Here is a 288,358-nt window from a genome sequence, read left to right as displayed (position 1 = left end):
GTTTTATTCATAATCAGCCCACCACACCCTGTCTGGACTCTGGATGGAATGCAGTTTGACACATAAAAACACAGGGAATAAAGGGACAAGCTCATTGGCCAGAGATAACACACTTATGTCCCATACACACGGTCGGATTTTCCGACAGAAAATGTGTGATAGGACCTTGTTGTCGGAAATTCCGACCGTGTGTAGGCTCCATCACACATTTTCCATCGGATTTTCCGACACACAAAGTTTGAGAGCAGGCTATAAAATTTTCCGACAACAAAATCCGTTGTCGGAATTTCCGATCGTGTGTACACAAATCCGACGGACAAAGTGCCACGCATGCTCAGAATAAATAAAGAGATGAAAGCTATTGGCTACTGCCCTGTTTAGAGTCCCGACATACGTGTTTTACGTCACCCGCGTTTAAAACGATCGGATTTTCCGACAACTTTGTGTGACCGTGTGTATGCAAGACAAGTTTGAGCCAACATCCGTCGGAAAAAATCCTAGGATTTTGTTGTCGGAATGTCCGATCAATGTCCGATCGTGTGTACGGGGCATAACACTGCCCATTCGAAAATCAAATGAATCCAAATATATCCAAAAGAAATACGAATGCATTCATCAATTATTTCTTTATATTCAGCGATAACGAATAGTCGGAAAGATTGTAATTGATTTGTGGAACTCATAGGTTGAATCGTTTTTCATTCTTTCGGATTTTTGTATTTTCAGAATTTTGTTCTTTCAGATTTTCGTTCTTTGGGGTTTTCGGATTTTTGTTCTTTCTGACACTTTGTTTTCAAACGCATTCATCAAAAGAGTCTTTCGTTCATTCGGATGCTCCTGAATGAAGGAATATGCTGAACGTCGCCCGAAGACGAATTTGTAACCAAATGAATTGCACATGTCTACTCTTCAACCGCTTGAAGCTACCTAGACTTTTACAATGCTACTTGATCTGTTCTAGTTATATGGCACACCAACTCATCCATGTATCACATTCACACATTTTTCAGACGAGCCGGGTGAAAAATTGTCAGCGCAACAGCGCCTGCTTCAGATTCCAGCGCTGTTCAGGTATTCTGACAGCACTGGCCAAGAGAATACAATAGCTCATAGAATGGGGGAATCTGTGAGATTTCTTTTCGTTCAGCTTGCAGGCTGAACTAAATAAATCAATATATGTATGGCCAACATAATTCTTCATACAGTTTTTTTACACTTCTAGTCTAAAGCAGACTATACATCATATATTTTTTTCCATTCAAACAGCAAGTTGAACGAAAAAAAAAATGTGCCAATTCCCATATCCACACTTTGGAGGTGGATGGGAGAATCACTCCCGATGTGCCCGAGGAGCCTTCCCCGCCATCAGAACACAATGATCAGTGTTGCTGGCCATAACTGGCGGCATTGTTTGTTCTGAAAAACACAACAGGATGGTTATACAGAAGTCAATCAATAGATCAATAGGTGCCCATACATGGATCGAAATTTGTCCCACCCCTGATGAACCAGCTGAAGTTTGATCCATGTATGGCCGGCTTTAGATTTAAAAAATTGTGCTGCTCAAGAAAGTGAGAACCCTGAAGCCTATACAATACATCTTTATTCTGCTGGGTAAATGATAAAATTGCAAAGCACATCCCCCTGTATCTCCCAGTATTCAAATTGGAGACCTGCATGGGTGTGTTCCTCCAGATTCTTCCTGAAAAAATTGTTACAACCCACATTTGAATCTTCTTAAACTCACAACCAATATTAAACTATGAACTCTATTCCCAGAGCTGAGTTTCTCATTAGACACAGTAGTCCTGTGTCTATAAGTGTCAGAGGCAAAGGGGCAGCTTCTTCCAGTATAACGAGCAGCCTGATTAGTGCCCATCTGCAGCCTCCCCATCTCCCATCAATGCAGCCTGATCAATGTCCATCTGCAGCCTGATCAATGTCCGTCTGCAGCCTGATCAATGTCTGTCTGCAGCCTGATCAATGTCCGTCTGCAGCCTGATCAATGTCTGTCTGCAGCCTGATCAATGTCCGTCTGCAGCCTCATCAATGTCCATTTGCAGCCTCAATGCAGCCTAATCAATGTCCATCTGCAGCCTGATCAATGTTCGTCTGCAGCCTGATCAATGTCCGTCTGCAGCCTGATCAATGTCCATTTGCAGCCTCAATGCAGCCTAATCAATGCCCATCTGCAGCCTCAATGCAGCCTGATCAATGCCCATCTGCAGCCTGATCAATGTCCATCCGTAGCCCATCTCCCATCAATGCACCCTAATTAATGCTGTTTTTTTAGCCTCAATGCCCATCTGCAGCCTCACCATCTCTCATCTCACCGAGCCGTCATCTCCTGTTTACTCGGCTCTCACTCGGCTCTCACACACACAGTCCCGCCTCCACCATCGGCATTGGACCAGCTACTGTGATAGACAGAACACTGATCCAATGGCGGTGGTGGAGCCGGGACTGTGTGTGATGTGAGAGCCAAGTGGGAGAGTAAACAGGAGATGATGGCTCGGTGAATTTCGGCGGCGCTCCTCCCCCTCCTTCCCCTCCGAGGTACACTATCGGCGTATAACACGCACCTGTGATTTGCCCCCTAATTTCAGGGGAAAGAAGTGCGTATTATATGCCGATAAATACGGTACTTAAAGTGTTACTAAACCCACAACAGTAAAATCAGTCTGTATATGCAGCATAGCATGCTTGTTATACTCACTGTGGAACTTAATGAGTTAATCCTCTGCATTGTGTAAAAAGGCTGTTTTATCCTGTATGCACAGATCCTCCCCCTCCTACACTGTCTATCTGGAGAAGGCCAGCTAACACAGGCAGGCTAGCCGACCTGCACATGCTCAGTTGTGTCTTTTATGCTGTAGATAGAGAATATTTCCTTGTTGAGCTGAACTAGCCAGGTCACATGATATTGACATCACACATGTGGGCATGTATACAGGCTGCAGTGGAAATCTCCTCCTACTTGAACTCTCAGCACTAGAGAAACTGTGCAGTTTATCACTGACTGTGGTATACAGATCAGCCAAAAAGGTATATAGTGGCAATATTTTAATGTAAAAAGAAGATTTATAAGCTGTGGGCACTGTGGGGGGGGGGGGGGGCAGATTAACTTCATATTACTGGGTTTAAGCCCCGTACACACGATCCGAAAATCGTACGAAAAATGCCGCATTCGAATCGATCGTACGATAATCGGATCGTTAGTACAGAGCTTTCGAGAGACGATCAGGACAGTTCATCTGATATTATTCTATCGGACATGCACGGAAATTTTTTTCGTACGATGCCAGATCGTACGATTTTCGTTTCATCAGTACACCTATGTTCAAAAATGCAATACAAATGCATTACAACACATGACATCACTTCCGAATTTTTATGCTGTCGTACGGGAATTTTCGTGACTTTAGTAAACTCATCAGATTCGACGTGAGATCAGCATGCAAATAAAAACGGCCGATCATTCGTCCGATAATCGGATCGTGTGTACGGGGCATTAGTAACACTTTAAAATACAGTCATCTCATGTAAGCTTTTTTACTCACCACAACAATATTCAGATTAGCATACAGATTAGAACCAGGTAAATGCTGATCTTAGCAGAGGGTTTTTGCTTTTTTCATGAAAGTCTGTATGTCTAAAAGTCAAATTCAGCCCTGCTTGTACCTGTAACCCTGTTTGATATCTGCTTTTACCAGAACCATGTTAAAAAAAATAGCTGCCCTATTAGATAAGATTGATGGGTTACAGATATTCTTCCAGAGGCTGCTCATGTCACAGAGTGACTGCCAGAGACTACCCATGTGGAAATTGTCAAAGACAGCCCATGGTAAACATCAGTAGTGGTCAATTTTTTTAATATAGGGGCCATAGCATCACACAAGAGCCACACATTATAATTAGTGAATGTAATGCTACAGAAAGCAGGCATACTGCCGCAATAAATGACCAGAGACTACAGACATGTTATAGGGGTTGTTGGAGGCTTGGGACATGCTTAGGGAGACATGTGGAAACTGTCATAGAAAGCCCACAATGAACAGCAGAGTGGTCAACTTTTTTGATATAGGGACTTCAGATGTCCATGACATCACCAAAGGGCCACACAGAATATTTAGTGAATGTAATGCTACAGAAAGCAGGCATACTACAGGAGGGGGTCAAAGACAATGGGAATGCTACGATAAATGCTCAGGGACTACAGACAAGTTATAGGGGTTGTTGGAGACTTGGGACATGCTTCAGGAGACAGTCATAGACTGAAGACGCACTATGTGAGACTGCTAGAGATCATGGCTCCACAACCCCAAACACAGCCCCATTACAAATCCATACTTCCATTCATGTACTGTACCTATTACCTCCTTAAAATTATCTGTGCCACATTTAATACTTCTCTCAACAAGATCCATTAAACAAAGGAAAAAAAACATAACATTATGAAAAGTTTGGACAGTGCAGAAAAACACGGTGTGAAAAAAATAAACTAAGATAGTCTAAATGAGAATCAGGGTATCAAAAACAAACTATTGTCAACATAGGTCTTGAAGGCTACACAATGAGTACCAAAGAGCTGCATGGGGGGGCAGGCCGCAGGTTGGGCCCTAGGGATCTAGAGAGACTGGTGACTGTATCATAGAGAAAGAGACTGCCAGAGTTTATGCCATACCAAAAAACAGCACAGAGAGAAAAATGACCAGATTGCCCCGTACAGATAACCAGTCTAACCAAGAAAGCACCCTGCATAGAAAGAGGGAAAATACAATTAAACCGTATATAAAATAAAATAAGGCATAAATCCTAAAAACAGCCCTGCTGAGTAAGTTACGTTAAAAAAATGCGACATTGACTGGTTTGTGCACATTATACAGAATATCAAATGTGTTGTCAGGTTGTCTCTACATGCTAATTAGACATGAATTGCAATCTAGACACTGAGTATAGAACAATATATTGTATGTTTTTTAAAAGATTATGATATGAAATTAGATTAATATAATTTTTTTGAAGATTGTAAAGAAATGAGTCAAATGAGACAAGAACAGTAACTTGCATGTCAGGAGGTCAGTCCTCACTCTTTGCATCAGAACCATGTGGTGCCACATGTGCCAGATGGGCATGATGGAAAGGATACCCAATGCCGGGCCAAGATCTTGTATATAATGTATTCTTGTCACTAAAATGCCAATAGAGCAGGATATAAGATTTTATTTGAAATGTCAGTTATTCCTGAAAATAGTGCAAAGTTTGAAAGAGTAAAAGTTTTGACGTATTAGGCCTGTCTTAGAAAACATCCAGTTGTGGTGGTTTTTAAACAACGTTGTAGCAATTAGTCTCAGGGTATTTTGATTGAACATGGAAAAGCAATGTAAATTTTATAATATTCTATGCAGATATTGCTGCATATCACAATTAAAGGAAAGACATAGTACACAGCCATATATGTTCACTTATGAATTTCATCTTGATGGGAGTTAAACCAGCATGCTTCCTCCAGACAATAGAAAAGAGAAGTCTGTGCTCAAATTCAAATAGCTTAGATATATAAAAAAACACATGGGGGTTATGGTCACAAATTAACACCGAAAATGCTAAATTGAATAGACACTTTAATATTTGAATACATTAATACTTTATTGAACATACAGTGCTAACATAGGCCAGGCAGACAAAGTTAGAAGAGAGCTCAGAGAGTAATGGAAATATGCAAGGGTGTACAACAAAGTGCAAAGGATCCATTCCAAATTTTCAGTATGGTTCCTCTAGTGCCTGGCTATCACTGGTGGTTGGCACTATGGCACTAAAGTTGGCAAATTCGTTCTCACAAGGTTCTATGGTGGCCAGACATGCTTTTTGATCTATTTTTATCTTTTTTATCGAACATGCGACCAATTAATGTGTGATTTGATCAATATTTTTGAATTCATAAACAATTGAATAGCTATAACTTACTTTCTGATTGATTTAGACTGAATTTTTGATTAGATTCAATCATGCTGAGTCAATCGGCCAGGGTGGAATATTATTGATTTTTTTGCATCAACTGGCAGCACTGAGATACTTTGTTTGTGAATATGCTCATATTTTGATCAATCAGATTATGAGATTGCCTAGTGGAAATAGAGGTGCAATAGATAACTTATGATTGTAAGCTATTGTTGTATCTTAACTATCAATCAGAATCCACTTCCCATGTGTGACATATGGATTGAATGGGTTGTCAACTATAGATTGATTATTCCCTTTGGAAGAGATCAATCAGAAAAAGAACTGATCATTTGTCGATGTGTGTATGGCCACAACTACATATATATCATGACCTTTGCCACATAACAACAACATGAAAGATATGTACTACACTTCGGGTAACACTAATTTGAAGCATATGCAAGTAAAAATTTATTTTAAATGTAATAGTAGGAAATTATTTTTACATATGAACTTAAGGCTTATGCCCCGTACACACGGTCGGATTTTCCGACGGAAAATGTGTGATAGGACCTTGTTGTCGGAAATTCCGACCGTGTGTGGGCTCCATCACACATTTTCCATCGGAATTTCCGACACACAAAGTTTGAGAGCAGGCTATAAAATTTTCCGACAACAAAATCCGTTGTCGGAAATTCCGATCGTGTGTACACAAATCCGACGCACAAAGTGCCACGCATGCTCAGAATAAATTAAGAGAGGAAAGCTATTGGCTACTGCCCCGTTTATAGTCCCGACGTACGTGTTTTACGTCACCGCGTTCAGAACGATCGGATTTTTCGACAACTTTGTGCGACCGTGTGTATGCAAGACAAGTTTGAGCCAACATCCGTTGGAAAAAATCCATGTTGTCGGAATGTCCGATCAATGTTCGACCGTGTGTACGGGGCATTACACCGATAAAACACACAATAAGGAGCTGTCCTCCTTTACAAAGGATTTGCTTTTCTGTTTATGCATTTCTAAGCTTTATACATGCTATCCAGACAACAGAGCCAAGTTGCTGACCTGATATATCTATACTGCTGTTAAAGCCCAACTCTAGCAATTTTTTTGGGTTACTGATCCCCCAGGAGGTGTTAAAAACAGCTCTGGCTGCAATGCTCACCTCCTCTTCACCGTTTGCCACAATATTCAAGTCTTAAACAAGGAAGACTGAGTGAGAACATCCTGTGAGTGCAGGATGTATTGGATCATTCCCCCCCCCAAAGGGCTACACCACAGTGCTTTGCACTCACGGTGTAGTTATACAGAGAATGGTGCTGACACCATTGTCAGTAGCTCTCTCTGCATCACTAAACACCTCCAAGGGGCTACAGAAGACGCAAAGAGGAAAAGGACTTCTGTAAAAGGTAGGTATAAAAAATGCATAATGCACACTCTGTGAGGCCTCCAGGAATGGAAGATGGGGTCTAGTGAGCTAGGAACATAGAGATGGGCTTTAAGCAATACAGCTAGGTCACTTTCCTGTCCCCAGTTCTGAATGGAGAGAGTGAGAGTGAGGACCCAATCACACCTCTGCACAGGTGAAATCACTTTAATTTGTGCTGTAATTTGCACTGTATTAAGGGGATCTCAATACACCTCAATGCATGAAAACAGCACCTGCACTGTTTTTGACAGTACAAACAAATGGCCACTGCCCTCATCTATAACTGGCTTTTGCAGCAAGGAGCACATGAAAGGGCAAATTTAGAGTTCCGATTACAGAATACTGGGGTGCCTTGAAGGGGCTCTGTAGCTTACACATGTATTTTCAAATATATGCAGATTAAACCTCTGTTTTAACGCATACTGTTAGACAGGATAATTTGGTTGGTTGCAGGCTGGTAAGTTGAGCTTGGAATTTCTTTGGTTTTGTTTTGCATGCATTGCCCTTCCATGTGCTCCTTGCTGCAAAAGCCAGTTATAGGTGAGGGCAGTGAGCATTTGTTTGTACTGTTGAAATATTGGTGAGGGGACACACTGGACACCTTTGATGCCATTGTGCTATATGCTGGGTGTCCAGTGCAACTAGGGTTGTCCCAATACTAGTATTGGTACGGATACCGAGCATTTGCGCTAGAAACAGCTGCTTCTCTTACTCCCCCCCCAGCGGTTTTCAGCTGCTATATTGAAATCTGAAAATGACTGACACAGTCCACGCGTCATCAGTGCTGCATATTAGTGCCACGGTCACATGACATTAAAAAAAGTATTGGTAATCAGTATCGGCGAGTACTTGAAAAAAGTATCGGTACTTGTACTCGGTCTTAAAAAAGTGGTATCGAGAAAACCCTAATTATAACTCATGTGCTTCCATTGTGGAGGCTCTTAACATTTAGAGTTAAGGCGACAGAATACTCAGGGTGCCTTGAAGGGACTGTTTAGAATAGATGATGCATGTATTTGCAAATATCTGCAAACGAAACCCCTGTTTTTAACGCATACTGTGTGACAGGATAATTTGGTTGGTTGCAGGCTGGTCTGTAAGTTGAGCTTGGAATTTCTGCGGTACTGTTTTTAACAATGTAGAGCTCCACAACGCACATAGCATCCACATCTACACATTGCGGTGCACTACGGTGCAGGTGCATTAAGGATGATTATAGGCGTTAGGGTGCCATTAGGAATAAAAGCTAATATCTTGCAATGTACATATATCGTGCCTACTATCAGTGGTGTATTTAGGTTTTGTGCTGCCCTAGGCCTCACCAAACTCATGCACCTAATTTAAATACGACCCACCCCTTGCTGCCGAGGCCACACCCCTTCCTGTTTAAGACCCACCCTATCATCTGTAAACCACACCCCTTCCTCTTTAGGCTCATTTGGCACCTTTCAGGGGGGAGGGGGGAACGGCTACCTGTTTTTGACAGGTACCCTTCCCCACTCCCTGGAGACTGCGCTGACCCTTCTGAAGTTTGGCCCCCCTCCTCCTTCCTCCACTGGGGCATTCAGAAAGTGCAACGTGCTTCGCACACGTGCAGTACTGAACTGTCCGGTTCCCCTTACCATGAATGATGGTGGCAAAACCCGAGAGCCAATCCGAAAATCGGCTGAGGTGTCGACATCGCGGGATCCCTGGACAGGTAAGTGTCCTAATATTAAAAGTCAGCAGCTACAGTATTTGTAGCTGCTGAGTTTTAAGGTTTTCACGGGTGGGGGCGGAACTCCTGTTTAATGAGTTTGCATTGATGGAGCACTTTATTGCAATATCATGATCTGCATATTAATGCACTTTCACTAAATGTGGACTGTTTAAAGGGTTTGCATTGATTTTAGCATGCATGGAGAACTTTACACATGCCAGTGGCGGCTGGTGCTCAAAATTTTTGGGGGGGGTGCAAACAAACTAAAAAATTCAGAAAAAAAGACATCAGTTGCAGCCTCACTGTGCCCCATTAAACGCAGCCACTGTTCCATCAAACACAGCCACTGTGCCCATCAATTGCAGCCACTGTCCCCAACAAACGCAGCCACTGTGCCCACCAAACGCAGCCACTGTGCCCACCAAACGCAGCCACTGTTCCTATCAATTAAAGCCACTGTGCCATCAAACACAGCCACTGTGCCCCATCAATTGCAGCCACTGTGCCCTCAAACGCTGTCACTGTGCCCATCAATTGTAGCCACTGTGCCATCAAATGCCAACACTGTTCCCATAACACTGATATAATTTATTAAATGACTTTACCTGCTGTCCTGGGGGGTTCCCTTGTGCTTCTCTTTCTCTCCTCCTGACGTCACTGGCAGACCCCGTCCCAGTCCAGAGTGGAAGAGTTAAGAAAAGCAGTGCGGAGGAGGGTAGGCGGAGCTTAAGGCTCCACCTCCGCCAGTCACCGGCCGCTTATGGGGTCGTGAGTCACACGCCCCTCTCTGCATGAGAGAAAGTCCCCCCACCCAATTTCCGGCTCCTGTGCCCGCCCGCCGCACACATGCAGCCCACGGCAGCCGCCTTGCTGTAGCAGGCGGCGCTGCTGTGTATGGGCGTGCTTGGCAGAGGGTGGAGGGGCGTGAGCTCTGCTAAGCACGCCCATACACACGCCCCTCCACCCTCTGCCAAGCACGCCCATACACAGCAGCGCCGCTACAGCAAGGCGGCCGCCGTGGGCTGCATGTGTGTGGGGGGCGGCCGCGGGAGCTGGGAATCGGGTGGGGGGACTTTCTCTCATGCGGGGGGCGCAAAGTGCCGCCCTAGGCCTAGGCCTTGTTGGCCTAGGCCAAAACACAGCCCTGCCTACTATTACCCCTACCTCTCCCAGCCTTAGTTGTTCCATTTGGGGAAGAACTATAGCAGGGATATGCAATTAGCGGACCTCCAGCTGTTGCAGATCTACAAGTCCAATGAGGCATAGCAAGACTCTGACAGCCACAAGCATGACACCCAAAGGCAGAGGCATGATGGGACTTGTAGTTTTGCAGCAGCTGAAGGTCCGCTATTTGCATATTCCTAGTTACTAGAGGCTCATACCAAGTGAAATTCAGGTACTTCACCAAGTTTAAAACTGATGTAGCACCCTGATGTTTAGGCGGGGTTGCTAGTAAATTTACCTGCCAGGTATAGTTGCCTTGGCCAATTGACAGGAGATTAATTGATTCCACCCTAACTCTGGAATTGCTGCACTTCTCTCTTCTGTCACTAGGTGGCCGGGTATCTGGTGACATTGGATAAGACAAGGGCGATGCAAGGACAGATTAGGAATATATGGGGTGTCTCAGCCAATGGGCAGGGGTTTTCTTGGGCCCCTTAGCCTGCTGGGAGGACCTATATATTTGGCTGGAGTCAGGTGATCGGAATTCGGTGCCACCTGGATGGCTGTCTGGGTGGATGTGTTTTGGCTGCCCGGGCTGCTAGGCCGGAGTTTGGGCCTATTCCGGGTACATCTGGCTGCTAGGCTGTCTGAGGGCCTATCCAGAAGCAAGAGAGCAGCTTAGGGTTGGGACTGCAGTCCAACCAGAAATGATGGTTCTGCCGGCCGCAGAACCTGTCGTGGTCGGAGGTAGAGGGGAAGCTGTCGCCACTAAGGGATCAACCACCTTATTACCAGGGACCACAGTGAGTAGCTGAAGCAAGTACCGGAGCAGTATTCTCACCAACCGGGGATGGGGAAGAATCGGGAAACTTCAGCAGGTTACAAGCCAGGGACCCAGCCAGTGGAGGTGACGCTTGAGGAGTATCTGGAGTGCCAAGCCAGGGACCCAGCAGGGAAGTGGGGGTGACGCTTGAGGAAGATACTGAGTAAGAAGATTGGAAGAGCTCACCGGATTCAGTGGCAGTGAATCAGCAAGTCTAGTGAGAGAGACTGGGAGCTTAGTGGGATAAGAATCTACAAGAAGTGATTGTAGGAGGAGTAAAGGAGTTTGTACAACTTGTGTTAGGAACTGTTATAAGACTGTTGCCATAGGAGACAGCGCTCCTACACAAGCAGATTTGGTGTCTTGCTGGATGCTTTTCCCTGCATGGCTGCCTACCTGTAGAAGTCTCGGAGTCTGCCAATTAACATTGCAACTACCTAAGGGTGTCCTGGCCCTAACCCTCTCTCCCACAGTTCTGTTCAAGAGAAAATAAATCTCTTTGCATTCAAGAAGTGTCTGGCGCCCATGGATCTATCTTGCACTACACCCACCATGCCTGTAACCCACTTTATATAGAAGGATGTCAGCTGTCCCTGGCTCTGGAGGTTCTCGTTAGACTAAAGGTGGCCTGGGACCTTGCTACACTAGATTTTGGGGATTTGTAATAAATAACTGCATTTATTGGTGTTTTTACCAATTGGCTTTAATAAAAGTGTCAGTTTTATTTTTTAGCAAAGAGGTTTATTGAACTAAAAAACTGTTTACAATAAAAATATTGCACTAAAGCAACGTTTCTTGGATAATAAATTAAGCACCAATTCACACACATAGGGCAGAATATAATTTTTTTTTAGTAGCAAAGGAGCAGGTATTTCCGGTTGGATGAAACATTTAAACAGGGATAGCCTGGGGAAAAAAAAGAGAATAGAATTTTTTTATCTCTGAAACTGTGGTTACAGACATAAAGGGTGAGCAGAGATTGTGCTCCACAGATCTTAGATTTTGATAACCAAACAATGTGTATCTGTTAAGAAGCCAAATGAGAGCCAAATAACATTTCATTAGTTAGAGGAGTCCCATATATTTCATGTGCGCTGGTGTTAAGGTATTGACAGGTCAGTTTGGTCATGATGGAGAACAGCTAAAGACAGTTAAGCATGGCTAAACACAAGGGCTCATTCACACCGATAGTGCTTCATTGTATTTTATTTTGCAACACAAGCAATATGCAGGTTAATGTAGAAAGCAATAATGTAAATATTCAACATGCTGCATTTTGAATGCACTGCCCTGAGTTGTCTTATTCAAGTGAGTTGAATGGGACCCTTTAAAATGCAGAACAGCGCATATTATAACGTAAGGCAGGCTGCGTTACTTTTTTAATTTTTTTTTTTTTTTAAATCTTCATTATTTATTAAAGCTTTCAAACATTACAGCTGATCAACAAGACAAATTGCATTATCTGCATTACTGCAACGCTTGTAGCACATAAGGTATGGTGTGAATGAGCCCCAAAACCAGTTTACAGTAAAGACCTCACACATCTGCTTTAGTCCACAGGATGTGTCACAAATGCAATTACAGCTTGGATGAAAAAAGTTGCAGCAAGAAAGAAGAAAAAAATAACTTGCATCCACAGAAATCTAAACATGCAGTTGGTCTAGATGGCAAGAAACATAAAGCGTACTAAATTTGCTCTAACAAGGAAAGCATTCCTTCCTGATCCCCAAAGGCAATCAGATAACTTCCCGGATCAGCACTCTATGATGTTTCTACCTATAAATAGTAGCCTTTTTTACATGTTGTGCATTTGGAAACACATTTAACCTTTTTTGTACTCTATATTGAGTCGATTACATCCAGCATAGGGTTTGTTCACACTAGCTTTGGTCCCTGAGAAGCGATCCGTATTAGGATCACTCTTCAGTGAGCATTTGAAAAGCGGTGAGGAGGTTTTGTATCACCTCCTCACCACCTGCTTTAAACCTTTGAACCCTGTACTAGCATTATTATTTATTATTATTATACAGGTTTTATATAGTGCCAACAGTTTGCGCAGCGCTTTACAACATGAGGGCAGACATTACCGTTACATTACAATTTGGTACAAGAGGAATCAGAGGGCCCTGCTCGTTAGAGCTTACAATCTAAAAAGGAAGGGTCAATTGATACAAAATGTAATAGCTGTGGGGGATGAGCTGATGGAGGAAGTAAAACAGTGTTAGTTGGAAGCAGGATAGGCTTCTTTGAAGAGAAGGGTTTTGATGGATAGATTAGGGGAAAGTTGGACAAATTGGGGTAGGGAGTCCCAAAGGATGGGAGAAGCTCTGGGAAATCCTGGAGGCGAGCATGGGAGGAGGTGACAAGGGCGCTAGAGAGCAGGAGGTCTTGGGAGGACCGAAGAGAGCGGCTTGGTTGGTATTTTGGGACTACATTAGTGATGTAGCTGGGGGCAGAGTTATGGATGGCTTTGAAAACTATTGTTAGTAATGCTACAATGCTTTATCACAGTGGTCAACCCTGTCCTCAGGGCCCACTAACAGGCCAGGTTTGCAAGATAACTGAAATACATCACAGGTGATGTAATTTGCTGCTCAGTGATTGCAGTATTCTAGTCTGCAACTCCCCAAGGTAATACATAAAACCTGGCCTGTTAGTGGGTCCTGAGGACAGGGTTGATGATCACTGCATTATCATACCTCCCAACATTTTGAGATGGGAATGAGGGACACCTACTAGCAAACGTATGTAGGCATAGGACACACCCCCTGTCACAGACTTAACCAAAAAAAAAAAAAGGTTCATTAAATCCACAAGGTCTTTTTTTTTACCACTAATATTCCTTTATATTAGCTTTTATCAGGGACAGTTGGGAGCCATGCTTTATAATGACCCGGTTCTCATGAATAGCTCACATTCAGCAGCACAGGAGGTAAAATTCCGCAGTATGTGTACACCTCCGGTACAGCTAAAGGGGGGGGGGGGGGGTAAAGCAGCAAGAGGCTCTAATAGGCTTCAAAATAGGGTGGGCTCAGGGCGCAGAGAATGCGAACCGAGCCCACCCAGGTGTGTTACAATAGCAAATGAATATTCGCTATTTTTGACACTGAACCTCCTCCCGGCCAATCAGGAAGCGGGTCTTGAGACCTGTCAACCGATTGGCTGGAAGGACAGGCGATCCTATTATATGCCTAGGAGGAGGGGAGGAGACGCAAGTCACCTGCCACCTAGATGAGGTAAGTTCTGGACCGACCAACCGGCACTTACTGTAATAGAGTGGATTCTAACATTTTAAAAGCACTTTAAATTAACGCTTATTTTAGCCCACCCTGAAAATCACACTAGGTCTTATTTTTGGGGTAGGCCTTATTTTCGGAGAAACAGTCGTTTGTAGACACTATAACGTTTGCACAAACCAATCAATATATGCTTATTGGGATTTTTTTTTACCAAAAATATGTAGCAGAATAGATATTGGCCTAAATTGATGAAGAAATGTTATTTTTTATTTTTTCATTTTTTCATCGATTTTATTTTTATTTTTTTATTTTTTCATCTTTTTATTGGATATGTTTTATAGCAGAAAGTAAAAAATATTGTTGTTTTTTTTTTCTTCAAAATTGTCTGTCTTTTTTTGTTCATAGTGCAAAAAAAAAAAAAAAAATAATAAGAATAAAAAAGTGATCAAATACCAACAAAAGGAAGCTTTATTTGCAGGGGAAAAAAAAGGACTACAGCGTTGCATGACCGCGCAATTGTCAGTTAAAGTAACGCAGTGCAGTATCGCAAAAAATGGCCTGGTCATGAAGGGGGGTAAATCTTCTGGAGGTTAGGTGGTTAATGCACATTAACACCCCTCTAGTGTTAATGAGCATGGGCATGTTGCAGAGGCATTTAAGTCACATCAAGTGATGCTTTTCAAATGTCATGTGAGATGTTTTATTTTTATTTTTTAAAAACTTAAATGGGAAATGTTCACTTTTGAAGCTTTGCAATTGCAGTGTGTTTACAATACACTTGTAGTGCATTCCAATAGAATGAATGGAGGCGGTTGCAAAGTGTCAATCCCTGCTCAGCTCTGCAGACAGTGTTATTTTTGCCACGCTGCAAAGTGAGGCAGCACTATCGCTGTAGGGTATACACCTCCATCTGCTCCCTATTTTAACAGCTTTGAGTGTCATCAATAGGTTGTAAAGCAGTATATAAGTGACCCAACCACCCATTTTCAACGCCTGTGTGAAAGAGCCCTCACAGCAAAGAACCCTTTCAATATGCAGAGGTTAAACCTTATTTGCTCTAGTACCTTTGTGTCTTTTGTAGAGAGTGTAGGAGTTCCACCCGTTTTTTAATTTATTAAAAGTCAGCAGCTACAAAAAACATAGCTGCTGACTTTTAATAAACCGACACTGACCTGCCCCACGGTCCAGCGATGCAGCCGCCCGGAGCCTCGCTCCTCTCCCCCTCCTCTCCTCAGTGTCGTCATAGTAACTGTGGGCACCCAGCCGAAACAGCTTATGGCTTCAAGGCCGGGCTCACACTGCGCATGCGCGAGTCGCACTGCTCTCTGCTATTGGCCAGCCAATCTTCTGGGACCTGTGTTGTGTCCCAGAAGATCGCTGGCAAGGAGGGCCACCTAGGGCGAGAGGAGGAGTCGCCTAGGCAGCCAAAAAGAGGAAGAAGTGGGACAGGAAGTCCCACTAAAAATAAGGTACACACTCCCCCCCAAAAAAAATGGCATGCCAAATGTGGCATGTCAGGGGGGCAAGAAGTGCTAAAACGGAAGATCCACTTCTGTGTGGAACTCCGCTTTAATGTGATTGTAAAGGCACGTTCTTGTTGTTGTTGTTTTTGCACAGAGCAGCCGGCTTCCTTTTCTCGGGTCCCTTTTTGCTGCTCCTAGCCCCTCCCTCCTTTGAGTGCCCCTCAGCCAGCAGCTTGCTACAGGGGGCACCCAAGCCGAGTCAGAGCTCCGTGTATCCATTCAGACACAGCGCCCCGACCTGGCCCTGCCCTCTCTCGCCCCTGATTGGCTGACTGACTTTGATTGGCAGCTGCGGGGGCCAATGGCATCGCTGCTCTGTCTCAGCCATAGAGGAGGAGTGTCCTGGATGGCTGAGGGGATCGTGGAGAGAGAAGGGGCTCAGGTAGGTAATTAGGGGGGTGCTGGGGGTGCTGCTACACACAGAAGGTTTTTTTCTTAGTGCATAGAATTCATTAAGATAAAAAACCTTCTGCCTTTACAACTCATTTAAAGTGAACAACTACTAAATTTACAATATAGATTTTTTTTTTTTTATTTCAACAGTGTGATCATATCCTCCCTTAATTGCCTCTTTTCAGGGAAGAATCATACAGATGTAAAAGTGATAATTGCCTGCAGCTAGGAAGCCTGGCTGTGCAGAAAGAGGAACTCAAGTGCAATTAGCTTGCATTCAGCAAGGTACTGCTCCATTCTCCTTTGTGTGAAATGACTGTCTTTTTCCTATGCAGATTTGCTGCATTGGGATCAGTGTGGTAATCTGTTTGGGAACACAAGTAACCTCTGAATTGGTTCATTGTTTCCACATTGCAATGTAGTATTGAATTTCCATTTTTTTTTCATGGCAGTGTGATGGGCACATCTGTTCCCTTCCTTTAAAATGGGTTAATATGCAGAAAAATAAACACTCCAGGATTTGCAGAACTAGCATTTTAGTGCTTTTGTAAATGACCCTGACTGAGATCAGGTTATCACTTATCACACCAAGGCCTTTGAGTCTGTTTATTTACCGTGCTTATAGATCTTCCTTGAGCTGCTGTTCTGATAGAAATACTTGATGATCAAAGCAAGATTTAGCATAAAGCACAGCAAAGGAAAATCATCTAACAGAAAAAGAAAAATCAGCTCATAAAATTTAAATGAGTCTGACGGTAGCAGTGTCGACTGACAAGACTCATACCACTGAAAAGCCTGCCATTAACAAAATAGGGATGTATACGCATACCTCCCAGCTGTCCTTGACTTGGAGGGCCTGTCCCTTTTATTAGAAACAAATCCCTCTGTTCTTCTTTTCTCAGTTGTCCCTGGTCTGATGTACAGATATTTATGAAAATGTACTATTCCACTCCTGAAATTAAAGTGGTTCTAAAGTCTAAAGTTTTTTTACCTTCATGCATTCTATGCATGAAGGTGAAAAAACCTTTTGTGAACACTAGACATGTGCGGTTCATTTTGTTCAGAATAAATATTCGGACAAATTTTTCGTTATTCGGAGATTTAGATATATCCGAATCCCCGAATTACAGTACAAACAAATTTTACCGAATTTTCTGAATAACAAAATGAAATTCGACTCTAATTTTACATTGGATTCTGATTTGAATATGTAAACATATTGATGAAATCAAAGACTGTGTGTGTTATTATTGTGCTATTTCGAAATAATGCTGTTTTTGTTAAGCCAAATGTGATTTAAAGAGTCGTAGTCATGTGATGAAGATTTTTCTTTTGTTCGTTCACTTTGCAAGTGTGAAATTGAGAAAAAGAAACCAGTAAAATATAAATATTTCAAAGGACTTGTACTTGACATTATTTTTTCTCAGCTGGCTAAAACATCTGCACAGTATTGTACCTAGTAGAATGTTGAAGATGTAGCAGGGAGCTGGCTATCTTACCTGCCATATCAGAAGACACTCTGCAACATTGTTGCAATGAGACTGTTTCCCTCTAGTGCCAGCTAAGAATCTATGTCGTCACATCCTGTCAGCAGAGTGATTACCATCAGGGAGGAAAGCATAAAGGGAATGGTAGTTCCAGAACCCAAGTTTCACATTCAGATCTATATAGAACTATATGGAACTACAAAAGACCAGCATGCTCTGAGGGCAGGAAAGGAGAAACTTCATTTTGATTTTCCTGAGGAGAATTCAGAAAGCACGAGGCGGAGGAAGAGATCAGACCTAAGGGAGAGGTACTGCCTCCTAGGTGATTTCACCACGCGATTTAGGCCTCTGCCGCTAGTCGGGACATACAGCTTGAGAGAGGGAGATCCCAGGTGCACATCCAGGCGCACCTGCACAGATGGTGAAGCGTTCCAATGTGAGGTGACCAGTCAGGTCGCCAGGGGAGCCTGCTTTTTCCAGGAAGTTCATTTGGGCCTTGACCGCAGTATTGAGTGAGGGGGCTTTTGCCCATTTGCAGGAAACAGGGACACTGCACCACAGAAGAAGTTAAATGGACACTGTATACAGACATCATTTCTGTTAGTCATTTTGCTGACACTTGTAGTGCCACAAGGCTAAAAGGATAAGGTTATCCATTTCCAGGGACACTGTATAAAGACACCATTGTCCTTTCACCTTGCTGAGAAAGATCCTGCCTTCTTCACTTGATAATCGGGGAAAGTTGTGTTGTTTGGCCCTCCTTTTCAGGAGTTTAATTGCACCAACGAAAGTGGCTAGCTGAAGACACAAAGTTTTATCTTTTCTTGGAAAGGACTGAAGCTACTAGTGCCATACAGACCAGCACACACATATTCAGGGCTCTGTATATGCAGTGGGTGTATGGGATAGTTCATCTAGGAAGTTAAGCCATTACATGTTGATTTGAATAAAGTGTTTAAAGTTGGGCCTGTGGTGTCAGGGGACAGAAGAGAGACCCTGACATAAGAGGGTCATTCCTCAGCTCTCCTACTGCCTAGACTCATAGAGCTGACCTGAGTGAAGGTAACCAATCTGGTACAGATTGCTATATTGTGTTTCATTGTTATTGAAGTGTTTGCCTCTTGGGGTTATTCTCAGGTTTTGAATCCCCTGAAAGCAGCCTGAATATAGTATTGAGCTATATTGCTCCAATATTACACCTCAGTTATTGCTCCCCTATTGCATTCCTTGAACATATATATTGTTACTGTTTGTTACTTTTCCACAGAAATATTGCAGTAAAGACAATTTCTGTGTTTTATTATAACGTGTGTGTTTCTAATTGGTTATTGCACTTACACTATTGCCAGGTGTGCCAAAGGGGGCTGAGACTGTTACTGGAGTTGAGAGTAACGGACTGAACAAACTTAAGCGGCTCCTCCGGGGAGTAGTGCTACAAAAGCGAGATACTACTTTTATAAATTGGAACACTTTGCATATTTTGAATAAACATATTATTACTACAAACAGGATCAATGTATATAAATAACAATTAGATGTATGGTCACTTGGCTGTCGCAATCAAATCGAAAAAAAATCTAAAATTTTAAATTCGACCGATTCGAAATTTATCGTTTTGAATCGATAAGAAAACTGTAAATTCAAAGAAAATTCGAAAAATACATAGAACAAATTCCGAATATGAATCCCGAATATGAATTGAACGAATCACCTGAATTTAATGAAACAAAATAACTAGAATAACATACCTAAACAAAACTAAACAAATGTTTTCGTCATGCACATGTCTAATGATCAGCAGCCCCTCCCAGCCATCCCAGTCCTTACCTGAGGTTCCTCTGATCCAGCTATGTTCACGATAGCCTTGGCTGTCCCAGGACTCTCCCTCTTCATTGGCTAAGACAGTGAGCCAATGATGAGAGAGCGGGGGGTGGCCGAGTGTATCTTATGGATGCATATAGCAACGGCTTGGGAGTGAGAAAGCAGAGGTGCCCCCAGGGCAAGCAGCTTTTCAGCAAGCGCTGAAAAGAAGAGAATCAGAGCTGCTCTGTGCAAAACCACTGCACAGAGCAGGAAAGTATAACAGGTTTGTTATTTTAAAAAAAAATGAAGCTTCAAAACCACTTTAAACCTCCATCCTAGCTCTTAATTACCTTGTTTTCTATGCTGAAAAGCTAGTATAAAGGCTCTATGTTTAACCACTTCCTGCCCGGCCATAGCAAAATGATGGCCGGGCTGTGGTTCGGTTATCCTGAATAACTATTCGGGATAACAGCTGGCGCACGCCCACGGTGATCGGTGGTGCAGCGTGTCAGTCTGCCTTTGGAGACTGGGACGCAGGGCAGTATTCCAACATGATAACGACCCCAAACACACCTCCAAGCAAACACTGCCTTGCTAAAGAAGCTGAGGGTATAGCTGAGGGTAAAGGTAATGGACTGGCAAAGCATGTCTCCAGACCTCAACCCTATTGAGCATCTGTGGGGCATCCTCAAGCGGAGGGTGGGAGAGCGCAAGGTCTCTAACATCCACCAGCTCCGTAATGTCATCATGGAGGAGTGGAAGAGGACTCCAGTGGCAACCTATGAAGCTCTGGTGAACTCCATGCTCAAGAGGGTTAAGGCAGTGCTGGAAAAAAATGGAGGCCACACAAAGTATTGACACTTTGGGCCCAATTTGGACATTTTGACTTAGGGGTGTACTCACTTTTGTTGCCAGCGGTTTAGGCATTAATGGCTGTGTGTTGAGTTACTTTGAGGGGACAGCAAATTTACAAACTGTACACTCACTACTTTACATTGTAGCAAAGTGTAATTTCTTCAGTGCTGTCACATTAAAAGATATAATAAAATATTTGCAAAAATATGAGGGGTGTACTCACTTCTGTGAGATACTGTATACTAGGCTGTGTATATATATATATATATATATATATATACACACGCAGAGCGCGCTGTGATTGGCCAAAGCATGCAGGTCGGTGCATGCTTTGGCCAATCATAAGACGCCAATGCACTGCGATCTCGTTCAACTCAAACATCGGGCTCATCCCTACTGTCTGTATACATGTGCCATATTGTTCCATGGCACAGGTACATAGACAACATTTTATACTCTTAATTGTACCATGGTGTATGATTTGGATACTGTTGCCTTCCTTGATGTTGATACATAAGGAACCAGGAGCATGTTTATGTAGCAGTCTATTTCAAACAAAGACAGCAGGCACCAGTTTCCATCCAAAGCCTTTAACCCTTTTGTCGTTTTTGCATTTGTTCCACAAAGTGAATTTTGGGGCAAACAAACGCAATAACCTACCCAAATTTTTGGTAAAATATAAAAGATGAGGTTTCACTGAGTAAGTAGATGACCAACATGTCAAACCTTAAATTTGTGTGCGCCCGTGGTGACAAACTTTAGTACCCTATCTATCTGAAAGTCTTGGGGACACCACTTTGCAGTTCTCCAGAGCCTCCTCCCACTCTTCATTCTCCATGGGGCCCACCTCTCTCTCCCAGCGTGGCTTCAAGTCAAACGCTATTTTAGAAGAGGTAGGAGCCAAGAGCGTGTTATAAAATGCAGATATCAATCCGCGGGAATCAGTGTTCTTGACTATGGCCATAAAAGGATGAAGGGCGGGTAAGGGAGGAACGTGTGGAAATTGTATTTAGGCCGCATGTCCTTTTTGTAAAAACCTGAAGAACATACTATTTTGAAGTGAGAATTCCTCTTTAAGCATGTTATAGGTTTTAAGGGTTCCGTTCGAGAACAAATGGTGTAAATAGTATACACCCTTTGTTTCCCACACCTCGGGTTCAGGGATGTGTAAAAATTCAATCATGTCTCCGTTGTGCCATATTGGTGTGTAGTCGTTATATTGCAGTATCCCCAATTTGGTGGAGGCGAGGTCCCAGATGCGTCTGTAATGATATACCAGGGACTTCGTATCTCCTCTTGACTCAGTTCCCATGGAGCCCACCGAAATTGCATATAGCGAATCCCCGGTGAGCTGCGCTCCTCTCGTGCACAGTAGGACCCGGAAACGTGTATTGTCTGTCTTGTCTATGTGAAATAATTGCGACAGTTGAGATGCGATATAATAAAGATTGAAATCTGGTAGAGCCATGCCCCCCATATCTGTTGGGTTTTTAAGCGCTTGCCAAGCAAGTTTATGTCTATTAGTCCCCCAGACGAAGGGTTTAAGGAGGGCTTCAAGTGATTTAAAGTATTTTAATGGGAGGTAAATTGGGGTGTGCCATAATACATATAGTATTTTGGGAAGAAGGATCATTTTAATCAAATTTATGTGGCCCCATACCCCTAAAGGTAGGCGGGCCCATATACGTATTTTAGCTCTGACTAGTGAGAAGAGGGGTTCAATATTAAGGGAAGTGTAGTCGGCTGGGTTCCTGGAGACACAAATTCCTAGATATTTGATGGTGTTTACTCTTTGGAGTGGGATTTCTATCTGGGACTCTGGTGGCGGAAAACTGTCTATAGGGAGGATTTGGGACTTTTCCCAATTGATTTTCAATCCGGAAAATGTCCCGAAACTTTCAGTCAGCTGGAGTGCAGCCTGGAGGGAAGGGCCTGAGTCAGCAAGATACAATGTGTCATCAGCATATAAACTAATTTTTTCTATTAGGGGGCCCATCTGTAGGCCAACAATCTCAGGACATGTACGGATAGACACGGCTAAAGGTTCTGCGGCTAGGGCATAAAGTAGTGGGGAGAGAGGACAGCCCTGCCTCATGCCTCTGCTGAGGTCAAACACCTAAGAAGGCCATCCATTCGCCACCACTTTAGCTGTAGGAGCCTGGTAGAGTAACTGAACCCACCTGAGGAATTTGGGACCAAAACCATAGCTTTCCAGGCATCTCCACAGGTACCGCCATTCTACTGAATCAAATGCCTTTGCCGTGTCTAACGTCACTATCACCCGGGAACCTACATTTTCATGTGTGGCCTGTAAATTAATGAATAGTTTCCGTAAGTTGAAGGAGGTATTGCGTCCTGGCATAAACCCTGCCTGGCCTGTGTGGATCAATGAGAGTATTACTTGATTGAGTCGGAGAGAAAGGACTTTGGCTAATATTTTAACGTCCACCTGCAGTAGGGAGATGGGGCGATAGGATTCAGGATATCCAGGGTCTTTCCCCGGTTTGGGTATGAGGACTATTGTCGCCTCCCTCATAGAAGTGGGAAGTGTGAATGTCTCGGATAGATGGTTATATAAGGCTAACAGCTTAGGAATTAAAGTTTCGCTATATTGAGAATAGAATTCTATAGGTAGGCCGTCCGAGCCTGGGGACTTGGACTTGGCAAAGCTGGCAATAGCCTCTGCTATTTCCTCCTCGGTAAGAGGTGCCTCGAGAAGGTTGACCTGGTCTTCAGTTAACTGAGGAAGTACCGTCTCCTCTAAAAAGGAATTCATTTGACCCGTGTCCATAGGACTTTTAGATGCATAGAGGTCAGTGAAAAAATCTCTAGATGTTACCGTTCGAGGTTCAGTAACATATTGTCCATCGGGACCACGTAGTGAGATTACCACCGGGGGTCTATCCTCGCAGTGAACCAGATATGCCAGGAGTTTGCCAGCCTTTTCCCCATGCTCGAACAATTTCTGCAGTTCTGAAGTTGAGTCACTACTCTAGTTTGAAGCTTAAGTGTACTCGCATTTATAGGAGAGGGATCATTCACATAATTCTGTTCTGTGAGGGACAGTTCCACCACTGCTCTGTCAAATACCCCTGCAGAGTCTAACTTAATTCTGTTGATACGGGATGTGAGTGTCATGCGAACATGTAATTTGAAGGACTCCCAGATTGACTCCGTGGGGCAGATTGGTCATTGGTGCTGAAATATGTCTTCCATTCATTAGTAAGGTCATCGTCCTCAGGGAGCAACGAAAGCCAGAATGGATTTAATCGCCAGGTCCGCATTGGTTTATTCGTAGGCATATTAATTGTAATCCAATATGGACTATGGTCAGATAGCAACCGTGGTGAGAATACCGTCTCAAGCAGACGTGGTGTAAGGCCATGTGATATTAGTATAAGATCGATTCTAGACATAGAATTGTGGGCAGAGGAAAAACATGAGTATGATTGCTTATGGGGGAAGTTATTTATGTCTCCAAGAATCCACAAGGTGAAAGGAGGAGATTAGTTTGGAGAAGTTAGTGTCTCTATCTGTTCCCGAAGTTGGATTCGGGGGTTGGAGCCTATCCAACGAGGGGTTTAGTGTGGTATTGAAATCTCCCAACCAGACTGCCTGAATTGTGGGATATTTTGCCATGAATGCGAGTCCCTCTAGGATTATAGGTATAGAGAATGGGGGGGAATATAAAAGGCTAGTATAAGGAAAGGTTCTCCGTGCAATTTAGCAGATATGAAGACGTATTGTCCCTGCCGGTCTGTGGAGAGTTCAAATTGAACAGATTTGGCCACCAGTACAGATACTCCACGTGCGTGGGATGTGTAGGTTGAATGAAATGCCCACCCTACCCAAGGGCGACGAAGATCCACCTGTAATCTCCCCTCAATGTGAGTCTCAACTAAGACTATAATATCAGCGTGTTGTTTTTTAAGGAACGCGAGGGCAGCCGAGCGCTTTATCCTCTCACGCAGACCTTGTACATTCCAGGTAAGGAATTTTAAGAACACCATGGGTTCTCCCATTAAACGGTTACATGCTCCATTTACCTTAGACCTGTCAGCTCTCTTGGCCAAATTTCGTAAAAGCTCATATAACAGTATCAGCATATTCAATGTTAAGTAAAGCGCAGTAACCAAAATACTGTACCAGTATTAAATGTTGTTGCTTTATGTACCATCGAAATGGCTCATATACAATTCTGTTCAACGAATAAACTTCCCCTCCCACCACCCCCCACCCCACCCTACAACCCTTCCAACTGTTGTGGGCATCATCCCTAAACCATTGGAAAACCCCTAACAAGAGAAGAAAGAACGTTGCACGGCAAGTCCAATGGGGAAAAAACATTTGGAGCCACTGCATTGCAGAGCAGTGTTGGAGCAAGCTCTGCATTAAATAAGCGGTTGTGCTGTGCAGTGGTGCCCATCTTCACAATAGTTTTCTCCAGTGTTAGGTGGGGGTAAGTCTCGCTGCACTTTGCATTTAGGGAGTAGGACCGTGCCAGTCCCGAGGCTCCGTCCTTCAAAAAGGTACACTGGGCCACTGAGGACCCCAGGAGAAACCGGACAAAAGTAAAGAAAAACAAATGAGGAAAAATAAAACCCTCAAACATTTAACAGTAAAGTTTTAACTTTTCTCACGTAGCAGATCAATTATGGCTTAGCTTCCTATCCACTCCATCATTAGGTATGCTGCACAACACAGTGGGTCAGTATGAAAGGCACTTCAAGATCCGGATCAGTGCATGTCTACTTCAACACTCAAAATATGGTATAGAGACCCCAAACAGTCAGGTAATAGGCAATATATGTTGCATGCTGTATTGTTCGTGGACAAGTGTAGCAGTGAATGTACTTACAGCGGCTTTAGTCAGCTCTCTCAGGGGCTGCTCTGCGCTCCAACCAGGTGATCACCTCTTCAGGGTCCTCAAGAAGGCTCGGCCATCTTGTTCCACTCTGAGGCGGGCTGGGAACAGCATGGCATATTTGATGTGATGTATTCTCAGCCTGCGTTTAGCTTCTGTGAACCCTTGTCTGCGGCGTTGAATCTCCGCTGATAAATCCAGGAATATTGCGAGTTTGTTATTTCCCAGCTGAATATTGCCCTTTTCTCTAGCCATTTTCAGGGCCGCATCCCGATCCTTATAATTGAGTAGTTTAGCAATAAAGGTGCGTGGGGGTGCTCCCGGCGCAGGTGGTCTAGCGGGCATACAGTGGGCCCTTTCCACGGTCAGCATGGGGGAGAAGGACTCTCTGCCATAGTTGGAAATGAGCAACTGCTCCAGGAACGCGGTAGGGTCTTTAACCTCTGCACCCTCGGGGAGGCCAATAAATCGCAGGTTGCATCTCCTTAGTCTGTTCTCCATGTCGTCCTGCTTGGAGAACAGTTGCTGGATTTGACGCTGTATGCGGTCTGTGTTCTCCTGCAGGGGAGGGATGGTGTCCTCCACATTGCTGAGCCTGGTCTCCGCCGTTTTAACCCGGTCCCAGAGTTTGTGCAGATCCTGACTAATGAGGGATTTATCCACTTTAACCTCCTCTATTTGAGCCGTAAGTGAGGTCCAGCTGAAGGTGATTGCTTCAAGAAGCCGTTCTGTGTCTCCCGCCGCTCTCTCTCCTTCAGGCTTCTCAGCGGCGCCATCTTCCTCCGGCTCCTCTCCCTCCTGCCGGCGGTACTGGGCTAATTTCGCTGCTGTCGCGGACTTCTGTGCCTTCAATGGGGACATTGTGAGCAGGTCCTCAGGATGGACAAAAGGCAAGCCGGCAGACGTGTTTAAAGTCGTCTGTGAGCACAGGATTACTGTGAAACAGGAGTAATGGACGGAGCTCCTCGTGAAAGCGTCCTACTCCATTCGTTGTCAGGCCACGCCCCCTACCTGTGGGATCCTTATAGAAGCTGGTAAACACTGTAGAAGTCGCAGCTACTACAGTGATCACCACTCTCTTTTGAGTCCCATGCTGTGCAGCTGACCTGCTGCTTAATGAACACAGGAGGTCACTCGCTTGTTAAAGGGGCCAATGAATGTAGCCCCCTTTTGGGTTTAGGAAAGGTTGATAGATAAATTTAGTTTGGCTCCACTGTAATCATTGGAGCAGGAGCACTGGAGATAGAGAAGCCCAGAGTAATGCCCAAAAGAAAAATGAACGTAGGGCTTACATGACTGGGTGAACAGGGGTACATAGGAGAAATTGTAAGAGGGGATCTTATTGGTGTGAAAAGGGGAAGAGGAGGAGTCAGTTGGAAAGTAAGTGGTTGAGGTCCCTCCCCAGTGTCAGTGTGTGCAGAGGATTCAGCTTGGAAGCATGTCGTCCCTAGAGGAGCTGATGGGACAGTTGCGGGCCGCGGCGGTGGTAAAAGGTGAGCGGTGGCTGCGGCACCAGGTCTCCCTGGTCCTGGGGGAGCAGGCAGCAACAGCCAGCACCGAGAGGAGAGAGTCGGCCTGGGTGCGGCGGTCCCGCCCGCCGGATCAATTCTCCCCCGACTCACCTCCCAGACCACAGAGGACTGCAAGCAGCCCCACACATGTCCCTTCAGAGCCCCCTGCAAAACGAGTGGCGGTTCCAGGCAGGGGGGGCTCTGGGAGGTACCGAGTGGCGGTTCCAGGCAGAGGGGGCTCTGGGAGGTACCGGAGGTAGAGACCAGAAGCGGCGGGGGGGCCCTCCAGGATGGCCGCCGGGCCATCAGATTGCTCAGCCGGTGGCCCCCAGTGCTCTAGTGCGGTGCAGGGGGCAAGGAGAACATCCGGCGCACTGGGGCAGCGAGAGCAGGACCATACCAGAGGCCAGAGAAAAGCTACAGGCAAGTCGCCAGGAGGGAGGAGGCGTGGCCTTCCACGACGTGGATCTCCGGCATCCAGGGAGGGATCCCCTGGAGGACTGACACTGGGAGCAGAGGAGCCGATCACGGATCGATCAGAAGGGGAACTTTCCATGTCGGAAGAAGAAGGACCGCGCAGACCCATGCCAACGATGGAGGCGGGACCTTTGGCTGGTGGGACTTCTTCCAGGCAGCCCAGTAAGTCCACTGTTAATTTGGGGTATTTAAAGGATGGGGGTAGTGAGGAGTTAGCAGGGGGGGCCACAGTGGGTGGGTCACGGAGCCCTTCCCAGCGGGGGACTCCCCCTGCTGTTCCTCCTCTGGCCACGAGGGTCCATGACCACTCTCCGGCGGAGGGTGGTTTACAGGGGTTCCTGGCAGGGTTAAAGGAATTGGTCAGTAGGTTTGAGCCTGGTTTTACCAGGTCTGTCACGCCAGCGGCAGCATGGGTGGCTCCTGGGGGCGGGGTGTCTGGGGAGGCGGTACCGCGGACGCAGCCGGGGCCCTCAACAACTAATCCTACGCCCGCAGTGGGGGACACCGTGGTGGCTACTCCAGGTACGGAAAGCGGGAATTCTTCGGGGGAAAAAGTAGTGGAGACAGGGGATGCAGCTAAAAAAACAAGACTTGATCAGGTTAGCGGATGCGGCCCGGTGTGAAGTATATGTTTGTTTTGAGGGACCGCTGGGAGATCATTTGAAGCAGGAGGTCAGGGAGAAGATTTGGAAAGGGGAGTATGTGGAGATATTTTCCCTGCTGCCCCTAGAGAAGTTCAACTTGGACAGGGTAAAACCAGAGGACAATAAGAAGGAGGATGAAGAGAAGAGGAGATACAGACTCATACCGCGGACGTTCCAGAACTGGCTTCAGGCGTTCGCTATTTTGGCCAGTGTTATAGAAGAGAAAAACCCAGAGCATTGCTCTGCGCTTTTCTGTTATCTGGATGCAATAGGTGAAGCTCACAGAGTTTACGGGGGAGTAGCGTGGTTGAGATACGATGAGCAGTTTAGTCAGCGGAGGGTGATACGTCCAGCACTGCGGTGGGACCACATGGACATCAGCCTGTGGATGCGCTTGATGACATCGGCGAGGGCACCCAATCAGTTTTTTCCAGGTGGGGCCGGTGGGTCAACTACTCCCGGACAACCGGCCTCAAAGAAAAAGGGAGTCTGTTGGCAATACAACGAGGGCACCTGCAAATTCGGGGGGAGCTGTAAGTATAAGCATGAATGCTCTGGTTGTGGGGGAGCCCACCCGGTGTCCCGGTGTTTCAAACAAGAAAAAGGCAAGTCTGGAGAGACTGCGAACAAGAGGGATGACGCCGGTGAAAGTGGAAAAGATGCGTCCTTTTCTAGATAGATCCCCTGATAGGGAGGCAGCGCAGATACTGGGTCGTGGTTTTTTGGAGGGTTTTAGGATACCGGCACACCTAGTCGTTGCTCCTCCAATGGCTAGGAACCTACGTTCAGCGATGCAACATCCGGAGGTGGTTTCGGAGAAACTGCGGAAGGAAGTTACGCTAGGGCGTATGGCAGGCCCTTTCCCAATGTTGCCAATTCCTAGGTTAGTGGTCTCGCCCTTAGCGGTGGTTCCCAAAAAGGAGCCGATGAAATATAGACTGATTCACCACCTCTCTTTCCTGAAAGGGGGGTCGGTTAATGATGCCATTGACCCACGGATGTGCGCAGTTTCATACACATCATTTTGATGTGGCGGTTTTTTGGGTGAGGGGCTATGGGCGAGGGGCTAAGATGGCAAAAACGGACATCGAGGCTGCATTTAGATTACTTACCGTCCACCCGGAGAGTTTTCATCTCCTAGGTTGTCATTGGCAGGAGGAATACTATGTGGATCGATGCTTGCCAATGGGCTGCTCTGTTTCATGTGCACTGTTTGAACGTTTCAGTTCATTCGTGGAATGGGTAGTCCGGGACGTCGTGGGAGTGAATTCCATCATCCACTATCTGGATGATTTTTTAGGTACAATACATTTTTATTGCATATAAAATAATTTTCAAACATAAGAATACATTAACAGGACCAGGTGCTCGACATTGGGCAGACTGGTTCAATAAAAAAAGAACATACATAAGTAGAAAGGTTCATTGTTATACGATCTGTCGTCCTGGATGATTTTTTGTGTGTAGGCCCGGCTTCATCCGAAGTTTGTGCGGTGTTATTGACGACGCTGGAACACATAGCGGAACGTTTTGGGATTCCCCTGGCTCCGGACAAGACAGAAGGGCCAACTACTGTGATTAGTTTCCTGGGCATTGTGGTGGATTCAGAGGCAATGGAGTGCTGACTGCCCGAGGACAAGCTGCGGGCATTACAGGCGGAGATTCGGGCAATCAAGGGATTACGCAAGGTACAGCTCAGGACACTGCAGTCTGTTTTGGGTACGTTGAATTTTGCGTGTCGCATAATCCCCATGGGCAAGGTTTTTAGCAGGCAGCTGTCGGCTAGCACAGGGGGGGTGGAATCCCCAAAACACTTTGTAAGGTTGAACAAGGACTATAGGGACGACTTGCAGATATGGCACTTGTTCCTGGAGCACTTCAATGGAAGGGCCTTGTGGATGTCTGGGCCGGTGAGTAACTTTGATTTAGAGTTGTACACGGATGCGGTGGTATCCACGGGTTTCGGGGCTTTCTTCCAGGGGAAGTGGAGTGCAGGGCCATGTCCAGAATCTTGGAAAGTGGCGGGGCTTCTGAAGAACATGGTGCTACTGGAGCTATTTCCAGTGGTCCTGGCGGTGGAGCTATGGGGGGAATCCTTCAGGGATCTGAAGGTGCGCTTCCATGGTGATAATCTGGGGGTGGTTCAGGTCATCAACAAGGTGTCAGCGGCATCTTCGCCTGTGGTGCGTTTGTTGAGACATTTAGTACTAAGGTGCATGCAGTTGAATGTGTTTATATATGCGGTGCACTTGCCAGGAGTGGAAAACATCATTGCTGATGCGCTGTCTCGCTTTCAGTGGGACAAGTTTCGGGAATTGGCACCTGCGGCGGACACGCACGGGGTCCCTTGTCCCCCGGGTCTGTGGAAGATTGCATTGGAGTCATCTCCTGCTGGATCAGACGGTCAGTAAGTGAAGCGACATGGGCAGCGTACAGCAGGGTGTGGTCAGAATGGGAGTCACTGTTGACACAGGTTGGCGGGCTAGATAACACACCGGATTTTAGACTGCTGGTGGTGTATTTGGTATGTAGGAACATGGAAGAGGATTGAACAAAAAATTGGCGGGCCTTGCCTTTTGGTTCAAACTGAACGGAAAACGGGATTTTACGAAGGAATTTTGGGTTAGGCAGGCTGTGAAAGGGTATAGGAGAGGGGTGCAGTGCAAGGATGATAGGCGTCTGGTGTCATTTGAATTGCTGGGAAGGCTCTTTGCACAATTAAGTGAGACCTGTTCATCACGTTATGAAACGATGTTGTTTAGAACGGCGTTTGCCCTGGCGTTTTTTGGGGCATTCAGGATAGGGGAGCTTGTCAGTCCTTCAAAAAATGAAAGAGGGGTGATTGGGACGGAGGAGGTCATTTGTGGTGCGGATTGGTTATCTATGTGGGCAGGGGCGGACTGACAACTCATGGGGCCCCCGGGCAATAGGAGATCTTGGGGCCCCCTGTCCCCGCTCATGTGATCCCACCCACACTCAAGCCACACCCACACAAATCCCCACCTACATTTTGCACTGCCCACACTACATGCTTTCCTCACAGAATTACATTAAAGAAAGTGCAACAACGGTACCTTTCCAAAATTAAAGTGATTGTAAAGGCTCGTTTTTTTTTTTTTTTTTAAATAACAAACATATCATACTTACCTTCACTGTGCAGCTCGTTTCGCACAGAGTGGCCCCGAACCTCGACATCTGGGGGTGGCTCTCGCGGCTCCTCCCCACATCAGATAACTCCCTAGGAGAAGCGCTCTCCCGGGGGAGGTTTACCTTGCAGGTGGGCTCCCGTGTCCAGCATTTGCGGTTATAGACACATGTTTACATACATGTGCTCATCCTACATAAAGCTTTTCATATAGAGCATGTGCAGGGATCATAGGGGTGCTTTACTTTTTTTTTTTTAATTATTTTTATTAACTTTATATAATTTTCACTGATCACCAATGTAAGGAGCATTCTTCCCACTGATCACCAATGTAAGGAACATTCTTCTCACTGATCACCAATGTAAGGAACATTCTTCCCACTGATCACCAATGTAAGGAACATTCTTCCCACTGATCACCAATGTAAGGAACATTCTTCCCACTGATCACCAATGTAAGGAACATTCTTCCCACTGATCACCAATGTAAGGAACATTCTTCTCACTGATCACCAATGTAAGGAACATTCTTCCCACTGATCACCAATGTAAGGAACATTCTTCTCACTGACCACCAATGTAAGGAACATTCTTCCCACTGATCACCAATGTAAGGAACATTCTTCTCACTGATCACCAATGTAAGGAACATTCTTCCCACTGATCACCAATGTAAGGAACATTCTTCCCACTGATCACCAATATAAGGAACATTCTTCTCACTGATCACCAATGTAAGGAACAGTCTTCCCACTGTAAGGAACATTCTTCTCACTGATCACAAATGTAAGAAGCATTCTTCCCACTGATCACTAATGTAAGGAACATTCTTCCCACTGATCACCAATGTAAGGAACATTCTTCCCACTGATCACCAATGTAAGGAGCATTCTTCTCACTGATCACCAATGTAAGGAGCATTCTTCTCACTGACCACCAATGTAAGGAACATTCTTCTCACTGATCACCAATGTAAGGAACATTCTTCTCACTGACCACCAATGTAAGGAACATTCTTCCAGGGTTGCCAACCGTTAGTAAATTTACTGACAGTTTGTAAAAATCAGTGATTTTTTTTACAACTGCCAGTAAATATGAGGGGCTGATAATTTTCATGCTGTGTTGACTTTTTAAGTGTAAATCAAGCAAATTACATTGTTATAGGTATTGTCAGTGTTTCCATATTATGTTTATATTGTTCAAATATTCACTGTGTTAGTTTTCAATAGGAGTTCTGTAATTTCTCAGGTTGTCAGTAAAAAATGTGCACCGCCAGTAAATTGTCCATGTTTTGTCAGTAAAAAATTCTGCGGGAGGTTGGCAACCCTGCATTCTTCCCACTGATCACCAATGTAAGGAACATTCTTCCCACTGATCACCAATGTAAGGAGGGTTCTTCTCACTGATCACCAATGTAAGGAGCATTCTTCTCACTGACCACCAATGTAAGGAACATTCTTCCCACTGATCACCAATGTAAGGAACATTCTTCCCACTGATCACCAATGTAAGGAACATTCTTCCCACTGATCACCAATGTAAGGAACATTCTTCCCACTGATCACCAATGTAAGGAACATTCTTCTCACTGATCACCAATGTAAGGAACATTCTTCCCACTGATCACCAATGTAAGGAACATTCTTCCCACTGATCACCAATGTAAGGAACATTCTTCTCCCTGACCACCAATGTAAGGAACATTCTTCTCACTGACCACCAATGTAAGGGACATTGTTCTCACTGATCACCAATGTAAGGAGCATTCTTCTCACTGATCACCAATGTAAGGAACATTCTTCTCACTGACCACCAATGTAAGGGGCATTCTTCCCACTATTTATTTAATCCATATTGTGCACTATATTTGGCTGCTTCTGCTTGGCACACACGCACAATCACAATCACGCACATGATGATGAAGTCATCATCATGTGCGATTGTGCGTGTTTGCCAGGCCTAAGCAGAAGCAAACAGCCAATCAAATATAGTGCTTAATAAGGATTCAATAAATATGCATAGCCATAGATATCATAAACGACTACAGGAGATAACCAGAGACTACGGATGCAACTACAGGAGATGACCAAAGACTGCGAATGCGACTACAGGAAATAACCAGAGACTGCGACTACAGGAAATAACCAGAGACTGCGAATGCGACTACAGGAAATAACCAGAGACTGGGGATGCGACTACAGGAGATAACCAGACTGCGAATGCGACAACAGGAGATAACCAGAGACTGCGAATGCGACTACAGGAAATAACCAGACTGCGAATGCGACTACAGGAGATAACCAGAGACTAGGGATGCGACTACAGGAGATAACCAGAGACTAGGGATGCGACTACAGGAGATAACCAGAGACTAGGGATGCGACTACAGGAGATAACCAGACTGGGGATGCGACTACAGGAGATAACCCGAGGCTGCGAATGCAACTACAGGAAATAACCAGAGACTCCGAATGTGACTACAGGAAATAACCAAACTGCGAATGCGACTACAGGAAATAACCAGAGACTGGGGATGCGACTACAGGAAATAACCAGAGACTGCGAATGCGACTACAGGAAATAACCAGACTGAGAATGCGACTACAGGAAATAACCAGAGACTGGGGATGCGACTACAGGAGATAACCAGAGACTGCGAATGCGACTACAGGAAATAACCAGACTGCGAATGTGACTACAGGAAATAACCAGAGACTGCGAATGCGACTACAGGAGATAACCAGAGACTGCAAATGCGACTACAGGAGATAACCAGACTGCGAATGCGACTACAGGAAATAACCAGAGACTGCAAATGCGACTACAGGAGATGACCAGAGACTGGGGATGCAACTACAGGAAATAACCAGACTGCGAATGCCAGGGCCGGATTAACATAGGGGCTGGTGGAGCTGCAGCTCCAGGCTCCTCCCTCAATATAGGCCCATGGCAGTGGCTTGTCAATTCCTGTGTGCCTTCCTGAAGGAAGAGGAGCCCTCTGTGCCCACATGGAGGAGACAAGTCAGTGCAGCCGAGTCCTGTCTCTACCGATGCCTCCTGACTCCTATCACATGATCTGTTACACTCACACAGATCCTCAGTGTCTGGGGGAGGGGCGCTGATGTCCTAACCAGCAGGAGCCCGGGAGGAAGGACATCTCCCATGCTGTTATGATAAGGTCAGTACATTTGTTAGGGGGATGTTGTGTAATTATTGTGCTAGGGGACAGACTGCTGCTTCCCCCATGTAATGTGCTCTCTTGTGCCCAGTGCCCACCATGTCATGTGCCTTGCAGTGCCCCCCATGTAATGTGCTGTGCCCACCATGTCATGTGCATTGCAGTGCCCCCATGTAATGTGCTGTGCCCACCATGTCATGTGCATTGCAGTGCCCCCATGTAATGTGCTGTGCCCACCATGTCATGTGCATTGCAGTGCCCCCCATGTAATGTGCTGTGCCCACCATGTCATGTGCATTGCAGTGCCCACTATGTAATGTGCTGTGCTGTGCCCACCATGTCATGTGCATTGCAGTGCCCACTATGTAAAGTGCAGTGCCCACCATGTCATGTGCATTGCAGTGCTCCCCATGTAATGTGCTGTGCCCACCATGTCATGTGCATTGCAGTGCCCCTATGTAATGTGCTGTGCCCACCATGTCATGTGCATTGCAGTGCCCACTATGTAATGTGCTGTGCCCACCATGTCATGTGCATTGCAGTGCCCACTATGTAAAGTGCAGTGCCCACCATGTCATGTGCATTGCAGTGCCCCCCATGTAATGTGCTGTGCCCACCATGTCATGTGCATTGCAGTGCCCACTATGTAATGTGCTGTGCCCACCATGTCATGTGCATTGCAGTGCCCACTATGTAATGTGCTGTGCCCACCATGTCATGTGCCTTGCAGTGCCCCCATGTAATGTGTTGTGCCCACCATGTCATGTCATGTGCCTTGCAGTGCCCCCCATGTAATGTGCTGTGCCCACCATGTCATGTGCATTGCAGTGCCCCCCATGTAATATGCTGTGCCCACCATGTAATGTGCCTTGCAGTGCCCCCCATGTAATGTGCTGTGCCCACCATGTCATGTGCATTGCAGTGCCCACTATGTAATGTGCTGTGCCCACCATGTCATGTGCATTGCAGTGCCCCTATGTAATGTGCTGTGCCCACCATGTCATGTGCATTGCAGTGCCCACTATGTAATGTGCTGTGCCCACCATGTCATGTGCATTGCAGTGCCCACTATGTAAAGTGCTGTGCCCACCATGTCATGTGCATTGCAGTGCCCCGCATGTCATGTCATGTGCCTTGCAGTGCCCCCATGTAATGTGCTGTGCCCACCATGTCATGTGCCTTGCAGTGCCCCCCATGTAATGTTCTGTGCCCACCATGTCCTGTCATGTGCATTGCAGTGCCCACTATGTAATGTTCTGTGCCCACCATGTCATGTGCCTTGCAGTGCCCCCATGTAATGTGCTGTGCCCACCATGTCATGTCATGTGCCTTGCAGTGCCCCCCATGTAATGTGCTGTGCCCACCATGTCATGTCATGTGCCTTGCAGTGCCCCCCATGTAATGTGCTGTGCCCACCATGTCATGTGCCTTGCAGTGCCCCCCATGTAATGTGCTGTGTCCAGTATGTCATTTGCTGTACGTTGCAGTGCCCACCATGTAATGCGCTGTGCTGAACAATGTCATGTGCTGTGCATTGCATTGCCCTTCATGTGATGTGCAGTGCCCACTATGCCATGCTGTGCCTTGCAGTGCCCACCATGTCATGTGCAGTTCCTAACATGTAATGTGCAGTTGCATTTCCCACCATGAAACGTGCTATGCCATGCAGTGCCCACCATGTAATATGTTGTGCCCACCATGTAATGTTATGTGCCATTCAGTGCCCACCATGTAATGCGCTGTGCCCACCATGTCATGTCATGTGCCTTGCAGTGCCCCCCATGTAATGCGCTGTGCCCACCATGTCATGTCATGTGCCTTGCAGTGCCCCCCATGTAATGTGCTGTGTCCAGTATGTCATTTGCTGTACATTGCAGTGCCCACCATGTAATGCGCTGTGCTGACCATGTCATGTGCTGTGCATTGCATTGCCCTTCATGTGATGTTCAGTGCCCACTATGTCATGCTGTGCCTTGCAGTGCCCACCATGTAATGTGCAGTGCCCACCATGTCATGTGCTGTGCCTTGCATTGCCCACCATGTAATGTGCAGTGCCCACCATGTCATGTGATGTGCCATCCAGTGCCAACCATGTCATGTGCAATGCCCACCATGTCATGGCTGTGCCTTGCAATGCCCGCTATGTAATTTGCAGTGTCCACCATGTCATGTGCTGTGCCATACAGTGATCCCACCATGTAATGTGCAGTGCCCACCGTGTAATGTGCAGCGCCCACCATGTCATGTGCACTTCCCACCATGTCATGTGCTATGCTGTGCCCACCTTGCCATGTGCTGTGCCCAGCATGTAGTGTGTTGTGCCCACTGTGTAATGTGCTGTGCTGTTCAACAGTGCCCACCATGTCATGTGCAGTTCCTAACATGTAATGTGCAGTTGCATTTCCCACCATGAAACGTGCTATGCCATGCATTGCCCACCATGTAATGTGTTGTGCCCACCATGTAATGTTATGTGCCATTCAGTGCCCACCATGTAATGCGCTGTGCCCACCACGTCATGTGCTGTGCCATGCAGTGCCCACCATGTAATGCGCTGTACCCACCATGTAATGTGCTGTGTCATGCAGTGCCCACCATGTCATGTGCAGTGCCCATCATGTAAATTGCTGTGCAGTGCCACCATGTCATGTGCTGTGTTGTGCCCACCATGTCATGTGCTGCACCATGCAGTGCCTACCATGTAATATGCTGTACTCACCATGTAATGTGCTGTACATTGTCCACCATGGCATGTGCCGTGCAGTACCCACAATGGAATGTGGTGTGCAGGGCTCATCATGTCATGTGTGGTGTCCACCATTTAATGTGCTGTGCTCACAATGTAATGTGCTGTGCTGTGTCATGCAGTGCCCACCTTGTCATGTGCTGTGCAGTGCCCACCATGCTATGTGCAGTACCCACTATATAATGTGTTGTGCCCACCATATAATGTTCTGTGCAGTGCCCACTTGTAATGTCCAGTGCCCACCATGTAATGTGCTCAGCTGTGCCTGCCATGTCATGTGCTGTGCCCACCATATAAGGTCCTGTGCCCACTGTGTGCATGAGCTGTGCCCACCATGAAATGTGTTGTGTTGTGCAGTACCAACCATGTCATGTGCTGTGCCCACCATATAATGTACTGTGCCTACCTTGTAATGTGCTGTATTGGGCAGTGCCAACCGCGTAATGTGCTGTGCCCGCCATTAAATGTGCTGTATCCATGTATCCACCATGTAATGTGTTGTGCCAACCATGTGATGTACTGTGCTATACCCCCCCTCCCGTGTAATGTACTATGCTGTGCCCCCCACAGACTCACCCCCTCACTCCCACCCCCCTCTCTCTCTCATCCCCTCTCTTTCACCCTGTTCTCTCTCTCTCACCCCCTTCACCCCCTACCACCCTCTCTCTCTTTCACCCTCTCTCTATTCCCCTTTTTCTCACCTCTCTCTCTCTCTCTCTCTCTCTCTCACCCCCTCTCTCTCTTTAATTTAAATTTCACAAAAAATTGTTTGCGTTTTTTTTTTTTATTTATTTTCATAAAAAGGCCCACCAACATCCTTAGCACCAGGCCCATGATGCTCTTAATCTGGGCCTGGATATGTGGGCCATAGGAATTCAGGATGGCATTGAACGGGCACTGAGGGTGTGGAGGTGCGCTCAAGGGTAGGTTGTACCCTTGTTTGCTGTGGCGGGTGTTGGTCGTTGCAGGTGAAGGAAGAAACCCCCCTCAGATAAGGTGAATGATGGACTCATCGGTAGTATGGGCCCATTGGTAGTATTTCAGCTAATGTTATTTAGCTGGAATTTGATGAAAGGGTGCACTGTGGGCAGTTTTGGGTTGTCTCCGAGCTAGCTTGTCAGCTGGAGGCCTATTTTCAGTTAAAGGTACCGCATTGCATGGTGATGATCATTATGTTGATGCTGGGGGGGAGGTATGGCCTGCATAGACCAACATGACCAGTTGAGGTTCAACAGATGTTGTTTTTAAATTTGTTAATTTTAATTGATTTAATAATAAAGAGGCTGCTACGGCCGATAAGTACTCCAATATGGTGTGGTCTCCTTTAATGGGAAGAAAGGGGGTAATAAATATTGCAGTGGGTTGACTGGGTAAGCAGTGGGTTATGTAACATCTGTTGTACTATAGTCATGGTTAGGGCTGCTTAGTGTTTCATAGGCTGCTGATCTGCTACTTCTCCCTGTATTCTGGAAATCTCTGGAGGTTTACAGAACATAGTGGGTGGGGGGGCAGAGGCTGTGGTCTGAATATTTATGGGGCTTCCATCAATCCCTACTGAAGTGTGCCCAGAAGGTGTGGGAAGGGCCCATAAATAGTTTGAGCCTGAGCAGCAAGGGGGGGGGGGGATTGCAGCATGCTGGTGTAAGGCAGCATTCCAGTGTTCATCTAGGAGGAGTCCCCTGCTGAGGGGCCTTGCTCTCCTAGGCAGATGCCAGGGAAGGAGCCAGCGGGAGGCATGGAGGGTCCCAGCTAGGATTAGCTGGGAGGACCTGAACAAAGAGCATCCCAGGGATCCAGGGATCATGAGAAAGGAGGAGAGACAGGTAGGAAGCTGTGGGAGAGAGCCCAAGTTGTCCAGAGGCTAAGTGAGGCTTCATCTCCCTCATGGGCAAACAGCTTGCTGGATATTGCAAGGAAATTACTGATGATCCTGAGGTTGAGTACAAAACCCCAGTGCTGCAAGAGTGACTGTGTAGTGCGTTAGTCTTTGGACAGCAGACAGATCACAGGCAGCATAGAGATACCATGGGACTTTGCGGAGAAAATTACAGCCTGAAGTGTTACAGTACAGCCAAGCAGGGGTGCAATACCGTTGAGTGTTGTACAGGTGCAGCTGAAGGAGCACAGGACTTTTTTCTTTTCTGTAAAGTGGACAAGTGCTGCTAGGAAGTTAGTAGTCCTTAACCTGTTCAAGTTCAAGTTCTTCAGATCCAGGGTATCCCATGCTCTCAACCCCCCATCTAAGTTCATCGTTCTCTAATAAAAAAACAAGCCTTTAGACTGCATCTTGAGCCAGAGAGAGACTGAAGAAAAAGCTGCATGCCTGGCTCTGTGTCCGATACTGGGAAGAAATGGGCCAAAACTACCAGCGGCTAACTAGGGTGTGTGCTACAAACAGAATGATTTGCAGTTTTATCATTTGAAATGCAAGGCATTCTCTGATTGGACAAGGTGGAGAGTCAGGGCAGGGGCGTTCGGATCTCCATCTCGTCTAATCATAGAGAAAAAGGGAGGCCTCTAAACCAAATGGGGTACAAAATCAGAAGGAGGAGGTACCATCATCCAGATTGATTGATTTGAAAATTGGGGGCAGAGACAGTTCCCCAAACTAGTCTCCGAAAATGAGGAAATGGACTATCTCGGTACCAAGTAGACAACATACATACCTAAGTAAAAATTGTAATTTTATTTATACATAAAGATATCCAGACAGGGATAGGGACATCATATACAATATTCAAGATAAGACAATAATTAAAAAATATGAGGGTGTCTGTACAAATATAGTGCTATTACTTAGTGTGCTTCAGAAGTGGAGACAAAGATGTAGTAGGTCCTCATGGGACATATGGTCCTCTACATGTTTTGCGGTATACTACTTCTTCATCAGGATGATAATGTCTAGAAAAAGGTAACAATTTATACATGAGAAACAAAAGCGTAAAAGAACACATAATATCGGTACTTAATACAGAGTATATTTGATAAATGGGGGAGAGAGGGGTGCACTGCCGCTTACCCAAGAGCCCACACACAGAGACACAGCTAGGACACCACCAACGTTCCCCTACAGCTGATATGGGGGACGTGTACGTCTTCGATACGAGTATGTCTTCCAAAGTAGCTGGGTAGATAAAATATGTTTGTATATATATATATATGCATTGATATATGGAAAACCAAGGGTGGAAAAAAGAAAAATGGGAGGGAGGGGAGGGAAAAGAAAATAAGGGAAAAAACAAAAAGGGTAGACAGGACACGTGGGGGGAGAAATGACAAAGAGAGAGAGAAGTATAAAGCTAGCCTGATATGGTGGTATAAACTAATGTAAAGCCAAGGGGGGGGGGCGAAGGAAGGTGGTTTCAGAAGCCAAACAGGCCCTGTCCAGAATCCAAAAGTGGAATCCAAGAGAGGAAGGGAATGGCTGAATACAGCAAAAGATCTCTGGGCCCAGCCGCTAAGCATTCAGGAGGTCTATAAATACGTATAATGGTAGAAGAGTAAGGTTGCAATGCAAAGGGATGCACCACAGTCCTAGGGTACCATCCCGCAATATAATAGCATAGCATGGTAGATTGCCTGTGGGCTGTGTTTGAATCCTGACTTCCCTTAAACGGTGGTGGTCAAAAGGATCTTGGAGCAAGCATCCACTGCACCATCAAGCCTTGCATTTATTTTACTGTAACCTCCTAAAACATCCACTGCCTGAATGCCTGAGTTACAGCAGATTAATTGTAGCTGGAGCCACCTCTGAGACACACAAGAGGAGAATGATGGCAGCTGACCCAGGAATGTGAAGAATGGGAGGAGTGAGCAACCACCAGAGTCAGGAACACTGTGCAGGAGTGCTGTGAGTTTGGCCTGGAAGAATAGAAATAAAATAACTGGTAGTACATTGCCAAGTTGTGTACTACGGCCAACTTCTTCCACCAATTTCTGTCACCAAGAATGAATAGCACTGCATCGCACCATTGCAAGTGTTGTGTGGTGCCACCTGTTGTGGTAATGTGCATGGGAATGTGCGCATTCCCGCAAAGAAATAATGTAAACTGGGACTAAGTGCCGGTTCACACCAGCGCGATGCGGGAACCAGTGCGATACCAGTGCCGGTTCCCGCATCGCATACAACTCGCAGGCAGTTCACACTGCCCTATGCAAACTGCTGCGGGTGTCAATAGAAAGTTAATGGCACCCCCAGATCGGTTCGCATATTGCAGTGCGAACTGTGAATTCAGACAGGAATTGGATTGCATGGGTGTTCACACTGATTTTGGTAAGGACAAAAAAAGGGTCCTGCACGATTTTGGTCCAAATGCAATTCAGCCATACAATCTGTATGGCTGAATTTGCACCGTACAGACATTGCATGTGATCTGCACAGCAGTACAGTGCGAATCACATGCGATGTCTGGCATCGCACAAGTGTGAATCGGCTCTTAGTAATATTGAACTTAAAAAAAAAAAGAATTTTATTATATTATTTGTACTGTTTATAATGGTACTAATAACCTTTTTTACATTGTGCAAAGCATCGCAAAGGTATTTACAAACAAATAAAAGGTTTCTTTTTTTCCAGTTCTGCGCATGTGTTTTTATTGCTACTCTAAGGCCCCTTGCACACAGGCAGGCCTGGACTGGCTATAGGGCACACCAGACATTTGCCCAGTGGGTCGGGCCACTGGGCTGCATGTCCTTGTGGGGCCCAAGGCAGCTGGGCTGCTCCTTGAGCCTGTGATGCTCACCCGGCCTCTCCGAGGCTGGCTAGCCACCAGTTTAGTTCAACCTTCAGGCTGGGGGGCGGAGAATACAGGTCAGCTGACCTTTGACTATGAAGAGGGAGGGGCTGGAGGAGACGCTGCCCTAGAGAGAAAGTAATGAGAGAAAGAGCTGGGAACACAAAGCCACCTGTGAAGATCTGATGAGCTGCTGAAGAGATCCGGGTGCCTGCCAGGTCCGCAGCCAGGAAAATCCAATGGAAACAGAGCGGGACCAGAGAGAAAAAGTGAGTGTGGCTCCCTGTGCGCCTGGATAGAAGGTGCGGCAGGGCAGCTGCATATAGAATAATCATCCTCCTGCAGCCTCTGAAAGCCTGCTTCTACTCCTCTTCCTCCCGCAAGCATTCAAAGGCTGCAGGAGGAAAATGGAGAGATTGATTCTTCTATATGCAGCAGCCGCCGCAACTCCTCCTATCCATCTTATTTCAGCTGCCCCCCCTGTGCTCTCCAGCCCCCCCCATGCTCTCCGGACCCCTCCCCCAGTGCTCTCCACAGCCCCCCAGTGCTCTCCAGCCACTCCTGTACTCTCAAGCTCCCCCAGTCCACTCCAGCCCCCCATTTGCTCTCCGCCTCTCCCCTGTGCTTTCTGCCTCCTCTGTGCTCTGCGCCCCCCTTATGCTTTCCGGCCCCCCATGCTCTCTGCCCCCTGTGCTCTCTGGCCCCCCTGTGTTAAATATGTAATCGGCTGCTGAATCTAAAATGCCCGGGACTATTGTTTGTCCCAGTCTGGGCCTGCACACATTACTTGTGACACCCATGTGCAAGGGGACAAAAAACTGTGTGTAAATATCTGAGTAATGTTGAATATAGGCGAGTAAAGGTGTGCAAGTGTATAGACGGGAATAGATGCTTCTTCATTGCCAGTATTGTAATATACTCACTTAGGCCTCTTGTACACTGTACTGATGTTTTGAGCATCTGCTTTTCTGAACAGAAATGTAAGAGTTTGTTTTGCGCATATTTACACGCACAATACATTCCTAGAAGAAATTCATATTTATGCTCATATACGCGTATTAGTGCGCATTTGCGCATACCGGTGCAAAATACAGACCGGAAACGCATATTTTTCTATTTTTTTTACTCAAGAATATGCATCGCTTGTGTACGCACCTGTGTGCACAGGCACATTGTAAACAATGGGCTGAATTTTAGATCAGTAAAAAAAAATAAAAAAAAAGTTGTACTGTGCTTTTTCAACCTGCAGTGTGCGAGAGGCCTACTCAAACAAACGTAAACATTAAACGAGTAAAGACACAAGCAAATTACTGCACTCAAGTGTAACATTTTCGAATTTAAAGTGGCGTTTCACCCCAAAAAAAATGCATTAATGTGCCTAAAAAAAAATAAAAAAAAACATTTGGAAATTTTTTTTTTTAACTCACCTCTAAATGCCTGTTGCTAGGGGGTCCCTCGTAGTCTGCCTCTTTCAGTGCCTGGGCTGGTGACATCACTTCCCCCTCGGCACAGGAAGGGCTCAGCTCTGCTCCCTCCCTCTTGTCAATCATCTGGGACCCATTACAGGTCCCAGGTGACTGAGCGGCCAATCACGGCACGCAGCGCCGCTCGCACATGTGCAGTGGGTGCCCGGCTGTGAAGCCACAGCCCGGCGCCCACGGTTGCAATGCTGGCGCCGCCGAACGGAGGGGGAGACGAGCGGGCTTCAATCCCCGCATCGCTGGACCCTGGGACAGGTAAGTGTCCAATTAAAAGTCAGCAGCTGCAGTATTTGTAGCTGCTGACTTTTAATTTATTTTTTTTTTTAATGGGCACTCCTCTTTAAGTTTTACTGCTCTGTACTTAACGCTGATCTTTACTCAGCTGTGTGCAATGTCCCATAGACAACAATGCATCTCATTTCAGATCAGTAAAAAAACTCAACATTTTTTACTCTCGTGTGAAACACGCCTAAAAAACCTTAAGAGCCTGTTCACACCAAAACGCTGTTTGGCAAAGGCATGCTCCATGCACATTTTCTTTTATGGCAGGTGAACGTGCTGCTCTTGCGAGAGCGTGAAGGTGCCAAAGAATTGTTAATAGCACCCCAAACGCATCTCACAAACGGAGCGTGTTTTTGGTTACCAAATCGCATGGTACCACAGTGTGGTTTCATGCAGTGAGTACATTCCAGTGCATTTCAAATGAATGGGCTGTCAAAACCGGACCACAAGGGGAAAACACAGGAACAAATAGGAACACTTGTGTGACCCGGCCCTAAAAGAGAAGTCTAGCTAAAGCTTTTTGGTCACACTTCTCTTGTGGGTCACAGGAGTACAATTACTTTTGTTCTCCTGTGCCCCACAGTCAGCTGATGGGGCGGAGCCATCCCAATGGATCCACTCCGCTGCCTGACAGCTGGCTTTACCTCTCAGTGTGCGGCTGAGAGCTCCCACCCCCTCCCCGGCCTGGCGCTCCAATGAGTGCTGGAGGAGCAGAACAGAGAGCAGTCCTGTGATGGCTCAGTTCTTAGTTTTGGAACCGACGTGGGACAGTTGCAGCATCACACAGATTTTCCTTTTCAATAACAAATGTCATACTTTCCTGCTCTGTGCAATGGTTTTGCACAGAGCAGCCCCAATCCTCTTCTTCTCGGGTCCCCTGCCTGTGGTCCTGGCGCCTCCCCCCTGCTGAGTGCCCCCACAGCAAGCTGCTTGCTGTGCGGGCACTCATGCATGCTTACTCACTCTGTGTCCTGTGAGAAGAGGAAGAGGGGAGAGCACAGCTGCAGATGAGCACAGCGCTGGATCAAGAGAAGGTAAAAAATATCTTGACTTTAGAACCTTTTTAAATAAAGATCAACCACAATTTAGGAGCCATTTATGCGTAAACTCAGGTAATTGCAATGGGTTCACATGCAGCGTGTCCACGATTCTCAACCATAAGTAACTGTCAGTAAATCTCCAAGGTTTGTCCTGAAGTATTGAGAGTGTCATAAATAAACCACTTGGATGCCTACACTTCTGCCTTCTACCATCATGTAGTCAGGTGCAGTCTATTTCCACTGCAGGTGGTGCTCGACTGCAGTGGCATTGCAGATGGAGAGGAAGTCAAGAGGAAACTCTATGGCAGGGGTCTTGAATTAAAATTCAAGGAGGTCCGGTCGCTAAAATTTTCTTTGGGCCGAGGTCCAAATTTCAAGTCATCATTTGTCCCCATCAGAGTGCCCCATTATATAAGGTTCCCCCATCACAGTGCCCCCTTACATAGGGTGTCCTTGTCAGAGTGCCCCCTTATGCCACGTAAACACGATCGGAAATGCCGCCAGCAAAAGATCGATGGGAGCTTTTTGTCGGAAAATGCGACCGTGTGTATGCGCCATCGGTCTTTTGCTGGCGGAATTCCAGCCAGCAAAAGATTGAGCGCATGTTCTCAATTTTTCGGTCGGGAAAAGTTCCTATCCGAAAATGCGATAGTCTGTATGCAATTCTGACGTGCCAAAAAATCACACATGCTCAGAATCAATTACAAGACGGAAGCGCTCGGTATGGTAAAACTACCGTTCATAATGGAGATGGCACATTCATCACGCTGAAGTGTTTTAAATAGTTGAATGCAGTGCATTCTCCTCTTCTTTATAATGCTAGAAGAATTAAGTTGTTTTGCTGCTCATATTCACACAGAGTTCTCACAAACTGATTTCTTTATTATTTCTCGTGATCTCATGAATAATCTTTTTTGTTTTTAAAACCAGATCTCCATAATAATGTGTTTTTTTTTCTATAGTCATTTTTTAAATCAAGATCTCCTGTTGTTTTTTTTATTTGAAATTATTTTATAGTGTTCTCCATATTTTTTTTTATTTTGTATGTCACGTTTCCTCCACAACATTATTATCTTGTATTTGTAAACCTCAAGGAGGTTGCTTGGTGTCCCTTGTTAATTAGACATTGTATTTCTGAAATGTACCTGCCTACTCACGAATAAACTGTACTATTTAAAGAAAAACATATAGGCAAGTATTTTCGTATAAAAAATCTCCATTTATTCTGGCTCATAATAACAAAATAAAGAGGGAAGGCAACGCTGGAGAAACAGCTGGAATTTGCCTTTGGCCCCCAGGGCAGACATCAACTTTGTGGCAAAAAAAATGGTAGCTTGAGAGGTCCAGAAGTCCTTCTCTTCGCTGCAGCCTTCCCTCCACGCTTCTCTGCAGCCTTCCCTGCAGGCTGTGGCTCTGGAGGTGGACTTGTGGCAGGAGGAGGATGGGCGAGCGTACACAAGTGGACATCATTGGTCATTTGCCCCCTCAACCCCTTGTGAATGGCCTAAAAAAAATCTTTTCACAGTTGAGGCGTTGGCCCTCCTCCATTTTGTGCAAATTTGAGGCTAGATAGTAGCCATAGGCCTCTCCAGCGTCGAGGGGGGCTTTCAGGGCGTCATTGGCCTCCTTAATGAGGACAAGTTCTGCCTCCTCCACGTTCCTCCCCTTCCTGGGCCTTTTGGTTGGAAGGCAGGGGGGAGTGACCTGGGATTGGGTGAGGCTGGGCCCCGCCACCTCCTGGCTGACACTAACCCCCACCTCCTGGCTGACAGTTCCCCCCTGCCTCCTCCTATGTGCCACATTCCAGAGCCTTGTCCTGGCTGAGGTCTTCCTGTGTATGAAAAAGGGACATAGATTGAGTTTTTGGTTCTTCAATCACACACAATTTTCAGCTCATGACTGTTGCAAATTGAATGTTAATAAATAGAAAAGACTATCATTCTGAGCCCAGCATTTGTCATTCTTGTCCCAATCATTTTTGGCCCCTACTGTCTATTGATATGTAAAACACTTTTTGGTAAATCATTAACTTGTTAGCAATAACAACACTAGTTTTAGAAAAAAAATATGTTTAAAAATAATATACCTGGCTCCAGCTGGGCTCCTCAATTTCTTCCTGGATGGAAGGCCCAGGTTGGTCCTCGGAAGCCTCAGCTGGGGTTGAGGGAAGGGTGGATGGAAGGGGGGCCCGAAGAGTCAAAAGTGATTACCTGGCTTCCATCTGGTCTTCCAGAAACCGCATCTTGTTGTAGTACCACAGACTGGGTACATACACATCTTCTGCTGCTGCTCCTGACCTAATGGAATTGTGGACCTTCTGAAGCTCTTTCCTATACGTGCTTCTCAAGCTACCAATTTTCCTCTCCACAAAGTCAATGTCTGCATTGGGAACCTGCATCTTCACAAATTCCAGCAGTTTCTCCAGCGATGCCTTCCTAGCTGGTTTATTTTTATATAAGGGGTTTTTCACCTCCCACAAATTGCGCATATCCCTGTATTTATCAATGAACTGGCCCATGAATTCCGGGTCTTTAAATTGTTTCATTTTTGCTGCAAGACCAAACAAAATACAAAAACACTAATATCAGGCTAAACTCTCCTAATCTTATCACAATACAGGCCTCAATCTAGAATCAGTATAGGCCACTCATGTCCCAAGTTAAAATGTTACCTTCGTTATTACGTTCGTCGCTTCCGTTCCTCCTTCTTCCGCACACAGAACGTGCGTACGACACACGCGTGTTAGCTTTATATACACTGTGCATGCGTGAAACTCCGCGCGTGTCGCCCACCCCTAACATTCTTTCTAGAATATTCCCCACCCCTTCTCTTTCGGCGTAGAGTGGGAGACGACATGGCGGAGACACAGCAGGTGCATGATAATAGCAGTAACGAGGAGGAAAGCCCGGAATGGAAACGTCCCGATCCAGGAGGAGGAGATTTAAAGCCTCAAATATGGCCTTTGTAGAGATGGTGGAGATGGTCGACATAATGAAGAGGGCTGACTATGATGGGAAGTATGGACTGTACACCAACCCTAATCAGAGAAAGGCCAAGATCATGACTAAAGTTGTGAAGAGTCTGCACAGGAATTTTGGGGTACGACGATCCAAGGAGCAACTTAGGAAATGCTGGTCAGACCTGAAACTGAGGGAGCAGGATCAGTATAGAAGGATCAAGAAAGTGCTTCTAAAAAGTAAGTAGTTGTGCGTTACGATTATTATTATTACTTGCATGCTGCTCCATGTGCTTTTCTTTACTATTGGACAGTTTAAAATGGCGACTTTCATGTTCATGGGCACAGTAATCAGTTGTGGTAAACATTGTTCATTTGCCCACTAAATACGATGTTTTTGCCAGATACAGGGTTAACTACATTTGGTCATGATAATTTTTATTAAAATAAGTTTAGGACATTGTTGTCTAGATGTGTTTGAAACTAGAAGGAATTGCAAACTTGATTCAGTTTAATGTAAGGAGAGGACACTCAGCAGCTGTTTACACATCTGGACTCAGGAGCACTAGTGTGGCACATAAGAACAAACATTTTAGGGTGTCCCACACAGGTGCTCCAGTGGATACTTGGGGTGTCTCAATATGTGAAACTTGTCCAAAAATGGGAAGTATTCCAGCTTGGTTAAGGGAATAAATCATGTCTTCAACTTGGAACTCTGCCCAAACAGACAATTGTACCCCACTTCCAAGCAATGTTTCATATTACTATTTCTGGCCTCAAATATCTGTGTGCTAAGTATACCTTTTGTTTCATTCTCATAGGGGAGAAAAGACTCAGGACGTCTGAGGACTCCAGGAACCCCCCCCCCCCCACCAACTGAAGAAGGGGACCAGGAAACACCACAAGCTGAGGATGTTGTCACCACAACAGGTGAGTGTCTGACACCACAGATTCAGGTAATAGATGTATGCCAGCATATTTATAATACATGGTGTGTATTTTTCTTTTAGGTGATGTGCATGTTGTTGAAGAACAAGCTCCTCATTTCACCACTGACAGTGCCCAAAGGCTTATCCAGGACATCATGTATTGTAGTCAGGATTTAGACTTTATAAAGCAAAAACACATGAGATTGAAGTCAAACTGAAGAACATGATTGATGTACTAGGAAGAATATAAATACCCAAAAATTGACACCTTTTTTTTGTTTTTAACAAATTTTTATGCATTTTAAAAGCCAAATTTTGAAGATGCACACAGTGTGTCAACGTGTGCTGTGAAAAATGATTGCGCTAACCTGTGTGGAAAGAAAAAGGGGAGCTGCTACACATAAATGTGACAAAAATTCATATAGGAGTGAAGGTAGAGAATGTAGCGCTAAAAATAAACAAAACTGATAAACTATATAAACCCATGGGTGACCATGTATATATAAACAATACCAAATACCATGTGTAAATAAACAGTGCTAAAAAACCTATATGGGTGCATAGATAGCAAAAAATAATGAAATATAAACATAAATAAGTCCCAACAAAATAAAAATATAGAAGGGCTACATCAGAGACCCAAATATATCAGTCCCAAAGGGCAAACAGCAGATGTGCCACGAGCAAAGGGTCATTGATATGCAGAGGCGAGGGACGGTTGAGTGTGTATCTGGAAGAAATGGTTTCTCCGCTCCCCATATTGCTTTTTTATCATTTGTGATCACATTTTTTATCTGTATGCCTGTTTTTTATGGAAAATAAACAACATCTTTTTTGACCTACACCATTGGAAGCTCTCTCCTTTTGTTCTTACATAATCTTTGCTTTTGAGCTTGTCTGACCGTTCCGTCCAGTTTTTCAATGCTTGCTGGCTCCTATTATCATCACGATTCCACCGAGAGAGCACCGGACCGTTGGATGCTTTGCTGACCATTCTGGACCTACCAGATGATCCTTTGGACCTTCCTGACCGTTCCTGCCTTGGTGTGCTTCTATGCTTGTTTGACCTGGTGTCACTGGCATCCAGGTCCACTGGCTCTGGTAAGAGTACCCATCTTTATTTTACCATTAACGTCATTTCTTCCAGATACACACTCAACCGTCCCTGGCCTCTGCATATCAATGACCCTTTGCTTGTGGCACATCTGCTGTTTGCCCTTTGGGACTGATATATTTGGGTCTCTGATGTATCCCTTCTATATTTTTATTTTGTTGGGACTTATTTATGTTTATATTTCATTATTTTTTGCTATCTATGCACCCATATAGGTTTTTTAGCACTGTTTTACATTTACACATGGTATTTGGTATTGTTTATATATACATGGTCATCCATGGGTTTTATATAGTTTATCAATTTTGTTTATTTTTAGCGCTACATTTTCTGTCAACATGTGCTATCTACCATCAGGGGATATCAATGTCAGCCTTTTGTGGCTGCAAATCCTTCCTCGCAACTCAAGTAGCTGAGAGGAAGTGGTTGCACTCCCAAAACATGTCCATTGATCCCCCATGATGGGAGATAGCACATGTTGACATTAGGTATGGGATCAGGAGGAAAATCCCCAGTTTAACTCCCAATTTGAGTACATCTTCAAAATTTGGCTTTTACAGGGGTGACATCACCCCATCTGATGAAGGCAATATCAACACATTTTGGACACTATAATGTCTGATATTGCCTTCAGTTTTTCAATGTTGAACTTTGTAAGTTCCTGAGTTGTGTATGTTATGTTTTGAAACATGCCTGTTTATGTACCCTAAAAAAAAAAAATCAAGGGAAAACTTTAACAAACCCATATTTTTTTTTTAAGTTTTAAAACGCACATGTGCATGTGCACGGAGTAAAAGGTTTTATACTCAACAATGTGTGGCTTCTTCTTTCAATGCTTAATACCGGTTTTTGTATTAAGTTAGTGTTTACAGTGACAATGGGTGTTATTTAATAATGGGAAAACCACTTGGCACTACAAGTGCACTAGGAGAACCTAGGAGACAGAAAAAAGAAACACAAGCAGTAAATGAAAATAAAGATTTTATCTAATAAAATAAAACATTTATTCAAAATTGTCTGTCAAAGCAATGGCCCCCTTACCCGTAAAATATTCTACATATTTTTCCCGCACTTCACTGGCGCTTTGGGGGGGGCAAGCCAGGACGGCCCACTTCCAGGGCCATCAGTGTTTCATGAAGTCCGGCCTCAGGTCCAACTGAGGCAACATAACTAGGATTATTAATTTTTAAAGAGTTGTGCAGTATGCAGCACGCTAACACAATGTGGTTTAGTTTGTACTCCACCATATTTATGGCAGTTAAAAATAGGCGGAACTGGCTGGCCATTATCCCAAATGCATTCTCCATGACTCTTCTGGCTCTGCCCAGCCGGTAATTAAAAACCCTCTTCTCTGGGGCGAGGGTCCTCTGGGGGAATGGCCTCATCATGTGATCACCCAGACCGAATGCCTCATCTGCGACAAACACAAATGGCAGTCCCTCAATGTTCTCTTCCGCAGGTGGCAATCCCAAGCCACCACTCTGAAGACGTTGATAGAACTCGGTCCGGGCAAAGACTCCACCATCCGACATCCAGCCATTCCTCCCCACGTCCACATACAGAAACTCATATGTCGCTGACACCACCGCTATCAACACGATACTATGAAATCCCTTATAGTTATAATAGTATGACCCCAAATGGGGTGGTGGTACGATGTGGAAGTGTTTCCCATCAATTGCCCCTCCACAGTTTGGAAAGTCCCAATGGTCGGCAAAGTGTGATGCCACAGTCTGCCATTCCTGTGGCGTTGAAGGAAACTGTGCAGCCAAACAAAAACATACAAATTAGTCATTTTGCGCATAAACATTGCAAGCAGATTAAACACAAACATTCTTGGCCAACACCAGTATAACATTTTTTTGAAGGAGTATTTAAAATGCAAAAATCTTAAGGTCCACTTATCAGATTCCCCCCCTCTGATGGCCCATTGTAAAAATGTTATGGGGGGGGGGTGTTTTGGACAGGTAACCCTCTCAACTTCATTGAGAGCTGAACACATAAATAATGTGTGTTACTTTGGCCAGCCCCTCCCTAATTACACTATTGGCAGCCCACTGGACAGGTAAGAAGTGTCATAATACAAAAATATGAATACACATTGTACAAATTGAAGCACATTTTTACATTCTGCAATTAACTAGCAAAATAATAGAAGAACAAAACTTTAAACAGTACCATTTGAAAGTATTCAGGCAGGCCCTTGCACTACATGCTTTGGGGAATTCATCCATAAATATGACCACAAAAGAGGTGAGTATAGTGTGTATGGGTTTGGCAAAGTCAGCAGATAGAGGATTAGTATCGGTTGACTTAGCGGTTGGGGGGAGGGAGGGTTCCAAATGAGTTTGGGACCCCCAAAAAAAGCCTCTGGCACTCTGCCTGAATTTAAGGACACAAATAACATTTGTACACATTTTAGGGGTTGTTTAGGGTAAAAGCAGTGCTATAGTATGGAGCTGACAAGTACATTGTTAAGTGACTAGGCTAGGTGGATATGGGCCCAGGATAGCATGCTGGGGAGGTTATCGAAGGCAAATATGCATGAAGGACAAAAGGAAGTTTAAAAACTGCCAGCATGCATGAGCACAAAGGAGACATTCCCAGCATATTACAATCATGGTAATTAGGGAATGATGAAAGAAATACAATACATTAGCAAACATTAAATACATAGAATGTGATATTCAAGAAGAAAACTTACCCTAATATAGTCCTTCTGCAGGACCTGAATGATGCAGAACAGGTCTCTGGAATAATGATCCCCAGATGCCTGGGGGAAAATGCCTGTCGAGAACTTGAGGTCCTGCAGACTTCTCCCATTTGCCAAGTACCGCAACGTGGCGACTAGCCTTTGTTTGGGAGTGATGGCTTGCCGCATGCAGGTATCCTGCCTGCTAATATAAGGGGACAGCAAAGCCAACAACAGTGAAAAATGGGGTCCGTCATCCAGAGATAATTCCTGAAATCATCAGGGTTATTCTCCTGGATCTCCCGCAACAAAGGCATGTGAGAAGATTGGTAACGCTGGAGCAACCAATTCTTGGTCCATGAACTCCTCCCCACCCTGTTCATGGACTGGGCTTGGGTCTCAGTAAGAACCCCAACACCAAGCCCCCGCACAGCACGAACTCTACGACGAGGACGTACCCGCAACATGGCTTCAAAACGGTCGGCTGGTCAGAATGACCTAAACAGACAGCACTGAAAAACAGCAAGACTTGAAAGAACAAGCTGAAAATAAGAAACAAGCGGACAAGAACACACTGAAAATCAAATACGGTACTATAAATAGCACGCACTGACAAACAAATGCGAACTGACTACACGCACTGAGGAACAGATACAAATGCACAATCACAAACTGAAGAGCAGCAACGATCGGAAAAGCAAGAGTCTGAAAAGCACGAATCGTCTCTCACCAAACTTCTACTAACACGAGATAAACACGAGATTAGCAGAAGGAGCCCAAAGGGTGGCGCACTTGGTATTGAACTTCCCTTTTCTAGTCCCATCGTACGTGTTGTACGTCATCACGTTCTTGGAGGTCGAAATTTGGTGTGACCTTGTGTATGCAAGACAAGCTTGAGCAGAATCCCGTCGGAAAAACCATCCAAGGCTTTTCCGATGAGAATTCTGATCGTGTGTACGCAGCATTAGAGTAGTTGTCACCATAAGAGTGCCTTTAGATTAGGTGTGCCCATCAGAGTGCCCCTTTACATGAGTTGTCCCTATCACAGTGCCATCTTACATCAGGTGTCTCTATCACAGTGCCACCTTACATCAGGCATTCCTGTCAGTGTCCCCTTACATCAGATGTCCCCATATGTTTAAACTGTGCCCATCAGAGTGCCCATCAGTGTTGCTCTTAAAATAAAATATGGCCATCAAAGTGCCCCTTAACATAAAATGTGCCCATCAACATGCTACTTATTTTATGTTAAGGGTCACGCTGATGGGCATATTTTATGTTAAGGGGCATTCTGCTGGGTATATTTTATGTTAAGGGGCACTCTGATGGCCATATTTTATTTTAAGAGCAACACTGATGGGCACATTTTATGTTAAGGGGCACGCAGATGGCTTTATTTTGTTGTACCCATCAGAGTGCCCCTTAACATAAAATATGCTCATCAGCATTACCCTAAACATAAAATGTGCCCATCAGCGTGACCCTTAACATAAGCTAAGCTTGCATGCTGATGGGCACATTTTATGTTAAAGGGCACTCTAATGGGCACAACAAAAAATACCCATCTGCGTGCCCCTTTAAATAAAATATGTCCATCAGAGTGTCCCTTAACATAAAATATGCCCATCAGAGTCCCCCTTAACATGAAATAAGTAGAATGCTGATGGGCACATTTTATGTTAAGAGGCACTCTGATGGGCACAACAAATTATGCCCATAAGTGTGCCCCTTAAAAAAATATGGCCATCAGAGTGCACCTTAAAAAATTATGGCCATCAGAGTGCCCCTTAACAAATTATGCCCATCAGTGTGCAACTTAGGAAAAATGTGCCCCACATACCTTGAGCTCAGGAGTAGTCAGCACAAGCTGCAGTGGGGCAGAAGCTGCGAGATATATCTCGCAAGTATGAGGCAGGAGCCAGGAGCAGGGAGCCGCGAGCCTCCAGTATCAGGGGGGCAGGGCAGAGCACACACGTGACATCACGCCTGGCCAGGTGCTCTTGTGACAGAAGACCGGGAGCCGTGAGTAGCAGGGTGTGGGGCGGAGCACGCACGTGACGTCATGCCCGGCCGGGCGCTCTTGTGACAGAAGACCGGGAGCGAGAGCTGCGATCAGGAGGTGGGCCGCACACACGCGACGTCACTGGCTACACTACCCGTGGGCCACCATTTATTGCCTGCTGCTCTATGGTTTCCTGGATCACTGGTTAAGTTGTCCTATTGAATGCTGGCTCCCCATGTGACTCTGGCATCCATCTTGGGTCAGAAAGAGCCTATTTAAGGCTCTGGCTCCAAGGCATGTGGGTAGTGTAGGGACAGGTTAGTCATCTGACAGGGACAGCAATAGGGAGAGATTCCTGACGAGTGAGGAAAGAGCAGGGAAACTATCCTTACTGGAAGTCTCCCCATTTGTGCGCAGCCTGGCCATGCCGTATTCTATCCCTTGAGACAGAAGCTGACAGAGCATCCACTACTGGGTAGTTGTGTTGTTTGTACTTTAACTGCAATACAGTTCTGTTACTGCATCTGTTCTCAGAGTGTTTACTGTTGCTGTACCACGCTGCACCTACCCACACTTGGCAACAGTCAGCAGAATATGTCCCTTCTTGCAGCGGGTGCAGAAGGAGGAGAAGGAACCATCATGGCACCGCTAGGATTGGCTCTGGCCCTGGTGCCTAAATTTAATGGCTCTAATATTCCTCTGGCTGAGTGGGAGGAGAGACTAGAAAGTGCTGCATGTCTGTATCAGGTTCCTGTCCGGCTGATCGCAGAGCTGGCTATTAACTCCTTGGAGGATGACGCCCACCAAGTGGTGAAGGCGCTGCTCGAAAAAGATTGGGCCACCCAGGAACAAATTGTGGTGCGCCTAGAGAAAATGTGTTGTCCCAGAGTTGAGACGCAGATTCTTTATCCAGGGGGCAGCAGAAGGATGAGAGCCTCACTCACTTTGCAGTAGCACTCCAGAATCTCTGGAAATACTTGGAGATAAGGGATGTGCACGGCTGTGCTGATATTACCGCCACAGACTATCTACTGCGAGACCAGTTTGTGGTAGGAATGAAGACTGTCCCAGTCAGTAGGGCCCTGCAGGAGCGAATCAGATCGCAAACCTACAAATTCTGGATATCTTTTCTCAGATCGTAACCCGGCATCTCTTCTCATGATACAGTGGTTGACTTGGTTTCATGGAAACAGGAAGATACTGAGGCAACTGTGGTGGTGACAAGTAAGTATGACCTGTTGCACCTGAAAAAGGAATCTTTGGCTCCTTTACCTCTGTCAGCCAGACAAACAGCATTGAGGGGACCAGCCCTAGATGTTGCCTCCCTGAAACAAGAAATGTCCTCAATAAAATGGGATTCGGCTCCCCCCCAAGGATGAGAATCCGTTATGGTAGGACCCAGAGGAGGACCAGAAATGCTGGCGGAGTGACCACTTTGGACATGTAGACAAGAACTGTGGCCAGTCTGAATTCAAAAGCACACACAGGCTGCCCTTAAACTAGTGGCAGAGGAACCCCCAGAACAGTCAGCACAAGAACTGAGCGATCAAACACCACTGATTGCTCAGTTCTCGATCTTCAGCTTGCAGAGAGCTTATGACTGTCAGTCAGGCTCTCTGCTCTGCCCCTCCAGTGCTCACTGGAGTGCTGGGCTGTGGAGGAGGTGGTAGCAGCTGGCTCAGCCTCTCAGCTGATGCCAGCTACCACCCAGGCATCTGTAACTGTAAAGTCAGGATCTTTCCCGAGCCTGGGCTGGTTTAGTGACATCAGCCGACGGCAGGCTTTAGCCCGCTGTCTGCTGAAAACAGGTCCATAGGAGAATCATAGCCAAAATAGCTTTGGCTGTACTTCTCCTTTAAATAAAATCTACAAATAGTGTAATGAGTGAATTGTTGTGCCTTCCTGCTTCAAACGTTTGGACCCCTGCCCCTATATTGTTGATAAAAAAATGATGGTATTTTTTATTCCCTCTCTCAGGTTCCATTCATATAATGAAAAAACTATAAATTGGATCCTTTCCAAGTTTAAGCCATAAAGTTTCATAAAGGCCACAAATACTGTTTTTTGTTTTTTTTCACAGGACTGCAAGGGACTACTGCTAATAATAACGTATCATATTTTTCTGTCTTCGATAAATTAAAATACAAATACTCTCCTAAAATTCCCAGTTGTGGCCAATGAATTTATGCATCTGAATTGTGACTTGACAGCTCCTCTGACAAGTGCATTTTATATCACCTGCAGCTGCTTTAAATAATGGCAGACTGGCAGTGAATTAATATGTTCTTTTATTTTTAACTAATGTAAACACATTGACTGATGTATTCGTTATTCTTCGCTGATGAATTAATTTGGCTGAGTTAATATATACTATAAATTATGTGTGGTTTGGTGAGTTTTGAAAGGAGCTGAAATTTGGCATGTATGAAATAACAAAATGTTGCTAAGTATTGTCACCCTAAAACTACAAAAGTCTGTGCAAAGTTAAAGTGATATTAAAGTCTTTGTTTTTTTAATTTAAAAATAACAAACATGTTATACTTACCTGCTCTGTGCAGTGGTTTTGCACAAAGCAGCCCAGATCCTCCTCTTCTCTGGTCCCTCGCCAGCGCTGCTGGCCCCTCCCTCCTCCCTCCTGCAGCTGCTCTGTGTGTCCATTCAGACACGGAGACACAGCTTGGTCCTGCCCCCTCTCTATCCTCATTGGCCCATTGACTTTAATTGACAGCAGCGGGAGCCGCTGGCACCCACTACTATCTCAGCCAAGCAGGAGGGAGACAGCCAAGGCTCGTGCAACATCGCTGGATCAAGATGGAGCTCAGGTAAGTATTAGGGGGCTGCTGCACACAGAAGGTTTTGTATCTTAATGCATAGGATGCATTAGGAATGCTGCATACACATGATCGCACATTGATCGGACATTCCGACAACAAAATCCATGGATTTTTTCTGACGGATGTTGGCTCAAACTTGTCTTGCATACACACGATCACACAAAGCTTGTTGGAAATTCAGATCGTCAAAAACGCAGTGATGTACAACACGTACGACAAGCTGAGAAAAATGAAGTTCAATAGCCAGGGCGGCTCTTCTGCTTGATTCCGAGCATGCGTGGAACTTTCTGCGTCGGAATTGTGTACACACGATCGGAATTTCCGGCAACGGATTTTGTTGTTGGAAAATTTGAGATCCAGATCTCAAATTTTGTGTGACGGAAATTCCGATGGAAAATGTCCGATGGAGCCTACACACGGTCGGAATTTCCGATAAAAAGCTCCCATCGAACATTTTCCGTTGGAAAATCCGACCGTGTGTACGGGGCATTACATGTTTGTTTGAAATCCTACAGTGCCTTGAAAAAGTATTCATAACCCTTGAAATTTTCCACATTTTGTCATGTTACAACCAAAAACGTAATTTTTTGTATTTTATTGGGATTTTGTGTGATAGACCAACACAAAGTGGCACATAATTGTGAAGTGGAAGGAAAATGATAAATGGTTTTTAACATTTTTTATAAATAAATATCTAAAAAATGTGGCATAGATTTGTATTCAGCCCCCCTGAGCCAATACTTTGTAGAACCACCTTTTCGCTGCAATTACAGCTGGAAGTCTTTTTGGGGATGTCTCTACCAGCTTTGCACATCTAGAGAGTGAAATTTTTGCTCATTCTTCTTTGCAAAATAGCTCAAGCTCTGTCAGATTGGGTGGAGAGTGTCTATGAACAGCAATTTTCAAGTCATTCCACAGATTCTCAAATAGATTTAGGTCTGGACTTTGACTGAGCCATTCTAACACATGGCTATGCTTTGATCTAAACCATTATATTGTAGCTCTGGCTGCATGTTTAGGGTCATTGTCCTGCTGGAAGTTTAATCTCTGCCCCAGTCTCAAGTCTTTTGCAGACTCTGTCAAGTTTTCTTCTAAGACTGCCCTCTATTTGGCTCCATCCATCTTACCATCAACTCTGACCAGCTTCCCTGTCCTTGCTGAAGAAAAGCATCCCCACAACATTATGCTGCCACCACCATGTTTTACGGTGGGGATGGTGTGTTTTTCCGCCACACATAGCGTTTTGCTTTTAGAGCAAAAAGTTAAATTTTGGTCTCATCTGACCAGAGCACCTTCTTCCACGTTTCCTATGTCCCCCACATGGCTTCTAGCAAACTGCAAACTGGACTTCTTATGGCTTTCTTTCAACAATGGCTTTGTTCTTGTCACTCTTCCATAAAGGCCAGATTTGGAGTAGCTGTCCTGTGTACAGATTCTTGCACCTAGCTGTGGATCTCTATAGCTCCTCCAGAGTTACTTTGGGCCTCTTGGCTGCTTCTTTGGTTAATGCTTTCCTTGCCCGGCCTGTCAGTTTAGATGGATGGCCAATGTCTTGATAGGTTTGCAGTTGTGCTATACTTTTTCCATTTTCCGATGATGGAGGGGGTTGTGCTATCTTGACATTTCAGGACCTCCGTAACTGATAGGTAGTGAGGAGTAAAATCACAATGTTATGCCCCTAGAAATCCTGAAGGCGGTGATTGGTTTTTGGGGTCCTGTACACAGCTAGGCTCCCAAAAAGTCTCACACATGTGGTATCCCCGTACTCAGGAGAAGCAACAGAATGTATTTTGGGGTGTAATTCCATATATAACCATGCCATGTTTGAACAATATATCATTTAGTGCCAACTTTGTGTAAAAAAAAAAAATAAATTTTCCCGGAACTTGTGGCAAAATATAAAATATTCCATGGACTCAACATTCCTCTCAGCAAAAAACTTGACATGTCTACTTTCCAAAATGGGGTCATTTGGGGGGATTTTGCGCTATTTTGACATTTCATGGCCTCCGAAACTGTGATAGGTAGTGAGGAAGTGAAATCACCATTTTACGCCCTTAGAAAGCCTGAATGCGGTGATTGGTTTTCGGGGTCCTGCACACGGCTAGGCTCCCAAAAAATCTCACACATGTATTATCCCTGTACTCAGGAGAAGCAGCATAATGTATTTTTGGGTGTAATTTCACATATGCCCATGGCATGTTTGAGCAATAATCATTCAGTGACAACTTTGTGCAAAAAAAAAAAGTTTGTAATTTTCCCGAAACTTGTGAAAATATCAATTATTCCATGTACTCAACATGCCTATCAGCAAATAGCTTGGGATTTCTACTTTCCAAAAAACATCATTTGGGGGGGGTTTGGACTGTCCTTATATGCACAACATTAGAAGCTTATGTCACACATCACCCACTCTTCTAACCACTTGAAGACAAAGCCCTTTCTGACACTTTTTGTTTACATGAAAAAATATATTTTCTTTGCTAGAAAATTAGTTTGAACCCCAAACATTATATATTTCTTTAAAGCAAATGCCCTACAGATTAAATGGTGGGTGTGGCATTTTTTTTTTTCCCCACAGTATTTGCGCAGCGATTTTTCAAACGCAATTTTTCAAACGCAATTTTTTTGGAAAATAACACTTTTTAAAATTTTAATACACTAAAACACTATATTGCCCAAATGTTTGATGAAATAAAAAAGATGATCTTATGCCGAGTACATGGATACCAAACACGACATACTTTAAAATTGCACACAAACGTGCAGCAGCAACAAACTGTATACATTTTTAAAAGCCTTTAAAAGCCTTTACAGGTTACCACTTTAGATTTAAAGAGGAGGACTACTGCTAAAATGACTGCCCTATATCTGACGTTCTCGGTGATACCTCACATGCATAGTGCAATTACTGTTTACATACGACACGAGACCGACGATTGCGTTCCCCGGCGATTGAGCACGGGGGACAGAGGTGCTTTTTTTTTTTTTTAATTATTTATTTTGCTTTTTTTATTTTATTATTATCTCAGGGAATGTAAATATCCCCTATGATAGCAATATGTTATAGCAATAGTTAGTCTTTTTTGAAAAAATTGGGGTCTATTAGACCCTAGATCTCTCCTCTTCCCTCAAAGCATCTGACCACACCAAGATCGGTGTGATAAAATGCTTTCCCAATTTCCCAATGGCGCTGTTTATATCCGGCAAAACCTAAGACATGAGCTTCCGGTCTCCGATCAGCTCTATGGTCAGCTGGCGGAACCACGGGCTGCATTCTCGGGTTGCCTGTTGGGACATGAGAGCCCGAGAAAACCATGGAAGACGGTGGGAGGGGCCCCTAATGTTAGGAGCATATCGCCCCTCCACCCGTGCCCCCATGCTTCGGCATATATGCTCTTTTTTTTAACTGTGGTGGTGAAATCACCTCCTACAGTGATGGCGTCACGGCTTCGTGGGAGCAAACCCTGTTGCTGCCAGAATAAATAAACCCGTGCTGCAGCTGAATGGCGTACCTGCTAAGCGAATAATGACTAACAATAAAACAAAGTAACATTTCAGTATAAAAGTAAGACATACCATACCTGCAAAGCAAATACAATAAAACACAGTAAAAATAAAACATTACAGTTCTAAAATACAGTAAAAATAGAGAGAGAACAATAGATATAGAACAATAGAGAGCAGACAATAGAGAGCGGACAATAAGAGCAAACATAAGAGAGAGAACAATAGAAAGAGAAGAAAAATAAAACAACAACTCTTTTTGGCTTTTTTCTTTTTTTCTTTTTTTTTTTTTTTTTTTGCACTTTTATATAAACTGTAACTGTAAACTTCCAGATTAGGGTCTCTCAAAATGTGATGGCCATCTCATCTTTCAAGACCCTGTGTAAGTGTGCCCTAGGACTGTGTAGTGATGTACCCTACGCTAATACTCCACTAGTGTGTGGTAGCGTTTGAAACAGACACCGATGCAGAGACCAGGTTGATCAGGATAGGAGGGACAATAATAGCGAGTGTCACGCCTAAATCCGCATTTTCTGTAGACAACATGTTCTTTTGTTCTTTGGTGTTCTTTGGGCAGGGGTACCAGGGAGGACATACAGAAAATGCCTCTCATGCAGCTGGCTCACTGGCATTTGCGTTGGGAAGGTGGGGCACAGCACTGTCTGGAAACAGAAGGGCTGTGATGATCTCTTCCTGTACCATCCGCAGCCTCTGACCTCCCCTGTACCATCTGCAGCCTCTGACCTCCCCTGTACCATCCGCAGCCTTTGACCTCCCCTGTACCATCCGCAGCCTCTGACCTCTCCTGTACCATCCACAGCCTCTGATCTCTCCTGTACCATCCGCAGCCTCTGACCACCTCTTGTCTAATATCACGTATGCAATCTGGAGAGGAGTCAAGAGTGGGAGTGCCGCCAGGATGGGGGTCATGGGAGAAGTCAGACATGTATGGACTGTGGAGAGGAAACTATGGGATAAAACCAGAGCCACCAAGCTGGAGCCGACTGAATGAGCCCTGCACGGTGCACCTGAGAAGAGGCCAGTGACAGCGCCACCAGGCCAGTCTGAGGGGGGTCAATACAATATTGTAAGGGGGCATTGATATAAAGGTTTCCCCCTTATATCAGTAAACCCCCTTATCTTAGGGTTTTCTTTCTGTGGAAGGTGGTCTCTGGTCACCAGAGTCCTCCCCACATTCCCAGTGTTCCCCTTTACATCATAGTCTGCAGGATTCTACCTTACAGTGCAAGGGGGGACTCTGATGTAAAGGGCAATGCTGCAGACCCTGATGTAAGTGAGAACTCTGATGTAAAGGGGAATGCAGTGGACTCTGATATAAGTGGGGTCTCTGGTCACCAGTGCCCCCCTTTATATCAGAGTTCCCGCTTAGATCATGATCTGCAGTGTTCCCCTTTATGTCAGAGTTCCCTTGCACTGTAAAGGGGAATCCTGCAGAGTCCTGATATATGGGGGAACTCTGTGCTGGGTTATAATAACCGCCTGACATCCGGCCGTAGCCGAATGACGGCTACAGCGCGCATTTCCTGGGAGGCCGTCATATGACGGCCTCCCCTTTCCTTGCTCCCCGTGCCAATCAGTGCCAATTGGTGCCCACCTGTGCCAATCGGTGCCCACCTGTGCCAATCTGTGCCCACCTGTCTGCCCAGCGGTGATCAGTGTCCATCTGCACATCTGCACAATCAGTGCCCACATGTGCCACCTCATCAGTGCCCACCTGTGCCACCACATCAGTGCCCACCTGTGCCAATCAGTGCCCATCTGTGCTGCCTCAGTGCACATCTGTGCAATCAGTGCACATCTGTGCCACCTCATCAGTGCCCATCTGTGCCACCTCATCAGTGCCCATCTGTGCCGCTCCATCTGTGCCGCCCCATCTGTGCTGCTCCATCTGTGCCGCCCCATCTGTGCTGTCCCATCAGTGCCCAGCTGTGCCACCTCATCAGTGCACATCTGTGCTACCTCATCAGTGCACATCTGTGCCATCTCATTGCACATCTGTTCCACCTCATCAGTGCCCACCTGTGCCACCTCATCAGTGCCCACCTGTGCCGCCTCATCAGTGCCCACCTGTGCCGCCTCATCAGTGCACATCTGCACATCTGTTCCACCTCATCAGTGCACATCTGTTCCACCTCATCAGTGCACATCTGTTTCACCTCATCAGTGCACATCTGTTCCATCTCATCAGTGCCCCTCTGTGCCACCTCAGTGCCCATCTGTGCTCATCAGTGCCACCTCATCAGTTCTCACCTGTGCCGCCTCATCAGTGCCCACCAGTGCCAACTCATCAGTGCACATCTGCACATCTGTTCCACCTCATCAGTGCACATCTGTTCCACCTCATCAGTGCACATCTGTTCCACCTCATCAGTGCCCCTCTGTGCCACCTCAGTGCCCATCTGTGTTCATCAGTGCCGCCTCATCAGTGCCCATCAGTGCCTATCAGTGCAGGCTTAGCAACCATGTCCAAAAGAAGCTTTTCCACCGAGGAGGCCTACCAAATACTGTCCCAGGCCGACGAGAGCAACGGGGAGCTCTCTTTTTCGGATTCCCTTTCCGACTCCGATTCTGAGTCGGACATAAATTATGAGCCAGTCCTCAGTAGTGGAACACTGAGTGACTCAGAGGAGGAAGATATTCGGCCCGCCAAACGAAGGCGTTCTGGTGAGGAGGCAGTGGCATCTACCAGCACCGCAGTGCCATCCACCAGCATGGCAGTCCCATCCACCAGCACCGCAGTGCCATCCACCAGCTCCTCAGTGCCTCGGCAAGAAAGGCCAAGGACCCATGCCAGCCTTCCCTATGCCCTGCAGAACCCCTTGTGGCTTCCTCTTAATTCAGGAGAAGCCAACATTCCCCCTTTCACTGCCCAGCCAGGAGTCCAGGTGGACACGGAGAATTTTTCCCCAATAAATTTTTTTCATTTAATTTTTACCGAGGACATGCTGTCACAAATTGTGGCCCAGTGCAACCTTTATGCACAGCAATTTATTTTGAATAATCCAACATCCTACTATGCCCGTCCCTATGAGTGGAGAGACCTAACGGTGGAGGAGTTGAAGGTTTTTTTAGGGCTCACATTTAATATGGGACTCACAAAAAAAAATTTTGATGTCCTATTGGTCAACCCACCCCATCCACCACATGCCAGTATTCTCCAAGGTAATGCCCAGAAACAGATACCTCATGATAATGAGGTTTCTTCATTTCAATGACAATACCCAGTGCCCTCCCCGAAATGACCCAAACTATGACAGGCTTTTCAAAATTCGGCCACTTTTAAATTATTTTTCTGCAGTATTCCCCCAGCTGTTTACCCCGGACCAAAACATATGTGTGAATGAGTCCCTTGTTAAGTTTAGTGGCAGGCTTAAAATAAAACAATATATTCCCAGTAAAAGGGCCCGCTGTGGGGTGAAGGTATACAAATTATGTGACCGAGTCACAGGTTACATATATGCCTTCAAAGTGTACGAAGGGAAGGACACCCAGCTGCAACCCCTTAATTGCCCAGACTACTTGGGATCAAGCGGGAAAATCGTTTGGGACCTCATATACCCCCTACTGGAGAAAGGCTACCACCTGTATGTAGACAACTTCTACACATCTCTGCCCCTGTTCCACAACCTTCACCAGAAGAAGACGCCTGCATGTGGTACCATAAAAAAGAACCGGAAGGGCTTTCCTCAAAGTCTGGTCAATAAGAAATTGAGAAAAGGAGAAACGGCAAGTCTACGAAACAACGAGATTTTGGCAGTGAAGTGGAGGGACAAAAGAGATGTCTACATGTTGTCTTCAATCCACGATGATACCTTCATGGAAATCCCCAGAAGAAATGGCCCCATACAGAAACCTAAATGCATCTATGATTATAATTTGTTTATGGGGGAGTCGACTTGAATGACCAGATGCTGGAACTGTACCTTGCCACAAGACGGACATACCATTGGTATAAAAAAGTCGCAATTTATTTTTTTCATTTGGCCATCTACAATTCATATGTAATTTATCGTAACTCCACCCAAAACCCCAAACGCTTCCTTGGCTACCAGGAGGAAGTTTTCACTGCCCTTATATTCCCGAACGGCCCACCAGAAAATATCGGTTAGATGTTCTAAGTCGACTCTCCGAATGCCACTTTCCCGATAAAATCCCTCCCAAACCAACAGGCCAATGACGGCAAAAAAAAAATGTAAGGTGTGTACCAGAGCAGGATTCAGAAGAGACACATCTTTTTATTGTGCACAATGTCCTTCTGAACCAGGCCTCTGCGTAGGTGAATGTTTTCGCTGTTACCATACTTCACTAAATTATTAGTGATGTATGGTAAACGTAAGCCTCCGTTCCTGCAATTTACCCTCACACCCCTTATGCCACTGCCTCCTCTGTAACTGACCCTGGCTTGTTATTTGACCACGCTTCTGCCTAACGATTCTGTACATACCTCTGTCTGATCTGGAACTGACCCTGGACTGTTATTCGACCATGCTTCTGCCTAACGATTCTGTACATACATCTGCCTGATCTGTATGACCTTGGACTGTTTGACCATGATATTTGCCTGCCTCTTGGACTGATCTTGTACCCTGATAGTGGACTAGTGGGATGCAACACAGGGGTCTCACATATGTGAGGGGCTCCAAAATTGTTTTTCTGGATGAAGAAAACAATTTTTTTTGTTTTCCCAATCCTAGATTAGGGTCTGGAGACTCGGAGGCTTCAAAGAGATTTGGGTGGAAGAAGCCTCTACCCCGTCCCCATTCTGTCCTGAATGAGGCCCTACTTCTGCCTGTAGGACTTACTGCCGTCATGCCTCTGCCTGTCGCCATGACCACACCACATGGACTTGCCTACTACCAGGACCAATATTTTTGGCACTGCGGACAATATCTCTGCCTGCACTGACCCTGGACTTTATATGGACAGTAACCCTGCCTGCTGCCTGGACAATTGTGTTTGCCGCTGCTGACCAAGTCCTTGCCTGCTGCCTGGACCAGTGCTATCCTCCTGTGTACAACTACGCTACTACAACCACAGGTAATCTTTTGTTTACGCTTTGCTCAGCATAATGTATTTTGGGGTGTAATTCTTGGTATGTGCATGCTATGTGTCCCTGGAACACCTGACGGTGTTCCTTGCATGTTGGATCTCTGTATATGGCCAGGCTGAGTCTCACACATGTGGTATCGCCATACTCAGGAGGAGTAGCAAAATGTATTTTGGGGTGTAATTTTTGCTATCCAAATGCTATGTGTTGGAAATATCTTATAAACGGACAACTTTGTGTAAAAAAAATGCGTTTTCATTTTTTTTTCCACGTTTTCCAAAAACTTCTGGAAAAAAATAAACCATTCAAAAGACTCATTATGCCTCATAGATTATACGTTGGGGTGTTAGCTTTCCAAAATGGTGTCATTTTGTGGGTGTTTCCATTGTCCTGGTGCTCCAGGGGCTTCAAAATTGCAATAGGTGGATGGGAAATGTGATGTGTAATTTATGCTCCTAGAACACCTGATGGTGCTCCATGCATGTTGGGCCTCTGTATATGGCCAGGCAGTGAAAAAGTCCCACACATGTGGTATTGTAATACTCAGGAGGAGTAGCAGAATGTATTTTGGGGTGTCATTTTTGCTATCTAAATGCTATGTGTTGGAAATATCTTATAAACGGACAACTTTGTGTAAAAAAAAATGCGTTTTCATTTTTTTCCACATTTTCCAAAAACTTCTGGAAAAAAATAAACCATTCAAAAGACTAATTATGCCTCATAGATTATACGTTGGGGTGTAAGCTTTCCAAAATGGGGTCATTTTGTGGGTGTTTCCATTGTCCCGGTGCTCCAGGGCCTTCAAAAGTGTAATAGGTGGTTGAGAAATATGATGTGTAATTTATGCTCCTAGAACACCTGATGGTGCTCCCTGCATGTTGGGCCTCTGTATGTGGCCAGGCAGTGAAAAAGTCACACACATGTGGTATCGTAATACTCAGGAGGAGTAGCAGAATGTATTTTGGGGTGTCATTTGTGGTATACACATGCCATGTAAGAGAAATAAGCTATTACAATGACAATTTTGTGGGGGGGAAAAAAAAAATCTCAATTTTGCAAAGAATTGTAGAAAAAAAATACAACTTCAAATAACTCACCATGCCTCTAACAAAATACATTGAAATGTCTACTTTCCAAAAAGGGGTTATTTGGGGGGCATTTGTACTTTCCTGGCTTGTTAGGGTCTCAGGAAATGAGATAGGCCACCAGTACATCAGATGTGATAATTTTTTTATGATTTGCACCATAGCTTGTAGACTCTAAAACTTTCACACAGACCAAATAATTTCCACAAATTTTTGGTTATTTTTAACAAAGATATGTAGCAGTATAAATTGTGGCCAAAATTTATGAAGAAAAAGTACTAATTTGCAAAATTTTATCACAGAAATTAAGAAAAATTCGATTTTTTTCAAAATTTTTGGTCTTTTTTCATTTATAGCGCAAAAAATAAAAAACGCCAGAGGTGATCAAATACCACCAAAATAAAGCTCTATTTGTATGAAAAAAAGGACAAAAAAATCATTTGGGTACAGTGTTGCATGACTGAGTAATTCTCATTCAAAGTGTGAGAGCACTGAAAGCTGAAAATTGGTCTGGATAGGAGGGGGGTTTAAGTGCCCAGTAAGCAAGTGATTAACCTGACCTTCATGTAAATGGAGAAATATGTTTTTTGACTTTTATTTAACTTAAACACATTGCTAATAGCTTTAGCTACATGTTTATAGCTTAAATATTGATATGTGCACTGAAAACTGCCATTTTAGGCACTTTTTTTTACAGTGTCAGTAAAAAATGTGTCTGTGCCAGCAAATGCCATGATTTTTGCCAGTAAAAAAATGGTGCTGTTTGTAAACTCCATGTCTCTCTTATCTATATTTATAATGCACTCTTCAAATGTGCTTTAAAGTGCATGATTTTCCCTTTTGTGAACAAGAAAATAATGATGTTATGCGGTTGGGCTGGTAAAAAAATGTTATGGGGCTGGTATGAAATTATTTCCATGGCTGGCTTTTATTCCCAGTCCGCCCCTAGCTCGATGGGCCTGTGTTTGTCTCCTTGGTGGCTATGAGACACTACTTGTGTTAGCCACCCCACCAGCTTGAACTGCACTTAAGGGACTCCCCATGTCACCAAGTGTTACCTCAGTGCTGGATGTACGACCAGGATGTAATAGGCCGCTGGTGCTTGCCAGTTCACCAGAAGGATGAGCGGCACTAGTACTGGCTCTCTGCTCCATACGAGAGCCCTGCAGTTCTTGCACCACACAACAACAGAAGAAGAACGGGTTCGGGTACGCCTGACCTTGGCAGGGACCACTACTCCGTCATCAGAGCTATCTGTCAGGGTGCCGCTGCTGTCTACTGGTTCGTATTCTGAGCCTGAATCTGACAGATGAGTGACTTCCTCTTCACTCTCATCTGCCATGCTCAGAAAAGTGTAGGCCTCTTCACTAGTGTACCTTCGATTGGACATTGTGGCCTATAAATTTCCTGGTACAACTAGTGAAACTCACAGGAAAAAAGAGCATCTTATTGTCAGCGACTGCTTCAAACGCTACCAAAAAAACTGTTTGCGTTCGCAGGGATCAGGCCTAACTTTGCGAATGCTGCAGTTAAGTGTTTTGTAAATGACAGTGATCGATTGATACTGCACTCGGGTGGGCTGGGCGGAGGGGCTAAACGCAGGTGCTAGGAGGTATCTGGGCTGATCCCACTAACGCTGCATTTTTGGGAACCCTAAACTACTGGGGACGCTAGTATAGATCTGATCAGGTCAAATATATTGATCCATTCAGACAGTATACTACTAAGGAAGGTGTATGGTGCGTGCGTGGGTGTTAGCGCTACTGGCACTAATCTGACGCTGCCTGGGGCTGACGCAGACCGTAACTGACGCTAAAACCTAACTGATGTCACCCGCCGGGCGATCAGGTTAAACCTTTATTCAGCAATATATGGCGGGTACCCTAACCCTATAAAAACCTGACGGGGACAGTAACTAGCTAACTGGCTAACTACACAATGACAGGGGGTGAAAGGGATAACTGGGGGTGATCAAGGGGTTAAACCTTTATTAGGGGGGTTTAGGGGGGGGTCCCTAGACCTATCTGGGCCTACTACTAAGTACTGTAAGGCTGATTAGTGTCACAAATGACACCAGTACAGTGATCAAAGAAAAATATGAAAACTGCACTTGGTGACACTGTGACAGGGAGTGAAGGGGTTAACTGGGGGGGCAATCGGGGGTTATCGGGGGTGAAAAGTGGGCCTATGTGTACTGTGTCAGTGTAGTGTTGGTGCAACTCACATTTAGATGTCCTCTCTCCTCTCTCTGGAACGGAAAAGAATTCCAGATAGAGAGATGACATCACTTCCCCTGCCTCCGTTTACACTTACAGACAGGGGACAGTCTCCCATTCGCCAGAACCAATCACCAGGTCCAGGCCAGAAATCATTGGTCTGGACCTGGAGACTGATAGTTTCTGATGCAAATCCGATCGCCGCGGGTGCACCGGGTGCAAGTGTGAGCGCCCAACGTACAGCTATGACGTATAACGGCGGCGGCTGGTCCGGAACCGGTTAAAGTAGAATATCATAAAATTTAGAGAACGTTTAAAACGTAGTAGAGTGCACCTTGAAGGGGAAAGCCTTCCTATAAAAATAACAAACATGTCATACTAACCTGCTCTGTTGCAGTGGATCCTCCTCTTCTCGGGTCCCTCTTCTGCGCTCTTGGCCCCTTCCTCCTGTTCAGTGCACCCCACAGCAAGCAGCTTGCTATGGGGGCAGCCAAGCTGAGTCACAGATCCCTGTGTCCATTCAGACACAGAGCCCGCCCCTCTCTCTCCTGATTGGCTAGCTGACTTTGATTGACAGCAGCGGCAGCCAATGGCGACCCTGCTGTTTCTCAACCAATCAGGGAAGGAGAATCTCGGATGTCTGAGACACTTGTGGACATTGTTGGACAGAGAGGGACCTTAGGTAAGTGTTAGGGGGCTGAGGGAGCCTGCTGCACACAGAAGGCTTTTTATCTTAATGCATAGAATGCATTAAGATAAAAAACCTTCTTCCTTTACAACCCCTTGAAGACCATAAGCATAGATAATGATCTGTCTGTGCCACTGAGAAATTATGGAACTAAAAGCTGGTTTCCCTTTTACAGGGCTATTCAGAATGGTAAAAATAGAGTCAGCCTTTCTAATGGAAAGGAGATCCCCCATAGGTCCAGGGGCCATTCTAAACCAAGCCATAGGACCCACGAAGTGAGGGTCAAAGGGGTCAAGGTTCTTTGCTCCTAAGTGTCTTCTCTCTCCACCCAGCAGAGGGCTCTGACGTTTAGCTCCAGTATAGCATTACATCTCTGCAGATCAGGGGTTTCCTGCTCCCATACCCCGAGTGCATTGGGCCTCACTCACAGCTGGCTTATAAAGGGGCACTAACTTTACCTATTACATCATTAAAAAAGGTTTAACAAGTAAAGGACACTAGCATCTGCCAACATACAGAACAGTTTTAAGTAAGGCGTGCATCAGAAACAATTTGGGGCATTTCAAGAATGCCAGACTAGTAACAGCACTAATAACAACTACAGGCTGTTGTTCCACATTGAAGATGGCACGCACCAAATCAAGAACCAACATAGTATCCTGAGGAATACATTTATTTATCAAAGGTGTTAGACAGACATCAAACAGAGCCTCAGCAACAGAAGCCATAGCTGCAGGCAAGCCAGACACATGTTCTGGAGGAGAAGGCATAGAGGTATGCTTATTGTCCCAATTTGTCCCAAAAAATCAAACATAACGGATAAGTCAGAGAAGGGGGCTTGTTAGAACCAAGTTCGCCTGCTGGTGGCACTGTGGTGTTCTGGGCTGATTGCTGCAGTTCCAGGGTCCACCAGCAGATGTTTCCTAGAAGCCAGCAGGTTTCAGTGTTCAGCTCCATCTGGTTACAGGGGGCTATTTAAGGATGCTCCCATTAGCACACAGCACCTCAGTGTTTTGGTCACTCCTTCTCTGTACTCTGTTTGCCGTGTTGCTCCCAGACTCTGTTGCCATTTGTTCTTGATCTTGCTCCTGCCCATGCCCTGCACCCAGTACCCCACTGCCTTGCTCCGTGCTCCTCCAGTTTTCCCTTGCCTCGTGTATATCTATTTGTGTATATTGTGTATATAGTTAGTTTGTTAGGTTGCTGATTAGGCATTTTATTACATAGTTACATAGTAGGTGAGGTTGGACACAAGTCCATCAAGTCCAACCTATGTGTGTGATTATATGTCAGTGTTACATTGTATCTCCCCGCTGAGACCACTGCCTGTTGGAAGGGACTTCCACATCCTTGCCGTTCTTTCAGTAAAGAACACTCTACGTAGTTTAAGGTTAAACCTCTTTTCTTCTAATTTTAATGAGTGGCCACGTGTCTTATTAAACTCCCTTCAGCGAAAAAGTTTTATCCCTATTGTGGGGTCACCAGTACGGTATTTATAAATTGAAATCATATCCCCTCTCAAGGGTCTCTTCTCCAGAGGGGATAAGTTCAGTGCTTGCAACCTTTCCTCATAAGTAATATCCTCCAGACCCTTTATTAACTTAGTTGCCCTTATTTGTACTCCTTCCATTTCCAGTACATCCTTCCTGAGGACTGGTGCCCAGAACTGGACAGCATACTATAGGTGCGGCCGGACCAGAGTCTTGTAGAGCGGGAGAATTATCGTTTTATCTATGGAGTTGATACCCTTTTTAATGCATGCCAATATTCTGTTTGCTTTGTTAGCAGCAGCTTGGCATTGCATGCCATTGCTGAACCTATCATCTACTAGGACCCCCAGTTCCTTTTCCATCCTAGATTCCCCCAGAGGTTCTTCCCCCAGTGTCTTTCTACATTAAACCTCATTTGCCATGTAGTTGCCCACCCCATTAATTCGTTCTGATCTTTTTGCAAGGTTTCCACATCCTGCGGAGAAGTTATTGCCCTGCTTAGCTTAGTACCGTCCGCAAATACAGAAATTGAATTGTTTACCCATCCTCCAGGTCATTTATGAACAAAATAAATAGGATTGGTCCCAGCACAGAACCCTGGGGGACCCCACTACCCACCTCTGACCATTCCCAGTACTCCCCATTTATCACCACCCTCTGAACTCGCACTTGTAGCCAGTTTTCAATCCATGTACTCACCCTATGGTCCATGCTAACAGACCTTACATTGTACAGTAAACGTTTATGGGGAACTGTGTCAGATGCTTTTGCAAAATCCAGATACACCATGTCTACGGGCCTTCCTTTATCTAGATGGAAACTCACCTCCTCATAGAAGGTTAATAGATTGGTTTGGCAAGAATGATTCTTCATGAATCCATGCTGATTACTGCTAATGATACCATTCTCATTACTAAAATCTTGTATGGTGGAACCTGACATGTGGAGGTAGGCTTCTTTTATACCTCTGTCTTAGGAACCCTGGTAAAGTGACAGAAGCGCCTGAGCACAGAGTGCATACAAGTGCCTGATTGGTATCTCATTGCAGGACGCTGAAGAGCAGTGCGTGTGTTGCTGAAGAGCAAGCTGTGCATTGCTGAACAGCAGGCTGTGCATTACTGAAGAGCGAGCTGTGCATTGTTGAAGAGCAGACTGTACTGACTGGAAAACTGGAACAGGAGATAGGCAGATCAGCAGATTCAGATGCAGGTAACAGGGTCAGGCAGTCCGGGTTGGCAACAGAAAGGCAGATCACATACAAGCAGCTGGCAGAGGAGTAATCAAAATTAGGCCAGAGTCGGTAGTGGCAGGCATGTGGGTGGATTAGCAGAAGTAGTAGGCAGAGACGAAATCCAAAGACAAGCCAGGGGTCAGTAAGGGCAGCGTTCAGGCAAAGTCAGGAGCAGATCAAGTCAGTAACAGGGTATTTGCTTCCCTTTTTGGCAAAATGCTTTGGGGTCCATACCCCCTCCATGCTGCCTGCCGATGGGGTACAGAATGCCTCTATGCTTGCTGATGGAGTTCAGCCTGCCTCTATGCTTGCCGATGGGGTTCAGCCTGCCGCTATGCTTGCCGATGGTGTTCAGCTTGACGCTGGTGTCCTGCCGTCCTCTGCCAGGCCTGCCACTTGTGTCCTGCCATCCTCTGTCAAGCCTGCTGCTGGTGACTTGCCGTCCTCCGCCAAGCCTGCAGCTGGTGACCTGCTGCCAGCCACCCAGCCAGACTATGCTGATTCCTGGGCTACTGCCCGGCCGGACTATGTAGATTCACTACTTGCTGCTTGACATTGTTGACTGGGTTAAGCTCCTGCCTGCTGATGTGTCTGAGGCTTCTGCAGTTCAATTGTCATGTGGCTTATATGGGTTGTCTGTTTGGGTTAAGATCCCTACTGTTGCCTGTGCTGAGTTCTTTTTGCAGCCTATTGGTCCTGTTGTGCCAAGGCCAGGAGGTCCAGATATCTACTCTGAACATGACAGCTGCGTCTGCTATTATAGCCCCAGTAGTAGAGGTCCTCTGGGAAAGGGCAGAGTTCCAATTGAACCCTGTCCTGACCCAGGTGTTATCTCTGCGACCCCTGGTTCATTTGGGGGCCCAGGTTGGGTAACCTATGCCCTGGGTAGACCTGAGTGACAGGTAAAAACGGGGAGCAGGAGGGGCGTGTCCAGATGTAGTGGGAACAAGATGTGTTCCAGAGGAGCTCCGCCGGTCCTGATAGTATCCGCAGCCATCCTGCCTTACAGGACATTTATTTCACCACCAACTGCTCCCTCACTAGTGCTGGGCACCATCTGCAGCAGGGACAGTGGTTATTGTGGAGGCCGGCTGACTGACGGAGCTGCTGCAGGCCCTCGGCTGGCTCCACACTCCAGAAGCAATCCGCCATCTTGAGGCCTGCGGAGCCGCCTCGATCCCCGGCCTCGGGTGCCGTGATCGGCGGGAGGGGAGCCGCCGCACGCCACACATCAGTGCCATCCGTCTGTGGGACGAAGCGGGACTCGGAGGGGACACGAGGGTGCACTGGACGCACTGCAGCGGCCCTCGGCTGGCTTTATACTCCGGCCGCCGGCCGCCATCTTGAGACCTTCGGAACAGCAACAATCCCTGAGCTCGGGTGCCGCGATCTGCGGGAGGGGAGCCGCCGCACGGCCTGTGACATGCAGAGAGACTGAGAGGGGGCAAGAAAGAACATCGAAGGACTCACAGAGGCCAGTTCTGAGCACCCGCGGCCTGCACCCAGCTTGCGGCCTAGAGGACTGTCCACAGCCTGGACACTAAGGTACCTGTCCTTGGGGGTGGTGTATGGCTGCGGATTTAAACGGCCGAGCCTGAGCTGAGCGCTGCCTGTTATTATAGTTTATCCCATCCAGCAGTGGAGGGCATCTGGGCATGAGAAAAGGCAGGTCTGGTTCCGTGAAGACAGGTGGGCATACCCCTACAGTTTCCTCACAGCGGAGGTCACAGGCCCCAGTAGGCCTGTCCAGCTACACGCACATGGCGTCTCAGACCATCCCCGCAGATCCGGGATCGGAAGAGGATCGCTTCCAAGCTCTAATGCTGGCTATTTCTGGCTGTCAGAACACCTTAATGGCCAAAATTGACACCCTACAAATGGAATTTGGACTAATGCGCAGGGATATGGACAAGATGCGGGATCGTATGAATGAGGCGGAGCGGCGTATCAGTGACTCGGAGGACGCCGTTCAGGACAATCGGGCCTCCATCCATACCCTACAAGCCAAGGTAAAGATTCTCGAATCGCAGGCTGAGGACAGGGAGAACCGCAGCCGTAGGAACAATTTGCGGCTGGTGGGTCTGGCGGAGGGCTCTGAGGGTCGGGACCCTACGGCTTTCACGAAGACCCTGCTTCGCACCCTACTTCCACAGGCCCCGTTTTCTCCGCACTTTGTAGTGGAACGAGCACACAGGATGCCTCCTGTGCGGTGCACACCTGGGGTCCCACCGCGTACCTTCATCTTTCGGTTGTTGAATTTCCGTGACTGGGACTTGGCCCTCAGGGAGACCCGGAAGATCCCGGAGCTTCGCTTCGAAAATAATAAGATTATGATGTTTCCAGACTACTCCATCGACACCCAGCGGCTCCGCAGAACCTTCGACCACGTCAAGGCACAGCTCCGTCTGAAAGGGTTAAAGTATAACATGTTGTTCCTGGCTCGCCTTAGAGTGATCGATGTAGAGTCCTCTCGATACTTCACCTCGCCAGAGGAGGCCTCCCGCTGGTTGGATACCCTGCCCCAAGCTCGGAGGGGACAGGAGTAGTATCTACAGGAGTGCTTGTGCAATTGCCCAGTGATGCACCCTAGTGCCTTAGCTGTGACTATCCCTGATACGAATGCTCGTCACCATCCACACCTACCGAAATGAACGATTTCTTCCTTTCTTTGATTTTTATTTGCTCCTATTTTTGCTCACACAGATTCAAAGCCACTCCTCCCCCCCATGTTCTCTGTTCTGTTTCACTGGAATGTGCCTGTGGGGGAGAGCGAAGCTGTGGTAGTGGATAGCTCCCTTCTGTATCTTAACCCCCGGAGTACCACTGAGATCTACATGGCTGCTTTATCCTCTATCCCCTTCGAGTAAGTTGACAATATGGCAGAACAATCACACTATATTTTTTGCCTGAAAGGAACGGTGATCGATGGAGGTGAATATTACTCTCCAGGGCCTTCTATAGAGGTCTATGGGTTGTATATCACTGATCTGACCAAAGTATGTGCCCCTAGCTGCGGCTAGGTGTTTTTCATCTTAGTTTTATTATTATGGTTACTTTTCTAGTTTACAGTTTGCATGGATCCCTGTTACGTTGCTTTTATCCTCAGGATACGGATGGATGTCTCTGGACTGCACCGAACTCTGATCGCCCCTGTGTTTGTTTGGTGGCTGTCTGAGGGTTGTCTCTCTGCCTCATAGGAGACTATCCTAGGCCTCAATGGGTCTTGTTTTGGGTATAGGCACGCCGAGTTCCACAACGGTTGTGCGGGGTGGGAGGGGTTTGGGTTTTTGTTTTTTCTTGTTTTTTTGTGTTACTTTTTTCTATATAAGACAGATGAGTGACAATATAAATTATACAAGGTTGCTGTGGATTTGGGCCCTGCCATCGCTTTGCCTAGATCTGTGGCGGACCCATATGTACAGTGTATTGATGATGATGCCGACCTCTCAGGGTCCAGCTGACTGTGAACTAATCCTTACAAATGTATGTCTTCCCATATTATGACCCCCCTGAAAATCCTTTCTTGGAATGTCCGGGGCCTTGGTGATAAAATAAAGCGCTCCCTAATGTTCGACTATATTAAGAAATATAACCCCCACATATGCGTACTGCAAGAAAAGCACCTAGTGGGGAGTAAGATAATGAGTCTTAAACGCCCCTGGGTAGGGCGGCATTTTCATGCCACCCACTCTGGATACTCCCCTAGAGTTAGTATTTTGATTCACAAGTCCCTCCAATTCGAGCTGCTAGATGTTAAGCTGGACACTGGGGGTAGGTATATGCTAATTCATGCATTTATTGACACGGTTGAGATGGTGGTGGTGGGCATCCACTTACCACCCCCGGATGACATTTCCCTTTTACATAATCTTATCCCCCTCCTAGCTCAGTATCCCACAGACAATGTCCTTCTGGCAGGGGATTTCAATATAGTGCCGGACCCGTCCCGGGATAGACTCATCCCTGACCCAGCCACGGACTCTTCCTTATCCAGATGGGCGGGCATCTTTGGTTTTGAGGTTGTGTGGAGATGGAAGCACCCCAATGAATGCTCTTACACGTGCTGCTCCCTTTCCCATAATACGCTATCTCGCATTGATCTCCTCTATGCCAGTGGCAGTCTTCTACCTAGGCTTAGGGAGATCAAGATCCTGCCCAGAGGAATATCGGACCATTCACCGATGTTTTGTGTTATACAAACGGTGACACCTCCAACTAACAGAATTTGGCGTCTGTCTAAATTTTGGATAAATCACCCGACTATAGAGTTTGAGATGGCCACCTTGATTAAACAATACTGGTTGATAATTGCTAACTCTACTACACCGGGTAATGACTGGGACGCATTTAAGGCCTATATTAGAGGATGTTATATGTCTTCTATAGCTACGGAACGTAAAAATAACCAGATTACACTTGAGGAAGCGGAGGCCAAGGCTCAATCTCTTGAATCTGACTTCGCCCTCACGGCTAACCCCATCACAGGGCAGGACATGAAAGCAGCGTACAAGGAGGTTATGCTTCTTGGGGTGGCCAAAGTTAATAAAAGACAGTTGGTTCAATCCCAAAGAATCTTTGAACAGGGGGAAAAGGCAGCGAGACTGTTAGCCCGGCTTGCTAAAGAGCAATCCCCGACCTCCACTATAGCGAGTATTAGGGCGCTGGACGGGGCGGTTAAGACAGATCCATCAGACATAAACACATGCTTTATGGAATTTTACTCCAATCTGTACTCGTCGAGAGCAGGATACTCTGAGGAAGAGTTGTCTGGGTTCTTGGATGAGGTGGAATTTCCTACTCTTACCCCAGAGGCTAGGAAGTCCCTGGATAGCCCAATCACACTAGAAGAGGTCCAACTAGCTTTAGGTTCTCTACAATCAGGTAAGACTCCGGGGGCGGATGGGTTCCCTCCTGAGTTTTATCAGCAATATGCTGAGGAAGTGGCACCTAGACTACACAACATGTTTATTAAGACGCTAAAAGGAGGAGCCCTCCCCCCATCTATGGCACAAGCCATAATAGTTGTGGTGCCCAAACCAGGGAAAGATCCCTAATTATGTTTGTCCTATAGGCCGATTTCCCTCTTGAATTCTGATGCCAAAATTTTAACCAAAATTCTTGCCAGACATCTAAATGAGGTAATACTGTCACTAGTACATGAAGATCAATCGGGCTTCATGCCGGGCAAGGGCACGGACATCAACCTGTGGAGACTGTATGCGGTCTTGTCCTCAGGGGTTGGAGACGTTGACCAAGCGGTAGTGGCCTCCCTGGATGCGGAAAAAGCTTTCGATTCCGTGGAATATATAATATGTATTAACTGGGGGAAATCAGTATTGTTTCCACTGCACTCTGGGGTTGCTCCTTTACATTCGGACGCACAGCTTCGCCGGGTATCCCAGTTTAGATACCTCGGCGTAGAGATACATAGAGACCAATTCATTGGCCTGAATTTGGCCCCGGTGATGTCTCAGGTGACCCACCAATTTTCCTCATGGAAGTCTCTTCCCCTCAGTCCAGGGGCCGCGTAAATTTAATTAAGATGTCCATACTGCTCAGATTCACCAATCTATTCAGACAAACTCCTGTACCCATACCTATTTCCTTTTTTAACAAACTCGATAGTCTGGTCGTCTCCTTTGTATGGAATGGGAAGGCCCCCAGAATCGCAAAAACAACCTTACAACTACCGGTTACATTGGGAGGCCTGGCACTCCCCTGTTTCTTAAAATACTATTGGGCTGCAGTCCTGGTGATGTTGAAGTTGTGGTTGGCGGAGGAGCCCTCTAACCCGGCATCTACTGTGGAGGCCGCGATGCTTGGTTCCTACTCGGAGCTACAGTATGAAATCTCCTACATAGAGGCCCCCGCTCCAATCCGAAGATGTCTGTGCCCATGAAAACGACCATTAAAGTGTGGGATACGGTGAACATGAAACTAGGGAAACAAAATACGTGGTCCCCTGTGACACCACTTTGGGGTAACCCACGGTTGAGTCACTTTCAATCGATACCGGACCCCATCATATGGGCTAGATACGGAATAGTTGCCCTTAGTGATATCGTATCGCAGGGACAACTGATAACATTTGATGATCTGAAGAGTAAAAAAGGCCTCCCAAACCAGATGTTCTTTAGATATCTTCAGATAAGAGATAAGACATGCTTTTCGCTCCCAGTTAACCTTACAGATGTCTGACTTGGAAACTAAACTTCGGGCACCTGAAGGCACTAGACTGCTCTCGACTATTTATAACAGACTTGCCCTGTTGGACACATCTAGAGTCTCACAATTAATGTCACTCTGGCAGTGGGACATCCGTGACCTGACTGATGACGATTGGGAGGAGGGGGTGCAGCAATATTTAACCTTGACCATTTCCTCTAGGGACAGGTTTACCCAACTGAAATTTCTCCATCGTGCTTATTACTCCCCATCGCGCTTAGCCTAAATTTATACAGATAGAACAGCCATTTGTCCCAGGTGTGGCTCAGACGATGCCGATTTTTATCATACAGTGTGGACATGTCCGAGGATAGTGGATTTTTGGAAGACAGTCCTGGATGATATTAACTCGGTGGGCAAAATCAGGGTCCCATACAGTCCTATCCCCCTCCTACTGGGCATATGTGACTTTCTTGAGGCCCCCAAAAGGAAAAAATTATTTATTTTTTACACAGCGTTGTATGCCAGAAAGGCGATTCTCCTTAGTTGGAATCAGCCTCAACCACCCACTAAACAACTATGGCTCTCACTCATCAATGCAGCTCTGCCCCTATACAAACTAACATATATGGGAAGAAATTGTCCTAAGAAATTTGTTAAAATTTGGGCGGGCTGGGTGGAGGCCAAACACCTGACCATTCCATAGATAAACAGAATACTCCACCTTATACTCTTGGCTATCCACTCATCCCTACTTCATTTACTTTTGCCCTGGGCATGGCCTACCCGCTAAACAGTTAATATATAAATAGAGTTGGAGGGTCCCTGCTGCCCCCCCCCTCCTGACCCCTCCCCCCCCCCCAAGAGGACTCCTATAGCGATCCTGATTTGATTTCTTAAAAGTCTACTCTCGCCATTGACTGGGATATTGAAATGTAACATCATCAATGTACTTATTGACTTGACATGGTATAGTTGATTATTGTACAATATCTGCCTTAAGCTAATGTAACCCGTTTTTTATTCTGTTTGTTTGTGACAAATAAATAAACTTTATGTTAAAAAAAAAAGGGGGAGTAGTCTCTAGCAACAGAGATGAAGAAGGTCCAGTTATGATGGGACAGCCTGGTGTCAGGGCACCAGCAAGGACCAAGGACTCCAGTGTTAAGCTTTCAGGCTGCCTACAGGGTCTCAGCATTGGGACACATGCTGCATTAAAGAATGGTAAGCTTTCGGTGTTGCAAGGAACCCAGCCAGTTTTCGGACCCCGGCGGGGTACTCAGCCAGCCTCCAGACGCCAACAGTGAGGTACCCAGTCGGCTGCCAGACCCCAATGGTGGGGCACGATGCAGCATCTGGAGGCCACTCTTTAGTGCCAGTTCACACTGATGCGAGTTCATAACGAATGTGATGCGTCAAAAACATTCTAAATTCGCATGTGATCCATAAAGTCATTGTTTTCAATGACGGTCTTTCACATACATGCGTTGCGATTACTCTACGAATGCGATAAAAAAAGGGTCTTGTGCGAGTTTACAGCATTGCGTTGCGAATTTAGTCTCCATAGACATCAATGTAAATCATTCTGGAATCGTATTGTTGGTTCAGAATTGTTGGGCGAATTCCACCACACTACTCTCCACAAAAACACAGGAAGTTAACACCTTTTTTTTTTTACATTATGATTCCATTGGCTAGAACATCAATCGCAGCTATGTCCAACTCCTGAAATTCGCAGTAAATTCGCGGTAAAATCGCACCTCACACAGGACAAAAAAACGGAACAAATTCACAGCGCAGCAGTGTGAACCGGCACTTAAGTGTGAGTGTGTGTGTGTGTGTGGGGGGGGGGGGGGGGGGGTACTGTTAGGACCAAGTTTGCCTGCTGGTGGAACTGTGGTGCTCTGGAATGATTGCTGTAGTTCCAGTGTCCACCAGCAGGTGTCTTCTAGAAGCCAGTAGGTGGCTATATAAAGCTGCTCCCACTAGCACACAGCACCTCATTGTTTTGGTGGCTCCTGCCCTATACTCTGTTTGCCGTGCTGCTCCCAGATTCTGTTGCCATTCGTTCTTGATCTTGCTCCTGCCCCTATCCTGCACCATGTGCCCTACTGTCTTGCCCCCTGCTCATCCAGTTTTCTCCCACCTTGTGTATATCTATTTTTGTATATTGTGTATAAATGTAGCACCCTCTACCTTTAGGTAGGTGCTAGAATGGGATTTTTCTGGGTTTAAGATATCAGTGTAGGCAAATTTAGACAGGCCTGTGCTTTAGGTTGGGCCTGTTTGTTTTGGTTTAAGGCTGGGAGTGTTTAGTGTAGTGGTGGGTGTGATCACCTGTGCTCTGACTCAGAGGAGCCTCCCCTGCTTTCAGGTAGATTGTTCTGGAACAGAGGCTGGACCTGAAGTTTGAGTAGCAGGTAGCTCATGTTAGGAGCTCTGGCCAATCCCCATTCGGCATTGCCAGGGGGCAGGCCTCCCATATAAGCTGGGGTCACATGCTGCCCAGGAGATTCTGACACTATGGACCAGGTCTGTGCTGGCCATTGGGACTACCGGTGGGCCGATTGGCAGTGGGCCACTACACTTCTGACTCTCTCCGAGTCTCCATCATTGTTAGAATAACGCCGGCCGCCGCCGGGCGGCTCCGCTCCTGCACCCGGCGTGCGGCGTCACACAACACAAGCACCGGCATCATCATGACCCTGGCTGCCACTCACTAGTCACTCCCCCTAACATTACAGCCTTGGGGGCCTCTTTGTCCCAGCGCTGTAACGTCACTCACGGCCGGAGGGCGGAGGGCGGCCCGGAGACATAGGAGGAGGCGGAGCCAGGAGCGTAGCAAGCAAGCCTGCAGGACTGCAACCAAGAGGAGCCAAGCCAGCGCCGCTGAGGAGGAGGATTCGGAACCTTTCCAGAACCAAGTTGCAGGCAGCAAGTACAGTCAGACAGGGACCAAATCGTGTGTGATTCAAGTAAGCACTAATACTTTACTAAAAATAAAGTAACTGAGTAATATGTAATAGTAACTGAATATGCAGCATGGCAGGGGGAGGGGGTAGGGGTAAATCTGTACTGTAAATGTACTGCCACTGGTCATGGTTAAATTATTCATCAGTTACCATGACCAGTGGCATTAAATTAATAATTGACCAGTGGCATTATATTAATATTAATGCCACTGTGGCATTAATATTAATTTAATGCCACTGGTCAATTATTAATTTAATGCCACTGACCACGGTAACTGATGAATAATTTAATGCCACTGGTCAGCTATTAATTTAATGCCACTGGTCAATTATTAATTTAATGCCACTGGCCACGGTAACTGTTGAATAATTTAATGCCACTGGTCAATTATTAATTTAATGCCACTGGTCAATTATTAATATAATGCCACTGGCCACGGTAACTGATGAATAATTTAATGCCACTGGTCACGGTAACTGATTAGTAATTTATTGTAATTTAATGTCACTGGTCACGGTAATTGATGAATAAAAAAAAGCTGTTTATACATACAGTAGAATGTTTTAACTTATTTTTTTGCGCAATTGCGTATAGTTTATATACTGTTTTTGTGTGTGTTTGCAAAATTAAAGTGGGCCGGTCTGGATGAAGTCCAGGGCCAAATTTTTGTCCCAGTCCAGCTTGCTATGGACACTAGGGTGTGCTGCCTCTGCCAAAACCCTTTGCTACTTACTTTTCAAGAAGGACTCCTTTGTTCAGGAGCCAAACAGAAGGTTTACCTGCCCACGGGCATATGTGCCTGCCCACAGGTCTGATTGTGCCTACCAAGAGGCACCTTTAAATCTCTCCGGCTGGAGTAAACAAGAGAAAATCTGAAAAATGTGTTTTGTTCTGTCACCAGATAGAGGATTGTAACCTCCTTTACCTGGTGAAGTGTTATGTACAGTTACTATGTACAGATAGTTTGTGTGTTTGTTTGTGTCTCCTTTTAGGAAACCTTGGGATGTGACGGCTGTCCATCTTCACCATTGGAACAGATGAAGACCTGTTGTAGGCTGAATATTCCTCCCAAGGGAGCAGTGTTCTGGTTCCACTTGTAGGTAACATTAGCTGCAGAGACCTGTAGTTAGGATGTATAAAGTGTGCAAATGTATGTATATGGTCATAGTGTACATGTTCCATTTTGTACTTTTATACAATGTTTCCCCATCCAAGTTTGTCCTTTTTCTCTTTTCCCCCATCCAACTAATTGATATGGGATGCCTTTCCTCCTGGGTTCAGGAGGTATTTTGCAAATTTATTTCCCCATAACTGAGGACAGCTGTGATTTTAGTGGGGGGTGAATGTAGCACCTTATACCTTCAGGTAGGTGCTAGAATAGGATTTTTCTGGGTTTAAGATATCAGTGTAGGCAAATTTAGGCAGGCCTTTGCTTTAGGTTGGGCCTGTTTGCTTTGGTTTGAGGCTGGGAGTGTTTAGTGTAGTGGTGGGTGTGATCACCTGTGCTCTGACTCAGAGGAGCCTCCCCTGCTTTCAGGAAGATTGTCAGGAAAGAGGCAAGTAGCAGTCTCGCCAATATCGCTGCCTTCCTTCGCACATGAGCAGTAGAGCGGCACTCCGGCGCATCCCTGGGCACAATACAGCAAAATGGCTAATGCGCGTGTGCAATTCGGCTAAACGGCAATGTTTGTATGCAATTCAGCGAAACGGCTAATGCGCGTGCACGATTCAACGTAACGGCAAATGCACGTATGCAATACCGCGCACAACATGAGCCTCCCACTGGCCTATAAAAGCCACTCTGTGCCATGACCAGATTGCTGGTTTGTCTTTCAGCTCCCCATGCGTTTCCTGCTTTGTATCCTGATTCTTGATTACCTGTTGTGACCCGGATTGACCTTGACCTGCTCTGATCTCTACCTGCATCTGACCCTCGGCTTGCCTCTCGGACTTCTCCACTTGCTTACTGTGTTTGACCCTCGGCCTGTCTACGGATATTGCTTCCTGTCTCCAGTGATTGACCCTCAGCCTGCTCCTGGATTTTGCTATTGTCTTCAGTGCTCGACCCCTGACTTACTCACAGACTTTGCTTCCAGTCACCTGTGTTTGACCCTCGGCCTGTCTACGGACTTTGTTATCAATCTTCAGTACTAAGTCATCAGCCTGCTGACAGACCTGCTAACAGTCCTTTGCATGAGACTGTTTTTGCCTATCTAGAGACTCTTACTAGTCTACAATCTACAGTTTGACCCCCGGCCTGTTGTTGGATCAACTGTTCATCCTCCTTCTTGAGCTTCAGCATCTTCCAGTCCTGCACAGCTGTCTTCCTGCCAGTGACCTTCACACAAGACCTGCCCAGCCTGCTGGTGACTCGTGCCCTTCACCCCCTGTACCATCTCCAGGAGTGCAGTGCACTTAGTCGCAAGAGGTTACCACTCTCAGCATCTCGGCCTCGGTGAGTACCCTTATCTGACAGAACAAACCAGCCATGTCAGAGGCCGACAGAGCGGGTTCTCCTCTTGAGGCCCTGTGCCAGCAGGTTGCAGTCTCACACAAGTCGTCCAGAAATTGCAGGAGGGTTATGTCCAAATGGAGGGTCGTCTCCAGCATCTGTCCGGGTCGCCTGCTCCAGCTGCCGCAGCTCCTATACCTTCTTCTGGGGTCACCTTGCCTCAGGCACAGACCAGATCTACCGTGGTAATGGCCCTCCCTGAACCCAGGGTTTCTACACCTGAGCGATTTGTTGGCGACCGGAGGAAATTCAGAGCTTTCAAGAACGCCTGCTCCTTGTACCTGGCCCTCCAACTCAGAACTTTCTCTACAGAAGTTGTAAAAGTAGGATTCGTAATCTCCTTATTATCCGAAGAGCCGCAGGCCTGGGCTCATAACCTTATGGAGCAAAGAAGACCTATACTGAACTCACTGGACACTTTCTTTGAATCTATGTCTCAATTGTATGACGACCCCCAGCGCACCGCCACAGTTGAAGCCATCCTACACACCCTCTCCCAAGGAAAAAGACCAGTAGAAGGCTACACGGTAGACTTCCGAAAATGGTCGGCTGATACAGCATGGAACGAAGCTGCCCTAAAGTGCCAATACCGTCAGGGTCTTTCTGAGACTCTTAAGGATGAGCTGGCTCGGGTCGAGACTCCAACTACTCTGGAGGAATTAATCCAATTGGCCATCAAACTGGACAGGCGCATGCGCGAACAGCGCTCCGAGCGCTTTCAGTCTTCCCGACCTACCTGGATGCTTCCCAAGCCTTCTTCAGCCTATCCTCTATCCCCAGCTCCTTCTGCTGTTCCTGCTCCAGAGAGTGAGCTCATGCAATGAAGACTGGTCCGATCTCCTCTCACTCCAGATGAAAGACAACGGAGGTGGCAAGCCAATTTTTGCCTATATTGTGGGGATTCAGGACACTTCCTACGCAACTGTCCCGTGAGACCCAGTAAGTCACACTCCCAGTTTACCATGAACTCTCAGGTCACTGGTCCTGCTCAAACTCATGTCATCCTTCCTGTCTCCTTACAGGTGACGGAAGAGGGAATCCGGCTTCTGGCCATATTTGATTCGGGGGCTTGCAGTTGCTTCCTAGATGCATCTCTAGCACAAAGATTATGCATTCCTCTCTTGAACAAGAAGCAAAGCCTCCAGGTCCACCTGGCTGACGAGTCTCTACCTTGTTCAGGACCCGTCACTAAAGAGACTAGACCCATCCTCACCTCCACAGATTCCGGCCATCAAGAACTCTTGTGTTTTGACATTATCTGCTCCCCAATGTTCCCCATCATCCTGGGTCTTCCCTGGCTGCAGGCCCACGATCCCCAGATTAATTGGAGCAAGAAAGAGATTTCTTTTTCCTCGGATTACTGTTCTCAACACTGTCTAAAGCCAGTTCCAGCTTCCTGTTTGACTGTGCAACCGGTACCCGACAACCTTCAACATGTTCCTCCAGTATACCTTGAATTCAGGGACGTTTTTGACAAGAAAAAAGCTGACAGTTTGCCACCTCACTGGTCTTACGCCTGTCCTATTGAACTGTTACCCGGCTCTGAAATTCCTTATGGGCGTATATTTCCGTTATCTGAGACTGAATTGGAAGCCCTCCGGGTTTACATCGATGAGAATCTGGAAAAAGGGCTTCATCCGCCCATCCTCCACGCCGGCTGGAGCTGGCATCTTTTTTGTCGAAAAAAAGGATGGTTCTCTAAGACCCTGTGTTGATTACAGGGAACTAAATAAAATAACAGTGAAGAACAGGTACCCGCTTCCACTCATTCCAGAGTTGTTCCAGCGGTTCCGAACTGCACAAATTGTTTCCAAATTAGACTTACGTGGTGCATACAACCTCATCCAGATTCATGCTGGTGACGAGTGGAAGACCGCCTTCAGATCCAGATTCGGACATTTTGAGTACTTGGTGATGCCGTTTGGGTTATGCAATACCCGGCCACCTTTCAATACTTGGTAAATGACATTTTTCAAGAGTACCTTGATAATTTCGTAATTGTGTACCTAGATGACATCCTTATTTTCTCTGCTACCATTGAACTACACCAGACTTATGTAAAGAAAGTTCTTACTATCCTCAGAAAACATGGACTTTACCTTAAAGCAGAGAAATGTGAATTTGAAAAAACTGTTGTTCAATTTCTAGGATTCATTATTTCCACCGATGGGGTCGCAATGGACCTGGAAAAGGTTAAAGCAATTCAAGAATGGCCGGCTCCTGCAGATAAAAAAGGTGTCCAGCGGTTCATTGGCTTCGCTAATTTTTATCGAAGGTTTATTAAAAATTTTCTTCCATTGTCTCGTCCATCACCCAACTGACCCGTCAACAAAATCATTTTCGGTGGTCCCAGGAAGCTCAAGAGGCATTTGAGGAGTTGAAGGCCCTGTTTACCTCTGCACCTATCCTGCAGCATCCAGACCCCGCACTACCCTTCATATTGGAAGTAGACACTTCAGAGGCAGCTACAGGTGCTATTCTGTCTCAGAGACGGGGTCCCACGTCCCTCCTTCATCCAGTAGCCTTTGCTTCATGGAAACTAAGCCCTCCTGAAAGAAATTACAGTGTTGGAGACAGTGAGTTATTAGCCATCAAGTTCGCCTTGGAGGAATGGAGATATCTGTTGGAGGGTGCGTCCCATTCTATAATGATTTTCACAGACCACAAGAACTTGGAATACCTCAGAACAGCCAAGCGCCTAAATCCCCGACAAGCCGGTGGGCACTCTTCTTCTCCAGATTCAATTTTCACATTTCTTACAGACCTGGTTCCAAGAACGGGAAAGCGGACGCACTCTCCCGTATGTTCCCAGAGTCCACTCAAATAACAGAACCTAGCACCATCCTTTCCCCACAGAATTTTTGCCTCATAACCCAGTCTGACCTCAGAACCGCCATTAAACAAGCTTCCGCCCACTGTACTGAGCCAGAGGCGCCTTTTTTGAAGAAACTGGATGACTTACTTTGGGCCCGGAATAAAATTTTTGTCCCGCTTGAGGTAAGACCTTGAGGTAAGATCCTGGAGACTTTTCATGACCACAAACTGGCAGGTCATTTCGGGACTCTAAAGACCACTGAACTAGTCTCTTGTTCCTTTTGGTGGCCTGGTTGGAGACGGGACTGCAAGGATTACGTCTCCTCATGTATCACCTTTCAGCGAAACAAGGGGCCAAATGCCAAGTCTTGGGGTCTACGGAAACCTCTGCCCATCCCGGAACGACCATGGAAGGAAGTGTCTATGGACTTCATTGTTGAATCACCACCCTCTGAAGGGTTCTCTACCATTTTTGTCATTATTGATTGCCTCTCTAAGATGGCACACTTTCTCCCCATGGTGGGCACTCCCTCTGCCCTGGATTCAGCTAATATGTTCATCAAGGAAGTAGTAAGGCTTCACGGGGTACCCAATAATATTGTCTCCAATAGAGGTGTTTAATTCACCTCTAAGTTTTGGAGGGAGCTTTGCAAAGCGCTGGGAATTAAAGTCAGTCTGTCTTCAGCTTACTATCCTCAAAGTAATGGCCAAACAGAGAGGACAAATCAAACGTTAGAACAATATCTTCGTTGCTTCTGTTCCGGCTCCCAGGATGATTGGTCCACTCTCCTGCCCTATGCGGAGTTTGCTTATAATAATTCCATCCACTTAGCTACTAACCAAATGCCTTTCTGGTCCAACTTCGGGTTTCATCCCTCCTTTCTTCCTAATTCCTTCCCTGAAATATCAGTTCCGGCTGTGCAAGACCGCATAACTTCCATCCAGTCAAATTTCCAAAAAATTCAGGAAACCATGCAGAAGGCCCAGGACAGTTACAAAAGACACTATGACAAGGGAAGAAAGGAAAATCCAGCTTTTAAGGTAGGGGATGAAGTCTAGCTATCCGCCATCAGCCTTAGGCTATCTTGTCCTTCTCGGAAATTAGGACCAAAATTCATCGGCCCTTTCAAAATCAAAAGGATTGTGAACCCTGTGGATTTTGAATTAGCCTTACCCAGTTCCTATAGGATACATCTTGTGTTTCACGCATTCCTACTGAAACCGGTGATTCCTAGCCCTTTTTCAGGAAGAAAAAGACCACCTCCTCCTCCGGTTAAAATCAATGGCGAGAATGAGTTTGAGGTAGAAGCTATAATTGACTGCAGGAAGAAGGGCAAGCAGCTCCAGTACTTGATTAAATGGAAGGGCTACCCCCCCTGAGGATAATTCTTGGGAACCTTCAAGTAATTTACACACTCCACGCTTAATCCAAGCCTTCCACAAGAAACACACAAAAAAGAGTATCCAGCGCTAACCCAGGAGGGCCCAGGCAATAATAAACTGCTAGCAGACGCTAAAAGCTAATTCAATAAAAACCTCATATAAACATCAGTAAATAAAGTGCTGCGCAATTCATAAGAGTCCATAAATTGATAAAAACACAAGTGGTGTTGGTGTAGATAAATGAGCAAATTGAAGTGCAAGTGACACGCAGGAAACAAATCTCAAAGACGGGTGTCAGTGATCCCTCCACCACACACAGATGGCCTCTCACCTCCCAAATTCGACCTGAAATTCGGGGGTCAGGTGTTCGCATGACGTCTCCCGCGGCCATCTCATTCACTATCAGTTTTGTTTGTCCGCCGGCACTCGGACCTGAGTGCCGTTATATGTAAGTGCAACTGATCTTTTTTACCTTAATAAAAGATTGAACATACAGAGAGCATTAGATCGCTTTGTTATCTCTTTCCACATGCCATATTATGTTGACTGAGACGCATCCTGGAGCGGCTATGTCCGGAGTGTTTGCCTGGATTGCTGTGTCAGCTACACTGACTCTCGCTGTGTGACCTAGCTCAGGTCGAATTTGGGAGGTGAGAGGCCATCTGTGTGTGGTGGAGGGATCACTGACACCCGTCTTTGAGATTTGTTTCCTGCGTGTCACTTGCACTTCAATTTGCTCGTTTATCTACACCAACACCACTTGTGTTTTTATCAATTTATGGACTCTTATGAATTGCGCAGCACTTTATTTACTGATCTTCCACAAGAAACACCCGGGCTTACTGTCCAGATTGGGCGTCCGGAGGCAAGTACCAGTCTCGCCAATATCGCTGCCTTCCTTCACACATGCGCGGTAGAGCGGCACTCCGACGCATCCCTGGGCACAATACAGCGAAACAGCTAATGCGCGTGTGCAATTTGGCTAAACGGCTAATGTTTGTATGCAATTCAGCGAAACGGCTAATGCACGTGCGCGATTCAGCGTAATGGCAAACACGCGTACACAATAGCGCGCACAACATGTGCCTCCCACTGGCCTATAAAAGCCACTCTGTGCCATGACCAGATTGCTGGTTTGTCTTTCAGCTCCCCGTGTGTTTCCTGCTTTGTATCCTGATTCTTGATTACCTGTTGTGACCCGGATTGACCTTGACCTGCTCTGATCTCTACCCGCATCTGACCCTCGGCTTGCCTCTTGGACTTCTCCACTTTCTTACTGTGTTTGACCCTCGGCCTGTCTACGGATATTGCTTCCTGTCTCCAGTGATTGACCCTCAGCCTGCTCCTGGACTTTGCTATTGTCTTCAGTGCTCGACCCCTGGCTTACTCACAGACTTTGCTTCCAGTCACCTGTATTTGACCCTCGGCCTGTCTACGGACTTTGCTATCAATCTTCAGTACTAAGTCATCAGCCTGCTGACAGACCTGCTAACAGTCCTTTGCACGAGACTGTTTTTGCCTATCTAGAGACTCTTACTAGTCAACGGTGTTTGACCCCCGGCCTGTTGTTGGGTCAGCTGTTCATCCTCCTTCTTGAGCTTCAGCATCTTCCAGTCCTGCACAGCTGTCTTCCTGCCGATGACCTTCACGCAAGACCTGCCCAGCCTGCTGGTGACTCGTGCCTCTTTGTGCCCTTCACCCCCTGTACCATCTCCAGGAGTGGAGTGCGCTTAGTCGCAAGATGTTACCGCTCTCAGCATCTCGGCCCCTTATCTGACAAAGATGGTGTAACAGAGGCTGGACCTGAAGTTTGAGTAGCAGGCAGCTCATGTGAGAAGCTCTGGCCAATCCCCATTCGGTATTGCCAGGGGGCAGGCCTCCCATATAAGCTGGGGTCACATGCTGCCCGGGAGATTCTGACGGTGCAGGAAAAAGGAGAATGGAGTTTTAGGTAGCTGCCACAGGGCGTCCCCACGTGGGGGGCGCACCGAGCACAGAGGAGGGCTGGAGGAGCTGCTAGGATGTATTCCTGGATAAAGATCTTCACCATGGAGTTAGTGTCAAGATGCTGTGACCGGGGAACACAGGACTTGCACTTTGGAGAAGGTAAGTGAGGAAAAAGCAAAAGGAGAACTGTTGAGAGTAGTGCAGAATGCTTTGGCCGGGGAACGCAGCGTTTGCAGTTTATGGACTGGCTGGGAGCAGTAGTCCGCTTATTGCCGTGTGCTAGGCTGTCGGGAAGAGGTACCGAGTATCTCTGGCCTGGTAAAGCACTCTAGTAATTCCATCCAAAAGACTGTGTGGCTACCAAATTCACTGAGCCACCAGGGAGAGGTGTTGTATGCCTCTGGCTTATTGATTTGCCGAAGCAACACCATTCAAGAGAATTTATTACAGTAACAAAGTACAGCTATCAAACTGGGGTTATTCAGAGTGATCCCATTTTGTCTTACTGGAAGTGATGAGACAGGAACCTAACAGTTTTGCAGTAAAGGATTTGTACAAGAGGAGATCGAGGTAGTGACATTCTGCAGGAGTCAGTGCAGAGGAGGAAAAGGAGCAATAGTCTGCAGTGGAGATATGCAGGAGAACAGACTGTGAATGTTAGAAGTGCATCATTTTCAGGGCTAAAGCTGCTAATCATTGTTCTACAAATGTGATGATAATTCAATAAGTGCTATGGGCATCCCATATCTCCCCTTATCCTAACCAAGTTGTATCCCGCAATAAACGCAACAAAACTATGTAAATGACTGCTCATTGTCTCAGAGGTGATATATGGGGGTCTGGCAGCAGGGTGATTTGACAGATTGTTTGTCAGTAGTGCTATCACCATGGCTACATTTGGAGGTCCCACCGAGATCCGCCTTCACGGTTAACCTGCTGGCCGTCGCCTCTAGCAACCGGTAAAATCCGGGGGAGACTTTGCCTGTTTTGCCAAGTTTGCGATATTACAAGGAAAGGACTGTGTGTTTGCCTTTAAAACTGACTTTGTTACATGCCGTTGCCCATAGTGACCAAAATCAATCTTGCCGCCAAGTGTTGTTGCCCATAGCAACCGTCCAGGATCAGCGCTGCCGTCACGCTTCCTGCACTCAGTTGTATTAATGGACACGCACAACAGCGATAAGCCCTGCAACTCAGTGACTGTAACCATGTGCTATCACCCGTGGTAACCACGGCGAGCGATCGCGCTCATTGGATTACAAATATGTCTGGAGCTTTGCACAGCGCAGGCATTACCAACTGTTTGCAAAATGTGAATGACTTTATTAATCCTGCCGAACACAGTGGAGGGTGGAGAGTGAGGTTGTGGATGTCTACTGTTGCCCCTAGGAACAGAGCCACAAGGGGGTGTCGCTGACGGGGTCTGCACGGCCAGTCCCTTACAGTAGGACATTGCAATGAAGAGACTTTCCTGTGTTAATGGTGACCGCTGCAAAGTTTGCCTGCCATCAGTTCCAGTGCTGTGACACAGTTTCCAAAACTTTTAAACTTGGATAGTGCCTGCAATTCAACAGCGCCTGCCACCAGGTGTCACTCTGGCGCACACTGAAAATGTATGCTTACAGTTCCTCGCACGCTGAACCAGCAAGTCAGTGGGTGGAGTTACGCCCCAGCGGAGAGCTAAAAAGTATTCAGCGTGCTACGCGCCAGACACGAGGCGAAGGAAAATGGCAGAAGCTATGCAGTGGTCACCTGATTTGCAGAATTGGGTGCTGGTCGACACCAGCATCCGGCTGGAACTTACCAGAGGACTTGCCCTGGGGGTGGTCGGAGGAGTGGAGCGGTTGTGCATGTTATGTCCCAGGTGCCACATACCTACGGCTGGAGTCAGTGCCTGGGCCCGGTGTGGACACTGTGGGGATCCACTAACCCGCTTAGGGCCAGTGCAGCAAGAGACTAAGTATTATTCTACAAGCCTGCTCACAGGACTGTGCATGCCGCAACTGCAGGTGACTCGGAAGGCCGGAGAGGGCCATGTGCCACCTACCCCAGCAGTGAAGGAACTTCGGAGGTTGAAAGTGCTAGTGTGCGGCCTCCAGGTTGATCTCCCTGAAAAGCCAGCTCCAAGTAAGACTCTTGGAGCCCATGCTGCAGGAGCGGGATCCCTCAGATGAGCCAGATGAGGTGAGCGAGGGTCGGGTCATAGACTGGGGTTCGCCTGGATTGCTGAAATAATTTGGTTCTATGGAGAAGTTGTTTGCTTGGTCCTTTCCAGAGGAGGCTTCTTCCAGTGATGAGGAGTCATGGGTTACAGAGAACTCTCCATCCACCGGAACCCCAGCTAAAGTAGTGGAGGAACCACAACTCCCAGCGCAAACCCCGGATCAATTCCACAGACTCTTCACAAGTCCGCCCTCTACTACTCAAACCAGAGCGCCCACCTACCGCCAATGGGCCAATATAAAAGAATAATGCCCCGTACACACGGTCGGATTTTCCGATGGAAAATGTCCGATCGGAGCGTGTTGTCGGAAATTCCGACCGTGTGTGGGCTCCATCGGACATTTTCCATCGGATTTTCCGACACACAAAGTTGGAGAGCAGGAGATAAAATTTTCCGACAACAAAATCCGATCGCGTCAATTCCGACCGTGTGTGTGGCCTGTTCCGACGCACAAAGTGCCACGCATGCTCAGAAGAAATTCCAAGACGGAACAGCTCGTTCTGGTAAACTTATGCCGCGTACACACGGTCGGACTTTCCGGCATACTTGGTCCGGCGGACCAGAGTGTGCCGGACAATCCGCCCGTGTGTAGGCACCGGCGGACTTTTCCGGCGGACTTTTTCCCAAAAGCCCGCCGGACCTAGATTTGAAGAAAGTTCTAAATCTTTCCGCCGGACTCAGTTTCGGGCGGAAAGTCCGCTCATGTGTGTGCTGGTCCGACGGAAAGCCCGCTCGTGTGTAGGCTGGTCCGACGGACCAGATACAACACGAGGGCAGGGTATTGCATCTCACGCTCGCTGCAATAGGAAAAACAAATTTTCCTATTGCGGCGAGCGCGGGGCAAACCAGGCCCTTAGGTCTGGTATGGATTATAAAGGGAAGCCCCTACGCCGAAAAAAACGGCGTGGGGTCCCCCCTAAAATCCATACCAGACCCCGATCCGAGCACGCAGCCTGGCCGGTCAGGAAAGGGGGTGGGGACGAGCGAGCGCCCCCCCCCCTGAACCGTACCAGGCCGCATGCCCTCAACATGGGGGTGGGTGCTTTGGGGGAGGGGGGCGCCCTGCGCCCCCCCCCCCAAAGCACCTTGTCCCCATGTTGATGAGGACAAGGGCCTCTTCCCGACAACCCTGGCCGTTGGTTGTCGGGGTCTGCGGGCGGGGGCTTATCGGAATCTGGGAGCCCCCTTTAATAAGGGGGCCCCCAGATCCCGGCCCCCCACCCTATGTAAATGAGTATGGGGTACATGGTACCCCTACCCATTTACCTAGGAAAAAAGTGTAAGTAATAAAACACACTACACAGGTTTTTAAAATATTTTATTAAACAGCTCCGGGGGGGGGAATCTTCCTCCGGCTTCGGGGGTCTTCTTCCGGCTTCGGGGGTCCCTCCGCTTCATCTTCTCCCGGCGTCCGGTTGGTTCTTCTCCGCTCTCTTCTCCCGGTGTTCCTGTTCTTCGGCCGGCTCCTCTGCTGTCTTCAGGTAGCTCTCTTGCCAGCAGAGGTCCGGACTTCTGGGCTTCTGGGCTTCTGGGCTTCTTCTCTTCTCTTCTCCAGATGTTGACACGACGCTCTCTCCGGCTGGACTGCTCTCCGAGGGCTGCGTTGTGACTTATATAGGCGGAGACCCCGCCCCCTTTTGATGTCACAGTCCCTGGGCATGCTGGGACTGTGACGTTTTAGGGGGCGTGGTCAACATCACCCAGTGACCACGCCCCCTAAAACGTCACAGTCCCAGCATGCCCAGGGACTGTGACATCAAAAGGGGGCGGGGTCTCCGCCTATATAAGTCACAACGCAGCCCTCGGAGAGCAGTCCAGCCGGAGAGAGCGTCGTGTCAACATCTGGAGAAGAGAAGAGAAGAAGCCCAGAAGCCCAGAAGCCCAGAAGCCCAGAAGTCCGGACCTCTGCTGGCAAGAGAGCTACCTGAAGACAGCAGAGGAGCCGGCCGAAGAACTGGAACACCGGGAGAAGAACCAACCGGACGCCGGGAGAAGATGAAGCGGAGGGACCCCCGAAGCCGGAAGAAGACCCCCGAAGCCGGAGGAAGATCCCCCCCCCCGGAGCTGTTTAATAAAATATTTTAAAAACCTGTGTAGTGTGTTTTATTACTTACACTTTTTTCCTAGGTAAATGGGTAGGGGTACCATGTACCCCATACTCATTTACATAGGGTGGGGGGCCGGGATCTGGGGGCCCCCTTATTAAAGGGGGCTCCCAGATTCCGATAAGCCCCCGCCCGCAGACCCCGACAACCAACGGCCAGGGTTGTCGGGAAGAGGCCCTTGTCCTCATCAACATGGGGACAAGGTGCTTTGGGGGGGGGCGCAGGGCGCCCCCCTCCCCCAAAGCACCCACCCCCATGTTGAGGGCATGCGGCCTGGTACGGTTCAGGAGGGGGGGGGGCGCTCGCTCGTCCCCACCCCCTTTCCTGACCGGCCAGGCTGCGTGCTCGGATCGGGGTCTGGTATGGATTTTAGGGGGACCCCACGCCGTTTTTTCGGCGTAGCGGGGTTCCCCTTTATAATCCATACCAGACCTAAGGGCCTGGTATGCCCCGCGACGGGGCTAGTAAGGTGTCAATCTCGCCGATAAAAGCGGCAAGATTGACATCCTTTTCTAGTCCCGTCGCACCTGAGTCACGTTCAAAATGAACGGACTTGTCCGTGTGTGGGCAAGTCCGTTCATTCTGAAAGTCCGCCGGAACTCCGGCGAAAGTCCGTCGGAAAGACGGGCGGACTTAGCCCGCCGGAAAGTCCCGGCGTGTGTGGGCAAGTCCGTCCGTTTTAAAGTCCGGCGCACCTGGCGGACAAAGTCCGTCGGAAAGTGTGCCGGACCAAGTAGGATAGAAAGTCCGCTCGTGTGTACGCGGCATTAGCGTTCGCAATGGATATAGCACTTTCGTCACGCTGCAATGTTAAAAATGGTTTAATACAGCGCACTCTCTTCTTCTTTATAATGTGACAAGAATTAAGTAGTTTTGCTGCTCATATTCACACACACTTCTCACAAAGTTTTATTTTTGTTTTTTTATTGGGATTGCCTGAATATATTGTTATTAGTTGTCACATCTGACAGAATTTTTTTTTTTTTATTGAATTTTTTTTGAGATTTTAAGCCTTTTTTTTAATTTAATGTTTGAATTTTTTCAAAGGCTGATCTTTGTTCAATGTTATTTTTATTTTTACTCCAGAATATTTTTGTGTGTGTTTTGTGTGTCAAGTTACCCCAACACCATTGATATCTTTTATTATTTAATCTCAAGGAGATTGTTTGGTGTTGGTGTCCCTTGTTAATTTCACATTGTATATTTGAAATGTACCTGCATCCTCACAAAAAAACTGTCATTTTTGAAGTAAAACACATAGGAGAGTATAATTCAAAACAAAAATCCTTTATTAAGGGATCAGAACCAAACAAAGAGGAAGGCAACACTGGATCAACAAGAGAAATTAGCGAAGCCTGGGACCCCCACGGCAGACATCAATTCTTGAACATCAAAATTGGTGGCCTGAGGAGTCCATATGTAAGGGAGGGCAGTCTGGTCCAGAATTCGCAGAGATCCGGATAGCAGCAGATGACATGTGTGTCCCCAGGCTGTGGTACCACAAGAGGCTGCATTTTTTGGCCGACCAGACTGGATCCAGGGTCCTCACTTTCTGGTCTTCCTTTCACGCTTCCTTCCCGGCTGTGGCTGTGCTGTTGGAGATGTGGCAGGAGGAGGAGTAGGACCTGGAGGAGGACTGGGAGGACCTGGAGGAGAGGGGGGACGAGGAGGAGGACCTGCAGGAGGAGGAGGAGGACCATCGCAAAGGTGTGTCTGAGCTGTCATTTGGCCCCTCATATCTTTCTTAAGAGCCTCCAATATGAGCGCCTCACACATGGCTTGTTGGCCCTCCTCCATCCTCTGCATTTTATATGCAATGATGGCAGCAATGTCCTGCTCCACGGTCTGTCGTGCTCCCAGGACCTCTGTAGCCCTCCAAAAGAGTCCTCTGGTAGCCTCCTCTAGGGCACTCCTCCTACTGCCACTTTCTCTTTTCAGGGGGAGTGGAGGGACCTGCAGATCAGCCAGCCGGCTCGGCCCGGCCACCTCCTGGCTGAGACTTCCCTGTGTATGAAAAAGGGAATGGTTTTAGTTTTTGCTTCATCAATCACAATCCTAAATTAGTACTCCCAACTAACATCTAGTTAACATCATTGATTGGACAAGCAGAAATATTTAGAGGAATACTATACCTGGCTCAATCTGGGCTCCTCCACATGCGGCCTGGAAGGCCCAGGTTGGGCGTCAGAAGCCTCAGCCGGGGGGAAGGAAGCGTGGAAGGAAGACTGGAGAGGGATGGCCTGGGTTCAGTCTGGCCTGCCAGAAAATGCAGCCTGTCGTAGTACAACATCCTGGGGACATAGATGTCATCTGCTGCTCCGGATCTCGGTGAATCCAGGACTTTCTTGCGCTCCCTTAGATATGTGCTCCTCAGACCACCAATTAAGATCTTTAAATAGGTGATGTCTGCCGTGGGGATCACCTGCTTCACAATTTCACACAATTGCACCAGTGCTGCCTTCCTCTTTGCTTGGTTCTTGAAATGGGGGTGGTTAATCTCCCACAGACAGGGCAGCTCCCTTAACATATCTACGAATACTGACATGAAGTAATTGTCTTTCAGTAGCATATCCATGTTCACTGCAAGACACAACACAAGACAAAGCCTAATGTCAGACAAAATTCTCCTAATCTTGTTACAATATAGGCCTCAATGTAGAAGCAGTATAGGCACAAGTTTGTCTCTTACCTTCGTTCTTACAATCGGCGCATCCAATGCTCCTTCCTCCGCTCACAGATCGTACGTAATACGCACGCGTTACGCTTTATACACACTGCGCATGTGTGTAACTCCGCCCGCCCCTGACGTTCTTTCTAGTCTACTCCCCGCCCCTTTTCGTTCGGTGCAGTGGGGGAAGAGCACATGGCGGAGTCACAGCAGGTGCGTGATAATTGCAGGAACGAGGAGGAGGAGGAGGAAAGCCCGGATCCAGACACATCCCGATCCAGAAGGAGACGTTTTAAGGCCACAAATATGTCCTTTGGGGAGATGTTGGAGATGGTCGACATCATGAAGAAGTCCGACTATGACGGAAAGTATGGGCCTTACCCCAACCCCAATATCAGAAAGGCCAAGATCATGGCGAAAGTGATCAAAAGTCTGCACAAGAATTTCGGGGTACGACGATCGAAAGATCAGCTCGGGAAGCGGTGGTCGGACCTGAAATTGAGAGAGCCAGAGCAGTACTGAAAGATCCGGAGAATGCTGCAAAAAAGTAAGTAGTTGTGCTGTGTTCCTATTCTTTCTGTCTTTATTCCGTTCGTGCTGCTCCATATGCTTTTATTAATTGTAACGTTTAAAAGGGCAACTTTAATGTTCATGGGCCCATTATTCGTTCGTATCAAACATTTTTCTTTCGGCCTCTAAAACACCATTGTTTAGGCCATATGCATTTTCCCACATTTTTTTTTGGGCCTACTTGGATGCCAAATATTTGTTTGTGTAGATGGGTTTGTTACTAGAATGAAATGCAAACTAGATTCTGTGTAAGGAGAGGACACTGAGCAGCTGTTTTCACATCTGGACACTGGAGCACTAGTGTGGGACACAAGAACACCATTTTTATTAGGGGGCCACACAGGTGCTCCAGTGTATACTATAGGGGGGGCTACATCTGTGAAGCTTGTACCAAACAGGTAAAGTATTGCAGCTTGACAAAGGCCAATAAAAAAAATACATCTTGGAACTCTGCCAAAATAGACAATTGTACCCCACTTCCAAGCAATGTTTCCTATTTCTAGTTCTGCCATCAAATATCTGTGTGCTAATTATACCATTTTTGTTTTACATAGGGGAGAAAAGACTCGGAGGACACCCCTCATCCGAGGAGACCACAGACCCCCCACCTCTGGAAGAAGGGGAACTAACACCAACCCAAGAAGAGCAGGAGGAAGAAGAAGATGTGGTGGAGATTGGCACCACAACAGGTGAGTGTCTGCGACCACAGGCTCAGGTAAAAGAGATGGATGGTGGCAGATTTTTGATACCTGTTTTTGTTTTCTTTCTCTCTTTTTAGGTGATCGTGATGTGAGGGATCCAGAACGTTTCACATCAGAAAGTGCCCAGATTCTGATCGGGGAGATCATGGGGTGTAATGTAGAACTGCAAAACATACAGCAAAAAATCAATGATGTGATTAAAAAAAATAATAACATCATTTATGTTTTGGGGCGAATTTAAAACCCCACAAAATCACTTTTTGGATTGTGGTCCAATCTTTTAAAACTTTTTTTGCAATGTTTTTAAAAGCCAAATTTGGAGGATGCACACAGTGTGTCAACATGTGCTATCTGCCATCATGGGAGATCAATGGACGCGTTTTGGGGGTGCAACCCCTTCCTCAATTATAAAGTAGCGTTGAGGAAGGGCTTGCTCCCCCAAAACACGTCCCTTGATCCCCCCTGATGGCAGATAGCACATGTTGACATTCGTAAATTGGTGTGCATCTTCCAAATTTGGCTTTTCCAGGGGTGATTTCCCCCCATCTGAACGCTATGTCAAACCCAGTTCCTAAATACTGATGTCTGATATAGCCTTCAGGTTTTACCTAATGTGAACTTTATAAGTTCAAGTTTTTTGGCTTTCTTGTTGGTTTTACACAGGCCTGTTTTATCTGAAATGGACATTTCGATTTTTGATAATGCTACTGCAAAAATTGTTATACAACAAACATGTTGGTTTGTTTTAAAAACCTTTGGTAAATGCACATGTGATTGTGCAGGTATAAAAAAGTTGGTTACTCAAGAATGTGTGGATTATTGTCTCAACACTACAACACTTTTGGGGTGATGTAATTGCTGTTTTCAGCAAAAATGGGGGTTATTTCCTAAGGGCAAATCCTCTTTGCACTACAAGTGCAGTTTCAGTACAGTTGCAAGTGCACTTGTAGTGAAATGTGTTTTTGCATTTAGGAAATAACAGCCAACAGTGCTTTGTATAATAAGGTTACACAATCACGACATTTTCTGGACTCAACACATTTCTGTCAGGGTCAGCTAAAACAAACACAAGCAGTAAATGTCCACAAAGAATTTCTTTTTTTTTTTTATTATAAAAAGGCTTCACAGATTGTCTGGCATATTGATAGCCCCCCTACCCGCAAAGAACTCCAGGTAGCATAACCGGACATCACAGCCACTCAGGGAGGGCAAGCCAGGACGGCCACTTTCAAGCGCCGTCAGTGTGGTTTGATGTATTATTCCGGCCTCAGGCCCAACTGAGCCAGCATAGTTGGCCGAATGTTTCCTTAAAAAGTTATGGAGAACACAGCACGCCAGTATAATATGGTTCAGTTTATACTTCGCCATATGGATGGGTGTCAGAAATAGTCGGAACCGGCTGGCCAGGATTCCAAATGTGTTCTCCACCACTCTTCGGGCTCTGGCCAACCGGTAATTAAAAACCCTCTGTTCCGGGGTGAGGGTCCTTATTGGGAATGGCCGCATCAGGTGGTCCCCCAGCGCAAACGCTTCATCAGCAACGAACACAAATGGGAGTCCTTCCACATTGTCCTCTAGAGCTGGCAAGTCCAAGCTGCCATTCTGGAGACGCCTGTAGGACTCCGTCTGGGCGATGACTCCACTATCGGACATCCGGCCATTCTTCCCCACGTCCACATACAAGAAGTCGTAATTAGCCGACACCACCGCCAACATCACTATACTATTAAACCCCTTGTAATTATAATAGTACGACCCCGAGTTGGGTGGTGGGACGATGTGGACGTGTTTCCCATCAATTGCCCCTCCGCAGTTAGGAAAGTCCCACCGCTCGGCAAAGTGGGAGGCCACAGTCTGCCATTCCTGTGGCGTGGAAGGAAACTGTTGAGGAAAAAACAATAAACATTACTATTTTTACTCTGAAACATGGCAAGCAGATTAGACACAAACATTATGGGGCAACCTCCAGATAGCATTTAGTAAGGGGAATTTAACAAGGCCAAAGTATAAGGTACACCTATCATATCCCCCCCCTCTCATGGGACATTTCTAACATTATAGGGGGTGTGTGGAAATCTTGGACAGGTAACCCTCTTCACTTCATTGAGAGATGAATGCCTAAATAATGGGTATTACTTTGAACAGACCCTCCTTAGTTACACTATTGGCAGCCCACTGGACAGGTAAGAAGTGTCATAATACAAAGATATAAATACACATTGTGCACATTTGAGGACATTTGGACATTCTACTATTACCTATCAAGATAATAATAGGATCCAAAAAATGTAAACTGTACCATTTGAAAGTATACAGGCAGGCCCTCGCACTACATGCTTTGGGGAATTCATCCATAAATCTGAGCAATAAAGAGATGGGTATAGTGTGTATGGGTTTGGCAAAGTCAGCAGATAGATGATTGATGATAGAGAATTGGGATCAGCTGACTGAGCAGTTGGGGGAGGGAGGGTTACTAAAAATTATTTGGGGACACCACAAAAAAAAAGCCTCTGGCACTCTGCCTGAATTTAAATCAAAAATAACATTTCCAAACATTTTAGGGGGTGTTTGGGGTAAAGCACTACTAAATACATTGTTAAGTGACTACATGAGGTGAATATAGGACAGGAGACACCATGCTGGGGAGGTTAGTGAAGGGCAAATATGTATGAAGGACCTAAAATAATAATTACATAAAAATCCAGCATGCATGAGGACAAAGGAAACATTCACAGCATATTACAATCATGGTAATTAGGGAATGAGGAAAGAAATACAATATATTAGCAAACATTCAATACAATAAAATGTGATATAAAAGGATAAAAATCTTACCTTCATATACTCCTTCTGTAGGACCTGTATGATGGCAGAACAGGTCTCTGGGATAATGATACCCAGAGCCTGGGGGGAGATGCCTGTCGAGAACTTTAAGTCCTGCAGACTTCTCCCTGTCGCCAAATACCGCAGGGTAGCGACCAACCTCTGCTCCGGAGTGATGGCTTGCCTCATGCAGGTATCCTGCCTGCTGATATAGGGGGTCAGCGAAGGCAAAAGACGGTGAAACACGGGGTCCGTCATCCTGAGAAAGTTCCTGAAATAATCAGGATTATGGCATATGAGAGAACTGGTCACACCAATTCTTGGTCCATGAACTCCTCCCCACCCTGTTCATGGACTGGACTTGTGTCAAGGTCAGGACCCCAACACAAGCCCCCGCACGGCACAAACTCTACGAGGAGTACGCATACGAAACATGGCTAGAAAACGGTCGGCTGCTCAGAACGAAGTAACAGAACACACTGAAGAACAGCAAGGCATGTGAAGAGCGAACTGAAAAACAGTAATGAACGAACAAGAATACAATGACTACTTAAAGTCACGCGGAACTTGCTGCACGCACTGAAGAGCAGATACAAACCCACAAGCACAAACTGAACGGCAGAAAACGATCTGAAAGCCACGAGTCTGAAAAAGCACGAATCGTCTCTCACCAAACTTTTACTAACACGAGATTAGCAAAAGGAGCCCAAAGGGTGCCGCGCTTGGTTCTGAACCGGCCTTTTCTAGTCTCGTCGTACGTGGTGTACGTGACCGCGTGGTTGGCGATCGGAAATTCCGACAACTTTGTGCGACCGTGTGTAGACAAAAAAAGTTTGAGCCAACATCCGTCTGAAAAAATCCTAGGATTTTGTTGTCGGAATGTCCGAACAAAGTCCGACCGTGTGTACGCCCTATAATAATGGTAAAAAAAAGGCACTTGTGGGTTTAACTAATCATTTTTTATATAATTCTCTTTTAAGGGGGCGTGGCTGGGGTGAGTCTTATGCTTACATACTTTTGCTAATAGGTGTCCCTTTTTCCCATCTCAAAAGGTTGGGAGGTATGGGCTGAGGTGACCAGGTAACGTCCCTTAATGGGTTAACCGGAAAACCAGAAAAAGAAGGGCTCTAATAATGGTGCTTAATAGACCATGATGTGCATGCCACTGCCTATTCATAAATGAGTCTTCAGAGACTGGGTCACACCAGAGGCTGTGCCATGGCTCTGGACCTGGAAATCCCTGGAAAGTGCTATGTCCAACCAACATAGTACCACCAGGTCTGAAAAGTGCCACAATCAGACCCCAGTGCCCGAAGGTCACATTTTAAGAATGCTCTCTTTAGTAGCAATCTTTGGTCCAATTAGGTTCAGATGTGGCCTCCAAAGCTGTTGGTAATCCTAAAAAAATCCCAGCTCCGCAGAATATAGATAAAGTCTTGATTGAAGAAAAAAGTAATCACAAAGAAAGAGAAAATGACTACTGAAAATGAGGAAACTTTTTTAAATGAAAAAAAGACATCCATTCTGTCAGGAATTAGCTAAACAGTGAAGCATGATGGGAGTAGGAGGGGTTATACTTGGCTGGCTTTATTGTTTTCTAGTTTCCAATTCCAGTATACTGCAGTATAACTCAATGGTCTCTGTGTCCCTTAAAGTGGTGGTAAACTTCAAAGATTATTTGTGCCTATAGTTAAGCCTATAATAATGCTTACCTATAGGTACAGTAAATATCTCTGAAATGTGCACCGTTCAGGGGATATTTACTGTATATGCAGCCTTTGATGTCATCGGCGCATGTGCTCTGAAGGGACGGCCACCCGTGCGGTTTCCTCAGAGCCCTGTGCCGTGACCGGCGGCTCCCTCGCACATTCGAGAGAGTGACGTAACGCGGCTCTGGCCAGTCACACAGTCAGAGTCTGCGGACCCGGAATGAAGACGGGTGAAAATTAATGCAGCCTCCAGCGGTGACAATGCATCGTTGGGGGCTTCAATTGCAGGTAAGTTTCACATTGCAGGTAAGTTTCACATAATGTGCTAGTATGTGATGTATACTAGCACATTATGCCTTTACTCTGCAGGTCAGGCTGCGCTTTACTTCCTCTTTAAGAAAATGAGAAAGAAAATTACTTACCTCAGCCCAGGCTGCTGAGACTTCCAGGAAGTGCAATTGCTCTGGAGGAAGTCTCTTTTGTCCCTCTATGTGATTGATTGAGTCCTGGTGGAGACGTACGTATTATCTGGAGAGGAAACACTGACATTGGGGATTTCACTGGACTACTGCCCACTGCGTGTTTGACCTTTGTTATAAGGGACTGGAGAGGAGGGTAAGAGGCAGTGTGATTGGGTGAGGGTGGTGGTTTCCTCACTTATGCGCTATTTAGCTGCACTTCAACATTTTAGTTCTTCTGGAGATCTCCTGTGGACCTTTGTCAATATGGACTTTTATGGTTTTTAGCTATTAATGTTTAGCGCTGCACCTCTATCTTTTTTATATATATACTTGTGTTGATGTTCATCAATATTGTGCTAGCTTATTTAGGGATTGTGTATAAAAAAAAAAAATTCTACCAAGCGCAGCAGATACCTATTTGTTTTAATAATATTGTATTGAAAGGTAACATTTCTAAGCGCAACCAGAAAGAATGGTTAGGGAATATGTTCTATGAGTATCATGTAGTGAGGGAAGTCAAAATGAGTTTGTAAGAGAAGGAGCTCATGAAATATGTTTAGGGTATCCAGGTATACCTGAATTTCTCCTCTGTAATGTGAATATTGGTTATAAGGTTCTCCATCAACATTGTTTTACTGAGGTTTGCTATCCAAAGAGAGGGAGGAGTGGAAAGAGTGCATCTCTACGTAGCCAGAATGCAAGTTCTGGCCACATTCAGTAAATGTGTAATAAGGAAGTGTTTGTATTTGTTACTTAGGAAGATATGCAGGTGAAGGAGATATGTAGCTGGCTTGTCCAGCTTGTTCAGCTTGGGGCTAATGATATTTAGTATACAATTTTTGATAGTGTCCCAGAAGGAGCAAATTTTCTAGCAAGAAATCATTATGTATCACAGGGAGGACCAGGCACTCAGGGATAATATTTTAAATCCTGAATTCTGTATTTTACTTGCTAAAGAATATTTATGGACCAGCTAAATCATGGAGTATATGTGGTCTGAATTAAAGCTTTGGGAAAGGGTGCATAACAGCTTGTATATTTTGTAATGGCTCAAGTATATTGACAAAAATCAAGGGGGAGAAAAAGAAGCCCTGGTGTGTTCTGTTGGCTCCGCATTTATGGACCTTGCAAAAAGTGCAGCAGTGCTTGAACCCCTTCCCAGCCTCTTATAACATATATTTTGTCCATACAGCAAGTACACTTTAAACCAGGGGTCTTCAAACTGCGGCCCTCCAGGTGTTCAGGAACTACAATTCCCATCATGCCTAAGCTGGAGGGCCGTAGTTTGAGGATCCCTGCTTTAAACTGTGTAAATATGCCAGCTTAAAGTGTATGTTGCTATTTGTCCTGTGAAAGATGTCCTTGACCAGGTTGAGTTAGACATATCTACAGATTCAGACTGGTTCTCTCTTCCATCACCCTGCTAAGAGAAATGAATCATTCTTGATACACAAATAGATAACAGTGAACATTGCTATGCTCTTATTAATCATGCTGTCACTTAACCATTTGAGGAAAAAAGCAAGCACTAAACTACAGTGCAGAGAAATGTAAATGAACATTGAATACACATTCTTTAGGTTAAAGTTCTGGTGAGACATTTAACAATATTACAATTTGTTTATTACATTTTGTACCATGTATTGTATTAACCACTTGAACTCTGGAAGGTTTTACCCCCTTCACGACCAGGCCATTTTTTTGATATTCAGCACTGCGTTACTAAAAAATGGAACTTCCGCTTTTCAGAATCCCCCCCCCATCCGGTGTCACATTTGGCACCTTTCAGGGGGGAGGGGGGAGTAGATACCTGTCTAATACAGGTATTTTGCTCCCACTTCCGGGCATAGATATCCAAGCCACCCGCGGGTATTTACACCACTTCCGGCGCCTTCTCCGTCCCCCCTCTGTCTTCTGGGGGACACACAGGTCCCAGAAGACAGCAGGGACCAGTGGGATCGCGCAGCGCGAGTCGCGCATGCGCATGCGCAGTAGGGAACCAGGAAGTGAAGCCGCAAAGCTTGACTTCCTGATTCCCTTACCGAAGATGGCGGCACCAGGGCCGTCTTTAGCGCAGGGCAAACGGGGCACTTGCCCCAGGCCCAATCTTTGTTGGGGGGCCCGCGCTAGCCGTGAATTGGGGCCCCGATCACAGCTTTGCAGAGCGCACAGAGGACACGGGAGGATGTATTCCTCGCTAGCCAGCTGAGAGGGGGCGGGGCCGGGAGCTCCACTGACGCTCTGACCCCGCCCACGTGCAGCCTGTGTACTCGGAAAAGAGCTTCTGTAGTGAGAGTCAGTGATCGGAGTGCGACTGTCAGTGGAGCTTCCGGCCCCGCCCCCTCTATACTGGCTGGTGAATACAGAGGTCCGGGGGCAGGGCCGGGAGCTCCAATGACACTCCCACTCCGATCACTGGCTCTCACTACAGGCGCTCTATTCCCAGTACACAGGCTGCACGTGGGCGGGGTCAGAGCGTCAGTGGAGCTCCTGGCCCCGCCCCTCTCAGCTGGCTAGCGCGGAATACATCCTCCCGTGTCCTCTGTGCGCTCTGCAAAGCTGTCATCGGGGCGACCATTCACGGGTGATGTGGGCCCACCCAACAAAGCATCAGTGGAGCTCCCAGCTGCTTTAGTGAGAGCAGAGAGTGGAAGCCCCGCCCCACAGTCCTGAATGTATGTAGTAAGTTTGGCTGGCCAGGTATGTCCTTACAACCATAGAATGCCTGACTGTTTAAACCCTGAGCTGTGTTATTTAACTGTAAAGCTGTGCATTGCTGAAAGTTCTCTGACCATCCCCTGTATAATGTCTGCAGTCTCTATCTCCTGCAGTATTTCCGCAGTCTCTGATTGTCTCCTGCAGTATTTCCGCAGTCTCTGATTGTCTCCTGCAGTATTTCCTCAGTCTCTGATTGTCTCCTGCAGTATGTCCGCAGTCTCTGATTGTCTCCTGCAGTATGTCCGCAGTCTCTGATTGTCTCCTGCAGTATGTCCGCAGTCTCTGATTGTCTCCTGCAGTATTTCCGCAGTCTCTGTCTCCTGCAGTATGTCCGCAGTCTCTGATTGTCTCCTGCAGTATGTCTGCAGTCTCTGATTGTCTCCTGCAGTATGTCCGCAGTCTCCGATTGTCTCCTGCAGTATGTCCGCAGTCTCCGATTGTCTCCTGCAGTATGTCCGCAGTCTCTGATTGTCTCCTGCAGTATGTCCGCAGTCTCTGATTGTCTCCTGCAGTATGTCCGCAGTCTCTGATTGTCTCCTACAGTATGTCCGCAGTCTCTGGTAATCTCCTGCAGTATGTCTGCAGTCTCTGATTGTCTCCTGCAGTATGTCCGCAGCCTCTGATTGTCTCCTGCAGTATGTCCACAGTCTCTGATTGTCTCCTGCAGTATGTCCGCAGTCTCTGATTGTCTCCTGCAGTATGTCCGCAGTCTCTGGTAATCTCCTGCAGTATGTCCGCAGTCTCTGATTGTCTTCTGCAGTATGTCCGCAGTCTCTGAACCTCTCCTGTAGTATGTGTATTAATGTGCCCCTTTACTTGCTCAATTATTTGGGATTGCTCCACTGCTCACTGAGAGGTAATAATGTGCATGAACCTCTAGCAACCAATCAGCAAACAGTAGTGATCTGCTTTAATCTCTAGCAACCAATCAGTAAGTGCTAATGATGTACTGTAACCCCTAGCAACCAATTAGTGAGCGCTAATAATGTACATTAACCTCTAGCAACCAATCGGCAAGCAGAAATTATGTGTTGTAACCTCTAGCCATTGAGCAGTAATGATAGGCTGTAACCTCTGGCAAACAATTACAATCGCTGCGTGATCTGCTGCAGTAAACTGATTTTGAGTCTACCTGCTATTTTTTGTATGTCTCAGAATGGAGGGGGGGCCCCAAGAAAATGTTTGCCCAGGGCCCAATCAAAATTAAAGACGGCCCTGGGCGGCACCTCCACCCAAGAGCTGAGGAACGGGTCGGCTTCGGGTGCTGACATCGCGGGCGACCTGGACAGGTAAGTGTCCTTATTTTAAAAGTCAGCAGCTGCAGTATTTGTACCTGCTGACTTAAAAAAAAAAAAAATTAGGCGGAACTCCGCTTTAACTGGCAATTGCACTATCATGCAACAAATGAAGTTTACATAATTTTTTTTCAGACAAATAGAGCTTTCTATTGGTGGTATTTGATCACCACTGGGTTTATTTATTAATATAAACGAAAAAAGACCAACAATTTTGAAAAAAATAGAATATTTTTTTACTTTCTGCTATAAAACATATCCAATGAAAAATATCAATTTTCTTCATAAATTTAGGCCAAAATGTATTTTTCCACATTTCTTTGGTATAAAGAGAAAATCCCAATAGGTGTAGTATATTGATTGGTTTGTGTGAAAGTTACAGTGTCTACAGACTATGGCATACATACTGGAATTTTCTTTATTTATTTTTTATACTAGTCATGGTGGTGATCAGAAACTTATAGTAGGACTGTGATTGTGCGATGGGAAATCTGACACTGACACTGGGTGGGAACTGACTAAATGACACTGACATCACCAGTGACATTAACCACTTGACGACCGCCTCACGCCGATGTACGTCGGCAAGGTGGCACGGACAGGCAAAATCACGTACATGTACGTGATTTGCCTTCCGCGGGTGGGGGGTCCGATCGGCCCCACCCCCGGTGCCCGAGGCAGTCGCCATTTGTTCCCGGGCGATGAGAGGTCAGGGGGAGGCCATCCATTGTTGGCCACCCCCTCCCGATCGCTCCCGGCGAATGAGAATGCTTCCTTTCCCTCTGTAATGTAAACAGAGGGAAAGGAAGTGATGTCATCCCTCCTCGAGTCGGTCTTTTTGATCCGGCGCCAAGGAGAGAAGACATCAAGTAAGTCTGCACAACACTACACATCCAGTAGAACACGCCAGGCACACTTGTCACCCCCCATCACCCCCCGATCACCCCCCTGTACCCCCTGTCACTCTGACACCAATAGCATTTTTTTTTTTTTTTGCATTGGTGTCAGTTTGTGTCAGTTAAAAGTTTTAGGGCAGTTAGGTTAGCCCCCTTTAGGTCTAGGGTACCCCCCCTTAGGTCCAGGGTACCCCCCTAACCCCCCCTAATAAAAGTTAACCCCTTGATTACCCCCCGTCACCAGTGTCGCTAAGCGATCGTTTTTCTGATCGCTGTATTAGTGACACAGGTGACGCTAGTTAGGGAGGTAAGTATATAGGTTCGCTGTCAGTGTTTTATAGCGACAGGGACCCCCATATACTACCTGCTAAAGGTTTTAACCCCCTGATTGCCCCCTAGTTAACCCTTTCACCAGCGATCACCGTATAAGTGTTACGGGTGACGCTGGTTAGCTAGTTTGTTTTTTGTAGTTTATTACAGTTTATTAAAGTTTATTATAGTTTTAGGGCACCCGCCGTTTATTACCCTATAAAGGTTTAACCCCCTAATTGCCCGGCGGTGATAGAAGTTAAGTTTTTAGGATCAGATAAGGTCTGCGTCGCCCCAGGCAGCGTCAGGTTAGCGCCAGTACCGCTAAAACCCACGCACGCAGCATACACCTCCCTTAGTGCTATAGTATCTGAGCGGATCGATATCTGATCCGATCAGATCTATACTCCCCAGCAGTTTAGGGTTCCCTGAAACGCAGTGTTAGCGGGATCAGCCCAGATACCTGCTAGCACCTGCGTTTTGCTCCTCGGCCCAGCCCTGCCCAGCCCACCCGAGTGCAGTATCGATCGATAACTGTCACTTACAAAACACTAAGCACACATAACTGCAGCGTTCGCAGAGTCAGGCCTGATCCCTGCGATCGCTAACAGTTTTTTGGTAGCGTTTTGAATCAGTCGCTGACAGTCAGGAGCTTTTTTGCCTGTGAGTCTCACTAGTGTACCCCTAAATTTAGAGCCCAAAATGGCAAATAGAAGGTACACTAGTGAAGAGGCCTACACGTTTCTGAGTATGACAGATAGTGAAGAGGAAGTCACTCATCTGTCAAGTTCAGGCTCAGAATACGAACCTGTAGAGGACAGCAGCTCCATGACAGATAGCTCTGATGACAGAGTTGTGGTCCCTGCTAAGGTCAAGCGTACCAGACCCCAATCTTCTTCTGTCCTTGAAGTGCAAGAACCGCAGGGCTCTCGTATGGAGCAGAGCAGTACTAGCGCCGCTACTCCTTCTGGTGAACTGGCAAGCACCAGCGGCCTAGTACACCCTGGTCGTACATCCAGCACTGCAGTATCACGTGGTGACGTGGCGAGTCCCATAAGTGCAGTTCAAGCTGGCGAGGTGGCAAGCACTAGTAGTGTCCCGCTGCCACCAAGAAGACAAAGACAGGCCCGTCGTGCCCATAGTGCCCTTCCTGCTGCATTGGCCAATCCGAATTGGGAACCCACCACTTCTGCAGCACCCGTACTTCCCCCTTTCACTGGCCAACCCGGAATTCAGGTGGAAACAGTTGACTTTACGCCACTGGATTTTTATTCGCTGTTTTTCACCGAAGATCTCTATAGATCTATTGTGGACCAAAGCTATTTATACGCTGGTCAACACATCGCCACTAATCCCCAGTCCTCCCTTGCCAGAGATTGGAGACCAATTACGGTCTCCGAATTTAAGACCTTTCTGGGCCTTTCCCTCCTCATGGGGTTGAATAAAAAGAGTAAGTTGCGGTCATATTGGTCCACTGACCCAATTTACCATTCACCCTTGTTCTCTGCTTCCATGGCCAGGGCACGATATGAGCAGATTTTGCGGTTCATGCACTTCAACGACAATGAACTCTGTCGTCCTCGTGGAGACCCTGCATACGATTGGCTCTACAAAATTCGGCCCCTCGTAAACCACTTCAACCAACGTTTTGCAGACTTGTTTACCCCCCATCAAGTTGTCTGCGTTGATGAGTCCCTGATTAAGTTTTCTGGCCGCTTGTCATTCAAACAGTACCTTCCCAGCAAGCGTGCCAGATACGGGGTCAAGATGTATAAGCTCTGTGACAGGGCCACAGGCTATACATGTAGATTTATGGTTTACGAGGGAAAAGATAGTCACGTAGATCCGACAAACTGCCCTGACTACATAGGAAGCGCTGGCAAGATAGTGTGGGACTTGGTGTCACCCTTATTCGGAAAGGGGTACCACTTGTACGTGGACAATTATTATACGAGCGTGCCACTTTTTAGTCACTTGTTTGATCAGCAGATTGGAGCATGTGGCACCGTGCGACCTAATCGCCGGGGCTTTCCCCAGCGGCTTGTAGATTCCCGTCTTAGGCTGGGGGAGAGAGCCTGCTTGAAGTATAATAATTTGCTCGCTATGAAGTGGAGGGATAAGAAGAATGTTTTCGTTCTCACCTCCCTTCATGCAGACACGACGACCCAAATTCCTACGGCGACTGGTGTTGTGGAGAAACCCCTCTGTGTCCACGAATATAACCTTAATATGGGAGGGGTGGACCTCAACGACCAGCTGTTGGCGCCGTACCTAGTTGCCCGTAAGGCCAGACGCTGGTACAAAAAACACAGATAAACAAAATGAATCAGCGCGAAGTGGTAAACTAGAACAGCAGCTGGACACTAGGGCCAATAATCAAATCCCTCAATAAACATCAACAAACAGACAGTGCAGCGCTAAATAAATGGAGAAAATGGAATGAAATTGAGATAGAACACAATACAATCCACCACGGTGTAGAGAAAATATATAAAAGTCCATGTAATCAGGTCCAAACAGATCTTCAAGGTAGAAAGGACTATATGTTTGCAAATGGTGATTCCAGGAGCCCACCACCACAGAAACAAATGGCCTCTCACCTGGTGCTGTGGACCCTTTGATTATAGAGGGTCATGAGCGCTCTTGGCATATACTATGCAAATATGGCTACACAAATCTTCATCAATGACCATCAAGGACCCAATGCAGGACACTCCAATAAGGACATGTAGGAAATAAAAGTGGCAAAAATAGTGCTCTCCGTATAAAATGATCTTTATTACTAAATAAGAAATCATAAAACACTCACAAGTGAAGTACTTGGTAATGGCAGACAGACAATGATGGCGATCTCCTATTCCTCCGAACAGCAGAGTAGATGCGCAGTGGCCGCGGGTGACGTCACAACGCTACCTCGTTCTGGACGCGTTGCATCCCAGTGGGCGGGGACTTCATCAGCAGATGAGGGACGACGTGGGCACCCGCGCTATATACCAGGTAAGTAACCATGGCTACAGTACACCAAACGGAAATGACCTAAGGATCACCCGGAACTCAATCCGGACGTAACCCCTAATACAAAAATACAAAACAAACGGAAATGAATCTCCCAAGAGCAATAAGGAGAGACATGGCTATGATAATAAAAACGCATCAATCCTGGGGGGACAAGTGCATAATTCCTAAAATGGAATATTACCATACTAAGGGGAAAGTTAAATATAAAAAATATATATATATAAAAACATATATATATAAAAAGTATTATCATTATAAAAAATCAGAACACTATAAAGATAAAAAGTGAGTCATCCGCGGCCACTGTCATCAGATATAAATGAAATAAAATAAAATTCAGCGATCTGATATAAAACAATTTGTATCAAAATCAACGTTTAACCCCTCAGGGCAAAGAACCCTGGTTTCAAAGATCCAGTAAGATTCTCTCCTACTTAGTTGCCTTATGAAATTGCCCCCCCTCCAATGTCTCGTGACCCTCTCAATACCCCAAAACCTCAAACTTTTGGGGTTCTGATGATGATGGAGTTTGAAGTGTCTAGAGACATTGTGGGTTTTCAGGCCTTTCTTAATGTTGTTAACATGCTCGGCAAGTCTCACATGTAGGGGTCGGGATGTTCTCCCTATATACTGGAGCCCGCATCCACACTCCAGCATATACACGACCCCTACCATGTCACAGGTAATTAGCTGTTTAATATCATACTCCTTACCAGTAGCTGAGGCTAGGAATTTTTTCCTTTTCTTTATGTTCCCCTTTGCATGCTTACATGAAATGCATTTGCCGCATGCGTAGAAACCACTCAGAAAAGAAAATAACCTATCGGAAGAGGGAACAGGAGGGTTCAGAACGCTAGGGGCCAGACGGTCCCTTAATGATGGAGCCTTCCTGTAAATAAACTGAGGGCGGTCAGGGAGCACAGGGCCTAAGACTTTATCTTGTTTCAAGATGGGCCAATTCTTCTGTACTATTTTCTCAAATGTGCGATATTGCACATTATAGTCAAGCACCATCTTGAAATTATGATCGTCTCCACCTTTTTCCCTGACCGTATCAGAAACTAGAACACCTCTGTCAAGACTTCTGACTTTAGTGATCTCCTCCTCAAGCTTGGAACGATCGTATCCTTTTTGTTCAAACCTAGATGTCAGAATGTTTGATTGCACCAAGAAATCCTCCTCCGTGGTGCAATTCCTACGCAGCCTGATGTACTGACCCCTGGGGATGTTGCACAACCAGGAATGGTGGTGACAACTCCCCAGGGGGATGTACGAGTTGCGGTCCGTTGGTTTGAAAAAATTGGTCGTAATAAAACGGTTGTGTATAATACTGATAGTCAAATCAAGAAAAACAACTTTTTCCTGGTCAACCGTCCAAGTCAAGACAATATTTTTGTGGTTAGTGTTAAGAGTATCAATAAACAAGTCAAGTTTGTCCCTATCTCCTCTCCAAATCAAAATAAGGTCGTCAATGTAACGACGGTAACAAATGAGCTCTGGGGGCTTATTAGAAAAAACTACCTCTTCCTCCCAGTGGGCCATAAATAAATTGGCCACACTGGGAGCAAAACGGGCCCCCATAGCAACTCCCCTTGTCTGTAAATAAAAATCCCTATTATACCAAAAATAATTTTTGGTTAAACAGAAGTTTAAACAACTCAACAGGAATTCCTGATGCCTCCCAGACAATGAGGAGGAGGAAAGAGCCCATTCGACAGACGTCATAGCATCTCTGTGACCAATAATGGTATACAGAGAGCTGACGTCTGCTGTGACCAAAAAAGTGGGTGAAGAACAATCTAAACTTTCCAAAATCTGAATCACATGTTTAGTGTCTCTGAGGTATGCAGGGGTTTTAATAACAAGTGGTTGCAAAAAGAGGTCAATGTATTGCCCAAGGCGAGCTGACACTGAGTCGATCCCATTAACGATGGGTCGACCAGGGGGGTGGACGATGTCTTTATGTATCTTGGGCAGAAAGTAAATCACAGGGGTTCTGCAAAATAAAGGATCCAAATACATTGCCTCCTTCTTGGTGAGGATTTTTTGATCCCTGCCATCCTCAATAATAGCATGCAATTCATCCTTGTATGTTAACATGGGGTCTTTACTAAGGATCCTGTAGGTGTCTTGGTCAGAAAGCAGACGACTCATTTCTGACTGATAATATTCTCTGCTCAAAATGACCAGACCCCCCCCTTTGTCGGCGGGACGGATGACTATATCCTTCCGCTCGGAGAGCGATTTGATCCCGCGCTTAATATACAAAGGATCAACAATTTTCTTAACCTTTAACTGATGTAAATCATGCGAAACCATATTTTTGAACACTTCTAAATGTTTATTGTCGGTGTTCTGTGGGTTAAACGTAGATTTATTGCGTAACGATGAGTGTTGAGAGATGGACGGTTTAGTCCCATGGTGAGGTTGGGCCAAAAAATATTTTTTCATATTAAGAGACCTAACAAATTTCTGGATATTCACATAAGTATCAAATTTATTAAGGTTTTTTATAGGGGCAAATTTTAAGCCTCGATCCAAGACCTTAATCTCATCTTCACTGAGAGTGATTTGGCTCAGATTGTAAATACCCTTCCCTACCGTGGTTTGGGCCTTTTGTACCCTCCTGCCCCCTCTCCTTCCTCTCTTTCTTTTCGCTTGCGAGGGCCGGCGTTTGGTGGAGTGTAGGGTATCGGCTGCCTCCACATCTCTCCTTGTTGGGGTTGAAAAGACTGAGGGGGGTATCTCTGTTCCCCCCGTTGGCCTAAAAAACCATTTTCCTTATAAGGGGTGTGGTCAGCTAATGGGGCAAAGCGGTTGGACGTGGGAATGGGTTTGTTGTAAGGGGGGTCACGGCCTCCTCTCTCAAAGTATTCTCTACTCTCTTCATATGCTGGATAACCATTCTGACGGTAAGGAGTCACATGATGGTTATAGGGCCTATTATTACCCCTGCCCCTTCCTTTCGTGTTACCTCTTTTATTTTTCTTATGGCCATAAGTGCCAGAGGGAGGGGCCTGTTTAGTTTGATGTGAGTAGTCATATTCATGAACGGGATTATTTCTGGGGGCACAACTACCAGACCCTCCCGTGGTCTCCTGAGTATTGGCCAGAGGAGGGGCTAAGTCCTCCATAACGGGAGAGTTCTGCCATTTGAATATAATCCCCCCCATTGAAATCCTCAAAATCCCTAACAAACTTTTTCGTTTCTTATTTTGGGTTTCCAAATCCCATTTCCTGAGTTTGTTTTTAAGGTCTCCGGATAATCTAACAAACTCCTCACTATCTTTAAAGGTTTCAACACTCTTGGTAATTTCACCTATCTGTGAATCGAGGGTAGCCATCCTCTTTCTTTTACGTATAAGGAGAAACTCCAAAAGTTCAAAACCTCTTTTAATGAAGAAATCACTCCATTCAGACATAGACTGAACATCAGTCAGGCCATCATTGGGGGGTAAATCCCACCGTAGGCGCCTAGGTATAAGTCTGGCAGCAAGGTACTGCTCAAAAGAAGTGATGTCCCACCAAGTTTTGATCTTTTTTTCATAAATATAGCCCAATTTTCTGAAACATTGAGGTAAATCATTAATAGGTTCTAAGGTGGGATTCCTAGAGAATACCTCATTAATCTTAATATCTCGCTTTTCAAAATATTCAAACACTTCCATATCGCAGCTAGATTGCTGAGAATTGCACAAGTAACACAGATAAACAAAATGAATCAGCGCGAAGTGGTAAACTAGAACAGCAGCTGGACACTAGGGCCAATAATCAAATCCCTCAATAAACATCAACAAAATTCCTAGCCTCAGCTACTGGTAAGGAGTATGATATTAAACAGCTAATTACCTGTGACACGGTAGGGGTCGTGTATATGCTGGAGTGTGGATGCGGGCTCCAGTATATAGGGAGAACATCCCGACCCCTACATGTGAGACTTGCCGAGCATGTTAACAACATTAAGAAAGGCCTGAAAACCCACAATGTCTCTAGACACTTCAAACTCCATCATCATCAGAACCCCAAAAGTTTGAGGTTTTGGGGTATTGAGAGGGTCACGAGACATTGGAGGGGGGGCAATTTCATAAGGCAACTAAGTAGGAGAGAATCTTACTGGATCTTTGAAACCAGGGTTCTTTGCCCTGAGGGGTTAAACGTTGATTTTGATACAAATTGTTTTATATCAGATCGCTGAATTTTATTTTATTTCATTTATATCTGATGACAGTGGCTGCGGATGACTCACTTTTTATCTTTATAGTGTTCTGATTTTTTATAATGATAATACTTTTTATATATATATGTTTTTATATATATATATTTTTTATATTTAACTTTCCCCTTAGTATGGTAATATTCCATTTTAGGAATTATGCACTTGTCCCCCCAGGATTGATGCGTTTTTATTATCATAGCCATGTCTCTCCTTATTGCTCTTGGGAGATTCATTTCCGTTTGTTTTGTATTTTTGTATTAGGGGTTACGTCCGGATTGAGTTCCGGGTGATCCTTAGGTCATTTCCGTTTGGTGTACTGTAGCCATGGTTACTTACCTGGTATATAGCGCGGGTGCCCACGTCGTCCCTCATCTGCTGATGAAGTCCCCGCCCACTGAGACGCAACGCGTCCAGAACGAGGTAGCGTCATGACGTCACCCGCGGCCACTGCGCATCTACTCTGCTGTTCGGAGGAATAGGAGATCGCCATCATTGTCTGTCTGCCATTACCAAGTACTTCACTTGTGAGTGTTTTATGATTTCTTATTTAGTAATAAAGATCATTTTATACGGAGAGCACTATTTTTGCCACTTTTATTTCCTACATGTCCTTATTGAAGTGTCCTGCATTGGGTCCTTGATGGTCATTGATGAAGATTTGTGTAGCCATATTTGCATAGTATATGCCAAGAGCGCTCATGACCCTCTATAATCAAAGGGTCCACAGCACCAGGTGAGAGGCCATTTGTTTCTGTGGTGGTGGGCTCCTGGAATCACCATTTGCAAGCATATAGTCCTTTCTACCTTGAAGATCTGTTTGGACCTGATTACATGGACTTTTATATATTTTCTCTACACCGTGGTGGATTGTATTGTGTTCTATCTCAATTTCATTCCATTTTCTCCATTTATTTAGCGCTGCACTGTCTGTTTGTTGATGTTTATTGAGGGATTTGATTATTGGCCCTAGTGTCCAGCTGCTGTTCTAGTTTACCACTTCGCGCTGATTCATTTTGTTTATTTGTGTTACTTGTGCAATTCTCAGCAATCTAGCTGCGATATGGAAGTGTTTGAATATTTTGAAAAGCGAGATATTAAGATTAATGAGGTATTCTCTAGGAATCCCACCTTAGAACCTATTAATGATTTACCTCAATGTTTCAGAAAATTGGGCTATATTTATGAAAAAAAGATCAAAACTTGGTGGGACATCACTTCTTTTGAGCAGTACCTTGCTGCCAGACTTATACCTAGGCGCCTACGGTGGGATTTACCCCCCAATGATGGCCTGACTGATGTTCAGTCTATGTCTGAATGGAGTGATTTCTTCATTAAAAGAGGTTTTGAACTTTTGGAGTTTCTCCTTATACGTAAAAGAAAGAGGATGGCTACCCTCGATTCACAGATAGGTGAAATTACCAAGAGTGTTGAAACCTTTAAAGATAGTGAGGAGTTTGTTAGATTATCCGGAGACCTTAAAAACAAACTCAGGAAATGGGATTTGGAAACCCAAAATAAGAAACGAAAAAAGTTTGTTAGGGATTTTGAGGATTTCAATGGGGGGATTATATTCAAATGGCAGAACTCTCCCGTTATGGAGGACTTAGCCCCTCCTCCGGCCAATACTCCGGAGACCACGGGAGGGTCTGGTAGTTGTGCCCCCAGAAATAATCCCGTTCATGAATATGACTACTCACATCAAACTAAACAGGCCCCTCCCTCTGGCACTTATGGCCATAAGAAAAATAAAAGAGGTAACACGAAAGGAAGGGGCAGGGGTAATAATAGGCCCTATAACCATCATGTGACTCCTTACTGTCAGAATGGTTATCCAACATATGAAGAGAGTAGAGAATACTTTGAGAGAGGAGGCCGTGACCCCCCTTACAACAAACCCATTCCCACGTCCAACCGCTTTGCCCCATTAGCTGACCACACCCCTTATAAGGAAAATGGTTTTTTAGGCCAACGGGGGAACAGAGATACCCCCCTCAGTCTTTTCAACCCCAACAAGGAGAAATGTGGAGGCAGCCGATACCCTACACTCCACCAAACGCCGGCCCTCGCAAGCGAAAAGAAAGAGAGGAAGGAGAGGGGGCAGGAGGGTACAAAAGGCCCAAACCACGGTAGGGAAGGGTATTTACAATCTGAGCCAAATCACTCTCAGTGAAGATGAGATTAAGGTCTTGGATCGAGGCTTAAAATTTGCCCCTATAAAAAACCTTAATAAATTTGATACTTATGTGAATATCCAGAAATTTGTTAGGTCTCTTAATATGAAAAAATATTTTTTGGCCCAACCTCACCATGGGACTAAACCGTCCATCTCTCAACACTCATCGTTACGCAATAAATCTACGTTTAACCCACAGAACACCGACAATAAACATTTAGAAGTGTTCAAAAATATGGTTTCGCATGATTTACATCAGTTAAAGGTTAAGAAAATTGTTGATCCTTTGTATATTAAGCGTGGGATCAAATCGCTCTCCGAGCGGAAGGATATAGTCATCCGTCCCGCCGACAAAGGGGGGGGTCTGGTCATTTTGAGCAGAGAATATTATCAGTCAGAAATGAGTCGTCTGCTTTCTGACCAAGACACCTACAGGATCCTTAGTAAAGACCCCATGTTAACATACAAGGATGAATTGCATGCTATTATTGAGGATGGCAGGGATCAAAAAATCCTCACCAAGAAGGAGGCAATGTATTTGGATCCTTTATTTTGCAGAACCCCTGTGAGATACTTAAAGACATCGTCCACCCCCCTGGTCGACCCATTGTTAATGGGATCGACTCAGTGTCAGCTCGCCTTGGGCAATACATTGACCTCTTTTTGCAACCACTTGTTATTAAAACCCCTGCATACCTCAGAGACACTAAACATGTGATTCAGATTTTGGAAAGTTTAGATTGTTCTTCACCCACTTTTTTGGTCACAGCAGACGTCAGCTCTCTGTATACCATTATTGGTCACAGAGATGCTATGACGTCTGTCGAATGGGCTCTTTCCGCCTCCTCATTGTCTGGGAGGCATCAGGAATTCCTGTTGAGTTGTTTAAACTTCTGTTTAACCAAAAATTATTTTTGGTATAATAGGGATTTTTATTTACAGACAAGGGGAGTTGCTATGGGGGCCCGTTTTGCTCCCAGTGTGGCCAATTTATTTATGGCCCACTGGGAGGAAGAGGTAGTTTTTTCTAATAAGCCCCCAGAGCTCATTTGTTACCGTCGTTACATTGACGACCTTATTTTGATTTGGAGAGGAGATAGGGACAAACTTGACTTGTTTATTGATACTCTTAACACTAACCACAAAAATATTGTCTTGACTTGGACGGTTGACCAGGAAAAAGTTGTTTTTCTTGATTTGACTATCAGTATTATACACAACCGTTTTATTACGACCAATTTTTTCAAACCAACGGACCGCAACTCGTACATCCCCCTGGGGAGTTGTCACCACCATTCCTGGTTGTGCAACATCCCCAGGGGTCAGTACATCAGGCTGCGTAGGAATTGCACCACGGAGGAGGATTTCTTGGTGCAATCAAACATTCTGACATCTAGGTTTGAACAAAAAGGATACGATCGTTCCAAGCTTGAGGAGGAGATCACTAAAGTCAGAAGTCTTGACAGAGGTGTTCTAGTTTCTGATACGGTCAGGGTAAAAGGTGGAGACGATCATAATTTCAAGATGGTGCTTGACTATAATGTGCAATATCGCACATTTGAGAAAATAGTACAGAAGAATTGGCCCATCTTGAAACAAGATAAAGTCTTAGGCCCTGTGCTCCCTGACCGCCCTCAGTTTATTTACAGGAAGGCTCCATCATTAAGGGACCGTCTGGCCCCTAGCGTTCTGAACCCTCCTGTTCCCTCTTCCGATAGGTTATTTTCTTTTCTGAGTGGTTTCTACGCATGCGGCAAATGCATTTCATGTAAGCATGCAAAGGGGAACATAAAGAAAAGGAAAAAAATTCCTAGCCTCAGCTACTGGTAAGGAGTATGATATTGAACAGCTAATTACCTGTGACACGGTAGGGGTCGTGTATATGCTGGAGTGTGGACGCGGGCTCCAGTATATAGGGAGAACATCCCGACCCCTACATGTGAGACTTGCCGAGCATGTTAATAACATTAAGAAAGGCCTGAAAACCCACAATGTCTCTAGACACTTCAAACTCCATCATCATCAGAACCCCAAAAGTTTGAGGTTTTGGGGTATTGAGAGGGTCACGAGACATTGGAGGGGGGCAATTTCATAAGGCAACTAAGTAGGAGAGAATCTTACTGGATCTTTGAAACCAGGGTTCTTTGCCCTGAGGGGTTAAACGTTGATTTTGATACAAATTGTTTTATATCAGATCGCTGAATTTTATTTTATTTCATTTATATCTGATGACAGTGGCCGCGGATGACTCACTTTTTATCTTTATAGTGTTCTGATTTTTTATAATGATAATACTTTTTATATATATATGTTTTTATATATATATATTTTTTATATTTAACTTTCCCCTTAGTATGGTAATATTCCATTTTAGGAATTATGCACTTGTCCCCCCAGAATTGATGCGTTTTTATTATCATAGCCATGTCTCTCCTTATTGCTCTTGGGAGATTCATTTCCGTTTGTTTTGTATTTTTGTATTAGGGGTTACGTCCGGATTGAGTTCCGGGTGATCCTTAGGTCATTTCCGTTTGGTGTACTGTAGCCATGGTTACTTACCTGGTATATAGCGCGGGTGCCCACGTCGTCCCTCATCTGCTGATGAAGTCCCAGCCCACTGGGACGCAACGCGTCCAGAACGAGGTAGCGTCGTGACGTCACCCGCAGCCACTGCGCATCTACTCTGCTGTTCGGAGGAATAGGAGATCGCCATCATTGTCTGTCTGCCATTACCAAGTACTTCACTTGTGAGTGTTTTATGATTTCTTATTTAGTAATAAAGATCATTTTATACGGAGAGCACTATTTTTGCCACTTTTATTTCCTACATGTCCTTATTGGAGTGTCCTGCATTGGGTCCTTGATGGTCATTGATGAAGATTTGTGTAGCCATATTTGCATAGTATATGCCAAGAGTGCTCATGACCCTCTATAATCAAAGGGTCCACAGCACCAGGTGAGATGCCATTTGTTTCTGTGGTGGTGGGCTCCTGGAATCACCATTTGCAAGCATATAGTCCTTTCTACCTTGAAGATCTGTTTGGACCTGATTACATGGACTTTTATATATTTTCTCTACACCGTGGTGGATTGTATTGTGTTCTATCTCAATTTCATTCCATTTTCTCCATTTATTTAGCGCTGCACTGTCTGTTTGTTGGTACAAAAAAGTGTCTGTATACTTATTTCAAATGGCTTTGCTGAATGCTCATGTGCTATACAGAGCTTCAGGACAGACTGGATCCTTCCTTAAATTCCAGGAAGAGATCGTCAGAGCCCTTCTGTTTCCAGACGGTGCTCTACCTCACCTTCCCCAACCAAATGCAGTAAGCCGGCTGCATGAGCGGCATTTTCTTTATGCCATCCCGAGTACCCCTACCCAACGAGCCCCCCAAAAAAGATGTCGTGTCTGCAGCAAGCGCGGATTTAGGCGTGACACCCGGTGTTATTGTCCCTCCTGTCCTGGCAATCCTGGTCTTTGCATGGGTGAATGCTTTGAACGCTACCATACATTAGTTGAGTATTAGCGTAGGGTTCAGCACTGCACAGACTAGGCACACTAACACAGGGTCTCCCAAGATGCCATTGCATTTTGAGAGACCCAAACCTGGAACGAGTTACAAAAGTTAAAAGTTACTAAAAAAAAAGTGTAAAAAAAAAAAATAAAAAAAAATAAAAACACAAAAAAAAAAAATAAAATAAAAAAACCAAAAATAGTTGTTTTATTGTTCTCTCTCTCTCTATTCTCTCTCTATTGTTCTTCTCTTTTTTACTCTATTCTATTCTGCAATGTTTTATTGTTATTATGTTTTACCATGTTTCCTTTTCAGATTTTTTATACTTTACCGTTTACTGTGTTTTGTTGGTAACCATTTTATTGTTTTCAGGTACGCCATTCAGTTGCAGCGCGGATTTATTTATCTTGACAGCAACAGCGTTTGCTCCCACGATATCTAAAGCCGTGACTCCAGCGCTGTCGGAGGTGATTTCACCACCACAGTTACATACTTCAGCATATATGCCGAAGCGTGGGGGCAGCAGTGGGTGGAGGAGCAATTTGCTCCTGCCTTTTGCGGGAGGATGCCCCCATGCTTCGGCATATATATATTTTAGGCACAGGTTGCGTTAAATGTTTTATTTTTTACTATGTTTTTTTTTGTATTTGCTTTGCAGGTATGGTAAGTCTTACTGTTATACTGTAATGTTACTTTGTTTTATTGTTAACCATCATTTGCTTAGCAGGTACGCCATTCAGTTGCAGCGCGGATTTATTTATCTTGACAGCAACAGCGTTTGCTCCCACGATATATAAAGCCGTGACTCCAGCGCTGTCGGAGGTGATTTCACCACCACAGTTACATACTTCAGCATATATGCCGAAGCGTGGGGGCAGCAGTGGGTGGAGGAGCAATTTGCTCCTGCCTTTTGCGGGAGGATGCCCCCATGCTTCGGCATATATATATTTTAGGCACAGGTTGCGTTAAATGTTTTGTTTTTTACTATGTTTTTTTTTTTTTTGTATTTGCTTTGCAGGTATGGTAAGTCTTACTGTTATACTGTAATGTTACTTTGTTTTATTGTTAACCATCATTTGCTTAGCAGGTATGCCATTCAGTTGCAGCGCGGATTTATTTATCTTGACAGCAACAGCGTTTGCTCCCACGATATATAAAGCTGTGACTCCAGCGCTGTCGGAGGTGATTTCACCACCACAGTTACATACTTCAGCATATATGCCGAAGCGTGGGGGCAGCAGTGGGTGGAGGAGCAATTTGCTCCTGCCTTTTGCGGGAGGATGCCCCCATGCTTCGGCATATATAAATGGTGCATGTATGCCCATCATTAGAAGTGGGTGGATGAAGGGAGGTATTCTAATGGTGGGCATACCCACCGATCAATATCTTTTTTTCGTTCAGCCCACAGGCTGCATGAAAAAAAAGTTTACAATATATGCCTAACAAGGACCAGCAACGTACTGGTATGTTGCTGGACTTTGAGTGGTTATACCAGAATGATGCCTGCAGGTTTAGGTATCATCTTGGTATCATTCTTTTCAGCCAGCGGTCGGCTTTCATGTAAAAGCAATCCTAGCGGCTAATTAGCCTCTAGACTGCTTTTGCAAGCAGTGGGAGGGAATGCCCCCCCCTCCCCCACCGTCTTCCATGTTTTTCTCTGGCTTTCCTGTCCCAACAGGGAACCTGAAAATGCAGCCGGTGATTCAGCCAGCTGACCATAGAGCTGATCAGAGACCAGAATGGCTCCAAACATCTCTATGGCCTAAGAAACCGGAAGCTACGAGCATTTCATGACTTAGATCTCGCCGAATGTAAACAGCGCCATTGGGAAATTGGGAAAGCATTTTATCACACCGATCTTGGTGTGGTCAGATGCTTTGAGGGCAGAGGAGAGATCTAGGGTCTAATAGAGCCCAATTTTTTAAAAAAAGAGTACCTGTCACTACCTTTTGCTATCATAGGGGATATTTACATTCCCTGAGATAACAATAAAATTAATTAAAAAAAAAATAAAAATGAAAGGAACAGTTTAAAAATAAGATAAAAAAGCAAAAAAATAATAAAGAAAAAAAAAAAAAAAAAAGCACCCCTGTCCCCCCCTGCTCTCACGCAAAAGCGAACGCAAGCGTCGGTCTGGCGTCAAATGTAAACAGCAATTGCACCATGCATGTGAGGTATCACCGCGAAGGACAGAACGAGGGCAGTAATTTTAGCAGTAGACCTCCTCTGTAAATCTGAAGTGGTAACCTGTAAAGGCTTTTAAAGGCTTTTAAAAATGTATTTATTTTGTCGCCGCTGCGCGTTTGTGCGCAATTTTAAAGCATGTCATGTTTGGTATCCATGTACTCGGCCTAAGATCATCTTTTTTATTACATCAAACATTTGGGCAATATAGTGTATTTTAGTGCATTAAAATTTAAAAAAGTGTGTTTTTTCCCCAAAAAATGCATTTGAAAAATCGCTGCGCAAATACTGTGTGAAAAAAAAATATGAAACACCCACCATTTTAATCTGTAGGGCATTTGCTTTAAAAAAAATATATAATGTTTGGGGGTTCAAAGTAAATTTTCTTGCAAAAAAAAATTATTTTTTCATGTAATCAAAAAGTGTCAGAAAGGGCTTTGTCTTCAAGTGGTTAGAAGAGTGGGTGATGTGTGACATAAGCTTCTAAATGTTGTGCATAAAATGCCAGGACAGTTCAAACCCCCCCCAAATGACCCCATTTTGGAAAGTAGACACCCCAAGCTATTTGCTGAGAGGCATGTCGAGTCCATGGAATATTTTATATTGTGACACAAGTTGCGGGAAAGAGACAAATCTTTTTTTTTTTTTTTTTTTTTTTGCACAAAGATGTCACTAAATGATATATTGCTCAAACATGCCATGGGAATATGTGAAATTACACCCCAAAATACATTCTGTTGCTTCTCCTGAGCATGGGGATACCACATGTGTGGGACTTTTTGGGAGCCTAGCCGCGCACGGGACCCCGAAAACCAAGCCCCGCCTTCAGGCTTTCTAAGGGCATAAATTTTTGATTTCACTCTTCACTGCCTAGCACAGTTTCGGAAGCCATGGAATGCCCAGATGGCACAACCCCCCCCCAAATGACCCCATTTTGGAAAATAGACACCCCAAGCTATTTGCTGAGAGGTATAGTGAGTATTTTGCAGACCTCACTTTTTGTCACAAACTTTCGAAAATTGAAAAAAGAAAAAAAAAATACATTTTTCTTGTCTTTCTTCATTTTCAAAAACAAATGAGAGCTGCAAAATACTCACCATGCCTATCAGCAAATAGCTTGGGGTGTCTACTTTCCAAAATGGGGTCATTTGGGGGGGTTTGTGCCATCTTGGCATTTTATGGCCTTCAAAACTGTGATAGGTAGTGAGGAGTGGAATCACAACTTAACGCCCTTAGAAATCCTGAAGCCGGTGCTTGGTTTTCGGGGCCCCGTATGCGGCTAGGCTCCCAAAAAGTCCCACACATGTGGTATCCCCGTACTCAGGAGAAGCAGCAGAATATATTTTGGGGTGTAATTCCACATATGCCCATGGCATGTTTGAGCAATATATCATTTAGTGACAACTTTGTGCAAAAAAAAAAAAAAAAATTGTCACTTTCCCGCAACTTGTGTCAAAATATAAAATATTCCATGGACTCAACATGCCTCTCAGCAAATAGCTTGGGGTGTCTACTTTCCAAAATGGGGTCATTTGGGGGGGTTTTGTGCCATCTGGGCTTTTTATGGCCTTCAAAACTGTGATAGGCAGTGAGGAGTGAAATCACAACTTTACGCCCTTAGAAATCCTGAAGGCGGTGCTTGGTTTTCGGGGCCCCGTATGCGGCTAGGCTCCCAAAAAGTCCCACAAATGTGGTATCCCCATACTCAGGAGAAGCAGCTAAATGTATTTTGGGGTGCAATTCCACATATGCCCATGGCCTGTGTGAGAAATATATCATTTAGTGACAACTTTGTGCAAAAAAAAAAAAAAATTGTCACTTTCCCGCAACTTGTGTCAAAAAATAAAATATTCCATGGACTCAACATGCCTCTCAGCAAATAGCTTGGGGTGTCTACTTTCCAAAATGGGGTCATTTGGGGGGGTTTTGTGCCATCTTGGCATTTTATGGCCTTCAAAACTGTGATAGGAAGTGAGGAGTGAAATCAAAAATTTATGCCCTTAGAAATCCTGAAGGCGGTGCTTGGTTTTCGGGGCCCCGTACGCGGCTAGGCTCCCAAAAAGTCCTAAACATGTGGTATCCCCATTTGTGAAAATATATGTGTCACTGGCGCAAAAACTATCCTATCAAAAATGGTGTAAGTGATATTTATAGCTGCTGCATCCAAAAAATTTTTCAGAGAAAAAATTAAATTAAAAGTGCTATGTGAGTGGATGCGCTGCTCCCATCTGTGCTCTCTATATTGCCTGTGTATGTGCTATCTCAATAGCCTAATTTGGTTCACCATCCACCTAACAGGTTATATCTCATTTATACAATAATCATATGTTTGTATAATTCATCACATGTGAACAACAACTTAATCCAAATACTTTAAATCATATAAAAAGTCCAGTGACATATGTCACATCATGATAGACTCTTCTTCATATGTGTTGCGAATCATCCGTTATAATTGCCGTGGGCGGCGTGCTCTTGTGTGTGGTATCAGATTAAAAGTGACTTAGTGCTTCACCACCACCTGTGAGATTTGCCACTCACCAGATTAATCTTTAAAACTGCACCTTTGGTTCATTAACAGGGATAACCACTCCACTCAAAGGAAACTTTTCTCCAATATCTATACCAGGTCCTCAATGTTCCTCATGCAAACGGATAAAAAACCATCATCGCGCAATAACGTTTAAAACCTTTATTCCATACATAAAAAACACTTTGCACTCACATTTCCAAGTGCCATTAGGCCGGCACCGAGCTTTTCCCGCAGTTAAGGACGGGTGGGCACTGCAGCCCGGTTCGTCTAGTGTGTGCTAGATGGTCTCCGTTGCCGCTTACGTTTCCCCCTGTTTGCGTTCGCGTCCTCTCCAAACCCCGTTCGTTCCCGGTCACGTGGGTACGATAATCTCCCAGCAGCCTCTACGCGTTTCGCAATCAAATTTGCGTCATCAGGAAGCTGCTGTGTGATTGGTTCTCATTCTATTTATATTGTGTGCGGGCGGAAATTGTTTTACCGCCATCTTGGATGTGGGAATTCCCTTAGTTCCGTTCTATTGGGGCTTTCTTTCTCTTAGCGCCATTTTGCTTATGGGCAATTCGCCCATTCCGTGATTGTTCATTGCACCCGCTGTTTCCCCCTCTACCATTGTTAATGCTCATTCCAATTTACCTATTATTATATTAGTTGTATATGAATGGTTATAAACTAACCCGTCCGTATCTGCTGGAGAGGCTCTCACATGTTAAAAAATACATAGATACATGGCCTTTGTTGGCCTTTATATGCTTTAACTAAAAAAACTTTTTATGCACATTGTTATTCCATATTTGATTACCGCTAGATCTGTAATATGGAACAGCAAATCCTTACCCTTTCTAAAATAATTTTTTACATAGCAACTATCCAGAAAATGAAATTAAATTAAAAAATAAAAAATAAATAATAAAAATAAAAATAAAAAATAAATAAATAAAATGAAATAAAGAAAAAAATGAAATAAAGAAAAAAATGAAATAAAGAAAAAAATGAAATAAAGAAAAAAATGAAATAAAGAAAAAGAAAGAAAAAATAAAAAATAATAAATAATAATAAATAATAAATAATAAATAATAAATAATAAATAATAAAATAATAAATAATAAATAATAAATAATAAATAAAAATAAAAATAAAAAATAAAAAATAAAAAAATGTAAAATAAAGGAAAAATAACATAAAATTGAAAAAATATGGAAAATATAATAAAAATAAAAATAAAAATAAAAATAAAAATAAAATTGAAATTAAAATTAAAATAAAATTAAAATAAAAATAAAATAAAAATAAAAATAAAATTAAAAAGATAAATAAAATAAAAATAAAAATAAAAATAAATATAAAAATAAAAATAAAAATAAAAATAAAAATAAAAAATGAATAAAAATAAAAATAAATATGAAAATAAATGTAAAATAAAAATGAAAAAAATAAATAAAAGTAAAAATAAAAATAAAATTGCTAAAAATATGAAAATCTGATGTAAAATGTAAATTGACTTTTAGTAATTTTCCAAAAAACAGTTGATATCAAGTTCCACGTTCAACCCCTGTGGCCTCATCGTGTCCATTTTGAATATCCAGTGGGTTTCGTTCTTTGAAACCTCCCTTCTCATGTTGGTATTTCTCCAATTGCGTTCTATTCTGTCTATCCCATAAAATTTTAAATGTTGGGGGTTTCTGCCATGTATGTCCCTAAAGTGTTTTGATACACTATGGTGTTTAAATCCTTTTTTGATATTTCTGACATGTTCGCCTATTCTAATTGACAAAGCTCTAGTTGTTCTGCCTACGTACTGTAGTCCACAACTGCACTCCAGTACGTAGGTGACATGTGTACTACTACAGGTTATCAACTTTTCTATTTTATATGTCTGCTTGTTGGTATTTGACCTAAAGTCTGTTATTTTTCTGTCTTTCTTATTGGTGGATCTACAGGCTTTGCACTTTCCGCATCTATAAAATCCCTTCTGATTAAAAAAATTTGACAAACTTTTGGGAGGGTCTGGCACATTTTTGACTATTTTGTCCCTGATCCTTCTTGCTTTTCTATATATAAATGTTGGTTTTCGGGGTAGTACTTTGCTCAGTTGTGGGTCGCTACTGATGATGGGCCAGTTGTTCTTTATAATATCTTCTAATTCCTTATATTGAGTATTAAAACCCGTGATAAATGGTATATTGTCATCCTGGTTATTTTTCTTTGTTTTGTTACTGAGAATTGCTTCCCTATCAATGTTAGCCACTTTTTCACGTGTATTCTCCAGTATACTCCTTTTATAACCTTTTTCTATGAACCTGTCTATCAGGATATTCGTCTGTCGGAAATAGTCCTCCATTTGGTCACAATTCCGTCTAATCCTGATAAACTGGCTCTTTGGAATGGATATTTTCCACTGGGGGTGGTGACAGCTCCCCATTGGTATGTACCCATTCCGGTCCGTTTCTTTGAAGTGTGTTCTGGTCCCAAGTGTGTTTTTATTTTTATATATTTCTAAGTCCAAAAAATTAATTGTTTGTTGATGTACTGTAGCAGTGAATTTTATGTCATATTGGTTGCCACCAATATGCTGAATGAACTGTTCCAACTCTTCGTGGCTTCCCTTCCATATTATCAGGATATCGTCTATGTAGCGTTTGTATAGCAGCAAATGTGGCCAGCATCTTCCGTAAATTTCTTCCTCCTCCCATTTACTCAGGAAGATGTTGGCCACACTCGGTGCATACTTGTTTCCCATGCCTACCCCTTTAATTTGTCTATAGTATTTATGGTCGTGCCAGAAAAAATTATTCCCCATGGCCATTCTTAATCCCTCCAAAATAAACCTCCTTTGTTTTAATTTTAGGTCCGATAGGTTTTTCATTCCCCATGCTACTGCTGCCAGGGCATCGGTTTGTTTAATGTTGGTGTACAACGACTCCACATCTAGTGTTACCAATAGTGTGGAGTTGTCTACCTTTAGGTTTTTTAAATTGTTAATAACATCTTTACTATCTTTAAGAAATGACTTCCCTTCTCCTGCTATAGGTTGGAGGAATACATCTAGGTACTCTCCTAACCTAGAATGTATTGACTCAATGCCACTGATTATGGGTCTCCCTGGTGGCTTGGTTTTACTTTTGTGAATTTTGGGGACTTGATATATCACTGGTATTCTTGGGGCCTCTGTCAATAAGTATCTTCCTTCTTTTTTGTTCAGGATTTTATCCGCTATACCCTTGTCTAGGTACTCTTTTAATTTCTTTTTTAACTCTCTGTTTGGATTCTTTTTTAGGGGTTGGTAGGTACTTGGATCCTTGACTAATCTTTCCAACTCTTTATAATAGTCTTCTTTTGTTAGGATCACTACACCCCCCCCCTTATCGGCCGGTCGTATTACTATGTTTTTCCTTTTTTCTAGTTTCCTTAATCCCTGCCATATTCTATCCTTACTACTTTTTGTTGGTTTAATGTTTCTTATCTCCTTTTCCACTAGCCTTTTGAACACCTCTATGTGTTGGTTAGTGGTAGACCTGGGGTTGAACGTGGATTTATTCCTCAACTTGCTATGTTTATATACCGTATCGGTATGTTGGTGTTGTGATTCTTCTTTTTCCAAAAAATATTTCTTTAAATTTAGTTTTCTGATAAACTTTTGTAAATCAATAAAAGCTTCAAATTGATTAAAAGTTGCCTTAGGTGCATATTTGATTCCGCTGTCTAATACTAATAGTTCTTCCTGGGTAAAGGTTACATCTGTTAAATTGAAAATACCCTCCCCTAGTTTTCTCTTTTCCTTTTTGCCTCTCCCTCTACAGCCTCTTTTTCTCTTTGGTTTGTACTTTCTCCAGATTCTTGGGGGTTCCTGCTCCAACTCCCCCTGTTGGTTTGGAATACTGGCATGGGTGGTTTGTATGGTTCTCTCCAGTCCCGCCATTCCCCCTGCCACATAGGTGGGCCATAGTTGGGATTATAATTTGAATAATATCCCCTTCCTCTACCCCTGTACCCTCCTCTCCAAGGCCTGGAATATTGACCCAAAGGAGGAGGGTAGGTGGGTGTGTTCATCGTTCGATTTTCGTGTTCGGGTTTTTTATTCACCTTTCTCTGATTGGTAGTTGGGGTGTGTGCTGACTTCCCAATTTCTCTTCTTATTAGATTTGCCTTTGGGGTACCCGGTGTGTCATTGGTTCTTTTGTCTGCATCTACATCCCTGATGTTCACCTCCTCATTCAGGGATGTGTTTGCAGAGTTGGTGGGTGTTTCCTCCTCCTGCCACCTATATACTTTCCCTTCTACATAATCTTTTTTGTCCCTTTGATATTTCTTAACTTTTTTGTTCTTTACTTCATTATCCAATTTGGTTAGAAACTCTTGTAGTTTTGCCACTCTAGTTTTATACTCATTTGTTTCTACATGTGGTATCATGTTATCCCTAATGGTGCCAATGGTGGATTCAATCTTGTTCTGGAGATTGTACCCATTCAGGTCTTGCTAAGAAGTGGAGGGCGAATTCCTGTCAGTGTGCGGAATGTCACTAGCCATCCGATCAGCCTAAAGCCTTGAATGGTGATCGGGAAAGTGAGTGCTGCCACTCCGGTAGCAGGGAATGAGTTGGCCCAACAGGGAGATTGAGGAGGCACCACTGTCCACTGTCCATGTCTTCCCCCTGCTTGGGAAGAAAGGATTAAAGCTCAGATAGCTCGATGGGAGAAAATGTTCTCTAAGAATGACTTTGATGTGGGCTGTGCTAAGAGTGTTCAACATCGAATTCGACTAACTGAAGACAAGCCCTTTGGAGAGAGGGCAAGGCAAGTCCCCTTGTGCAATTTGGAGGATCTTTGAGAGCAACTGGCTGAACTAAAGAAGTCAAGGGTCATTAGGGAGTCTCAAAGCCCTTATGCTTCTCCGATTGTGGTAGTAAGAAAGATGAATGGGTCCCTCTGGATGTGTAGTGATTATCAAACTTTGAATAGAAGGACTATCCTAGATCAATACACGACTCCTCGCATTGAAGAAGCCTTACAATGCTTATCAGGGGCCAAATGGTTCAGTGTGTTGGATCTGATGAGTGGATACTACCAGATTCCTATGCGCCCAGAAGACCGAGAGAAGACGGCTTTTATTAGCCCACTGGGGTTTTTCGAGTTTGGTCGGATGCCACAGGGATTAACTGGAGCCCCTGCCACTTTCCAGCGACTGATGGAGAAAACGGTGAGTGATATGAACTTGGTAGAAGTATTAGTCTACCTAGATGACATAAGCATGTTTGGCTGAACGTGAGAAGAGCATGAGACCCAGTTAGAGAAAGTCTTCCAGCTACTACATGACAAGGGGTTGAAGCTGTGGTTAGAAAAGTGCCAGTTCTACCAGACTTCAGTCACATACCTTGGGTATGTGGTGTATGCCGAATGGATAGCCACCGACCCTCAGAAGCTGGTGGCGGTTACTTCCTGGCCTCGTCCAACTACCGTCACCGTATTGAGATCGTACTTGGGCTTATGTTCCTACTATAGGCGATTTGTGAAGAACTCACAGATTGCTCGGCCGTTGAATGAGATGTTAAAGAAGCAAGCGGAAGTGGAACAGCAGAAAACCCAGAATGGGGGGGCCAGGAAGCCTCGGGAATCTATCCAGGAACAATGGACATCGAAGTGTGAGAGGTCCTTCAGGCAGTTAAAGGAAAGCCTGGTTGAACCCCCCAGCTGGAGTACGCTGATCCCTCAAAGCCATATGAATTACATGTGGATGTCAGTAGAGATGATGTTGGGGGAGTGTTATACCAAGGGTTGGAGGGGAGACTTCATCCAGTGGCCTATGTGAGTCGCAGCCTCACCCCCCCCCCGCCCCCAGAAGAACTATCCTGTGCACAAGTTGGAGTTCTTGGCTCTCAAGTGGGCTGTAGTGGATAAACTATGGAACTATCTATAGGGAGCCACCTTTGTGGTGAAGACTGATAAAAATCCCCTGACTTATTTGCTATCCACTGCCAAACTGGATGCCACTGGACATAGGTGGTTAGCTGCTCTGTCCAACTTCCAATTCAGTATGAAATATCAAAAGAGCTGACGCTCTTTCCCGAAGACCTCACTTCACCCAGAATGGTCAGAAGAGTTGGGTTCATTTGCCTCTCGAAGGAGTACAGGCTGTGTGTCTGGGAGTGGAATATAAACACAGAGGAGCCGTAGGGGCTGAAGAAGCGGGAATCGCCCCTGCGTGAGTACCAAAGCATTACTGCAATCTGACCCAAGTATGCAGCCAAGAGCTGCCACAATTGACCAAGGAGGACATGAGAAGGGATCAGCGGGAAGATCCATTAGAGAACCTAATAAGAAAGTCGCAGTCAATCAAGGACCCTCAAATATTGATGGATAGCCCCATTAAGGGAGCTAGGGTGATTCATAGGGAATGGGAATGAATGAAGCTGGAAGAGGGGATCATATATTGAAGAGGTCCCTCGGAAGAGGCAGAAGGTGTGAGCCAGTTGTTCCTTCCTGAAAAACATCGTTTGACTGTGCTGATCGCTCTCCACAATGATCATGGTCACTTAGGCCCAGACAGAACTTTCAAACTGGTCAGTGATGGATTTTACTGGCTGTCCATAAGAACGGAGGTGGAAAGCTGCTGCCGCTCTTGTGTCAGGTGCATTCAGAGAAAAACATTACCCGGCCGGGCAGCCCCAATGGGCCATCTACAAAGCCAAGGGCCAGTGGAGTTTGTGTGTTGATTTCTTATGCCTGGAACCTGATCTGAGCGGGAGGAATAATGTCTTGGTTGTGACAGATCATTTTACCCGATATGCCCTGGCTTTCCCCACCAGGGATCAACAAGCTAGTACGGTGGCCAAGACACCGGTGGAGAAGTTTGACACTGGTGGAAAAGTTCTTCGTCCATTACAGGTTGTCTCAGCGTCCACATTCAGATGAAGGTCGGGACTAGGGATGAGCTTCGTGTTCGAGTCGAAACCCATGTTCGACTCGAACATTGTCTGTTCGCCCGTTCGCCGAATTTTGAATGATATGGGCCGTTCGCGCCAAATTCGTGTGGCGCGTCACGGCCCATAATTCACTGCGGCATCGCAGTGCATTGCTGGCTGATGATTGGCCAAGCATGCACTATGACCCGCATGCTTGGCCAATCACAGCGCCGTCTGAACAGAGAGCCATAATTGGCCAAAGCCAAGGAGGCTTTGGCCAATTATGGCTCAGGGGATTTAGCACACGCCCCACACTATATAAGGCCGCCTGAACGGCGGCCCTGTGTAGTGTGTGTTCCAGCGTTCATAGATAGAGAGAGAGAGAGAGACAGACAGTGTCATTTGATTTGAGTTAGATAGATTAGGCAGAACAGTCAGTCAGTTAGCTGCACTTACAGTGTATTGTGTATATATATATGCATCCCAGGTGTTGCATATATATACACTGTATTCAGTTTAGCTAGATCCGTTCCTGTTATCTTCTTACTGACAGGCAGGCTTGTCTTGTTACAGTATTTACAGCTACCTGAAGAAAATTGCTGGTGTTCTTTTGATCCTATTAGTACCACAGTCAGGCAGCTAGACTATTTACAGTTAGTGCAGTGCGTCCTGCTCACAGTGTTCAGCTAAACCTACAAGTTAGTGGGGTGCGTCCTGCTCACAGTGTTCAGCTAAACCTACAAGTTAGTGTGGTGCGTCCACCTCACAGTGTTCAGCTAAACCTACAAGTTAGTGCGGTGCGTCCTGCTCACAGTGTTCAGCTAAAACTACAAGTTAGTGCGGTGCATCCACCTCACAGTGTTCAGCTAAACCTAGAAGTTAGTGCGGTGCGTCCTGCTCACAGTGTTCAGCTAAAACTACAAGTTAGTGCTGCGCGTCCTCCTCACAGTGTTCAGCTAAACCTACAAGTTAGCGTAGTGAGACCTCTGCACAGTGTTCATCTAAAGCTACAAGTTAGTGCAGTGCGTCCTGCTCACAGTGTTCAGCTAGATCCGTTCCTGTTATCTTCTTACTGACAGGCAGGCTTGTCTTGTTACAGTATTTACAGCTACCTGAAGAAAATTGCTGGTGTTCTTTTGATCCTATTAGTACCACAGTCAGGCAGCTAGACTATTTACAGTTAGTGCAGTGCGTCCTGCTCACAGTGTTCAGCTAAAACTACAAGTTAGTGTGGTGCGTCCACCTCACAGTGTTCAGCTAAACCTACAAGTTAGTGCGGTGCGTCCTGCTCACAGTGTTCAGCTAGATCCGTTCCTGTTATCTTCTTACTGACAGGCAGGCTTGTCTTGTTACAGTATTTACAGCTACCTGAAGAAAATTGCTGGTGTTCTTTTGATCATATTAGTACCACAGTCAGGCAGCTAGACTATTTACAGTTAGTGCAGTGTGTCCTGCTCACAGTGTTCAGCTAAAACTACAAGTTAGTGGGGTACGTCCACCTCACAGTGTTCAGCTAAACCTACAAGTTAGTGCGGTGCGTCCTGCTCACAGTGTTCAGCTAAAACTACAAGTTAGTGCTGTGCGTCCTGCTCACAGTGTTCAGCTAAACCTACAAGTTAGTGTAGTGAGACCTCTGCACAGTGTTCATCTAAAGCTACAAGTTAGTGCAGTGCGTCCTGCTCACAGTGTTCAGCTAGATCCGTTCCTGTTATCTTCTTACTGACAGGCAGGCTTGTCTTGTTACAGTATTTACAGCTACCTGAAGAAAATTGCTGGTGTTTTTTTGATCCTATTAGTACCACAGTCAGGCAGCTAGACTATTTACAGTTAGTGCAGTGCGTCCTGCTCACAGTGTTCAGCTAAAACTACAAGTTAGTGGGGTACGTCCACCTCACAGTGTTCAGCTAAACCTACAAGTTAGTGCGGTGCGTCCTGCTCACAGTGTACAGCTAAAACTACAAGTTGGTGTGGTGCGTCCACCTCACAGTGTTCAGCTAAAACTACAAGTTAGTGGGGTACGTCCACCTCACAGTGTTCAGCTAAACCTACAAGTTAGTGCGGTGCGTCCTGCTCACAGTGTACAGCTAAAACTACAAGTTGGTGTGGTGCGTCCACCTCACAGTGTTCAGCTAAAACTACAAGTTAGTGCAGTGCGTCCTGCTCACAGTGTTCAGCTAGATCCGTTCCTGTTATCTTCTTACTGACAGGCAGGCTTGTCTTGTTACAGTATTTACAGCTACCTGAAGAAAATTGCTGGTGTTCTTTTGATCCTATTAGTACCACAGTCAGGCAGCTAGACTATTTACAGTTAGTGCAGTGCGTCCTGCTCACAGTGTTCAGCTAAAACTACAAGTTAGTGTGGTGCGTCCACCTCACAGTGTTCAGCTAAACCTACAAGTTAGTGCGGTGCGTCCTGCTCACAGTGTTCAGCTAGATCCGTTCCTGTTATCTTCTTACTGACAGGCAGGCTTGTCTTGTTACAGTATTTACAGCTACCTGAAGAAAATTGCTGGTGTTCTTTTGATCATATTAGTACCACAGTCAGGCAGCTAGACTATTTACAGTTAGTGCAGTGTGTCCTGCTCACAGTGTTCAGCTAAAACTACAAGTTAGTGGGGTACGTCCACCTCACAGTGTTCAGCTAAACCTACAAGTTAGTGCGGTGCGTCCTGCTCACAGTGTTCAGCTAAAACTACAAGTTAGTGCTGTGCGTCCTGCTCACAGTGTTCAGCTAAACCTACAAGTTAGTGTAGTGAGACCTCTGCACAGTGTTCATCTAAAGCTACAAGTTAGTGCAGTGCGTCCTGCTCACAGTGTTCAGCTAGATCCGTTCCTGTTATCTTCTTACTGACAGGCAGGCTTGTCTTGTTACAGTATTTACAGCTACCTGAAGAAAATTGCTGGTGTTTTTTTGATCCTATTAGTACCACAGTCAGGCAGCTAGACTATTTACAGTTAGTGCAGTGCGTCCTGCTCACAGTGTTCAGCTAAAACTACAAGTTAGTGGGGTACGTCCACCTCACAGTGTTCAGCTAAACCTACAAGTTAGTGCGGTGCGTCCTGCTCACAGTGTACAGCTAAAACTACAAGTTGGTGTGGTGCGTCCACCTCACAGTGTTCAGCTAAAACTACAAGTTAGTGGGGTACGTCCACCTCACAGTGTTCAGCTAAACCTACAAGTTAGTGCGGTGCGTCCTGCTCACAGTGTACAGCTAAAACTACAAGTTGGTGTGGTGCGTCCACCTCACAGTGTTCAGCTAAAACTACAAGTTAGTGCGGTGCGTCCACCTCACAGTGTTCAGCTAAACCTACAAGTTAGTGCGGTGCATCCTGCTCACAGTGTTCAGCTAAAACTACAAGTTAGTGTGGTGCGTCCTCCTCACAGTGTCCAGCTAAACCTACAAGTTATTTTTTTGCGAGCTCTGCACAGTGTTCGGCTAAAGCTACCTGTAGAAGGTTGGTGGTGTTTTCCTGATCCTATCACTACCGCAGGCAGCTAAAAAAGCTACAAGTTAATTTTTTGCGAGCTATATCCCAGCTTAGTGCAGCTACAGGCCATTAGTATGTCTGGAAAGCCAAGAAGGAGAGGCAGACAGTCACAAGCCAATAAGAGAGGGCAAGCAGGCTCTGTGTCTAGTGCTGGTCATGGAGACGGTGCATCCTCATCAGCAAGTGGCCGTGGGACACGCTTGGCCTTTTTTTCGGCAGCTGGCCGTGTTGAGCCGCAACATGCGGAAGACTTGGTCGAGTGGATGACCAAGCCGTCCTCATCCTCCTCATCCTCTCTCACCCATGCCCAGGGTACTTTGTCTGGCAAAGCAGCGGCCTCTTCCCTTGGCTCAATGTCATCAGTGACTCCTTCCCTAGCCCCACCATGTCCTCCTGAGCAGTCCCTCGAACTGTTTGACCACAGTGTTGGGTACATGCTCCAGGAGGATGCCCAGAGTTTGGAAGGCTCTGATGATGATACTGAGCTCGATGAAGGCAGTAAAGTGAGCACAGACAGAGGGGGTGCGCAAGAAGGACAGCAATCTGGCAGTCATGCTCCCCCTGCTGCAGCATACTGCCAGGTTTGCTCCAGTGATGAGGAGGGAGGGGATGATGAGGTCACTGACTCAACATGGGTGCCTGATAGGAGAGAGGAGGAGGAGGAGGCGGCACATCACCAACAAGGCAGGATGCCATCCTATTTGCAACATATGTCTCAAGCGTATCTCGCGTAGCCAAAACATCTCCCGCTTGGGTACCACATGCTTGACCAGACATATGTTGGCCTGCCATGCAGTTCGTTGGCAAGCGTATCTAAAAGACCCACACCAAAGAACAAAGAGGACCTCTCCTTGCTCCTCATCAGCTGAGATCTCCAACCCCACTATACCTTCAGTCCTCTCTGAGACCTGCACTGAGAGGAATGAAGGTATAGAATTAGGTGTGTCACAGCCAAGTACTTGTGGGCAATCTGCTTTTGGTACACCGACATCAGATTGTACCAGGCAAATTTCCCTGCCCAAGCTGCTGCACCGCCGAAAGAAGTTTGCTCCCAGCCATCCACATGCCCAGCGGTTGAATGCTAGCTTGGCAAAATTGCTAGCACTTCAACTGCTGCCTTTTCAGTTGGTAGACTCTGCCCCCTTCCGTGAGTTTGTGGAATGTGTGGTTCCTCAGTGGCAGGTACCCAAACGCCACTTTTTCTCACGGAAGGCGATTCCGGCTCTCTACCGGCATGTGGAAGGCAATGTCCATGCCTCGCTGGACAGGGCGGTCAGCGGTAAGGTGCATATTACCGCTGACTCATGGTCCAGCAGGCATGGACAGGGACGTTGCCTAAGTTTCACGGCGCATTGGGCTGGCAGCTGGGAAGGATGCAGGACAAGGTGCAGTAGTGTTGGAGGTTGTTCTGCCACCACGCCTCCAAAATGCTAATGATTGTGACACACCTCTCTCCTCCACCCCCTCCTCTTCTTCTTCCTGCATGGCTTCTTCCTGTGCTTTGTCCTCGGAACCAGCGGTGCTTCCTTAGCCGTTCAAGGGGCTACGCAAGTACGCAGGCCAAAAGATGCCATGCGGTGCTTGAGCTGGTGTGCTTGGGGGACAGGAGCCACACTGGGGCAGAGGTTCTGTCAGCTCTGCAGGGGCAGGTTCAGTGGTGGTTGACACCACGCCAACTTAAGGCAGGAATGGTGGTTTGTGACAATGGCACCAACCTCCTCTCTGCCCTCCGACAGGGACAAATGACCCATGTGCCCTGTTTGGCTCACGTCCTTAACTTGGTGGTACAGCGGTTCTTGGGCAGGTACCTGGGCTTACAGGATGTCCTGAGGCAGGCCAGGAAAGTCTGTGTGCATTTCCGCCGGTCATATAATGCCAGTGCTCGGCTGACGGACCTCCAAAAGGAGTTTAACCTGCCCAAGAACCGCCTAATCTGTGACATGCCCACCAGGTGGAACTCAACGTTGGCCATGCTGCAGCGGCTGCACATGCAGCAGAGGGCCATCAATGAGTACCTGTGCGACTATGGCACCAGGACAGGGTCAGGGGAGCTTGTTTTTTTTCCCAATGCCAGTGGGCCATCATCAGGGATGCATGCACTGTCCTGTCACCATTTGAGGAGGCCACAAGGATGGTGAGCAGTGACAGTGCATGCATCAGTGACACTGTCCCCCTTGTCCACCTGTTGGAGCACACGCTGCGTGGAATAATGGACAGGGCACTTGAGGCAGAACAGAGGCAGGAAGAGGAGGACTTCCTTAGCTCTCAAGGCCCCCTTTATCCAGACAGTGTTCCTGCGTGCCAGCTGATCACACAGGAAGAGGAGGAGGAGGAAGATTGTGTCAGTATGGAGGTGGAGCCTGGCACTCAGCATGAGCAGCAGTCTTTAAGGGATCAGTCCCAAGAAACACATGGACTTGTACGTGGCTGGGAGGAGGTGGCTGCGGACCATGTGGTCCTTAGTGAGCCAGAGGACTCCGGACCGAATGCCTCAGCAAACCTACGCTGCATGGCCTCCTTGATCCTGCAAAGCCTGCGTAAGGATCCTCGTATTCGTGGTATCAAGGAGAAGGACCAATACTGGCTGGCAACCCTCCTTGATCCACGTTACAAGGGTAAGGTTGCGGACCTTATCTTGCCATCGCAGAGGGAGCAGAGGATGAAACATCTTCGGGAGGCCTTGCAGAAAGGTCTGTGCAACGCGTTCCCAGAGACTGGGAGGTTACAAACTCCTGTTTCTGGACAACGTGTTGCTGAGGCTTCGGTCAGTCAAAGAAGGAGCGGTGGAGAAGGTGGCCATCTGACCGATGCGTTCAGACAATTTTTTGGTCCGCAGCCCCAAGGTATGCTCTGTTCCAGCAACCATCGCCAGCGTCTGTTTTACATGGTGCAGGAATCCCTAGGGGCAAGATCTGACTTGGACACCTTTCCCACCGAAAATCCTCTGGGTTACTGGGTCTTGAGGATGGATCACTGGCCAGAGCTTGCACAGTATGAAATTGAGCTACTGGCCTGTCCTGCATCCAGCGTTCTTTCGGAACGCACATTCAGTGCTGCTGGAGGCTTTGTAAGCGATCACAGGGTGCGTCTGTCCACCGACTCGGTCGATCGACTGACCTTCATAAAAATGAATCAGTCTTGGATCACCACCAGCTACCAAGCACCTGATGCTGATGTAATCGAATAATTTTTTTTGAAATCTCAGATCCCTTCAAAGACTGCCTATGCTGATGCTGAGTGACCATCCCTGAGTAATTATCCTCTTCCTCCTCAATCATCACGCTGATAGCTTGTAAGAACATTTTTGGTTCTGGGCGCCACCACCAGTGCCTAAGGCCCAATTTTTCAGCCCCTGTTTAACAATTTTTGGTGCAATACTTTGCAGCAGGGCTCATTTCTGCGTTACAACTAGAGTATCTGTGAGGGGTTGCAGTGTTGTGGCACCAGCACCAGTGCCTAAGGCCCAATTTTTCAGCCCCTGTTTAACAGGGGCCTGTAATTACAATTTTTGATGCAATACTTTGCAGCAGGGCTCATTTCTGCGTTCCAACTAGAGTATCTGTGAGGAGTTGCAGTGTTGTGGCACCAGCACCAGTGCCTAAGGTCTAATTTTTCAGCCCCTGTTCAACAGGGGCATGTAATTACAATTCTTGATCTAATATTTCACAGCAGGGCCCATTTCTGCACCCACCAAGAGCGAGTGAGGACTTACAGTGTTGTGGCACCACCACCACCAAAGGCCCAATTTTTCTGCCCTTGTTCAACAGGGGCATGTAATTACAATTCTTGATCTAATATTTCACAGCAGGGCCCTGTGAGGGCTTACAGTGTTGTGGCCACAACAACACCTAAGGCCCAAATTTCTGCTGAGTATATAGGGCAGGCCCCTACTTTCAAACATCTAACTTACAAACAGATTCTACTTAACAACAAACCTACAGTCCCTGTCTTGTTTGCACTGCCTGTATACTGCTGTTCAGAGTATATAGGGCCTTGTGGCCCCACACCTTTCCTTATTTTAATTTGGGTGCGGGGTTCCCCTTAATATCCATACAAGACCCAAAGGGCCTGGTAATGGACTGGGGGGTACCCATGCCGTTTGTCTCACTGATTTTCATCCATATTGCCAGGACCCGACGTTACATTAAACCCGCAAGCAGTTTTAAATGAGATTTTTTCCTTTAAAAATGACATTTTGTGCAGGGACTGTTCTAAACACGGGAAACACGCGCCACTTTACAGGCATACTATAGACACACCCCAGGTACGATATTTAAAGGAATATTTCACTTTTTTTTTTACTTTAAGCATCATTAAAATCACTGCTCCCGTAAAAACGGCCGTTTTTAAAAGTTTTTTTTGCATCGATACAAGTCCCCTGGGGTAGGACCCAGGTCCCCAAACCCTTTTTAGGACAATACCATGCAAATTAGCCTTTAAAATGAGCACTTTTGATTTCGAAAGTTTGAGTCCCATAGACGTCAATGGGGTTCTAACGTTCGTGCGAATTTTCGGTCAGTTCGCAGTTTCTGGTGTGAACCGAACCGGGGGGTGTTCAGCTCATCCCTAGTTGGGACTTTGAGAGCAAACTGGTCCACAGACTATGTGAACTCTTAAACAAAAAGAAATCCAGAACTACTCCTTACCACCCCCAAGGGGATCATAACCTGAGTGTTTTAACTGCACTCTGTTGAACATGCTGGGAACCCTCCCACTGGAGAAGAAACAACATCGGGGAGACCATATCGCTGCCATAGTTAATGCCTACAATAGTACCTCAAATGATTCTACCAGTTACTCCGTCTACCGATTGATGTTCGGGAGAGAGGCTCACTTACCCATAGATTTAGCATTCGGAACATCAATAGATCACACCTCTCAAGCCTCCTATAGGGGATATGTCGATAGGCTCCAGAAGAACTTAAAGGTGGCCTATGAGAATGCCAAGGAAGCCTCCACTATCAGAGAACAAAGGAATAGGAAGAACTTTGATCTTAAAGTGAGGGTCCAGGGTCTACAACCAGGGGATTGAGTGTTGTTGCATAATCTAGGGGTGCCAGGAAAACATAAGCTGGCTGATCGATGGTGTTCCCAACCCTACATTGTTTGCCAACGACTGCCTGGACTCCCTGTGTATTAGATTCGACCTGAAGGGTATGACTGGCCCCCTCAAGGCTTGGCACCAAAACCATTTGCTGCCCATTTCAGAGGCTGTTCGAGTACCCTCAGCCCCTTGCCCCGAGACATATCAGTCCCCAACATTGAGGCCTAGGTCAGGAAAACCTGTTCACCTGCACTTCCAGAAGAGGAAAGTGATGATGAGGAATTGCCTTTGGATTGGCTGTGGGTCCCCTCTTCAGAAGATGATGCCACTGTTTCTGATGCTGAAGAAGAAGGCTGTCCAGGGACAGGCTCCCACTTGCCTGACATTGAAGTGGTAGCCCCCGTGAAGTGCCCAATGCGGCTGATACTGTCATCCCTCCTACTAATACAACAAGGAACCAGAGCCGGAACCAGAGCCTGAAGTAGAACCAGAGCCTAAAGTAGAACCAGAGCCTAAAGTAGAACCAGAGCCTAAAGTAGAAGAAGAGCCTGAAGTAGAACCAGAGCCAGAGGTAGAACCTGAACTGGAAGCTGGATGCAGTTTTCGGGAAACAGAATGGAGACCTGAGTCATTGGAAGACATACATTCTCGGTTGAGACAAAAGATATGTCCCCCAAAGAGATTGACTTACAACACTCTTGGAGAAAACTCTGATGAACTCAAACCCACTACACAACATCCCAGTCAAGCACTTGCCTCCTTTACCGAGTCTTTAGTAAAGGATGACCTTGATCCACCCTCTGACACTACTGGGTGGGCCACTAATTTATTACTGACCTGTCATAAACTTAATATGACTTCTTTGCCTGTTGATGTATATGATTTGTTATCAGAGGATCCTTCACTAAGTCAGTTGTTAGCTGTTTCCACTTCCAGTTTATTAGATAGTTAATTGTTTAGCTTTCACAATGCAGTAACGTGATTCCAGGTTGTGCTCTGTCTTTAGCGACCAAAGACTTTCAAGTGGGAGAGGATGTAGCAATATGGACTATAAACGTAAAGCTCTGTACTTTCTGACATTTCTAGGTATCGCCTGTCCCTCTAGTGATCAATGTATCCAGTGACATCATATTTGTGTGCCAAATAAAAGGATTGTGGGAAGAATAGTTCCCCCATCAGATAATTGCTTTGCACGTTTGTGGGCTAGGACTACATATCCCAGGGATCCTTGCTGTTATCTGAAGATTGCTGGGAGTAGCGATAAAAGCAGCCAAAGCCCTTGTGGATGCTCTCTTCCTCCTGGGCCTGATGCCAGACGGACCTCTCTGTGCAGCAGAGAGAGAGGTCACGGCCTACCATGTGGAGCCTTCCTGCCAACCCATGGCCCGAGGGGCCTAGCTCTGTTGTTGCTGTCCAACATCCTTTCCAGCACCACTCCGGTTGCCTGCCTGTCGATGCGAGTTGCAAGCTTCACATCGGAAGATCGGGACAGCGGATCCACTGCACGGGTGTCGCTACACGAGTTTGTGTTCGGAAGACATCGAAGAGATCTGGTCATTGGTGAGAGAGCACATTGCTCGACCTTTATTCATCCTTTGCTACCACTACATTGAGACACTTTGCAGACATCTTTATCCCGAGAACACTTTGCTGCATTATTTGAAGACTGTGCTCAGACACCTTTTTAGCTTTCTTCACTCCAAGGAATCTACTGTTCCCTATACACCCAAACGGATTACAATTAACAAGCTCCAACTAGCCAGTGAAGAACATCAGATCTGCAACGTGGACTATGTTGCCATTACTTATAGAAAGGTCTCTATATTACTCTTCTTTAGACCCTCTCTCTCTCCCTATGATAGCAGGTAGGTTGGCCAGGTTCCATCTTCTATAGTGTGGTCGTATAAGCAGTTAAAGCTTCACCAAAAGGTGAATGCTGCTGGGAGCCACAAGGCTTCACTGCTGGTTTCACTTAGTGAAGGTTTGCTTAGTTCAAGATGCTTATTGAAGAATCAGCTTGGATGAGGACATCGCTGGATCCAGAGGCGGGTACAGTAAGTGTCCTTTAACTAAAAGTCAGGGGCTACAGTATTTGGGGGAGACGGGAGCTCCTCTTTAAGGACCGCCTACCGCAGATTTACAGCGGCAAAGTTGCCCTGCTCTGCTGGATCACATACACTTACGTGATCCAGTATTTCTGGGTGGAGGGCGCGAGCTACATCACAAGCTGATCAGCGGGTCCCGGCCAATGATTTATAGCCAGAACACACTGATCGTCTGAGCAAATGACAGAGTGGAGCTCTGTGTTAGCAAACAACACAGAACTCTCTGCAGACAGAAGCGATGTGCCATTTTTATTCTCCCTGCAAAGCAGGGAGTAAAAACCAGCACATTGCTTGGTATAAACAGCACGCAGTAAACACATTAACACTTGTTAGGCACACAGTTAACCCTTTGCCCTAAATGTTAACCCCTTCCCAGCTAGTGTCATTAGTACAGTGACAGTGTATATTGTTAGCACTGATCACTGTATTAGTGTCACTGGTGATGTCAGTGGCAGTTAGTCGGTGTTGAGTCAGAGTCAGTTGGTGTCAGATTGTTCACCACACTATCACAGTCCTACTATAAGTCACGGATTACTGCCAGTACTAGTATGCAAAAATAAGTAAATAAAAATTCCAGTATATATCCCATCACTAGTAGACGCTATAACTTTCATGCAAACCAATCAACATACACTTATTTTTTTACCAAAGAATTGTAGCACAATACATTTTGGCCTACATTTATGAAGAAATTAGATTTCTTAATTTTTGTATTGGCTATGTTTTATAGCAGAAAGTAAAAATATTGTTTTTTTTTCCATTTATATAATAAAAATTAAAACTCCAGTGGTGATCAAATACCACCAAAAGAAAGTTCTATTTGTGTGGAAAAAAAATTATTTATAGTTTGGGTACAATGTTGCATGACTGCGCAATTACCAGTTAAAGTAGCGCAGTGCAGATTAGCAAAAAATGGCCTGGTCATGAAGGGGGTAAAACCTTCGGAACTGAAGTGGTTAATCATAACCATTAAGTCTATCCCTGCAGTTCCGTTTGGATTTTACCCACTTTTATGGATAGGATTTGACATATGACTCTAGATTCTTTCTGATATTGTTTGATTTTATGGGGACTTTTTGTATGAATAATACAATATCAGAAATGAATGAGGAGTACATTTTTGATTATACAGTATATATTGAGGGACATTTAACATTTTGGAAGTTTGTCATGCGAAATCAAGAAGAATAACTTAGCTGTCTTTGGTCTTGTAAAGGCCATTTGGTATGATTTGGAATTTTATCATTTGTTTATACATTATATATTATGCATTGGGATGTACAGTGTCTTGAAATAGTATTCATACCCCTTGAAATTTTCCACATTTTGTCATGTTACAACCAGTGGCGGTCGCTCAATTGGGGCGCCGCCCCCCTAATCCATTTGCTAATGTCACACAACTGTGCCCCAAGCCGACCCAGTTGTGTGACATTAGTAAATTAATATTCACTAATGTCTTCTTGGTTCTCCTCCCAGCCAATCAGGAAGCGGGTCCTGAGACAGGAGGGAGTAGATGGAGTGGATGAAATGCAGATGGGAGGATGAGTAAGAAGTACCGAGGCCGGCCTGTGCATGGGGTTGGGGGGTGTTGGACGATGCAAGTGAGGGGGGCAGGTTTGTTTGCTGCCCCCCCAAAATATTGAGCACCAGCCGCCACTGGTTACAACCAAAAACATGAATGTATTTTATTGGGATTTTATGTGATAGACCAACAAGAAAATAAATATCTGAAAAGTGTAGCGTGCCATTGTATTAGCCCCCCTGAGTCAATACTTTGTAGAACCACCTTTTGCTGCATTGACAGCTGCAAGTCTTTTTGGGTATGTCTCTGCCAGCTTTGCACATCTAGAGAGTGAAACTTTTGCCCATTCTTCTTTGCAAAATAGCTCAAGCTTTGTCAAATTGGATGGAAAGCATCTGTGAACAGCAATTTTCAAGTCTTGCCACAGATTCCCAAATGGATTTAGGTCTGGACTTTGACTGGGCCATTCTAACACATGAATATGCTTTGACCTAAGGCATTCCATTGTAGCTCTGGCTGTATGTTAGGGTCATTGTCCTGCTGGAAGGTGAACCTCCACCCCAGGCTCAAGTCTTTTGCAGACTCTAATAGGTTTTCTTCTAAGATTGCCCTGTATTTGGCTCCATCCATCTTCCCATCAACTCTGACTAGTTTCCCGGTCCCTGCTTAAGAAAAGCATCCCCACAACATGATGCTGCCACCACCATGTTTCATGGTGGGGATGGTGTGGTCAAGGTGATGTGCAGTGTTAGTTTCCGCCACATATAGCGTTTTGCTTTTAGGCCAAAAAGTTCAATTTTAATCTCATCTTACCAGAGCACCTTCTTCCACATGTATGCTGTGTCCCCCACACGGCTTCTCGCAAACTGCAAACAGGACTTCTTATGGCTTTCTTTCAACAATGGCTTTCTTCTTGCCTCTCTTCCATAATGGCCAGATTAGTGGCATGCACGACTAATAGTTGTCCTGTGGACAGATTATCCCACATGAGCTGTGGATCTCTGCAGCTCCTCCAGAGTTACCATGGGTAACCTCATGGCTGCTTCTCTGATTAATGCTCTCCTTGCCTGGCCTGTCATTTTAGGTGGACAGCCATATCTTGGTAGGTTTGCAGTTGTGCCATACTCCATTTTCAGATGATGGATTGAATGTGCTCCATGAGATGTTCAAAGCTTGGGATATTTTTTTTTAATCTAACCCTGCTTTAAACTTCTCCACAACTTTCTAAAGAAAAGTAACAGAGGGCACACCAGCCTAGAGCAATACCGTTGCATCAATTTATTATTTTTTAAAGAAGCATATAAAACATGCTCACAAAGGATAAAATCAAGCAAAATATATAAAATCCGCCAGATGCTCCATCCAGCATGGTCCACTGGTCAGTGACAATTGTGGAAGGAAGAGTCCAAAAAAGCTGACGTGTTTCGAGGGATGTCCCCTCTTGTTCAACTTTATCCCTGACCTGTCTGGAGTGTTCCTTGGCCTTCATGATGCTGTGGTATCAGAGTAAAGAGGGCTGAATACAAATGCAGGCCACACTTTTCAGATATTTATTTGTAAAAAAAGAAATGAAAACCGTTTATCATTTTCCTTCCACTTTCCAATTATGTGCCACTTTGTGTTAGTCTATCACATAAAATACCAATAAAATACATTTACATTTTTGGTTGTAACATGACAAATTGTGGAAAATTTCAAGGGATGTGAATACTTTTTCAAGGCACTATATATGGATTGAATAATGGGTCCTGGCTTTACGGGAGGTATTTTTGGCCCCCTGGGCAGTGAGTGTCGGGAACAGTGTGGACCATGTGATGAACTTTTCATGTATATTTTGGTTTCACTACATATTTATTTTTCTTTTGGAGACATACTGTACTGTATTACATAGTTACATAGTTAGTCTGGTTGAAAAATACACAAGTCCATCCAGTTCAACCAATAGAAGGAAAAAAAAAAATATCTATAATCCTATACAGTGGGAAGAACAAGTATTTGATACACTGCCGATTTTGCAGTGTTTTCCTACTTACAAAGCATGTAGAGGTCTGTAATTTTTATTATAGATACTCTTCAACTGTGAGAGACGGAATCTAAAACAAAAATCCAGAAAATCACATTGTATGATTTTTAAATAATTAATTAGCATTTTATTGCATGACATAAGTATTTGATCACCTACCAACCAGTAAGAATTCCAGCTCTCACAGACCTGTTATGTTTTCTTTAAGAAGCCCTCCTGTTCTCCACTCATTACCTGTATTAATTGCACCTGTTTGAACTCCTTACCTGTATAAAAGACACCTGTCCACACACTCAATCAAACAGACACCAACCTCTCCACAATAGCCAAGACCAGAGAGCTGTGTAAGGACATCAGGGTTAAAATTGTAGACCTGCACAAGGCTGGTATGGGCTACAGGACAATAGGCAAGCAGCTTGGTGAGAAGGCAACAACTGTTGGCACAATTATTAGAAAATGGAAGAAGTTCAATATGACGGTCAATCTCCCTCGGTCTGGGACTCCATGCAAGATCTCACCTCGTGGGGCATCAATGATCATGAGGAAGGTGAGGGATCAGCCCAGAACTACACGGCAGGACCTGGTCAATAACCTGAAGAAAGCTGGGACCAGAGTCTCAAAGACACCCATTAGTAACACACTACGCCATCATGGATTAAAATCCTGCAGCGCACGCAAGGTCCCCCTGCTCAAGCCAGCGCATGTCCAGGTCCGTCTGAAGTTTGCTAATGACCATCTGGATGATCCAGAGGAGGAATTGGAGAAGGTCATGTGGTCTGATGAGACTTTGGTCTAAAGTCTGATGGAGCTTTTTGGTCTAAATTCACTCACCATGTTTGGAGGAAGAAAAAGAATGAGAACAGCCCCAAGAACACCATCACAACAGTGAAGTATGGAGGTGGAAATATCATTCTTTGGGGATGCTTTTCTGCAAAGGGGACAGAACGAATGCACCGTATTGAGGGGAGGATAGATGGGGCCATGTATCGTGATATCTTGGCCAACAACCTCCTTTCCTCAGTAAGTGCATTGAAGATGGGTCGTGGCTGGGTCTTCCAACATGACAACGACCCAAAACACACAGCCAGGGCAACTAAAGAGTGGCTCCATAAGAAGCATCTCAAGGTCCTGGAGTGGCCTAGCCAGTCTCCAGACCTGAACCCAATAGAAAATCTTTGGAGGGAGCTGAAAGTCCATATTGCCCAGTGACAGCCCCGAAACCTGAAGGATCTAGAGAAGGTCTGTATGGAGGAGTGGGCCAAAATCCCTGCTGCAGTGTGTGCAAACCTGGTCAAGAACTACAGGAAACATATCATGTCTGTAATTGCGAACAAAGGTTTCTGTACCAAATATTAAGTTGCAAATTAATTACTTAAAAATCATATAATGTGATTTTCTGGCTTTTTGTTTTAGATCCGTCTCTCACAGTTGAAGAGTACCTATGATAAAAATTACAGACCTCTACATGCTTTGTAAGTAGGAAAACCTGCAAAATTGGCAGTGTATCAAATACTTGTTCTCCCCACTGTATATACAATCCTATACCCACAGTTGATCCAGAGGAAGGCATAAAACCCCAATACAGCATGATCCAATTTGCTCCAGCAGGGGAAAAAATTCCTTCCTGATCCCCTAAGAGGCAATCGGATATTCTCTGGATCAACTTTACCTATAAATATTAGTAGGAAAGAACACACCCCGGTTCGCAGCAGAACATGCAAAAACACCATTAGTCTATGGGACACGAACATGAAAAATCAAAAGTGCTAATTTTAAAGGCTTATATGCATGTTATTGCCATAAAAAGTGTTTGGGTGACCCGGGTCCTGCCCCAGGGGACATGTATCAATGCAAAAAAAAAGTTTTAAAAACGGCCGTTTTTTCCAGAGCAGTGATTTTAATAATGCTTAAAGTGAAACAATAAAAACGAAATATTCCTTTTAAATATTGTGCCTGGGGGTTGTCCTTAGTATGCCTGAAAAGTAGCGCATCTTTGCCATGTTTATAACAGTGCCACAGCAAAATTACATTTCTAAAGGAAAAAATTTAATTTAAAACTGCTTGCGGCTGTAATGTATTGTTGGATCCCGGCAATATAGATAAAAATACAAAAAAAAAAAAAATGGCGTGGATGTCACTCCCAAAATCCATACTAGGCCCATCGGTATGGATATTAAGAGGAACCCCGCACCCAAAATTTAAAAAAATGGCGTGGAGGTCCCCCAGGCACTATATATTCTGAACAGCAGTATATATACTATACGGCCTGCCCTATATACTCTGAAGAAAATTGGGCCTTAGGTGTTGGTGGTACCGGAACACTGTAAGCCCTCACAGTTACTCTTGTTGGGTGCAGGAACAGGCCCTGCGTTGAAATATTATATCAAAAATTGCAATTACATGCCCCTGTTAAACGGGGCAGAAAAATTGGGCTTGGGTGGTGGTGGTGGTGGTGGTGCCACAATACTGTAAGCCCTCACAGTTACTATATATATATTAAATACACTGCCACTAACTGAATAACCTGCCTGCTTAATCTAATTCAAGCTATCTCTCTGTTCACGCCAACAACACTACACACAGGTCAGGTGGATCCTTTGGCCAATCATCATACAACAATGCAATGCAGTGCATTATGGGGCATTCCGCGGTGCTCAAATTTCCCGTGAATGCCCCATATGTTCAGTTCGTTTTAGAACAAATGAACACCCTTTCTGTATTTGGAGATAAAATCTCTTTTCCTCAAGACGTAAAGAGTGCCCCCTTGTCCTCTGTGATGAGCTCTTCCATGCCTCTTATCAGTTTGGTTGCCCTTCTCTGCACTTTCTCCAGTTACCCGATATCCTTTTTATGAACTGGTACCCAAAACTGAACTGCCTATTCCAGATGAGATCCTACTAACGATTTGTACAGGGGAAAAATGATGTCTCTCTCTCTCTGTAGTCCATGCCGCTCTTAATAAAAGAAAGGATTTTGCTCGCTTTGGAAACTGTAGCCTGGCATTGCATGCTAATATTAAGCTTAAACCTTGGGGTACACCACTAATAGCCTTAGATCATTCAGAGTATGAATCATAAAGCAGTACTCTCTGAATTTTATCTTTTGTCCGTTTCCATCCGACTATTCTTAGCAGACAGGATCAGATGTCGGTGGGTGTTAGAGGTCACATGTCTGCTGAAATTCACTGCTCCATAGAGAGCAATGGATGGTCCTATTGGGTCCACCTGAAACACTGACAGGTGGGCCTTTATGTGTCGTTTGGTGACTTTTTGTTTTGGTATAGATTAGATGAACTTTAGCAAAGTTTTATCTGTAGAAATGTAGTATACGTATACATACCAGTCTATTGACTTCAGCTGCGGATTAATCAATGGAAGTTATATGAATGGAGCTGCAGGGATAGGCTAAGTGGTTATGATTAAGCGCTAAGGGTAGTGCAAAACACATCAAACCATTTTCCTTCTGTAGCCAGGAGCTGGCTATTATGCCTGCAATCCAGAGACATTTTTGCTGTGTTATTAATGTGGGATTGGCTCCCTCTAGTGTTTCCTGGACTCTTTGTGTCATTTCCTTTTCTTGTGACAAAGTTCAGAGCAAAGCATCGTGGGATGTGAAGTTCAGAATGCTGAAGTTTCAATGCCAGCAGGACTAATCTGAACTACAATTAACAGAATGCTGAGTGGACAGAAAAGACTGCTGGGAAAGGATCAGCCTCTTGGGACGCTGTTTGACTCTGCCTGCAGGAGGTACTGTATGTGTGACAGTGAACTGCTGTTGATTTGCGGCCTACACAGCAGGGAGCTGTTCAGCTATACTCAGAGGGACCTCTGCGAACAGCATCGCTTCTTCCCTGCAGCGGATCGGAGGATGTTCCAGGTCACCCAGAGACGCCTGCACTTCAGATACAAGTGGGCCGCAGCGTGGCGGGCGCGATTTCCCAGAGCCAGGATACAGAGAGAGTTACTGATAGAGTCTTCTTCATCATCTACATCGTTGCCAGCTGTATCTGAGTTCCAGAGTGGTGAGCAGGCATATCCCATCTTGTTGTTATAAGACACTGCTTTCAGACATCATTCACACAGTTCAGCTTGGTGGTACTTGTAGTTCCACTGGAAGTCAGTTCTTATGCTATAACAAACACTGAAAGCAGACATCTATGTCTCGTTCACATTATTGATTTCTGTAGCTAACCTGGATAATACCATTAGGATCATATAAGAGGAAGTTACAATACAACAAGGATACCTTAAAGTTCTGCCAAATTTGCTATACCCTGTTATCAAGGATTACCTTAGTTACAATACAACAAGGCTAGCTGAAGATTTCAAGGAATACCCTTTTACCTTTTGTTATCCTTTTCCTCATCTGCTTTAATTGCATCAGACTTCATTTAAAGGGAGTCAGCCAATTTGAATATGGGCTGCATATTGTTTTCTTTACGTTGTGCAAGTTTTAATGGCCAATGATTTGAGGAGACAGAAGGGAGGGGCCTTACATAGAAGATACAGTGCCAGCTCTCTACCCTCCTGCTGACCTGTTCACATAGGTGTCTGTGAGTGGATTAATATCTGTGTTCATTTACCCAGGGTATCAGAGGTAATGGAGGATTTGCAGAGTTGAGGTAATCAGTGGGGTACAGAGTCTATTAGCAGCTCTCATGGGGGTACCGCTACACTTCCCCCTGCTCTTTTTGTTCTTGTTTGTCCTGTCACAAGAAGCAATAAAAGTGAGACAAGGTGTGTAGCCCTTGGCTTTTTCTTCCTTATCCTTACAGTTTTGTTTGCTAGTCTTCAATCACCTGCAGGCACCATAAAGCCCAATTGTCTAAGATTATGTGGCCTATAATGTACTGCAAGAAAAGTTTTTTACACATAAGTAAAAAATCATATTGTTTTAACTCCTTACTTGTAGTGTTTTTCTTTTCCATATTTTTTTTCTTTTATTCACTTGCAATGTGTCTCTGAACTTGCCAGAACATTATAACCCCAGAGTCACTTCCCTAGCACAGCCCCATGCCTCCTTGCACATCATAGCCCTCCTTTTCTGGGAGAGGCCAATTGCTCTCTGTGCTCTCCCAGAAACTCTGCCCCCCTCACCTCCCTACATAACCATTTATGTAGCCCCTGGGGAGGTGTGAAGGGGAATACTATAGAGCCCTGGTTCCTGGCCACATGGCCCATTGGCATGTGAGGGACAGAGACACACTTTGTCAGGGAGAGTAACAGTGTAGAGAGAGGTTTCTGGTTGCATAGGTTCAGTGCTGGAACATCTGTCTTTACAGTGGACATTCCAGTATCTTGACCAGTGCAGTGGAGTTCTCTTCAGCAGCCAATGGCTGAGAGCGCTGATCGGATGCCAATCGGCAGACCTTTTTCAGTCATGCCTCTTTGTCAGAAGCTGCCTAAATGGCCAGCTTATGTTCACCCGGCTGCCGTACACACGGGCCGAATGTCGGACAGTTTCTATTGAACCAGTCAATGCCGCCCAACATTCGGACCGTGTGTAAGGCCCTTAAGGCACTGCCCACAAACCTCTGACAACAATGCTCTTTTTATCTATCTGTAATTGTAATTGTTCCCAATGACCACAAGTATGAGGAGCATACTTCCCAATGACCATCACACAAATGTACCATTAGCTGTAGATATAGTATTTATTAGCTGGGGTTCCCTGAGACCATAAAGTTATTTCACGTGTTCCCCATGTTAAAAAGGCTGAGGCTACTGTATACAATGTGTTGTGCATAACAAAGTGCTTACCAATGTACATTACATATGCCTTATCATTAAGTTCTTATTTAAGGTAGGCTTGGACAAAATATTGGCTCTTTGTCTATTTCTGTTTTATTTTTTTAAAGACAACCCTTTAAGTTTATGCGTGTCCATGTGTCTCACTGGTGGTACGGTCGTTAAAATGGAATTTCAGCTTACACCTAATGAGGCTTAAAACTGCCCCCCTCCTCCTAGCACCTATGCCAACTGACCTATGTAAGAAACACAGGGATGGAGGTTGATAGGGATGGAGGTATGTGAGTGGCTATTATGCAATATGCGACCATTCATCTGCTGTTCTCATGTAGTCCAGGGCGGACGTCATTGTTGGTCTGTTCACCCCTCTTTTAGGAACCATTGAGCGCATCAAGCCCATACTATTATATTTAGCACCTTGCCCTATATGCATTGCACTCTGATCAGTGTTGTGTGACCTGAGGCTGGTGGGCTGGTATCCTGTCTGTTGCCCGGGAGCTGCGATTTGAGCACCCCTCCCATCCATATTGGTTGGATGCGTGGGTTCGGGCAGGCGTGTCCCTCTGGGCATCTGCGCCACACCGCTGCCCTGTGCACGTAATGTGTCCCTTGGACATTGCAATGCCGGTATTCTGTCAATTTCTCCAACCCATTAGAAACTCCAAACCACGTCATTTCCGGTTTATTTAAACCCTTAGCAATTGGAGATTTTGAGGAATTGGTAGTTGGACACAACACCGACAACCGAATAGAGTTCGGTACAGAAAGACTGAGCTGTTTTGACAGCACAGCGGCTAACGAGGACAAAGTTGTCGCCACCTCGGAGGTGGCCATTTTGTTGGCTAGTATTTGAGCAGAGTAAGAATCACTGCTCATAATATCCTGCACCAGACTCTATTTGGTTGCCGGTGTTGTGTCCAACCACCAATTCGTCAAAAACTCCAATTACTGCTGGTTTCAAGAAAGTGGCTGGATTTTTTGAGGGGTTGGAGAATCTTGGCTGACACTTGGGGAGTTGCGTCTGAACCTTGGTGGGCAGCGTCAGGCCGCTTGGATGAGGACGCCTCTCCTCCCCCGTCACTCCAGCGGGATGCTGGGGACTTTTCCTATTCCCGAACACTTGTTTCTCATTTTTTTTCCTCTGATGTCATGTGTGGTCGTTTTTCCCTACGTCACATCACACACCAGTGTCATAAATTTTACCTTACACCATGGTCACACTTCTTGGACCTGCTTGTCTTTTCACACTTTCATGTGTTTTCCTGTACTTGGTTAGGGGCCCCTTTCACCTTCAATATTATAATACCACCATATATTTACTGGTACATATATCATTTTTTTTAATTTTTTGAATTGGCGCCCATATCCACTATTACTTGGATATCCTTTCTCTTGGGGAATATATGTGTGCTCTCAGCTCCCCCTTTGTTATCACAGCTCCGGGGACAGACATTATAAGCAGCCCTTGTTTTCCAGTTCCACATGTTCCATACACAGCTGATATGTAAGTATTTCTAGGAACGAGGAACTTTGTTCCCCCTACTTATATTTCCTTCCCAATGTTTGGGTACATTACTAGATCATATTGATATATTTACAGTGCCTTGCAAAAGTATTCACCCCCTTGGCTTTTTACCTATTTTGTTACATTACAGCCTTTAGTTCAATGTTTTTTTTATCTGAATTATATGTGATGGATCAGAACACAATAGTCTAAGTTGGGGAAATAAAATTAGAAAAAAATATTCATAAAATTGTTTTTCAGAAATAAAAAACTGATAATTGGCATGTGCGTATGTATTCACCCCCTTTGTTATGAAGCCCGTAAAAAGCTCTGGTGCAACCAATTACCTTCAGAAGTCACATAATTAGTGAAATGATGTCCACCAGTGTGCTATCTAAGTGTCACATGATCTGTCATTACATATACACACCTTTTTGAAAGGCCCCAGAGGCTGCAACACCTAGAGGCGCCACTAACCAAACACTGCCATGAAGACCAAGGAACTCTCCAAACAAGTAAGGGACAATGTTGTTGAAAAGTACAAGTCAAGGTTAGGTTATAAAAAAATATCCAAATCTTTGATGATCCCTAGGAGCACCATCAAATCTATTATAACCAAATGGAAAGAACATGGAACAACAGCAAACCTGCCAAGAGACAGCCGCACACCAAAACTCATGGACCGGGCAAGGAGGGCATTAATCAGAGAGGCAGCACAGAGACCTAAGGTAACCCTGGAGGAGCTGCAGAGTTCCACAGCAGAGACTGGAGTATCTGTACATAGGACGACAATAAGCCGTACGCTCCATAGAGTTGGGCCTTATGTCAGAGTGGCCAGAAGAAAGCCATTACTTTCAGCAAAAAACAAAACAGCACCTTTTGAGTTTGTGAAAAGGCATGTGGGAGACTCCCAAAATGTATGGAGGAAGATGCTCTGGTCTGATGAGACTAAAATTGAACTTTTTGGCCATCAAAGAAAACGCTATGTCTGGCACAAACCCAACACATCACATCACCCAAAGAACACCATCCCCACAGTGAAAGATGGTGGTGGCAGCATCATGCTGTGGGGATGTTTTTCAGCAGTCGGGACTGGGAAACTGGTCAGAGTTGAGGTAAAGATGGATGGTGCTAAATATAGGGATAGTCTTGAGCAAAACCTGTACCACTCTGTGTGTGATTTGAGGCTAAGACGGAGGTTCACCTTCCAGCAGGACAATGACCCCAAACACACTGCTAAAGCAACACTTGGGTGGTTTAAGGGGAAACATGTAAATGTGTTGGAATGGGCTAGTCAAAGCCCAGACCTCAATCTAATAGAAAATCTGTGGTCAGACTTGAAGATTGCTGTTCACAAGCGCAAACCATCCAACTTGAAGGAGCTGGAGCAGTTTTGCAAAGAGGAATGGGAGAAAATCCCAGTGGTAAGATGTGGCAAGCTCGTAGAGACTCATCCAAAGCGACTTGGAGCTGTGATAGCCGCAAAAGGTGGCTCTACAAAGTATTGACTTTAGGGGGGTGAATAGTTATGCACATTGACTTTTTCTGTTATTTTGTCCTATTTGTTGTTTGCTTCACAATAAAAAAAAAACATCTTCAAAGTTGTGGGCTTATTCTGTAAATTAAATAATGCAAATCCTCAAAAAATCCATGTTAATTCCAGGTTGTGAGGCAACAAAACACGAAAAATGCCAAGGGGGTGAATACTTTTGCAAGGCACTGTATGTTTTTCTATAGATTAGTTGATGCATCTACCCCTGAAGAAGTGGAGCTAATCCACAGAAACTCTTATGCCCCGTACACACGATCGGACATTGATCGGACATTCCGACAACAAAATCCATGAATTTTTTCCGACGGATGTTGGCTCAAACTTGTTTTGCGTACACACGGTCGCACAAAGTTGTCGGAATTTCCGCTCGCCAAGAACGCGGTGACGTACACCACATACGATGAGACTAGAAAAGGCCAGTTCAGAACCAAGCGCGACACCCTTTGGGCTCCTTTTGCTAATCTCATGTTAGTAAAAGTTTGGTGAGAGACGATTCGCGCTTTTTCAGACTCGTGGTTTTCAGATCGTTTCCTGCTGTTCAGTTTGTGCTTGTGGGTTTGTATCTGCTCTTCAGTGCGTGCAGCGAGTACCATTGACTTGTTATTGTGTTCTTGTTCATTTGTTACTGTTTTTTCAGGTCGCTCTTCACAGGCCTTGCTGTTCTGCAGTGCGTTCTGTTACTTCGTTCTGAGCAGCCAACCATTTTCTAGCCATGTTGCATATACGTACTCCTCGTAGAGTTCGTGCTGTGCGGGGGCTTGGTGTTGGGGTCCTGACCTTGACACAAGTCCAGTCCATGAACAGGGTGGGGAGGAGTTCATGGACCAAGAATTGGTTGCTTCAGCGTGACCAGTTCTGTCATATGCCTTTGCTCCGTGAGATCCGTGAGAATAATCGTGATGCTTTCAGGAACTTTCTCCAGATGACGGACCCCGTATTTCACCGTTTGTTGGCTTTGCTGACCCCTTATATTACCAGGCAGGATACCTGCATGAGGCAAGCCATCACTCCGGAGCAGAGGCTAGTCGCCACCCTGCTGTACTTGGCGATGGGGAGAAGCCTGCAGGACTTGAAGTTCTCGACAGGCATCTCCCCCCAGGCTCTGGGGATCATTATCCCAGAGACCTGTTCTGCCATCATCCAGGTCCTGCAGAAGGAGTATATTAAAGTAAGATTTTTATCCTTTAACATCACATTTTATTGTATTTAATGCTTGATAATATATTGTATTTTTCCTCATTCCCTAATTACCATGATTGTAATATACTGTGAATGTCCCCTTTGTTCTCATCCATGCTGGATTTTTATGTAATTATTTTTTTGCTCCTTCATACATATTTGCCTTCACTTACCTCCCCAGCATGGTCTCCTGGCCCTATATTCACCTCATGTAGTCACTTAACAATGTATTTTAGCAGCTCCATAGTAGTGCTTTACCCCAAACACCCCCTAAAATTTTAGGAAATGTGATTGGTGCTTAAAATTCATGCAGAGTTCCCGAGTCTTTTTTTGGGGTTCCCCAAATCATTTGGAACCCTCCCTCCCCCCAACTGCTAAGTCAGCTGATACCAATTCTCTATCTATCCTCAATCATCTATCTGCTGACTTTGCCAAACCCATACACACTATACCCATCTCTTTTGTGGTCATATTTATAGATGAATTCCCCAAAGCATGTAGTGCAAGGGCCTGCCTGAATACTTTCAAATGGTACTGTTTAAAGTTTTTGTATACTATTATTATCTTGATAGGTAATAGCAGAATGTCTAAATGTGCTAAAATGTGTACAGTGTGTATTTATATCTTTGTATTATGACACTTCTTACCTGTCCAGTGGGCTGTCAATAGTGTAACTAAGGAGGGACTGGCCAAAGTAATATCCATTATTTAGGCATTCATCTCTCAATGAAGGGGAGAGGGTTACCTGTCCCAGAGTCCCCCCCCCCCCATAATGTTAGAAATGGCCCAGGAGAGGGGGGGGGAGGGGGAATCTGATAGTTGGACCTTATACTTTGGTTTTAAAAAATTTCCTCTAATAAATGTTATCTTGATGTTGGCCAACAATGTTTGTGTTTAATCTGCTTTCCCTGTTTATGTGCACAAAGACTAATTTTTTTATGGTTTTGACTCCACAGTTTCCTTCCACGCCACAGGAATGACAGACTGTGGCCTCCCACTTTGCCCAGTGGTGGGACTTTCCTAACTGAGGAGGGGCAATTGATGAGAAACACGTCCACATTGTCCCACCACCCAACTCGGGGTCGTACTATTATAATTATAAGGGGTTCAATAGTATTGTGATGTTGGCGGTGGTGTCGGCTACTTATGAATTTCTGTATGTGGACGTGGGGAAGAATGGCCGGATGTCCGATGGTGGAGTCATCGCCCAGACCGAGTTCTACAGGAGTCTCCAGAATGGCAGCTTGGACTTGCCACCTCCAGAAGGAAGGACTCCCATTCATCTTCTTTGCGGATGAAGCATTTGCGCTGGGGGACCATTTTATGAGGCCATTCCCGATGAGGACCCTCACCTCGGACCAGAGGGTTTTTAATTACCGGCTGGCCAGAGCCAGAAGAGTGGTGGAGAACACGTTTGGAATCATGGCCAGCCGGTTCAGCCTATTTCTTACACCCATACATATGGCGGAGTACAAACTGAATCACATTATCCTGGCGTGCTGTATTCTACACAACTTTTTACGGCAACATTCTGCCAACTATGCTGGCTCAGTTGGGCCTGAGGCCGGAATTCAACATGAATCAACCCTGACGGCGCTTGAAAGTGGCCGTCCTGGCTTGCCCCCCCTGAGTGCCCGTGATGTCCGGCTAAGATACCTTGAATTCTTTGCGGGTAGGGGGGCTATCAATATGCCAGACAATGTGTAAAACCTTTTTTAAAAAAAAAAAAAGAGAACTCAAATCTTTGGTGACATTTACTGCTTGTGTTTTTTTTTAGCTGACCCTGACAGAAATGTGGTGAGTCCTGAAAATGGCGTGATTGTGTAACATTACAAAGCACTGTTGGATGTTATTTACTAAAGGCAAAGGCACTTTGCACTACAAGTGCACTTGAAAGTGTATTTTCCCTTAGGAATGAACTCCCATTGTCACAGAAAACACCAATTAGAGCACCACAAAAGTGTTGGAGTGTTGAGACAATAATCCACACAATCTTGATTAACAATCTTTTTAATAACAGCACAATCACATGTGCATTTCCAAAAGGTTTTTAAAACAAACCAACATGTTTGTTGTTTAACAATTTTTGGGGTCACATTAGAAAAAGTAGAAATGTCCATTTAAGATAAAACAGGCATGTGTAAACCCCACAAGAAAGACACAAATTTAGAACTTACAAAGTTCACATTTGGTAGAACTTGAAGGCAATATCAGACATGAGTATTTACAAACTGTGTTTGATATTGCGTTCAGATGGGGTGAAGTCACCACTAGAAAACCCAAATTTGGAAGATGCACACAAATTTCAAAATGTCAACGTGTGCTAGCTGCCATCACGGGGGATCAAGGGACGTGTTTTGGGGGTGCAACCCCTTCCTCACAGCTACTTTATTATTGAGAAGGGGTTGCACCCCCAAAACGCGTCCATTGATCTCCCGTGATGGCAGATAGCACATGTTGACACACTGTGTGCCTCTTCCAAATTTGGCTTTGTTACAAATTGACATAAAAAATAAAAAAAAAATTGGCACAACTAAAACCCAAGGCATTTTGAGGGGTTTTAAACTCTCCCTAAAACATTAATGATGTTCTTCATTTTTTGCTGAACATCATTGATGCTTTTCACAATGTTTTCCAAGTCCCTATTACACCCCATGATCTCCCCAATCAGGATCTGTGCACTTTCACTGGTGAAAGGATCTGGATCCACAACATCACGATCCCCTAAAAAGATAGAAACAAAAAAACACCATGTATTATAAATATGGCGGCATCCATCTCTTACCTGAGCCTGTGGTCGTAGACACTCACCTGTTGTGGTGACAATTTCCACCACGTCTTCTTCCTCCTGCTCTGCTGGTCTTCGGTGGATTTCCCCTTCGTCCAGAGGTGGGGGGGTCTGTGGTCTCCTCGGATGAGGGGTGTCCTCCGACTCTTTTATCCCCTATGTACAAAAAATAGGTATACTTAGCACACAGATATTTGATGGCAGAAATAGGAATATGAAACATTATTTGGAAGTGGGGTACAATTGTCTGTTTTGGCAGAGTTCCAAGATGTGGCATTTTTCTTGTCCTTTGTCAAGCTTGAATACTTACCTGTCTTGTACAAGCTTCACAGATGGAGACCCCCCTATAGTATATACCGGAGCACCTGTGTGGGCCCCCCAAATAAAAAGGGTGTTCTTGTGTCCCACACTAGTGCTCCAGCGTCCAGATGTGTAACCAGCTGCTGAGTGTCCTCTCCTTACACAGAATGTAGTTGGCATTTCATTCTAGTAACACACCCATCTACACAACCCAATTCTTTTCACCTAAAAAATGCTGGCAAATGCATATGGCCAAACGAACTATTGTTTGATACGAACGAACAATGTGCCTATGAACATGAAAGTTGCCATTTTAAACTGGATAACAGTTAAGAAAAGCACATGGAGGCGCCGATCGTGAAAACGAAGGTAAGATCTAAATTGAGGCCTATATTGTAACTATATTAGGAGAGTTTCGCCTGACATTAGTGTTTGTCTTGTGTTGTGTCTTGCAGAGAAAATGGATGGCTTCAATGACCACAATTTCCTCCCCCTGTTTATAGACAAATACAGGGAGCTGCCCTGTCTGTGGCAGGTGAGACATCCACATTATAATAATAAACAAAAGAGGCAGGCAGCGCTGGAGAAACTGCTGGAGTTGGTGAAGCCGGTGGTCCCCACAGCAACCATCCCCTATTTAAAAACCAAATTTGGTGGCCTGAGGAGCACTTATCTTAGGGAGCACAAGAAGGTCCAGGATTCCCAGAGATCAGGAGCTGCAGCAGATGACATTTATGTCCCCAGGCTGTGGTACTATGAGAGACTGCGATTTGTGCCAGACCAGACTGGAGTCAGGGAATCCTTCTCCACTCTTCCTTCTACTCTTCCTTCCACCCTATCTTCCACCCCAGCTGAGGCTTCCGATGTCCAACCTGGGACTTCCAGCCAGGAAGAAGTGGAGGAGCCCAGCTTGAGCCAGGTATAGCATTCTTCTACAGATTTCTGGTCAATAAATAAATGATGTTTACTAGATGTTATTATTGATCAGTAATTGCTGATTTCATAAAGTGTTTTACATATCAATAGACAGTAGTGGGCACAAAAAATTCGGACAAGAAAGAAAAATGCTGGGCTCAGAATGATAGTCTGTTATATTTTATAACATTCAATTTGCAACAGTCATGAGATGAAAATTGTGTGTGATTGATGAATAAAAAACTAAAACTATGTCCCTTTTTCATACACAGGAAGACCTCAGCCAGGACGAGGCTGTGGAATGTGGCACACAGAAGGAGGCTGTGGAATGTGGCAGCCAGGAGGAGGCGGGGCTAAGTGGCAGCCAGGAGAAGCCTGGGACCAGTCGCAGCCTGACAGAATCGCAGGTTCCTCCCCTCCACCTTCCATACAAAAGACCGAGGAAGGGGACTCACATGCAGGATTCAGCGCTCAGGCTCATTCAGGAGGCTTCTGCATCCCTCAGAGCCTTACCCACTCCTGAAGAGGCCTTTGCCTGCATGGCTGCCACCAAACTGAAGGGCATGCAGGAGGGTCAACGCAAGCTGTGTGAGGACCTTCTGTATAAAGTCCTAAGTAAAGGGGTGAGTGGTGAAATAACACCCAATACCCACCTGAGTGAGTTGGCCCATCCCCCTCCTCCTCCTCCTCCTGCCACAACTCCACCACCACAGCCACAGCGTGGAAGGAAGCGTGGAAGGAAGACCAGAGAGTGATGGCCCTGGGTTCAGTCTGGTCTGGCAAAAGATGCAGTCTCTTGTATGACCACAGCCTGGGGACACAGATGTCATCTGCTGCTTTCCGGATCTCTGGGACTTTTGGACCAGACTGCACTCCCTTAGATATGGACTCCTCAGGCCACCAATTTTGCTTGCAAATAGTTGATGTCTGTCCTGGGGGCCAAAGGCTTCACCAATTTCAGCTGTTTCTCCAGTGTTGCCTCCCTCTTTGTTTAGTTGTGAGCCCTTAATAAAGGAATTTTTGTTTCAATTATACTCGCCTATGTGTGTTTTCCTTCAAAAAGGACTGTTTGTTTGTGAGGAGGCAGGTACATTTCAAAAATACAATGTGAAATTAACAAGAGACACCAACACCAAGCAACCTCCTTGAGATTAAATAATACAAGATATCAATGGTATTGTGGTAACTTGACACACAAAACACACACAAAAATATTATGGAGTAAAACACAAAAAAAAACATCAGCCTTGGAAAAAATACAAACACAAAAAAAAAAATGCCTTGACCAAAAAAAAAAAGAAATATTTAAAAACCAACAAAAAAAAAATTTTGGCCAGATGTGACAAATCAAAATATATTGAGGGAATCACAATAAATAATAAAGAAAGAAGTTTGTGAGAAGTCTGTGTGAATATGAGCAGCAAAACTACTTCATTCTTCTCACATTATAAAGAAGAAGAGAGTGCGCTGTATTAAACATTTCAAACATTGCAGCCTGACGAAAGTGCTGTATCCATTCCGAACACTAATTTTACCAGACCGAGCTGTTCCGTCTCGGAATTTCTTCTGAGCATGCGTGGCACTTTGTGCGTCGGAACTGGCCACACACGGTCGGAATTGACGAGATCGGATTTTGTTGTCGGAAAATTTTATAGCCTGTTCTCAAACTTTGTGTGTCGGAAAATCCGATGGAAAAAGTCCGATGGAGCCCACACACGGTCGGAATGTCCGACAACACGATCTGATCGGACATTTTCCATCGGAAAATCCAACCGTGTGTAAAGTTTTTTGGGCTTACATAGATGCAATATGTTTTTCAAGATGGCTTCATATGCCCCTCTTTTTTTTTTATTTCAGCGCACATTACATCATTCAGCTTTTAAGTGTTCTTATGGTATGGAGAATAGTCTCGTACAGCATAAAAAGCAATATGCTATGCTGTTATTTTTATGTAATTATGTTTACTATCTAATGTATGTATTTACTGCAATATGTCATACTACTTATTGTTTTAAGAGAATATATACATGTTTTCTCAACATTTGACCAATTTCTTAGCAATGCCCCACATGCCTCATTTAAAGTCCCAACCCTCTTCCTTTTTATATAAAGATTTAGGGATGTAGGTGTATGGTTCTATACATCTCATTTAAAGTCCCCAACCCCCCCCCCCCCCCCCCCCCCCACCAGTTTACTATGTTAGAAAGATGTTTATACTTACCTATTTCAGCGTTGGCTCCTGACAATATCCTCTTGCGATTAAACGCATCGGGCCGAGCTAGCAGGTTGTCGTTATCACTTTTTTTTTTTTAATGTCTGTTGATATTTCTTCACTTGTGAGTACCCTCTGGATTTTCTATCAATAAATTACAATTTTGCACTATATTACGCTATATGTTCTGTTTTTTTCCTTCTTATGGTCCACATTTGACATCCTTGCCAAGATTACCATTGGTTGCAGTGGCGTTGTTTGCTTGCTGGATTTGCACTGATAATCCATATTCGCTCATGACCTCATATATATGGAGGTCTTGTGCTTCTATTAAGAGGCCTGAATGTGTATTTGTTGTGGATCACTGAAGTCGGAATGTGTGAATATTCTTTGCACAGAATACCTATTGGATATGGACTTTTTCTTTGTGATTTCTCTTTTATTGTTTAAGGATGTCGCTGTTATTTTATTTCACTCTTTTCAGATTGTATATATATTATGTGGTTTAGTGGCTTGATATTGTTTACAGCGATATTTTTGTGATTGCATATTTAATGGGGCAGCTCCACATATCTATTTTTAGGTTCAGGTTTAGTTTCTTGCTTTCAGATATTTTAGAGTGCAGCTCCTCTAGTGGTGTTTCTTACACATTGTTACACAGAGTTTCACTAAGTATGGTTTTTTCTATTACAGACTATATTTAACCATGTTCTATTAGACCACTCGCAGAATAGAGCAACATTTGGACACACCCACTGCGCAGCACATATTTTTTCCTTTTTAAGTTGTCCCTCATTTTCAACTTCTAAAGTTGGGAGGTTTGGTTAAGCTGGCTGGTAGAATTTGGTTAAAAAATGTCAGTGTTCGCAAATTTTGTTTAGTTTTCCAGTGATTACTGGGGTCAAATCAGAAATTTTTTTAAGACCATAGTGATAAGAATATTTGAAGAAGCAGGATGGAAAATTCTTCTTGAGTTAACAAAATCCTAACTGTTGAGCCTCATGCGCGCATGTTATAAAAAAAAAGCCAGTAGTGTTAGCTGTAGAAAGCTGTAGCTGTAGAATGTGTTTTTCAGCATTTTTGCAGTAGCGTTTTGCTTTTTAACCTTTTTTTTTTTACCTTTTTTTTTTTTTTTTAGCATAACTATACTCCCACAAAAGCTTATGACTCAAAATGCTGATAAATGTTAAATAGCCAAGTTTTTCAGCATTTTTAAGCTTTCAACTCTAAAAACCCACCAGTTCTGGGTGTTTTTTTCAGCCAGAAAACGCACCTGCCAAAAAATGCTGATAACAGCCTTTGTCTGCATGGACACATAGGATAACATGCTGGGCACTTTTAACCCCCGCTAGCGGCTGAAAAAGGGTTGATTTCAATGGGCAGGGGCGCTTTAGGAGCAGTGTATATACCGCTCCTACAGCGCTGCAAAGATGCTGCTTGCAGGTCTTTTTTTACCGTCCTGCAAGCGCACCGCTCCAGTGTGAAAGCCCTCAGACTTTCACATTGGAGTGAGAGGAGAGGCCCTTTCAAGGCACTTTGCAGGCGCTATTTTTAGCGTGTGAAAGTAGCCTTACAGCCCCAATTGGCTCTCCATCCATGCCGCGGTGATGTGACGCCCCTGCGCATGGCCGGAGTGGCGTTATCGCAGCCTGACTTATCAAGTGGCCAAAGGCACGGGACCCGGAAGGAAGACCAGGCGAAGATGGACGCGCCGGGGGCTGCTAGTTCAGTCCCAGCGCTGTGCTAGGACACCATATGACAGGTAAGTCTGCCATAATGTACTAATATGCATACCAGTACATTATGGCATAACCCACCTGGGGGGCCTTGAAAAAAAAATATAGCAGACTTTACTTCGGCTTTAACAGATCTTTTGGAACAGAAGAAAATGTTCTTACAATTCATGAGTCCACTGTGCAGCTATAATTTATCTAGAAAAGTATATCTTGATATGAGGGATTTACATGGGTCTCACATATTTTTAAACTAAGCCTTGCCATAGATGAGTCTTTTTTTTTTTCATTCAATCATCGTGTTTAATGAAAAAAAAAAAAAAAACCTTGATTCCCCCATCCACACATTCGAGTTGGATGGGGGAATCCTCCCTGCTGAACTACTGTATTCTGACAGCAGGGAGACTTCCCTGTCATCAGAATACACTGATCAGCTTTGCAAGCTATAGTTGGCGGTGTTCATCGAGCGTCTAAAATCTGCCAGGGCGGTTGTTTAGAAGTCAATCAGTAGTATGGTTGCCACCTTTTCTTCAAGCCAAACCCGAACACTTTAGCGGCCTGGGACATCCCAATGAGAGTAGTAATGCGGTGAGCATAGTGTGCCACAGCAAACAGTGGGTGTGGCCAAATTGTTCTTGCTGACATCATCACCCTGCCCCCCAGTGATGCCGAAACTGCCCCCAGACAGCCACCTGCAGCTCCCAGACAGCAACAGATTTGTGTGTGACTATCTTGGTTATATGGGGAGCCAAAGCCCAGTCTGAAAAATGTGTCCAGGTTTCAGGCCGCCTGAAACCCGGATACATGTTTCAAAACCCAGACTGTCCAGGTGCCAGGGCTGGGCTCAGCCCTACCTTCTCTGAGCTGGCCACTCAGCTGTCAGCTAATTGCAAGCTCCTATATCTCCACAGTGACTCACCTGTTGATGATCCTGCTCGTCGGTCCTGCCTACTTAAGCCGTCCAGTCCAGATGATCTCTGCCTTCACCTTGGTCACATCTCTAGAGACACTCTCCTGTGTTCCTGTTAAAGACTTGCTTGGCTGACATTCCTTCTGGCTCAAGATCCTGCTTGCTGTTCTACTATGTTGCTCTCTGGCTTCCTGATGTTTTGACTTGTCTGACTATCCGTTCCTGTTCCTGAACGCTGGCTATGTTTTGACTACGTTTACTCTGCTTACCTTTTTTATTATTATTAAACAAGTGTGATTTAACTGTACTTCTGTCTCGGTCTAATGCCCCGTACACACGATAAGAAATTCAGCCAGCAAAAGTCAGGTGTGAGCTTTTGGTCAGAAATTCCGACCGTGTGTATGCTCCATCGGAATTTTGCTAGCAGTATTCCAGCCAGCAAAAGATTGAGAGCAGGTTCTCTATTTTTCAGTCGGAAAAAGTTCCTATCCGAAAATGCGGTCGTCTGTATGCAATTCGGACGCGCAAAAAATCACGCATGCTCGGAAACAATTCGACGCATGCTCGGAAGCATTGAACTTCATTTTCTCAGCTAGTCGTAGTGTTGTACGTCACCGCGTTCTTGACGGTTGCAAGTTCAGAGAAAATTTGTGTGACCGTGTGTATGCAAGGCAAGCTTGAGCGGAATTCCGTTGGAAAAACCATCCAAGTTTTTTCTGACGGAATTTCTGACTGTGTGTACGCGGCATAATTCATGGTTTCTGACAGTAGGTGAAGGCCATGAATTCAGAAGATGCAGTCAATCCACTTGTTGGTAATATTTTTTTCAGATTGGATTTGCCATGGCATTACAAACGCTCCTGAGTCACACGGCTCACCTGGAATCTCCCACTGTGGCTGCTCCGGTACAACCTGTGTTGCAGGCCGTCCCTGCTGCTGCTCCAGTCCCTGTGCAGGCACCCGCCTTGAGTATTACCTCTATAAGAGGTATGTCTGGTTCCGCTCCGCTTCCCCAGGCGTTTCCCACGGACTGAAGCAAAGTAGGTTTGTGATATCTTTGCTTTCTGAGAGAGCCTTGGCCTGGGCAAAACCCCTATGGGAGATACAAAAACCTGTTGTCGTGAGTTACCCTGAGTTTGTGGCTTCTTTTAAAAGGGTATTTGATGTTCCAGAATGCTCTGCTTCTGCTGCCAAGTGCCTCATGTCCATCAAATAGAGTATGAGAACTGTTGCCGATTAAGCCATTGAATTCCATACTCTGGCAGCAGAGGTTGCTCGGAACAATGAGGTCCTTGTGTTTGATTTTTCTCATGCTCTCTCGGATACCATCAAGGATGAGATAGCAGCCCGAGATCTACCCACTGAGCTGGAGAAGCTGATCACGTTTGCCATCCTCATTGCCTCCAGACTCAGAGAAAGACTCTCTTTTAAGAAGTGCTTGCGGAAGCCTCCTGTACATTTGTCTCCGAGCTTTGCAGTCCCATCCTTGCCTCCCTCACCTCCCATGCCTCCTGGTAACGAGTCGGTCAGTGAAGGTGAACCCATGCACTTGGATTTCACGCGTCTCTCTGTGGATGAGAGAGCCTTTAGGAGGAGGGAGAGATTGTGCCTTTATTGTGGCCAGTCACTTTTTGAAGTCTTGTCCTACCCGTCCAGGGAACGCCCGAACCTTGAGGTCCTGTCATGGACAGACCTTAGGTGGCGTTGTTTCGTCCCCAGTTTTCCAGAACAATGAGCCCCTGGTTTCAGTTACCCTTTCTTGGGCTGAGTCATCCATCGAGATACAGGCTCTAATCGACTCTGGGGCTGCAGGTCTGTTCATTGATGCTGCCTTTGTATTGTAGCACTTGATTCTGCTGCAGCTGCGTGACACTCCACTTGCCATTGAGGCTCTTGACAGGAGACCTCTACAGCCTGCCCATGTGACTCATGAAACTGTTTCCGTTGTCCATATCCGTTGTGGCTCTTCACTATGAGATAATCCAATTCCAAGTTATTTCCCCACCTAAGTTTCCACTGGTTATTGGTTATCCTTGGTTACAGAGTCCCAACCCCTCTTTCGATTGGCTCTGTGCTGAGGTTCTCTCCTGGTTGCCACAATGCAGTAAGACATGCTTCCAGAAGGTAGCCAAGGTCCTGTGCACGTCTTCACTCTCCTCCCTGCTGGAGGAGTACCGCGATTTTAGCGATGTCTTTGACAAAGGTCAAGCCGGTAGTTTGCCTCCACACCAGTCGTATGATTGCGCAATTGACCTTCAACCTGGTGCCATACCCCCTCGTGGCCGGGTTTACCCTTTGTTGGTCTTGGAGGATAAGGCCATGGAGGAGTATGTTGCAGACGCACTTTCTCGAGGTTTCATCCACAAATCCTCGTCTCCTGCTGGTGCTGATTTCTTCTTTGTGAAGAAGAAGAGTGGTGAACTGAGACCTTGTATTGGTTATAGGGGTCCAATCGTTTCACGATTAAGAATGCCTATCCGATTCCGTTGATTACAGAGTTATTTGACCGCCTCAAGGGAGCAATGATTTTCACGAAGCTTGATTTGAGAGGGGCATACAATCTCATGAGGATTAAGGAGGGCAATGAGTGAAAAACTGTGTTTAATACCAGAACAGGCCATTATGAGTACCTCGTAATGCCTTTTGGCCTTTGTAACGCCCCAGCAGTTTTCCAGGATTTTGTTAACGATGTCCTCTGAGATTTATTGCAGTTATGTGTGGTGGTTTATCTCGGTGATATACTCATATTTTCCAAGCCCCTGGAGAGCCACCACACAGATGTTACATAGTTACATAGTAGGTGAGGTTGAAAAAAGACACAAGTCCATCAAGTCCAACCTATGTGTGTGATTATGTGTCAGTATTACATTGTATATCCCTGTATGTTGCGGTCATTCAGGTGATTATCTAATATTTTCTTGAAGCTATCAATGCTCCCTGCTGAGACCACCGCCTGTGGAAGGGAATTCCACATCCTTTCCGCTCTTACAGTAAAGAACCCTCTACGTAATTTAAGGTTAAACCTCTTTTCTTCTAATTGTAATGAGTGGCCACGAGTCTTATTAAACTCTCTTCTGCAAAAAAGTTTTATCCCTATTGTGGGGTCACCAGTACAGTATTTGTAAATTGAAATCATATCCCCTCTCAAGCGTCTCTTCTCCAGAGAGAATACGTTCAGTGCTCGCAACCTTTCCTCATAACTAACATCCTCCAGACCCTTTATTAGCTTTGTTGCTCTTCTTTGTACTCGCTCCATTTCCAGTACATCCTTCCTGAGGACTGGTGCCCAGAACTGGACAGCATACTCCAGGTGCGGCCGGACCAGAGCCTTGTAGAGCGGGAGAATTATCGTTTTATCTCTGGCGTTGATCCCCCTTTTAATGCATGCCAATATTCTGTTTGCTTTGTTAGCAGCAGCTTGGCATTGCATGCCATTGCTGAGCCTATCATCTACTAGGACCCCCCCGGGTCCTTTTCCATCCTAGATTCCCCCAGAGGTTCTCCCCCCAGTGTATAGATTGCATTCATATTTTTGCCACCCAAATGCATTATTTTACATTTTTCTACATTGAGCCTCATTTGCCATGTAGTCGCCCACCCCATTAATTTGTTCAGGTCTTTTTGCAAGGTTTCCACATCCTGCGGAGAAGTTATTGCCCTGCTTAGCTTAGTATCGTCTGCAAAAAAAAAACAGAGATTGAACTGTTTATCCCATCCTCCAGGTCTTTTATGAACAAATTAAATAGGATTGGTCCCAGCACAGAACCCTGGGGAACCCCACTACCCACCCCTGACCATTCTGAGTACTCCCCATTTATCACCACCCTCTGAACTCGCCCTTGTAGCCAGTTTTCAATCCATGTACTCACCCTATGGTCCATGCCAACGGACCTTATTTTGTACAGTAAACGTTTATGGGGAACTGTGTCAAATGCTTTTGCAAAATCCAGATACACCACGTCTACGGGCCTTCCTTTATCTAGATGGCAACTCACCTCCTCATAGAAGGTTAATAGATTGGTTTGGCAAGAACGATTCTTCATGAATCCATGCTGATTACTGCTAATGATACCGTTCTTATTACTAAAATCTTGTATATAGTCCCTTATCATCCCCTCCAAGAGTTTACATACTATTGATGTTAGGCTAACTGGTCTGTAGTTCCCAGGGATGTATTTTGGGCCCTTTTTAAATATTGGTGCTATTCTCCAATCAGCTGGTACCATTCCAGTCAGTAGACTATCTGTAAAAATTAGGAACAACGGTCTGGCAATCACTTGACTGAGTTCCCTAAGTACCCTCGGATGCAAGCCATCTGGTCCCGGTGATTTATTAATGTTAAGTTTCTCAAGTCTAATTTTAATTCTGTCCTCTGTTAACCATGGAGGTGCTTCCTGTGTTGTGTCATGAGGATAAACACTGCAGTTTTGGTTACTGAAGCCCCCCGATTCACTCGTGAAGACTGAGTAGAAGAATAAATTCAATACCTTCGCCATCTCCCCATCCTTTGTAACCAGATGTCCTTCCTCATTCTTTATGGGGCCAATATGGTCTGTCCTCCCTTTTTTACTGTTTACATACTTAAAGAATTTCTTGGGATTTTTTTTGATGTCTGTTGTGTGTTTCAGAAACTAAGAGAGAACAATCTCTATTGTAAATTGGAGAAGTGCGAATTCCATCGTGAACAGGTTAAATTCCTGGGTTGTGTAATTTCCACTGCTGGTTTTTCAATGGACCAAGAGAAATTTTCATCAGTCCTACAGTGGCCCCGATCCGTGGGTTTACATCCTCTGCAGTGTTTTCTTGGCTTTGACAACTATTATCAGGAGTTTATTCGTAACTTCTCGTCTCTGGTCAAGCCCCTGACTGATATGACCAGAAAGGACGGAAACCCACAGAGTTGGTCTCCGGAGTCCGTAAAGGCCTTTGAGAGTCTCAAGGCTGCCTTTTTTTCTGCTCCTGTGTTAGCACATCCTGATCCTATGTTACCGTTTATCCTTGAGGTTGATGCTTCTGAGACTGGAGCTGGTGCCCTTCTATCTGAATATCCTACCTCTGAGAGCGCTATGCATCTCTCTGGCTACTTTTTCAAGAAATTGTTACCTGCAGAGTGCAATTACGAGATTGGTGACAGAGAGCTGTTAGCCATCATTTTAGCCCTGAAAGAATGGAGACATCTCCTCGAAGGTACCACTGTGCCGGTTCTCATTCTTACTGACCAGAAGAATCTCACATTCTTGTCTGAGGCTAAACGCCTCTCTCCCAGAAGGGCGTGATGGGCTCTTTTCTTGTCAAGTTGAAACCTGTCATTGTCTCATTCTTACCCGGTACTAAGAATGTAAAGGCTGGTGCTTTGTCACAACAATTTTCCTCCACTTCCAAGATGGAGTCCGTTCCGGTTCCTGTGATTCCTCCTGATCGTATTCTGGCTAGGGTTCACACCAGTCTCACTTCTCCTTTGGGTGACAAAATTCTTGCTGCTCGGGTCCATGCTCCTGCTGAGAAATCTTGTGACTGCTACTTTGTCCCAGAGAGTCTCCGTACTGCCATGCTCCAGACTTACCATTCTCCCAGCTGGCCACCCTGGGAAGAATCAACACTTTTGGGCCATTTCCCAACAATTCTGGTGGCCTAGTCTACGTGCTGATGTAACCGCCTTCACTCCACGACACCTTCCAGTGGGTCTCCTACAACCCATACCCAAGAGAGAGAGGCCCTGGACCCACCTGTCTATGGATTTCATTGTGGAGTTACCCAACTCCCAGGGCAACACAGTTATCCTTATGGTGGTTGACCGGTTCTCGAAAATGTTTCATTGTATTCCACTTAAGACGTTGCCCACTTCTAAGGAACTGGCTTTCATTTTTGCTCGGGAGATCTTTTGCTTACATGGGCTACCCAAGATGATTGTCTCGGACAGGGGTAGTCAGTTTGTGTCCCGGTTCTGGGGAGCCTTTTGTGCACAGTTGGGAATTCAGCTTGCTTTCTCCTCTGCGTATCACCCGCAGTCTAATGGGGCCACAGAATGAGCCAATCAGTTCTTGGAGCAATTCCTACATTGCTATATTTCTGACCATCGTAACAATTGGTCAGACCTCTTACCGTGGGCAGAGTTTGCTCACAATAGTGCCTTGAATTCTGCTTCCCGATTGTCCCCGTTTATGGTGAACTATGGTTTCCAACCTTCCATATTGCCTGACTCTTTTGTTCTGCAGAGTATTCCTGCATTAGAGGAGCATCTCCATGGTCTTCATTTCACTTGGACACAAGTCCAGGAGGCTTTGCAGCATGCTAATGATAGGTACAGACTCCATGCTGACCGCAGACGCCTGCCTGTGCCTTCCTACCAGGTTGGGGATAGGGTCTGGCTGTCATCTCGCAACCTCCGACTTTGTGTTCCCTCTCTGAAGTTCGGACCTCGGTTTATTGGGCCTTTCCATATTCTTCGCAGGATTAACCCAGTGGCTTACGCATTAGACCTTCCTTCTAATATGCGTATCTCAAATGTATTTCATGTCTCCTTATTAAAACCTTTGGTCTGCAACCGCTTTACCACCTCTGTGCCACATCCTCACTCTGTGGGAATGTAGGATGGCAAAGGACCTGGGGGTCCTAGTAGATGATAGGCTCAGCAATGGCATGCAATGCCAAGCTGCTGCTAACAGAGCAAACAGAATATTGGCATGCATTAAAAAGGAGATTAATTCCAGAGATAAAACGATAATTCTCCCGCTCTACAAGACTCTGGTCCGGCCACACCTAGAGTATGCTGTTCAGTTCTGGGCACCAGTCCTCAAGAAGGACGTACTGGAAATGGAGCGAGTACAAAGAAGGGCAACTAAGCTAATAAAGGGTCTGGAGGATATTAGTTATGAGGAAAGGTTGTGAGCACTGTAATTTATTCTCTCTGGAGAAGCGATGCTTGAGAGGGAATATGATTTCAATATACAAATACCATACTGGTGACCCCACAATAGGAATAAAACTTTTTTTTTTTTTGCAGAAGGGAGTTTAATAAGACTTGTGGCCACTCATTAAAATTAGAAGAACAGAGGTTTAACCTTAAACTATGTAGAGGGTTCTTTACTGTAAGAGCGGTAAGGATGTGAAATTCCCTTCCACAGGCGGTGGTTTCAGCGGGGGGCAGGGATATACAATGTAATACTGACATATAATCACACACATAGGTTGGATTTGATGGACTTGTGTCTTTTTTCGACCTCACCTACTATGTAACTATATGTAACTGTTCAGGTTGAGAACCATGAGGAGTATGAAGTACAGTCCATTGTTGACTCCCGTAGGTTCCATGGGCGCATACAGTACCTGGGGCATTGGTACTGTATAGGCTGCCCATAGACGGTGAAAGAAATTCAAACGATTTCCCCAGTAACACTGACAGTGCTGACAGGGGAATCCCTCCTACTGAGCAATTGTCTGCTCCCAGCAGGGTGGGAGGGGGGATTTGGGTGAGGGAAGCCATCCCTGCCGGGAGAAGACAGTGATTATTGCTAGCGGCTATAGGAGCCTTTAGAGATAATTGCTAGTGAATCTGGCAGGCTGATTGTACCCAAGTTGATCAGCCGATCAAATTTGTACATTCAGCCTGCCCACTCACGGTACGAACCATCTATGGCCAGCCTTAGACAATCACTGAAGGAAAAAAAAAACACAAACATACATAGCGATGGTAACTACTAAACTTGGATTTGATGGGTTGCAAATCTTTGGTTATCTTTCTTATGCCTTCTAGTGCTTCAATAGATTGACTTCAGCACAACCAGCCTGCCCATAGATGGATAAAAATTTTAATTTAGTTTCGCCTTGGTCAGCTTAATTGCTGTGTATGTTTGTTTATGTTTTTTTTTTGTTTTGTTTTTTTTTTTCCCTTCACTGATTGTCTTATCAGCATTCTGATAAAACTTTCTGTATTAGTAGTGATTGGACCTTGAATTAGGGGGTACACCCCAAAAGCTTGTCCTGAAAATGTTGTTTGCTGTTAGTGCAGATAAAAAAAAGTATCACAGCCCATACTCATTAGTTATGGTCACTCATAGAAACAAAGTATATCCACTAAAAGCCTGTAGATGGTGCTCAAGTTTCACTTTTATTGTCATATTTTATTCCCCCCCACCCAAAAAAGAAAGTAAAAAAAAAAAAAGATAACTGACTTCTATCAGGATTGGTGTGGCAATGAACTATGAGCTATCTGTAATCCATCATTCTGCTGTAAACCTAAAAGAAAAAGAACACTACAGACATAATTTTAGTATTTGAGTTATGTTCCATATGAGGCCACTGCTCCATTCCTCAAAGGATTACATTCCAAATAACAAAGCTAATTGTTAATTAAAGCGATTTTCTTGATTGCAAAGAATGTTTAATATACTTTCTTGGTTTATCTTGGCTCAAACAAAGATGGATAGAATACATTTTGATTCATATTAACCTATCAATTTAGATAAGCCTTATATTTTCAGAAATATACCTGCTGAAATGCAGTCGCAGCCAGGAATGGACTGAGCTGGCACTGAAAGGGTTTGCTGGGTCACATTCCTCACATTACCTCATTCCAGCTGTTTCCAGCCCCTAGGGCAAAGCTTATGAAAGCAGGAGAGGAGGAGCAGGCTCTACAAGGAGGTCCTACTACCAGCCTGTACACCCCTCCTAGTTCCCTTAACTCCTCACCAGTCACATATGTGTGCAACAGCCTGAAAGGGAAATATAAAAGAGTTGATTTACTAAAGAAGTCATTTGTATGCTGAACGAACTTGTGTTTGCTTCAAACATCCAATCATGTAAAGGGAAGTGTGCTTCTTTTAAACTAATTCTCCTGTGCACAATCAGGTGTTTGAAATAAACACAGGTTGACGGGGCCAAGGCAACCATTACTCTCTTATTAAATCAGCCCCCGTGGGTCAGTTCCACTAATTAAGGTCATTTTTCTCTCAATAAAGAAAACTTGCTTAGAGAGCTTAGAACAAAACTGTGACTAATAAAGAGAGCACTGACATTAATCTTGACCAGCCATGAGTATATTTTTATGGTATTTAAAATCATTTTAAAACAAAACTGCACCTACAATACATAGGGTTGCCACCTCATCCCTTTAACCCCGAACACATATTAAATTGCACCGGTTCTGTGGCTGATTAAGGTGGTAATTAAACTCACTTGGAGCCTTATCTTCATAAAATTAGCCTCAGAACCCGTGTAATTCATATGTGTTCGGACTTAAAGGGATGAGGTGGCATCCCGTATGCCACGTACACACGATCGGACATTCCGACAACAAATGTTTAATGGGAGCTTGTTGTCGGAAATTCCGACCGTATGTAGGCTCCATCAGACTTTTTGTGTTGGAATTTCCGACAACAAAAATTTGAGACTTGATTCTCAAATTTTCCTACAACAGAATCCGTTGTCATAAATTCCGAGCGTGTGTAGACAATTCCGACGCACAAAATTCCATGCATGCTCTGAATCGAGTATGAGACGGAAGCGCTCGGTCTGGTAAAACTAGTAATGAAGTAATGGAAATAGCACATTCGTTACGCTGCAAATTTTGAAATCTTTCAATGCAGCGCATTATCTTCTTCTTTATAATGCTAGAATCCCAAAGTTGTTTTGCTGCTGATATTCATACAGAGTTCTGACAAACTGATTTCTTTATTATTTCTTGTGATCTCATGAATAATATTTTTTATTTTTTCGCCAGATCTCACGAATAATGTTTATAATTTTTGTTTATAGTAATCTCCTTTTTTTTTTAAATCAAGATCTCCTGTTTTTTATTTTTTTTTTCTAGTGATCTCCATAATATTTTTTCTCGTTTTGTGTGTCAAGTTACCACAACACCATTATTATCTTGTATTTTTTAACCTCAAAGAGATTGGTTGATGTTGGTGTCCCTTGTTAATTTGACATTGTATTTTTGAAATATACCTGCCTACTCACAAACAAACTGTCCTTTTTTAATTATAACACATAGCCAATGATTTAAGAAAAAAAATATACATTTATTAGGGGTCATAACAAAATAAAGAGGAAGGCAACGCTGGATAAACTGGTGAAATTAGCGAAGCCTTTGTACCCCATGACACACATCAACTATTTGACAGGCAAAATTGGGAGCCTGAGGAGTCCATTTAATAGGGAGCACAATCTGGTCCAGGACTCAGAGAGATCAGGAACAGCAGCAGGTGACATATATATATATATATGGGCTGTGGGCTTACAACAGCCTGCGTCTTTTGCCAGACAAGACTGAACCCAGGCCATCACTCTCTTGTCTTCCTTCCACGCTTCCTTCCACGCTTGCTTCCAGGCTGTGGCTCTTGTGTTGGAGTTGTGGCAGGAGGTGCAGGAGGTGGAGGAGGAGGAGAAGGATGGTCCAACTCACACAGGTGGGTTTTGCTTGTGAGTTCGCCCCTCAACCCCTTATTTAGGGCCATATATTTCACCTCCTCACAAAAGCCCACCTCCATTTCCTGCATTTTGTTGGCAGCCATGCAAGCATAGGCCTCAATAAGACTGGGGGGGTTCTGAGGGTTGCAGAAGCCTGCCAAATTAACCCAAGTGCTGACTCCTCCACGCTCCTCCCCTTCCTGGGTCTTTTTTGTTGAAGGCAGAGGGGAGGGACCTGAGATTCAGTCAGGCTACTGGGCCCGGCCACCTTCTGGCTGCCACTTACCCCCGCCACCTCCTGGCTGCCACTTACCCCTGCCACCCCTTGCTGCCACTTTCTACAACCTCCTCTTGGCTGAGGATTTCCTGTGTATGAAAAAGGGACATAGTTTTAGTTTATTGTTCAACAATCACACACAATTTTGAGAAATATGTTGAACAATGCTATCTATGACTCAAGCTGGGCTCCTCCACATCTTCTTCCTGGGTGGAAGGCCCAAGTTGGACGTCAGAAGTCTCAGCTGGGGTGGAAGGAAGAGTGGAAGGAAGGGTTGAGAGTGATGGCCTGATTTCAGTCTCATCTGACAGAAATCACAGTCTGTTGTAGTCCCACAGCCTGGGGACATAAATGTGATTTGCTGCTGCTCCTGATCTCTGGGAATCCTGGACCTTCTTGCTCTCCCTATTATATGTGCTCCTCAGGCCACCAATTTTGCACTTCAAATAGTTGATGTCTGCCGTGGGGATCAGCGGCTTCACAAATTCAAGCAATTTATTCAGTGCTGCCTTCCTCTTTAGTCGATTTGTATAAAAGGGGTTTTTTGTCTGCCACAGACAAGGCAGCTCTCTGTACAAATCAATGAATTGGGGGAGGAAATCATGATCGTTTAATCGATCCATTTTATCTGCAAGACACAACACAAGACAAAACCTAATGTCAGGCTAAACTCACATAATCTTGTCCCAATATAGGTCTCAATCTATAAGCAGTATAGGCCACTGATGCCCCAAGTTAAAATTGTACCTTCGTTAAAACGCTTGGCGCTTCTGCTACTCTGATCCTCACAGATCGTACATTCGACGCACGTGTGTTACGCTTTATATACAGTGCTCATGCGTGAAACTCCGCCCGCCCCTGACCTTCTTTATAGAATATTCCCCGCCCCTTCTCTTTCGACACAGTGGGAGAGCACATGGCGGAGAAAGAACAAGTGCATGAAGACAGCAGCAACGACAAAAGCCCGAAGCCACGAACGTCCCGATCCTGGAGGAGATTAAAGGCCTCTAATCTGTCCTTTGTAGAGATCGTGGAGATGGTGGACATCTTGAAGAAGGCCGACTATGATGGGAAGCATGGATCTTACCCAAAATCAAATGTCAGAAAGGCCAAGATCATGACTGAAGTTGTGAAAAGTCTGCAGAAGAATTTTGGGGTACCACGATCCAAGGATCAACTGAGGAAACGATGGTCAGACCTCAAATTGAGCGAGCAGGATCAGTACAGAAAAATCAAGAGAGTGCTGCAAAAAAGTAAGTATTTGTCATGTGTTCCTATTATTCTTGAAGAAGAAAATATTACAGTGCACACATGCAAAAAAGACATTTACCTCCAGCAAAGCTAGTTTAAAACACCTAAACATTTTCAAAAAACATTATCAAAAATATGGGGATTTGGTCACACCATATTGCTATATGGTGCTAAGCCCACTTACTGCGTCAAAGTACCCCATGATCAGTGGGTCCTACACTGTCCATAGACTGGGAGATCCTGCATCTCTAAACCATGAGAGCAATACACTCTTCTAAATGGGAGAATCATGAGGTCTCCACCCATGACACAAGTGGACACTAATGAGAGGTACTTGATGAGGGAGTGGGGTGCTCCTCACCCAAAGGGATTTGGTCAGAATCCATATAATATACAAACAAGATATTTGGGGGGCACACCCTAAAAGATGCATTAAAGATGGTGCAGCCATAAGACCATACAATAGAAGAAAATATTATAGCGCACACATGCAAAAAAGACATTTACCTCCAGCAAGGCTAGTTTAAAACACCTAAACATTTTCAAAAAACATTATCAAAAATATGGGGATTTGGTCACACCATATTGCTATATGGTGCTAAACCTATTATTCTTATTATGTTCTTGCTGCTCCATGTGCTTTTCTTTACTGTTGTACAGTTTAAAATGGCAAGTTTCAGGTTCGTGGGCACAGTAAATCGTTTGTAGTAAACATCGTTGGTTCGTCCACTAATACAATGTTTTTGGCAGATGCAGGTTAACTACATTCTTTATAGAATATTCCCCACCCCTTCTCTTAAGGCGCAGTGGGAGAGCACATGGCGGAGAAAGAACAAGTGCATGAAGACAGCAGCAACGACAAAAGCCCGGAGCCACGAATGTCCCGATCCTGGAGGAGATTTAAGGCCTCTAATATGTCCTTTGTAGAGATCGTGGAGATGGTGGACATCTTGAAGAGGGCCGAGTATGATTGAAAGCATGGACCTTACCCAAAATCAAATGTCAGAAAGGCCAAGATCATGACTAAAGTTGTGAAAAGTCTGCAGAAGAATTTTGGGGTACGACGATCCAAGGATCAACTGAGGAAACGATGGTCAGACCTCAAATTGAGGGAGCAGGATCAGTACAGAAAAATCAAGAGAGTGCTGCAAAAAGTAAGTATTTTTTGTGTGTTCCTATTATTCTTATTACAATCTTGCTGCTTTTCTTTACTGTTGTACAGTTTAAAATGGCAAGTTCCAGGTTCGTGGGCACAGTAAATCGTTTGTAGTAAACATCGTTGGTTCGCCCACTAATACAATGTTTTTGGCAGATGCAGGTTAACTACATTTGTTCATGCCTATTTGGATTAAAATAAGTTTAGGACATTGTTGTCTAGATGGGTTTGTAAGTGTGGTGTCTTTCTGCTGCTCTGTTCCTCTGTTATCCGCAGTCATTTCTGGCAAGCTTCCTGACACACGGGATAACAGTAACTGAAAATTTGTGTCGGGGAGAGTGCTTAGAGGTAGATAAGCAGAGAGCTTGTCTATTCAGACTACGGCTCTGCATGTTCCTTCATTCCTCTGCCTATGTGGAGGGGGGGGGGGGTGCCTTTCCTCCAATCAGCCCTCACAAGGTGTAAGCCCAGACTCCACACCCTCTGCTGGAAGAAGATTTTTAACACAATCTGCACTTTCCAATGAGTGTAGAAAGGGAAAGACAGCAGATATACATGTAAAACGTATGTAGGGAGATTTGTTTAATCTCTGTGTATCATCTGTGGCTATTCACTTGTATAGGAGAGGCTTTACATCCACTTTAAAGGAACTCAAAGCAAAAGTACATTAGGGTTACAAAAGTATAGGTCACAAAAGAGTCCAGATTGTTTTTCTAGAATTACTTTATGCAACAGCAGTACATACAATCCTTCTTTTCCGGAGGCAGCTGCTAGCATTTCACATTGTCTTTTTTCCTGTTCTCTGCATATATCAGAGCTAAAGAGAACAGGGAGCCATGGCATTCCCCAGCCAATGAAGGCCGTTTCCATGGTAGCTTACATGACTTCGTACCAGGCCCCTCTACATCCCATGGCGGCCAGACCTATCTTCTCCTATCTGGCTACAAGCCCGAACTTCCCCAAACTCACAATTCTCCCACTTATAAGTTGGGAAAAGTGCGTCTCAGCTTTGAGCCACCATGATATCTAGACCCTAAAGCTAGCCATGGGGGTTGATTTACTAAAATTAGAGGATGCAAAATCTGGTGCAGCTCTGCAAAGAAACCAATCAGCTTCCAGGTTTCTTTGTCAAAGATTAATTGAACAAACTGAAGTTAGAAGCTGACTGGCTACCATGCACAGCTGCATCAGATGTTGCACTCTCCAGTTTTAGTAAATCAACCCCATAGACAAATTGCTTTCCTCTTGTTCTGCCCATGGGAGGAATGTCCCTTCGACCAAAGGTCATTGGATCGGCTTCTGTTAGATAGGCAACTGTACACACTGTCCGAATGTCAGGCATTTCTCATTGAACTGTCCAATATTCGGACCCAAAAGGGGAAGCTCCGCTTGTTTTTCTCCTCTCCCCCTCCGCTGCCACATTTGGCACCTTTTGTGAAGGACGGGGGGAGCGGGTACCCACCGCCACAGCAAACTCAGTCAGAAGTTCGGTCCCCCTCCTCCTTCCCCTGCCGCCAGGCCATTCACAAAGTGCAGCGCGCTTCGCACATGTGCAGTAGGAAACTGGTATTGAAGCTGCAAGGCTTCACTGCCGGTTTTCCTTAGCCGAGATGGCGGTGACAGCACCTGAGACCCGATTTTAAAAATCTGCTTGGGTGAAGACACCGCTGTGGACAGGTAAGTATCCAAATATTAAAAGTCAGCAGCTACACTATTTGTAGCTGCTGACTTTTATTTTTTCTGAAGGGGCCTGGCGCTCTGCTTTAAGCTCATGCATGTGTTGCAGGATAGTGATATCTACCTAAAATCCACATGGGTTCTGTTTTTGCCTTTAAATATGGAATGCTTTTTGGCTCAACATTAGACACTTTTTCCAGGAATATTTTCTGTTCTTGGTCCAGGACCTGGTATTCAGAAGCTACAAGCTGGAATTTCGATCTCTGCCTCCATCTTGTTGTGATTGATGGCATCATTTTGCTGGGAATGTCCATTTTGCTGGGGATTTGACCTGTCCTCTGCACCTTGGGATTTCACCAGAGTGCTAGACCCTGTTCTTGATCTGCTTCACTCTCTGAGAATCCCCATAAAGGGATATCAGGGCAACCTCCTTCTGAGTCAACAGTTGTCTCAGACCCTGTCCGCAAACCTCCAATATACTGTGCTGACTTTGCAAAGATTTCAGTGGATCCTAAATCTCCAAAAATCAGCACACACATCTCTCATCACTTGGAGTATCTGGCCTTAGACATGGCCCTGTCCAAGTTTTTTCTTCCCCTGGACAGACCCAAGACTCTCCACTTCCATATTCATACTCTATAATTCAGGAGCCATCCAACCTTCCACTTTTTATTTACAGTGGGGACGGAAAGTATTCAGACCCCCTTAAATTTTTCACTCTTTGTTATATTGCAGCCATTTGCTAAAATCATTTAAGTTCATTTTTTTTCCCTGACTGTTCTTGAATGGCCCAGCCAGAGCCCTGACTTAAACCCATTTGAGCATCTCTGGAGAGACCTAAAAATGGCTGTCCACCAATGTTTACCATCCACCCTGACAGAACTGGAGAGGATCTGCAAGGAGGAATGGCAGAGGATCCCCAAATCCAGGTGTGAAAAACTTGTGAATGAACTTAAATGAGTTTAGCAAATGGCTGCAATATAACAAAGAGTGAAAAATTTTAGGGGGTCTGAATACTTTCCGTCCCCACTGTAGGTCTTGGGTCTAATGGTGTCCTCCTTTGAGGCTGATCCATATGCCCAGATTTATTGTGGAGCACTGCAACACAACCTTCTGCCAGCATATGACAAGAGGGTGCAGTCATTGGATTGTCCCATATGTCAGACCAGCAGGATGAGGCTTACTCTGGCATAGTGGGGGACAAGTTTGGCACTGGAATCAGGAAAATCTATTCTCCCAATGGTTTGGAAGGTAATTGCAATTGATGCCAGCCTATCAGACAGGGTAGGAGTTCTAGGGTACTCTTGGTTCAAGGGGACTTGGTTATCCTAGAAAACCAGTCTCCTGATCAGCTCCCTTTAGACAATCGGATTAACTTCTGCCATTCCAGAGGGGCTCTAATGAGAAATTTTGCCTCTTGTTCCACTTTTGCAAGATGAATTAGACAAGACGCCATTTAAGCCTATAGGGTTCCACCCTTTCCACGTGGGGCACACTCTGCTAGATCTGTCATTGCTTAATGGGCTTTTCAGCATGAGGCATCTGTTTCCCAGATTTCAAAGGCTGCCATGTGTTCTCCAATTTGATTAGCTTTTACAGGCAGATAAAAATTCATATTTTCTAACACAAATTTGGCATTCCAAGAAGTATACACCTGACAGATGTTCTAACCCTTCGCTACCTAGGGTTCTAATCCTACACTTTACTTTCACCAATATTGCCTCCCTTTAATAATGTGCAGGCAATTACAATCCATCCCTATGCAATAAAGTAATTAAAAGGGTTAGTTCAACAATAATACTGATATTTTGGCTATAGATAGATGTTTGTCAGTTAAAATGTTTGCTGACTTGTTTAGGAATTTCCCTGGAGAAATCTTCTTTTCAAAGTTACCAGCTCTTCCTTATAGCCACTGAGTCTCTCTGCTTTTTGCAGCATGAACAGCCTGAAACCTGCAAGGACAATCTCTCGTATGTGACAATAATATCAAATCCAAACAGATAATGAGATCCCCATATAATAGCCATTACAAGTGCATGTACCTGGCAATTTAATGCACTGATCTTTTCTCAAGAGACTACAAGAGATATTTAAAAATGATAAAACCTGTCAGTGCTTTTTAACCACTTAAGTACCAGAAGGATTTGTCCCTTTAATGACCAGGCCATTTTTTGCGATATGGCACTGTGTCGCTTTAACTGACAATTGCACGTTCGTGTGGCGCTGTACCCACACAAAATTTATGTCCTTTTTTTCCCCCACAAATAAAGCTTTCTTTTTGTGGTATTTGATCACCTCTGCAGTTTTTTATTTTTTGCGATATAAACAGAAATATTTTTTACTTTTTTGCCATGATAAATATCCCCAAAAAAATGTAAAAAAACGAATTTCTTCATCAGTTAAGGCTGATATGTATTCTTCTACATATTTTTGGTAAAAAAATCGCAATAAGCGTATATTGATTGGCTTGCGCAAAAGTTATAGCGTCTACAAAATAGGGGATAGATTAATGGCATTTCTATTATTATTTATTATTTTACTAGTAATGGCGGTGATCAGAGATTTTAAGCTGGCCTGCGACATTATGGCGGGCAGATCAGACACTTTTGACACTTTTTTGGGACCATTGACATTCATACAGCGATCAGAGCTTAAAATAACCACTGATTACTGTATAAATGTCACCAGCAGGGAAGGAGTTAACTCAAGAGGTTAGGTGTTCCCTAGAGAGGTGTTTCTAAATGTGAGGGCAGTATAGTGATTGGAGGAGGAGACAGATCGCTGTTCCTAATCAATAGGAACAGATGATCTTTCTATCCTCCCCTGACAGAACAGGGATGTGTCTGTTTACATCGACAGATCCCAGTTCTGTCTCTCTCAGGAGCGATCACAAGTGGCCGGCGGACATCGCGGGCACATCGGCTCGATGTGGGCATGCCCCCTAGTGGTCTTAAAGCGGCCAACGTACCATGATGGCCATTTGCCCAGGAGACCCAACCTGCCGCAGTACAACTGCAGCGGCTGGTCTTTAAGTGGTTAAAAAGCAAAAAATTTGTGCTACCTAAAAGACCCTGCATTCACTATATCCAGTAGACATGTGCAATGGCAAAAAGTGTGTTCGTTTTCTTTTCATTTGTTTGTTTTTTTTTCTTTATTCGGGTCATTTGTTATAATTCAAAATCCGAAAAATTCGAAAATCTGAAATTCGAAAATCCATAATAATAACTAACTAATATTAACTAACTATTAATTATATTATAATTATATTGGAATTTCCTTTCAAATTTGTCTGTTCGTGAACGTAACGAATACAAATTTATCCGAAGTTACGAATTATCCAAAATAACAAATGCTGCATCTAAACAAATGGAACATAACAAATTAATATAATAAATAATAATAATAAAAAGTTTTTATTATTATTATTCATTTGTTATGTTCCATTCGTTTATATGCGGCATTCATTATTTCGGATAATTCGTAACCTTGGATAAATTCATATTCATTACATTCACTAACAGCCAAATTTGAAAAGAAATTCCAATACCTATAATGTAATAGTAATAGTTATTATTATTATTAGTTAGTTATTATTTTGGATTTTCACATCTTCAGGTTTTGGAATTTTCGTTCTTATTTTGCAGATTTTCGTTCTTTTGAATTTTCGGATTTTCATTCTTATTTTCGGATTTTTGAATTTCGAATTTTCGAATTTCTGAATTTTTGTTTTCGGAAAAAATCGTTAAACGGGTTTTCATTAATTTGAATGTTTTCGAATTAACAAATTTGACGAATTTCGTCAAAAAACGAATTCTGAACAGAACGAATTGCACATGTCTAATATTCAGTCTCCCACAGTACACATTACATGGAAATGAAATTGTTTTAGTACATATAAACTGCTAAATACCTTTTTTCATCAGCAATATATAGCAGTTAGGGCAGTCTTGTGACTTGTATCAGTGTGTGCTGAAAGATTGTAGGAGGAGTTTTCATTTCTCCCATGATTGTCCTATCAGGATGCATAACCCCTGACCCTCTGTCTGGACATTGATGATTGGCCCTGTGCTGATCACATGCACCCTCCCAAGAAAAAAAAACACTCTGTAGCAATACACACCAAACTGAGCATGTGCGGCTTGACTCTATAGACTCTGTAAATATCAGTTATTTTGTGAAGTCAGTGGAAGAAGAAGATGATCAGAGAAGACAGAATCAAACAGCCTTTTTACACAATGCAGAGGATTAACCCCTTAGGTTCCACAGAGTATAAGAAGCATGCTTTACTGCATATACACACTGATTTTACTGTTGTGGGTTTAGTATCACTTTGGTCATTCACCTAGGGTGGCATCTTTATTGTTAACATAGTGTTCCATATTTCAATAAGCCCCCGTCCACAGACTATGTTACCCACCACGACACATTTGTGGGGAAAAGACCCTTGTCTGCTCAACATTGGAATTAGCTGCTTTGTCAATGCAGGTGTTTGGAAGCTGGCAGTGTGTTATGGGTGGGGTGGTGAGGATGACAAGAGGTAGGGTGTTAGCAAGGCGGCAGTGAGGTGCCAGGTGTGATGAGGATGACAGGGGGTGGGGTGTTAGCAAAGTGTCAGTGGGTTGCCAGGTGTGATGAGGATGAGGATGACAGTGGGTGGGGTGTTAGCAAGGTGGCAGTGGGGTGCCAGGTGTGATAAGGATGACAGGGGTTGGGTGTTAGCAAGGTGTCAGTGGGGTGCCAGGTGTGATGAGGATGAGAATGACAGTGGGTGGGGTGTTAGCAAGGTGGCAGTGGGGTGCCAGGTGTGATAAGGATGACAAGTTAGAAAGGTGGCAGTGGGGTGCCAGGTGTGATGAGGATGACATGTTAGAAAGGTGGCAGTGGGGTGCCAGGTGTGATGAGAATGACAGGGGGTAGTATGTTAGCAAGGTGGCAGTGGGGTTCCAGGTGTGATGAGGATGACAGGGGTTGGAATGTTAGCAAGGTGACAGTGGAGTGCCAGGTGTGATGAGGATGACAGGGAGTAGGGTGTTAGCAAGGCGGCAGTGGGGTGCCAGGTGTGATGAGTATAAATAAATTAAGCTGAGCTATGGTCACGTGTGCGCTACGTATCTCACTGTGGGTGTCTTGCCAGCTGCGGAGTAAGTGATACACCTAACAGCTGAGAGCATCTTTGATTGGGGAACTACATCGAGGCTTGGTTCTGGGCCAGTGTGCGTTGGATCTTACTGGCTCATCTCAGGATCACATGACCGCGATTTGTCACGCACGCCGAGTAACCAGGAAGTCAGGCTGCACGCTGTTTAATCAGCTGTTTTATGGTTTGAAATTTTGATATTTGTATATAAGCGTGGCAGTGGCAGTGGCAGGTTGGCACATACCCCAGCAGAAGTCTTCTAAGGCGAAACACGTAGGGCCTCTTTGCTGATCCCAGACACTTTTTTACCACGCTATTTTTAACATTTTGGAATCGATTCTATTGTCATGTTTTTATATTGAATATTGGATGATCCTTTTTCAATAAACCCTATACTCGTTTTTGGATTTACACCATGTGGAGGCTCTCTCTTTTTTATTCCATATTTTGATTATTACCCTCCTGATCGAGACACTTGCATACACCTTTGAGTAAGACGACAAACCAGATATCTGGACGCATGCCTAGGTCTCCATTCCAGCAGGAACATCTCATCTCTTCAGACCAGATCCACACTGTCATTCACTACCCCATCTTCTTTACTCTTTGAGATTACCATTGGGAAGAATACTATTTGATTACCATCTCACCACTCAGAGCAGTTTGAGAAATATATGAAAGATCGGTAAATACTACTATCTGTATGAACTCTTCTTGGTGTTAACAACACGGATTGCTTATTCATTCATTTATGAACTCTCCTTGGTGTTAACAACACTGATGTTTTTGTTTATACACACAATTTTACACTTATTGTTTGTTCACATTTTTATGTATGAGTGATTGATTTGCTATAATAATGGCTACACATTTACTTTAATCTAATGTGATAAGTACTTTCACTATTATTGGTGCACTTATATATTTATATATGAGGTTTCGTGTTGCACCCTTTAGGGGATTAGTGCGATTTGAGGTCTTAGTCCAGTCGCATGTTGTTGATTGGTATATACTTAATCGTATATTCATTTCTGAATTTTGGAGTGTCACTTCAGGTTGCCTCTATTTTTGTAGGCACCTGTATATTGTTTTTTTTCACACATTTAGCGCCACACTTTTACTTTACATTACTGCACAATTTGTCTGTTGTCGTGTTGGCTGCTCCTGATCTTTGGGATTGGCGCGGTACTATTACCCTATTATCTGTTTTTTTCTCTTTTGACTTTATTACTGCAGCCTCTCTCCATTTTTTGAAGTGAAGGTTTACACCTTCAATATCTCAATATGGATATTTTCGATTATCAGAATAATCGTACATTTAACACCGAAGGCGTATTCATGCCCCTAAATACAGACTCTGAAATAGGAGGCTTATTTTTAAGGTTAAAAAATCTGATGGTATTAGAACTCCACCTCGAATGGGACATAGCCTTCCTTGAGCAATATTCTAAGGAGCGCATGGTCCCAAGAGGTTTACGGTGGAATATACATCCCCAACAAGGAGATCTGGATTTAGAATCCTGGTTTCGTTACTTTAATGAGGCTGGGATTTCCTTGTTGGGATTCCTGATTGATAGGAAACGTCTGAGGAGGACAACCTTAGACATAGAAATTAAAGAAATTAGAGACAAGCTTCTTCCACATAAATCCACTACTGAATATAATTTACTTTCCACAAACTTAAAAAATCATTTAGAGGAGGAAGAACGAGAACAAAGAGTTAAAAAACAAAAAAAATACACAAGAGATGTTAGTGACTATAAAAATAGGTGTGTTTTTAGTTGGCAGGATAAAGGTCAACCAACTACGGTCCCTGAGGCAGAACGCACATCTATAGCTACCTCTGGCCCACCTGAATTAAGATCGCAGCATCCACTAACTAGATCCTGAACAGAATACCCAGGAAACCCATCATCCATCGAGTAGGCCCTATACACCCACACCCCATCGGAGGAATTCATTCTCCAACAATGGTGGTAGAGGAAGAAATAACAGGGGCAGAGGGAAGGGGAACAGAGATCAACGATCATATTACGACCATTACAGGCAGGACTCTTCACCATGGAGAAGAAATGCTGATCACAACGATCACTATCCTGACCACCATTATTCTCAGAGAACTCCTGTTTATACACATAACAGGTTCTCACCCTTAAGAGAAGAAAGACCAAAGGATAATTATAATTCCCAATATACCTCTTCTGATAAGGATAGTGGGTATTACAACAGATCACCATTTAACTACAATCAGGACTTACCAGGATCTTCCAACAGGGGGTGTTTTCACAAGGCAGTAAAAAACCACAAACGAAACCTAGATCAAAATGTGGCACCAGAGGGGGGGGGGCGTGCCAGGAAAAAGAAAACGTGTATAAGAGATAATGGCATCTTTAATTGAAGTAAGGTTGAACTTACTAAGGCAGAACAATTGGTTCTTGACAAAGGACTTAAATTTGTGCCTCCTAAAAAATGAAACAAATTTTCTACATTTATAGATGTGCACAAATACGTACGAAAATTGAATGTTCAAAGATATATTTTGTCTAATCCTAGTAGGCCTTCTACTGTAGAAATTACTTCACATACAGTACACTCTGGCCTTGCGAATCCATCATTGTTTAATCCCCCCTGCTCTACAGCACCTTCGATTAAGGTTTTCCGCGATCTTGTCCTCAAGGATCTTGATAAGCTACCAAGTAAAAAAGTATATAGCGATCCCAATTTAAAAATTGGACTCAAATCACTTTGCGAACGAAAAAACCTTATCATTCGTCCAGCAGATAAGGGGGGGGGGGAATTGTTGTTCTTGACAAAATGGACTATCACGCTGAAATGACTAGAATTCTTGGTGATACTGACACTTATCTGCGGTTAACCAAGAATCCAACATCGGATTTTAAGAGAACCCTTACAGACCTTATTGATACTGGTTCTCAGCTAGGGATCTTGGATAAAAAAGAAAAAATTTTTTTGGTCCCAGTTGCCCCTTGGATTCCTATAATATATTATCTGCCGAAAGTCCATAAGAGTGTCACACAGCCTCCGGGTCGGTTACTTCCCGCATTGTGAAATACATTGATTTCTACCTTCAACCTATAGTCAAGTCTGTACCATCCTATTTGAAAGATACCAAAGACACCATTGCTAAACTTCAATGAGTTGTAATCAGTAAAGATCTTATACTAGCCACTGCCAATGTCACAGCATTATACACGTGTATAACCCATGACCTTGGACTTGCGGCAGTTGATTTGTTTCTTTCTAGGAATAAGACTATTCCTGGAACTCAGAAAAGATTCATTATTGACCTTTTATGGTTTGCGACTAAGCATAACTATTTCTGGTATAATGACGAGTTCTATCTTCAGAAAAAGGGTGTAGCTATGGGAGCTAAGTTCGCCCCCAGCTTGGCTAATATTTTTATGGCCAAGTGGGAGGAGGATGTTGTCTATGCCCTGGACCCGCCACAGTTATGCCCCGTACACACGGTCGGACTTTGTTCGGACATTCCGACAACGAAATCCTAGGATTTTTTCCGACGGATGTTGGCTCAAACTTGTCTTGCATACACACGGTCACACAAAGTTGTTGGAAAATCCGATCGTTCTAAACGCGATGACGTAAAACACGTACGTCGGGACTATAAACGGGGCAGTGGCCAATAGCTTTCATCTCTTTATTTATTCTGAGCATGCGTGGCACTTTGTCCGTCGGATTTGTGTACACACGATCGGAATTTCCGACAACGGATTTTGTTGTCGGAAAATTTTATATCCTGCTCTCAAACTTTGTGTGTCAGAAAATCCGATGGAAAATGTGTGATGGAGCCTACACATGGTCAGAATTTCCGACAACAAGGTCCTATCACACATTTTCCATCGGAAAATCCGACCGTGTGTACAGGGCATTAGTGTTGTGGGCCAGGTACATTGACGACATCCTCCTCCTATGGAGAGGCAATATGGAATCTTTGGATACGTTCATGTCCACACTGAATGATAATCAGATTGGAATCAAGCTGACTTACGAAGCCAGCTTGTCCACCATCCACTTCTTAGATTTGGAGATCACAGCGGTCAATGATCATCTTGTGACCAAAACTTTCTTTAAAGCCACTGATCTGAATGGATACATTCCGATCGATAGCTGTCATCATACAGCATGGCTAAAATCTGTTCCCCGAAGCCAACTATTGCGGATCAGACGCAACTGTTCACATCTCTCAGACTATTTGGATCAGGCAGAAATCCTTAAATCCAGATTCGTAGATAAAGGCTATAGTGTGTCCCAGATTGATAAGGATATTCATAGTGTCTCATTGGTGGATAGGAATCTTTTGATTTCAGAACAACCTAAACGAAATCAAGATAATAAACATAAGTGGTCTTTTCTTACTATTTTTTCCATTCAGTATAAACAGATTAAGGATATTATTCACAGACATTGGAAGGTACTGAAGAATGATATAATTCTAGGCCCTATCCTTCCAGAACATGCAGGGATAGTATATAGGGGTGCTAAGCCTTCAAAAGGACAGATTGCACCCAATATAATAGATCCTCCCACTGTCCCTTCATTTTTTCATAACATGAAAGGTTTTTTTCCATGCTGGAGGGGCAATGTGTGTAAACACAATGCACATAGACCTGCAAAAATTGAAATTTTTGGATCAACCACTACTGGTAAAGAATATCAGATTAAACATTTTGTGACTTGCTCCACGAGGTACATTGTATACCTCATTACTTGTCCCTGCGGGAAACAGTACGTGGGCCGGACAATACGTACTTTTGCCATAAGAGTTAACAAACATATAAAGGCCATTAGGAAGGGACGCACCAATCATAGCGTACCCAAACACTATTTACTTTGCCACAATCAAAATCCAACAGGTACCAAGTTTCCAATAATAGATAAATTCGTGCCCCACTGAAGGGGTGAGTCCAATGTTAGGGGTGTGTCCAAGCTTGAAACTTTTTGGATACACCAGTTGAAATTTTACATGCCACATGGACTTAATGTTGAATACGACATTAATTCCTTTATCAATCTTGATTTTCCAATATCTGAGATTAGTTCCTTTCTCCCTTCTTCCCACCCCCCCCATATGCCCGATCTGACGTTTTATACTTAGGTCATATATATCCCTTGTTTTTAGTGTGGACAGAGATATTACTAGCCATTTATGTCTGCTGCCCTTTTTTTAGTCTTGTTTTGTTGTATACTTTACAAGTGTGATCTTATTATGTACCATGTACTGATTATAACAATTATTGTAATGTTAATATTTTCGCTCTATGTACACTACTTTTCAGATTGTGCATTTTGACTTCCTAATATTAATATTTTATCCCTCTGAGCCAAGTTCTAGTACAGAACTACTATATGTTGCTGTGGTTCCGGTTTGAGAGACCACAGTCTATTGATATCTACTTCCTTCCCTCTTGACTCGCTTGGAGCGCATATGCGTTCCAATTGCTTTACGAACCCGTTCCGGCTTCCGGTTCCCAATGATAATATGCACTCCAGGCACGCATTGTGTTGATACATGGCGGTAGTCACGTGTGGCTACATGAGGATGACAGGGAGTAGGGTGTTAGCAAGGTGGCAGTGGGGTGCCAGGTGTGATGAGTATGAATAAATTAAGCTGAGCTATGGTCACGTGTGTGCTACGCATCTCACTGTGGGTGTCTTGCTGGCTGCAGAGTAAGTGATACACCTAACAGCTGAGAGCATCTTTGATTGGGGAACTACATCGAGGCTTGGTTCTGGGCCAGGGTGCGTTGGATCTTACTGGCTCATCTCGGGATCACATGACCGTGATTTGGCACGCACGCCGAGTAACCAGGAAGTCAGGCTGCACGCTGTTTAATTAGCTGTTTTATGGTTTGAAATTTTGATATTTGTATATAAGTGTGGCAGTGGCAGGTTGGCACATACCCCAGCAGAAGTCTTTTAAGACGAAACGCGTAGGGCCTCTTTGCTGATCCCAGCCACTTTTTTACCATGCTATTTTTAAAATTTTGGAATCGATTCTATTGTCATGTTTTTATATTGAATATTGGATGATCCTTTTTCAATAAACCCTATACTCATTTTTGGATTTACACCATGTGGAGGCTCTCTCTTTTTTATTCCATATTTTGATTATTACCCTCCTGATCGAGACGCTTGCATACACCTTGGGGTAAGGAGACAATTCAGATATCCGGACGGATGCCTAGATCTCCATTCCAGCAGGAACATCTCATCTCTTCAGACCAGATCCACACTGTCATCCACTATATGGCAGTTTAAGCGTTTTTGACTCACCGCTCATGGCTTGTGAGTCTACCATTGCTGGTAAGAGTACCCCATCTTCTTTACTGTTTGAGATTACCATTGGGAAGAATACTATTTGATTACCATCTCACCACTCAGAGCAGTTTGAGAAATATATGAAAGATCTCTGAATACTACTATCTATATGAACTTTTCTTGGTGTTAACAACACGGATTCCTTATTTATTCATTTATGAACTCTCCTTGGTGTTAACAACACTGATGTTTTTGTTTATACACACAATTTTACAGTTATTGTTTGTTCACATTTTTATGTATGAGTGATTGATTTGCTATAATAATGGCTACACATTTACTTTAATCTAATGTGATAAGTACTTTCACCATTATTGGTGCACTTACATATTTATATATGAGGTTTCATGTTGCACCCTTTAGGGGATTAGTGCGATTTGAGGTCTTAGTCTAGTCGCATGTTGTTGATTGTTATATACTTCATCATTTATTCATTTCTGAATTTTGGAGTGTCACTTCAGGTTGCCTCTATTTTTGTAGGCACCTGTATATTGTTTTTTTTTTCACACATTTAGCGCCACACTTTTACTTTACATTACTGCACAATTTGTCTGATTGTTGTGTTGGCTGCTCCTGATCTTTGGGATTGGCGCGGTACTATTACCCTATTATCAAGTTAGAAAGATGGCAGTGGGGTGCCAGGTGTGATGAGGATGACAAGGGGTAGGGTGTTAGCAAGGTGGCAGTGGGGTTCCAGGTGTGATGAGGATGACAGGGGTTGGGGTGTTAGCAAGGTGACAGTGGGATGCCAGGTGTGATGAGGATGACAGGGAGTAGGGTGTTAGCAAGGCGGCAGTGGGGTGCCAGGTGTGATGAGTATGAATAAATTAAGCTGAGCTATGTATGCAATGAAAACATATAAGTGGTGACATATATACAGTTGCAATAAAAAGTATGTGAACCCTTTTGGAATGATATGGATTTCTGCACAAATTGGTCATAAAATGTGATCTGATCTTCATCTAAGTCACAACAATAGACAATCACAGTCTGCTTAAACTAATAACACACAAAGAATTAAATGTTACCATGTTTTTATTGAACACACCATGTAAACATTCACAGAGCAGGTGGAAAAAGTATGTGAACCCCTAAACTAATGAGATCTCCAAGAGCTAATTGGAGTGAGGTGTCAGCCAACTGGAGTCCAATCAATGAGATGAGAATGGAGGTGTTGGTTACAGCTGCCCTGCCCTATAAAAAACACACACCAGTTCTGGGTTTGCTTTTCACAAGAAGCATTGCCTGATGTGAATGATGCCTCGCACAAAGAGCTCTCAGAAGACCTACGATTAAGAATGGTTGACTTGCATAAAGCTGGAAAGGGTTATAAAAGTATCTCCAAAAGCCTTGCTGTTCATCAGTCCACGGTAAGACAAATTGTCTTTAAATGCTGAAAGTTCAGCACTGCTGCTACTCTCCCTAGGAGTGGGCGTCCTGTAAAGACGACTGCAAGAGCACAGCGCAGACTGCTCAATGAGGGGAAGAAGAATCCTAGAGTGTCAGCTAAATACTTACAAAATTCTCTGGCATATACTAACATCCCTGTTAGCGAATCTACAATACGTAAAACAACAACTAAACAAGAATGGATTTCATGGGAGGATACCACAGAGGAAGCCACTGCTGTCCAAAAAAAACATTGCTGCACGTTTACAGTTTGCACAAGAGCACCTGGATGTTCCACAGCAGTACTGGCAAAATATTCTGTTGACAGATGTAACCAAAGTTGAGTTGTTTGGAAGAAACACACAACACTATGTGTGGGGAAAAAGAGGCACAGCACACCAACATCAAAACCTCATCCCAACTGTGAAGTACGGTGGTGGGGGCTTCATGGTTTGGGGCTGCTTTGCTGCGTCAGGGCCTGGACAGATTGCTATCATCGAAGGAAAAATGAATTCCCAAGTTTATCAAGACATTTTGCAGGAGAACTTAAGGCCATCTGTCCACCAGCTGAAGCTCAACAGAAGATGGGTGTTGCAACAGGGCAATGACCCAAAGCATAGAAGTAAATCAACAACATAATGGCTTAAACAAAAGAAAATACGCCTTCTGGAGTGGCCCAGTCAGAGTCCTGACCTCAACCCGATTGAGATGCTGTGGCATGACCTCAAGAAAGCGATTCACACCAGACATCCCAAGAATTTTGCTGAAATTAAACAGTTCTGTAAAGAGGAATGGTCAAGAATTACTCCTGACCGTTGTGCACGTCTGATCTGCAACTACAGGAAACGTTTGGTTGAAGTTATTGCTGCCAAAGGAGGTTCAACCAGTTATTAAATCCAAGGGTTCACATACTTTTTCCACCTGCACTGTGAATGTTTACATGGTGTGTGCAATAAAAACATGGTAACATTTAATTCTTTGTGTGCTATTAGTTTAAGCAAACTGTGATTGTCTGTTGTCGTGATGAAGATCAGATCACATTTTATGACCAATTTGTGCAGAAATCCATATCATTCCAAAAGGGTTCACATACTTTTTTATTGCAACTGTATAAATGGTGACACATAAATCCTAAAATAAATACCAACTCTTGTGAGGGCTGCCAGCCCTTAGATTAGCTGATTATTGAAACAGTGTAGAAATAAATAAAGCTCATGCATGTGTTAACGAGCCAAAAATGTAAAACTAAAGTGCTCTATGCGTGTCCTTATTCCTCAGTGCTATCCTCAGAACCGGGCAAAGGGGGAGCAGAGCCAGGAGTGGATGATCTGGGACACCTGGCTGCCAATTACAGAGACCCGAGGCTTGGGTACAAGCCACATGCGAATTGGATCTCCTTAAAAAAGAGATCTAATCATCTGGTAAGCGGCAGTAATTTTAAAGGTGGAAGGACCCTATCATTCACCGTCACATCATCTTGGGTGCAGTCAGTTGATGAATTTATATGAACTGTGGCTTTCAGCCTCTGCATGTTGTGGAACATAATTTTTCTCAATAATAGCACTGAGGAATAAGGACATGCATAGAGCACTTTAGTTTTTAATTTTGGCTCATTAACACATGCATGAGCTTTATTTATTTCTACACTGTTTCAATAATCAGCTAATCTAAGGGCTGGCAGCCCTCACAAGAGTTGATATTTATTTTAGGATTTATGTGTCACCATTTATATATATGTCACCACTTATATGTTTTCATTGTATACATAGTGCAGCTTAATTTATCCATATAGTTTATAGTGCGTATCTCACTAGAAGTTGCAGCTGAGTCACTGTTCTTTGAAGTTTTCAGTTATTAGTTCAGATTGTCATTAGACAGCGCAGTAATCTATTTTTGATGTTTTGATGAGTATGAGGATGGCAGAAAGTAGGGTGTTAGAAAGGTGGCAGTGTGCTGCCAGGTGTGATGAAGACGAGGATGACAGGAGGTAGGGTATTAGCAAGGTGGCAGTGAGGTGCCAGGTGTGATGAAGATGAGGATAAGGATGATAGGAGGTAAGGTGTTAGCAAGTTGGCAGTGGGGTGCCAGGTGTGATGAGGATGATAGGAGGTAGAGTGTTAGCAAGACGGCAGTGGGGTGCTAGGTGTGATGAAGATGAGGATAATGATGACAGAGTGTAGGATGTTAGCAGGGTGGCAGTGGGGTGCCAGGTGGGATGGACATCATAGCTGATTGCTGCATGTGTAATATAGAACACTACAGTAGCATGTACAGTCGTGCTATCATGTTTATGGGAATCACTGCCTCTTGAAATCCACTACAGCCTGTGTCCTCATGTTTTTATGGGAGGTGGAGCATCCATCAATCAAGATGTGACATCCCACCCACTGTGTTCTATTTTAATTACTGGGCATGGAGGAGAAGGAGGGAGGGACTGGGCTGTCATTTAGGATCTGTATACACGCCCACATGTGTGATGTCACTCCCATGTGACCTGACTAGCTCCGATCAAACAGGAACTGTTCTTTCTAGCAATAGAGACCAAACTGAGCATGTGCAGCCTGACTCCACTCACTGTGTCTTATCCAGACTTGTCAAAGGGAACAGTGCAGGAGGGGGAGGATCTGTGCATACAGGGTCAAACAGCCTTTTTACACAATGCAGAGGATTAACCCCTTAGTTTCCACTGTCAGTATAACAAGCATGCTATTCTGCATATACAGACTGATTTTACTGTTGTGGGTTTAGTAAAACTTTAAGTTGGACTAACCTATTAATATAAGGTCATTTTATGACTTTGGATGAGTTTGAAATCTTAGCAGTAAGTTCAACAGTTCTAAGGTCAAATAACAACCTATTTTGTACAAAGTCAAGTTCCTCCTGATCTATATTATGACTAACAATACGCTATAAATGTTTATTATTTTATTTATTTTCTGAAAAAAAAAAAAATGACATCTGGAAAGTCAACTATATACTGATATTTTGGTTACAGTAAGACATTCGTAGTTGAAGCACACCCTGATTTTCACATGTTTAGGAGGATTCAGCCGGTAGATTGAAGATCCTTGCTCTGTCCTTCCTCCAGCCATGGAGTCTCTCTTCTTTTTTTGTATCATAAGAAAGTCATAATGTTTTTGACACAATCTCTCCAAAGTAACATAATTGCAATTCAATAAGCACAATTCCTCCAAAAAATTCCAACTCCATTTCAAAATAACCAGAGGGCACATATATTACTACCAACCAAGAAAAATGCCCCCTTTTCCTCCAAACTCTTTGAACGCCTGACCACCTCATTGAAATAACCTTCTTGATCCTCTTCAGTCTGGATTTTCCCCTCAACATTCCAAAGAAACTGCTCTCCTAAAACTCACAAACTATTTACTAACAGCAAAAACCAATGGACACTATTCTGTACTCCCACTTCTGGACCTTTTGGCTGCCTTTGACCACCCTCTCCTCAAAAAACTTTGGTCTCCGTGACTGCGCTCTTCGTTGGCTCTCATCCTACCTAGCCCACACACCTTACAATTCTACTTCCTTCTCTCCTTTTCCTTTCTCCTTTGGGGTCCCCCAAGGTTCTGTTCTTGGCCCTCTTCTATTCTCAATCTACATTTCCTCCCTGGTTCAGCTGATAGCCTCCCATGGCTTTCAATATCATTTCTATGCTGATGACAACCAAATTAATCACTCTACCCCTCACAACATCACTAATTTACTGACCAGCATATCATTCTGGGTGTCGCACCACTCCCTCAATCTCAACCTGTCCAAAACCAAGCTCATAATATTTCTTCCCCCATGTGCCCCTTCCCTTAACTCCTCTGTCGAGATCAATGGCACAACCATCAACCCATCCCTGCATGCCAGGGTGCTATGTGTAATCCTGGACCCTGAGCTCTCCTTTCAGCCCCATGTCCAGTCACTTTCCAAGGCTTGTCACCTGCACCTCCTCAACATCCCAAAAATACGCCTCTTCCTAACCAATGTCATCACAAAGCTTCTAATCCACTCATTGGTTATCTCTCACCTCAACTACTGCTACTCTCTCCTCATTGGCTTACCTTTACATAGGCTATCCCCTATTCAGTCCATCGTGGATGCTGCTGCCAGATTCCTCCACCTCACCAACCGTATCCCTCTCTGCCAATCCCCAAATTGGCTGCCACTCACCCAACAAATTAAATTCAAAATACTAACAATAACTTACAAAGCCATCCACAACTCTGCCCCCAGCTACACCACTAAACCTATAATAAGGCTTTCCTTTAGGTAAAATTAATTCCTCCTAAACGTGCATTGTTTAGGAGATATTCACCTTGCATGCAGCCAGTGACATCACTGATGCACCAAGGGCTCCTGCGCGCATTCACGGGGCTGACGTCATCGCGGCCAATGACATGGCCAGAGCGTGTGAACCCAGAAGAAAGGCCAGGGAAGATGTCAGCCTTCTCAGCGGTAACAGTACAGCGATCGAGGGCTTTGTTTCAAGGTGAGTATTTCCTAGCCCATACTGGCACATTATGCCGTTGCCTTGCAGGTGTTTTTTTTTTTTCAACATCCGCGGCTTACAACCGCTTTAAGGCGATCCCCAAAAACTTTTCAGAGAAGCCTATCCTGCCTCGACCTAACAACTGTTCTTATTTTCTCCATCAGACCATTCTCTACAGTTATTACCTTTTGTATCACTTGATCCTCCCTTTTAAGTTGTGAGCTCCAACGAGCAGGGCCCTCTGATTCCTCCTGTATTGAATTGTGTTGAATCTTTACTGTCTGCCCTCATGTTGTAAAACACTGCACAAACTGTTGGAGGTATAGAAATCTAAAGTTGAGACCAGTGGGGTGACCAATATCTAAGGTAATTATCCCAAATGCCTTCCAATATTAAGAGGGCTTTATGTAGGTTGATTTTTCTCTGTGACCCTCTCTATACCTGCCGATAAAAAATGTAAACATATTGGAGGTGAAATTCTAATAGCCTTATTGTTATAATATACTGTACTTAAGAGTCCTATAGGTTATAAGTATGTTTCAACTTTATGTTACTATTCTTTGATGATATTCATCCTGTTGGGGGCAGGAGCCAATCCAAGTCTCTAGTAACCTAGTAACCTGTACATATATTTTAGCGTTATTCTGCCATAAATTCTGACACTTCCATGGTATATGCTGGACTGGTCTAGCTTTCGAATGCAGTATCTCAAATAGCTGTTATATAATCTTTAGAAATCTGTTGTGCTGAGTGCTATATATAGAATTTTTTTTTGTTCAGTGGTAGAAAAAGAACATTATGTGCAAAAGCAGTGATTTTACGTTGGTTTTTCAATAAAGCTACTTTGCGGATCCTGTTGCTATACTGAAGTGACTCAAGCAAGGCGTACCTTTACCACTGTCCTACTGTTGAACCCTGTTCCTATATTAGGCAACTGCCCCTCAAAACGAGCATGTAAACTGATCTATCCAAAAGTGTTGATCCCCTAGGTCTTCTGTAGCTTTAACTGGTTCCTTCTGCTGACATTGATTTCATTACTCTTTCCTGCAATAACATGGAGATCAGCATGAGGAACCAGGGAAAGCTGAGGGAAACCAGGAGATTGACACTCCTGGAAGTATTGGTTTACCAGTGGACTTATGGGGACAAGATCGGACCAAAGTTTGTTGGTGGCAACAGGTAAAGTACATTAACTAATTACTGTTTTTGTTACAGGGGTGCCTTCCTTGAGGTACTTTTGTATAGCGACAGGGTCACTTTAGGGCAATACTGCAGTGTGTCCCCACCCTCAGTGCTTTTGTCTGTAGCTACAACAGCCACAATTACAAACACATGGATTCTAATAAATAATTAAAAAAAAAAGACAGCACTAAAACCACTGGAAAAAAAAGAAAAAAAAAAGTGTATCTTATTGTGCAATAAATCAATAGTAAATAAGAGAAAGTCATCATCATAAAGGGATCCATGCTGTATAAAGTGCAATCAAAAGCAACAAAATATAGCTAATACATATTCCATAAATAAATCAATAATAAAAAAATCAGCACCATAAAGTGTCCTGTGCTCTTATCAAACAACATGAATTGCAATATGTATCATATAACATTAAAGTCTCCAAAATAACAAGTGTTTAGTTTTATATCATAAAGTGTCCAGGGCTCAGAACAACTACTTCCACTTTAAATGGCAGAAATCTTAAACTCCACCATTGAAACCAAAAGTATTCACTGACACAAAGCTTACCTGTCACTCATCAGAGATATTGGCTGGTGTTCTGACTGACCAGCAAAAAGCTGATCTCCTGGTGGCATACAGCAGTGCGATTCGGCTTGCTATAGTATTACCCAAATATTAGATGCAAACATTAGCAAGGGAAAAGAGAAAAAACCTTCATAGCATAACACTGTACAAATCTTTTATTTGGCACAAACATCCACCACCTACGTATTTTTGTGTCACGCTTGACACTAGTATACAGGCAATTTACAATCTCGCCAGTCCACTCACATAGTGATGTCATGTCCACAGCCCCGCCCTACGTGTTTCATCTTCTGACGTCCTCAAAGGTCTTGCTGCACATTTTAATGTATCATTGTGCGTTTTGGTGCATTTTGCAAGCAATTTAATACACTTCTGATGATGGCAATAGTTTTTTAGTGGCTAGGCGGAGAGAAAGGCTTATGCCGCGTACACACGGTCGGACTTTTCGTCTACAAAAGTCCGACAGCCTGTCCGACAGACTTCCGGCGGACTTTCGGCGGACTTGCAGCAGACTTTCTAACGAACGGACTTGCCTACACACGACCACACAAAAGTCCGACGGATTCGTACGTGATGACGTACACCGGACTAAAATAAGGAAGTTCATAGCCAGTAGCCAATAGCTGCCCTAGCATGGGTTTTTGTCCGTCGGACTAGCACACAGACGAGCGGATTTCGGGGTCCGTCGTAGTTACGACGTAAAGATTTGAAGCATGTTTCAAATCTAAAGTCCGTCGGATTTGAGGCTGAAAAAGTCTGCTGAAAGTCCGGAGAAGCCCACACACGATCGGATTACCAGCCAGCTTTAGTCCGTCGGCGTCCGTTGGACTTTTGTAGACGAAAAGTCCGACCGTGTGTACGCGGCATTATAGGCATAGCACTGATACAGCACCAAAGGGGCAAGATGCCGAGGAGTACTTTGCTTTTGGTACCATGGCTTTGAGGTAGTCCATACAGCACCCAAGTGGCAGGATGCTAGGGAGAACTGGTGCTCTTGGTTTCAAGGCTTTGAGGTAGTCCATACAGCACCCAAGGGGCAGGATGGCAATGGGGATCTTGGTTTAATGGCCCTAAGGTAGCTCATACAAAACCCAAAGGACAGAATGTGCGGGAGTAAAGGGGTTCTTGGTTTATGGCTTTAATGTAGTAAATACAGTACCCAAGGGCCAAGATGTAGGGAAATAATTGGGCTTTTGGTTTAATGTCTTTGAGGTAGTCCATACAGTACCCAGGGACAGGATGTGGGGGGATATTTGAGCTCTTGCTTTATGGACTTTGAGGCAGACCAAGTGACAGGACTAAACAGCATTCCAAGTGACAGGATGCTGGGGAGTACTTGGGCTCTTGTTTTTATGATTTGGAAGTAGTCCATACAGCGCCCAAGGGACAGGAAGCAGAGGAGTACTTGGGCTTTTGGTTTCTCTGCTTTGAGGTAGTTCATACAACACCCAAGGGGCTCTTGGTTTTGTGGCTTTGATGTACACGGTGCTGCACATTATAAATATTACACCCCTCCACTCTGTACACTCTGCTGTATAGCCTAACACTGCACCTTTCATTCTGCAACATATGCACAGCTCATAGGAAAAGGTAATCTTATTTCATGGCGATATAGTGGTAGTTCACATCACTGCACTCCAGCATAATGTCTATTTTATGTGTGTACAACTGTATGTAGCTTGTGCATTGTCAAGGAGCAAGTGGCTGACGCTGTATTCAAATAACTCAGCTGACTCCTCCATGCATGATCCTGGAGCTATGGCAGGAGTAGCTGTGAACAAGGAGGCAGAATAAGTCACTCTGACAGCTGTGGTGGACTGCGCACTAGTCTCTGCTTGGGTGATAGAGGATGAGGAGGGTTTAGTAAGCCAGTCCACCACCTCCTCTGCATGCTGTGGCTGGATAGCACAGGCTGGGACAAGGTAATTCGGTGCCCGGGGCGAAGATGGCAAACTGCGCCCCCCCAGGTGTAAAGAAAGAGTCAGTGTCATTTCGCACTGCAATCTGCAAACCGATGTGTGGGTGTCATTAACTTTGTATTGACATCCACAGCGGTTCGCAGAGGGCAGTCTGAACTACCTGCGAGGGAGATGCGATGCAGGAACTCGCACTTTCCGCATCGCAATAGTATGAAACGTGGCTTATAGTGGGACTGTGATAGTGACACTAACTGCCACTTTATGGGGACTGACTAACTGCCACATCACCAGTGACACTAATACAGAGATAAGTGTTATAATATACACTGTCACTGTAATAATGACACTGGCTGGGAAGGGGTTAACATCTAGGGGCAATGTGTAATGTTTGCTGGTTTTTACTACAGATCGATTTGTTTATTTTCCCTGATTTGACACAGTTGATCAGCAGGTCCTGGCCATGAACCATTGTCAGGGATCTGCTGACAGACTACCTCTGTGTCAAATTGCAGGGGAGTAGGTGGGTGGGAGCATGCGCCTGAAACCCTAAAGCAGTATATGTACTGCGGTGGGTCGGCAAGTGCTTAATTACCAATGGTATTTGTAATATGCAGCATGAGGGAGTTAATGTATTGCCACTGGTCACTGATGCATTAGTGACCAGTGGTAGTTAATTAACCTCTTTGTGCTGCATTGGTGGCAGCAGTATCAGTGTTGATGAACACTGACATTTGTTCTACTATTTCAGCACAAAGGGGTTAATTAACTGCCACTGGTCACTAATGCATCAGTGACCAGTGGCAATACATTAACTCCCTCTGCATATATAGACATTAAATACCATTGGTAATGTAATTAAACCCCCCCATCCTAAGTGTTAATTTACTAATCTTTGGCAATCATTATCTGCTTACTTGTGCTGCTGAAATACTGTGTACACACTAGTTCCTCCTTTCCTCGGCTCCTCTAGGTCGCAGTTATGACAGGAGTACTCTATGCTCCTCTGAGTCCTCCCCTCCCGCCTCCGGCAAGCCTCTTAGTAAATGACGTCCCGATGGACTGGGACTACGATGTGCGAAGAAGTAAAGTGGGCAGGTCTGTTTTAAGCTTGTGTCGGGTGCAGGAGCGCACTGGGCACCTCGTCCCAGCAGGTACAGCTATTAGGGACATTTTAGAAGCACACTGCCGAACCAGCACTTCACCTGCGCTCCCCCCTTCCACTAGTAAGTAATACCACCCAGGGCAGTCGCCCCTTCTGCCTCCCCCCCGTACCTGCCCTGCTGAGGATGCCTTTGCCTATGGACACAGATGCTGTTGGCCCCCTCATCATGGCATGGGGATATCTCCCTCTTTTTGTTGGCCTCCCAGACATGATGGGGGACCTATTACACAAATGTAATAGAGACGGGAAATGTGTTATTGGATGCACTTTAATCAATGGAAAGTGGTGTGTTGTGCACTTTAACTTGAGGACTGCCGCTGAAAGAGATGTCAAAACATAAAAAAAAAATTAAAAAAGGAAACAAGAGCACTGTAGTCAGAAAAACTACGGCTCACAATTTCAAAAAAGGGGGCAGGCATGGGACACAAAACAAAAAAAATAACACATAACGACCAAAAAAAAGGGGGGGGTATAAAACACTGTATACAGCACTAAATGTAATGCAGTGTAAAGAACTGCACTACACAGACACACTCCACTGACACACTACAATATACTGCAGTAAAACTGCACTGACGCATTACAATATACTGCAGTAAAACTGCACTGACACACTTCAATACTCTGCAGTAAAACTGCACAGACGTACTACAATATACTGCAGTAAAACTGCACTGACGCACTTCAATATACTGCAGTAAAACTGCACTGACGCACTACAATATACTGCAGTAAAACTGCACTGATGCATTTCAATATACTGCAGTAAAACTGCACTGACGCGCTACATAATATGGCAGTAAAACTGCACTAATGCACTTCAATATACTGCCGTAAAAATGCACTGATGCTCTTCAATATACTGACGTAAAACTGCACTGACGCACTACAATATACTGCAGTAAAACTGCACTGATGCACTTCAATATACTTCAGTAAAACTGCCCTGACACACTACACTGACACACTTCAATACACTGCAGTAAAACTGCACGGACACATTACACTGACACTACAGTAAAATTGCACAGATGCATTACACTGATGCTGCACTATGACTATACTTACACTACACTGACTTTCTACACTCACAATAGAACCACAATAGCACACTATAGCACACTAACTCACTGGTAGCTATCTATCTCTACTCCAGTATCACACTGCAAATTGCTGCTCTGGCAAGGAACCTTTCATAGTGTGGGGTGGGTCTATTAGCAATGAGTCATGATTGTGCTATGTCATCATAACTTTCTCCAATCATGGGTTGACAGCGCTCTGTGCCCTGATTGGGAAAAGCCTTCATTGCTTCAGCCAATCAGGGCTTAGAATGCACTGTGTGGCACGCAATGCATTGTGGGGCATTTGGCGGGCCAAAAAAACAGTTGAACGCCCTGCACCCAAGGTGGAGCAAGTGGCTGTGACGCCATCATGTTTTTTTTCCTATGCAGTTTGCTGGTTCAATCCTCTGCTGCCTTCATGCTAGTTGAAGCTAGTTTTTTATCCGGTTCTTTGTTCCTGTTGATTGCCGTGTGATTTGGAATTTACAGTTTGCAGTTTCCAGCTTGCTGTGAGTGTCTGCTGTGACTAATTGCTGTGAATATATAGTGACTTTTTTTAATAAAAACTCCTTGAGTACATCTACACTATGAAGTCTCCCCCTTTTTAATCTCTACTGAGGGGTTAAACTGCAGGACGGTCTCTGGAAAGAAAACCCTAATTAAGGGTAATACTTTTTCCTCACCTGTCGATCTGAGCCGGCGGAATACCTGCCCTCTGGTCGTTGAAATCAGATAAGGATATCCCTTTTCCCTGATTGAAGTATTGGTGCAGACCATCATTGCCGGCAGGCTAATGCACCTGGCCTCTATAATCTGAGGTCCCACATATCTGGTAAGCGGCTATTTTAAACATATTTTGGGCTGGAAGAACATCGATACATTCTTTTCAAGTGCTGAAGAATTGTGGCTGATATCTTTTTCACTATATACTGGGACTTTTGTTTATTTATTTCATTGGTTTATATAATTTTTTGGACTTATAAAGATGTTGAGTTTGTGATTTGTATCAATCTATTTCACATCACAATTGGTTACATTTATTTTGCAAGTATTTTTTATTTTCATTCATCACCTATCATGTCAAGATATGTGTTTGCATATTTTATCTGATATAGCAACATTGTTGCTTATCCTTCACTTATACATTTATTGTGTCACATATACTTTCTTGTATCAAATTATCACCTGCAGATGCGCGTTTGTACTATTTTATGATAACGGGTGAACAGCCAATGTTCGGACTGAACTTATGCTCGACCCGAGCCGTTCGCCCAACACTACTCACCAGGTGTGTTGGAGTGCCATTCTGAATAAATGCCAAATAATAGTGCATGTGCCATTTTTTGGCAGCACACTTCACATCAATGCATATCCATTAGCAGGTGTGTCTTTCAGAATGTATTGCACCAATACACATAAAGTGAAAGTAAAGGCTGCGTTGGCAAGTGGGAAGGCTGACCTCGGGTCAGCCTGAATTTGTAGGAGGAGTCGGGCTGCATAAAGCCTCCCCTCCGATCCCCCGCTCCTGTTGCCGTTTCTCATATGTACAGGCGCTACTTCCAGTTCTGGTTCATGATGTCAGAGCGCCGACAGGTCTTCCGGGTGTCGCACGCTTCCTTATGGCTGAATCGCGGGAGGTCTCTTCATTAGGACGCAGGAGAGTGGGAGACGCTTCCTTCCACCTTATGATTCTGGGGTTCACTCTGCTCACAGGTTACATTTCAGGGCGTAGCTCAGGGGTACCAGCTCATCCAGCATGTTGGGTGTCTGGAGGGGGTTGGGAGGGCTATTTTGGTTCCTCTCCGCGGTGGGGTTTTGTGGGGGGAGACTGTGTTTGCTCTTGGGAGGGGGCATTAGATGTGTGGTTGCGGGGGTTCCCCGGTGGCAGCCGCTCCCCCTTGTTTCTTCACTGTGGGTGGGTGGAGGTGTCCCCCCCTGTCACACGGGCCATCGGTTGTCCCTGGGCGGTGGGCATTAGTGAGTAGAACCATCAATTGTGCAGCAAAACCTGCTACAGTCTGAAGGTACACTGGATGGCCATTGTAAGTCTTCCTTAAAATATCCCAGCAGATATACAGTCCTTATTGTTCTCTTGTGTTTTCTGTTGCTCTGCAGGCGACAGGTGCGGGGGTCTCTGCCGCAGAGGTTTGACATGCACAAGTGGGACTTCGGATGGGGGGTGGTTTGTATTGTTCCTAGCAGCTAATTTCCAATTAGTAGGTGACCTAGTTTGCTTGTTATAGGTTGTATCGGGCCTCATTCCTTGTGGGCTGTCGTCAGAACATGGGGCAGTGCTGTGTTGCCTCCTTGTTCAAAAAAAAACAAAAAGACAGACACAGGCCATATATTTATACTTCCTATTCTGACGTCAGCTTTCTTTACGGGTTATTCTGAGTGGTAGGTTTTCTGTATGCTTATGTTCTTTTTCCATAGTTGGTAGTTCTACATATCAACAGGAATCACAAAGTTTTATACTTTTCGGATTCAGTCCATTTCAGGTGTTGTTTCTACATATCAACAAGTGCACGCAGTTTATATTTTTTCCAGTTTCGGTCATTTTCAGGTTGGTATTGTTATCTCATATACGGTACATGATCATGTCTTCACGTATTAGGTTGTACGGCGTTACACCGTTTGTAGGAACCAACGAATTGAGTTGATCGTTTTTAATTGGCTTGTAAGGTGGCAAGTCTTCTCATCAGTTTTCTCACTCAACACGTTACGATTTCTCATGTCACGATGCTTCATTACGCATATCACTTGCCTGGCACGTTTTCAGGTTCCTAGGCCTGAGTTTACGTTGTTAATTTTCCTGACGCACCTCATACGACTTACGTTACGATTTCATACGTCATGACTTTTCACCACTCACATCACTTGCCTGACACGTCTTCAGGTTTCTTAGGCCTGAGTTTACATTTTTAATTTGCCAGATATGCCTCAGGTAACTCGGCCTTTGTAATTCATGAGACTGACACGTTGCAGTCCTGCACAACGCATACTTCATTATTAGCCATGGTCATCGCTTACATTTGAGGTATAACTCTTGCTTTTAACAGTATTGTTCTCGGTTGCATAGACATGTCGCAGGTGGATATCAAAGGTTTTGCCTCCATTCCTCCTTCTCCAGCCAGGGGTTCGGAACATGGTAGTACGCCCTCCTCAAGAACCTGCCCGGGGATTACAGGCTCAACGCGTTTACGATCTCCCAAGCCTGTTCCAGGATAGGATTGCAGTCACTGCTGGGTATGCCAAGGAGGGTCATTCCCTACGGTAGGTCTTTCATTTCTTGGTTGTTGGCTTTGTTACCTTTAGCTCCCGACTCTGATTCTCCTGTCATACTAGATCCTGCAGCGCTGTCTGATTCACACATGGGGGATGAGTTCCTCCAACACTAGAACACAATTGCCATGTTCATCCCTGCAGAGTCGTTTTTTTTCTCCTTTAAGGGTTGATAGATGCAGCAGCCACAAAAGCTATGCAGCAATATTTGGCACTCACTGGCTAGCAGGACCTTGGCAGGACAAGGTTTTTGCCATTCCAGGGTTTGCGCATGTAGGCATCTGTGGTGCAGGGCAGCCTAGCTGGCTGCAAGAGGTAGTGGGTTAACAAGTGTATATTCTTACTTCCAGCCTCTTTGATATGTTTACTATGTGTACATAGGTTCAGAGCTGTTTGGCCTCTATATTGTCTCCAGCACCATTTTGGAGAAGCCTGGTGTCCTGATAGGACAAGCACATCCCAAGAGATTTTGTCGGCCATTTTTGGGGTGATATCTTATATAGGAAAACCCAGCCACGTTTAGTTCAGTGAAATGTGTGCATAAGACAGGGAAAGTGATACCGCGTGTCAGGGAGAGTTAGGAGAAGATAGGGAGAGTGTTCCGGCCTGTGAGGGATAGCTCAGGGTTCCTCCGGAGTTCTATATCAACAATCCTGGTCGGATGAAAGACTCCCCATTGCGGATAATACATCCGGTGTCCTCGCCGTGAGGGAGGGGCAAGTGTATCAGATGCCTATATCCATCTGCTGAAGGAATACCGCTGTCACCGGGTAACGTGTGTGAATATCAGCCTCTACAGATACGCATTGTGTGCTTGGGTTTATACTATGTCAGTCAGTGGAAAGTGCCTATAGTGCTGATGAATACAACTACCGCTTACATCAGAAATGACTGTGCTGTGTATCTGTGCCTCCATGCTTGGAGTGAAACTACTTGCATTACTGCTGTAAATACTCTTTCTACTACCTTCTCTCTGGTAATAAACGTTGCCTGGTTTATAAAGTCAGTACGTGTGATTCCCTCTGTGAAGCCGCTACACCCTACACCCGCTTACAAGCAGACATCAGCTTTGTTTGAGATTTACCCCATAGTGTCGGCAACGCAGGTGTGGAGTCACTTGTGGACAGGTAAAACAGTTGTTTTCTCCACTGATGATCAGACTACATCAGAAATCTTCAACAAAGGTAGATACAGGTCCCTACACATTCATGCATTTGGTGCAAAGGGTTATTTGGCTGTCCCTCCAGTTCCATAGTTAGTATGGTTGAATAAAAACACCAGTCCATCCAGTTCATCCTGAGTGAGTGTCCCTATCCCTGTACATTGTGTTTCATTAAGATGCTCATCTATTATATTATTATTTAATTTAAGGTACCCATGTAGCACCATCAATATACGCAGTGCTGCACACATACATCGCACACTCACATCGGTCCCGACCCTCAGGGAGCCCACAATCCAAGGTCCGCAACTCACATCCATATACAGTCAGGTCCATATATATTGGGAAATTGACACAATTCTAATCTCTTTGGCTCTATACACCACCACAATGGATTTGAAATGAAGCAAACAAGATGTGCTTTAACTGCAGACTTTCAGCTTTAATTTGAGGGTATTTACATCCAAATCAGGTGAACGGTGTAAGAATTACAACAGTTTGTATACGTGCCTGCCACTTTTTAAGGGACCAAAAGTAATGGGACAGATTAACACTCATCCATCAAACTTTCACTTTTTAATACTTGGTTGCAAATCCTTTGCAGTCAATTACAATCTGAAGTCTGGAATGCATAAACATCACCAGATGCTGGGTTTCATCCCCGGTGATGCTCTGCCAGGCCTCTACTGCAACTGTCTTCAGTTCCTGCTTGTTCTTGGGGCATTTTCCCTTCAGTTTTGTCTTCAGCAAGTGAAATGCATGCTCAGTCGGATTCAGGTCAGGTGATTGACTTGGCCATTGCATAACGTTCCACTTCTTTCCCTTAAAACACTCTTTGGTTGCTTTCGCAGTATGCTTCGGGTCATTGTCCATCTGCACTGTGAAGCGCCGTCCAATGAGTTCTGAAGCATTTTGCTGAATATGAGCAGATAATATTGCCCGATACACTTCAGAATTCATCCTGCTGCTTTTGTCAGCAGTCACATCATCAATAAATACAAGAGAACCAGTTCCATTGGCAGCCATACATGCCCACGCCATGACTCTACCACCACCATGCTTCACGGATGAGGTGGTATGCTTTGGATCATGAGCAGTTCCTTTCCTTCTCCATACTCTTCTCTTCCCATCACTCTGGTACAAGTTGATCTTGGTCTCATCTGTCCATAGGATGTTGTTCCAGAACTGTGAAGGCTTTTTTAGATGTTGTTTGGCAAACTCTAATCTGGCCTTCCTGTTTTTGAGGCTCACCAATGGTTTACATCTTGCAGTGAACCTTCTGTATTCACTCTGGTGAAGTCTTCTCTTGATTGTTGACTTTGACACACATACACCTACCTCCTGGAGAGTGTTCTTGATCTGGCCAACTGTTGTGAAGGGTGTTTTCTTTACCAGGGAAAGAATTCTTCGGTCATCCACCACAGTTGTTTTCTGTGGTCTTCCGGGTCTTTTGGTGTTGCTGAGCTCACCGGTGCGTTTTTTCTTTTTAAGGATGTTCCAAACAGTTGATTTGGCCACACCTAATGTTTTTGCTTTCTCTTTTATGGGTTTGTTTTGTTTTTTCAGCCTAATGATGGCTTGCTTCACTGATAGTGACAGCTCTTTGGATCTCATATTGAGAGTTGACAGCAACAGATTCCAAATGAAAATAACACACTTGAAATGAACTCTGGACCTTTTATCTGCTCCTTGTAAATGGGATAATGAGAGAATAACAAACACCATTACTTTTGGTCCCTTAAAAAGTGGGAGGCCACATATACAAACTGTTGTAATTCCTACACCGTTCACCTGATTTGGATGTAAATACCCTCAAATTAAAGCTGAAAGTCTGCAGTTAAAGCACATCTTGTTTGTTTCATTTCAAATCCATTGTGGTGATGTATAGAGCCAAAGAGATTAGAATTGTGTCAATGTTCCAATATTTATGGACCTGACTGTACTAGGGCCAATTTTTGGACAGAAGCCAATTAACCTACCAGCATATCTTTGGAGTGTGGGAGGAAAACGGACTATCCGGAGGAAACCCACGCAGGCACAGGGAGAACATGTAAACTCCAGGCAGGTAGTGTCGTGGTTGGGATTTGAACCAACGACCGTTTTTACTGCTAGGCGAGATTGCTACCCACTACACCACTGTGCTGTTCCATTTACATTTACACTGTCCTGATTTAACTACCCACTATTTTCCAGCAGGTCCCACATGTAGACGCCTGTGCCACACCGTCCCTGAATTTCTATTACTAAAGATGGTATAGATTCCCACTGGGCCGAGGCGACAGCTTTGATCAACTAATCTTTGTCAGTCAACACCAGGAAGGCTTATCACACAGACTGGAATGCTTTCCAGGTTTTCCAATCTGGTTATCCTACGATTGATTGCTACAACATGCAGTATCTACTTACTTTTGTTGCCTTCTGCAACTTTCAGCTTAAACTGTCCCACAGCATGATCAGAACATATCTGGCAGGGATCCAACATTATTTTTCCTTGCAGGACCCAAACAGGCCATCCTTTTTTCCAGCGCATCCCTTCAGGGCCATTCTTAAAGTGAGTCAGCAGAATGGCCATCCTACCACAGTTAGCAAACCCTGTCATACGGGGCATATATTTTGGGATATGTCCGATATATTTACCAGGTCTACTTTGGGCTGCTACCTGGCTTGGATCTCAAGGCGGCCAGGTATCTGGCTTCATGGTTTTCTTTAGGCCAGGGGAGTTTTAATGTACCGGGACGAGATCCCGTATACTCTTGATCAACCAGTTAGTCAGGTTCCCCGACCATTTCCAGTTGCTTCTGGATGCTTGCAAGACGTAGCAGATAGGAGTCGGTACTAACATTCGATTTTTTTAGTCCACTATGCTTGGTGCCAGGTCACAGTCTTAGACCAACTCATGGTGGTAACAGCGGACAAACCTAGGGATTGTCCACTGTTACCTTGCCCCAGTGCTCCCCCCAAATCAACACAGTTCATGAAACGTTGCCGCACCCTACTGTCAGATCTGGGTTTGGACCCCAAAGCATATTCCGGCCATTCTTTCAGGGTAGGAGCTGCTTCTTGCCAAAGGGTCCCTGTTCATGTGGTTAAAAAGTTAGGTAGGTGGATTTCGTTATGCTTCTCCAGATAGATTCCGGATCCACATGTCGAGATGTCACGAGCTTTTGTGCATTTGACTGATTAACCTCGCTTTCAGTTGTTTTCAATTAATCTTTTGCTAGCTCATCCTACTGTCTTTATTTTTGCCCCCTTTAGGCATACTGACCATGTGACTACGGCACACCCCAGGTCACTTTCCTGTTTCACCCCTTACCTTTCTCTTGCGGTCTATAAGAGACTCTGAGTACAAGTGGGAAGGCTGACCAGCCTTAATTTGTAGGAGGAGCCGGGGCTGCATAAAGCCTGCCCTCCGATCTTCCACTCCTGTCACCTGTTTCTCTTGTGTCCCACCCATCCATTCCCTTTCTTTTCTTTTACTTTTCATTTACTTGTTACTTGGGTATGCCCCCTTTAGACATACTGACCACGTGACTACGGCACACCCCAGGTCACTTTTCAGTTTAAAAAAATAGAAGGACAATCCTGCGAACCACCAATTCCTAGATGCTAAAATGTAAATAAAATTACCTAAAGCTGCTAGCGTTACACATGTCACATATATCGTGCAAAGACAATTATAAATATATATACGCTGCGCTAAAAGGTATGTACAGTCGGGTCCATAAATATTGGGACATCCACACAATTCTAATCTTATTGGCTCTATACACCATCACAATGGATTTGAAATGAAACAAACAAGATGTGCTTTAACTGCAGACTTTCAGCTTTAATTTGAGGGTATTTATATCCAAATCAGGTGAACGGTGTAGGAATTACAACGGTTTGTATATGTGCCTCCCACTTTTTAAGGGACCAAAAGTAATGGGACAGATTAACAATCATCCATCAAACTTTCACTTTTTAATACTTGGTTGCAAATCCTTTGCAGTCAATTACAGCCTGAAGTCTGGAACGCATAGACATCACCAGACGCTGGGTTACATCCCTGGTGATGCTCTGCCAGGCCTCTACTGCAACTGTCTTCAGTTCCTGCTTGTTCTTGGGGCATTTTCCCTTCAGTTTTGTCTTCAGCAAATTAAATGCATGCTCAATCGGATTCAGGTCAGGTGATTGACTTGGCCATTGCATAACATTCCACTTCTTTCCCTTAAAAAAAGTCTTTGGTTGCTTTCGCAGTATGCTGCGGGTCATTGTCCATCTGCACTGTGAAGCACCATCCAATGAGTTCTGAAGCATTTTGCTGAATATGAGCAGATAATATTGCCCGAAACACTTCAGAATTCATCCTGCTGCTTTTGTCAGCAGTCACATCATCAATAAATACAATAGAACCAGTTCCATTGGCAGCCATACATGCTCATGCCATGACACTACCACCACCATGCTTCACTGATGATGTGGCATGCTTTGGATAATGAGCAGTTCCTTTCCTTCTCCATACTCTTCTCTTCCCATCACTCTGGTACAAGTTGATCTTGGTCTCATCTGTCCATAGGATGTTGTTCCAGAACTGTGAAGACTTTTTTATATAATCTGGCCTTCCTGTTTTTGAGGCTCACCAATGGTTCACATCTTGTGGTGAACCCTCTGTATTCACTCTGGTGAAGTCTTCTCTTGATTGTTGACTTTGACACACATACACCTACCTCCTGGAGAGTGTTCTTCATCTGGCCAACTGTTGTGAAGGGTGTTTTCTTCACCAGGGAAAGAATACTTCGGTCATTCGTGGTCTTCCGGGTCTTTTGGTGTTGCTGAGCTCACCGGTGCATTCTTTATTTTTAAGGATGTTCCAAACAGTTGATTTGGCCACACTTAATATTTTTGCTATATCTCTGATGGGTTTGTTTTGTTTTTTCAGCCTAATGATGGCTTGCTTCACTGATAGTGACAGCTCTTTGGATCTCATATTGAGAGTTGACAGCAACAGATTCCAAATGCAAATAGCACACTTGAAATGAACTCTGGACCTTTTATCTGCTCCTTGTAAATGGGATAATGAGGGAATAACACACACCTGGCCATGGAACAGCTGAGCAGCCAATTGTCCCATTACTTTTGGTCCCTTAAAAAGTGGGAGGCACATATAACTGTTGTCATTCCTACAAAGCTGAAAGTCTGCAGTTAAAGCACATCTTATTCATTTCATTTCAAATCCATTGTGGTGGTGTATAGAGCCAAAAAGATTAGAATTGTGTAGATGTCCCAATATTTATGGACCTGATTTTACAGTTTCCAATTTCACTCCTCACCTTTCTCTTGCAGTCTATAAGACACTCCAAGTACAAATATTTTTATTTTGTTGGCCATGTATGGTAGCTATGTCATCCCTCACTGGCCAGTTAAGACAGTCAAAGAAAGACCCAGCACCCGGAAGAAGCTGGGAGCCAGTTCTGGTAAGGGAACTCGTAGACATTGGAGGGGATGTGTAATTGCATTGGCGCACATTGTGGTAACCTGAACATTACTACAAAAAGATACTGGGAACGGTCCCAACACTTGTGTGCACCTGTCAGTGGGTGTGCTGGAGTACTATTCAGAATGAATGTCAAAAAATAGTGCATGCATAATTTTTTTTAAAGCATATCACACTATAAATTAGGTTAGTACATTGCTGCGCGCTGTGCTGCACGTCTGCTGGCTGTTGAGTTGGGGTGCCATTCAGAAAGAAAAAAAATACTGCATGCGTCATTTTTTGGCGGTGGACCACAATGCATGTATAGATAATAAGGCTCAATTTACACCTATGCAAGCGCGTGACGTTATGTGCATGTTTTTGCATTATTTTGCACATTTTCCTATGTCGCGTTTAGGGCAGCCTGATCATTTTAATGGGCTGCCCTACGTGTTAAAATGACACAAAAGTGCCTAACCCTTTTGTTAATTCACACCGCACCAAAACACGTGATATTTTTGCACGGTTCCATTGAGAATGAATGGCGGCACCACGCACCTGCAAAAGAGATGCGTTTTTTTGTGTATTGTGGGAACGCATGCGATTTTGCACAAATTCCTGCAATGCACAAATGTAAACCAACTGCAATGTCGTGCGATGGCTGAACCGCCACAAATCGCACAAACAATTTGAGTCAGACATTTAATATTGTTTTTTTTTTTTTTTTTACTGAATTTACATATAACCTCCATGAGATGTATTTCGTGTAGGCGTACAGTGCACATGGTAACACTATTTGGCCAGATCTAGCTGCTGAGCACAGTTTGGGAAGCCCTGCTGCACTTCATTGTCTCCTGCCATCAATCAGGCTGCTTCACATAAACAACGCATCTGTCTACACTTAGCTTGTACTTTATATAACATGGAAATCATTAGCAAGTCGTATTTTTTTCTCTCCTTGCGAAGGGAATTTTGTGTTGAATGAAAAGCTCTGCGTCACTAAGGGCTCCTCTGCAGGGGGCTGGATCACTGTCCTGGGGGAATGAGGCTGGAGAGAAGTGGAGACAAACTATTCTGCTGGAAGCAGTGAGGGGCAGCCTGCAGGGTGACACAGGACAGACCTGGGAGAAGCAGAGCATATTCCAGAGAGCAGGAAAAGGGGGGCGGAGAAAGGGGAAAGTGAGGGAGAGAGAGGGGAAAGTGAGGGAGAGAGAGGGATAAACAGGAAGTCTGGGGAAGAAATGGATAGAGAGAAATAGTGATGGAGTGAGAGTGGAAGAGATAAGAGGGAAAGGAGAGCGGGCACAGAAAGTTACAGACAGGGATGAATACAGACAGAACAAAGGATGGGACATTTCCTTTGCTGATCCCTACCACTTCGCCTCATTATATCCTGCAAATTACCTCAATCCACTCCTAGAGAGAAACCTGCATTCCGCTGGCTGACATCTGCATTGAGGATTTACAAGACAGCCCTTCATCATACAGCCTTCCCAACCTAGGAACCTGCAACACTGATCCGGGACCCACCATGCGTGTTCTGCGCTGCACTGAAAGCTGAAGACGTCCCAGCACTAATAAACCGGTTGAGCTGTCCCTTTAAACTCTCATTGTCGCTTTAACCTGGCATTATCCATTTAACCTGGTATTGTCCCTGTAACCTGGCATTTCCCCTTTAACCTAGCATTTCTCTGTTAACCTGGTAGCATCCCTTTGCTTTTGAACCGGGCATTTTACTTTTAATTTGGCCATACCTTTTTAACTTTGCATTGTCCCTTTAAATTGGCATTGCCTCTTTAACCTGTCATCGCCCCTTTAACTTAGCATTGTCCATTAAACTTGGCATTACCCCATTAACCTAGCTTTGTCCTTTTAACCTGGCATTACAGCTGCCAAATTCTATACTTTAGTAATAAGAAGGCACAGACATGCCCCTTATAGCTCAACTGTGTTTATGCTTGTCAGGGCTTTCTTTGTCTTTTGGGCAGGATGGAGCTGGCTGGGGCCAGATGATCCAATGGGAAGATAGTGGAAGGCGTTATCGGCTCCTGAATTCTGGCCAAGAGTACCAGCCAGCAGGTGAAAGTGCTGGAGGAACTCGAGTTTTGCTGGATGGAAGTCGTGGAAGCGGTGTGGATCTTCGCCGCCAGGCACCCACATTGCCTCGAACTGGATCGCAGACAGTGAGGGGAAACACTCGTCATCCATTTGGCTTTGGACAGGTGCCAGATAATTGGCGAGGTGGGAGCGAAACATCGAGCACATTGGGTCGCTTTGGTGAAACGTCGAGCACGTCGAGTCGCTTTGTACCTTCCGCAGGGACTGGTGGTGGAGGGGGGAGTAGAATACGGCAAACTTACTCCCACAATTCGGTAGGGCCTCCATTTTTACCAAGACCTCAGCCTCCTTTTGTAGCGCAACCTGATTTTTACCCCCAAGGCTATGAAGAAACTTATAGCTATTCTAGGAGTGGGGGAGGTGGAGGTGGTGGAGGTGGAGGTGGAGGTGGTGGAGGTGGTTATGTCGCACAGCCACCTTGGGGAGGAGGCTATGAAGATTTCTATGAGGAACCAAATCCACCATATGCCCAACCGCCTTATTTTGGGGTCCCCCCTAACTTACCTCCTCAGCAACCAGCAGTTGCCAATCCCGTTGTGCCACAGGATGGACTTGACCGCCGTTTTTCCCATAGCCTCTTTCGAGGTAGTGATATTCCAGCAGAAAGTGATCCAGTGCGACCAGGTGTAGGAACCGGGGCTGGTGAAGCAGCAATCCCACCATATGGAGGAGTGAGTCACGGTGAAGGAGGTTACTATGGAGCACAGCGACCAGATGTTTTCCAACCTCAGAGCCGGGTAGCCAGTGCTCCAAACAGTGGAAGTGAATCACAAGGAGGACAACAAGCAAGAGTCAGCGCTGGGAATGTTTTTCGTGGCGGTCAGAGTGGGAGAGGTGAGTTTAAACACACATTTCCATATAGCAAGCATAAATTGTGTGTCTTGTTAACTTGCTGCACATTTTCACTGGCAAGTTATACTTGAAGTTCTAGTCTAGAGCAAAGTTGCAGTGGTGAGTCTACAGCAAGAGCTATGCAAATTGCAGTGACCCCTGTGGCGGGATGACTATTGCACAACATAACTGAACCAGAACTTGCAGCAGACTTCCAGAATGTTTGCAAAGAAAGTTGATCTGGAGTCATGCAATGCAGACCTACTGCAATAGTGCAACAAACTTGTGAAGCCTGGCACATCTAGCAATAAGCTAGCAAGTCATTTTCAAACTTGCAGCTCAACTGCTGGCTATCTGGGTTACTGTAACCACACACATTACTGTTACATAAACTTGGACCCTATGTGGAAGGTCCAATTGTTTCCTCTAGTAGAGGAAAAAATGTTGTTCCCTGAGATTATAAAAAGATTAACACAGCCATATTGTAGGCTGTACTTGAGGTAAAATGTATACAGAACATGCAATGTATTCATTTTGTTATGTCCCTGCAATCTTGGAACTAGGTTTAGTGCTCCTAGTAGCCTTATATTCTAATACAAATGTTCTAGTAGTATGTTACCAGGTGTTTAAGTAAAAGATATTTTCTTTTTCAGGACTTCCTGATTTGGTGCCTGATCCAAGTTATGTTCAGGCTGCAACTTATGTCCAGCGTGCTCATTTATATTCACTACGCTGTGCCGCTGAGGAGCGCTGTCTCTCTAGGTATGTACTTCTAAAACACAGCTTCCTCTAGAACAGCCTTTCTCAACCTTTTTACCCCAGAGGAAACCCTTGAAATAATTCTCAGGTCTCAAGGAACTACTGCTAAAATTAATTCATCAGGTATCAGTGGGAAGATTGTCCCTTACATTGGTGGCCATTGGGAATAATATCCTTTACATTGATGAGCATTGGAAAGAATGCTCTTAACATTGGTGGCCATTGGGTAGAATGCCCCCCCTACATTGGTTGGTAGTGGGAAGAATGACCCCCTTACATTGGTGGTCAGTATGCCACCCTTCCCGACAGCTAAAAAGATCACTGGTGTCATGCCTCTGGTTCTACCTAGTGGCATTGGACTCAGAGCTATGTAGGCACCATCAAAGGTCAGTCAGCTACAGCTCAAGGAAGCCCAAGCAACCTCTGGAAGGACCCTAGGGTTCTAGGGGACCCTGGTTAAGAATGACTACTCTAGAAAATTAATTTATCCCATAAATGAATTTACATCTAACACTTCCACTGCTTCTTGCCCCTTCATATACTAACATAGAAGAATCTTCCCTTTTTCTTAACAGTAGGACCCTTCTCTTGTTGTTATTACTTTATTCACATATAATGGTGTCCACAAAGTGCCATGTTATCTTTATCTACAACTTTCTTTATAAGATTTAACCTGTAGGTTGTGCAACAGTTGAATTTAAAATTGCTTCTCAGCCTGGTAAGAGTTAGGGGATACAGGAACCGAAAGCATCTGAGAAACTGTGGTTATACTGGAGATTTTCAGCCTAGTGAGCTAATATCTACAGTATGTGCCTCATACCTCCCTATGGCCATTTTTTACTGGATTCGTGGGCTGTATACTTCCAGGGATTAAAGAATTTAGAAAGAAAGTGAAATTGGGTCCTTGCGCAAGGATGACATGCAAATTTGTAAAGAGATCCATATTAAAAAAAGAAAAAAATAGGCAAATTGTACTTTAAGCAGATTATGTTGCTGCAGGTTGCCTCCATCCAAATAATGTTTTAGATAGCATATACCCTACTTGTTTTTATCTGGTATATTTAGTCTGTTAATTTAAATATATTGCTAAACATTGCATAGGGTAAAAATCCACTTTGTGTGCACCAAACACCTTTGCAAACCCAGATATTACCTTTTGAAAATAGCAGTGACACCATCACACTGCTGTACATAGCCTGTGCAGAGAGTAGAGCTGTAGGAGGGACCCAGCAGACTACATCTAACCACAGGCTGCCTACAGAAAATTACATAAGGAGGTGAATACAAGACCTCTCACTCTGGACAAGGAGAAAGAGCAGAAGTGACTGGTCTTTATTTCAGGAAGCTCCTGCACAGAAGCAAATTGTATTTAGACAATATTTGCTTATCCCTGAGTTCAGCTTTAAAGTGTTACTAAACCCAGGACCCTGTATTCACTATATCTGGTCTCCCACAGTACACGAACATGGAAATGCAATTGTTTTAGTAAATATAAACAGCTAAATAACTTTTCTCATCAGCAGTATATAGCAGTCTTGTGACTTCTATCAGTGTCTGGTTAAAGCTTGTAGGAGGAGTTTTCATTCTGCTCTGACTGTCCTATCAGGATGCAGGACGCCTGACCCTCTGTCTGGACAGTGCTGATTGGCCCTGTGCTGTTCACATGCACTCTACCAAGAAAAAAAAAAAACTCTCTAGCAATACACAGCAAACTGAGCATGTGCAGCATGTCCCCTAGCCTCCGTTCTATCAGGAGATGATTTGGGGAAAGTGGAAGAAGGGGAGAAACAGAGAAGACTGGATCAAACAGTCTTTTTACACAATGCGGAGAATTAACCCCTCAGGTTCCACAGTGAGTATAACAAGCATACTTTACTGCATATACAGACAGATTTTACTGTTGTGGGTTTAGTAACACTTTAAGTTTTTCTAATCTTTGTTTCTTGTGCGTAATTATTATTATTTTTTTATATAGACTGTGTAAGTAGAGTAGTAGTAGGGGGAGTAGATCTGCTGTCAGGTTTTTATTGCTATGTTTGGGAAGATTTTCCACTACTTTTTCTCTCCATGGCCGAAAAGGAAGTAAAATAGGGACACAGACAACAATAAAAATCGAATATAGGCTTTGACTTTTCTATGGTCTAATAATAAAGTTCTTTTATGACTGTCTCTGTTCCTGTAAAAAGGTTTCTCCCCCTTCTCTGGTGACACAACAGTGGAGAAAGGAGAAGTTCCCAAAGGTGACAAAGCAATAAAAACATGGCAGACATTCTACCTCTTTCTACTCTATCAAAAATTTTACAAACATGTTGGCTGGAATTCTGCCATAACGTTTTATTTGATCCATTTAACTAAGGCCCCTTTCACACTTGTATGACCTGAAAGTCATGCGACTTTGCTGCAATTTTCCACTACTTTGACGTGATTTTGCTGCAACTTTGCCGCGACTTGAAGCAATGCCTGTATAATCTTGAGGTCTTTGGACCTTACGTCACACCAAAGTAGTGCAGGGACTACTTTGAAGTCACTGCGACTTGAAGTTGCACAGATATGAATGGTACTCATTGGAAATCATGGGGTATGACTTGCCATGCGACTTTGTAGTCCCAAGTCACAGGACAAGTCGCACAAGTGTGAAAGGGGTCTGTTTTTAATTGGGATAAGTATTTTTTTATTCATTGAAAAATGATGGAAGAATACAACTGATAATGTAGATATTTCAGAAGCAAACTTGTGTAAACAGAGTCAACCTTTGACCAGGTTTAAAAAAATTTTGCTCTTTTGATTTTACAATAATGTTTTTTCCAACACGGGTTAAAGGCAGATCTCATAGAACATTTGGACCTCTTTCACACTGAGGCAGTTTTCAGGCATTTTAGCGCTAGAAATAGCAACTGTAAAGCGCCTGAAAACTGCCTCTCATTCATTGCAATGGGTGCTTTCACACACGAGCGGTGTGCTTGCGGGACATTAGAAAAAGTCCTGCAAGCAGCATCTTTGGGGCGGTTTGGGAGCGCTGTATACAGAACTCCCAAAATGCTCCTGCCCATTGCAATGAATGGGCAGCGCTTCCAAAGTACCGCAACACAGGAGTTTTTGACCCCTTTTTTGGGGATAAAAGCTCCCTACTAGTGGCCAAAAAGTGACACAAAAGTGACACTTAAACAGCGGTAAAGCGCCGCTGAAACAAGCAGCACTTTACCGCAAACGGCCAGCGCTTTCAGTGTGAAAGCAGCCTGAAACATGTTCCTTTAGGCTCGATTCACCTCAATTCCTTTAGGCTCCATTCATCTATGCATGTTGCTTTTGAGTGTTTCTGCAGTGCTTTTTGTTGTGCTTTCCACATTACACACAATTTGCGTTTTTTTTTTTTTTTTTTACACTGTATATAGCTGGTTGCAAAGGAGGGGGCCGGGTAGATGGCCGCTGCGTCCTTAACAACTGATGAGTCATCAGCTGTCAGTGGGCTTCCCCACTGAATGTAAAAAAAAAGAATTGCCAACTATAAAAAAATTGTGAAAAAAACTGAGTGAGGTCCCCCCAGGTCCATATCAGGCCCTTGGGTCTAGTATGGATTCGGAGGAGACCCCCCCCATGCTAAAATATTTTTAGAAAATATCCATCCGCCACAATCTATACCAGACCCTTATCCAAGCATGCAGCCTGGCAGGTCAGGAAAGGGAGGGGACAAGCGAGCGCCCCCCCTTCCTGAACCATACCAGACCGCATGCCCTCAACATGGGGGGGTGGGTTCTCTGCGCCCCCCACCCCAAAGCACCTTGCCCCCATGTTGATGGGGATAAGGGCCCCTTCCCGACAACCCTGGCTGGTGGTTGTGATTGTTGGGGTCTGTGGGCAGGGGGCTTATCAGAATCTAGGAGCCCCCTTTAACAAGGGGGCCCCCAGATTGTAGCCCTACCCATTCACCAAAAAAAAGTAGTGTAGTGTGACAAAAGACAGTTTTTGACAAGTCCTTTATTAAAAATGTTTTCTTCTTCCCCATTTTTTCCTCTGCCGGGCTTCTCCTTTTCCCGCTTCTTCTTCAAGTCTTCTTCATTCTCCAGTCTTCTTTGTCTGGTGTTCTTCCTCTGCCGCCGCTCCCGCCAATAACCCTCCTCCTCCGATGCCGCATCCCGCTGATCTGTCTGCATCGATTTCCAGCGTTGCATAGATAACCATGGGGCGTGGCCATCGGATGACGTTACCCGGAGACCCCATGCCCTCATGACGTGACAGACCCATCATGCCCTGGAAGATGAAGTCACAAGGGGGGCCTCCGGATAATATCATCCAATGGCCATGCCCCTTGGTTATCTAAGAAATGCTTGACATCGGCGCAGACAGATCAGCAGGATGCAGCATTGGAGGAGGGTTGTAGGCGGGAGCGGTGGTGGAGGAAGAACACCAGAAAGAATAAGACAGGAAGAAGAAGCGGGAGAAGAAGTCTAGAGGAGGAAGAAGCAGGGAAGGAGAAGACATTTTTAATAAAGGACTTGTCAAAAACTGTCTTCTATCACACTACACTACTTTTTTTTTTTGTGAATGGGTACAATGTACCCCATACTCCTTCACATGGGAGGAAGGCTGGGATCTGGGGGCCCCCTTGTTAAACCCCTTTGAATCCATACTAGACCCAAGGGCCTGGTATAGACCTGGGAGGGGACCCCACGCTGTTTTTTTTCCCAATTTTTTTTAGCCGGCAACTCTTCTTTTTTTAAATTCAGCTGTCAGCAGGGAAGCCCGCTGACAGATGATGACTCATCGGTTGTTAAGGAAGCGGCGGCCGGCTTCCTGGCCCTCTCCCTAGCGATCAGCTACATGCAGTGTAAAAGAAAAACGCAAATCGCAACAAAATTGCAGTAAAAATGCGGTACTTGCGTTTTGGATGCGGGTCCATTGAAGTCTTTTGCATGCAAAACGCTGCATTTTGCGAGAAAAAAAAGACCCCGATCCTTTCCAAAAATGCAGAGGCACAAAAATGCATTGATGTGAACGTGTTCCATAGGAACCCATGTTAAAAAAATTCCTGCATTTCTGCAAAATGCAAAATGCATAAAAAATGCATTAGTGTTAATCTAGCCCAAGGCTAGATTCACACCTATGCATTTTTAGGCTTGATTCACACCTATGCATTTTTAATGGTTTTTGCATTTTACAGATTTGCACTACAGAGCATGTTCCATAGGAAACCATGTTAAATGGACTGCAAAAAGCACTAAAAAGGCATAGGTGTGAATCAAGCCTTAGGGCCAGTTAAGACCACAAAAATATCCTCCAGATCCGTTCCAGATGCGTTTCTGCATGCACATTTTTAACGCTTTTTGATGCATTCCAGTGCATTTTTGATGCGTTTCCAGATGCATTCCAGATGCTTTTTTTCTTCTTTTTTTCACTGTACTGGGGTCCAGTGTTGTTGTTTTTTTTATGCTTTTTGATGCTTTTTAGTGTGTTCCAGTACAGTTCTGCGCAGGAAAAAAGCAGCATGTTGTACTTGTTTTTTCTGGAACTGAAAAGCACTGGAACGCACTGCGCTGGTATAACCCGTGCCATTAGAACCCATATAATCTACTTTCCATGCTTTTTTGATGCAGAAAAAAGCACTGCTCTGCATATGGTATGAACGAGCCCGAAGGTTTGGTTCACACCTATGCATTTTTTATTGCTTTTTGGTTTTTGCAGTGTTAAATGTTTTCCTATGGGACACGTTCACAACAATGCTTTTTTCAGCCGCTGCATTTTTGGAAAGGGTCGGGGACTTTTTTAAAAGTAAAACAATGTTTTTTTGGTTTATTATTATTTATTTATTTCAGGTACTTATATAGCGCCATCAATTTACGCAGCGCTTTACATATTCATTGTACATTCACATCAGTCCCCACCCTCAATCACAATTACAATCTAAGGTCCCTAACTCACATTCATACATACTAGAGACAATTTAGACAGGATCCAATTAACCTACCAGCATGTCTTTGGAGTGTGGGAGGAAACCTGAGTACCCGGAGGAAGCCCACGCAGGCACAGGGAGAACATGCAAACTCCAGGCAGGTAGTGTCGTGGTTGGAATTCGAACCTGCGACCCTTCTTACTGCTAGGTGAGAGTGCTACCCACTAGACCACTGTGCTTGCCCCATGCATGTTTTTTTGGTTCAAAAAGACTTCAGTGGAGAAGCTGCAGAAAAGCACGTAGTGCATTTTTGCCACGATTCACGTTTTTTAATCCGTCCAACAACAAATTGGGCAAAAAAAGAAAAGGATAAATAATGCAAAACGTATTAAAAAAACACGAAAGATGAATAAAAAGTGTGTGTGCATAAGCACAAAACAGACAGAACAAGCAGTGAATAGCAATAAAATACATTTATAGTATAGCATGGAAGGGTTAGAAACAGGAGGTGATGAAAATTTCCCCAAATTGGTTGCATACAGAATTTAAAAAGCAGCCCACGTGGTCAAATATTTATCTTCTTCCCTGTTTCAGCAATCTTTACTTTGCAGCCTGGCCCAGAGGAACACGTGTCCCTCCCTGCCTGGTCCTCTCCATTCTGCACATGTAAGCTGGGTCTCGTGCATTGTTATGGGAGAGCTCGTACTTATGGTGGCTTCCAGCACTCCGGCAAAGTACGGGCTTTCCTAGGATGAAGAGACTCCAGCAGGGATGAAAAACTGGCTCTGCGGCTCTACAGAGGGCTGTAACGTGAAGATAATTGGAAGGGAGACAAAGGAAAGAACTAGACAAGGTGGGTGGCATTTAAAGGATTAAAGATAGTATATTAAAGATTGCACTTTAAGATTTAATCTGAACTACATTTACTATTCTGTTTCTGTTATTGAGTTTCAGGCACGATTTATATCTATGCATGTTGCTTTTGAGCGTTTCTGCAGTGCTTTTTGAGGTACTTGCCGTGTTTTTGGACACGCATTTTTAACGTGATTTGCAATATTTTACACTGTATATAGCTGGTAGCTGGTTGCTAAGGAGGGGGCCGGGAAGCCGGCCGCCACATCCTTAACAACCGATGAGCCATCAGCTGTCAGCGGGCTTCCCCACTCACAGCTGAATATAAAAAAAAAGAATTGCCAGCTAAAAAAAAAATTGTGAAAAAAACAGCGTGGGGTCCCCGCCCCCAGGTCCATACCAGGCCCTTGGGTCCAGTATGGATTCGGTGGGGACCCCCCACGCCAAAATTGAAGAAAAAATGGTGTGGGGGTCCCCCCCAAAATCCATACCAGACCCTTTTCCGAGCATTCAGTCTGGCAGGTCAAAAAAGGGAGGGGACGAGTGAGGGCCCCCCTCCTAAACCATACCAGACTGCATGCCCTCAACATGAGGGGGGTGGGTGCTTTGAGGCCATGTTGATGGGGACAAGGGTCTCTTCCCGACAACCCTGGCCATTGGTTGTCGGGGTCTGTGGCGGGGGGCTTATCAGAATCTGGAAGCCCCCTTTAACAAGGGGGCCCTCAGATCCCAGCCTCCCCCCTATGTGAATGGGTATCGGGCACATTGTACCCCTACTCATTCACCAAAAAAAGTAGTCTAGTGTGACAAAAGACAATAGACAAGTCCTTTATTAAAAATGTATTTTTCTTCCCCGCTTCTTCCTCCTCCGGGCTTCTCCCGCTTCTTCCTCCGGTCTTCTCCATCTTCCTTCGGTCTTTTCCTTATCCCGCTTCTTCTTCCGGTCTTCTTCTTTCTCCTGTCTTCTTTGTCCGGTGTGCTTCTTCCCTCGCTGCCGCTCTCGCCGACGACCCTCCTCCGATGCTGTGTCCCGCTGATCTGTCCGATGATGTCAAGCATTTCCTAGATAACTATGGGGTGTGGCCATCAGATGACATCATCCGGAGACCCTGCCCCCTCGTGACATCATAGACCCATCATGCCCCGGTCGATGAAGTCACAAGAGGGCGGTGCCTTTGAATGACGTCATCCGATGACCACGCCCCATAGTTATCTAAGAAATACTTGACATCGGCGCAGACAGATCAGCGGGACGCAGCATCAGAGGAGGGTCGGCGGCGGGAGCGGCAGCAGAGGAAGAAGATCACCGGACAAGGAAGACAGGAGAAAGAAGAAGCAGGAGAAGGAAAAGACCGGAGGAAGGAAAAGCCCGGAGGAAGAAGCGGGGAAGAAGACATTTTTAATAAAGGACTTGTCAAAAACTGTCTATTGTCTTTTGTCACACTACACTAATATTTTTGGTGAATGGGTAGGGGTACAATGTACCTGATACCTATTCACATAGGGGGGGAGGCTGGGATCTGGGGGCCCCCTTGTTAAATAAGGGTCTGGTATGGATTTGGGGGGGATCCACACCATTTTTTTTTCAATTTTGGCGTGGGGGGGTGTTTCCTCCGAATCCATATTAGACCCAAGGGACTGGTATGGATCTGGGGGGGGACCCCACACTGTTTTTTTTCACGATTTTTTTTTAGCCGGCAATGCTTTTTTTTATATTCAACTGATGAGTCATCAGCTGTCAGCGGGGTTCCCTGCTGACTCATCGGTTGTTAAGGATGCGACGGCCAACCCTCTCCTTAGTGACCAGCTATAAAAAACTGCAAAACGCGAATCGTGGCAAAATCACGGTAAAAACGCAGTAAAAATGCGGTACTACTTTCGTTTTGGATGCGTGGCCTTTGAAGTCTATTACATGCAAAACATTGCATTTTGCGGGAAAAATTGTCCCCGACCCTTTCCAAAAACGCAGAAGCACAAAAAATGCATTGATGAACATATAGGAACCCATGTTAAAAAAATTTCCTGCATTTCTGCAAAATGCATCAAATAATGCATTAGTGTGAATCGAGCCTCACTCTTCTTCAGTTATCCAAAACATAAAAAGTCTGGGTTCAGACTTAATCTATGTTTGTATATGAAATGTACCTAGACCAAGTAAATGGGGAGCATTTTTACACGGGCCACATATAGCTCAGCAGCTTGTCCTAACACAATGCAACAAGAATAGCTATGATTATTATTTATGTCAGGATGTCAGCGTCCCGTCATATTATTTCAAATGGACCCCTCAGTGAAGAACTGTACTTGTTTTGTTTTTTTTGTTTTTTTTTTTTAATCTTTATTTATGAAAGACAGAGTATTACATTGCACAGCAACAAACTATAAAATACAGTTACTTCTTCTAGAGGTGATAACTCCAGGTAATACACTAATCTTTCCTCCTTTTCCTTTTTTGTTAATATATAAAGAAGAAAAATAGTAATGAAAATAAGAATAAAAATAAAATAATAATTAACAATTCAAATTCGAGATAAGGAATGTGCAACTGTTATAACTGTAGCTGGTATTGCAGTCTGTGGCTAAAACAGTTTGGTCAAGTGGTGATATAATGGGACCAGCGTGTCTCGGTAGCCAGATTATAAAGATAGGTCGAACATCTTACACCATTTCTTTCACACTTTTATTGATCAAATAGAGTGATGGGGTGTGGCGGGCGGGGATATGCGGGGGGGGCAGGGGGGCAACTAATGCCTCCATCTGACCGACTCCCACAGCCCCACCCCCCCCAAACCCCCCTCCACTAGAAATCCACACCATGTCGGCACAAAGATGCCAATACCCCTTACAGATCAGGGTATACCATGGTATTGGATCCTCAAAACCTACATATTCAGCCTGTCTGTCCATTTCTGTCTGTCGCTACAACTTCAGACACATTAGCTACCTTTAGACATTCAACTATAACCAGTTAAATCGTAACTTTCAATAAGTAAAAAAAAAGGTAAGAGAAAAAGAAGTTGGAAGTAAGAAAAGGAAAATGAGACATACCTGGGAACTCACGTCCGACTCCACCTCCCCTCCGATCTCCCCCAGCATCACTACAAGCTATAAAAGAAAAGACATGACTCTGCCCCATTCCCTCTTTTGGATATGTAACAAACTGTTGTTTTGGCACTTAAAGCAGAGTTCCCATTTAATTATCTTTAAGGCGTTCCTTCAAGGTCGGGTCAGCTAACTCAAGGAGGGCCACATCTAAACTAGAGGGTACATGACCAGGGTCGGAGGTATATGTTATCCAGGGTTGCCAAGTTGCTGTAAATCGGTCTCGGACTCCTCTACAAGTGGCGATCCACTCCTCTGCCTCTCGAATGTCACTCACTCTGCTCCTCCACTCCTCTCTGGAAGGAACTTGCAGGCGCCTCCAAAATATGGGAAGCAGCCGCTTTGCTGCATTGAGCAGATGAGGCAGGACACTTTTTTTGTAGTGGCCTGTTGGCATGGGAGGAATGTGTAGCAGGAAGTGAATCGGAGAGAGAGGTATGTCGATTCCCAGAATTTCCTTAATTTGGTTTTTAATGTCTTCCCAATACGGTTTGACTATGGGACATTCCCACCAAATATGTAAAAGGGTGCCTTTTTGACCACATCCCCTCCAACATAAGTCTGATACGGTTGGATATATTTTAGCCAGGTCTGCTGGCACCCGGTACCAACGCATCAAAATTTTGTAATTTGTTTGTTGCGTCTTAGAGTCTATTGAGCTGGTTCTAGTGAGTTGGTACAGGGAAGAAAGTTGAGCAGGAGTAAAAACAATATCAAGGTCTCGTTCCCAGGCCCTAACGTATGGGGGCTTCACTACAGGAGAAGCCGAGCTAAGCAATTGGTACAGTTCAGAGATCATGTGTGGAAGCGGTTCTTCTGTAACAAAAAGTTGCTCAAAAGGTGTAAGGGAAGAGATGTCTCTTATTGAGTCTCCCTGTGTTTTGAAAAAATGGTAGAGTTGTCTGTAACGCCAAAAATCCATAGGGAAGCTCCCCGACCGCTGTCTTAGGGTGTCTAGAGGAATTAATTTACCGTCTTGCATTAGTTTGCCACAACTGGCACTATTCTCATCTACCCAATGACCAAAAAAAGCCGCCCTATAGTATCTCTGAGCATCTGGGAAACTCAGCCCCCCTCTATCTCTATGACGACTCAGCAGCCTAAGTCCAATTCTCGGTTTCTTGTTATTCCAAACAAAAGTGGATATCAGGGTAGATAATTGAGCAAAGAAGCTTTTAGGTAGGGCCACAGGTATCATTGGCATATAGAACAACACCCTTGGGAGAACATTCATTTTAATAATATTGAGTCTTCCTATCCATGTAAAGGCTGTTCTAGTCCATTGGGTCAAGTCTTTTTTAATAGTGGTCATTAGGGAGGGGAAGTTAGTAGTAAATAAGGTTTCAAATCTATCAGTTAATTTTATACCTAAGTATTTTAGGGACGATTTAGTCCACGTAAATGGGAAGGCAGCTTGCAGCCGGTCAGTCAGGGATGGTGTCAGTTGAATAGGTAATATCTCTGATTTTGCGTAATTAATTTTAAAATTGGAGAGCGTCCCAAAGTGTTGGAGTTCTCGCATCAGGTTAGGCAAGGAAGTCAGGGGGTCTATGAGGTGGAATAGCACATCATCGGCATAAGCCGATAACTTATGCTCCACGTGTCCCACCGTGAGCCCTTTAATATCCACGTTTGCCCGAACAGTTCGTAAAAACGGTTCTAACACTAGGGCGAACAACAGCGGGGACAAGGGACACCCCTGCCTCGTGCCATTTCTGATCGGGAATCTCGGGGATAGACAGCCGTTTACTTTGACTTGGGCATTGGGGTCTGAGTACAAGGCCATAATCCATGCGAGCATATGGGTACGTAGACCCAAAGCCTCCAGTACAGTCCGCAGGTAAGTCCAGTCCACCCGATCGAAGGCTTTCTCCGCGTGGACAGGACCAAATAGGGGGGAGAGTCAGGGGAAGTTCATGCCCAGTGGATAAGGTGAAATGCTCTAATTGAATTGTCTCTAGCTTCCCTGCCAGTTATAAACCCCGTTTGATCTAGGTGAACTATTAATGGGATGAGGTGTTTCAGTCTGGTCGCAAGGATCTTAGCTAAAATTTTTATATCCACATTAAGAAGGGATATGGGTCTGTAGCTTTGGGGTATAGCAGGGTCTTTTCCCTCTTTAGGTATTACAGAAATATGGGCCAATAGGGCCTCGCTAGGGATAGCAGTACCATTTACTACAGAATTGAAATAACTACACATCGAGTCAGACAACAAGGATAGAAACATCCTATAGTATGCTTTGGTAAGTCCATCAGGGCCTGGGCTTTTCCCGTTAGGTAAGGAGGTCACCTTGGACTCTATTTCAGTGGCAGTAATGGGGGTTTCTAGCAAGGAACATTGTTCGTCTGTCAGTTTGGGAAGACCAGATTCAGTCAAATATGTTTTAATATCCTTCTTCCTGGCAGCTTGGGTTTCTGGGGTCTGGGATGAGTTTAGGCTATACAATGTAGTGTAATAGTCTCGAAATCCATCAGCTATTTGGGAAGGTCTGACCGTATGCTCCCCCGAGGGAAGCCGTAGCTGATGTACATACATGTGAGCACGTTTTTTCCGAAGAGCCCTAGCCAGCATACGGCCACATTTGTTGCCGTGTTCATAGTATTTATGCGACATATATCGCAATTGTCTATGTGCTTGTCGGTCTAGCAGTCGTGAGAACAGTCCCCTCAGTTCCGTCAGTGCTTTCAAGGCCTCTGTGTCACTATTTTGTTTATGTTTAAGTTCCGCTTGCTGCAATGCTTGAAGTACCCTGTCGAAATCTACCTGTCTAGCCTTCTTAAGCCTGGATCCCTGAGAGATCAGCTCTCCTCTTACCACTGCTTTATGGCCTTCCCATATAATTCCCTTACTCATCCCCTCTGTGTTATTTTCTTTAAAGTAATGGGATAAGACCTCTGTGACTCCAGATACCACAGCCGCATCATCCAACAGGGACTCATTTAAACGCCACGACCAAGCTCTGCGAGTACCTTGTGGCATTACCAGGGATGCCGTTACTGGGGCATGGTCAGAGAGCGTAATAGTCCCCATGGATGAGCTCTGCAGCCACTCCAGGGCTAGATGGTCTACGTAGATCATATCTATGCGGGTATAGGTGTCGTGCACTTTTGAGTAGTAACTATAATCCCTATCCACTGGGTGGAGGATTCGCCAACTGTCAAGTAATCGGTGAGTTTGTAAGGATTTACGGAAGTGTTTAAGAAAGGCGTTTGAATGGGAAGAACGCTTATGTGAAGTATCTATCTGGGGGTCTGGGCTAATGTTAAAGTCAACTCCCAGGATCAAAGGTCCCTCCCTGAATTCCGCCAAACCGTCAAGGCTATTGTCTAGGAAGGTGAGTTGGTTTGAGTTCGGGGCATATATCGTAGCAATAGTAAGTTTCTGCCCAGCCATAGTCCCTTTTAAAAAAACATATCTCCCCTGGGGGTCCACCTTACTGTCTAGGATCTGGATGGGGCAAGACTTGTGTATTGCAATTGCCGTACCTCTGGATTTTGCGACCGGCGAGTTACTTAGGAACCATTGATTATAATTGTGATTGGGCAATTTAGGTATGGAATGGGGATTAAAATGCGTTTCCTGTAACAGGATCACCTGAGCCCCTGAACATTTAAGTTCCCACCATAGTTTGCTGCGTTTACATGGGGAACAGAGACCACGTACATTATACGAGATTACCTTAAGTGATGTCATCAAAGATTCTCAAAGTAGTGAAATCTTGTTGTTTCCTAGAAGTGCAGAGTAGGAGGCGGAGCCGGAGGCAGTCCCAGTAGAGAGATATACAACAGAAAAGAATAAACAGGAAAAAAAGAAAAAAACAAGGTTAAAGAGAATAAGGCACACATAAAACACAAAGTGCATTGTTGTGAACATAGTTTTAACTTGAGATGTCTGGGGGTCAGGCATCAGGCTCCTCCCCACAAGGGAGAAGAACCCGAGGCCCACATCTATTTCCAAAAAAAGGAAAAAAATACCTAAGAAGGTATGGCCTATGGGGGGAACGTGGGCCATCACGAAAGGGGGAAGGGCGAGGGTCAGCCCCCGCCCACCGCCATCTCCTGAGCAATAAGTAACATACAGGGTATATTGAGTAGGGGGGGAGAACTGTCCCATAAGCAAAAAGAACCAAACAAGGAAAATTATATGCAGGGCTTTCAAAAACTATAGCCTGCCTGGGCATTTCCCAGACTATAATCTCCATAACCCCCCCCAGGGCAGCGCTTATGAGGGCAAAGTCTAGCTCATGAATGGGGGTGATGATCTTGATGGAATAGGGCCCAGGAACATATCATAAGCTTATAGCCATGTCTCAGCTTCCAACATCAGTCTTATTCGTTCGGGTGGATATGAGTTCCTGCGTGGGATAAAGTGGAGCCCTGTAGCGGAGGGAAAGATATTCCTCACAGGAATGTAGTAATCTAATCAGCAGTAAGGTGTTTTCAGCTAATGCCGAGGTGAAACCAGATCCATAGGGGAGGAAGACGTGGGGCGTCTGCGTTCCCGTCTGCGGCTCCTGCGGTTAACTGGGAGCCATGGTTGAGGAAGTATGTGGATGGTCTTGTGGGCCTCTCCAATCTGGAAAATCCACCTGTTCAAGACCCAAAGTCTCCAGGAAAAAAGGAAGGTCATCTTTAGTATGCAGCGTGACATTTTTCCCAGCTTTAGATGCTTGCAGGTAGAAAGGAAATCCCCACGGATAAGGCAAACCTGCTTTCTGAAGAGCTTCCAGTAGGGGTCTTAAAGCTCTGCGTTGCATAAGAGTGCGTCTTGAAATGTCCTGGTAAAAATACAGGTGTGCACCGTCGAAGTCAAAGTATTGCTTCCCACACATCTTCTGCATAATCCTATCTTTCAAGGTATATTTATGTAGCTTGCAGATGACATCCCCCGGATTATCCGCGTCTTGGGAGGGTGGTCTAAGGGCCCTGTGAGCACGGTCGATTTCAATCGGAGCCGTGGCAGACAGACCTAATTTTTCTCTGAATATATCTTCCAGCGTGGGCACAATGTCCATAGGAGCTGTAGCTTCTGGCAGACCGCATATGCGAATGTTCGCTCTCCTGCTGCGGTTTTCAAAATCATCTAATTGGCATAGCAATGCTTCAATTTTCTAGTCTTGGAGGCTGCATCTATCTTGTAACGCTGTGATAGCAGGCAACACTTCATGCATCCTCTGCTCTACAGTTTCCACCCTAGCCCCCAGGTGGTTAGTGTCAACCTTAAGCTTGGCTATGTCCTCCCTGAATGCTTTCTCCACTCTGGCAGTGAATCTCTCCAAGTCTTCCCTGGTGGGAAGGGACCAAATATGGCGCTTTATATCCCCTTCCCCTAAGAAATCAGCCATGTCAGGGTCCTGGTCATGGGAGGCAGAGGATCCCGGGGAGAGTGGAGGGGCTGTATCACTCACCAGCTTCGGAGAGGGGATCTGGGAGTCTCGCTGCTGCTGTTGTTGCTGTTGAGCTTGTGCCTTCTGTGCAGCTTTTGCAGCCTTAGTAGCTTTTGGCGTCGGAGCCGGCTCCATCTTGGAGGCCTCGTGTCCCGGCCCGCTGTTCAGGCCGAAGTATGTTTCCAGCTGCTCCTGCCTGGACCCCTCGGTTCTCGAGTGTTGGGACGGCGCTCTCCGTCCCTGAGACATAATCTCCGGTGTTCCGGAGTCAAACTTTGCCCTTTGTGCGGTGCCAAATGTAGCGGTGGACGAGGAGCTGAGGTGAGACACGCCCTCATTCCTCCATAGCCAGGCCACGCCCCCTACTGTACTTGTTTTAACAATGATTATCCAAGGAATCAATCCCCTGGTGCCCAACCTGTGGCCAAAGGGCCATATGCTTCCCTTTTGTACTTATGCTGCCCTAGGACCCCAGCAGTGGGGATAAGAACATTATCTTGTAAAGGGGTGATAGAGGTAATCTCTAACAGCCTCATGTAACATGTTGTCATTCTCTCAGTCTCTTCAACAGCATGCCTTCAGTCTCTATCAACTCCTGTAGTATGTCCACAGCAGGGCCGCCTCTACTATTCATTGGACCCTGGGCAAACATTTTCTTGCCCCCCCCCCCCACCTAAGAAATACAATAGATAGCAGCTAGACTTAAAATCAGTTTACTGCAGCAGATCAGGTAGTGATTGTGACTGGTTGCCAGAGGTTGCATCATTTCTGCTTGCTGGATGGTTGCTAGAGGTTGCTGCACATCATTGCTGCTCAATGATTGGTTGCTAGAGGTTACTGAACATCCTTAACGCTCATTGATTGGTTTCTAGAGGTTACTATAAACAAAGGGCAATCAGCGCAAACTCAAAACCTAAATAATATGCAAGCTGAACACTAAAGGTAACACCAACCTCCAAAATCAATCTAAAACAAAATAAGTGCAGCGTAAAATGTGAAAAATAATAAGTACATGCAGAGTCCAATGATTATGGAACAATACTATAATCTAAAGTCCATAAAATCCAATCTGAAAGCACACTCCTTCTGGGAACATACAGATAAAGCTCTTTCCACCCGATGTATAAGGAAAAGCAGATCAGTGTATGTGATTGCGCTTACCAGCTTCAGTGGACCCCTTAATTACAGGAGGTCAGAGACAGCGTGAATGAACCCAAGGAAAAACAGCTGGGCTAGTAGTCATCTGCTGGGGATACTCATCCAAAGGGCGGGGAATTCCGTCAGACACAGGGAGATCTGTATGTAAACTAGCAAGATGCTCAGCGGTGGTTTCCAGAGGAGAAATGAAAGTAAAAAGAATCTAAGACCGATCCGTCAATGTGTACTTCCAAAATTTATTTAAAGTTAATGCTGAGGTATATAATAATGAAGTTAAAAGGCACTTCACAGTGCCAAATGATAAAACAAAGATCGAGCTGGCTGGGCAGGAGACAGGCTGTTCGCGTCCGAACAGCTGTCGGCAAGAGATCGCAGCGGGTGACGTCGGTACTGTAGCTCCGCCCCCGTACGCGGTGTTACGTCACTTTGGACTTCGTCAGCAAGGGTAATGCCTTTTAACTTCATTATTATATACCTCAGCATTAAATTTAAATAAATTTTGGAAGTACACATTGACGGATCGCTCTTAGATTCTTTTTACTTTCATTTCTCCTCTGGAAACCACCGCTGAGCATCTTGCTAGTTTACATACGGATCTCCCTGTGTCTGATGGAATTCCCCGTCCTTTGGATGAATATCCCCAGCAGATGACTACTAGCCCAGGTGTTTTTCCTTGGGTTCATTCACGCTGTCTCTGACCCCCTGTAATTAAGGGGTCCACCAAAGCTGGTAAGCGCAATCACATACACTGATCTGCTTTTCCTTATACATCGGGTGGAAAGAGCTTTATATGGATGTTCCCAGAAGGAGTGTGCTTTCAGATTGGATTTTATGGACTTTAGATTATAGTATTGTTCCATAATCATTGGACTCTGCATGTACTTATTATTTTTCACATTTTGCGCTGCACTTATTTTGTTCTAGAGGTTACTGCACATCATTATTGCTCACTGATGGGTTGCTAGAGGTTACTGCAGATCATTACTGTTCACTGATTGCTTGCTAGAGGTTACTGCACATAATTATCTCTGCATCAAACAGTGAGGCATTGTTATATGCCAGGATTTTTGGAGTGCACTATATGCAGAATGCAGGGTTGAGGAGTGCACTATATGCAGAGTGCAGGGTTGAGGAGTGCACTACATGCAGAGTGCAGGATTGAGGAGTGCACTATATGCAGTGTGCAGGGTTGAGGAGTGCACTATATGCAGATTGCAGGGTTAAGGGATGCGCTATGTGAAGAGTGCAGGGTTGAGGGGTCCTCTATGTGCAGAGTACAGGGTTAAGGGGTGCGCTACGTGAAGAGTGCAGGGTTGAGGGGTCCTCTAGATGCAGAGGGCAGGGTTGAGGGGTCCTCTATGTGCAATTCCACTTCTTATTGCTCATCAGTGCCGCTTTTCAATGCTCACCAATGCCATCTATCAGTGCCACCTATCGGTGCTTCTCAAAGGGGCCTATCAGTGCTCATTAATGCTGCCTATCAGTGCCCATCAGTGCCACCTCTGAGCTGAGAGCGTCTCTCTCATACAGCTCAGAGCCTGCACTGACAGTTCCCCCTCGCTCCTCAGTTCCCCCTCCCTCCCCTCTCCCCCTGTGTGCACCGTAGGGAGTGTGAATGATCAAATTCAGCTCTGGGCTTCACACTTCCCGTGGTGCACACAGGAGAAGAGGGGCAAGAGGGGAATGAGCAGATCAGCTCTCTCCTCTCCCATCCGTGCAAGTGAGGAGGGAGGGGGAACTGTCAGTGCAGGCTCTGGGCTCTATGAGAGAGACGCTCTCAATTCAGAGCCCTCTGGTCAGCAACCCCGCTGGGTGCCGGAACACCAGGGCCGGTCGCAAGTGCAACACCAGGGCCAGAACACCAGGGCCGGTCGCAAGTGCAACCTTTGTGACCCAGGTAGTTCCGCCACTGCACCAGGTCAGTCTGTCACTATTATAATCCCCCCCATGTCAGTCTGTCCCCTAGTATAATTCCCCCCCAGGTCAGTCTGTTCCTCAGTATAATCCCCCCAGGTCAGTCAGACTGACCTATATGGATCACACTGGGGTACATACTGACGTGGGGGGACTATACTGGGTTACAGACTGACCTGGGAAATGGGAGGACTGTACTAGGGAACAGACTGACTTGGGGGGGATTATATTAGGGGACATACTGTACGATTACACTGTGCATAAAAACAATCTAACCCCCCACCCAGATCAGCCTGTCACAATGTGCAACCCCCCCCCAGATCAACGAAACAGTGTGCAACTCCCCCCCCCAGATCAGCAAGTCACAGTGTGCAACCCCCCCAGATCAGCAAGCCACAGTGTGCAAACCCCCCCCCCCCAGATCAGCAAGTCACAGTGTGCAACCCCCCCAGATTAGCAAGTCACAGTGTGCAACCCCCCCAGTTTAGCAAGTCACAGTGCGCAACCCCCCCCCCAGATCAGCAAGCCCCAGTAAGCACAGTCACAACCTCCCCTCCCCCAGATCAGCAAGTCAGTGTGCATAACCACAATCCCCCCCAAGATCAGGCTGCCACAGTGTGCACAATCACTCCCCCATTCATCCATTACACACAGTACCTAAGCGGCATGTGGAATTTCTTTTCTCCCGGGCTTTTGCAAGTGCAGTTAGAATGGCATCATTGCCCCACCCCCCATGTCGATCCCACCCACAGACAGTCACGGTCTACTCCTGGAGAGCAGCAGGATCTGTGTATGACTGGAAGGGAAGTCACACGATTATGTTGTGACAAGAAGCATAACAGGACGTCCGTGCAGGCTGCTGGCTTCACGAGGAGCTTGTGCCTGTGGACATTCCCTGCCCCCTCCCTTGTCTGCTCTCATGTAGAGCAGAGAGGGTTCTGAACGGCCGCTGACAAAGCAGAGTGACCAGCGCAGGTTGCGGAACTCCGGCTTAAAAAAAAAAACCTAGTGGGCAGCAGCGTGGGTTTCAGTGCAGCTGCTTTGGGCCCCCAACAACGATTGGGCCCAGGGCAGCTGCCCCGTTTGCCCCACATTAAAGATGGCCCTGGTCCACAGTCTCTGGCCATCACTGACCTCGGGAATGTCTGCAGTCTCTGACAGTCCTCTCTAGAATGACATATAGTTAACATTATGAGTGTCCGTGTCCCTTTGGTGATATCAGGAGGTCCAATTGAGACTAACGAGACACAAGAAAGACAGGGTTAAGGGGTGCGCTATGTGAAGAGTGCAGGGTTGAGGGGTCCTCTAGATGCAGAGTGCAGGGTTAGGCTTAGGCTGAAGGAGGATTCACTGTAGTGCTCTGAGGAAGAGGGGGTGTTCCCCTCGAAACGCGTCAGCCAGCAGTGACTTTTGTGAGCTCTTTCGGCACCTCTGGTGGGCTCTGCTGCTCCTTCACCACATGCTGTGATTTGAAGATTGTTTTATACTTTCGGGATCTTCTACTACTGTTTGTAAGTAGTTCCTTTTTATCATTATTATAATAAATTTCACGTAAGGATAATGCACATGGCTGGTGCACCCTGTCTTTCTTGTTTCTCGTTGTCTGCTAGGATCCCCCATCCTTGAGGGCAGCAAGGCTTGTGTTCCAATACTGTTTGGTCAGCTACCCACTTGTGCGCAGGAGCTTTTTTCTTCGTTACCAGTTGAGACTAACTCATAAGTTGACAATAACTGAACAAACATTTCTTACACGCAGTTTTCTTCTTGACCACATCCTATAGGCAGCTGTAAACTGACATATCTTGAGAACATACAGTTCATTTCTTCCCCCAATAGTAGGATGTGTTTTGCACGGTGAAAGACTTTCCTGCATTTGGCAGAACAAACTGAAGAAATGGGGGTGGGAGAAAACCTTTACCACTGCAGCTGGGGAACCTGGAGGAGTAGGAATGACCTTGGACTTGGTTCAAACCCAGAAGTTAGCTGTCTTTGCCGGGCCAATGAGCTGTGGTTAGGAGATTCTCCGCTTGGAAGCTGCACATATACAAATGGGTGGGGATGCTTGTGTCCATGACATGGACCCAATATGGCCATGTACCCATATTAGGTCAAAGATTGCACAGCCATTTTTGCTCTTTTGGGTATGAACAGCTCACTATCTAATGGAACCTTGCACCGCCGCTCGCATCCACCAGAGGTAAAGTTAGGGAAAACCAGAGATGACGTCAGCCTCTACGCATTTTGCGTCACCACGCGTCTTCAGTAAGGCTTCCTTAAGATGTGTGGTTTTGCAAAATGCATAGAAGCTGATGTCCTCTCCAGTTTTTCCCAATGTTACATCTGGGTCTGTGGAATGCACGCTAGCTCTGGTGGATGTGAGCGGCAGTGCGAGGTTCCATTAAATAGCGAGCTGTTTGGGTCGGTGCCTCTTAAAAGGCACTTTTAAAGGTGAGTGATTACTTCTGTTTTTATCATATTTTGGTAATAAAATTACTACACTAAATACTACTTCCATCTGTGGGGGGCTTTTTTATTCCATACATCTTAGCCGTGAAAATGGTTGAGAAACATTAGAAGAGGACCAGATGGTGGCTTTAAGATATCCCAGATTTGAACTAAAAAAGGCTCATTGGCTGTTGGTCGGCCGTATTGTTCTGGTCAGTGCAGTGGTTATTGGCACGTGGTGGAGCACAGTTTTTGGGGTGTGAAAGAATGAAATAGTCACCTGCACGTTTCTTCTTTTTATGGACATGGAGATTGGTCAACACTGGCTGATTAATGGACTTATTGATTTATACTATATCATATAAGTATCTTTATGAATAAGTTGTCATACATATTTTGTTTATTATTTTTAAGGACCATTTTTATTTCACTTTTATCATCCAATCACATGCAGGAGGTTGTGGATTCACACACAGGATAATTAGCATTTTCACTAATTGAGTATATACTGTATATGCAGAAAAACATTTTTTTTTAATTTTTCAATGATTGATGTGTATGCTGTGAGTGCCCTTTTGTATTCAGTTTGATAGCTTATAAGTGGTTTAGTCACACTTAAAGGGTCAGCTGCTATATATACATATGGATTTATTGGTTGGCGCCATCCTTTTTTCATTTTTTTTAATCATAGTGTCACTTGAAGCTTGTCACTTGAAATAGTATGTGAGCTTTTTTTGGGGCAGAGTTGGTCTCTTTGCCTCAATAGACTTCAATGGGAGCAACTTAAAAAAAAAATGAAAAATACACATATAGCACTTTTTCCACACATTTGCTTGCCTAATAACTAGCTTTTTATCAGCTAAAAATGAAAGAAAAAAATAGTCTTGGAGAAATAGGAAAAGCTTCTTGAGGAATATGTTTTTCCCTGCCCTTGGGTAACTGCAGGATACTTTTAACTTGTAGTTTTCGGAGGTTTGACATGAACATATCATCAGTGACATTAAGGGGAAGGTCACTGTTGTCAAGTAAGTGAAATGCCCTGTACACACGAGTGGTTTTCCCGTCGGAATAAACTCTGAAGGTTTTTCCGATGGAGTTCCGACGGAATTTTGCTCAAGCGGTCTTGCCTACACACGGTCACACCAAATTCCGACCATCCAGAACGCGGTGACGTACAACACGTACGACAGGACTAGAAAACGGATGTTCAATAACCAGTAGCCAATAGCTTCCGTCTCGTACTTGCTTCAGAGCATGTGTCGTTTTTGGTACGTCGGAACAGCCTACAGACGAGTGGTTTTCCCGATAGCAATTGGTTCCTTGGGAAAAATTTAGAACATGTTTTTTTTCTAGGTCCGTCAGAATTTTCGGCGTAAAAAGTCCAATGGGGCATACACATGATCAGAATATACAATGAAAAGCTCCCGTCTGACTTTTTCTGTCGGACATTCCGCTCGTGTGTACACGGCATAAGATGAGGCATTCACATCTAACAAGCCAATGATGTCCAGATAATTTTTATGTAGTATGCAGATCCCAATGCTTACCATCTGTACAGTGTTATCTCTTAGAAAGGTATGATAACAGAAGGGTTTATGCCATATGTTTTGGCTCACTGAAGGCACACATCTACAGTATGTACAGTGCCTTGAAAAAGTATTCCTACCGCTTGAAATTTTCCACATTTTGTCATGTTACAGCCAAAAATGTATATGTATTTTGTTGAGATTTAATGTGATAGACCAACACAAGGTGGCACATAATTGTAAAGTGGAAGGAAAATGATAAATGATTTTCAAAAATGTTTACAAATAAATATGTGAAAAGTGTGGTATGCATTTGTATTCAGCCCCCCTGAGTCAATACTTTGAAGAATCACCTTTCGCTGCAATTACAGCTGCAAGTCTTTTTGGGTAGGTCTCTACCAGCTTTGCACATCTAGAGACATTTTGCTTTTAGGCCAAAAAAGTTCAATTGTGGTCTCATCTCACCAAAACACCTTCTTTCACATGTTTGCTGTGTCCCCCCACATGGCTTCTGGCAAACTGCAATCTGGACTTCTTATGGATTTGTGACGTGCACGACCAATAGTTGTCATGTGGACAGATTCTCCCACCTGATCTGTGGATCTCTGTAGCTCCTGCAGACTTACCATGGGCCTCTTGGCTGCTTCTCTTATTAATGTTCATCTTGTCTGGCCTGTCAGTTTAGGTGGATGGCCATGTCTTGGTAGGTTTGCAGTTGTGCCATACTCTGTCCATGATGAATTGAACAGTCCTCCATGAGATGTTCAAAGCTTCTGATATTTTTTTTATAACCTATCCCTGTTTTAAACTTCTCCACAACTTTATCCCTGACCTGTCTGGTGTGTTCCTTGGCCTTCATGATGCTGTTTGTTCACTAAGGTTCTCTAACAAACCTCTGAGGGCTTCACAGAACAGCCATATTTATACTGAGAATAAATTACACACAGGGGGACTCTTATTTACAAATTAGGTGACTTCTGAAGGCAAATGGTTCCACTAGATTTTAGTTAGAGGTATCAAAGTAAAGGGGGCTGAATACAAATGCACGCCACACTTTTCAGATATTTATTTGTAAAAAAAAATGAAAAATGAAAAACATTTATTATTTTCCTTCCACTTCACAATTATGTGCCACTTTGTGTTGGCCTATCACAAAAAATTCCAATAAAACACATTTACGTTTTTGGTTGTAACATGACAAAATGTGAAACATTTCAAGGGGTGTGAATACTTTTTCAAGGTACTGTACATAGAAGAATCAAAGATTGATTTTCTTCTGAGCCTTAAGTGCTTTTTATCTATGAAGCAATTTTTTTTTTCTTTAGATTAAATCTTGTCACATAGCCAGCGGCAGACCAGGAAGAATTAAACATTTATAATGTTTGAAAATCATACATTCACAGTGTACTTTATTGATGGCAAGAGAACCAGGCAGGGTTTAGCAGTATCTGAAAAATTCTGCTCCGGCTGTGATTTATAAAAACACAGAGCTTGGTAGTTAACAGATGAATTGATATTTTTTTTTACCTACAGTATTTAGTCAATTATCTCCCCTCCTGAATATTCATGGATTTTTCCACTTAAAGGACTTCATCACAAAATAGCATTTATTTTTTTAAATTTTTGTTTGTAGTGCTGTGTTTTGACTGCGGAATAGGGATTTCTCATCTGCTGCAGCAACAAAAGTGCGATGGGCTGATTGCTTCTCAGCCATTCACGGGAAGTCTTTATTTTTTATCAATGGATACAGGGCTTCCTCTGATTGACTGGATAGAGAGGTGGGTGGATGACGTTGTGGCCAAGGCCACTCAACCTGCACATGGGGATATCTTTCACACTATAAGCACTCGTCAATGCCCAGGACTAGGTGGGGACTGCAGTCAAACATTATGGTGGTTCCTCGGCTTAGAGATGGACCTTACACCATGTGCACTCTGTAAAAGAGCTGCCCCATGTCACTACATACTTTAGCTTGATGCATGTTGAATTTAGGAGGGACACTGCTGAGCCCATTCCCCCATACACCAGTCCAGCGTACCCCTGCCACCTCACTCCCAGTGATAGTGATGGGTTCCCGCTGTACACTTAGCATGGACCTCATGCATGCACTTGTTACCTCCTTCACTCCCATACCATTTGGCCAGGCTATAGGTCTCCGTAACGCGGGTCCCGGTTGCCCTGGGAAACTGACTGCTGGGGAGGGAGCCAAGCATCGACCCCCCCTGCTACCAGAGGACCTACACCAGTTACCACGTTTCACGACTGGCTGCAATAAACCTTGCACTACTTCTTGGTTACCCATAGCAACTACATTACTCCTCCTGCTTGTCTTGCCGAGTAGTCCTTTTGTAATGGCTTTGCTTCATACCCTACATGTGTTTTACTGACTTACAGTCATCAAACATTATGGTGGTTCCCCTGCTTAGAGATGAACCTTACACCATGTGCACTCTGTAAAACGCTGTCCCATGTCACTTCACACATTTTAGCTTGATGTATGTTGCATTTAGGAGGGACACTGCTGAGTCTGTGCCCCCTCCACTAGTCCAGCATACCCCTACCACCTCACTCCTAGTGACAGAATGGGGTCCCGCTGTACAATTAACATGGACCTCATGTGTGCACTTGTTACCTCCTTCCAGGCTATGGGTCTCTGTAACGCGGGTTCTTTCCCGGTTGCTTTGGGAAACCAACCGCTGGGGGGGGAGGGAGCAAGACATCGACCCCCCTGCTACCAGGGGACATGTCACCTACACCAGGTACCACACTTCATGACTGGCTACAATATACCTTGCACTAGTTCTTGATTACCTATAGCAACTAAATTACTCCTCCTGCTTGTCTTGCTGAGTAGACCTTTTATAGTGGCATTGCTTCATACCCCACATGTGCTTTACTGACCCTAGTTCTTTCATATGCCAGGAACTTCTATGCACCCCTTTAAATGACGTCAGACCAGGCTTAACGAACAATTTGTTCCCCTAGGGTGGGATTTTGAAGGCATTACCAAAAAGGATACATACTAATATAAAAAATATATTTTATTACAAAATACAAAAACATAGTACAAAGAATACAAAAAATACACCAAGTGACATGTTAGAATAATACAAGAAAAAAACATAAAAACAATTGCATCAAACAAAGAATAGGGCAAAGAATGTCACAAAAGACTGACAAAAAGCATGAGATGAGGTAGGTCTCACTAAACCGACGCGTTTCGGAAAGTCCTTCGTCAAGGTTTGACAAGTGAGAGATATCATCCAATGCACGTGTTACAAAGAGATTCAAAGCAAATAATCAGCCCAACTGTGGTGTCCCAGGCCATGTGCAAATCTAGAGGATCCAATTATGAGTAGGTAACGTACTAATGGAGATTCATGTAAAGGATATAGTTCCCCTAAATGCTGAAACACGTCACGCCCAAATCTGGGCGTAACGTCTGTGCGTGGGCTGGGGTCCACGAGAATCCCCGGACCTGATCGCTGGAGCCAAAGAGGACACCTACAAGGTGTAACATAGGAAAAGGGAGGAGGGCTCATAGAACACCATGCTGGCTATCAAACTGACACCAAAGAGGAAATTTGGCAGTCAGGAGCCCAGCGTGGGTGCATCATCCTCCTCCGATCACATTTTTTGTTTTCAGACCAGGCTTAGAACAGTTGATGCAACTTTACTTGAACATTTTGAGGCACAGTCCAACATGAACAATACAATGCAACATTCCCTAACTAACTTGACTAGGCTGCCCAGGCATACCTCAACAAGGTGATAGTCCATTCATGGTTTTTCCCAAGACTTAGTGGTTCTCTGGACTCCCGGCGCATTCCGATGGACTGCTGGGTGCAGCAGTCCCCCCTTTGGTGCGCCACAGCAGTCACAGCATCTTCCGGAGTGGACCAAAACTCTGGAACCCAGCCTTCCCCCTTATTTATATCACAAAGCGGATAGGCCGGATCCAGAAAGCGCAGGAACAGAGGTACAAAACATTAACCCTTTCCCCAGACTGGGCCAGCCAACTGCCTAACATTCTGTAGGCAATCTGCCTACAATGTCACATAATTAATTTTCCTATGGCAATGCTGCCGGAAACATACTTTCTTAGGGTAACAAAGCACACTCACTGTACACTAACTAAAAACAGCGTAGTCATCCTAGGACAGGACTTCAAAACACCTCCTTTCACCATCTCTCTTCACCAAATCTTCTCCATAACACATAGGTGTAGGCCTCAGAGATAGCTGGGAACAATGTGACTAATAAGAGTGCAGCACAGGCTGAGAGTGCTGGATGTTATAAACTAACAAGATTTCTGGCAGGATCATTGGGTATTTTTTTCCCCCTATCAATCAGATTTAGCAAACTGCTTTCACTGGTATATAACAGAACAAGACCAGGCCATCTACAGACCCCCTGACCAGACCCCATACAGACTTTGAGTCACTGCTCTACCAGTCCACTAGACCTGAGCATACAATTTCTTTGATTTACCAACCTTTTCTTTTCCTGGCTACGTGGGAACAGGCACTAGATGTTTCAGCTGATGTCATGGATTGGGACAAAATTCTGGTGCTTAGCTTTAAACTGTCTATTTCTTCCCATGCCCAAGAACACAACTACCCTATACTGTCTATACTATAGATCAGTGGTTCTCAACCTTACTAGTGCCGTGACCCCTTGATGAAAGGTCCCAAGTTGTGGGGACCCCTAACAGTAAAATTATTTTTGTAGCGTGGGTTGTCAACACCCAAGGCAAGACAAGTAATTTGTGCCCCTAACCCATGAACATTTAGCGCTCCCTGAGTCCCTTCCACTTGTACAGTATTAAAACCCCTTATGGTACATTTTAGGATGTACCACTCTTTCTCTTTGTTCTCCTTTCTTTCCCTTTTATCTCTCGCTATCCTAATTTCTTGTTTTTTTTTTCCCATCCCTCTCTCTAGCCATCTTTCTTGTTCTTTCTCTTATTTTTTCTGTCCCTTTTTGCCCCCCCCCCTCTTTTCCTCTTCCTTCCATGTATTCTCTATTTTTATTCCTTCTCTTACTCCTTGGCAGTGCTGGCGGGGAGTTGGAATCAGTGGCAGTGCTGGTGGGGGGGTGGGATCAGTGGCAGTGCTGGGGGGAGTTGTGATCAGCCAACTTAGGTGCTCTTGATCAAGGTCATCTGGTTATCTGAGAACTGTAGTGGGGACTATTAATGGCAACTCTAATCACAGGTAGTGTTATGCCGCGTAGACACAGGTGGACTTTTCGACCGGACTGGTCTGACGCACTTTCGACGGACTTTTGACGGACTTCCGACGGACTTTTGAACGAACGGACTTGCCTACACACGATCACACCAAAGTCCAACGGATTTGTACGTGATGACGTACGACCAGCCTAATATAAGGAAGTTGATAGCCAGTAGCCAATAGCTGCCCTAGCGTGGGTTTTCATCCGTCGGACTAGAATACAGACGAGCGGATTTTTTGACCGGACTCGAGTCCGTCGGAAAGATTTGAAGCATGTTTCAAATCTAAAGTCCGTCAGATTTTCGACTGGAAAAGTCCACTGAAGGTCCGATGAAGCCCACACATGATCGCATTGTCCGCCAGACTTGGTCCGTCAGACCAGTCCGGTCGAAAAGTCCGCTCGTGTGTACGCGGCATTACTCACTGTGTCCCCAGCTCTGTGGTGTCTTGCAGCAGTGAAACTTATGCTGAAATCAGGAGATAGGGTCTCCTCCAGCCCCTCTCACTTCACATTCCTCACCAGTCAGCTGACCTCTACACTCTGCCCCCCACCCATGCCGTGAACTGAATGAGCAGCTGCGAAGAGGCTAAGTGGTCTGCCGCGGGCTCCAGGAACAGCCCAGCTGGGCTTCCACAGGCTCCAGGGACAGCCCTGCTGGGCCACCACGAAAAGGCTGGGGGAGTGGTGCGGGCTTCAGGAACTGCCCATGATTCGGTGACCCCTGGCAAATCGTCATTCGACGCCCGGGGGGGCCTGACCCCCAGGTTGAGAACCACTGGTCTAGATGGTACCGATGCCCCACAATCTTACGTAAAATAGATCCTACTATCTCACATGCTGGAGATGTTTACAGGCTTCTGGCACTATGTCCCACATCTGGGGCACGTGCCCGCTGATCATCCCTTTCTGGGATAAGGTATGACAAATTAGTGGGTGACCAAATCCCCAACGAACCTTAAATTACTGTATTGTCTATGCTGCCGGGTTCCTATAAACATAATTAAAAAAGCCTGATTAGACATCCCCTGACAGCCGCTCGACCTGTGACAGCTAGATGTGGTGACAAACTGAACCACTGTCGCTGAGTAAATGGGCTTGTGAAATGAATAACATTGAGCACTTGGAGCATATGATTGCCTAAGATGAAGATAAAACTGAATCCTATAAATTAACATAGACTGTATGGTCCCACTTAAGTCCCAGTCTTAATTTTGCATCCTTCATATCAGGCATCGGTTGAATATCGGGTTATGTGTGGGACCTCCGTTATGCATGCTTATCCCCTTCCTACCCCTCCCCTTTTTCTCCCCCTTACCTTCATTGTATGTTTGTCCCCTCTTTCCCTCTCTCTTCATGTCACCTACTTGGAAAATAACAGAATCGCTCTGGAAGGGACTAGTAACCATACATGTGATCACCAGTCCACAGTAATATTCAATATGTGAATAATTAAATATTAAAATAGAAAGGCTCCAATAGTGTAAAATCATTAACTTTATTAAAATAATCAAAAAGAATGCACTCACATGATAGGGGCCTGGACGACGTAACTCTATTATGAAACGCAGCATAGGGCGGAGCGACGTGTTCGCGTCACCTCCCATCGCTGCTGTGGTTACAAGTAGGACGGGCTGTCTGTGAGCCTCCGGCCGACGCTCCAGACTCTTTCTAGGCGCTTACTATTGACTACTATCATGTGAGTGCATTCTTTTTGATTATTTTAATAAAGTTAATGATTTTACACTATTGGAGCCTTTCTATTTTACATGCCACATCCACTCTGCTGTGGGCTGATGCCCTAATACCTGTCAGTGTGAATACCTCCATCAGGGCACCGAGGTCTTTGATGTCTCATCCCAATGCAAGGCTTCTGATCCATTGGTTGTGATCCGGATCACTATGTACAAACAGCTTTCTCTGATACTCTGTAGCGGGGGGATCATGAATTTCTGGTAAGCAGCCAGTCTTTATTCATGGTGGTGGATCAAGCACTTTTGCCTTCACACAGCAGGAATTCCAGATCATTTTGATTTTTATTCATCACTTGGGTGGTTTACATACACTGTATACACATGGACTTTTGTTTTCACTGTTGCATATTAGTAATGCACATTTGATGGACTATTATTTGCCAATATGTTTTAGTTTTTAATTGTGTTTTATTTCATCACTTTCTGTTCATTCACATATTGAATATTACTGTGGACTGGTGATCACATGTATGGTCACTAGTCCCTTCCAGCGCGATTACATTATATTCCATTTTTGACTTCTACTGTGTTTGTGTTACATAGAGGAATTGCAGCTTTATATTTCACATTGTTATACTTCACCTATGCGCAGTTTCTTCCCCTTCTTTTTTCGATATCACCTACTTGCCTTTCTATTGGGTAAGATTTCTCCTGCCCATACACTCAGTTGGTGTCCCATTTAGTTCATACGTGGCATAAACTATATTCGTAACCTGGCTACCTTTTGCTCATTGCTGACCTGGCTGAACTGCTGGGTGGCAGACAGCAAACTGATGTTTTCTTCTTTCCTTCATTCCTTATGGGTACCCCATATATACTGTTTCACTCTGTAGTTTCAATATCTTGCAGTACTAAATATGTGCTCTACTACTGTACTCTCATACACAATGACGCATGCAAAAAAAAAAGCCTTTTATAGACATCAAGAAAATTCAGTACGGTCCGTGATACTTTTTTTATTTGCACTAACATACAATTTTTCAGGACAAGCTTTCAGGGTATGTCCCCTTCTTCAAGGTCCAAGCAGTACTGATTCACAATTTTTTAAGCAGAATGTTAAAGAAGAAAAAAAAAAAGAGAAAACTAAACACATACAAATCAATGGTAATAAAGATAGCAGCAGAGTTAGTGAGATAAGACAGAGGGAGAGCTATAGAATGCAGGAGGGGATACTGGTCACAGAGGGGGTCGTAAAACGTTAGCATAATGTGTAAGGAAACCAATAACTAAATTCAGGCCATTATTTTTCGTGTCAAAAAGAAGTATCATTCTTAGTTCAAACGTTTTTCTTTCCTGGATAGTTCTGAAATTCCCTTTAAAGGGGTTGTAAAGGTAATTTTTTTTTTTTTTAAAATAACAAACATATCATACTTACCTTCACTGTGCAGCTCGTTCTGCACAGAGTGGCCCCGAACCTGGTCTTCTGGGGTCCCTCGGCGGCTATTTCAGCTCCTCCCCGCAAGCATTTACCACCTTAATGCGAGCTCCCTCGCGTGGTGGTGAGTGCTTGCGGGCGCGCTCCCGTGATACAGCCGGCGGCTATAGCCGCTCGCTGTATCACTCGGCCCCGCCCCCCGGCGCGCCGCGTCATCGGATGTGATTGACAGCAGCGCGAGCCAATGGCTGCGCTGCTTTCAATCCATCCACTGCAGCCAATCAGCGACCAGGCTGAGCTGCAATGAGGACGAGCAGCGAAGATTTGAGGCGTCAGGTAAGTAAAACGGGGGGGCTGGGGGCGGCGGTACTGTCAAAAGTTTTTTCACCTTAATGCATAGAATGCATTAAGGTGAAAAAATTTTTATCTTTACAACCCCTTTAAGAACTAAAACATTGAGGTCTTCTATAGTGTGGTCTGGTTGTGAGAAATGATGTCCTACACGAGAGCATAAACTGTCTTCTTTATGTTCTTTGATGGTATGTCTGTGCAAATTCATCCTCGCTTGCAGCTTCTGTCCTGTTTCACCAACATAAGATACTTTGCTGCACCTTTTGCATTGGATGAGGTACACAACATTACTGGAGGTACAGTTGTAAGATCCCATGATATTGAAGGTCCCATTTGTGTGTGCAACACTTTTGGATAGATTGATCTGGTTGCATAGTTTGCAGCGTTTTTTATTGCAGGGTATATAATAATATAATAATAATATAATAATAACAATAATGGGGCTTTCCCATATAATAATATAATATAATAACGGGCTTTCCCCATTATTGGCTTTCAGACAACCACCCAACCTCAGACACAAACTAATGAGCAGGAAACTTCACTCTGATTATGAAGTCACAAATAATGGAAACAAACTCTGCAATAAAAAACGCTGCAAACATTCTGCTTAAAAAATTGTGAATCATTACTGCTTGGACCTTGAAGAAGGGGACATACCCCGAAAGCTTGTCCTGAAAAATTGTATGTTAGTGCAAATAAAAAAAGTATCACGGACAGTACTGAATTTTCTCTGTCACAATTGCACTAATATGGCTACAATCAAATCAAGTATTGAGATTAAGAATAGAGAACTAAGCTTGGCCACCTGTGCGCATTCCTAGTTCAAAGACTGACAACTTAGTCAGTGATAATCAAATTAAAGCTTAATTCCAGGTTTCTTGTGACTTTAAATAATTTGGACTATCAGATATGTACAGTATATAGCACTGTGTTCTCGCTCCTGAGACAAAATCAAGTTGGGCTGGCTGCTGCTTAGTTATTCACAGGAAGCTTTGTATTCTATGAATAAATGCAAAACTATGTCAGCCAGTCAAAGCAAGCCTTGTATTCATCGATGAATCATAGTGTATCCTGTGATCGGCTGAGCTGCGCTCAGCCCGACTCAATTTTGTTTTAGGAGCAGGATGGGAAATCCCCATCCCACTGCTGGAACACAGCACTATATTATGTATATACAGTAGCTGAAGCTACATACACTTTATGCTGTGCTCCCAGTTGGCGCATCTGTTAGTGAAGCAACAGTTCCTTTGGATCAGCTTGGTTCAAACAAACTATTTAACCACTTGAATACTACACCATAGCCAAAAGACGGCTACAGTGCAGCTCTGTTGTTCTGGGAGGGCGTCCATGGATGTCCTCCCAGAACACGCCTCCCGCAAAAACCCTTGGAGCGTGCATCGGGCACACTCTGTGATCAAGGTAAAGGGCCAATCACAGCGGCCCTTTATCATGTGATCAGCTCTGTCCAACCACAGCTGATCACATCTAAACAATTTTGCTGGTTATCGGCATTCTTTTCCTCACACGCTGTCACGTGAAAAAAGGAGAGCTGGTAACTGGCAAGTCTGACAGGGCACATGTACACTGATAATCAGGGCACTGATCACCAGTGCCTTGATTATCAGTGCAGCTTAGAGTTGCCACCTGTCCGGATTCTCATCCGGACAGTTCGGGTTTTGAATCATGTGTCCGGGTTTCAGGCGAATTGAAACCCGGCCACATTATTCAGACTAAGCTGAGATAGTCACACACAAATCTGTTGCTGTCCGGGAGCTGTGGGCGACTGTCTGGGGGCAGGTTCGGCATTACTTGGTGATGATGTCAGCAATAGTAATTTGGCCATAATCACTGTTCGCTGTGGCACACTATGCGCACCACAGTACTACTCTCCTTGGGGCACCCAAAAGTGTCCCAGGCTGCTAAAGTGTTTGCATTTGGTTTGAAGAAAAGGTGACATCCCTAGTGCAGCCCCAACAGTGCCAATCAGTACAACTTACCAGTGCAAATTATCAGTGCTGCCTCATCAGTGCCCATTAGTGAAGCTCATCAGTGCCGCCTCATCAGTGCCCATCAGTGCAAACTCAAATTAGGTCTGGGCATCTAAGCTTTCATGACCTTTAGTCACAAAGGGGTTAATGGAATGGAGTAAAATTTGTGGCTTGCCATTACTTTTCGAAAACACTAGTTTCCTGGCCGTCATGCTAACTTAGTCACCTCAGCACTTCAAGACACTGACCTGAAAGAAGCAATGCAAATCAGGAATTCTGACTTCACTTGCTGCATGCTTGTTCAGGTAAGTAACTCTGAGTAAAGAAACCAGTGATAGCCAGGCAGATAGTAGAAGGAGGTAGCTATGGTAGCCTACATGTTTCCCTTAGCAGAGATTTTTTTTTTGTTTGGGAACTGTGGAATGAGTGTGGAATGGAGCTGAAAAAAAATGATATGAATTCAATGTTTGTAGAGCGGTTAGAGATCTTGTCTGTCCCATTCCACATGGTATATGTAATTTCTCAATAATGCGTCTGTGCCTGTGAGAAACTTTGTTTTGGTTGAAAGCCTATTGCTACATCAGCGTGTGAAAGGAAGTCACTTTTTTAAGCATCTGGTTAAAAATGCCAGACAAAAAAAAAGGGCCAACAAATTAAAAGTAAATGCTTCTGTGTAAACAAACCATTACTCTTTACATTTAAAGCTGAACTCTGTGGACATGAACATGCCAATTAATATATTATTTAAAAATCATTAATCATTCATACTTAACCTTGTGTTGCATGTTAACGTCTGTTGGATTAAAGCGTTTGCTACCCCAACATTTCCTATTCCTGATATGTGCCTGCTGTACTATGTACTTGTATGAGAATGTATCCTGTTCTCTTTGTATTGCTTCATTTATGTGAAATCCCTGGTGGTCCTGCCAGTCCCTCTGCTTTTCTATTTTTTCTATTAAAAACTGACCATGCTAAGCAGGAGAGCACACTGTGATCAGTTCTCTAGCTATGCTGGGAACGCAGTGTAAATTTTTGTTTATTAAAAACCTTACAAAATATAACAAAAACATATTTACATATATACAGAATAAATACAATTATATATAAACAAACAAAAATAGCTTAATTCAGCATAGAAAACAAACTGGCTTTTCCAGAAAAAAAAACACATAAGACCCCTTTCACACTGAAGGCATTGTTTGGGAATTTTAGCGCTAAAAATAACGCCTGTAAAGCACCTAAAAAAAGCCTCATCAGTAATCCCAGTGTGAAAGCCTGAGTGCTTTCACACTGGGGCGCTGTGCTGGCAGGACATTAAAAAAAGTCCTGCAAGAAGCTTCTTTAAGGCACTTTAGGAGCGGTATATACACTGCTCCTAAAGCGCCCCTGCCCATTAAAAACGAAGCGGTGCTTTGCGGGCGCTTTTAACCCTTTATTTGGCTGTTAGCGGGGGTTAAACGCGCCCCACTAGTGCCTGAAAAGCGCCGCAAAAACTACGGCAAAGTGCCAGCGTGAAAGGGCTCTAAACGGAACTAAATATACGAACCAATACATATGGTATTATTATTATAATGCACCACAACAAAGCCCTAACCTCCACCTAAACACCCTCGGGCTAAGAAAAGATTACACATGTAACCCATGCATGCAGCCTTTTTACAAAAATCTGATCTTACAATCTAGGGAGCGTGAAAGGACAGAAAGAAAAGCCACACACCCAGAGACTGACAGACAGCAGCTACAAGGACCTGACATTCCTCCACGCTTTTGTCCAAGCCTCCAGCCACCACCTGTCCTTCTCAAGCCCCCGAATCTTCCCAACCTTACCCAGAATGTTGTGCACCACCACCTCGACAGGAAGGACATTTTTCAGAATAGAAACTTGACACCATGCATTCCACGTGTAGTAATGGACTACCAAGCTAACTAGAAAAAGTGTCTCAAAATCAAAATCCCAATGCGACTCAAAAGACCCTTACGACCTCTCCGCATAACTCCAGCGGGAAAAGAAAGGGATACCCAGAGCCCCACCCACCCACTTATAGACTTCTATATTGAAAGGGCACTGAAGCAAGAAATGGTCCATTGTCTCCTCCACACTGCCACACTCCACTCTTAGACATCCATGGTTCTCCAGAGAGCGATGCTTCAAGTTGAAGTCTTCAGCCAATCGATAAAGCCCCCCTTCAGGCCATACTTGCCAAGAAGCAGCCATAGGTACTCATGATTTAACCGATCAAAAGCTTTAACATGATCCAATTCCAGCAGGTACTTTCTTAAGCCTGCAACCCTGCACCATTCCAGAGCCTCCCGAACAGCTAACACCGCTGAAAAAGTGCTTCTACCCTGAACCGAACAGTGTTGGTGGCAAGAAAGTAGAATGCCCGCTATTGACGATAAACGCCAGAAAATTATTTTTGCCAGTATCTTCCTATCAACATTGAGAAGGCTAATGGGCTGCCAATTCTCAATTCTCGAAGAATCTTTACCCTTTGACAGAAGAATCACCGCAGATTGTTGCATGGAGGGAGAAATACGGGGCCAGAGTAACCTAAAGTGCTTATAAAATGTCAATCAATCTTACCCGGGAGCGACTTCTTAATGGCAAGCTTATCAATAGCCTTAACCAACTCATCTGCAGTGATGTCCTCTGTCAAACTCACAAGAGAACTGCCATTTTCCAGTCCTTTAATAGAATCCAGAAAACCTGACATGCCTGCCTGATTAAGGTTCCTCCTGCCCAGGAGGTCAGCATAATACGACCTGGCGGTTTCCACAATTCCCGACTTGGACTTTGTCAAGGAACCTGTACTATCAACCAGGCCTACAACCGACTTAACTGCTCTACCTTGTTTGCAATTCTGGTAAGGGTCGGGCGAGTGATATTTCCCATAATCCCTTTCCAGAATCAAAGAGGCATGCCTATCATATTGGCACTCCCTGAGCAACAGAGATCCTCTTCAGATCTCCATTATTCGAGACAAGCCTATCAAGCTTCCTCCGCAGACGCTTGTAGGTGACATACTTATCAAGCTGTTTATTTCTTCCTATGGCCTTGAAAAACACAACAATCCTTTGTTTTGTAATCTCCCACCACTCTGACTTACTGCTGCAAAAGTCCATGATCGATACCTGTGCCTGAAAAAAATCCTCAAAGGTTTGACTCACCTTTTCACCGTCCAGGATTGCCGAATTCAGCTTCCAGGTACCCCTCTCCCTAGGTGGTGTATCGGGGCTTTTCAGAGTGACAGACAGAATACAGTGATCATAAAACTCCACCGCCTGACACACAGGTGCCAAGAAAAAACCCTATCTATTCTACTCTGACTACTAGCTCGCTAAAAAGTTAATCCCGTGCTGTCTGGGCAGCAATGAATGTGCACATCAACCAGGCCTGCCTCTCTAGCTATTTTGTTTTTAAAAAAGCCGTCACAGTCCAGCCTGAATCTGGTACCTTTCCTGTCCTTAGTTCTAGTGACGGTGTTGAAATTACCACCAAAGACAACTTGCTTGGCTGTAAAAAAAAAAGGCTTGATCTTCATGAAGAGGCATTTCCTGTCCCACTTTGGGGCCCATAGATGTTGATCGGTCCTGCCCCCCCATGGAGATGTCCAAGACCATGAATCTCCCCATTACTACCTCAAAAATCAGCAGACAGCTTTCCATGCCGGAAAAATCACCGCAACTCCAGTTTAAGGCTCAGTCACAAGAGACCAAAAGGAGGGGTCGCGCCTCCACTCCTTCTTCCCCAGATGATTATCAGCCAAACAAGACAACCGGGTTTCTTGCAAAAAGAAAATATCAGCATCAAACCAGCTGAGCAAAAATAAAGCCATGTTACGAGCACTTACTGATTTTATGCTGGCGACATTGATGGTCGCCACCTTCAGTGGAATGGGAACCGCCATCAGGATGCTTGAGGTATACGTTTCTTAGCCTGCTTACCCCACTCCCTACCTGCTTCAATGTTCCTTGTGATTCCTCCTCCATAGAAATCACTGACTCATCACTAGAGGAATTTCCACCCTCCACCTCAGAAAACACCTCAAAAGCATTTGCCACCTCCACCCTCCCAGGTTAAGGAGCACTGACATCCTTCCTCCTTCTCCGCCTCTTACCATTTTTCTTTTAGCCTCCAATCATTCAATATCCTCATTTGACAATCCTGACGGCAGAACCCCCTGCCCCCAGGACATCCTCAACCAAACCCCCCATCAACCCCTCTCCCCACATCATTTACCCCAACTTCCACATCTTTCACCCCAACTTCCACATCATTCACCTTGCATTCTGCACCAGCCACTCTCATTCCCTTTGTAAGAGAAACCCAGATAACAAGCGCACAGTGGTGTGCAGGTGTGGAAATTGCAAGAGGTGCACAAGGAAGGACATGTACTGCCAGTGCGCGTACATGTGCACGCATTGGAGCCAGTCCGCCTATTTAAACCTGCCAGTGACATGCACACTTTGCTGAGTGTTTTTTTTCAGCTAGTGCCTGTTTACCTGATCTGTATCCGTTTCCTGTATCCCGAACGGCTTGCCTGAACCTTCCTTTGACCTCTGCCTGCCTACTAGTGACCCCGGCTTCTGCTTGACTCCTCTTCTGCTTGATGTTCCTGTACTTCATTGCCCGACTGTGTAACAAACCTAGCCTACCCTCGTGCCACTCTGTCCTCCACTCCCTGTCATCACTACCAGGGGTGTTGGACAGGAGGTGCAAGAGAAGCCCCCTCTACAGCTCGATCTCCACCAACGCAACATCCTTCCCCTTCCCACCTCCCCCCCCTCCACTATCATCTAATCCATCATCCACTCCACCCCTTGGTGTCTGCTGACCTCCAGCCACACTTCTGTCATGCAGAGGAAGAGGGGTTGGCACTTCCATACACGCTGGTCCAGCAGCCTCCACTGCCTTCACTACTCTAGACGAAACAATAGGTGCAGACACAGACTTGAAAACCACACTTACTGACACTGACTGGGGAACTACAGACTGGGGGGACACTAACACCACAGACGGCCTCACAGACACAAATTCTGATGGGACAGAAACACTAAGATCCCCTGACACAACCTCAGCCAACCCAGACTCTTCCCTATCCAGACAGAAGAATTGCTCCACTAACTCAGGTTTATTGTGCAAAGCCTCAGGGCACTGGCTATAAGGGTAACCAACCTTATCACTAGGGATGAGCCGAACACCCCCCGGTTCGGTTTGCATCAGAACATGCGAACAGCCAAAAAATGAGTTCGAACATGCGAACACCGTTAAAGTCTATGGGACACGAACATGAAAAATCAAAAGTGCTCATTTTAAAGGTTTATATGCAAGTTATTGTCATAAAAAGTGTTTGAGGACCTGGGTCCTGCCCCAGGGGACATTTATCAATGCAAAAAAAAGTTTTAAAAACGGACGTTTTTTCAGGAGCAGTGATTTTAATAATGCTTAAAGTGAAACAAAAAAGTGAAATGTTCCTTTAAATTTCGTACCTGGGGGGTGCCTATAGTATGCCTGTAAAGTGGCGCATCTTTTCCGTGTTTAGAACAGTCCGAGAGCAAAATGACATTTCTAAAGGAAAAAAAGTCATTTAAAAGTACTCACGGCTATAATGAATTGTCGGTCCCGGCAATACAAATAAAAGTTAATTGATAAAAACGGAATGGGATTCCCCTACAGTCCATTACCAGACCCTTTGGGTCTGGTATGAATATTAAGGGGAACCCCGAACCAAAATTAAAAAAAAAATGCATGGGGTCCCACCAAATTCCATACCAGGCCCTTCAGGTCTGGTATGGATTTTAAGGGGAACCCCGTGCCAAAATAAAAAAAAAATGGTGTGAGGTCCCCCCTAATAATCTATACCAGACCCTTATCCGAGCATGCAACGTTGCAGGCCGTAGGAAAAGAGGGGGGGACGAGAGAGCAGCCCCCCTCCTGAACCGTACCAGGCCACATGCCCTCAACATGGGGAGGGTGCTTTGGGGTAGCCCCCCCAAAGCACCTTGTCCCCATGTTGATGGGGAGAAGGGCCTCATTCCCACAACCCTTGCCCGGTGGTTGTGGGGGTCTGCGGGCGGGGGGCTTATCGGAATCTGGAAGCCCCCTTTAACAAAGGGACCCCCAGATCCCACCCCCCCTATGTGAAATGGTAACGGGGTACAAATGTATCCCTACCATTTCACAAAAAATGTGTAAAAAATGGTAGAAAAGACAATACACGCCTTGGGACAAGTCCTTTATTAAAAAATAAAAAAATAAAACTGGCCCACAAAGTCTTCTTCTTCTTCTTCTCACGCTCCGACGGACCGAAAAAGAAAAACCAAAAAAAGAGGCACGCCGCTTACAATCTGCCTCCATGGGAGGCACCCACCGTAATGACCGGCCTCTCAGGTGACAGCTCTTTTATAACTGAGCCGGGGCCACATGATGATGTTGCCGGGTGAGCCCGCCCCCCTCTGACGCACAGGGACATCCCTATGGCTTTCCCGTAGCGTCAGAGGGGGCGGGGTCACTCGGTTACGGAACCGGGATGCCCCGCCCCCTCTGACACTACGAGAAAGCCATAGGGATGTCCCCGTGCATCAGAGGGGGGCGGGGTCACCCGGCGACTTTATCATGTGGCCCCGCCCTCAGTTATAAAAGAGCTGTCACCTGAGAGGCCAGTCATTACGGCAGGTGCCTTCCATGGGGGCAGATCGTAGGCGGTATGCGGCTTTTTTTTTTTCTTTTTTGGTCCGTTGGAGCGAGAAAAGAAAAAGAAGAAGACTTTTTAGGACAGTTTTATTTTTTAATAAAGGACTTGTCCCAAGGCGTGTATTGGTTTTTTTTTAACCATTTTCACACATTTTTTGGGAAATGGTAGGGGTACATTTGTACCCCGTTACCATTGCACACGGGGGGGCTGGATCTGGGGATCCCTTTGTTAAAGGGGGCTTCCAGATTCCGATAAGCCCCCTGCCCGCAGACCCCCACAACCACCGGGCAAGGGTTGTGGGGATGAGGCCCTTCTCCCCATCAACATGGGGACAAGGTGCTTTGGGGGGGCTACCCCAAAGCACCCTCCCCATGTTGAGGGCATGTGGCCTGGTACAGTTCAGGAGGGGGGGCGCTCTGAAGAGCTTGGTATGGATTTTGAGAGGGACCCCCACGCCATTTTTTTAAAAATTGTGGTTCGGGGTTCCCCTTAATATTCATACCAGATCCTAAGGGTCTGGTAATGGACTGTGGGGGAATCCCATGCCGTTTTTATCAATGAACTTTTATGTGTATTGCCGGGACCGACAATTCATTATAGCCGCGAATACTTTTAAATTAATTTTTTCCTTAGTAATGTCATTTTGCTTTCGGACTGTTCTAAACACGGGAAACATGCGCCACTTTACAGGCATACTATAGACACCCCCCAGGTAAGAAATTTAAAGGAATATTTCACTTTTATTGTTTCACTTTAAGCATTATTAAAATCACTGCTCCCGAAAAAACGGACGTTTTTAAAACTTTTTTTTGCATTGATAAATGTCCCTAAACACTTTTTATGACAATACCATGCATATAAGCCTTTAAAATAAGCACTTTTGATTTCTCCTATAGACTTTTAAAGGGTGTTCCACGGCTTTCGAATTTGCTGCAAACACCCCAAATTGTTCGCTAATCGGCGAACAGGCGAACACCCGATGTTCTCGTCAAACTTACGTTCGACTCAAACATCGGGCTCATCCCTACTTATCACACAAGTTACATTTAATGATCTTACAGTCCCTCGCCAGATGCCCCAGTTCCTGACACAAAGAGCAGTTCTGTTCTGGACAGGAAGACGAGAAATGTCCCTTGGCTCCACATTTATGACACAGCTTAGGTTGACCAGGGTAGAAGATAGTAAGGCTATCTCTACCAATAAAGGCAGAGGAGGGCAAATGCTTGACCACATTCTCACACACTGACCACCCACGTGTCCAGATTCCTCTATCATCCATAATCTTTTTTTAGAGGGCACAATGTTTCACCAAACATCCTCAGCCAGACCCATAAATCCTTGGGGGGTATAGACTCATTCCTTGTCAGGATAGTCACATTTTTAATCAAAGGTTGTGGTGAGATAACCTTTGGGGACAAGCCCCTTCCAGTTCGGCTGGCCCCTATACACATGCTCATACCGTTTCCAAAACAAATCCAGTGATTCTGGACGCATGAATGATAAATCATATTCAAAGGAACCTGCCAGACTGATAAGAGCATAAAGAGCATAAAAATCCTCTGCCTTAAATCTCATGGCTAGGATCCTATCCACGACCACCCTCCTGATAGGTGGAATGCCTCCTCCTTCCCACCTGAGCTGTACCACATTCCTGCGTTTAATAGAAGAAGGTGCGTTAGGTAAAAGTCCCACAACTGGCTCCCTTCCACCAGTAGCATGACCTTGTCCCCAACACAGCCTCTGATACATTAACTGGCTGCATAGGAATATTAACTGGCTGCAATCAGGTTTGGCAAATTCTCCACCACCTGATCCTCCTTCCTCCCTTTCAGCACAGCAATCCCACTCACCATAGTCCCAGAAGTACCATAATTACCAGCAGTTCTGTTATTTGGTAAAGTCTTCTATTTAGAAAAAACACCAGCTGTTTTAGCATCCATGCGGCACTCCTGCTCCACAGTCTTAGTGTTCATGCAGCATTCCTGCTTTGCGGTTTTTGTGTCCATGCGGTATTCCTGCTCTGCAGTCTTAGTGTCCATGTGGGACTCCTGCTCCTTGTTCTCACAGACATCAGGAACTTCTTTGTCTGGCTTCCTGCCATCTCCTCCTGCATTCCTTGCCAATTGCAAGGATCCCTTGGCAGATGCAGGCTCTTTGTCCATAGCAGCAATCACAGGAATGGCATCCATACACTGAGAGAGAGATGTTCAACAAGCACTCCTTCACCAGCATTTCCTGAACTGAAACAGCTCCAGCATGTCCTCCATTTGCAGATACTGCAGCAATGCCGCTATTTTGGTCAGAATTCACAAATAAAATTTTTTTCACAACTTTCTCCCTTACAGGCTGATCGAGGACATCCTCCTCCTCATCTTCATCTGACAAGTCAGAGGAAAATCAAAACTTCCTGCCAGTCAAGGGAGATTCTATGTCTGTAATGGCCTGCAGCAATCAGCCATTTTCCTCAGCCTCCTCCTGAGATGGCCCAGGCTTCTGGGGAGGGAGGGGGCAGATACTGACTCAGACATGACAGATCATGAGACAGGGGTAGTACGGGGGCAACCACGTGAAGCCACTTCTTTACCCCCATCCATACTGTCACCGTTGCTCTGGCATCCACCCTCTGGCTGGTACTGGCACAGGCACTCTCCTTAATCTGTTGGAATCTCGCCTCAGTCTCATACTTTTCTCTGAACACACCGCTGCTTTCCTTCAGAGAAGCGACCAGCTTCTCCTGCTTTTTCAATGCGTCTTCCAGAGACTTCAGGAGTCTTCCATCTTACTGCTTCTGGTCTTACTGTGCAAAGATTTCTTTTTTCTGAAATCTGCTTTCAGGACAATGAGCTTCTGTTCCTCCTTAGTAATACGGCAAAGTCTGTTCACCACTCTATCCTGGAAGGCTGGTAAGGACTCCCCTTGCATAGGGACAAGCCTGGGATCTATTGCAGCTTCAGTGCATGGTGTAGGCCTCAGTGCCTCTGGAGAGCCTCCACCTTCGTCTTTCCCCACCCGCTGCATGGTGGTTGGGGGAGAAGCCTGCAGAACAGACCCAGGCTTGATGTTTCTCCCAGCTCACACCAAAGCAGAGTGAGCCAGTAGCACCTTGCAGAACAGCATCACCTGGTGGAGAGACTGATGTGACTGACTCAGTGTACTCTCCTCCAATGATCAAAATTGTCCTGACACGTCCCCACTGCACAGTCATTAACTGTAAAGCTCAGTGTGCTGTTGCTTCTCCTCCCCCTGCTCTTATGCAGCTGAGAACAGTGGGAATGTGATCACTTATAAAAAAAAGGGGGAAAAAGATATTTATTATGTTTTTTTAGATCTATACACAAATGTTTTGCCTTTTATTTTAAACTGAATGGGTTGTTTTACAAGGTGTTCGTTTACAATTTATTACATTTTGAGTGGGCCACCAGATCACAAAAACAATCAAAAAACAGACATGCAGCATTTTTCAGTGCACCACAATGCACTGCTGTTATAAAAGTGCATCGGATCTGCATTGCCCTAGGCTGGGTTCACCCTACTGTGCAGAGCGGCTCACAGCAGGGTCCAGTGCATCCCTGTTCTCTGTTTCAGGGATGAATCAGGGCTGAATTTTTGGATGGATTCAGACCTGAAAAAGACCAGAAAATGCACAGGACTCTTCTGCAAACCGCTCCGTAGCCGTCCCGGATCTGTGTGAGCCAGCTCCATTGAGAGGCGGTCACAGTCTCCTGACATGCAAATGAATGCAAGGAAACCTGCATCCAATTCACACTCGTATGAACCCAGCCTTAATAAATTGAGGTGCCATTTAAAAATGAACAGCACAAGATCTCACTAAGGCCCCTTTCACACGGGCGCCTCCGCTAAGCGAAATCTGATTGCTCAGCTTGGAATCTCTCCGCTGTTCCCTGCTAAGCAGGTGGATGACAGGTCCGTGCCTGCTCCGCTATGCAGAGTGGACACAGACACAGTCCTGCTCACCTCTATGGGGCAATTGGATCGAAATGGACCGCCTGTCTGTTTCCAACCGATGCCATCCATGAGATGGATGGGGAATAGGACCACCATCCATCTGTTTTTGGCAGACAGGATCAGATGGCGGCGGGTGTCAGTGGACACGTGTCCACTGCTTCATAGAAGAGACTGGAGGGTCAGATCAGATCTGCCTGAAAAACTGACAGGTAGACCTAATAGAACAGCCCATGTGAAAGGGATCTAATGCACATCATGTGCTTTAACGTATATTATGGTAACAACCACATAACAGCATTGCAGCACCTGTGTTTTAGCCCTGGGTGTATTGTTAAATGCATAAAAGGTACAACTAATCTAATCACCTGGACTAATTTTGATGTTGGTCTTCTTTAATCTGTACAGCAGGATTGGGAGAGGGAGGGTCAGCACGCTAAAAAAATCGACAGCAGAGCGATTAGAGAGAAGGATCACCACTGTTTCGCTATCCCTTCATAGTGTACTCATGATAAAGTCGTTCTGTTGCACTGGAGGCAGGGAACCTGGCTATGCTGCCTAGCAGGTGTGTTTAAATCACAAAGCTGGCTGCACTGCATTATAAATCCTGTGACAGGTAAATCTGTTTCCATATTTGCCTTTCTTTTGTGTCTAGCTATTTATCTTGAAATCATCTGGAAATACACATTGAGATAGAATGAAAAGAGAAACAAAAATCTATAAATGACTATAGTTTATGTCATGAATTCCAAAAAATTTTTTAGCTGTATTCTGTCTCCACAGCTCTGCGTATGCAGCAGACACTTCAGAATATGATGTGAGAGTCCTGCTTCGATTCCCACAGAGAGTGAAGAACCAAGGAACAGCTGACTTTTTGCCTACACGACCACGCCAAGCATGGGAGTGGCACAGCTGCCATCAGTGAGTACTGTAGCTTTATGAAAAGAGGACAACAGTTTGTTTAAATATGCACAGGGACAGCCATCTACACATGTATTTCCGGGTACCAAGTTTAACCTCTTGCCGACCAGCCGTTGTACCCACTGGGTGGATATATATTATAGCAAAAAGTAAAAAATATTGTTTTTTTTCAAAAAATCTTTTTTTTGTTTATAGCGCAAAAATAAAAACCGCAGAGGTGATCAAATACCTCCAAAGAAAGCTCTATTTGTGAGAAAAGAAGGGCATACATTTTGTTTGGGTACAAAGTTGCACGATCACGCAATTGTCAGTTAAAGTGATGCAGTGCCGTATCGCTAAAAATGGCAAGGTCATTAAGGGGGCAAATACTTCCGGTCCTTAAGTGGTTAAAGCACAATAAGTTAACCAGTCCAGAATAGGCATTTGTAATGTTCAGAATCTCCTCCCTTACTTCGTTATAATAGAGCATCCTTACATCTTAGGGATGGGTATGTGTGCAGTCATTTACTTGTATTCTCTCCCTGTCAGTGTGGGGGGGGGGGCTGGGGGGCCGGAACACAGAAGGTTTTTTACCTTAAAAAAGGTAAAAAAAAAACCCTTCAGGCTTTAGAACCACTTTAAGCTGGAACTCCACTTTAATACTACTTTAAATGTTATCTAATATTTACTCAGCTACAAAAAAAAAAAAAAAATAGTTAATATAAAAATTTTTTGACATGCAAGCTTTCAATTCCAGACACTATCACAGCATGGATGAATTCAGTCATTATGACCTACTGGATGCAACAACAGGGAGAAAAGTAGCAGAGGGACATAAGGCTAGCTTTTGCTTAGAGGATACAACCTGTGACTTTGGGAACCTTAAGAGATATGCATGTACCTCGCACACTCAAGTGAGTAACTTTTATTTGTGCCGACCCATTACACATAGTGATTCAGATCCTGCTACTACCTTCTTAAAATCTCATTTTCTTTAAGAAAAAAAAAAAAACTCTTTCCTCTTTCCCTTTCTCCACACTCTTTCTTATCCCACAATCTTTGCCCCTCATTCAGGGTTTAAGTCCCGGCTGTTATGACACATACAACGCGGACATTGACTGCCAGTGGATCGATATTACTGAAGTGAAGCCAGGAAACTACATACTCAAGGTAAGTTGATGCAGAATAACATTGATGTTGATTTTAGTGTGATATAAAATAGAATTCCAGCTTACACCTAACTAGCCCTAAAAATGCTCCTTTTCCCCTCCTAACACCTATGCTAATTAACCTGTGTAAGAAAGATGTACTGTATAAACTTACCTATTTTCAGGCCTCTCCAGTTACATGATCCCCTCTGAGTCAGCCAGCAGTAGCTGCAGGGCAGGAGAGAGCACTCCGACAATCATTAGTAAAGCCTGTAGGTAGGTGCAGCTAGCTAGTCTGCCACTAGGTGGCTCTGTTCCAGGATAGTGTCTGCTTACAGAAGAGAGAGCCATCAGGTGCTAGGCCCCTTTTAGTTAGAGCTCTCCTGCAGTGATGTCATGGATGAGTCAGTGCCCAGATATAAGCCAGATTGTGAGGAGCCATAGTGCAGTTGGGGCATGGGAGCCAAACACCCCACACTTATACAGATTTAGCCACCTGGACAGTTCTTGAGATCAAGGAGAGGTAGACCTGCACCCAGTAGGCTGGCTGTGGACTTCCTTACCCTTATGGAGGTGGGGGCTACAACTGGTCGAGAAAGGTCTTTTTGGCCATGCCAAGAGTTCCCTGAGGGAGGCTGTCCCCCTGGAGGGTCCCAAAACAGGCATACCTATGGAGGAGTTTGCTGCAGAGATCTTATTCCAGTGAGTATTAATGATTCTGGGTGGAGAGAGAGACTGTCAGAGGGAAGGTGGCTTACTTAAAATGCTGCATGATGTTTTCACATGTGACTACTCCGGACCGTCCACTAAATGTGATTGACAATGCAGTGGCATCACTAGGGTTGGTGTCACCTGGTGCTGTAAAACATGGTGTCACCCCCCCCTGGGGAATGGATGGAGCCAGGAAGGAATCAGGGGAATTAATGGAGCCAGGATGGAATCAGGGGAATGAATGTAGCAGGGAAGGAATCAAGGGAATGGATGGAGCTGGGATGGAATCAGGGGAATGGATGGAGCCGGGGTGGAATCTGGGGAATGGATGGAACTTGGATGGGGTGGTGGATGGAGCCAGGATGTGATCGGGAGGGTGGATGGAGCTGGAATAGGATTGGGGGGAGTGGATGGAGCCAGGATGGGATCAGGGCAGTGGATGAAGACAGGTTGCAATTAGGAGAATGGATGGAGCTGGGATGGAATCTGGGGAATGGATGGAGCTGGGATGGGGTGGTGGATAGAGCCGGGATGCGATCGGGGGGTGGATGGAGCCGGTATAGGATTGGGGGGAGTGGATGGAGCCAGGATGGGATCAGGGCAGTGGATGAAGCCAGGATGCAATTAGGGGAATGGATGGAGCTGGGATGGAATTAGGGGAATGGATGGACCTGGGATGCAATTAGGGAAATAGATGGAGCCGGAATGGAGTCTGGGGAATGGATGGAGCTGGGATGGAATCGGGGGAATGGATGGAGCTGGGATGGGGTGATGGATGGAGCCGGGATGTAATCTGGGGGGTGGATGGAGCTGGAATTGGATCCGGGGGGATGGATGGAGCCAGGATGGGATCAGGGGAATGGATAGAGCCAAGATGGGATCAAGTTGTGAAATGAGCCAGGTATGGGATGGGGGTGGTGGAAGGAGCTGGGATGGGATCGGGGGATGGATGGAGCTGGGATGGAATGGGGGTGGTGGATGGGGCCAAGATGGGATTGGGGGGATGGATGGAGCTGGGATGGGATCAGGGGATGGATGGAGCTGGGATGGGAAGGGGGTGGTGGATGGAGCTGGGATGGGAATCGGGGGAATGGATGGAGCTGGGATGGGATGGGGGTGGATGGAGCAGGGATGGGATCGGGGGATGGATGGAGCTGGGATGGGATGGTGGTGGTGGATGGAGCTGGGATGGAATCAGGGGGATGGATGCAGATGGGGTGGTGGATGGAGCTGGGATGGGGGTGGTGGATGGAGCTGGGATGGGATCAGGGGGGGTGGATGGAGCCGGGATGGGATTGGGGGATGGATGGAGCTGGGATGGGATGGGGGGTGGATGGAGTAGGGATGGGATGGGGGGGTGGATGGAGTAGGGATGGGATGGGGGGGTGGATGGAGCTGGGATGGGATGGGGGGCTGGATGGAGCAGGGATGGGATTGGTGGAGCAGGGATGGGATTGGGGGGATGGATGGAGCAGGGATGAGATCGGGGGGGGTGGATAGAGTTGGGATGGGATCTTTGATTTTGGGGGAGGGGGTTAGAGGATATGTGCTAGGGTGTGCTTTGGATGGGGAGAGGAATTCTGCTGGGGGGGGATTAAACTTCAAATCTGCACTCCTCTTTATAGCACAAGTCATTTCTAACCCAAAACAAAGCACCCCCTAGCACATATCCTAAACCCCCCCTTCCCTAAAATGACTCCCCTGGCAGCATAGATGTCCCCCTCCTCTGCAATACCTCGGCCCTGGGCAGGTGCTGTAGCGCACTGTCCCTCTTTCTCCTAAGTCCGGTCTGCAGTGAGTGCAGCCGGCAGAGAGAGAGATGATTGCTGCGTGTGGGACAGTGTCAGACTCTAGGCACCTCTGTCTCTGTCTCACTCACTCCCTCCTCCCCCACTCTCCCCGCACATCCCATGCAGCTGAGGAGATCTGGAAGGGAAGGAGGGAGCCGTGGTGCCGGTGCCAGACTGCCAGTCTCAGCCTGGTCCTGGTGTCCTCCTCTGGTGGGTGTCACCTGGGTGTGGACTGCACCCTCCACCACCCCTTAGCGACGCCACTGTGACAATGTACTGTCAAGCGATCCTAGATAGTATGTCGATGTGATGTGACTGTTCTGCCATTTTCCAAGTAACACCCATAAAGTGCAGCAAACCTATTTATTTGTGGACATTCCTCCCTGGGACCAGGAATGCCGTGTGGATGCCTCTGGTGTGGAGTGGGACACAATATGGTGGAGGGTACAGCCCCAGAAGGAGGGTCACTGTTCTAACAAGGAGAGAAGTCTGGCAGGGACTTGGGCTTTTGGCGCTGACATCTAGTCAATCGCAAGTTTCCTCTTAAAACCCTGTAGCAGTAACGTCGCCCATAGGCTTCAATGACCCATCTGTTGTTGAGGGGGGCACTCGCTCTTCTCCTCTGGAGCCGCATTGGCTGACACAAGGGAGACGGATCAAGTGACCGGACAGAAGCAGCCTGAAAATAAGTAAGTATATACATCTTTCATACATAGGTTAGTTAGCATAGGTGATAGGAGGGGGAATGGACAACTTAAAGCTAGTTAGATGTAAGTTGAAGTACACTTTAAAGGATCAGTCCACCCAAAACAGATATTTCAGTTTTGGATAGATGCTGGGGTTCATATATCACTCAGAGACTGCAGTTGGATCACTACATTGAGATGTCAAGTTGCCACTTATTGGAGGCTTTATCAAAGGGCCTCGTGCTCCTGCTGAGTTTTGTATTTAGTTTACACATTAAATAAGGCATCAGAATGTACAGTGCCTTGCGAAAGTATTCACCCTCCTTGGATTTTTACCTATTTCGTTACATTACAGCCTTTATTTCAATTTTTTTAAAATCTGAATTATATGTGATGGATCAGAACACAATAGTCTAAAATGGTGAAGTAAAATTAGAAAAATATATACATAAAACTATTTTTCAGAAATAAAAAACTGATAATTGGCATGTGCATATGTATTCACCCCCTTTGTTATGAAGCCCATAAAAAGCTCTGGTGCAACCAATTACCTTCAGAAATCATATAATTAGTGAAATGGTGTCCACCTGCGTGCAATCTAAATGTCACATGATCTGTCATTACATATGTACACCTTTTTGAAAGGCCCCAGAAGCTGCAACACCTAAGCAAGAGGCACCACTTACCAAACACTGCCATGAAGACCAAGGAACTCTCCAAACAAGTAAGGGACAAAGTTGTTGAGAAGTACAATTCAGGGTTAGGTTATAAAAACATATCCAAATCTTTGATGATCCCTAGGAGCACCACCAAATATATCATAACCAAATGAAAAGAACATGGCACAACAGCAAACCTGCCAAGAGACAGCCGCACACCAAAACTCACAGGCCGGGCAAGGAGGGCATTAATCAGAGAGGCAGCACAGAGACCTAAGGTAACCCTAGAGGAGTTGCAGAGTTCCACAGCAGAGACTGGAGTATCTGTACATAGGACGACAATAAGCCGTACGCTCCATAGAGTTGGGCTTTATGGCAGAGTGGCCAGAAAGCCATTACTTTCAGCAAAAAATAAAACGGCACGTTTTGAGTTTGCGAAAAGGCACGCGGGAGACTTCCAAAATGTATGGAGGAAGGTGTTCTGATCTGATGAGACTAAAATTGAACTTTCTGGCCATCAAAGTAAACGCTATGTCTGGCGCAAACCCAACACATTACATCACCCAAAGAACACCATTCCCACAGTGAAGCATCATGCTGTGGGGATGTTTTTCAGCAGTCGGGACTTGGAACCTGGTCAGAGTTGAGGGAAAGATGGATGGTGCTTAATACAGGGATATTCTTGTGCAAAACCTGTACCACTCTGTGTGTGATTTGAGGCTAGGACAGAGGTTCACCTTCCAGCAGGACAATGACCCCAAATACACTGCTAAAGCAACACTTGAGTAGTTTAAGGGGAAACATGTAAATGAGTTGGAATGGCCTAGTCAAAGCTCAGACCTTAATCCAATAGAAAATCTGTCAGACTTAAAAATTGCTGTTCACAAGCGCAAAATATCCAATTTGAAGGAGCTGGAGCAGTTTTGCAAAAAGGAATGGGCAGAAATCCCAGTGGTAAGATGTGGCAAGCTCATAGAGACTTATCCAAAGCGACTTGCAGCTGTGATAGCCGCAAAAGGTGGCTCTACAAAGTATTGACTTTAGGGGGGGGTGAATAGTTATGCACATTGACTTTTTCTGTTATTTTGTCCTATTTGTTATTTGCTTCACAATAAAAAAAAAAAAAACATCTTCAAAGTTGTGGGCATGTTCTGTAAATTAAAGGATGCAAATCCTCAAACAATTCATGTTAATTCCAGGTTGTGAGGCAACAAAACACAAAAAATGCAAAGGGGGGTGAATACATTTGCAAGGCACTGTATGAATCTGTGACTAATAGGGAACTCCTGATCAGTGTTGCCAACCCCCTGAAATGAAATTTACTGGCAGGATGCCAAAATTTACAAACAACACAATTTTTTTTTTTTTTTACTGCCAAAAATCCTGAAATTTACTTGCAGAGCCGCATTTTTTACTGGCACTGGAAAAAAAGTACCTAAAATGACCGTTTCCACTGCTAAACAGTGTAACTATCAATATTTAAACTATAAACATATAGCTAGTCCTATTAGCAATATGTTTAAGTTAAACAAAAGTCAAAAACCAACTTTCTCCATTTACATGAAGGTAAGGTTACTGTAACCCAGCCAGCACAGAGTTCCACCTTACATCAGAGTCTACAGGATTCCCCCTTACAGTGAAACGGAACTCTTATGTAAAGGGGAACGCAGCAGATCATAATCTAAGGGGGAACTCTGATGTAAGGGGGGCTCTGGTGACTAGAGACCACTTTCCGCAGCGGGAATACACTAAGGTAAGGGGGTGTTACTAATATAAGGGGGAACCTTTGTATCAGTGCCCCCTTACATTATTGTATTCACTCCTCCCTTACATCAGCAACCCCCCTCAGACTGGCCTGACGGCACTGTCACTGACCTCCGCTCAGGTGCACCTTGTAGGGCTCAGTCAGATGGTTCCAGCTTGGTGGCTCTGGTTTTATCCTATAGTCTCTTCTCCACAGTCCACACGTCTGATTTCTCTCATGGCCTCCATCCTGCCACTCCCTCTCAGAGACTGCAGACATGACACAAGAGATGCTGCAGAGAAGATACAGGAGGTGGAGGACAGAGGCTGCGGACATGGTACAGGAGGTGGGGGACAGAGGCTGCGGACGTGGTACAGGAGGTGGGGGACAGGGGCTGCGGACATGGTACAGGAGGTGGGGGACAGGGGCTGCGGACATGGTACAGGAGGTGGGGGACAGGGGCTGAGGACATGGTACAGGAGATGGGGGACAGGGGCTGCGGACATGGTACAGGAGGTGGGGGACAGGGGCTGCGGACATGGTACAGGAGGTGGGGGACAAGGGCTGCGGACATGGTAGGTTCCTCCTCTGTCCCCCTTCAGTATCCTTCTGTGCCCCTCCAGTTCACAGGCTGCTCCTCCTCCTCCTGTGCCCCTTTCACCTCTCCATAGGTCAAGGCACATCAGTGTCCTCCACTGCCCCCTTCACAGCTTCACCCCAAGTCCTCTGCCATCTTTGTATCATCCTCTCCTCAGCTCAGCTCCTCCTTGGCTGCTGTGGTGGCTAGCAGCGACTTGTGAGGCAGTGGCACCGCCGCGCCAAGAACGAATACTGCTGTGCTACAGCCTACAGGCTTTTATTTAAAAATGGCGCCGGGTGGCGCCATTACGTTACTGCGCATATGCCACCCGGCCAAGCGTGTACGAGCTTTCCTGAGTTGCATGGTCGGCCCGCGGCCATCATTTTTATGGGCACCATTGCCCTTAACGGGCAGCCCAAAATGGGCTTAAATTTATGGGCTGCCTGTAAATTAATGGGCGGTTGGCAACACTGCTCCTGATGGAAGATCCTATTGGTGGGAAAGATCCTATAGCCTCTTGCACACTGGCTGTTTAGCCCTGGTGCATGAGACTCCGCCGTTTAGGTGTGGGTAGAAGGCACATGGCCATCATCCAGCCCTGCTGCCGGCAGCCTGACAGCTGAAGTGGCTACACGGAGCTGGAGCAATTCTAACAATTAGGTCTGTATGCGCCTAGGGACAAATTTCCAGAAAGCAGTTTGCGTTCCAGACATTTTTCCCTGGGTTCATACTACCCCAAACATTAGTACCGCTCAGCGCACCATTAAGCCACAGCAGCTGTCAGCTTCTCATAGAGTTTAAAGCGGACCTTCAGTCATTTTTTCAACTTTCCATCTATTAAATCTTCTGCCCTTGTTGTTATAACGTTGGATAGTAAAACATTTTTTTCTGCCAGTAAATACCTTATACAGCCCACTTCCTGTTTCTTGTCTGGTAAAAAGCCTAGGCTTATGACATCATGCATATCTCTCTCACTCTCCTGAGAGCCAGTGGAAGCTGCAGAACTGGCGGTGTGCCTCTGTGTAAATCCAAGAAGTGAACAGGCAGCAGCTTCAGCTGCCCACAGTTAAAATGGATGCAGCCAGACTTAGTGGAGGGAGGTTTCTGCAGCATATTTGGCAAGTACAGAATCACAGTATATATAAAATAATATGCAAAGTTCTTGGAGGGAAGCTTCAGAATGGAAAACATGTTTTTATTACAAATTATGTGAGCAGACTGCAGTTCCTATTTAAAAATTACCAGTAGTGGTCTTGACAATGCGCATGTGCCTTCCACCAGCACTTAAACTCTGGGAGTTTTATGCACCAGGCTTTAAAATATGGAAAAACATAAAGAGCTATTAGAAGGGTGATTTAGCCCACCAGAGGTTACCCATAAATAAAATACCAGTTTTGTGAAGACTGACTCTTTATACTTTACCCCTTTACATATATGGCTCTCAAATATTTTACTGTTTACTTCTGTCTTGTAGGTTGTGGTGAATCCCAAATATCTAGTGCTGGAGTCAGATTTTACCAATAATGTGGTGCGCTGCAATATCCACTATACAGGACGATACGCATCAGCCACAAACTGCCGTATCACACAGTGAGAATCCTTTTATTACTTTTTTCTTTTTTCATGTCCACACACCTAATATTCCTAATATATTAATGCATCACTACTTTCTTCTTGTTCTGTAACGTTCACCTGTCTGTTTTTGTTGTCTTTTCAGAACATAAATTTATAGCTACCTAACAGTACTAACAACCTCCAGGTCCACCATTCATTGGTAGAGATCAAATTAACAATGTTCAGAGCTACAATAAACATGCTTTTTAAGGTTTTTGCTTTATTTTTCTGCCAGCTATGGGATATAAGGTTATAACTACAGAAACCTTAGGGTTGCTAGGGGTTCCTTGAGCAATGAGCATTTTTTCCTTCTTGGATAGTTAACCACTGACACCAAAGATCTTTTTAGCTATTTGTAAGGAGAGCATCCCCCACTGACCACCAATGTAAGGATCATTCTTCCTACTGACCACCAATGTAAGGATCATTCTTCCCACTAACCCCCAATATAAGGAGAGCATTCCTCCCACTGACCACCAATGTAAGGATCATTCTTCCCACTGACCCACAATGTAAGGATCATTCTTCCCACTGACCCAAAATGTAAGGATCATTCTTCCCACTGACCCCCAATGTAAGGATCATTCTTCCCACTGACCCCCAATGTAAGGATCATTCTTCCCACTGACCCCCAATGTATGGATCATTCTTCCCACTGACCCACAATGTAAGGATCATTCTTCCCACTGACCCAAAATGTAAGGATCATTCTTCCCACTGACCCCCAATGTAAGGATCATTCTTCCCACTGACCCCCAATGTAAGGATCATTCTTCCCACTGACCCCCAATGTAAGGATCATTCTTTCCACCGACCATCAATGTAAGGATCATTCTTCCCACCGACCATCAATGTAAGGATCATTCTTCCCAACGACCACTAATGTAAAAAGCATTCTTCTCACTAGGCTAATGTACTGTAAGCTGTAAATGTAATTATTGCCAGGGGCTCCCTGAGACCTGAAAGTTATTTCATGGGGTCCTCCATATTGGAAAGGTTAAGAAAGGATGCTTTAGGCCTTGTTTAAACTTGAGGTGCTCTTTGAAGTGAGATTCTCATTCAGATCTCTCTTCAGAGAGCATTTGACAAAAGGGACCGGACGAATTTTGATCATTGCGTGGCGGGGACCGGACGAATTTTGATCATTGCGTGGCTGTCCCACTTAACAGAAGTCAATCATTTGACTTCTGTCGAAGGAATACATTGGAAATTTTATCTCAATCGGTGGCTGTAGTCAATCAGCTGTGGGTGCTGCTGTCAGAATACAGTGTCCTGTTGGGGAGGGGATTCTTCCATCCCCCTCGTTTGTGCTGATGGGAAGAATCTGTTAGCTTTTTTTTTTTTTTTAGCCTGCTGAAAATAAAAAATAAAAGTGTATGGCCAGGTTATGTTTGGCTCTTTAGCTGAGCTTCAGTTATCACAGGTACAGACATTAGCAAATTCCCCATGTCTTTTTATGCTTAATAGATTAGAGGGGGAAAGGGCAAACATATATTGTATCATGCATTCTCTAGTAGATCCTTCCCTGGAGTATGAAAAGAACTCAGAATGATGATTCCCATAGCTCAAGTGAAAAAGCTGAACTCAGTTTGTGATGGCTTTCCTGGGAAGGGAAGTGATCCCACCACTGGAATCTAAGAGGCCAATAAAGACCCGACATGGAATTGAATCATGCCACATACTGTCCTTCAAGTGGAAAATTGTATTTCCTTTCCACGCAAAGCATGTAGTATTTTGACATCTGAATGGTTTCCAAAAAAGGAATAAGACTAAGCATGTTCCACAGTACTCTATGTGGTTAAGAATGAGCATTTAGAATCCAGCTTTCTCTGAATTGATCCATTCTTTCCACCAGCAACCTTGTTTTGTGGTTACGAATTATTTTCTCTCAAGCCTTTCTCAGTGTATAATGAATTCTTTCCATCACTAGTTTCCACCTTTCCCCTTCCTTTTGCCCATGTAATATATTTTTTTTTCTTTTTGTAGGTTCTGAGCAAAACTTTGAAGATTATTATCTGTGGTGGATTTCACTGAATCCTACACCGTAAAGACAAAATCTCCATCCTTCCCTCCCTCTCTCCCTCTCATGATAAGCACACTAGATTTTATATTAATACTTGTGTAAAAGTGCCTCGTGGTTTGACCAATAAAATAAATTCTGTAAATTTCTCTCAATGTCATGCATTAAATAGAAACGCGTGAGTTCTTTTACAAGCATTAAATATACAGTTTGCAGAGAATTTTGCTGCAAATAAATATTCTGCTTTTATATTAACTTTACAGAGGAAGCAACGTAAGCGGAAGTTGCAACAAGACAAGTCAAAAATATTAGGAGAATATTCTACGGAATCTGAAGAGAGCTAACATCAGAACATTTTTTTTTCTCATCCATTGAGGGGTACAGGAATTCAGATACAACTGGGTCACACTGTGGTCTTTTCTGTTTGCCAGAATACCGGCAAACAGAAAAATTACAAGCCAGCCCCTGTCCTCTACCCAGTATGCGTCAGTTGTTTGCTTGTGTCCTTGGAGGTTGGATGCCTTTTTTCAGTTCTGCTGAAAAAACATCTAAAATGTTTTACCATAACTACTAAGCAATACAGACAGCACTCGCTCCACCTTAGACTGATATAAAGTACCACTAATATGATGGTGTATACTGTGAATCTATTACTATACCAATATTGTTACATAATAGCAAAAACATAAAACGATATTGTATCGTGTGCTAGAAAATATTAGGAATAATCAATTAATGGTTTAAAGTGACAAATATATGGCATAGAGTGATAACTGTGCAAAACAAAGTATTTTTTCTATACAATAAAATCCTGTTGTGCTCCGTTTCCAAGTTTATGTCTGTGCATCCACCTCGTGAAAAACTGTAAACACTCCGCACTCACCAAATATGATGGACTCCCTTACCTTATAGTAAGGAGAGTCTGCTGAGCTTGTAGGTCACCAGAGGATATTGCAGTGGGATAGGTCCCCCAATAAAGACCTACAAGTTCAGCAGACTTTTAATATAAGGTAAGGGAGTTCATCATATCTGGTGAGTCTGGTGAGTGCAGAGTGTTTACAGTTTTTCACGAGGTGGATGCACAGACATCAACTTGGAAACAGAGGACAACAGCACTTTATTCTAAAGAAAAAATACTTTGTTTTGCACAGTTATCACTCTATGCACTATATCAGTCACTTTAAACCATTAATTAATTATTCCTAATATTTTCTAGCACACGATACAATATCAGTTCATGTTTTTGCTATTATGTAACAATATTGGTATAGTAATAGATTCAAAGTATACACCATCACAGCAGTGGTACTTTATATCAGTCTAAGGTGGGGCAAGCGCATTCATTCACATTGGCTCACCTGAGGGGATAGCATTGATAGCAGCAGCTATCAATCACACAGTTAATGAATTTACCAAGGGGCGGGTGTCACTTTTTGTTTTTAACATTTTTTACCAGCCTTCTTTTCTTTCCTCTGTGACTTCAGCAAGATCCTTGGTATGCGTTCTCAGCTGTACCTGAGGTGGTCTATATATAGCAGCTATAGTTCCTTAGCTGAGCTTTGAAGGCTTTTCCCTTGACCCTGCTGGACTGGATTTGTGGGGCTAGCCTAGTGAGTTAGCTCGTCTCAACACTTGAGCACTTTGAATGAAGCTAATCCAAATTAGATCAATGCACACACATTTTTGTGAAATGGGAAGAATTGGATTTTGGAAGTAGGAACTATAGGGGGAAGAGGGAGTGTTCAGTATTATTGTGTTCCTCCATTTCCAGGCAAAATATAACGTTTGTGCATAGGAGTGTAGTGTTGCAGGTACTTTGCTTATGAAGGTTTTATTCATGTCCACACACAAGAGGATATTTATTATAAGGATCATTGTGGGATAGCGGGGTTTAGGGGTAGGGCAGAGTACCCAGCTTTAAAAGAGAAGTATGGGGTTCTTTAAAAAAAAAAAATTATACTTATCAAGGTGGATGCAGCATCGGCCCGGTGCTGCATCTGTCTCCTGCTGCTTCTGAGACTGATAACTGAGCGATCAAAGACTGCTGATCGCTTGGTTCTCAGTCTTCAGTGAGCAGAAAGTTGGTGACTGTCAGTCACCGACTCTCTGCTATGTCCCTCCAGCACTCACTGGAATACTAGGTTGTGGAGGGGCAGGAGCGGCTGGCTCAGGCCCTCAGTGGCTCGATGAGATGATGAGCCAGCTGCCGGTCCTTACTTCTGTGTGCATCTTGACTTTAAAGTTGGGATCTTTCCAGAGGCTGGACTGGCTGAGTGACAGTTTTAGCCCGGTGTGGGCTGAAAACGGGTCACAGTAGTACAGAACTAAGTGCACTCCTGTGAGCCATAGGAGAAGTACGGCCAAAAAAGCTTTGGCCATACTTATCCTTTAAATGTTAACAAATGGTAACTTTATTTTTTTGGTTTGCCTCTTTTTGACACCTATGGACATTTGTGACTACAATCAACACGAGAACTGTATGGGTAAAGTGTGTTCATTCATATTGAGAGGAGTCAGGAAACATTAAAGTGATTGTAAAGGCAGTTTTTTTCTTAAAATAATAAACATGTGTAGCAGCATCCCCGACCTCCAAAGGACTAATGGTGACCACCAGAGTTAGAGAGAGCTGACATTCTTCTTCACATTATGGGTTACTAGGCATGGTGGGTGTAATGCAAGTTGAAAACATGGGCACCAGTCACTTTTTGAATGCAAACAAAAAGAGATTTATTGTCTTTTAACAAGAACTGAGGGAGAGAGGGTTTAGGGCCAGGACACCCTTAGGCACATGCAATAGCAATTGTCAGACTCCGAGACAAATAATAGGCAGATAGCTATACAGGTAGAGGGCCTTTAAGCTGGATGCAGCAACTGTATTTGTAGAACTGCTGTCTCCTATGGCAACTAAACTTTGAACAGTCAATAGAGATCCATACATGTAACTTACAGCAACCTGTTATAGATCTTCTCTCACATCTCACAGTATCCTACTATAGATCTTCAATCACTGAGCTCCCGGTCTCTCACTAGACTTCAAGATCCCAGTCGTCATTGGATCCCCTGAGCTCTTCCACAGCTAACCCACTGTATTCTCCTCAAGCGTCACCACTGCTAACCCCCTGGGTCCCTGGCTTGGCACTCTGATTTCCCACTCGTTCATTGTCCCGGCTAGTGAATAAGGCTGCTCTGGTACTTCTTCATAAGTTCCATAACTGGCCTCTGATAACCGGAGTGGTTGTCCCTTAATGGCGACTGTCTCCTTTATATCTGACCTTGATCCTCACTTGCCTCTGGTAACAGGAGTGGTTGTCCCATGTGGCAACTGCTTCTCCCTCACCTCTGGCAACGATGCGGTTCCCCGTCTGGTGGAACCTCTGCAACTTGGTTGGGCTTCTGGCCGAAAGCCCCAACCCCGTGCTGCTTCTCTCAAACCTGGATAGGTCTCAGACAGCCTAGCAGCCAGGTGCTCTCAAGATAGGCCTCAAGCTTCTGGCCTAGTAACCCGGAGCCTTGTGACACGCGTCCACCCAGACAGCCGTCCAGGTGGCACAGAACCCCGGTCACCTGACTCCTCCCAAATAAATAGGCGCGCTCAGCAGGCCAAGCGATCAAAGAGACCCCTGCCAATTTGCTGAGTCAACCTATTCACTCCTAGCCTGGATTCCCCATGCCCTTATTATTCTACTGCCACAGGCAACAATTCGACCTAGTGACAGAAGAGAGAGGTGCATCAAATCCAGAGCCAGTGAATCCCCTATCGAGTCAGGCTAGTTACCACCTAGCAAGCTAAATTTGTTAGCAACCCTGCCTACTATCAGGTTGCTTCACATGTTATACTTACCTGCTCTGTGCAATGGTATTACTTCCTCTTCTGGGGTCCCCCACCGGTGATCTCTGCTCCTCCTCTTCCCCAAGTGCCCCTATAACAAGCCGGCTTCTGTGGGGGAGCTTGTGCAGGGACGCTCCTGAACTAGGCTGTGTGGGTCCATAAACACGCACAGTGTGGCTTGACCCCACCCCCTGCTCCCTCCTCACAGGATTTGACTGACAGCAGCAGGAGCCAATGGCTCCCGCTGCTTTCAGTGAGGCTTGTGAGTGGAGGGAGAGAGGAGAAAAGAGTTGCAGATGGGCACAGTGCTTGATTGATACAGGGCTGGGGGGGGGGGGGACAAATGCACTTAAAAGTTTTTTTACCTTAATGCAGAGAATGCATTAGGGTAAAAAAAATGTTGCCTTTAGAACCACTTTAACCACTTGCTGACCACCCCATAGCAGATTTACTGCTACAGGGGGGCCGTGCTGCCCAGGATCACTTATATATACGTGATCTTACACTTCTGGATATCAGGCGCGAGTGTGCGCCGCTTGCAGCTCACTCCCACTGTGATTTTACACAGAGGGTGCTGATCAGTGGGTCTCGCGGACCTGATGTTCGGCGGCACCTGCTGATCATTCGGTACACTGACAGAATGGCAGTCTGCCTATGTAAACAAGGCAGCCTGCCATTCTATCAGTAAGGAAGGTATGGATCCTGTGTTCCTGTTTTTAAAATAACAAACATGTTATACTTACCTGCTCTGTGCAAGGGTTTTGCACGGAGCAGCCCCGGTCCTCCTCTTCTGGGGTGACCCATCTGCGCTCCTGGCCCCTCCTCTTAATCAGTTGCCCCCATGGAGAGCTGCTTTTCATTGGGGCACCAGTGCGGGCGTGCTTACGTGTCCAGCTGCTGGGTCCATTGACACAGAGAGCAGGACTCGGCCCGCCCCCGCTCTTGTGCCACTGGATTTGATTGACAGCAGCGGGAGCCAATGGCTGTCCAATGAGGACAGAGACAGCGGCTGAAGCCGCTGGCCTCGTGCTCGTTGCTGGAATGAACGAGTTCAGGTAAGAAAAAGGGGGGGGGGCTCTGGGTGCAGCTGCAGCACAGAAGGTTTTTCAGCTTAATGCATTGTATGCATTAAGGTGAAAAATCTTGAGACTTTACAACCCCTTTAACCCTTTGATTGCCCCTGATCTTAACACCTTCCCTGGCAGTGTCAGTACAGTGACAGTGCATATTTTTAGCACTAATCACTGTAATAATGTCACTGGTCCCCAAGAAAGTGTCAGGAGTCTGATTTGTCAACTGCAATATCGCAGTCCTGCTATAATCCGCTGATCGCCGCCATTACTAGTAAAAAGAAAAAATATTAAAATAAATAAATCAAAATATCTCATAGTTTGTAAACGCTATAACTTTTGTGCAAACCAATCAATATGCACTTATTGGGATTTTTTTACCAAAAATACATATTGGGCTAAATTGATGAAGAAATTAGATTTTTTACATTTTTTTATTGGTCGTTTTTTAGAGCAGAAAGTATAAAATATTGTGTTTTCAAAATTATTGGTCCTTCTTTGTTTATAGCACAAAGAAAAACGCAGAGCTGATCAAATACCACCAAAGAAAGCTCTATTTGTGGGGAAAAAAAGGACAAATTTTATTTGGGTACAGCATTGCACGACCGTGCAATAGCCAGTTAAAGTAACACAGTGCTATATCACAAAAAATGGCCTGGTCAGGAAGGGGGATAAACCTTCCAGAGGTGAAATGGTTAAAGGGGTACTTTGGTCATTTTTGAAAAAATTTAAAATCACCAGCTACATATACTGTACTGCAGTTGCTGGTTTTTAATAAAGAGAAACTTACTAACCCTGGGATCCAGAGCAGTCCTCACCCGGGCCAGTTCTTTGCAGGTCTTTGGGTCCCTGGCACTGCCATCTTGGATGTGGGAAGCTGACTGTGGTAGTACAACTGGCACCCCAAAGTGCATGCGGCAGACTTTCTGAATAGTCTTTCAGCCTCCTGGGACATGTGACGTGTCCCCGGAGGTTGTGGGTGAGGGAACAGGTATCTGTCAAAGCAGAGTGGAAGTGGGAGCAGGTATCTGTCACAAATACTGTAAGTACCCGCTGACAAAAAAAAAATGTTCAGTATAATGTGTGGGGGGGGGGGAGTTGGCTAGCATGAAAGTAACTTTGAATTTTAGGTAGTAGCTCTACTTTCTCTAATTTGGCAGTCTGTACAGTATATTTGAAATATATATAAAGAGACAAAATGCTACCTCCAATAATAGTTCCAAAATACAAAAATACAAATGACAAAAAGTGGTTATGCCTGTAGAAAAGGATAATATACCGAGACAACATGATGTTAACTTTAAAGTGAAATTATTATTAAGGCTCATACTTCACATAAAGTAAAAGGAAATGTGATTACCATCAAATCACATTGTTATTTGTGCAAAAGTGTAGATATTTCTTTCCGCTAATAAAAAAAGCTGCCTTTGAGCTCACTCAACCTAAACTTGCTCTAAAGCCTAGTGCCTCGTGTACACTGGGCTTAGAAACACAGTTTTTGTGGGATTTTGATGTTTTTTTCAGCCTGTAAATCACCTCTATGTTAGCCTATGTGTCCGTGCACACACATGCCTTTACAGGCATATTAGAAGAGGAGCGTTTACAGGCTGAAAAAAAAACGCATAACCAGCATGTTCAGGATAGGAGGTTTTGAGCAGAAAAAGTGCTTGATGCACCTAAATGTAAATGTGAGACTCATTTAGCACTTGAGCATTCATTTATTCTAATGAAAATATATTGTGCATTCACATCACAATATGTCCCTGCCCTCAAGGAGCTTGCCATTTAAGGTCCCTAAAGCTGGCTACATATGGATAAAAATGCAACCAATTCAGCAGGGACTGGTCAAATTTTGATCCACGTGGCCACTTTGTTTGATCAGAAGTCAATCTACCAATCCACTGAATCCAATTCAATAGGCTGCAGCACTGATCTGTGTATTCTGATGGCAAGGGAGCATCCCCGCTGTTAGAATACAATGCCCTGTACACGGGCTGAATATCGTCCAAAATCTGTTCCAGTAGAAACCGTCTGACTTGCAGCCCCTGTGTACAGCTGCTTGTCAAACAGAAGCCGATTTCAGGACCAGCTTCTGTCGAATGAGCATGGTCGAAAACTAGCAGCTGATCGGCATCCAATCAGCGCCTACAGCCAATGGCTGTGAGTGCTGACCGATGAGTTTTGGTAGGAGGACAGTCCCCCTGTCAGAACAAGATAGCACAGTAGGGGAGATTGCTGTACTAACACCATATAGTTAAAAGAGAAGTATGTTTTTTTTTTTTTTTTTTTTTTGATTCATACTTACCTCGGTGGATGGAGCATCAGACCGATGCTGCCGCTGTTCCCCTGTCGTCTCTGCATTGAGAACCGAGCCACGAACATCACTGATGGCTCAGTTCTCACAGATCCCCGAGAGGAGAGCTGCTGACTGTCAGTCAGCATCTCTTCTCTCTGATCCTCCACGCTCATTGAAGCGCTGAGCTGTGGAGGGGCGGGGAGAGGCTGTCTCAGCGGCTCGCTGAGATGCTTAGACTGCCATCTATCAAGGCAGCTGGCGGCTCCCAGACTTCTGAAGTCAGGGATGATGCGGTGCCTCGACTGATGGCAATGACATCAGCGGAGAGCGGACTTTAGACTGCTCTCTGCCGAAAACGGGTCACAGGAGTGCAAAACGAAATGCACTCCTGTGACCCATAGGAGAAGCCCAGCCTAATAAGCTCAGGCTGGACTTCTCCTTTATTATGGTGGTCCCTCAGGTTTTTCCCGTTTTTCTTGCTGGGTTGAATGAAAAAAAAAAAAGCATACCAGTTAATTAAGATTTCCCCTTCCAGATTGAATGTGTGGATGTGGAAGTTGGTTGGTCAGTTTGTTTTGCTCGACCCACTGGCTGACTAAAAAAACGAACCCATGTATGGTCAGTTTAACTCACATTCATATATACACGTACTGTTAGAACCAATTTAGACAGGAGCCAATTACCCTACTAGCATGTCTTTAGAGTGTGGGTAGAAACATCTATTAGCAAAAGTATGTAGGCATAGGACACACCTCCTGCCACGCCCTCTTAAAGGAGAATTGTACAAAACAGAATGATTGGTTAAACCCAGAAGTGCTTTTTTTAACCACTATTATTTCTTTATATTGGCTTTTGGAATTTACAAACGCAGCAATTTAGAAATTTGATAAAAGGTTTAGCACTGGGAAACACTTTTTGATAGATAAATAGTGCATTTTATATATGTAGCAAAGTCCCAGGCCTCAATTAATCTAATGAGAACCTCCAGAGCCAGGGACAGCTGACATCCTTCTGTTTAGAGTGGGTTGCAAGGCATAGTGGGTGTAGTATAAGGTAGATTCATTTGCGCCAGACACTTCTTGAATGCAAAGAGATTTATTTTCTCTTGAACAGAACAATGGGAGAGAGCGTTTAGGGCCAGGACACCGTTAGGTAGTTGCAATGTCAATTAGCAGACTCTGAGACTTCAACAGGTAGACAGCCATGCAGGGAAAGGCATCCAGCAAGACACCACATCTGCATGTGTAGGAGCGCTGTCTCCTATGGCAACAGTTCCTAACACAATTTGTAATGAACTACTTTACTTTTATACAGTCACTTCTTGTAGACTCTCAGCCCACTGAGCTCCCAGTCTCTCTCACTAGACTTGCTGATTCACTGCCACTGAATCCCGTGAGCTCTTCTAATCTTCTGACTTTAGTATCTTCCTCAAGCATCACCCCCGCTTCCCTGCTGGGTCCCTGGCTTGGCACTCCATATACTCCTCAAGCATCACCCCACTGGCTGGGTCCCTGGCTTGGCACCTGCTGAAGTTTCCAGATTCTTCACCGTCCCCGGTTGGTGAGAATACAGCTACTCACTGTGGTCCCTGGTAACAAGTTGGTTGATCCCTTAGTGACGACAGCTTCCCCTCTACCTCCAACCACGACAGGTTCTCCAGCCGGCAGAACGGTCACTTCTAGTTGGACTGCAAGCCGCAATCCCAACCATACGCTGCTCTCTTGCTTCTGGATAGGCCCTCAGACAGCTTAGCAGCCAGATGTGCCCAAACTCCAGCCTAGTAGCCCGGGCAGCACAGAACACCTCCACCCAGATAGCCGTCCAGGCTGCACAGAACAGTGATCACCTGACTCCACCCAAATATATAGATTCTCCCAGCTGGCTAAGGGGCCAAGAAAACCCCTTCCCATTGGCTGAGATAGCCCATATACTCCTAATCTGTCCTTGGCTTTGCTCTTGTCTTATCTAATGTCACTAGGTACCCGGCCGCCTAGAGGCAGAAGAGAGAAGTGCAGCAATTCCAGACTTACAAAAGAAATGGCGTTAGGGGTGGAGCCCGATGCACCGCCCGGGGATTTAGGCTGGAGGGCTGACATGGTGAACTTTCTTTTCCATTTGGCTTTTTACCTTGCAGATGTGCGGTCATTTCACTCTGGTAAGCACTATCTCACTTATTATACTGATCATTGATGGCAAGATTCCTACACTTTCCACTGACACACACGTTGTGTGAATCAGGCACGTATACTCCCTGCATCATTCAATCGTGTATCTTCTTCTCCATGATGACTCCTATTATTTTCTGACTCTCTCCTGTTACTTTTTCCTTACAGCATTCCCTTTCTCACTTTTTATTTCCCCTGTGTATCCCTGCCCATATTGTTGCAGACTTCAGTACATTACATGGATACTTTCATATACTTTGACTCCTAGCTAACCCTTTAGTAGTTATTAAGGGACTCAGTTACATATACTCATATAATACTTTGTTATGGTGATTATGCTACATATGGCCAATAGGGGACTTCAAGAGACACTCTCTTTTCACACATTTTCTGCCGTGTTCACCCTCCGCCTGGTCTCTGTCTGGGTGTGTTGGGTCCTGCTTCTTCAGCTCCCGGTTGGAATGCCTTTCGCTGCTGCCATGTGGGGGTAGCCTTCGGACCCAATCTTCCGATGTAAGTATGGGATGTTCTATTAGGCCCCCTGCTTTTTGCCTGACCACAACCAATATTGTATGTCCTATCTCATTGACATTTACTTTACAGACAAATTTGCATAAACAGACATAAACTTCTGAAGATGCAAGCCAAGCTTGCGAAACGCGTAGAATATACAGATGTACATGCATTTTTTTGTATTACTACCACTGCATATTACCATGTGTATGGCTGTTTACAACTTGCACTATGCTGTTTCAATGAGTTTACTATTCATGTCGGAGTATATATTTTTTACGCCAATAAATTCTGAGATTTTACTTACTCGACTTACTCCATTTACTGGTTTTGACCATTATGATCACCTCATTTAAAGTCCCATGGACAAAATTTTGTTGTATTGCAATTCCAGACTTGTGAATTTGACTTGAGGGTGAACTCAATTGATCCCTAACAATTGGCCAAGGCAAATACACCTGCAAGTAAATTTAGGAGCAACCCTGCCTAGACATCAGGGATGCCATAACATTAATAACTGAACAATAAAGTAGTGAAAAAAGAATTTTAATCAGTTGTTATGGGCTACAGCACTGTACACATAACTATTTGCCTTAACAAAAAACTCTGAGTTGGAATACACTCTGTAGGTACATAGAGATGCCATACAAGCAAGGATACTTTATGCACAGCTACATAAAAGAATGGATAAACTGGTGGATACAGTGTAACATTATACATTAATGCTGCTCTGCATGTGTGTTTAGTTTTAGCAATGTATTTTTTTATCTTGGCTTTCTGCACGCATACAGATGAAGTGACCTTGTTTCTCAGGCTTTTATGTAAGAAAGGAGTTTAGGCAATGATTAGTAGGGAGGGATGTGCTGAAGGAGGTCGCACACAGAATGGAATTCCAGTAATGTGTTTAATTGATGTTAGGGAGCCAAGAGGAGGAGCATTGCAGGGTCACAGATAGTCAGAGTCAGGGCTGGGGTACCAGGGGAAAGACATTTTGGCTATTACTTGCAATTTTCATATATATTTATGTAGCTGTAACTGTCTATTTATAAACTGCCTCCCAAAAACACATAACACATATGTTTGGCAGTATGTCAATTGACTCTTTACCAGCGTACAGCTTAAGCTGAAAAGAACTGGTGGTTCCAAACCATTGCAATGGGGACTCTATACAAAAAAAAGGGGACAATGCGTATAAAGTGTTTGGGGGAAGGAGAAGGCTAGTTCCTGTTACCCCTAGACCCTATCAGATTATCATTGTCATTCTCTGTAACAGGTTAAAGTGTAAATATCTGGACCGGATGGCTTTACAGCCCATTACTATAAAACTTTTGCTAAACATTTGATACCACACCCTCTGAACACATTTAATCATCTACCAGACCAGCAGGATATCCCTGACGAGTTCTTGATGACCTATGTTACAGTTGTACCCAAATCAAACCAAGACCCAGGGGACTGTACCAACTATAGACCAATTTCTTTACTTAAAGCGGTTGTATACCCGCTGACACTTTTTTTTTTTTTTTATACCCCTCTAAGGCAAAAGGCATAATGAGCTAGTATGCACCGCATACTAACTCATTATGAAATACTTTCCTTAGAATGAGGCGTCGGTATCTTACCTGGTCCACGCCGAGGTAGCTGACATGTTGCCTCGGCGTGTCTTCCGGGTATCGCGGCTCCAGTGCTGTGAATGGCTGGAGCCGTGATGTCATCACTCCCGCGACTGCCGGGCCTTCAGCCGAGAATCCCCTGTGCGCATGCGCCGCTGCAGTCAGCGGCTCATAGCAAGGGGAATATCTCCTAAACCGTACAGGTTTAGGAGATATTTTTTTTACCTACAGGTAAGCCTTATTATAGGCTTACCTGTAGGTAAAAGTTAAAAAATAGACTATACAACCGCTTTAATCTGGATCTTAAGTGATTCACAAAAATGTTTGCAAAATCGAATGCACCGCATTTACATAAGTTGATTGCACCAGAACGGGTGGGTTTAATCCCAGGCAGAGAGGCTAGAGACAACATTATGAAGGCTTTAAATATAATTCATAGGGCACATACTGATGGCTTTGAGGGAATGGAGCTATCCACCCATGGTGAAAAAAGCCTTTGACCTCTATTCATGGGATTTTTTACTTTCAAACATTTTTATTATTATCAATATTAAAAATTGAGAATTGGCAATCAGAAAAAGCGAGATCAATATACACAACATAGCAGCCAGAACCCAGGCGCAGGCTTATAAAAACAGTAAGTTGAAAACATAACCAGTGAAACTACAAAGCTCCTGATTCACTCCCTGGTTATCTCTCGCCTCGACTACTGCAACTCCCTCCTCATTGGCTTACCTTTAAATAGACTATCCCCCCTTCAGTCCATCATGAATGCTGCTGCCAGACTCATCCACCTTACAAACCGATCAGTGTCTGCTACCCCTCTCTGCCAATCCCTCCATTGGCTGCCACTCGCCCAACGAATTAAATTCAAAATACTAACAATAAGTTACAAAGCCATCCACAACTGTGCCCCCAGCTACATCACTAACCTAGTCTCAAAATACCAACCTAAACGCCATCTCCGTTCCTCCCAAGATCTCCTGCTCTCTAGCTCCCTCATCACCTCCTCCCATATCCGCCTCCAGGACTTCTCCCGAGCCTCGCCCATCCTCTGGAATTCCCTACCCCAATCTGTCAGACTGTCTCCAAATGTATCCACTTTTAGGCGATCCCTGAAGACTTTCCTCTTCAGAGAAGCCTATCCTGCCTCCATCTAACAACTGCATTATTTTCTCCATTAGCTCATCCCCCACAGCTATTACCCTTTTGTATAACTTGACCCTCCCTCCTAGATTGTAAGCTCTAACGAGCAGGGCCCTCTGATTCCTCCTGTATTGAATTGTATTGTACTTGTACTGTCTGCCCTAATGTTGTTGTAAAGCGCTGCGTAAACTGTCGGCGCTATATAAATCCTGTATAATAATAATAATAATAATAATAAAAACATAGACACTTGAAAGGCACTTTACAAATAAATATGTGAAAAGTGTAGCGTGCATTTGTATTCAGTCCCCTTTACTCTGATACCCCTAACTAAAATCCAGTGGAATCAATTGCCTTCAGAAACCGCCTAATTAGTAAATAGAGTCCACCTGTGTGTAATTTAATCTCAGTACAAATACAGCTGTTCTGTGAAGCCCTCAGAGGTTTGTTAGAGAACCTTAGTGAACAAATAGCAACATGAAGGCCAAGGAACACACCAGACAAGTCAGGGATAAAGTTGTGGAGAAGTTTAAAGCAGGGTTAGGTTATAAAAAATATCTCAAGCTTTGAACATCTCACGGAGCACTGTTCAATCCATCATCCAAAAATGAAAAGCATATGGCACAACTGCAAACCTAGCAAGACATGGCCATCCACCTAAACGGACAGACGAGCATTAATCAGAAAAGCAGCCAAGAGGCCCATGGTAACTCTGGAGGAGCTGCAGAGATCCACAGCTCAGGTGGGATAATCTGTCCACAAGACAACTATTAGTCATGCACTCCACAAATCTGGCCTTTTTGGAAGAGTGGCAAGAAGAAAGCCATTGTTGAAAGAAAGCCAAAGGAAGTCCAGTTTGCGACAATCCATGTGGGGGACACAGCAAACATGTGGAAGAAGGTGCTCTGGTCAGATAAACCAAAATTAAACTTTTTGGCATAAAAGCAAAACGCTATGTGTGGTGAAGAACTAACACTGCACATCACCCTGAACACACCATCCCCACCGTGAATCATGGTGGTGGGAGTATCATGTTGTGGGGATGCTTTTCTTCAGCAGGAACAGGGAAGCTGGTCAGAGTTGATGGAAAGATGGATGGAGCCAAACACAGGGCAATCTTAAAAGAAAACCTGTTAGAGTCTGTATAAGACTAGAGACGGGGCAGAGGTTCACCTACCAGCAGAACAACAATCCTAAACATACAGCCAGAGCTACAATGAAATGGTTTAGATTAAAGCAGATTCATGTGTTAGAATGGCCCAGTCGAAGTCCAGACCTAAGTCCAATTGAGAATCAGTAGCAAGGCTTAAAAATTACTGTTCAAAGACGCTCTCCATCCAATCTGACATAGCTTGAGCTATTTTGAAAAGAAGAATGGTCAAAAATTTCACTCTCTAGATGTACAAAGCCGGTAGAGACATTCCCAAAAAGACTTGCAGCTGTAATTGCAGTGAAAGGTGGTTCTACAGAGTATTGACTCGGGGGGCTGAATACAAATGCATACCACATTTTTCACATATTTATTTATAAAAAATTTGGAAAACCATATATATTTTTTTCCTTCGACTTCACAATTATGTGCCGCTTTGTGTTGGTCTATGTCATGGATCTGCAGTAATGTTCATGTCTGTCTGCTTACCTCTCCGTGTGTTCAGCTTAAAAGACCAGCCGCCCTTCACTTGGCTGCTTAAGTATTTATTATTTATTTATTTATTTATTTCAGGTACTTATATAGCGCAGTCAATTTACGCAGCGCTTTACATATACATTGTACATTCACATCAGTCCCTACCCTCAAGGGGCTTACAATCTAAGGTCCCTAACTCACATTCATACATACTAGGGACAATTTAGACAGGATCCAATTAACCTACCAGCATGTCTTTGGAGTGTGGGAGGAAACCGGAGCACCCGGAGGAAACCCACGCAGGCACAGGGAGAACATGCAAACTCCAAGCAGGTAGTGTCGTGGTTGGGATTCGAACCAGTGACCCTTCTTACTGCTAGGCGAGAGTGCTACCACTGCACCACTGTGCCGCCCCAAGCATGGCTCCACCCCAGCCTCTGACTGGGAACACTATATTAACCCGTGCACTGCAAGCCAGCCTTGCTGATCAATATTGTGTGTTTGGCTTCCTGTGTGTGTGTCTTGCCATGTGCTCTACGTCTGATTCTGGTTACTGATCTTGGCTTGTTCTTGACTGTCCTTGTCTGCTTCATATCCCAATCTTTGGCGTGTTCTTGACTATCCTTATTTGCTTGTTGCCCTGACCTTTTGGCTATCTCCCAACTATCCCTTGCTGTCCCAAGCTGCTGCTTCCTTTCTATCCTCCAGTAGCCTACAGTGAGCATGAGCTGGGAGACCCTGGGGGCCGCGACCTGGAGCCAGACTGCAGCGAAATTCATCTCCACCATCAGGGGCTTCTAGTAAACACCTGCTGGCTCTTAGATTCCGTGCCCTAGGAAATATCATGCTCTAG

The 288,358-nt window shown here is 44.9% G+C and overlaps 1 protein-coding gene and 1 long non-coding RNA gene across 3 annotated transcripts; one reads left to right on the top strand and one right to left on the bottom strand.

Annotated features, from left to right (window-relative positions):
- Positions 1-159,681: 159,681 nt before the first annotated feature.
- Positions 159,682-234,274, bottom strand: LOC141131607 (uncharacterized). The gene is made up of 3 exons (XR_012242792.1): positions 234,152-234,274; positions 160,058-160,190; positions 159,682-159,970 (listed from the first exon to the last, which is right to left on the bottom strand). It is a non-coding gene; the product is annotated as an uncharacterized lncRNA (long non-coding RNA).
- On the top strand, positions 215,023-273,391 carry LOXL1 (lysyl oxidase like 1). Of its 2 annotated transcripts, XM_073619075.1 has the most exons (7): positions 215,023-217,004; positions 217,655-217,763; positions 262,178-262,315; positions 263,052-263,208; positions 263,369-263,464; positions 271,087-271,202; positions 273,213-273,391. In XM_073619075.1, exons 1-7 carry the CDS (start codon positions 215,981-215,983, stop codon positions 273,217-273,219), a joined length of 1,647 nt encoding a protein of 548 aa, XP_073475176.1. In that variant the 5' UTR covers positions 215,023-215,980; the 3' UTR covers positions 273,220-273,391. The 2 variants fall into 2 exon arrangements, with proteins under 2 accessions (XP_073475176.1, XP_073475177.1); XM_073619076.1 differs by lacking the exons at positions 215,023-217,004; positions 217,655-217,763 and adding an exon at positions 234,859-234,877.
- The last annotated feature ends 14,967 nt before the right edge of the window (positions 273,392-288,358 follow it).

The sequence above is a fragment of the Aquarana catesbeiana genome, linkage group LG03 (genome assembly GCF_042186555.1).
Source record: "Aquarana catesbeiana isolate 2022-GZ linkage group LG03, ASM4218655v1, whole genome shotgun sequence".
NCBI lineage: Eukaryota > Metazoa > Chordata > Amphibia > Anura > Ranidae > Aquarana > Aquarana catesbeiana.
The sequence above is the reverse complement of the archived record's forward strand: the minus strand, read 5'-3'. Positions and strand labels throughout refer to the sequence as shown.

What these genes read in the sequence shown, in the direction of transcription:
- LOXL1 (XM_073619075.1), top strand. Translation starts at nt 215,981, where the DNA reads ATGCCCCTTATAGCTCAACTGTGTTTATGCTTGTCAGGGCTTTCTTTG. An exon ending in TGGCGGTCAGAGTGGGAGAG is followed by an intron (nt 217,005 to 217,654) that starts GTGAGTTTAAAC and finishes TTTCTTTTTCAG; the next exon opens with GACTTCCTGATTTGGTGCCT. An exon ending in CAGGAAACTACATACTCAAG is followed by an intron (nt 263,465 to 271,086) that starts GTAAGTTGATGC and finishes TCTGTCTTGTAG; the next exon opens with GTTGTGGTGAATCCCAAATA.